This window comes from Scyliorhinus torazame, chromosome 1 (assembly GCF_047496885.1).
Source record: "Scyliorhinus torazame isolate Kashiwa2021f chromosome 1, sScyTor2.1, whole genome shotgun sequence".
Taxonomy (NCBI): domain Eukaryota; kingdom Metazoa; phylum Chordata; class Chondrichthyes; order Carcharhiniformes; family Scyliorhinidae; genus Scyliorhinus; species Scyliorhinus torazame.
This window is the reverse complement of record NC_092707.1, coordinates 20,858,021-21,146,378: the sequence shown is the minus strand read 5'-3', so window position 1 is coordinate 21,146,378 and position 288,358 is coordinate 20,858,021. Positions and strand designations below refer to the sequence as shown.

At 48.8% G+C, this 288,358-nt stretch overlaps 2 protein-coding genes across 4 annotated transcripts; one reads left to right on the top strand and one right to left on the bottom strand.

The window, feature by feature from the left end:
• Window positions 1–81,272: 81,272 nt before the first annotated feature.
• ydjc (YdjC chitooligosaccharide deacetylase homolog) lies at window positions 81,273–199,664 on the top strand. 3 transcript variants are annotated; one of them, XM_072475046.1, is made up of 6 exons: window positions 81,273–81,384; window positions 133,498–133,676; window positions 146,910–147,069; window positions 178,778–178,877; window positions 183,410–183,587; window positions 198,307–199,664. In XM_072475046.1, the coding sequence occupies exons 2-6, from the start codon at window positions 133,513–133,515 to the stop codon at window positions 198,653–198,655; spliced, it is 951 nt and encodes a 316-aa protein (XP_072331147.1). In that variant the 5' UTR covers window positions 81,273–81,384; window positions 133,498–133,512; the 3' UTR covers window positions 198,656–199,664. The 3 variants fall into 3 exon arrangements, with proteins under 3 accessions (XP_072331147.1, XP_072330984.1, XP_072331065.1); XM_072474883.1 differs by lacking the exon at window positions 81,273–81,384 and adding an exon at window positions 81,468–82,003; XM_072474964.1 differs by lacking the exon at window positions 81,273–81,384 and adding an exon at window positions 115,549–115,650.
• Window positions 199,665–203,653: 3,989 nt separating this feature from the next.
• Window positions 203,654–256,893, bottom strand: LOC140390174 (ubiquitin-conjugating enzyme E2 L3). The gene is made up of 4 exons (XM_072475157.1): window positions 256,785–256,893; window positions 245,684–245,779; window positions 219,344–219,530; window positions 203,654–205,877 (listed from the first exon to the last, which is right to left on the bottom strand). The coding sequence occupies exons 1-4, from the start codon at window positions 256,809–256,811 to the stop codon at window positions 205,723–205,725; spliced, it is 465 nt and encodes a 154-aa protein (XP_072331258.1). The 5' UTR covers window positions 256,812–256,893; the 3' UTR covers window positions 203,654–205,722.
• Between the last annotated feature and the right edge of the window lie 31,465 nt (window positions 256,894–288,358).

Genomic DNA, 288,358 nt, shown 5'->3' with positions numbered 1-288,358 from the left:
TGGACAGTGAGAGCATTTTTCCTCGGATGGTGATGTCTAGCACGAGGGGACATAGCTTTAAATTGAGGGGAGATAGATATAAGACAGAGGTCAGAGGTAGGTTCTTTACTCAGAGAACAACAGTAGTGGACTCGCCAACACTAAGGGCATTCAAATGGTCATTGGATAGACATATGGCGATAAGGGAATAGTTTAGATGGGCTTTAGATTGGTTTCACAGGTTGGCGCAACATCGAGGGCCGAAGGGCCTGTACTGCGCTGTAATGTTCTATGTTCTATGTTCTATGTTCTAGTGGAAGCTCCCAAGCACTACCTCCTGGCACTGGGGATCATTCACCAGGTTCCAGCTTTATAAAACCTGTTGTAAACCCCGCCAACGTCACGCCGTGCCGGCACGGAGGGAAATCGCTAGGTGAGGGAATGATACACAGAGGAGGCTCGCTATGTATACGGTAATATAGTATTATGGGCCAGGGTTTCGAGAACCCCAAAGTGTGTCATGGAGTTCACCTCACCCACAACTTTAAATAGATTTTAGTCCACTTTACAGGTGTGATGCAACAGAGAGCTAAAGTATGTTTAATTATGAATCCAGTTAAGATTTTATAAACACAGAGTAAACAGCTTATCAACTACAAACACTGATACTTTCTCAAATGCAATATTCTATAGGTAACCCTTAATAACTTCCCAAACAACATCCATAAGTTAAATGCTTTTTAAAATAAAGACAGCAGGTTTAAATGCTCTGCAGGAACAGGTATTACTTTGAAATCATCAATGATCTGGAGACATTCCTTAGCTTGTAGAGAGAGAGAGATCATTACACAGCTGCTTGCTTTGAATGCAGCTATCCACCTCTCAAAACGAAACCAAAAACACGGCAGCTGCCAGCTCAAAACGAAAGTGAAAGGCAGACTACCCGGCTCCACCCACACACTGACATCACTGCAGCTGTTTGATGAACACCCATTTCTTAAAGGTAGATCCACCTGTCAATAGGATAATGGGGTTTCCAACCTTTCATGATGGGAGTCCCATTACATCATTGGCGGGGTAGCGTGGACAATCGAGTAGGGAAATCCCGTTAGCGTGAAAGCCATCTTGGGATTCTCCGTTATTCCCGTCCGGTATAATTGGGGACAGAAAATCTCCCTCCAGAAATAGCCTCAGCGCTGAGGGCTAGGAGGAGGAAGAAAAAATGAATGATTTCTCCTTCTGGAAAGCCCTCAATGTGGGGCATCCAGATTTGCATATTCAAATGAGTAGTTAGTCTCACTTGAATATGTCTAAGCCAAAGTTACTCAAGGCGTGGGACCTAACGGCCTTGCCTCGGAGACCCTGTATGGGTGCTGTTTATCACTAGTTTCCACAAATGTGGACCAGGCGTATCCTGGCAATACCAGCCTGACACCCTGGCTGTGCCACATGGGTACCCTGGCAAGGGCACTTTCAGGGTGCCAGGTTGGCAGTGCCAAAGTGCCCGTGCGGCATCTTGCCCGTGCTGAGGATTGGCCAGGGATATCCTGCCCTTATGAAATGGGGTGGTTTGGGGGGGGGGGCTCGATGATCCCTTAATTGGTAAATTGGGGCATTGGGGGGTCCCGTCAGGGCCAGAGATCAGGACGCCATTTAAAAATGGTGCACCGATCTCTTCGTGAACTGGCGAGCTGAGCTCTTAGTGCGGGAAATTAGTGTGAGTGCGGCCTCAGCGAGAAAAATGAAGTAGAGTCTTGTTTAATAGCGGGGTCGTTCTTGGCGGTGCAAGCACTGGAAAACACCCCGCTAAATACACCCAAAACGGAATTCTGCTTCATTCCCATTAAATCACATCGCTCATATCCTTTGCCCCATTGGTTAGGTAAAATAAAGTCCCCATCGTCCCAGATAACCATGAGCTGCTTTCCCCTTTGAGGGGGAGAGCTGACTGGTGGTGATTTAACCTGAGGCCCACCACAGGAACCTAGGCTGTTGACCTTGCTCTGCATCACGAACCAGCGGTCGAACCAACTGAGCTAAACCAGTCCCCTGCATTATGTAGTTGGAGAGGGGAGGTGGAGGAGGTGGACCAGAATAGGTTGACGTAACGAGAGATTGACAAAGGTGTCATGGGCACAAGACAAAGGGGCTGGTTTAGCACAGTGGGCTAAACGACTGGTTTGTAATGCAGAACAAGGCCAGCAACGCGGGTTGAAGTCCCGTACCAGCCTCCCCGAACAGGCGCCGGAATGTGGCGACTAGAGGCTTTTCACAGTAACTTCATTGAAGCCTACCTGTGACAATAAGTGATTATTATAAGGGGATACAGGGCAGCTCGGTGGCACAGTGGTTAGCATTGCTGCCTCACGGCGCCGAGGTCCCAGGTTCAATCCCGGCTCTGGGTCACTGTCCGTGTGGAGTTTGCACATTCTCCCCGTGTTTGCGTGGGTTTCGCCCCCACAACCCAAAGATGTGCAGGGTCGGTGCTAAATTGCCCCTTAATTGGAAAAAAATGTTTTGGGTACTCTAAATGTATTTTTTAAAAAGACAAAAGGGGTATTAATGGTGGCATTAAGAAGTGAAGCAGTGCCGATAGTGGGATAAAGGTAAGTTAGCAGAGTGTGTTATTAGGAGAAGAAAGGGCAGTCAGTACTCAGTGAGTTTTTCCATTATCAGCACAGTCTCTGAAACACAGAGTAATGAAACAAATAAATGGGATCGGGTGGTGGATTGGGGAGGGGGGAGGGGTGGTTCCGGTACAGTGAGCAAAATGGTTTCTAAGGTCCTTCATAACACAGTTTCAATAAGGGACACGTGAGCGGCACGGTAGCACAGTGGTTAGCACTGTTGCTTCACAGCTCCAGGGTCCCAGGTTCGATTCCCGGCTTGGGTCACTGTCTGTGCGGGGAGTCTGCACGTTCTCCCCGTGGCTGCGTGGGTTTCCTCCCACAAGTCCCGAAAGACGAGCTGGCTGGTGAATTGGACATTCTGAATTCTCCCTCTGTGTTTCCGACTAGTGGCAACTACGGCCTTTTCATGCAAACTTCATTGCAGTGTTAATGTAATGACAATAATAAAGATGATATTATTATGTTTGAAGTGAACAGTGTACAAAGATAAATTGGTCTTCTCAACTCCGACTGCAGTTCCAAAAAAGCATATAGCCAACAGGCCGATCCCATGTGTGCCCTTGTGGTAACTGGTCAAATAATACTCTGCTGGGTCCCCTTCCACCTGCAGGATTGGGAAGTCCCGGTTTATGGCAACCCTGCCCCACTACGTTAGGGGCCCTTTTGTAAGGAGCAGACAGAAATGATGAGGGTTTAGCATAGCCAGGTCCAAGCCACTTGCCTGGTGCCACTCTCATTCTCACGGGAAGCTGGAGAACTCTCAGGATATTTCGAGTCCTGTTCGACGCAATAGTTCAGAAACAGGACAAAAGCCATTCTCAGCCCTCAGCGTGCCATAGTGGAAATGGTATTTTTTCCACCTGGATTTAATGTTTGTCTTCACTAAGACGAGCGGTGACTTTGTAAAATAAAATGAACTCTTTCTTTTCACTCGTTACATTCAGCGCTAGCATCATGAATTTCAGTTCAGAATAAATGTGGAGGAGCAAAAAGATTAAGTGTAGACGAAGACATAGAATTTACAGTGCAGAAGGAGGCCATTCGACCCATTGAGTCTGCACCAACACTTGGAAAGAGCACCCCAAACCTCCACCCAGTCCCTGTAACCCAGTAACCCCACCTAAACTTTTTGGTCACTGAGGGCAATTTAGCATGGCCAATCCACCTAACCTGCACGTCTTTGGACTGTGGGGGGAAACCGGAGCACCCGGAGGAAACCCACGCAGGCACGAGGAGAACGTGCAGACGCTGCACAGACAGTGACCCAAGCCGGGAATTGAACCTGGGACCGTGGGGCTGTGAAGCAGCTGTACGAACTATTTGCTACCCAAAATCATCATAGTCCCAGCGGACCATAGACTGCTTTACCTTTTGAGTGGGTAAAAAGCTGATTGTTGGCGATTTAACCTGAGGATCACCACACTTCAGGCAAATGGCAAGGTTGAGAAGGCGAGGCCTTCATGAATAACCTCAGCCGGTATGGGAATTGAACCCACGCTGCTGACGGGCAGCACGGTAGCATTGTGGATAGCACAATTGCTTCACAGCTCCAGGGTCCCAGGTTCGATTCCGGCTTGGGTCACTGTCTGTGCGGAGTCTGCACGTCCTCCCCGTGTGTGCGTGGGTTTCCTCCGGGTGCTCCGGTTTCCTCCCACAGTCCAAAGATGTGCTGGTTAGGTGGATTGGCCATGCTAAATTCCCCTCAGTGTCCAAAATTGTCCTTAGTGTTGGGTGGGGTCACTGGGTTGTGGGGATAGGGTGGAGGTGTGGACCTTGGGTAGGGTGCTCTTTCCAAGAGCCGGTGCAGACTCAATGGGCCGAATGGCCTCCTTCTGCACTGTAAATTCTATGAAATCTATGACCTCGCTCTGTATCTCGAACCAGCTGAGCTATTTTTATTCCGGATTTCCAGCATCTGCAATATTTTACTTTGACGTCAGTATCAAAGGGCATTCTCTAAGCTCCTTGGATGGAGTGATGCATAACAACGGCCACTTAACAATAGCTTGCCTTTATATAGCAACGTAATATATTTCGAAAATCCCAATGAGCTTTATAATAATAATCTTTATTAGTGTCACGAGTACAGAGGAGGGGCAGAATTTCGCAGGTGATGGGATTTCCTACCCTATCACCCAAAGGCTCGGAGTGGATGTTGGCTGACTAGTAGAGCATTGATTGGCTGGAGGCGGGACTTCTTTTTTTTTTTAGAAAATATTTTATTGAAGCATTTGTAATCTTCACAATTTAATATATTGACATTTCTAAAACAACCGCACGGGTCGACGCGCAAAATACCCCCGAAAATAACAACACACAATAAACCACGTACCCGACTTCTCCCGCCCTATCTCCAATTACCCTTATACTAAGTTCCCTGTCCTTATTTAACATTACCATGCCTCCCATTTTCCTCTCCCCTCCCCCCCCCCCCTTTTTCCCTTTCCCCCCCTTACTGCTGACGTTCAGTTTTTGTTGAAGAAATCGATGACCGGCTGTCAACTCCGGGGGAATCCCTGTATTGAGCCTCTTAGAGCGAACTTGATTGTCTCCAGACTGAGAAGCTCTACCATATCGCTGACCTACACTCCTGGTTTCCTCTACCTCAGCAAGATCCGTCTCCAGGCCACCAAGGAGGAGAAGGCCAGGATATCGGCCTCCCTCCCCCGCTTTGCCCCCGGATCTTCCGACACCCCAGATATTGCTAATTCTGGACTCGGAGTTACCCTACCTACAGGACTTCCGACATAACATCTGCAAACTCCTGCCAGAATTCCCTCACTTTCGGACATGCCCAAAACATATGAACATGGTTGGCCGGGCTACCCCCACACTGCCCACCATCTCCTCGAAGAACCTACTCATCCGAGCTACCGTCATGTGGGCCCTGTGGACTACCTTGAACTGGATCAAGCTGAGTCTGTTCTAGCACAGGACGAGGATGCATTTACCCTTTTCAAGGCTTTTTCCCACAGTTCAATTTCCAGCTCTCCTCCTAGCTCCTCTTCTCATTTCCTCTTCACCTCTCTGATAGGGGCCCTTCCCACTCTAACAATTCCCTGTATATGTCCGAAACCTTCCCACCTCCAACCCCTGTTTTTGACAGCACTCTATCCTGTAATCCCCTCAGGGAGAGGCGGGGCAAGCTTGGGACCTGTCTCCGTACAAAGTCCCGCACTTGAAGATACCGAAACCCGTTCCCGGCAAATCAAACTCCTCCTCTAATGTCTCCCAGGTCGGAAAGCCCTCCTGGATGAATAGATCCCCAAACCTCTCAATCTCTGCCCGCTGCCATACCTTAAAGCCCCCATCCAGCCCCCCGGGACAAACCGGTGATTGTCACAGATCGGTGACCACACTGACGTCTCACCCCCTCCAGTCCCAGATGCTTCCTCCGTTGCCCCCACACCCTCAGGGCTGCCACCACCGCAGGACTTGTGGAGTACCGAGCCGGCGAGAATGGCAGGGGCGCCGTCAGTAAAGCCTCCAGACTCGTAACTTTGCAGGATGCTGGGTGGTGAAGATCAAGGAGAAATGGGAAACAGAGTTGGGAAAGGAGATCAATTGGGGAGTATGGAGTGAGGCACTGCGAAGAGTAAACGGGACCTCTTGTGCAAGGATGAGCCTGATACAGTGTTAAGGTGGTGCACAGGGTGCATATGACTCGGGCGAGAATGAGTGGGTTCCTTCAGGGGGCAGCAGATGAGTGTGAGAGGTTTGGGCGGGGGCCAGCGAATCACACGCACATGTTTTGGGGTTGTGAAAAATTGGGAAGATTCTGGGCGGGACTGTTCGCGGTCTTAGCCAGGATAGTGGAGGAGGGAGTGGACCCGGACCGTTTGGTGGAGATATTTGGGGTTTCAGAGAAGCCGGAGCTCATGGAGAGGAGGAAGGCCGATGTCGTGGCCTTCGCCTCTCTGATTGCACGGCGGCGAATTTTGCTGGAGTGGCGGTCGGCATCGCCACTGGGGGTAGCAGCGTGGTTGGGTGACCTGTACGAGGGGAGTGGGGTGGATGGTGGGGAGGGGGAGTGAAAAATGAGAAAAAGCTGTACAAACTGTAGTTGATTGTTGGGAAGAATGTTTCCCGGGGTGTTTATTTGCTGTAACCTACTTTGATACAAGTTTGAATTAAATGCGTTTTTTTTTAAATGAAAAAAATAAACCTCGATATCACCACATTCATACTTGTGAAAAAAGCCTTTGGGACAAAAATCGGGAGACACTGAAAAGAGAAAAGCAGTCTCGGAAGGACCGTCATCTTCACCGTCTGAACCCTCCCCGCCATCTCCAAAAACCCCTTCTCATTTGATCCACTGCTTTGCCCAAATTTAACTTGTGAAGCTGCCCCCAATCCTTGGCCACTTGAATCCCCAGATACCTAAAACTGTTCCCAACCACTTTAAAAGGTAGCTCCTTCAGCCTCCTTTCCTGCCCCCGTGCCTGAATCACGAACATCTCGCTCTTTCCCATATTTAATGTATAGCCTGAAAATTGCCCAAGTTCTCCTAATACCTCCATGATTTCGGTCATCCCCCCCCACCGGGTCCGTGATATAAAGCAGCAAATCGACCACATAGAGAGAGACCCTGTGTCCAACCCATCCTCACTATACCCCTCCAGGTATTCGCTGCTCTCAGAGCCATTGCTAAGGGTTCTATGGCCATGGCAAACAGTAATGGGGAGAGCGGGCATCCCTGCCTTGTCCCCTGACAAAGACTAAAGCATTCTGACTGAACTCAGTTAGTTCTTACATTTGCCACTGGGGCCTGGTACAGTAGCCGGACCAACTCCACAAATCCCTGCCCAAACCCTAACCTGCCTAAAATATCCCATAGATGCTTCCACTCCACTCAGCCGAAAGCCTTCTCCGCGTCCATGGCAACTACCACCTCAGCCTCGCGCCCCTCCGCTGGCATCATAATTACATTAAGAAGACGTCTAATGTTGGGTGTCAGGTGCCTGCCCTTTACAAATCCCGTCTGATCCTCCCCAATTATCTCCGGGACACAATCCTCTATTCGAGTGGCCAGGACCTTTGCCAATAATTTGGCATCTACATTCAAGAGGGAGATTGGCCTGTAGGATCCACAACTCTCCGGGTCCTTGTCACGCTTCAGGATGAGAGAAATTGATGCCTGAGATAATCGGGGGGAGTACTCCCAGCTCCTTGGACTCGTTGAAAGCCTTAACCAGGAGCGGCCCCAGTAACACAAACAACTTCTTATATAATTCCACTGGGAATCCATCAGGTCCCGGGGCTTTACCCGATTGCATCGCCCCCAGTCCCTCTCTCACCTCCCAAGCCCACTTGGGCCCCCCAGGGCCTCCATCAGCTCCTCATTTACCTTCGGGAACTCTAGCCTCCCCAGGAATTGATTCATGCCCTCCTCCCCAGCCGGGGGTTCCGACTCGTATAGCTGGCTATAGAATTCCCGGAACACTTCATTCACCGCCCCCGGTTCCATCACTACCTTCCCCCTACAATCCTTTATTTTCCCTATTTCTCTCGCCGCCTCGTGCTTCCTCAGCTGATGTGCCAGCATCCTGCTAGCTTTCTCCCCATGGTCATATATTGCCCCTTTTACCCTCCTCAGCTGACCCTCCGCCTTTCCTGTGGAAAGGAGCCCGAACTCCATTTGAAGTCTCTGACGCTTCAGGAGCTCCTCATTTGGAGACTCCGAGTATCTCCTGTCCACCTGTAAGATTTTTCCTACCAACCTGTCCAGCTCCGCCCGCTCAGTTTTATCCCTGTGGGCTCGAAGTGAAATGCATTCCCCTCTAATGACCGCTTTCAGTGCAACCCAGACCACCCCAGCTGCAGTCTCTCCCATGTCATTGAATTTTATGTACCCCCGAGTGGCCCCGCTCACTCGCTCACAGATCTCCTCATCCGCTAACAGTCCTGTATCTCGTCTCCATTGCGGGCGTTGGGACATTCCCGTGTCTGCCCATAGGTCTATCCAGTGTGGTGCATGATCTGAGACCACAATTGCTGAGTACTCAGTGTCCTCAACCCCTGCTAACAGTGTTTTATCTAGCACAAAGAAATCTATCCTGGAGTTCGCCTTATGTACATTGGAGTAGAATGAATATTCCCTGCCCCTTGGTCTCTCAAATCTCCACGGATCCACCCCTCCCATGCGCACCATGAACCCCCGCAGTTCCTTTGCCATTGCTGATAGCTTCCCCGACTTAGCACTCGACCGGTCCAGCCTCGGGTCCAGGACCATATTGAAGTCACCCCCCATGATCAGCCTTTGCGAGTCAAGGTCTGGATCTTCCCCAGCACCTTCCTGATAAAGGCGACATCATCCCAGTTTGGTGCATATATATTCACCAGCACCACTGCCATTCCCTCGAGCTTCCCACTAACCATAATAAATCTGCCTCGCGGGTCTACCTCTATCCACCCCACCTCGAATGTCACCCTTTTGTTAATCAGGATAGCCACCCCCCTTGTTTTAAAGTCCAGTCCTGAATGAAACACTTGCCCGAGCCATCCCTTCTTTAATCTAATCTGGTCTCCCAGCTTCAAGTGTGTCTCCTGTAACATAGCCACGTCCGCTTTTAACTGTCTCACTTGATACGCCCCTCTGCGGCGACCGCCATCTGATCTCCATCTCCAGTCTCCTAACTGTCCCTTACCGGTCAGCAGTACCCCTCCTCCCGCCCCCCCCCCCCTCCCACATTGTTTTTCCTCAGCTCTCCCCCCATTTTGCTACCGTGAACCAGCTATCCAGCTAGCTCAGCATCTCCCACCCCCTGGCGTCAAATAACCTGCCGACTGCCAGATTCTATCACACCTAGCAATAACACAAGCACTTAACACAGTAACAACAATCCCAAAAAGTACCCAAACTATCCCCCAACGCGCAGGCAACAAGACAAACCCCTCCCCCTTTAACCAATTCTTATCAGCCCCATCACCTTCAAACAGAATCAAACACAATAGAAGAAGCTTCAAGCAGCTTAAGCAAAATTATGCCTGCAAGAATCAACCATCTTTCTAACAGAAAGGGAAACACCCCATTGCAACTTAAAAGTCTTGTACTTAAAACAATAAATCAAAATCAAATTACACAAGAAGACGAGGAAGAGAAAAAAAACAACCTTTCTACCTGAATATCGTGACTTAACTCACAGAATTAAAAAGACTCAAATTTTAAACAAGACAGCACAGAACACAGAACCATTTTTCTGACCGCCCCGCCACCCAGTCCCTTCCCCCAAATTCAGACCACCACAATTTGAGTTTAAAAGTCGTTAAACCAGATTGCCATATTCTATCCGTCCCCCTTTGCCCGATTCTTATCAGTCCCATCATCTTCAAACAGAATCAAACACAAAATAAAAAGCTTCAAGTAGCTTAAGCAAAATTACGCCTGCAGGAATCAACCATCTTTCTTGCAGAAACTAAAACACCCCATCGCATCTTAAAAGTTCTTCCCTCCGTGATCCAGTACATAAAGCAATAAATCAAAATCAGATGACACAAGACGAGAGAAAGGAAAAGAGAGAAAAACATTTTTTTTTTTTTAAATAAAACACCAAAACCCTTTTCTTCCCGAACATCGCAACTTAACTCATAGAATTAAAAGACTGAAATTTTAAACAAGCCAAAGCAAAACACAGAACCATTTTTCTCGCCTCCCCGCCACCTGTCCCTTCCCCCAAACTCAGCCCACCACAGTTAGAATTTAAAAGTCCTTAAGCCAGATTATTGTCTTTCATAAAAGTAGCCACCTCTTCCGAAGAATTAAAGTACAGCTCCCGGTTCTCGTAGGTCACCAAAGACGTGCCGGGTATAACAGTCCGAATGTAATGTCTTTCTCAAACACAGCTGCCTTAACTTTGTTGAAACTTGCTCTCCTCTTTGCGCGTTCTGGTCCCCAGTCTTGGTACACCCGGATCTCTGATTCTTCCCACATGTACCGTTTCGTCTGCCTGGCCCACGTCATGATACGCTCCTTGTCAAGGAATCGATATAGCCTCACCACCATGGCCCTCGGGGCCTCACGACCCTGGGGCTTACGTATGAGCACCCAATGCACCCGGTCCGCCTCCAGCAGCTTGTCAAACACATCGGCCCCGACCACCTCCTGCAACATCTTCCCCACATATGCTCCCACATCTGAAAATGAAAATGAAATGAAAATCACTTATTGTCACAAGTAGGCTTCAATGAAGTTACTGTGAAAAGCCCCTAGTCGCCACATTCCGGCGCCTGTTCGGGGAGGCTGGTACAGGAATTGAACCGTGCTGCTGGCCTGCTTGGTCTGCTTTAAAAAGCCAGCGATTTAGCCCAGTGTGCTAAACCAGCCTTTCCCTCCTTTCCCTCTGGCAGCCCGATAATTCGGATATTTTGCCTGCGAGACCGGTTCTCCAAATCTTCTACTTTATCGAGCAGTCCTTTCCGGCTGTCCTGTAGTATGCTAATTTCCAAAGCCATTGCAGTGGACTCCTCCTCTCGTTCAGTCGCCAGCTCCTGCAACTTTAGAATCTCCTGTCCCTGGTCATCATTTTCTCCTCCACCCGGTCAACCACCTCCTTAATCGAGGCTATCGTCTGGGTTACGTCTTCTGTACGCTCCTTGCGATGCCGGGCGAACTTCTCATCCAGGTACTCGACCCATTGCTCCATCGACCAGTAAGGTGGCGTGGACACACTTTGTCCCGTTACCATTGAGCTCGATGACCTTGCTTTCACTCATCCTTTGGTTTCTCCTTTTTCGACTCTTATTTGGACACGGTTCCATAAATTGAGGGTCACCTCCTTTTCCTCTCCCTTCGATCAACAATTCTCTGAAAAATACGGCTTAAACACAATTTTAAAAAACCACTCAGGGCGAGAGCTGCTGAATGTGCGACCATTTACTCCATGGCCGCCGCCGGAAGTCTCAAGGCGGGACTTCTGAACCGGACTTTGGATGGTCAAAGCCTGATCAAAGAGATTAAGGAGAGTCTTAAAGACGGGGAGAGAGGTAAAGAGGCAGAGAGATTTAGGGAGGGAATTCTAGAGTTTGGGCAGCTGAAGGTATAGCCGCCAATGGTGGAGCAAATCAGGGAAGCAAAGAAGCCAGAATTGGAGGAGTGCAGAGATTTCTGATGGGTGTGGAGCTGGAGAAGCCTTTGGGAATAGAGCACAGATCATGAAAAGATTTAAACATGAAGATGAAAATCTATAGTTGGAAGAGTTGTCTTGTCCAGTTACATTAAAGCTCTGGGTTAGGGTTCTCCGTTTGGGACACTATGTTCTCCCGCCAGAGATGAATCGCCACTGGTTTGTGTTCGAGCTGGGAAGGAGAATCTAGAGGTGATTCCCTATCCTTTGCCAAGCAAATTTGTGCATGGCGGGGATTGCGAGAGATTCCCTCAGTAGTGAGGCCCAGCAGCTGCCCCCCTCCCCTCCACCCTCGCAATGCAATTACGCTCTCCGCCTCACCACAGGAGTTTCTGGGTCACACCCCCGACCTCACAGTGCGAGGGTATCCTGACCCCTCCCATCGACCTCTCACCAGGGAGCCCCCTTAAGAGAGACCCCCACCAGAGGCACCCCCATTACAAAGACCTCTGCCTGGAAGCTCCCATTGCAAAAACCCTTGCCTGAAAGCCCTTAAGAGAGACCACTGCCTGAGTGAATTTCAAGTAGTCAGCTCTGAAACTAAAGGCAATGTATATAAACATATAGCAATGATTGACAGCTCTTGGACCACATCAAAGACAGTTAAGTGCTCTCACTTCCTCTTTTTCTCTGCAGAAAGCACTCAAGCGTAAAGGGAGATGAGATTAAACAATCCAGACAGCTGGGTGTGTGTGGAAGCTGTCCATCACAGCCTAGTGAAATCAATTTCACATAGCTATGAAGGAAAACCTTGCAGATCGAAGATCTGAGGGGGTTTAAGCCCAGGTGACTGGTTTTCTCTTTCTAGGAATTTGCAGGTGTGGCTTCCTCTAACTGAGCCAGCAGATATATTGCACAGGTGAGTTTTAAAGCAGTGATTATTTTCACTGTCTCTGTCTGGACTGCTCCCTAGCTTCCAGGCAGGGGTCTCTGTAATGGGGGGAATTCCAGGCAGGGGTCTCTGTAATGGGGGGAATTCCAGGCAGGGGTCTCTGTAATGGGGGGAATTCCAGGCAGGGGTCTCTGTAATGGGGGGAATTCCAGGCAGAGGTCTCTTTAATGGGGGAAGGTTTCTAGTGGATGTCACTGTGATGGGCACCCTTTTTTTGCCTACCACTGGATTCCCCGCCACATCGGCAACTCTGCGACTGGCGACAGGTGGCAGAGAATCCTGCCCCTGGCTGTTTAGAAAATGTGCCTAAAGACCGAGATGAAAATAGCAGCCAAACATGTGATATCCTTCTCTCATATCAGCCATCTTCCCTGAGAGTGACACTGATCTTGTGCCAAATAAAGGGTACCATCCTGCCCTGCATCAAATCCACAAAGAACTAGATTCAGGCTGCCCAAAACTATATCACAGAGAATCCTTGCACTTGTCAGAGATAAAAGAAAAGCCTGCGTCTTTTGTCCAGCCGGATGAAAAGGACAATGATCTGATGCACGATTTAAAGAATCAATGAAGTTAGGGTAAAGCACACCTGGGGTAATATGACAGATTTATTAGGTCATCGTATTTTCCAAGACGTCAAAACATCAGACGACAGGTTTCGCTGCGTGTGCATCATTGACCCTTTTTAAGAAAATCAGTCTGGGGGGTAAAAAAAAAAGACTTAGGGACACGTCATGCCTTTTCAGAGCTGCGCGGGAAACAGGACAAGTGACACCAAGTAGACCAGTGACTTGGCACAGGCACGCTCCCTCTCCACCCCAGAGGGGAGAATTACAATGAGAGCTTTTACAACACCCAGAGCTCCTAACTTAGGTGACCTGCCAGTTTCTGCAAGGATCAGTCCTCAAGCACATCAGTAAGTGGCAATCTCGTGTCAGCTCGCTTCCAGCGGACTGATTTCTCTTTTGATAACGTGGTTCTTTGTTGTCGTTTGTTGCAAGGGGAATGCTAAATCGAAATAGGGATTACAGAACAGGAAAGGCGGCCTCCGCTACATTGGGGACACTAAACGCAGCCTGGATGACCGCTTTGTGCAACACCTTCGCTCAGCCCACAAGCATGACCTCCAACCTTCCTGTCACTTGCCATTTTAACTCAGCACCTTGCTCTAAGCCAACATGTCCGTCCTTGGCCTGCTGCAATGTCCCAGTGAAGCCCACCGCAAACTGGAGGAGCAGCACCTCATCCTCTGATTAAGCGCGTTACAGCCCTCAGGACTCAACACTGAACATAGAACATACAGTGCAGAAGGAGGCCATTCGGCCCATCGAGTCTGCGCCGACCCACTTAAGCCCTCACTTCCAACCTATCCCCGTAATCCAATAACCCCTCCTAACCTTTTTGGGTCACTAAGGGCAATTTATCATAGCCAATCCACCTAACCTGCACGTCTTTGGACTGTGGGAGGGAACCGGAGCACCCGGAGGAAACCCACGCAGACACGGGGAGAACGTGCAGACTCCGCAGAGGCAGTGACCCAAGCCGGAATCGAACCTGGGACCCTGGAGCTGTGAAGCCACCGTGAGTTCAACAACTTTAGACTGTGACCTTTGTCCTCCCGCATTACCTTTTTTTCATATCCCAAATATTTTTTTGTTCCTGTGCAAAAACCCTCCCTTGCCCTCCCCCTCCCTCACTGGACCACCTGTCACCTGTCCTTACATTTTGCTGTATCTTTGTTGAGTTCTGTCCCAGCTTCCGCTAATCACTGTTCCAGCTGCTCCACCCCCTCTTATATATAATCACATTTTTCCCTCTTTTTCGTTCTGAAGAAGGGCCATGCGGACTCAAAGCATTATATTCGGTTTCTTCTCCCTACGGATGCTGCCAGACCTGAGGAGGTTTTCCAGTTTTCTCTGTTTTCAGATTGAAAGAGGCATGCTTTGCTGCAGTTTTTTACGGAGTTGGTGAGACCACTTCCGGAGTACTGCGTTCAGTTCGGTCTGCGTATTGAAGAAAGAAAATAATTGCTTCAGAAGCAGTTCAAAGAAGCTTCACACAACTAACCCCTGGGAAGGTGGACTATCTTCCCAGGAAAGGTTGGGCAGTCTGGGCCGGTATCTATTGGAGCTTGGAAGATTGAGAGGTGATCTCACTGAAACATCTAAAATCCTGAGGGACTTGGCAGGGCGGATACTGAAAGGATTGTAGCGCACAAAGACTCCGAGAGACGAATAGAGTGAAGTCGATGAGGCTTTATTAAGCGTGACTGCTCCCCCGCAGTTCGGTAGCAGACTGGCCTGCGGGGGAGGACTCCTGGTTCTTATACTCCGCCTTCAGGGCGGAGCTAGAGGTCAACGGCCAACCAGGACCCGGGATCTGTCAGCCAATGACATTACGGCTTCACAGTCCCACATGACCCCTAATGCATACTACCACAAGGATATTTCGCCATGTGGGAGAGACTGGCCGGAAATCTCCGGCCGTCAGCATTTGCTTTTCCCGCTGGCAGTGCACCCCCTGCCTGCAGGTTTCCCGGAGGTGTGGGGTGGCTTCGATGGGAAATCCCATTGACAAGCGGCAGGAGTACAGAACTACGCTGCCAGCGAATGTTCCGCCCGAGAATCACACTGCTGGAAAACCGGAGAATCCAGCCGACTAGAACCAGTTTAAATACTGGATTCTCCGATTTCCAGACGAGGTGCTTACGCCGGCGTGGGAACAGTGGTGTTTTACGCCAGAAAACGTTGGCAACAGCTGCACCGATTCCGGGGCCGTTGGAGGGCTAGCAGCCGGGCCGGGTAAAGCAGCCGGCTCCCTTCCAAAAACGGCTGAAGAATTGCTGGGTCGGTGGCTGCACGTGCGCACACCGGCGGCCTGTGGCGGCCGCGCCATGCAACATGGCGCAGGCCGCGCGCGGACCCAGCCTGCCAAACACTGTCCCCCAGTAACCCCCCCCTTACCACCCCCGGACCACCCCCCACCAGTACCCGCAGCCATCGCCGAAGGCACCCCCCCCCGGCCAGCGGCACGGCTCCCTCTCCGACTGTGGCGACGCCGGACTCAGTCCGCAGCCGGCACGCGGTGACGACGGGAAAAAAATAGCATAAGCGTTCCGCGCCGCCGGGAAGTCGGCCCACCGGGGGCGGAGCATCGGGGGGGGGCCTCAGGTGACGTCCTGAGGCCGTCCCAATGGTGTGTGGCGTAGTACGCCATTTTTGAAGGGGCGAAATGGATTCTCTGGCCGATCGTCGAATGCGACTTCGCCGCCAGCAATCGGAGAATGGTGCCCAAGGAGTCCTCCATTTCTGACAGAGATGATAAAAAATGTTTTACCTCAGGAGGTTGTGAGTCTTTGTGGAGGCAGGGTCAATGAATATTTGAAAAGCATTGGTTGATAGATTTTTGACTCCTAAAGGAGTCACAGGTTATCCAGGGTGGGTGGAATGTGGAATTAGAACAGCCACGTTCATGTTGAATGGAGTTGCAGGTTCCAGGGATGAAACAGTCGGCTCCTGCTCTTAATCCGTAGACCCCTGTGTAAATTCTTATGTTCTTGTCACTCAATTTTTAAAAACCCAGCAAATCGAAGTTCAAACAAGTAGGGTGAACTTGGTTAAACCAGAAAAATAAAGAAATAATTTGCAGCCAGAACCTCTGAGCTCCGGGGCAGTGTAACTGGGGGGTACACCAAAAATAAACTGGGGCAGGGCTTTTCAAACTTTTGGCCCGGGACCCATTTTTACCAACCTACCATCCTCCGCGACCCACACCGGCCGACCTTCGCAACCCACGCCGGCCGACCTTCGCGACCCATACCAGCCAACCTCCGCGACCCACACCGGCCGACCTTCGCAACCCACGCCGGCCGACCTTCGCGACCCATACCAGCCAACCTTCGCGACCACACCGGCCGACCTTCGCAACCCATACCAGCCGACCTTCGCGACCACACCGGCCGACCTTCGCAACCCACGCCGGTCGACCTTCGCGACCCATACCAGCCGACCTTCGCGACCACACCGGCCGACCTTCGCAACCCACGCCGGTCGTCCTTCGCGACCCATGCCGGCCGACCTTCGCGACCCATACCAGCCGACCTTCGCGACCCATACCAGCCGACCTTCACGACCACACCGGCCGACCTTCGCAACCCACGCCGGTCGTCCTTCGCAACCCACGCCGGACGACCTTCGCGACCCACGCCGTCCGACCTTTGCGACCCACGACGGCCGACCTTCGTGACCCACACTGGCCGACCTTCGCAACCCACGCCGGCCGACCTTCGCGACCCATACCAGCCGACCTTCGCGACCCATACCAGCCAACCTTCGCGACCACACCGGCCGACCTTCGCAAATGTTTTACCTCAGGAGTTTGTGAGTCTTTGTGGAGGCAGGGTCAATGAATATTTGAAAAGCATTGGTTGATAGATTTTTGACTCCTAAGGGAGTCACAGGTTATCCAGGGTGGGTGGAATGTGGAATTAGAACAGCCACGTTCATGTTGAATGGAGTTGCAGGTTCCAGGGATGAAACAGTCGGCTCCTGCTCTTAATCCATAGACCCCTGTGTAAGTTCTTATGTTCTTGTCACTCAATTTTTAAAAACCCAGCAAATCGAAGTTCAAACAAGTAGGGTGAACTTGGTTAAACCAGAAAAATAAAGAAATAATTTGCAGCCAGAACCTCTGAGCTCCGGGGCAGTGTAACTGGGGGGTACACCAAAAATAAACTGGGGCAGGGCTTTTCAAACTTTTGGCCCGGGACCCATTTTTACCAACCTACCATCCTCCGCGACCCACACCGGCCGACCTTCGCAACCCACGCCGGCCGACCTTCGCGACCCATACCAGCCAACCTTCGCGACCACACCGGCCGACCTTCGCAACCCATACCAGCCGACCTTCGCGACCACACCGGCCGACCTTCGCAACCCACGCCGGTCGACCTTCGCGACCCATACCAGCCGACCTTCGCGACCACACCGGCCGACCTTCGCAACCCACGCCGGTCGTCCTTCGCGACCCATGCCGGCCGACCTTCGCGACCCATACCAGCCGACCTTCGCGACCCATACCAGCCGACCTTCACGACCACACCGGCCGACCTTCGCAACCCACGCCGGTCGTCCTTCGCAACCCACGCCGGACGACCTTCGCGACCCACGCCGTCCGACCTTTGCGACCCACGCCGGCCGACCTTCGTGACCCACACTGGCCGACCTTCGCAACCCACGCCGGCCGACCTTCGCGACCCATACCAGCCGACCTTCGCGACCCATACCAGCCAACCTTCGCGACCACACCGGCCAACCTTCGCAACCCACGCCGGTCGTCCTTCGCAACCCACGCCGGACGACCTTCGCAACCCACGCCGGTCGTCCTTCGCAACCCACGCCGGTCGTCCTTCGCGACCCACGCCGTCCGACCTTCGCGACCCACGCCGGCCGACCTTCGTGACCCACACTGGCCGACCTTCGCAACCCACGCCGGCCGACCTTCGCGACCCATACCAGCCGACCTTCGCGACCCATACCAGCCGACCTTCGCGACCACACCGGCCGACCTTCGCAACCCACGCCGGTCGTCCTTCGCAACCCACGCCGGACGACCTTCGCAACCCACGCCGGTCGTCCTTCGCGACCCACGCCGTCCAACCTTCGCGACCCACGCCGGCCGACCTTCGTGACCCACACTGGCCGACCTTCGCAACCCACGCCGGCCGACCTTCGCGACCCATACCAGCCGACCTTCGCGACCCATACCAGCCGACCTTCGCGACCACACCGGCCGACCTTCTCGACCACACCGGCCGACCTTCGCAACCCACGCCGGTCGTCCTTCGCGACCCATGCCGGCCGACCTTCGCGACCCATACCAGCCGACCTTCGCGACCCATACCAGCCGACCTTCACGACCACACCGGCCGACCTTCGCAACCCACGCCGGTCGTCCTTCGCAACCCACGCCGGACGACCTTCGCGACCCACGCCGTCCGACCTTTGCGACCCACGCCGGCCGACCTTCGTGACCCACACTGGCCGACCTTCGCAACCCACGCCGGCCGACCTTCGCGACCCATACCAGCCGACCTTCGCGACCCATACCAGCCAACCTTCGCGACCACACCGGCCAACCTTCGCAACCCACGCCGGTCGTCCTTCGCAACCCACGCCGGACGACCTTCGCAACCCACGCCGGTCGTCCTTCGCAACCCACGCCGGTCGTCCTTCGCGACCCACGCCGTCCGACCTTCGCGACCCACGCCGGCCGACCTTCGTGACCCACACTGGCCGACCTTCGCAACCCACGCCGGCCGACCTTCGCGACCCATACCAGCCGACCTTCGCGACCCATACCAGCCGACCTTCGCGACCACACCGGCCGACCTTCGCAACCCACGCCGGTCGTCCTTCGCAACCCACGCCGGACGACCTTCGCAACCCACGCCGGTCGTCCTTCGCGACCCACGCCGTCCAACCTTCGCGACCCACGCCGGCCGACCTTCGTGACCCACACTGGCCGACCTTCGCAACCCACGCCGGCCGACCTTCGCGACCCATACCAGCCGACCTTCGCGACCCATACCAGCCGACCTTCGCGACCACACCGGCCGACCTTCTCGACCACACCGGCCGACATTCGCAACCCACGCCAGTCGTCCTTCGCGACCCACGCCGGCCGACCCTCGCGACCCACGCCGTCCGACCTTCGCAACCCACGCCGGTCGTCCTTCGCGACCCACGCCGGTCGTCCTTCGTGACCCACGCCGGCCGACCTTCGCAACCCACGCCGGTCGTCCTCCGCGACCCACGCCGGTCGTCCTTCGCGACCCACGCCGGCCGACCTTCGCGACCCACGCCGGCCGACCTTCGCGACCCACGCCGGCCAACCTTCACTCCCACCATTTTAGCTGACCTTTAATGCGACAGATGAGCCTGCTTGGTCCTCACGGCTCTTGGATCCTTCTTCCCATGATCGGGAACGGCGCGACCAATGGCCCCACAACCCTCCCGACACATGCCCATGACCTACCCGCGGGTCGTGACTCTGACTTAGAAAATGACTGGGCTGGGGTAAGGACTGCAAGGCAATTGCCCAGGGAGTACAAAGGTCTGATGGGCAATTGCCCCCCGTGAGGAACCATCCGGAAATGCAATTTAAATCACAAACTTCGAATTGTTGCAACCCTGTATAGGCAATGGAAAAAGTTTGTAGAATTAAAACCATTTCTAGCTTCTGGTTTATTATGGTTCAGGCATACTCCAACACCCCCACCCCCAGCACCCACCCCCTCCCCCAAAGGGACAATCCAACTGTCGTTGCCACTCTGTGGACATTCAGGCTCACAGCCTTCGCATTCCTTCAAGTGCTTTACAGCCAATGAAGTACGTTTGAGTGTAGTTACTGTTGTCATGTAGGAAACATGGCAGCCAATTTGCGAACAGCAACCTTCCAGCAATAATAATGAGATGTCCTATTATTTTTACTGTCATGATATGTGTACGTATAGGTAACTAAAGGGGTAATTATAGCATCTAGCTGTAACACCACCACTAGAGGGCACCACTGGATCCCACTATAAGTATCAGCTCCCAGAGGATCTTGGTCTCTTTCAACCCAGGAGTGCTCTGGGTAGGTTTAGGAGGGGCTGGTTTAGCACACTGGGCTAAATCGCTGGCTTTGAAAGCAGACCGAGGCAGGGCAGCAGCACGGTTCAATTCCCATACCAGCCTCCCCGAACAGGCGCTGGAATCTGGCGACTAGCGGCTTTTAACAGTAACTTCATTGTGACAATAAGCCATTTTCATTTTAAAAGTATAGTTAGTATTTATTGTTGTGAATCAGTTAATAAAATCATATTTCTTCATTTTCAACTTCATGAACAACTTCATTTGAAGCCTATTGTGACAATAAGCGATTTTCTTTTTTTTTTTTCATATTTAATTACTTGATTTCTAGAGATAGTTCTGTACAGTGTCGAACTCAGATATAGTCAATCGCTACTTTAATAAATTGGTTTGCTTTAAGTTAAAGACTCGTAGTTTCTTCAGGATCACACCATTGGCATCAACAGCAACTGGTAACGATACATATTCCTAGACCTGTCATAATATACATCAGTACATTATGGTGCAATCACACACACACACTGATGGACATGCAGTAGGACCAACCAGCATACATAACACCGCAGCCAATCACCAGTGAGAGCACAAGCACGATAAAGACAGGGGACAGGAGAGTTCCTGCTCATTCTAGCAGCAGCCAGCTCAGAGCACAGAGCTCACAGCCTGCATCACAGATATTCACCGTGTGCTGAGTGCCTCACCATAGCTAGTGATAGGACAAGGTCCACAGTTCAGCTGGTATTGCTTGGCTTCCAGTTGCGGCTATGCCTAGGTAGGTCGCACGTTCGGCAGCTCCCGCCGTGAACGGACTTTTGAGCTCTCTGGAGGGGCCCCAACGGCAATTGTTCGATGGCTTCCAGTGTGGGAAGGTGACAGCAAGGTCCCCCCGACATTGTATGGATTGGACCAGGAGTGGAGCGGTGAAAAAAGGGATCTTGGAGCAGCGAAAAATGAGAGGGAGAAAAAGCAAGATGGCGGCGGGTGGAGACCAAGCAGCGCGGGCGCTGTGGTCGCAGGAGCAGCAGGGGTTTCTTAGTCGCTGCTTTGAGGAGCTGAAAACCGAAATGCTAGCACCAATGAAGGCGGCGATTGAGAAACTAGTGGAGACCCACAGGGCCCAGGGGGCGGCGATCCGGGAGGTGCGGCAAAAAGCCTTGGAGAACGAGGATGAGATCTTGGGCCTGGCGGTGAAGGTGGAGGCGCACGAGGCGCTGCACAAGAGGTGGGCGGAAAAATTTGAGGACCTGGAGAATAGGTCGAGGAGGAAGAATCTTCGGATTCTGGGTCTCCCTGAAGGAGTGGAGGGGCCCGATGCCGGGGCATATGTGAGCACGATGCTCAATTCGCTGACGGGTGCGGGAGCCTTCCCGAGCCCCCTGGAGCTAGATGGGGCTCACTGGGTCCTGGAGAGGAGGCCCAAGGCCAACGAGCCACCAAGGGCTGTAGTGGTGAGGTTCCACCGCTTTATGGACAGAGAGTGTGTCCTGAGATGGGCCAAGAAAGAGCGGAGCAGCAGGTGGGAGAACACGGAGATCTGAATTTACCAGGACTGGAGTGCGGAGGTGGCCAAGAAGAGAGCTGGCTTTAACCGGGCCAAGGCGGTGCTACATCGGAAGGGGGTGAAGTTCGGTATGCTGCAGCCAGCGCGATTGTGGGTCACATTCCAAGATCGGCACCACTATTTCAAAACGCCCGAGGAGGCTTGGAACTTCATACAGACTGAAAAGTTGGACTCAAATTGAGGGTCTGTGGTTGTGGGGGGGATGTCTGCTGTATATATGGTTTTAACTACGTGTGGGAATGTTCGTTTGGTTGGGTGCTGGATGGTGATGGATGAAGGGATTTGATGGGGAGGCTGTGGGAGAGTGTGGGCGCCGCTGGTGGAGGGAGGGGAGGCCCGGGGATGGGGAGCTGCGCCAGAGGGGGCGGGGCCGGCTCAGGAAAGCGCGGGCTTTTTCCCACGCTAGGGAAGGACGGCGGTGGGGGTCGGAGGAGCGCACACTGACTGAGGGGGAGAGGGAATTCCCACACTGGGGGGGTCGATGAGAAGGCGGGAGAGGCCGGGGTCAGCAGGAGTCAGCTGACTTACGGGAGTGTTATGGGGGGGGGCAAAAGAGCTAGATACGGATCTAGCGGGGTGGGGGGGGGGGATGAGAAGCTCCCCAATCCGGCTGATAACTTGGAATGTGAGGGGCCTGAACGGGCCGATCAAGAGGGCCCGGGCGTTCGCGCACTTAAAAGGACTGAAGGCAGACATGGTCATGCTTCAGGAGACACATTTGAAGGTGGCGGACCAGGTCAGGTTGAGAAAGGGATGGGTCGAACAGGTATTCCATTCGGGGCTGGATGCGAAGAACAGAGGGGTTGCAATACTGGTGGGGAAGCGGGTGTCGTTTGAGGCCAAGAATATTGTAGTGGATAATGGAGGTCGATACGTGATGGTGAGCGGTAGGTTGCAGGGGTTGTGGGTGGTACTGGTAAACGTATACGCCCCGAACTGGGATGGTGCCGGATTTATGAAGCGCATGCTGGGTCGGATTCCGGACCTGGAGGCAGGAAACTTGATAATGGGGGGGGATTTCAACACGGTGCTGGATCCAGCATTAGATCGCTCCAGACCCAAGACGGGGAAGAGGCTGGCTGCGGCCAAGGTGCTTAGGGGGTTTATGGACCAGATGGGGGGAGTGGATCCATGGAGGTTTGCTAGGCCCCTGGCCAGGGAATTCTCATTCTTTTCCCATGTACATAGAGCCTACTCCCGGATAGATTTTTTGTTTTGAGTAGGGCGCTAATCCCGAAAGTGGAAGGAACGGAGTATTCGGCCATAGCCATTTCGGGCCACGCCCCACACTGGGTGGAGCTGGAGTTAGGAGAGGAGAGGGACCAACGCCCGCTGTGGCGTCTGGATGTGGGATTACTGGCGGATGAGGAGGTGTGTGGGAGGGTGCGGAGCTGCATTGAGAGATACTTGGAGGCCAATGACAACGGAGAGGTGCAGGTAGTCTAGGAGGCGTTGAAGGCGGTGGTCAGGGGAGAGTTAATCTCCATTAGGGCCCACAGGGAGAAGAGAGAGGGCAGGGAGAGGGAGAGGTTGGTGGGGGAGATCTTAAGAGTGGACAGGAGATATGCAGAGGCCCCCGAGGAGGGGCTACTTAGGGAGCGGTGAAGCCTCTAGACGGAGTTTGATCTGTTGACCACAGGGAAAGCAGAGGCACATTGGAGGAAAGCACACGGGGCGACGTACGAGTATGGCGAGAAGGTGAGCCGGATGCTGGCACACCAGCTTCGTAAGAGGGAGGCAGCGAGGGAAATAGGTGGAGTTAAGGATAGCAGGGGAAATACGGTGCGGTGAGAGTAAATGAGGTATTTAAGGACTTCTATGAGGAGCTGTACAGATCTGAGCCCCCAGCGGGGGAAGAGGGGATGCTAGACGATTTTTGGATCAACTGAGGTTCCCGAGGGTGGAGGAGCAGGAGGTGGCTGGTTTAGGGGCGCCAATTGGGTTGGAGGAGCTGGTTAAAGGATTGGTGAACATGCAGGCGGGGAAGGCCCCGGGGCCAGATGGGTTCCCGGTCGAGTTTTATAGGATATATATGGACCTGCTAGGCCTGTTGTTAGTAAGGACTTTCAATGAGGCAAGGGAGGAGGGGACCCTGCCCCCGACAATGTCCGGGACGCTGATCTCGCTGATTCTGAAGCAGGAGAAGGACCCACTGCAATGTGGGTCGTATAGACCGATCTCGCTCCTCAACGTAGATGCTAAGTTGCTGGCAAAAGTGCTGGCCACGAGAATTGAGGACTGTGTCCCTGGGGTGATTCATGAGGACCAGACGGGATTTGTAAAGGGCAGGCAGCTAAACACCAATGTGCGGAGGCTCCTCAACGTGATAATGATGCCATCGGTGGAGGGAGAGGCGGAGGTAGTGGCAGCTATGGACGCGGAGAAGGCCTTCGACCGGGTGGAGTGGGAGTATCTTTGGGAAGTGTTGCGGAGGTTTGGGTTCGGGGAGGGGTTTATCAGTTGGGTCAGGCTTCTATATAGAGCCCCGGTGGCGAGTGTGGCTACGAATCGGCGGAGGTCGGAGTACCTTCGGCTGTACCGAGGGACGAGGCAGGGGTGCCCCCTGTCCCCCTTGTTGTTTGCGTTGGCAATCGAGCCTTTGGCCATGGCACTAAGGGAGTCCAGGAAATGGAGGGGTTTGGTCCGAGAGAGAGAGGAACACCGGGTGTCGCTGTATGCGGACAACCTGTTGATGTACGTGGCAGATCCAGTGGAGGGGATGGTGGAGGCCATGCGGATCCTAAGGGAGTTTGGGGACTTCTCGGGCTATAAGCTTGACGTAGGGAAAAATGAGCTCTTTGTGGTGCATCCAGAGGACCAGGGAAGGGGGATAGATGACCTACCATTGAAGAGGGCAGAAAGGAACTTTCGGTACTTGGGGATCCAGGTGGCTGGGAGCTGGGGGGCCCTGCACAAGCTCAATTTGACGCGGTTGGTGGAGCAGATGGAGGATTTCAAAAGATGGGATGTGCTGCCACTCTCACTAGTGGGCAGGGTACAGTCGGTTAAAATGATGGTCCTCCCGAGGTTTCTTTTTGTGTTCCAGTGCCTTCCCATTATGATTCCCAAGGCCTTTTTCAAACGGGTAGGTAGGAGCATCATGGGTTTCGTGTGGGCAAATAAGACCCCAAGGGTGAAGAGGGTGTTTCTGCAGCGTAGCAGGGACAGGGGACGGCTGGCGCTGACGAATCTGTGCGGCTATTATTGGGCAGCCAACGTGGCGATGATCCGTAAGTGGGTAATGGAGGGAGAGGGGGCAGCGTGGAAGAGGTTGGAGATGGAGTCCTGTAGGGGCACAAGCCTGAGGGCGCTGGTGACGGCACCGCTGCCGCTCTCGCCGACAAGGTACACCACGTGTCCGGTGGTGGCGGCGACGCTGAAGTTCTGGGGGCAGTGGAGGCGACACAGGGGCGAGGTGGGAGCGTCGGTTTGGTCCCCGATTCGGGAGAACCATCGGTTCGTCCCGGGAAGGATGGATGGGGGGTTTCGGAGCTGGCATCGGGCAGAGATCAGAAGAATGAGGGACCTGCTTATAGACGCGATGTTTGCAAGCCTAGGGGGGCTGGAGGAGAAGTTTGGGTTACCCCCAGGAAATGCGTTCAGGTATATGCAAGTGAGGGCGTTTGTGAGGCGGCAGGGGAGGGAATTCCCATTGCTCCCGGCACAGAGGATTCAGGACAGGGTGATTTCAGGTGTATGGGTCGGAGAATGCAAGGTTTCGGCGATCTATCAAGAGATGAAAGAAGAGGAGGAGGTTTTGGTAGAGGAGCTAAAGGGCAAGTGGGAAGAGGAGCTTGGGGAGGAGATAGATGAGGGTCTGTGGGCTGATGCCCTGAGTAGGGTTAATTCTTCCTCCTCTTGCACCAGGATCAGCCTAATACAATTCAAGGTTGTTCACAGAGCGCATATGACAGGGGCGAGGATGAGTAGGTTCTTTGGGGTGGAGGACAGGTGTGGGAGGTGCTCGGGGAGTCCGGCAAATCACGTCCACATGTTCTGGTCGTGCCCGGCACTGGATGGGTTCTGGAGGGGTTTTGCGAGGACCATGTCCAAGGTGGTGAAAGTCCAGGTCAAGCCGAGTTGGGGGTTGGCATTATTTGGGGTAACGGATGAGCCGGGAGTGCATGAGGCGAAAGAGGCCAGTATTCTGGCCTTTGCGTCCCTGGTAGCCTGGCGGAGGATCTTATTATCATGGAAGGACGCAAAGCCCCCCCAGTGTGGAAGCCTGGATAAATGACATGGCAGGGTTCATCAAGCTGGAGAGGATAAAGTTTGCCTTGCGAGGGTATGTGCAGGGGTTCCTCGGGCGGTGGCAACCGTTCCTAGACTATCTCACGGAGCGTTAGGAGGAGGTCAGCAGCAGCAGCAACCCGGGGGGTCTCTTTCGGGGGGGTATTTGGGCGGGGTGGGGGTTCCCCAAGGGTACTGTTGAATGTTATATGGGGGGGTTAATATATGTGGGAGAAACCCAATGTATAAGTAGTTTATTATTTTTGAATGTGGGGTTTGTGTTCTTTCTTCCTTTTGTTATGGGGGGGTGGTTTGTTTGTTGTGAAAATTTTGTTGGAAAAATTTGAATAAACATTTTTTTATTTTTTTTAAAAGCCGGTATTGCTTATACCCACGTTTACAGTGTGTTAGCAGAGTTGAACAGTTAATAAAATAGCGTTGCACCACTTCCAGCATTGTTGGCTTGTTTGTGAACCAGAACACCCAACACGACATGGTACAAGGAGTGGCCGCAATCTAGCACTTGTGAGACCTCCCTGCAACGTCTCAGCATTCCGGCATCCTACAGCATGGAGAACATCAACCCGCCGCCTCCGCTCCGCATTGCTGGCAATCGCGGGGTAAATTGGAAGATATTTAAACAGCGCTTCCAGCTCTTCCTCGAGGCCACGGACAGGGAGAATGCATCGGACACCAGGAAGATAGCCCTTCTTCTCTCCACGGCTGGGCAACATGCCATCCACATCTTTAACTCCCTGACAATCGCGGACGACGAGGACAAGACCAAGGACAAGATGATGCTCCTCAAATTCGACGCACACTTCAGTGTTGAAGTCAACGAAAGCTTTGAAAGGTACCTGTTCCAGCAGCGCTTGCAGGGTAAGGACGAGCCTTTCCAATCCTATTTAACACACCTCCGCATCCTCACGCAATCCTGCGGCTACCGGCCCACCTCCGACTCCATGGTACGCGACCAGATTGTTTTTGGGGTCATGTCAGACACCCTGCGTCAGCAGCTCCTTAAAGTTAAGCAACTAACCCTAGCGACTGCCATCGAGACCTGTGTCCTGCATGAGAATGCCACCAGCCGGTACTCCTACATACAGGCAGCTGAAACGGCGCGGCAAGGTCCCCACGAGGCGGAATGGGTCCAAACGATTGAACACCTCCCGGGCCACAGTCTGGAGGAGGGCGGCCATTTCGCGCGCTTTCCGAGGACTCCCGCGCTTGTACGCGCCAAACGAGGGGACGGTGACGTGGAGGAACGCGATGCGCAGGCCCGCACCACGCAAGATCATACCACGCATGCATGGTGGCGCAACAAACGCACTGATGTCACGACGTGCGACAACTGTGGCTCCACCCACTTAAAGCGGCAATGCCCTGCAAAATCGCGACAGTGCCTACGCTGTGGCAAGCTTGGCCACTATGCTGCCTGCTGTCGAGTAGCCCAGCCTGCCAACTCGCAACGATTTAACCAGCCTCGCAGGAATGTTCGGGCAATCCAACCCACCTTCACCGAGTCTGACCCTGACTTCATGCAGACCAGTAACAACGAGGACGGGGAGCCTTTTCGAGTCGCTGTCATAACCAAGAACAGGCTGTCCCCGAATCGAAAGCACCAGCCGCTGTTGGTGCACAGCATTGATCCGGACGACGAGTGGTGTGCCACCCTGACGGTCAACCGATCCCAGGTCAGATTCCGTCTGGACACTGGTGCTTCCGCCAATCTCCTCGCATGGTCAGCATTTCAAACCCTGGGGGGTCAAACCAACAATTCTTCCATCCAATTGCCAACCGGTCGACTATAATGGTAACGTCATCCCCGCCACCGGGTCATGCCAACTCGAGGTGATGCACAACTCGCGAAAAGTCACCCTACCCTTTGAGATCGTGGGCTCCTCAAAGGACTCCCTGCTAGGCGCACAGGCGTGCAAGCTCCTCAACCTCGTGCAGCGCGTACATTTCCTCTCTCCAGAGGACACGTCTGACTTCCAAGATGCGGATCTCAGGGCGCAACTAAGTGCCATCATCACTCAACACCGAGGTGACTTCGAAGGCATGGGCATACTTCCCTACACATACAAAATCCTGCTCAAACAGGATGCCACGCCTGTGGTTCATGCACCTCGCAGAGTCCCAGCACCCCTCAAGAACCGCCTCAAGCAGCAGCTGCAGGACGTCCAGGACCAAGGAGTGCTTTCCAGAGTGACGGAACCAACCGACTGGGTCAGTTCCCTGGTGTGCATCAAGAAGCCTTCCGGCGAGCTCCGGATCTGCATTGACCCGAAGGATTTAAATCGTAACATCATGCGGGAGCATTACCCTATCCCCAAGCATGAGGAGACCACGTGCGAGATGGCTCGAGCCAACATATTCACCAAGCTGGATGCATCAAAGGGCTTCTGGCAGATTCGATTGGACAAGTCCAGCAGAAAGCTGTGTACTTTCAACACCCCATTTGGCAGGTACTGCTACAATAGAATGTCATTTGGAATCATATCAGCATCTGAAGTGTTCCACCGCATCATGGAGCAGATGATGGAGGGCATCGAGGGTGTGCGCGTCTATGTGGACGACATCATCATCTGGTCCACCATCCCACAGGAGCATATCAGTCGCCTCCAACGCGTTTTTAAGCGAATACAGGACCAAGGCCTGCGCCTCAACAGAGCCAAATGTTCTTTCGGCCAGATCGAACTCAGGTTTTTAGGCGACCACATCTCCCGGTTGGGTGTGCGGCCGGATGCGGACAAGGTGGCAGCCATCACGGCCATGCAGAAGCCGGCGGATAAGAAGGCGGTGCTCCGGTTCTTAGGAATGGTCAACATCCCAGGAAAGTTCATCCCTAACGTCGCTTCCCACACCACGGCTCTCCATAACCTAGTTAGGAAGACAACGGACTTCCAGTGGCTTCCCGCCCACCAGCGTGAATGGGAGGAGCTCAAGGTCAAGCTGACCACCGCCCCGGTATTGGCGTTTTTCGATCCTGCAAGGGAGATGAAAATATCAACGGACGCTAGCCAATCTGTCATAGGGGCGGTGCTCCTGCAACGAGATGACGCCTCATCATGGGCCCCTGTTGCCTATGCGTCACGGGCCATGACCCCCACAGAGCAGTGCTATGCGCAAATCGAGAAGGAGTGCCTAAGCCTGTTGACCGGTGTCGGCAAGTTCCATGACTAAGTGTATGGCCTTCCCCAGTTCACTGTGGAGACCGACTATCGCCCGCTGGGCGGCATCAAAAAGACCTCAATGACATGACCCCCTCGCCTACAACGCATTCTGCTCAAGCTCCGGAGATACGATTTCCAGCTCGTATACACACCGGGTAAGGACCTGATCATAGCCGACGCTCTGTCCAGGGCAGTCACCACTCCGTCCGACCCAGAGGGGTTCGTTTGCCAAGTCGATGCCCATGTGGCCTTCACGGCCGCCAATCTGCCGGCCACGGATTAACGCCTAACCCACATTCGCCGTGAGACTGCGGCTGACCCCCTGCTACAACGTGTGATGCGCCACATGACTGACGGATGGCTCAAGGGACAATGCCCGCAGTTCTATAATATTCGAGACAATCTGGCAGTCGTTGAAGCTGGACCGCATCGTGATCCCACACAGCATGCATCACCTGGTTTTAGAGCAGCTGCACGAGGGCCATCTCAGTGTAGAGAAATGCCGACGGAGGGCCCGAGAGGCTGTCTACTGGCCTGGCATAAATGAGGACATTGCCAACACTGTGCTCAATTGCCCCACCTGTCAGCGGTTTCAGCCGGCCCAACCACGGGAGACACTTCAGCCCCATGAGTTGGTCACGTCCCCTTGGTCTAAGGTGGGCGTGGACCTGTTCCATGCGCTCGGCAGGGACAGGGGGCGGGATTCTCCACTCCCGCGCCGAAGTGCCCACGCTGTCGTGAACGCCGTCAAGGTTCACGACGGCGCGAAACGGCCCCTATCCCGACCAATTCAGGGCCCGATAATGGGCTAGGAGCGGGGCCGCGTCATTTACACGTGCAAGGCCTTGTCACCACGTAAAGGCGGCGCCGCATACATGACGCGGCCGGCGTCGCATAACTGGCGTCACCCGCGCATGCGTGGTTGCCGTCCTCTCCGAGTCCGCCCCGCAAGAAGATGGCGGACGGATCTTGCGGGGCTGCGGAAGAAAGGAGGACCTCCTTCAGAGAGGACGGCCTGACGATCGGTGGGCACCGATCGCGGGCCAGACCCCATTCGAGGCCCCCCCGGTGCGGGATTCCCCCCCCCCCACCCCCCTGCAGGCCGCCCCCCCAGCGTTCCCGCGCTGTACCCGCCGGCAGCGACCAGGTGTGGACGGCGCCGGGGGGAACCCGCCGTTTTGGCCTGGCCACTCGGCCCATCAGGGCCTGAGAATAGAAAGGGTACCGGAGAATCGCCATTTAGGGTGTCTCGGGCAATTCTCCGGCCTGCGCCGCGGGGAACTCGGCGGGGCCGTTCCCGCCACTTGGGAGAATCGCGGGAGGGCGTCGGACCGGCGTCGCGGGAAAATTCGGCGACCCAGGCGATTCTCCCAACCGGCGCAGGAGCGGAGAATCCCGCCCAATGTTCACATAGTTGATTATTTTTCCAGCAATCCCGAGGTCGTACGCCTGCACGACATCACGTCATCGGCTGTTATCCGGGCCTGCAAAGAGACCTTTGCTCGTCACGGCATCCCACTCACTGTGATGTCAGACAATGGCCCCTGCTTCGCGAGCCAGGAATGGTCCAACTTTGCCAGCAGGTACAACTTTGTACACGTGACGTCCAGTCCCCTGCACCCCCAGTCAAATGGCAAAGCAGAAAAGGGCATCCACATCGTAAAGAGGCTCCTCTGCAAGGCTGCTGATGCACGATCCGACTTCTGCCTCGCCTTGCTGGCCTATCGCTCGGCTCCACTGTCCACAGGCCTGTCACCAGCCCAGCTGCTGATGGGTCGCACCCTCGGGACCACTGTACCGTCCATTCACGTCCCAGACCTCGACCATGCTCCGGTCCTTCAGCGGATGCAACAGTCTCGCGCGCAGCACAAGGCGGCGCATGATGCTCGAGCGACTGATCTCCCTGCTCTGGCACCAGGTGACAACGTCCAAATCCATCTTCCGGAGGGTGGTTGGTCTGCGACTGCTGTGGTTCTTCGGCAGGTGGCGCCCGCTCATTCCTGGTTCGTCTGCCTGATGGCTCCATTCGCCGCCGCAATCGGCGTGCCCTTCGTCTGGTTCCATGCTCGCTACGCGATCCTCCACTGGTGCTACGCCCTCCTGTTGTCCCCGACTTAGACTTTGTAGAGCTCCCAGATGCTCTGCATCCTCCTCACTTGGCCGTGGCCCGACCCGATCCTCAGCCGGTGGCTCCTGACCCACCCTTGAGGCGGTCAACCCGAATTCGTCGGCCACCTCAGAGACTTGATTTATGAGCCTTACAATGTTGGACTCAATGCTTTGTTCTTTCATCCTGTTTCAGCATTTCACTAGTTTGTTTATAGCATTCGTTATTAGTTTTGTTGTTGGTGTAACACCTTGTTATTCTTTTCTCTGCACCAGGCACCTTCCCGTGTATATAGACTAGCCTCATGTACATAGTTATGTAAATACTGCACACACATGGTCAGATACACTCATTACACATTATTTATTCTCACATAGGCGCATGTTCTTTGTAAAAAAGGGGGATGTCATAATATACATCAGTACATTATGGTGCAATCACATACACACACTGATGGACATGCAGTAGGACCAACCAGCATACATAACACCGCAGCCAATCACCACAGCCAATCACCAGTGAGAGCACACACACTATAAAGACAGGGGACAGGAGAGTTCCTGCTCATTCTAGCAGCAGCCAGCTCAGAGCACAGAGCTCACAGCCTGCATCACAGACATTCACCATATGCTGAGTGCCTCACCAAAGCTAGTGATAGGAAAGGGTCCACAGTTAAGCTGGTATTGCTCATACCCACGTTTACAGTATGTTAGCATAGTTGAACAGTTAATAAAATAGCGTCACACCACTTCCAGCATTGTTGGCTTGTTTGTGAACCAGAACACCCAACACGACAAGACCCAGTAATGTAACATTTACCATTCTTGATTGAGGAAGAAATATTGCCCAGGGCATTTAGAGGACTCCCATGATTGTCTTCGAAGAGCGCCTTTCACATGATATAGCAGACGCCCCATCTGCTATATCGTCTCAGTGACACAGGCAACTCAGCTTTACACCTGGTCACCAATCACCACTCAGCGCCTGTCAACTGAGAGCTATAAAAGTCTGAAAGGCTCCGAGCCAAATGCCCATATTCTTACAGCACTGGATCCAAAAGACAGCACTTCCAACAGTGCAGCACCCCCTCAGTCCTGCACCAGGTGTCAACCTGGTTTTTGTGCTCAGCATCCAAATTGCAACTATTGGCTCAGATGGAAAGAGCGCTATCACTGACCCACGGCTGACACCTACCAAGAAGCATATCAATCTTCTGTGTTCACATAACTTTGAGATCTTTCATTCTTGTTGTCATAATATATACCAGTATATCATGGTGCAGACACACACGCACACACACACTGATGGACATGCAGTGGGACCAATCAGCATACACAATACCGCAGCCAATCACCAGTGAGAGCACACGCACTATCAAGACAGGGGACAGGAGAGTTCCCGCTCATTCTAGTAGCAGCCAGCTCGGAGCACAGAGCTCACAGCCTGCAACACAGACATTCACCATATGCTGAGTGCATCACCTGGTTAGGACTAGGCAAGGGTCAACAGTTAAAGCTGGCATTGCATTTACCCACAGTTCAAGTATGTTAATATAGTTAACCTTATAATAAAATAGAGTTGCACAACTTCCAGTGTTGGTGACCTGTTTGTGATCCAGAACACCCAACACATCACTTGTGATCCCCAATAATTTGGAGATTATCCAATCTCATCGGACAGGGTATTGAGTACAAGAGTTGGCAGGTCATGTTACAGTTGTAAAAGACTTTTGTTCGGCCACATTTGGAATACTGCGTACATTTCTGGTCGCCACATTACCAAAAGGATGTGGATGCTTTGGAGAGGGTGCAGAGGAGGTTCACCAGGATGTTGCCTGGTATGGAGGGCGCTAGATATGAAGAGTGGTTGAGTAGATTGGGATTATTTTCATTAGAAAGACAGAGGTTGAGGGGGGACCTCATTGGGGTTTACAAAATCATGAGAGGTATAGACAGGGTGGATAGCAAGAAGCTTTTTCCCAGAGTGGGGGACTCAATTACTCGGGGTCAAGGTGAGAGACTCAATTTCAAGGTGAGAGAGGAAAAGTTTAAGGGAGATATGTGTGGAAAGTTCTTTACGCAGAGGGTGGTGGGTGCCTGGAACGCATTGCCGGCGGAGGTGGTAGAGGCGGGCACGATAGCGTCATTCAAGATGTATCTAGACAGATACATGAATGGGCTGGGAGCAGAGGGATACAGATCCCTGGAAAATAGGCGACAGTTTTACATAGAGGATCTGGATCCGTGCAGGCTTGGTGGGCCGAAGGGCCAGTTCCTGTGCTGTAATTTTTCTTTGTTCTTTGTTCTTTAGTGTAGATTTACCCACAGGCTAGGGAGGACACAGGTACGCTGGGTTTCCCTGATCTGTGTTATCAGTCAACGTCAGCTGGGGCAGCAGTGGTAACATCTCATTTGGCTTTAACATCCCATGTGAGAAAGGGGAACATCAGCCAGGGTTCCTGCTCCTGGTTGTTTCCTCACAACACAGCTGTGCTGAGCACAATCGGGCAAGTGTATCGGACTTGGCCTTTCTCCTCCAGTCAATCCTCCTGGCAGTCATTGTACAATTCCTATGTGAGGCACCAGAGGGCGTCAGGCACTCACTGAGCCTTCATCAATGGGAATCAATTGTTTCAAAGAGAGGTGGTAAAGGGAGGAAAATGACAAATGGCTATGAAATCTTTTTGTCGTATTTATTGAATAAAGAAATGCCTGCAGGTCCCACAGGGTTATGGCACCATAATTGTTCAACTGGCAGCTTGATAAATGCTTACATTTTATAACAAAACAGCAGATGTGCACCAGAAACTAAACGATAAATAAAGACTGCATCCCGAAACAGATTGATGTCAGCCGATGAGCCGATGGTGGACAGATTGTGGAGGAATTCGGGAACAGCGTGTTAATATGTTAACACATTGCAGGAGCAGAGTGGGAGCGGGAGGCAAAATCTTTGCCTCCGTTAGCCCAGCAGAAATCAAGGGGTGATGGGGAGCGGAGGGAGCTCTGTCCATTCCCATTGGCTTCTTGCCTCAAACTGATGGGGTCCTTCTCTAAATATGGGCGCGATATACCGTCCTCATTCCGCCCGACTCGGGACGCGACAAGTCTGTTAAATCTCGCAGGGTCGCACAAGGCGTCACAACCTGGATCCCACCAAGGTGCCCCCACAGTCCTTTTTTTTAAAAACATGTTTATTAAGAATTTTGTCACGTTAAACAAAACCACCCTGAACAATCAAACAGAAACACACAACTGAAGAAAGAAACAAAAACGCAAAAACGCACATTAACTTTAACACAAAAACGAAACTAAACACCCCCGAACAGCTGACGGTGACAAACTCCTTAAAAAAGTATATTAATAGCTGCCAGCTTGGGTAGGACCCTTCTACTGACCCTCTAATGGTGAACTTAACCTTCTCCAGGTGCAGAAAAGACGCAAGGTCACCCAGCCAAGCCGAGGCACTAGGCGAAGGAGGAGACCTCCACCCAAGCAGAATTCATCACTTGGCGATCAACGAGGCGAAGACGAGGACATCCGCCATCACCCCAGTCTGAAGTACTCACGAATTTGACACCGCAAATATGCCAGTGGATATGGATCCAAATCTACACAGAGTATCTCTGACATGGTTAATGCACTATCAATTACGACGAGACGAGGGTAGAGAGTAATCAAGGCTTTATTACACAGAGATGTGTGGCCTTCTACAACTGCTGCCGAAATGGCTGCTGTTCGGAGAGCACACACATTTATACTCCGCCTACTGGGCGGAGCCAGCAGGCAGGGATCTACCCCCGTACCTGTAGTACAGGGGCCTTACCGTAATACCCATATATACAATATAATACAACAGTGGTGACTACCACAATGGTGTTAAAGAAAGGCCCAGAGGCTTAGCAACTTGGGACATGATCAGAACATCTGATGTGGTTAGCCGTCCCCCTGAGAGCAACGCTCACATTTATCCTCCACCCCAGAGAAGAATCCGCTCATCCTCGCCTTGGTCAGATGCGACCTGTGCACAACCCTGAATTGAATTAGCCGAGCACATGAAGATGTGGAGTTGACCGTGTGAAAGGCCTCACTCCATATACCTCACCATTAAGAGTGGGACCCAATTCACCCTCCCATTCCACCTCACCTCACTCAATGGAGCAGGTTCCGTAGAAAGGATATGGCCCTATATGTCCCAAAAAGTCGAGGGCAAGACCAGAACATGTGGGCGTGGTTGGCCAGGCCTCCTTGGCACCGTTCACATCTGTCCTCCACCTCTGGGAAGAACCTGCTCTTAAGGGTTCTGGTCTGTGCATAGGTCGCATCTGACCAAGGCGAGGATGATTTGGAGTTGGGGACCAAGGGCAATGTGTCCAAGTTTGCAGACGACACTAAGATAAGTGGTAAAGCAAAAAGTGCAGAGGAGACTGGAAGTCTGCAGAGGGATTTGGACAGGCTAAGTGAATGGGCTAGGGTCTGGCAGATGGAATACAATGTTGACAAATGTGAGGTTATCCATTTTGGTAAGAATAACGGCAAAAGGGATTATTATTTAAATGATAAAAAATTAAAACATGCTGCTGTGCAGAGAGATCTGGGTGTGCTAGTGCATGAGTTGCAGAAAGTTGGTTTTCAGGTGCAACAGGTGATTAAGAAGGCAAATGGAATTTTGTCCTTCATTGCTAGAGGGATGGAGTTTAAGACTAGGGAGGATATGCTGCAATTGTATAAGGTGTTAGTGAGGCCACACCTGGAGTATTGTGTTCAGTTTTGGTCTCCTTACTTGAGAAAAGACGTACTGGCACTGGAGGGTGTGCAGAGGAGATTCACTAGGTTAATCCCAGAGCTGAAGGGGTTGGATTACGAGGAGAGGTTGAGTAGACTGGGGCTGTACTCGTTGGAATTTAGAAGGATGAGGGGGGATCTTGTAGAAACATATAAGATTATGAAGGGAATAGATAGGATAGATGCGGGCAGGTTGTTTCCACTGGCGGTGAAAGCAGAACTAGGGGGCATAGCCTCAAAATAAGGGGAAGTAGATTTAGGACTGAGTTTAGGAGGAACTTCTTCACCCAAAGGGTTGTGAATCTATGGAATTCCTTGCCCAGTGAAGCAGTTGAGGCTCCTTCATTAAATGTTTTTAAGATAAAGATAGATAGTTTTTTGAAGAATAAAGGGATTAAGGTTTATGGTGTTCGGGCCGGAAAGTGGAGCTGAGTCCACAAAAGATCAGCCATGGTCTCATTGAATGGCGGAGCAGGCTCGAGGGGCCAGATGGCCTACTCCTGCTCCTAGTTCTTATGTTCTTATGTTCTAAGTGGGCTCTAAGTACCACTTTTAGCTGCATTAGGTTGAGCCTCGCGCATGTGGAGGTAGAGTTGACCCTGTGCGGTGCTTCGCTCCAGAATCCCCACCCTATTTTGAACCCCAAGTCCTCCTCCCATTTCTTCCTTGTTGCGTCCTGTTCGGTCCTTGGTAATTAATTTGACATCCGCCTTCAAGAGTGAGATAGGCCAGTACAAGCCACACTCCGTTGGATCTTTGTCCTCCTTAGGAATCCAGAAGATAGAGGCCTGTGCAGGGGTGGAGGACAAAGAACTGCAGGATAAGGAGTCATTAAACATGTCCAGAATTAAAGGTACCAGTTGCTCTGTGAATTTCTTATAGAATTCAACCGGAAAACCATCCAGACCAGGGCCTTTGCCAGCTGCATCAAACTGATGTGCTTTATAACTTCATCAGGGCTTACCGGGGATTTGAATCAGCACTCCCGCCACCCCCACCGTAAGGATGAACAGGCTGTCCAAAAAGTCAGACATGACTGACCCACCGACCAGAGAGTCCGATCTATTCCAAAGCCGCATTGACCTGAGAAGGGGCGAAACAAGGTCACCGCTCGAGTTGTGTATCTGTGTGATCCCCCGGCAGGCGGCCTGCCATTTAAACTGTGCTCACAAAATTCCTTACCCGCTGGTAGTGATGTTTCACACCACCATGGCGGACATTGGGCGGGGCCAAATTCTAGCACCACATCAACAAAGTGTGGGGCGTGGTCTGAAATAACAATCGCTGAATACTCAGCCGCCACTACTGAGCGAAGGAAAGGGTTATCCACCACCAAAAAAAATCAATCCGCTAATATACCTGACGGACACGCAAGAAAAACAGAAAATGTGTATCCCATTCGGCCCATCGAGTCTGCACCGGCCCCTGGAAGTAGCACCCCACTGAAGACCACACCCGTAACCCAGTAACCCCACTGTGGTAGTCACCACTGTTGTATTGTATTGTATATATGGGTATTACGGTAAGGCCCCTGTACTACAGGTACGGGGGTAGATCCCTGCCTGCTGGTTCCGCCCAGTAGACGGGGTATAAATGTGTGTGCTCTCCGAACGGCCGCCATTTCGTCAGCTACTGTAGGAGGCCACACATCTCTGTGTAATAAAGCCTCGATTACGTTCTACTCTCGTCCCGTCGTAATTGATAGTGCATCACCCACCTAACCTTTTTGGATTCTCAGGGCAATTAGGCATGGTGAATCCACCTAACCTGCACATCTTTGGACTGTGGGAGGAAACCGGAGGAAACCCACGCAGACACGGAGAAAACGTGCAGACTCCGCACAGACAGTGACCCAAGCCGGGGAATCGAACCTGGTACCCTGGAGCTGTGCAGCAACTGTGCTAACCACTGCGCCACCATGCTGCCCCAGGACACAGTTTAGATTCCCCCCCCCAAAAAAAAATAAACTGGTGCAAGTCTAAATCGGGAAGGGAAGCCGGCAGAGTATTAATAAAATTTGTATCGGCCCAATTCGGGGCATAAATATTAACCATTACCACCAGGGACCACAGGCAAAATGTCTGCCGTTGGGGTCGGCCAAAATCTTAGAGGCAGAGAATCGAACCCTTTTATTAATTAACATCGCCACACCCCTGGCCCTACCATTGAAACCTGAATGAAAGACCTGTCCTACCCACGCTTTCTCAGCCTGGTCTGTGACCTCACCCGCAAACAGTTCTCTTATAAAAACACCACATCGAAGTTTAAGCTCTTAAGATAAGCAAACGCTCTCAGCCTTTTGACTGGGCCATTTAAAACCCCTAACATTCCAGGTGTCAAAGCAAACTGGGGTTCTCCCACTCCCCCTCAACCTGGAGTCAGCCATTGCTACGAAAAGAGATGACACAAAGGACGCTTAAATTATACAGGGAGCAGGACCACCCAAGATGGCCGCCAAACCAAATCGTGGTACCAAGATGGCATTTTTCCTGTGCTGGGGATTGGGCATGGGCGTGCCCTGCCCGTGTGAGGTGGGTGCTGGGGAGCCCTGAGGACCCCCTTATAGATGCCCTGGGACGTTGGGGGGGGGGGGGCGGTTTACATTGGGGGGGCGTGGCGAGAGATCGGGGCGCCATTTTAAAATACACCCGGATCTCTTCCTGAACTGAGGAACTCCCGTCAGTGCAGGAAATTACGCTAAGGCCTCGGCGGGGGGGGGGGGGGGGGGGGGGGGGGCGTTCACCGCTGGGGACCGAAATAGCAACAAAGCGCCATTACATCGCGGGGTCGCTCCCAGCAGTTATCCCACCCAGAACCGACTCTGGTTTTTACTTGATTAAAACACACCCAGAAAGTTACTACTATATAGCAGCAGTCAACCTCCGCTGCTAGGATGTGTAGGAAAGCCATTGCCACTCCAGAGGTTCCCATCTTGATGGCCCACTTTAACATCACACCATTCAAGGTAAGATTGGCTGACCTAAGCCCAAAGATCACCTGTTCAATATGTGATTGCACGCGAGAGCTGGCAACGAATTTCCTCCAACATTATAACAGTGCTGACTATTATGCGAACATGCAAGCCCTCGAAATAGGAGCAGAGGTAGCCCATTCGGCCCGTCAAATGTGCTCCGCCATCCAATAAGGTCATGGCCTTAAACATCTTCAGTGACCCCGCCTCCGCCGGCTTCCGAGGCAGACAGTTCCAAAGTCACACCGCCATCTGAGAGAAAATAATTCTCCTCCTCACTGGCCTAAAAAGGTGGCCACTAATTTTAAAACACTGCCCCCTAGTGCTAGCCCGTGTCTGTCGCCAGTGTACAAGGTCAGCCCATGGGAGGGAGTGCGCTACCAGCTGGAAAAGAGAATCCCAACGGCTTGAGAATTCCGGCCAACATTAGAAGTGAGGAGAAGTATTCAGCACATTTTGGAGTGGATTCAGTTTTTGCAGCAGCCTGGTCAATACAATTTTCCAGATTTTTCCAGATAGGCACACAACTGTGAATGAAAGTGACACCATTCTGTTTCTGTCCTGTGTGTGGTGATATACATATGCATAGCAATGTATAGAATTGGATGTACAACCTCCGACCAGCAGGTGGGGACAGTGATCCATCATGTGACTCCACAGATCGGCAGTTGGTAGTAAGTTGTACTGGAGGACAGTCGCATTAGAAGTAGTTATCTTTCCGCATGTTCATTTTGTTAATTAACTATCTTACTAGTCAAAGAACTATATGTTCTGTGTGCATCTTTACCACGGCCATAACGCAGAACATAACACTGCGTCCCACTCCAACGGGTTTATTCAGGCTGCGGGTATTAGCACAGGAGGAAATGAGAAAGAATGCTCGGTCTGGGACTCGGATACAAATAGAAATGCTTCTGAATCTTTTAAATTATGTCTAGTATCCCAGAGAAGCGCAGCATTCAGGGCTAAGGGACAAACAGTGCACGATAGAATAATTGACAAGATGGAATGATAGATCCCGGAGGCTTACACTCTGCAGAGAATTCCCCATGTCATATTACTCAACGACACCTTATCATTGACAATAGATTACTTGAACCATTGCAAATCCCTAATTTAAACACTCCTTGAAATCTATTGCTAATTTTGTCATGTTCACTCCCAGTACTGGGAAGGGACATCAGTTTCAGTTATACTTTAAATAAATACATATGTTTCTTAATTTTTCCAATTAAGGAGCAATTTAGTGCGGCCAATCCACCTACCCTGCACATCTTTGGCTTGTGGGAGTGAGACCCACGCAGACACGGGGAGAATGTGCAAACTCCACGTGGACAGTGATCTGGGGCCGGGGTCGAACCTGGGTCCTCGGTGCCATGAGGCAGCAGTGCTAACCACTGTGCCACCCTGCCGCCCCAGTTTCAATTATACTTGAATGGAAGTTAAAACCCAACACAGATTCATTGGACCAAATGTCCCATTTCTCTGGTGTAACTTCTTATACATTTTATGGATTTCAGACCCTCAGGGCGCATTACATCAAGTCAGACACCAGTACAAAAAGATAATAGCCTTTCCTTTTTATTAATTTAACATCTTGAATGCTGTGATTAATATTTGTGTTCCCCATTGTTATCATCTGTCCCCCTCCAATCTCATTCTCTCCCCGTGTGTGCGTGGGTCTCCTCCGGGTGCTCCGGTTTCCTCCCACAGTCAGAACATGTGCAGGATGGGTGGATAGGCCATGCTAAATTGTTCCTTATTGTACACAGATGTGCAGGTTAAGTGGTGCTACGGGGAAGGGGCGGGGGGGGGGGGGGGGGGGTGGATTGGCCTAAGTGGGGTGCTCCCAATTGGCCGAATGGCCTCCTTCTGCACCATAGGAATTTTATGGTTTTATGGACTCAAAAAGAATAGACAATCACAGGTTCATGAAATCATAAGCAAAAGGACCATTTCGCCCATTTGAGTCTGCCCTGCCATTACGAAGAACAAAGAACAAAGAAAAGTACAGCACAGGAACGGGCCCTTTGTCCCTCCAAGCTTGCTCCGACCATGCTGCCCGTCTAAACTAAAATCTTCTCCACTTCCTGGGTCCGTATCCCTCTATTCCCATCCTATTCATGAATTTATCAAGATGCCCCTTAAATGTCACTATCGTCCCTGCTTCCACCACCTCCTCCGGTAGCGAGTTCCAGGCACCCACTATCCTCTGTGTAAAAAACATGCCTTGTACATCTCCCCTAAACCTTGCCCCTCGCACCTTAAACCTATGACCCTAGCAATTGACCCCCCTACCCTGGGGAAAAGCCTCTGACTATCCACTCTGTCTATGCCACTCATAATTTTGTATACCTCTATCAGGTCTCCCCTCAACCTCCTTCGTTCCAGTGAGAACAAACCGAGTTTATTCAACTGCTCCTCATAGCTTATGCCCTCCATACCAGGCAACATCCTGGTAAATCTCTTCTGCACCCTCTCTAAAGCCTCCACATCCTTCTGGTAGTGTGCCGACCAGAATTGAACACTATACCCCAAGTGTGGCCAAACTAAGGTTCTATACAGCTGCAACATGACTTGCCAATTCTTATACTCAATGCCCCGGCCAATGAAGGCAAGCATGCCGTATGCCTTCTTGACTACTTTCTCCACCTGTGTTGCCCCTTTCAGTGACCTGTGGACCTGTACACCTAGATCTTTCTGACTGTCGATACTCTTGAGGGTTCTACCATTCACTGTATATTCCCTACCTGTATTAGACCTTCCAAAATGCATTACCTCACATTTAACATAGATTAACATAGACATAGAATTTACAGTGCAGAAGGAGGCCATTCGGCCCATCGAGACGGCACCGGCTCTTGGAAAGAGCACCCTACCCAAGGTCAACACCTCCACCCGATCCCCATAACCCAGTAACCCCACCCAACACTAAGGGCAATTTATCATGGCCAATCCACCTAACCTGCACATCTTTGGACTGTGGGAGGAAACCGGAGCACCCGGAGGAAACCCACGCACACACGGGGAGGATGTGCAGACTCCGCACAGACAGTGACCCAAGACGGAATCGAACCTGGGACCCTGGAGCTGTGAAGCAATTGTGCTATCCACAATGCTACCGTGCTGCCCATAAATGGCTTCAAATGAAGTTACTGTGAAAAACCCATGGTCGCCACATTCTGGCGCCTGTTCGGGGGGGGGGTTGTTACAGGAATCGAACCGTGCTGCTGGCTTGCCTTGGTCTGCTTTCAAAGCCAGCGATTTAGCCCTGTGCTAAACAGCCGCCCCTCTAAAATGAAGTTACTGTGAAAAGCCCCTAGTCGCCACATTCCGACGCCTGTTCGGGAGGGGGGGCTGTTACGGGAATCAAACCGTGCTGCTGGCTTGCCTTGGTCTGCTTTCAAAGCCAGCAATTTAGCCCTGTGCTAAACAGCCCCCACTCTGTGTTTGTCTGTCTTGAGTGTGTGTAGAGTTTGGGCGGCAAGTAAATGTGGGGATTAGGAATTAGCTTATCGCTAACCTGTTGTGTTTGCTGCATATTTCATTGTAGTTCTTGTTATAAATAAACAGTAATTGTGTTTACATTTACAAACCTGGTGACTGTAATTATTGGGCAGCAAAGGGTCAAAGACTTTGGGTATTTTTAGAAGCATTATTGGTTAATTGAATTGTCCGGATTAAACTCCATCTGCCATCTCTCCGCCCAAGTCTCCAAACAGTCTAAATCCTGCTGTATCCTCTGACAGTCCTTATCGCTATCCGCAATTCCACTAACCTTTGGGTCGTCCGCACACTTACTAATCAGACCAGTTACATTTTCCTCCAAATCATTTATATATACATTCAATAAGATCATGGCTAATCAGGGGCATCATTCTCCGACCCCCCGCCGGGTCGGAGAATGGCCGTTGGCCGCTGTGAATCCCGCCCCCGCCCCCGCCGAAGTCTCTAGTACCGGAGATTGGGCGGGGGCGGGAATCAGGCCGCGCCGGTTGGCGGGACCCCCCGCTCAATTCTCCGGCCCGGATGGGCCGAAGTCCCGCCCAGAAATTGCCTGTCCCGCCGGCGTAAATCAAAGCTGGTATTTACCGGCGGGACCAGGCGGCGTGGGCGGGCTCCGGGGTCCTGGGGGGGTGCGCGGGGCGACCTGACACCGGGGGGTGCCCCCACGGTGGCCTGGCCCGCGATCGGGGCCCACCGATCCGCGGGCGGGCCTGTGCCGTGGGGGCACTCTTTCCCTTCCGCCTCCGCCACGGCCTCCACCATGGCGGAGGCGGAAGAGACTCTCCCCACTGCACATGCGCGGGAAACTGTCGGCGGCCGCTGACGCTCCCGCGCATGCGCCACATTTCCGCGCCAGCTGACGGGGCACCAAACGCCATTTCCGCCAGCTGGCGGGGCGGAAATCCCTCCGGCGTCAGCCTAGCCCCTCAATGTTGGGGCTTGGCCCCCAAAGATGCGGAGCCAGTTTTTGGCTCCAGTCGGCGGACATCGCGCCGTTGGGGGAGAATTTCGCCCCTGATCTTTTTTTCTTATTCATTCATGGGATGTGGGCACCTCTGGCTGGTCCAGCATTTATTGCCCATCCCAAAGGGCATTTAAGAGTCAATCAACATTGCTGTGGATCTGGAGTCACATGTCGGCCAAACAGGTTAAGGACGACAGATTTCCTTCCCTAAAGGACATTACAGAAACTGAACTCCACGTTCCTGTTGGCACCCCATAACCCTTGATTCCCTTGTCAATTAAAAATCTAAGTCAACCTTGAATATATTCAACTCTACAGCTTCCTGGATAAGAGAATTCCAAAGACTAACAACCCTCTGAGAGAAGAATTCTCTCCTCATCTCAGTCTTAAAAGGGGTCCCTTATTTTTAAGCTGTGCCCTCTAGTTCTAGATCCCCTCATGAGAGGAAATATAACCTTCGCACCGACCCAATGCTGCGATGCCCTGGGCCAGTTCGCGGCCAATTCCAGCCTCACGTGCCTCAGAGTCACAACACAATTCAGTTAACCAATAATGCTTCTAAAAATACCCAAAGTCTTTGACCCTTGGCTGCCCAATAATTACAGTCACCAGGTTTGTAAATGTAAACACAATTACTGTTTATTTATAACAAGAACTACAATGAAATATGCAGCAAACACAACAGGTTAGCGATAAGCTAATTCCTAATCCCCACATTTACTTGCCGCCCAAACTCTACACACACTCAAGACAGACAAACACAGAGTGGGGGCTGTTTAGCACAGGGCTAAATCGCTGGCTTTGAAAGCAGACCAAGGCAAGCCAGCAGCACGGTTTGATTCCCGTAACAGCCCCCCCCCCCCCCCGAACAGGTGCCGGAATGTGGCGACTGGGGCGTTTCACAGTAACGTCGTTTTGAAGCCTCCTTGTGACAATAAGTGATATATATATATTAAAAAGGGCAAAAATCATAAGCAAAAGGAAAAAGAATCTTTCTTTCAGATGATGATTTTTAGCACTCCTGTCTGCACAACAAGCATGCAGGGTAAAGTCTCTGTTTACAGCCTGCACTGATCGTCTCTGTAGATCCATTCACTCAATTTCGCTGTAGTCTAAAGAATGCAGTACTCGCAGCTTTTCTGGAGAGACATGGCAGTACAGCACTCACAGGCTTTCTGGAGAGAGATAGCAGTAGTTTCCTAAGGAAACTAAGGAAATTCGGCATGTCCACATTAACTATTACCAACTTTTACAGGTGCACCATAGAAAGCATCCTATCGGGCTGCATCACAGCCTGGTATGGCAACTGCTCGGCCCAGGACCGCAAGAAACTTCAGAAAGTTGTGAACACCGCCCAGTCCATCCACGAACCCGCCTCCGATCCAGTGAGTCCATCTAAACCCTCCCGCTGCCTGGGGAAAGCGGGCAGCATAATCAAAGACCCCTCCCACCCGGCTTACTCACTCTTCCAACTTCTTCCATTGGGCAGGAGATACAGAAGTCTGAGAACACGCACAAACTGACTCAAAAACAGCTTCTTCCCCGTTGTTACCGAATCCCTAAATGACCCGCTTATAGCCTGACCTCATTAACTCTACACCCCTGTATGCTTCACCTGATGTCGGTATTTATGTAGTTACATTGTGTACCTTGTGTTGCCCTATTATGTATTTTCTTTTTTTTTCTTTTATTTTCATGCACTTAATGATCTGTTGAGCTTCTTGCAGAAAAATACTTTTCACTGTACTTCGGTACATGTGACAATAAACAAAATCCAAGAAACAAAATCCAATCCAGCACAGCACTCACAGGCTTACTGGAGAGAGATAGCAGGTCCTGGTCTTTGTCTGCACAGCCTGAAATGGTTTCTTTGCAAATTCAGAAATATAGTACTCACAGCATGCTAATAACCTCTTATTGGCGTAAATCTCTATGTGGCATCTTGTCAAATGTCTTTTGAAAATCCAAATAAACTACATCTACCGGGCCCCCTTTATCTATTCTACCTGTTCCATCCTCACAATAAATTTGTTAGCCACAGTTTCCCCTTCATAAAACCATGCCTGAGCAGAGTTGCGCAGCGGAAGCGTGCTGGGCCCATAAAACCATGCCTGACTGCATCATGGTTTCCTACATTCCCTGTTCCGACTTCCTTCATAATGGATTCCAGTATTTTCCCAAGGGCGGATGTTGGGCTAACTGCTCTACAGTTTCCCGCTTCCTCTCTTCCCCTTTTTCTGAATGGAGGTGTTACATTTGCAGTTTTCCGGCCCACTGGAATCTTTCCAGAATCCAGAGAAGTTTCGAAGATTACGGCTAATGCATCTGCTATCTTTGCACCACTTCCTTGAAGACCCTAGATGTGGGCCATTCGGCCGAGAGGATTTGTCGGCTTTTAGTCACATTAGTTTTCCTGGTATATATTTTCTGGTGATAGTAATTGTTTAAGTTCCTTTTGCCTTTTGCCTCTTGATTTTCTACTATTCTAGGGATGCTTTCTGTGTCTCCCACTGTAAAGGCAGTGTCATGTGAGTGCCCCTTCAAGAAAGGTTTTATTTTAATCACATGGCTTGCGGCACGGCTTCAGTGATGTCATTCTGTGGGTGGAGCTGGGCTATGGCTGTCAGGTGAGAGGGGGTTTAGTGTTTTGGTTTCAGTTTCGGTTGTTGCTTTGGACTGCAGAAGAAAGAAGCAGTGTTTCCCTGTTTTTATTTTAAAGATGTCCCAGGGAACTGACAGCACATTGGGTGTGGTAAACTGCCTTGGTAACTTTAATGCTAGAGTTGCTTTCCGGAGGGAGTTTTGAATCTGCTGGTTGGAACTGGATCAGAATCTCAGGGCAAGGACCAGTCCCATTCAAGTGAGATTACAGTGTGCTGGGCCACGCCCTTGAAAGGGGTTTTGGTTTGTTGGATTTTGTATTGAATTGGAACAGTTACTAAAGGGGATCCATTAAGAGTTATGTACATAGATTACTGGAGCTGTTCTGTGTTTTTTCATGTTTGTAATTGATAACAAATTCTTGATAACTGTTTCATGTATGTTAACTGCATTCTTATAATAAACTTTGTTTTGATAAAAGTGCCCAGGAAGTCTGATGAATCACATCTGAAGTGAAGGCCCTTCTGCTCATCCTAGCCAAATTCAACATGAAAGATCAGGTGAGCTTCATAATACACTTTGGAGTTTCTAAGCCTTGGCACCTAACGACAGATACATAATTCAGATGTTGAAAACATCTAGCTCAATCCATCCAATGTCCATTGCATCACACGGCGCTCACTGCATAGTGATGCGGGTCAGATATCCAAGCTACCTTCTCCCCTGCTAAGACTGCAGTCACTAAGGTCAGTTGAATCATCATCACCCAAGGCTTGAACTAAGATCTTCATCACCTGTATGTCTGAGATCCGCATTGACTCTGCCGACAAGGGCAAGAGGGAAGCTTGCTAGCAGTTTTTGTTTCATTACAGCCAAGCATTGCCGTGGTAGCCACTGAACAGTGTGCCACATTTTGAGCAAGTTAAAGAGTTTGAGTTGAAGGTGAAACGAGCGGTCATTTCTCGTGAAAGAAAGGCTAGAAAATGGCTTGAATGCTCGTGTTTTGGAAGTTTGAAAGAAAATGTCTTTCACATATATGCAGCATATTTCACAAAACAGCTTTTGCTTTGTTTGATGACGTTGTTTGAGTTGACAAAACTCCCGAAGGAACAGAATCTTATCATCGCACACAGATGGTTTAAGTGAAAGTGGGGGGGAGGAATTTTGGAAATCACACATGAATTAACTATTGTTCTCCCTAGAGAGACGGAGGCTGAGGGGTGACCTGATAGAAGTTTATAAAATTATTAGGGGTATGGATAGAGTGAAGAGTTGGAGGCTTTTTGCCAGGGCGGAAATGACAATTACAAGTTCAAGGTGAGGGGGGAGCAGTTTCAGTGGAGATGTGCGGGGGGTAGTTTTTTACACAGAGGGTGGGGGTGGCCTGGAATGCACTGCCAAGTGAGGTGGTTGAGGCAGATACGTTAGCGACCTTTAAGACTTATCTGGATCGGCACATGAACAGATGGGGTATAGAAGGATACAGGCGGTTGGTCTAAATAGGACACGTGATCGGCGCAGGCTTGTGTTCCTGTGCTGTATTGTTCTTTGTTCTTCGTTCTAACAATGAACTTCCTTCATCATTGTACAGAGTGCTGATTATTACCTGCCCATGTCTGCCGCAAGTGTACAAGATTGGCAGATTAGAAGTGAGAAGAATGTGCATTGCAAATATCTGTGGCACAATGAGGTATTCTCCTGTACAATAATGCAATCTCTTCATGCAGAAAGACACCGATAAATAATCAATATGTTAAGGCCCGCTGTAAAACCTATGTGTAAGTTGGCTGGTCCTCCGTAACCCAAGATACTCTAATCTATTTGTTATTTTAACAACTTCTATCAACTCTTCTCCCAAGTGTATGCTGCTCTAAAGTACATACCCAGATCTCTAAGCCCAATCTGGTAATCAAAGACCTTTAAGCAAGGTGTCAGTCTAGCTGAACCTGTTTTAGGGCCACTATATATCCCACTAAATAATGGGACTATAGTATTCTTGTTGTAACCAAATCAAGATCTTGCAAAAGAAAAGAATAGTGCTTTAAGTTTTACATTGGATTATACTGGCAATGCGTCCTAATACCCAATATACTTTTGCTATAATCTTACAATACTGATCATATGATGTTCTATAATGCTTAGATTCCTTCTAATTTGATCAGGTTGTGGGTCTGGAGTCACATGATGGCCAGACCAGGTAAAGATATCACATTTCCTTCCCAAAGTCCATTAGTGAACCAGATGGGTTTTTACGACAATGGTTTCCTGGCCATTATTAGACCTTTTAATTCCAGATTTTTATTGAATTCAAATTTCACCGTCTGCCGTGGCGGGATTCAAACCTGGATCCCCAGAACATTACCCTGGGTTTCTGGTATACTAGTCCAGTGATAATACCCCTATGTCACCGCCTCCCCACTTGACAAATTTCATCCGACTCTGAGATCAAGTCCACCCATAGGTGGGTCCTGAGAGGGTAGGAGCTGAGAGGGGTGGGCCCGGACAACCAGAGGCTTGGGATATCCTCGAAGATCTAGGAAGAAAGCAAATGGCCATGGGTCAAACTTTTACCCATTGAAAGGTTTTCCACCTTCAGCCCGCAGACTGGACTGAATTATTTAGAAGTTGGCGAGATGAGTGAATCAGGAGAAGTCTTCTTTCTATTGTATGGCTTCAGGAGCAGAAGCTATCATCACAGTTTTAATGTTTCCTCCCCGGCCCAATGCCCTTCTGGAGAGCAAGTGCAACCTCCCTAGGAACTTTCCCTCAAATCTGACTGGGAACAAGATGTTATTATGTGCTCCATAGTTTGGTCAGAGTTTCCGCAGTCACAGCCAGGAACGGACTTAAGGTGCCACTTGTACATCAGGTAACTAAATCGGCCATGTTCAGTCTGTAATCTATTGAGGGTTCTCTGCATCCTCTGGGGGAGATGGAATGAAGTCTTGTTGTTGAGATGTTGAGTTGGAGACTTTATTTGGGAGGGTGTTTCTGACCAAGCTTTAATAATAATAATAATAATAATCGCTTATTGTCACAAGTAGGCTTCAATGAAGTTACTGTGAAAAGCCCCTCGTCGCCACATTCCGGCGCCTGTTCGGGGAGGCTGGTACGGGAATTGAACCCGCGCTGCTGGCCTTGTTCTGCATTGCAAGCCAGATTTTTAGCCCACTGTGCTAAACCAGCCCCTTTAGGTGTCATCGGTACGATGGAGATGTTCGATTTGTGTGCAGAGGGGGTTTCGCAGAGCAAGCTGGGGGTCTCCGAGGTCCCTGTGGAGGAGAGGTCCGAGTTGCTGCCCGTCGCTGTGTCCTGTCGAATGGGGGGAGGGGAGGCATTTGGGAGGACTGGTAACCAGCGGTGAGAGGTCAGAATGCCCCCAGACTGAGGGGGAGAAAAATAATCAGCCAGAGTTCCCACTCCAAATTGCTATTCCATGACTCCTGTGGGAAGCGATCAATGGTAGATGCCAGGCAGGCAACGGGTTCTACTCACCTCATTTTCCACAACGCCATTTTAGAGATAACTTCACTCAGTGAAGGTAAACGCCTGAAGAACAGTTGAACAGTTCATGGGCAGGATGGGAGAATCTCCCCCCCCCCCCCCCCCCCCCCCCCCCCCCCCACCCCCAGTCACACATGAGGGTGCAATTTTCCATTCTGGAGACTAAGGGATGGAGTCCCTGCTGCCCGCTGCCGGTAGCGGGGATCCCGATCCGGCGGAGAATCGAACGTCTGGCAAAACAAACCGGATCGGCGTCCGGTATTGATCCCATTCCGCTGCTCCGGTCTTCGAGCAGCAGCACCAGTGGGCTACACGCCCCATTCCAGCAGGAGAATGCAAATGGGTCCTTTGAACCCATTTGCATCCAATTAACAGGCTGGAAGCCTGAGTGACAACAAAGAACAAAGAACAATGCAGCACAGGAACAGGCCCTTCGACCCTCCAAGCCTGTGCCGACCATGGTACCTGCCTAAACTAAAACCGTCTGCACTTACGGAGTCCGTATCCTTCCATTCCCACTCTATTCATATATTTGTCTAGATGCCCGTTAAATGCCGCTATCGTACCTGCTCCCACCACCTCCCCAGGCAGCGCGTTCCTTATATTTACCACCCTCTGTGTAAAAACCTTGCTTCGCACATCTGTTCCCGAAATTACCTCCTCCTGAAACTTCGGTCACCTGGCCGGGCTCATTTCCCAGCTCCAGGTCTAATATGGCCCCTTCCCGAGTTGGGCTATTTACATATTGTTTCAAGAAGCCCTCCTGGATGCTCCTTACAAATTCTGCTCCATCCATGCCTCCAGCAGTAAGTGTGTCCCAGTCAATATAGGGAAAGTTAAAATCACCCACCACAACAACCCTATTGTTTGTGCATCTTTCCAAGGTCTGTCTGCATATCTGCTCCTCTAGCTCCCGCTGGCTGTTAAGACATCTATAGTACGTCGCCAACATTGTGATAGTACCCTTCCTATTCCTGAGCTCTACCCAGATTGCCTTGCTGCCTGAACCCTCCAAGGTGTCCTCCCCCAGCACAGCTGTAATAATCTCCTTAACCAATAATGCAACTTCCCCCACCCATTTTGCATCCCCCTCTATCCTGCCTGAAGCATCTAAATCCTGGAATGTTTAGTTGCCAATCCTGTCCCTCTTTCAACCAAGTTTCTGTAATAGCAACAACATCATAATTCCACGTACTAATCCAAGCTCTAAGTTCATCTGTCTTACCTGAAATACTCCTCGCATTGAAACTAATGCACTTTGGCCCACCGGCCCCGCTGCGTTGACCAACCACTCCCTGCCTGCTCTTCCTCTTAGTCTTACTGGCCTTAGTCTGTAGCTCTCCCTCAGTTATTTCTCCCGCTGACCTACTGCTCTGGTTCCCACCCCCCTGCCATACTAGTTGGCACGTTGAAGATGACAATGAAGGTGTTGTAGTGACCCCAAACCTACTCTAGAACCAGGTCCCACAGAGGTGCTCAACTCATTGACACGTGTCCACAGTAGGCAGAGGCAGTGGCAGCTGAGATCTCTAACACTCAAGAGGATCTCTGGAGACCAGTCCCCTGCAGAGTCGGAATCCAACGACAAGTCTCTAGAATTGGCTGTGAAACAATAGTTGGAGATGCAGAGAAAGACAGAGGAACATCAGGCAGAGGCCGTCACCAGACTGGAACGAAGCATGGAGGAGTCCATTTACATTCTATCTGAAGTCATGGCTCCAGCTTGGGTCTTCATGGGAAGGGTGCTGGCTGCCATGGAGGCCCGGGCCCAGCTGGATTTTCACTTGGACCTGCACACCATCGCTATAGTGGGTTCCAGCAATGGCTAGGTAAGGGGGGAAGGGCTTCCTCAATCTCCCTGCAGGTGCCCCGTCCTCTACAAGGTGTCACAGAGGAGGCCTTGGAAAAGAAGGCAGCTTGTCGGACAGAGACCCAGGGGGCATCCACCCTGGACACTCCAAGGGTGTTCTGCCATTCCAAATCCAGTCTGCCGGTGACCCCATCAACTGCAGCCGGTCGCACCCTCTGTTGTGAGTATTGGAGAGCGCCATCTGATCGGTTATAGGAACAGGCGTGGCCCATCCGCCCCGTCAACCTTGCTCTGCCATTCAATTAGATCATGGCTGGTCATTTATCTTAATGTTTCCCGGACTATCTCCATATCCCTTCATATCACCAGTCTCCAGAAATCTATCGATTTCTGTCGTGAACATGCTCAATGATTGAGGTTCCGCACCTCTCTGGGGTAGAGAACTCCAAGGATTCACCCCTCTCTGGGGTAGAAATTCCTTCACATCTCAGTTTTAAATGGTCTGCCGCGTATCCTGAGATGATGTCCCCCTGGTTTGAACCTCACCACTCAGGGGAAACATCTTATCCACCCTGTCACGCCCTGTAAGAATTGTGTTTGTTTCAGTGAGGTCACTCCTTATTCTTTGAAACTCAAGGCAATTCAGGCCCAAATTCCCCACTCATGTTTCTACAGGGATCTGTGCTGGGGCCTCTGTTGTTTGTACTATACTTAAAAGATTGGGAAAATGTAGCTATGTAGCTTTGTTCTATGTTCTATGATAGTTTGATCTTGGTTTCAGACAAAGCTCGGCACAACATCGAGGGCCGAACGCCCTGTTCTGTGCTGTACTGTTCTATGTTCTAGCTGGTCTGATTAGTAAGTTTGCAGATGACACCAAGGTTGGTGGAGTGGCAGATAGTGTTGTGGATTGTCAGAAGATACAGCAGGACATAGATAGGTTGGAGACTTGGGCAGAGAAATGGCAAATGGAGTTTAATCCGGACAAATGTGAGATAATGCATTTTGGTAGGTCCAACATATAGAGGGAAAATAACCGCAAATGGCAAAACTCTTAGGAATACAGAAAGTCAGAGAGATGTGGGGGTGCAGGTCCACAGATCTTTGAAGGTGGCAACACAAGTGGACAAGGTGGTCAAGAAAGCATATGGAATGCTTGCTTTCATTGGATGGGGCATCGAGTATAAAAACTGGCACGTCATGCTACAGTTGTATAGAACCTTGGTAAGGCTGCACTTGGAATATTGCGCACAATTCTGGTCGCCACACTACGAGAAGGATGTGGAGGCTTTGGAGAGGGTGCAGAGGAGGTTTACCAGGATGTTGCCTGGTCTGGAGGGTGTTAGCTATGCGGAGAGGCTGAATAGACTCGGACTGTTTTCATTAGAAAGACGGAGGTTGAGGGGTGACCTGATAGAGGTCTAGAAGATTATGAGGGGCATGGATAGAGTGGATGGGCAGGCACTCTTTCCCAGGGTGGGGGGTCAGTCACTGGGGCATAGGTTTGAGGTCTGTGGGGCAAAGTTTAGAGGAGATGTGAGAGGCAGGTTTTTTACGCAGAGGGTGGTGAGTGTCTGGAACGCGTTGCCAGGGGAGGTTGTGGAAGCAGATACATTAACGGCGTTCAAAAGGCATCTTGACAAATACATGGATAGGATGGGTATAGAGGGATACGGCACAAGGAAGTGCTGAGGGTTTTGGCCAAGGTTGGTATCATGACCGGTACAGGCTTGGAGGGCCGAAGGGCCTGTTCCTGTGCTGCATTGTTCTTTGTTCTCTCCTCATAAAACAATCACACCATCCCAGGGCTTAATCTGATGAACTTCCTTTACACTCCCTCTGTGGCAAGTCCTTCCTGTTATGATCCCAGCTGATGTTATTACTGGGCATGTCAGCTTCCAGAATGGTTTGTTAGATCAAAGCTTTTTTTTTAAACTGTGGGGGGTATTCACTAAACAGATTCACGGGAGTCTGATGTTGACTTTTTAACAAAAAGATAAAACATTTATTAAACAGTGAACATTAACTATGTTACACCAGACATCAAAAAGGTTGGAAAGATTTCAAACTCACACTATCCCTTTTATTCCAGTAATACCCTTACAGACCCAACACTCCAGTGTAGGGACGCCACTCTTTCCACACCAAGGGTGCACCCGATTCCGTTGCAAAGAGGTTTATTTTCCAGTAGACTTCTGAACGTTCACGAGAGGTTCTTCCCATACTTAGTATCTCCTTGTGATCCAGAAAACTCGCTCTAAATTTACTGTCACTTTGACTGTAGAGCAATATATATGAGGTCCCCAAACTCATTGTCTTCAGCAGACTGGCACCATTTTCAGCCGGAGAGAGCCTGAGGCCTGTCCGACTTCACCCGATGGTACGTCCAGTCCAACCAAAATTAATACTGCGGTTGCTGGAAATCTGAAGTAAAAGCAGAAAATGCCGGATGAACTCAGCTGGTCTGGCAGCATCCGTGGAGAGGGAACAGAACTGAGCTAAATGATCCTACCACAGAACTGAAACTAAAGCTCCTTATTACCATGTGGGTCTTTTCTATTATCCCCTGTTGCTCGGCAACAGTGCTGTTTTTTCCTACTTTTTGCATTTATTTTAACTTCCGTTAACCCCATCTCGTCACTTCAAGAGTCAGAAAATCTCATTAAAAATGCATGTACACAAACAAGGCCTCGGTACTGCGTGGCTCCATCGAAGAAAAAAGCTTTAAAATCAAACCAAACCCAGGTGGCTGAGCTTATGCCCTCAGGCATGACCGCACATTCACACTGTGGGTCTTCACTCGGGTCTTCACCCAAGTCCTCAGAGACACGGTCAACTTAGTGTCGGTTGTCCTCCATTGGCCATGACGATGCCTATGGATACCCAGTCTTTGCACTTATATCCTGACTCTGTGTGTGAGTGCGCGTGTGCATAGGGGGGATTCCTTTGTGTATGGGGGGGGGAGTTCTTTAATGTCTATGTGGTGGGAGGGGGGGACGCCCTGATGCTTGTATGTGGGTGGGGGGGGAGTCACCCCGATGACTGTGGTGGGGTCCCGGTGTCCGTTAGGTCATTTCAGATGGAGATCCCCAAGTGCTCTTTAAAGATGGCACCCTGATCTCTGCGGGGCCAGTATTGCCGGCTCTATCAGACCCCTGCCCCCGCCAGAGTGCTGGGGAAACCACACCACAAGATTCTCTGCACACAGAGTGCCGGAAATCCCAAAGAGAAAACTTGGTTGTGTAGCTGGGGAGCTACATGGCGGTTTCTCGGTGAGACCAATGATGCGACCATCAATTCCCTTGAGACGGGAATAGAAGTAAACTGTGGCTTTAATCAACTTAGAATAGTGCCTGCCTGCGACTGATCCAAAACCCGCACCACAAGGGGCTGGTTTAGCACACTGGGCTAAATCGCTGGCTTTTAAAGCAGACCAAGTCAGGCCAGCAGCACGGTTCAATTCCCGTACCAGGCGCCGGAATGTGGCGACTAGGGGCGTTTCACAGTAACTTCATTTGAAGCCTACTTGTGACAATAAGCGATTTTCATTTCATTACTGAGAACCACCTACAGGTCGACTGCTCTTTATACCTCCCTTCAAGGGGAGGAGCCATGGGCGGAGCCCATACAGGCCCCAACATGTTCCCCTATGGATAATGCCATACAAAGGCCCATAGGGGGAGCCCACAAGGGCAACAGCATAGCACAGATACAAATACAAGGGCAACAGCACAGATACAAATACAATGGTGGATTATTGGCATAATACATTCACCACAACCAACACTCTGAAAAATATTGGAAGATTCCACCCAAGATTTTATAGGCAAGAAGCGCATGCAGACATGAGATTTTTCGTGTCTGTCTGACGTAATTAAGCAAAAACGATATAAGCTGGTAAGCATCACATCAGCCCTAATTATTGATTTATTTTGTGCTGTTAATGGTACTAATGGGAAAGTACATTATTTGAGGTGAAATAGCAGCAGGAACAAATTTGGGGTTTGCATTGTGTGTTGCTCTTAACACGTGATTATGGATGTTCGATAGTCTGCTGATGCTAAACCTCAACAGTTGGAACTGAAGCAAAGACCATCAGTTGTGACAAGTTATCTCGTTTGTATAAGTTAGACTTAAATAGTGCCATTTGTCCAAAGCAATGTTACGAGTGCTTTAGACCAGTATTATCTTCTCCAGCCGGGCTAAACCAGCTGGCTTGTGAAAGCAGAACAAGGCCAGCAGCGTGGGTTCAATTCCCGTACCAGGCAGCAGAATGTGGCAACTAGGGGTTTTTCACAGTAACTTCATTTGAAACCTACTTGTGACAATATTTCATTTTCATTCCTTAGTGCTCTTGCGAGCTGCGTGAGTGTTTGGTACTGTGGCCGAACGGCCACCTAAGATGACATTCTGCATAGAATGCTGGGAGAATTGGCCAGGTTTAAGGACAAGCAGGCTGCAGTTTAAATAAACATTGAGGAGCAAGTTGCAGCCTGGATCACAATACACAGGAATAAGGCCATCGTAGGGACAATGGGAACATGCTGTTAATGACGAATGTCTACCAGACACAACGGCACCTATATTCCTTATTTGGAAGGGCCGACGGGTCCCTAACACCTACAGACATGGCCGGTGAGTGCACACCCAGAAATTAATGTGGCAGCCCCTGGTTGGACTTGATCAATCAGGGTGATCAAACCCTGATCAATTGATTGGTAATGGCCAGGGACCGCCCAAAAGGGCACAAAACCAATAAGGTTAATAGGTGCTCCTCCACCTTAGAAGCACTCTCTCTGCAGCAGCGTGCAATAGCAATGAAACAAAGGTGATCTTCACCGGCCACCGGGAGGAGGACCATCATGCCACCGACAGGAGGAAGAGCAGAGACAAAGTTTAAGACCAGACCGAGGACCGAACATCGAGGACTACAGAAGTTGAATAGAGATAAAGGCCTTTATCTGTCTGGGGACTTGCTAGCCACTCTAACGTTAACTTAAGGTCTAGTATGAACTTTGGTATTCTGTAACATAAATTGTGCTGGATGAAATGAAAATCACTTATTGTCATGAGTAGGCTTCAATGAAGTTACTGTGAAAAGCCCCTAGTCACCACATTCCAGCACCTGTTCAGGGTGGCTGGTACAGGAATTGAACCATGCTGCTGGCCTGCCTTGGTCTGCTTTAAAAGCCAGCGATTTAGCCCTGTGAGCTAAATGGTCACCCAGTGATGGAGTGATTGATTAACTGGAACATTGTGTGAGTGTGAATAAACACTATTTGATTAAACAAAGTCAGCTCAAAGTCATTTATCCACCCCACACAGGTTAAACACACACTGTGATAGCAACAAATGGCAGCCCACTGTCGTTATATTCTCTTTATTAATTCTATCTCATTTACTCATAGTTTCTCTGTTTGGGAAGGTTCATCGCTCAGGTTTTCTTTTAGGAATATTTAAGAAGTAATTATTCAGCATATTTACTACTGGAGCAGCATGGTAGCACAATGGTTAGTACTGTTGCTTCACAGCTCCAGGGTCCCAGGTTCGATTCCCGGCTTGGGTCACGGTCTGTGTGGAGTCTGCATGTTCTCCCTGTGTCGGCATGGGTTTCCTCCGGGTGCTTCGGTTTCCTCCCATAAGTCCCAAAAGATGTGAATTTTCCCTGTGTGTACCTGAACAGGCGCAGGAATGTGGCGACTAGGGGCTTTTCACAGAAACTTCATTGCAGTGTTAATGTGAGCCTACTTGTGACAATAAAAATTATTAACATAATTAAGATACTATTTTGTATTCACCTACAGTGATAAGTACATTTCCATTTTTACTGATGTGTACCTGCTCTCTCACTGTAATGGTGCCGGGCGACTTTTTTTTGCTATTGTATTTAAACACTTCTGCTATGTGTTATCACTGTATCTCCTGCTAATTCGTAATGGTCGTTGGCAGTGCTTCTGTGCATGTACAGATATCCAACAAAATTATTGCTGCTCCCAGCCTGGCACCAGCTTGTGCATGCGCCCGCCTCCCCCCCCTCCATGGAACACCCAACGCCCAACTGGGCACTGCCCCATGGAATACGGGACACTGCTCCACAGATCATCCCCCCGGGGCAGTGCCAGAGTGCAGTGCCAGGGAGCAGTGCCAAGGACCAGTGCCAAGGCATGACCCTCCACCTCTTGAATGATGCATTCACCCAAACTCCTCTGGCAGGTCTTGCTTGCCAGGTGCATGCCTTGGGAGACCTGTCATGCTTCACATTGGGGTGATTATGTAACAGGGAGGGGATTATCAGTTGTAGAGGCCGGATAATCAGATGTTAATGCATTCTAATGGGGATCAATTACCATTACACCATTTCTTTTAAATTTAAAGTGCCCAATTCTTTTTTTTTCCAATTAAGGGGCAATTTAGCGTGGCCAATGCCACCTACCCTGCACATCTTTGGGATCCATTAAGCTCATTTAAATACCCAGAAGCCACTTTCATCCACTGCTCAGGAGTCAACTGCCGTGTCAGCGAGACCTCGAATGAGCGCTGTTTAGCACTGGTCTCCATAAACATGGGCTAGATGTTAGATGTAACCACACCTGGGGGGGGTCTCACAGGCCGTCATAGACCCCCGGGTGGTTGGGGACAGGGCAGGGTGGTACCCTGGCACTTCCCTGAGCGCCCAGGTGCCTTGGCAGTGATGCCCAGGCATCCTGGCTGTGCCACTCTGCTGCCCTCTCTGCTGCCCTAGTTATATGAGTCGCCTGAACACTGGGCCCAGCACCGTTCAGGAGAAGACCTTCTCAACAACACAACTCCCACTTTCCCCAGTGCCCGTACCCCACGAATCAAAATCCATTTCTCTCAGGCCAATTTTGAGCCACGTATTTTTTTTTTAAATTACTTTATCAGAGTTAGAAAGCCAGTGTGGAGAGGGGCAAACCCTTGATCCAGCTCCTTGCCTGCTCCAAAAATTCAATTCAAATTGAATCCAATTCATGGTCCCCACAAGAGAGACGTACCAGATCCAGGCCTCACGCTCATCTTAGCTAAAAGGCCGAGTAGCGGTCTGATTTACCCTACCCCAATTTTCTTATGGATCAGGTAATAATCCAGAGATTGTCACCTTTGAGGTTCTGCTTTTCAATTTTGGTCCCTAGCTTCTCATACTCGCTAAGCAGCACCTCTTTGCTAATCCTGACTATGTTATTTCCACCGACATGGACTTTGACATGACATCTGGATCCTCCCTCTCCCACTGCAAGTTCCTCTCCAGCCCAGAGCAGATGTCCTGAACCCTGGCACTGGGCAGTGTTGTGCGATTTCTCTTTACTATGCTCTTTACTCCGGCTCTGGTACAATTAGGGCAATCAGGGGATTTGCCTTCTTTCTGTATTGTCTATGTCCGAATGCTTAGAGTCGCCAGGTATCAAATGATACCACCACAAGTTTCAACTGGCTATCGATCAAAGAGCCAAACACCAGTTAGTTAGTTCAAGGTCAAGGGTGCTATATTTACAGACAATCGATCCTGCAACATAAACACTACTAGTTAACTACACCTATTACTAAGACAACTTGTACTTAACTTCGGGCACCCGGCTTAGGTCAGGAAACAGTGGCCGCTGTTCTGGATCTCTTGGGTTCGAAGTGGTAACTGCTGCTGGGCTGGGCTCGTCCTTCTGGTAGTGGGCGTTGAACTTGAACTTGCCTCTGGTGTTGCTGCAGTTGGCAATGGCTGTGACCGGGGTACCAAGGCCAGAAGAGAGTGAGCATAGGGCGAACTCTTCCTTTATACTTGGGGCCTTAAGCGCTCTTTTAGGCGGTCCTTCGATTTGGGCCTTACTAACTGGGTGATCCCTGATCACTCCGTTCAAATCCTTAGCCAATCAGTGGGCGGGGTTCTGGATGACTCAAGCGGTCATTGACCCTGTTGTTTGTGTTTCCCTTGGACAGGGAGTGGCGCCGAAATGTCTGGGACTGTCCTGGTAGCCGGAGTACCAGTCCTTTGTGTTAACATGCTAATGGGACGGCATTTCGATACCGTCTGGACTTTGCTGACGAATATGCATTTCAGGCTCAGAACCTGCCTGACTCTTGGCTTGTCCATTTTACCCATCAGTCTTTGTGAGTTGCTCTGTGCTTAGTTGGAAGTGGCCATGTCAGATGGATACAGCAGGCAACACAGCCTTCTGGACTCATGCTCTTGGCTGCAGAGAACTATCCCCCTGACTATACTGTCCCCTACTATCACTACATTCCTATTAAGTCTCCCCACTTGAATGGCTTCCTTTACCACGGTGCCACAGCAGGTTTGCTCATCCACCCTGCAGCTCCTGCTTTCATCCATCCAGGCTGCAAGGACCTCAGAACGGTTGGATACTTGCACGGGGGGGAGGCTCTTCCACTTCTATCTTCTCAATCCCCATACCTGCCTCAGTCGCAATCACATCCTCCTGTCCAGTTCAGCAGCAACTGTATCCTTGACTAGCACAAGGCTCTGAGAGACCTTCCTCCCGGATATAACACAGGTCTGGTCGGCGTGGACCACCAACTCCAGAGCAGTCTTGACCCTGGACAGGCTATTGCTTCATAAGCGCCAGGGTCCCAGGTTCGATTCCCACTTGGGTCACTGACTGTGCGGAGTCTGCACATTCTCCCCGTGTCTGCGTGGACTTCCTCTGGTTTCCTCCCACAAGTCCCGAAAGATGCGCATTTAGGTGAATTGGACATTCTGAATTCTCCGTCTGTGTCCCCGAACAGGCGCCAGAATGTGGTGACTCGGGGATTTTCACAGTAACTTCACTGCAGCTCAACAGATCATTAAGTACATGGGAAGAAAAGGGAAGAAAATAAAATACATAATAGGGCAACACAAGGTATACAATGTAACTACATAAGCACTGTGTGGTAGTATGTATTGGGGGTCATGTGGGACTGGAAGCCCTAATGTCATTGGCTGACAGATCCCGGGTCCTGGTTGGCCGTTGACCTCATGCTCCGCCCTGAAGGCGAAGTATAAGAAGCCGGTGCCTTCCCCCGCAGGCCAGTTTACTATCGGGCTGCTGGGGAACAGACACGCTTAATAAAGCCTCATCGACTTCACTCTTTTCGTCTCATGGAGTCTTTGTGCGCTACAATTTATTAAGCGTGCCTAAAAAGGACTATGGAGCTCAGGATCATTCCAGAATGCCTGAGGATCAGCCCCCACGCAGCGAATGCGGCTGCAGCCTTCAAACACTGGCAGACTTGCTTCGAGGCCTACCTCAGACCGACCACTGGCCGGGTCTCAGACGAACAAAAACTGCAGGTCCTGCACTCGAGGGTGAGCACGGAGATTTTCACCCTCATTGAAGACACTGACGATTTCCAGACGGCGTTCGCAGCACTGAAAAGTCTCTATGTCCGCCCAGTTAACCAAATCTACGCTCGCTACCAGCTCGCGACGAGACGGCAAGCTCCCGAAGAATCGATGGACGAGTTCTACGCCGCGCTACCCGCGCCTACGGCCACGACCGCGCGGCAGGCCATTGGGCCCCGTACGTACCCGTCGCGGCAAACCCCCCCCCCCCCCCCCCGGACACCCCACAGGCTTGCGCGGCCCAAAGGCCGAGTCGCACCGGGGGCGCCCGCTGTTATTTCTGCGGCCAGGCGAACCACCCCCGACAACGCTGTCCGGCCCGCGCAGCCATCTGCAAAAGCTGCGGGAAGAAGGGCCATTATGCGGTGGCGTGCCGATCCCGCGAGGTCGCCGCCGTCCCGGGGCCACAGGGAGCCCTACAGGCAGTCAATGCGTCCCAACCCCCCAGCACGCCATGTGCGACCGGCAGGCGCAGCCGCTCTGGGTCCCGACCACCGCGGCCCCGGGAGAACTGGGAGCCCTGCACGCCGCCTACGCTCCCCAACCCCCCTCCCCGCAGTCCATGTACGACCCGCCGCCGGCGCTCCCGATTTGGGTGCCGGCCAACACTCTCCACGGAGAGGAATGGGTCTTTCGCGTCCCGAACGCCACCCTCACCCCCCTCCCGCGCCCCACGCCTGACACGCCGGCTCCGCCGACTTGGGCCCCGACCACCGCTGTCCCCGGTGAGGGAGCTCCGCGCGGTCCTAGCGCTCGCCGCCCCACGCCTGTCCTGCCGGCGCCGCCGACCTGGGCCCTCACCCCCGTCCCGCGCCCCACGCCTGACCCGCCGACCTGGGCCCTCACCCCCGTCCCGCGCCCCACGCCTGACCCGCCGACCTGGGCCCTCACCCCCGTCCCGCGCCCCACGCCTGACCCGCCGACCTGGGCCCTCACCCCCGTCCCGCGCCCCACGCCTGACCCGCCGACCTGGGCCCTCACCCCCGTCCCGCGCCCCACGCCTGACCCGCCGACCTGGGCCCTCACCCCCGTCCCGCGCCCCACGCCTGTCCTGCCGGCGCCGCCGACCTGGGCCCTCACCCCCGTCCCGCGCCCCACGCCTGACCCGCCGACCTGGGCCCTCACCCCCGTCCCGCGCCCCACGCCTGTCCCGCCGGCGCCGACGACCTGGGCCCTCACCCCACGCCCCACGCCTGTCCCGCCGGCGCCGCCGACCTGGGCCCTCACCCCCGTCCCGCGCCCCACGCCTGTCCCGCCGGCGCCGCCGACCTGGGCCCTCACCCCACGCCCCACGCCTGTCCCGCCGGCGCCGCCGACCTGGGCCCTCACCCCCGTCCCGCGCCCCACGCCTGTCCCGCCGGCGCCGCCGACCTGGGCCCTCACCCCACGCCCCACGCCTGTCCCGCCGGCGCAACTTACCTGGGCCCCGACCGCCGCTGTCCCCGGTGAGGGAGCTCCTCGCGCTCCTTGCGCTCCTTGCGCTCGCGGCCCCACGACTGACCCGCCGGCGCCGCCGACCTGGGCCCTCACCCCCGTCCCGCGCCCCACGCCTGACCCGCCGGCGCAACTTACCTGGGCCCGACCACCGCTGTCCCCGGCGAGGGAGCTCCGCGCGGTCCTAGCGCCCGCGGCCCTGGCGCTCGCAGAGAGGGAGCTCCGCGCGGTCCTAGCGCCCGCGGCCCTGGCGCTCGCAGAGAGGGAGCTCCGCGCGGTCCTAGCGCCCGCGGCCCTGGCGCTCGCAATGAAGGAACTCCGCGCGGTCCTAGCGCTCCCCAGACCCCCAGCACACCATGTGCGACCCGCAGACGCCGCCATTTTGGGTCCCGACCACCACGAGGGGAGGAGGGGCGCCGCCATCTTGGACCGCCCCCGACCTGTACGACGCATGGGGGCGGCCATTTTGTCCACCCCCGACACCATCTTGTGACCCCTCAGCCACGTACGATGTATGGGGGCAGCCATTTTGTCCATCCCCGACGCCATCTTGGACGGCAACAACGGACCACACCCCACTACTACAACCACGGCTCGCTTCGGTTACGCTCGATCAGGCTCGGCCCCGGACTCTCCAGACGACGACGACAACGGTCCTAATTAACGGCCACGAGACGCCATGCCTAGTCGACTCCGGGAGCACGGAAAGTTTTATACACCCCGACACAGTAAGACGCTGTTCCTTAACTACCTACCCCAGCGCACAAAAGATTTGCCCAGCTGCAGGATCCCACTCCGTACAGATCCAGGGATTCTGCATAGTCACCCTAACGGTACAGGGGAGGGAATTCAAAAACTACAAACTTAACGTCCTTCCCCAACTCTGTGCCCCCACCTTGCTGGGCTTAGACTTCCAATGTAACCTACAGAGCCTTACGTTTAAATTCGGCGGCCCCATACCCCCACTCACTATCTGCGGCCTCGCTACCCTCAAGGTGCAACCCCCGTCCTTGTTTGCGAACCTCACCCCGGATTGCAAACCCGTCGCCACTAGGAGCAGACGGTACAGCGCCCAGGACCGGACCTTCATTCGGTCCGAAGTCCAGCGGCTACTAAAGGAGGGCATAATCCAGGCCAGCAATAGTCCCTGGAGAGCGCAGGTGGTAGTAGTGAAGACAGGGGAGAAACAAAGGATGGTCATTGACTATAGCCAGACCATCAACAGGTACACACAACTAGACGCGTACCCTCTCCCCCGCATATCCGACATGGTCAATCGGATTGCCCAGTATAAAGTCTTCTCCACCGTGGACCTCAAGTCCGCCTACCATCAGCTCCCCATCCGCCCAAGTGACCGCAAGTACACAGCCTTCGAGGCAGACGGGCGATTATACCATTTCCTACGGGTCCCTTTTGGCGTCACAAACGGGGTCTCGGTCTTCCAACGGGAGATGGACCGAATGGTTGATCAACATGGGTTACGGGCCACGTTCCCGTACCTCGACAATGTAACCATCTGCGGCCACGATCAGCAGGACCACGACGCCAACCTCCAAAAATTCCTCCAGACCGCCAAAGCCTTGAACCTCACGTACAACGAGGACAAGTGCGTTTTTAGCACCGATCGGCTAGCCATTCTGGGCTACATAGTGCGCAATGGGATAATAGGCCCCGACCCCGAACGTATGCGCGCACTCATGGAATTTCCCCTCCTGCACTGCCCAAAAGCCCTGAAACGCTGCCTGGGGTTCTTTTCGTACTACGCCCAGTGGGTCCCCCAGTACGCAGACAAGGCCCGCCCTCTAATACAGACCACGACCTTCCCTCTGTCGACAGAGGCTTGCAGGCCTTCAGCTGAATCAAAGCGGACATCGCAAAGGCCACGATGCGCGCCATCGACGAGTCCCTCCCCTTCCAGGTCGAGAGCGACGCCTCCGACGTAGCTCTAGCGGCTACCCTTAACCAAGCGGGCAGACCCGTGGCCTTTTTCTCCCGAACCCTCCACGCCTCAGAAATCCGCCACTCCTCAGTGGAAAAGGAAGCCCAAGCCATAGTGGAAGCTGTGCGACATTGGAGGCATTACCTGGCCGGCAGGAGATTCACTCTCCTCACTGACCAACGGTCGGTAGCCTTCATGTTCGATAATGCACAGCGGGGCAAGATTAAAAATGACAAGATCTTAAGGTGGGAGGATCGAGCTCTCCACCTTTAACTATGAGATCTTGTACCGGCCCGGAAAGCTGAATGAGCCGTCCGATGCCCTATCCCGCGGCACATGTGCCAACGCACAAATTAACCGCCTCCAAACCCTCCACGAGGACCTCTGCCACCCGGGGGTCACTCGGTTTTACCACTCAAGTCCCGCAATCTCCCATACTCTTTAGAAGAGGTCCGTACAGTCACAAGGGACTGCCACATCTGCGCGGAATGCAAGCCGCATTTTTTCAGGCCAGATGGAGCGCACCTGATTAAGGCTTCCCGCCCCTTTGAACGCCTCAGTCTCGATTTCAAAGGGCCCCTCCCCTCCACCGACCGCAACGCATATTTCCTTAATGTAGTGGACGAATACTCCCGCTTCCCTTTTGCCATTCCCTGCTCCGACATGACCGTGGCCACAGTCATTAAAGCCCTGAACAGCATCTTCATGCTGTTCGGTTACCCCGCATACGTCCACAGCGACAGGGGGTCCTCTTTCATGAGTGACGAGCTGCGCCAGTTCCTGCTCAGCAAGGGCATAGCCTCAAGCAGGACGACCAGCTACAACCCCCGGGGGAACGGGCAAGTAGAAAGGGAGAACGGCACGGTCTGGAAGGCCGTCCTACTGGCCCTACGGTCCAGGGATCTCCCAGTTTCACGGTGGCAGGAGGTCCTCCCGGACACTCTCCATTCCATCCGGTCGTTATTATGTACAAGCACTAATCAAACGCCGCACGAGCATCTCCTTGTCTTCCCTAGGAGGTCCTCCTCTGGAATGTCGCTGCCAACCTGGCTGGCGGCCCCAGGACCCATCCTGCTCCGAAAGCATGTGCGGGCACATAAGGCGGACCCGTTGGTCGAAAGGGTTCACCTCCTCCACGCAAACCCCCAGTACGCCTACGTGGAGTACCCCGACGGCCGACAGGACACGGTCTCCCTGCGGGATCTGGCGCCCGCCGGCACCACGCACACCCCCCCGACACCATCAACCCAACCGCCCCCCTTCCTGCCGCCGCCGCACCCCGCGACCGCCCCCTTCCCAGGAGGATCAGTCCCCCTCCCCTTTGCACCGACAGCTGAAACCGTGCGGCTCCCGGAGGCGACAACGCTGGTACAAGCACCACCACCACCGCCGGGGCCGAGGCGATCGACACGGACGACCAGACCGCCCGACCGACTCGTGGCGTCGATGTAAAACAAAGATGGACTGTTCAATGAACATTTTGTTTTTCCTATACCCTCTGTAAATAGTTGTAACAGGACGATACTGTCCAATACTGTACTACCATGTATCTGTTCTATCCTCCCAGGACCAGCCCTGTAAACCCTTACCACCATACGAAGCATCACCCCGCCGGGTTCATTTTTGACAAGGGGTGAATGTGGTAGTATGCATTGGGGGTCATGTGGGACTGGAAGCCCTAATGTCATTGGCTGACAGATCCCGGGTCCTGGTTGGCCGTTGACCTCATACTCCGCCCTGAAGGCGAAGTATAAGAAGCCGGTGCCTTCCCCCGCAGGCCAGTTTACTATCAGGCTGCTGGGGAACAGACACGCTTAATAAAGCCTCATCGACTTCACTCTTTTCGTCTCATGGAGTCTTTGTGCGCTACACACTGGCATCGGATGAAGCATACAGGGTGTAGTGTTAATGAGGTCAGTCCATAAGAGGGTCATTTAGGAGTCTGGTGACAGTGGGGAAGAAGCTGTTTTTGAGTCTGTTCGTGCATGTTCTCAGACTTCTGTATCTCCTGCCCGATGGAAGAAGTTGGAAGAGTGAGTAAGCCGGGTGGGAGGGGTCTTTGATTATACTGCCCGCTTTCCCCAGGCAGCGGGAGATGTAGATGGAGTCAATGGATGGGAGGCAGGTTGGTGTGATGGACTGGGCAGTGTTCACGACTCTCTGAAGTTTCTTGCGGTCCTGGGCCGAGCAGTTGCCATATCAGGCTGTGATGCAGCCCGATAGGATGCTTTCTATGGTGCATCTGTAAAAGTTAATAAGAGTTCATGTGGACATGCCGAATTTCCTTCGTTTTCTCAGGAAGTATAGGAGCTGTTGAGCTTTCTTGGTGGTAGCGTCGACGTGGGTGGACCAGGACAGATTTTTGGAGATGTGCACCCCTAGGAAGTTGAAACTGCGAACCATCTCCACCTCGGCCCCGTTGATACTGACAGGGGTGTGTACAGTACTTTGCTTCCTGAAGTCAATGACCAGCTCTTTAGTTTTGCTGGCATTGAGGGAGAGATTGTTGTCGCTACACCACCCCACTAGGTTCTCTATCTCCCGCCTGTATTCTGACTCGTAGTTATTCGAGATCCGGCCCACTTTGGTCGTATCGTCAGCAAACTTGTAGATGGAGTTGGAACCAAGTTTTGCCAAGCAGTCGTGTGTGTACAGGAAGTAGAGTAGGGGGCTAAGTACGCAGCCTTGCGAGGACTATTGTGGAGGAGGTGTTGTTGTTCATTCTTACTGATTGTGGTCTGTTGGTCAGAAAATCGAGGATCTAGTTGCAGAGTGGAGAGCCAAGTCCTAGGTTTTGGAGCTTTGACATGAGTTTGGCTGGGATTATGGTGTTGAAGGCGGAGCTGTAGTCAATAAATAGGAGTCTGATGTCGGAGTCCTTGTTTTCGAGATGCTCTAGGGATGAGTGTAGGGCCAGGGAAATGGTGTCTGATGTGGACCGGTTGCAGCGGTATGCGAATTGCAGTGGATCAAGGCATTCTGGGAGTATGGAGGTGATGCGCTTCATGATCAACCTCTCGAAGCACTTCATTACGACTGAAATCAGGGCCACTGGACGGTAGTCATTGAGGCACGTTGCCTGGTTCTTCTTTGGTACCGGTATGATGGTGGTCTTCTTGAAGCAGGTGGGGACCTCGGAGTGGAGTAGGGACAGGTTAAAGATGTCCGTGAATACCTCTGCCAGCTGGTCCGCGCAGGCTCTGAGTGCACGACCAGGGATCCCGTCTGGGCCCGTCGCCTTCCGAGGGTTCACTTTCAGGAAGGCCAATCTGACTTTGGAAGCTGTGATGGTGGGTATGGGTGTGCCCGGGGATGCTGAGGCACTCAACAGCGGATTGTTGGTTACCTGCTCGAACCGAGCATAGAATGCATTGAGTTCATTGGGAAGGGGTGCGCTGCTGCCAGAGATAATGCTCGGCTTCGCTTTGTAGCCCGTTATGTTGTTTAGTCCTTGCCACAACCGCCGAGAGTCTGTCTGTGACTCTAGCTTGGTTTGATATTCTCTCTTGGCATCTCGGATGGCTTTGCGGAGGTCGTACCTGGATTTCTTGTATAGGTCAGGGTTGTCTGACTTGAACACCTCAGACCTGTCCTTCAGTAGGGAGTCAATCTCGCGATTGAGCCATGGTTTCCGGTTGGGGAACGCACGTACTGCTTTCTTTGGCACGCAGTCGTCCACACATTTGCTGATAAAGTCTGTGACGGTGGTGGCATACTCATTTAAGTTGGTCGCTGAGTTCTTAACTATGGACCAGTCCACTGTCTCTAAGCAGTCACGTAAGAGCTCTTCTGTCTCCTCGGACCAGCACTGCACAACCTTCTTAGCTGGATTCTCCCACTTGAGTTGCTGCTTGTATGCCGGGAGAAGGAGCACCGTCTTATTCCATACACTTCCGGCAGGTCTGGTCTGATTCAACCCCACAGAGCCGAATACAACTCAGTCCCTAAACCACTGCCTCTGGGAGTTTTGCTCTTCTCCGAGGATTCAAGGCCATTGGTCAGGTCATCCAGAGTTAACAATTTGTCCAAATTCTCCCATGTACTGTCATCAAAGACCTCCGTGATGGGACAGGACAGGAGGGAATGGGATGCTGGGCTGTCCATGGCCTTCACGTGATACAATCCGGCCTAAAAGGACTTGTTGATCCTCCAAATGTCAGAGTGTGATGATGCTACGATCTTCTTCCTTCAGGTTGTTGAACACAGATCCCTCTGTGATCCTTTTCGAAGAAGAAATGCAAGCACGTCTCACCCTGCTCCCCGAGCCGTCTCGGGGTTGGAGGCCTCTGCGGCAAATAGCGAGGCTTCCTGGCTCCTTACCACTCAGAGATCTTCCTTGACATTGACCCCCATTGACTTCAGCCCTGAGCAGATTCTGCAGGCTTTGCTGGAATCGGGACATTCCCCTCTATTTATTTCTGTCCTTCATGGTTAAAGAACCTCTTGGTGTTCACCTTGATCACTTCAGGGACTCAAAGAGAAGTTTCAAGGTTCTCCAAACTTTGTAATCTCTTTTGAAACCCTCAATGTTTTCTGGGGTCAGCAAGCTCATGTTCTGCTTCCATGATCCCCGCCAACCCTCTGGTCCTCCTGTAGGTGACAGCTGGCCAGTAGGAGGCAGTGTACAGAGCTGAGCGTGACAAATGCGGCGACATTCTTAAAGCTCACATCAAAATATCCAGGGCGACGAAGCCTCATCAAAGGAATACAAACAATCAAAGAACAAAGATCAATGCAGCCCGGGAACAGACCAATCATGGAAGAGTGTCCAAATTCCAAAGGAGAAAAGGCTGGATCCTTTGCTGAATCTGCACCCCCCCCCCGCCACCCCCCCCCCCCCACCACCACCCCCCCCCCCCCACCCCCAACCCCCCCCCCCCCCACCCCCTGCCGCTAAAAGAAAGTAAACTAAACCCACAAAAAACAAACACAAACGTACACATCCCCAGGGACAACTATGACCATGGTCTCTGCTGCCTGGATGACCAATCTGGACATCACCAGCAGCAGTGGGAGGCGCTGGAGGACCACCTGCCACTCGCTGTTTGAGTTGGGATGTTGTAAAGTCTCAGGCAAGCGACCACTCAGAAGTGATGACAGTAGAAAAGTTCAAATTTGTTCTCCTTACTATTTACACCTCCTACTCCGAGGGTCTCCCTCGCCCGACTCACACCCGGGCTGGGGTGAAATGAATGAAAATCGCTTATTGTCACAAGTAGGCTTCAAATGAAGTTACTGTCAAAAGCCCCTAGTCGCCACATTCTGGCGCCTGTTCGGGGAGGCTGGTACGGGAATTGAACCGGGCTGTTGGAGTGCTTTGGTCTGCTTTACAAGCCATCTATTTAGCCCACTGTGCTAAACCAGCCCCTGTATTTATATCCCAGCAGTCTTACTAAAAATGGGGGCGGGGGGATCTGCATAAATCGTACACAGGCGATGTCACAGGTTCCTCTGAGGTTGCAGGTTCCTGGGCCTTCTGTAGAGTTTTCACATCAATTAACCGGCATATATGTCATATATTCCAATCGTATTATTACCATCATCTTCAAAATAGCATTTGCGTCCTTGAATACATTTTGCAATATGTTAGCTGAAACTTTTTCGTGCTTGGAAATCGACGTTCAATTTATTTTTTCATTAACTATACTCTCTTCACCAATTTTCCTGTTGTGCATTTGGTTATGAGACACAATTGGAGTGAATAATTTGCATTCACAGCATCTCATATGACTATCACAATATTCAGCCTGCAACATGTAAAAAGAAATTTTTAAGATGCTTACTTTTAAAATATTTTTCCAATTAAGGGGCAATTTAGCCCCTTAATTGGAAAAATATTTTAAAAGTAAGCATCTTAAAAATTTTATTATTTAAAATTAGCGTGGCTAATCCACCTACCCTGCACATCTTTGGGTTGTGGGGGTGAGACCCACACAGACACGGGGAGAATGTGCAAACTGCACACGGACATTGAAGTGGGGCTGGGATTGAACCTGGCCCTCGGTGCCATGAGGCAGCAGTCTAACCACTGCACCACCGTGCTGCCCACATGTAAATCTTCCCAATCAACGCTGCACCATTTGCACTGCTACAAGTGAGGCACGACACAAACCATGATGTAGTTCTTTGTGCAGAAAGTGCTGCAGTTTAACCGATACACGTACAGGTATTTAAACAACCACTTTCCCCGCATAATGTAAATAATAATCTTTACTGTTGTCACAAGTAGACTTACTTGAGCACTGCAATGAAGTTACTGTGAAAATCCCCTAGTCACCACATTCCGGCGCCTGTTCGGGTATACGGAGGGAGAATTCAGAATGTCCAATTTACCTAACAGCACATCATTCGGGACTTGTGGGAGGGGAAACCGGAGCACCCGGGGGAAACCCACGCAGACACGGGGAGAACGTGCAGACTCCGCCCAGACAGTGACCCAAGCCGCGAATCAAACCTGGGACCCTGGTGCTGTGAAGCAACAGTGCTAACCACTGTGCTACCGCCTAGGTCAAACCCTAGGGACAGGTAGTATTGAGGAAGCAGGCAGGCTTCAGAAGGACTTGGACAGGCTGGGAGAGTGGGCAAAGAAGTGGCAGATGGAATACAATGTGGAAAAGTGTGAGGTTATGCACACTGGAAGGAGGAATGGAGGCATGGACTATTTTCTAAATGGAGAAATGCTTAGGAAATCAGAAGCACAAAGGGACTTGGGAGTCCTTGTTCAAGATTCTCTTAAGGTTAACGTGCAGGCTCTGTCAGCAGTTAGGAAGGCAAATGCAATGTTAGCATTCATGTTGAGAGGGCTAGAATACAAGACCAGGAATGTACTTCTGAGGCTGTATAAGGCTCTGGTCAGACCCCATTTGGAGTATTGTGGGCAGTTTTGGGCCCCGTATCTAAGGAAGGATGTGTTGGCCTTGGAAAGGATCCAGAGGAAGTTCACAAGAATGATCCATGGAATGGAGAGCTTGTCGTATGAGGAACGGTTGAGGACTCTGGGTCTGTACTCTTTAGAATTTAGAAGGATGAGGAGTTATCTTATTGAAACTTCCAGGATACTGCGAGGCCTGGATAGAGTGGGTGTGGAGAGGATGTTACCACTAGTAGGAAAGACTAGAACCAGAGGACACAATCTCAGACTAAAGGGACGATCCTTTAAAACAGAGATGAGGAGGAATTTCTACAGCCAGAGGGTGGTGAATCTGTGGAACACTTTGCCGCAGAAGGCTGTGGAGGCCAAATCACTGAGTGTCTTTAAGACAGAGATAGATAGGTTCTTGATTAATAAGGGGATCGGAGTTATGGGGAGAAGGCAGGAGATTCTTTACACAGAGTGGTGGGTGTGTGGAATGCACTGCCAGCGGAGGTGCTGGAGTCAGTGTCATTAAGGACATTTAAGCGACTCTTAGACAGGTACATGGACAGCAGTAAATTGAAGGGGTGTAGGTTAGATTGATCTTAGATTAGGGTAAATGGTCGGCACAACATCGTGGGCTGAAGGGCCTGTACTGTGCTGTACTGTTCTATGTTCTAATGGGGATGAGAAAAATATCAGCCATGATTGAATGGCGGAGCAGACTCGATGGGCCGAGTGGCCTAATTCTGCTCTTATGTCTTATGCCTTATGGTCTAAAATCTAGAAAAACTAAATCTTTTGATCTATCTACCTTACGTGTTCTTTTTTCCATCAATCTCACATCACTGCTACACTCAGCACCCGAGAATAAATTAGAATTTATCAATATTATCTGCGGGATGTTGTAATCTACGAAATACAGTGTTATAGCTCGCACGGGACCTAAGGGGTCGGATCAATTAGCCTCCCAGTCAGCTGAGCAACGGACTTTGTGTGTAAAAGCTCAGCCCGAATGGGAGTTTGAGTTTAGAAGGATGAGAGAGGATCTGATGGAGGTGTATAAAACACTAAAAGGGATTGATAAAGTAAATGTAGACTAAATGTTCCCCCTTGCAGGGCAATCTAGAACAAGAGTTCACAGGGGTTACTGGGATAGGGTGCAGGTGTGGGCTTAGGTAGGGTGCCCTTTCCAAGGGCCGGTGCATACTCGATGGGCCGAATGGCCTCCTTCTGCACTGTAAATTCCATGATTCTACTCTCGGATCCTATATAGGAGAGAAGGGGTAGATTTAAAACTGAGATGAGGAGGAACTACTTCTCGCAGAGGGTGGTGAATTAGTGGAACTCGCTGCCCCATAGTGCGGTGGAGTCTGGCTCATTAAATGGTTTCAAGAAGGAGATATATTTCTGATTCTAAGAAACGGGTTAAAGGGATATGAGGAATGGGCAGGGAGGTGGCTGAGACCAGGAAGAGATCAGCCATGTTCTGATTGAATAATGGAGTGGGTTTGAAGGGCTGAATTGAGTACTTCTGCTCCTAATTCTTCTGTTCCGACACTCCTAGGGGCTGGTTTAGCACACTGGGCTAAATAGCTGGCTTTGAAAGCAGACCAAGGCAGGCCAGCAGCACGGTTCAATTCCCGTACCAGCCTCCCCGAACAGGCGCTGGAATGTGGCGACTAGGGGCTTTTCACAGTAACTTCATTTGAAGCCTACTTGTGACAATAAGCGATTTTCATTTCATTTCCTATGAACAGAGTAGTCCCGGCTGGGATCTGAAGTGTATTGTGTAAAATTGTTACTTTACAATACGTCAGTTCCTTCATGCCCCTCGTGTGGGCTCCTCTGTGGCCACTAAATGCAGTAAAAAAAGAGTTTTCATTTTAAACTTTTTCAGACCAGATCTAAATTGTTGAAAGAGAACAAACAAACCATCAGTGATGTTTCATCGGTTGCATTCGGAATGGCTCATGGGCTGCATTTTTCAGTTTTATCCAACATGATCAGGAAAACTGAAGATAGATGAAGAGTGGAAAGTTCTGGTAAGTACCTGCTTCATCATTCAAGTCCAGAGGGAGGGTTTGCTGAAAATAAATTGAATATCTAAGTTGGATTTTTCAATGACACCAGTGAGTGTTGAAGTAGTTTTTCCCCCAGAAGGCCATTCTTTCTGCACATTTCTTGGCCTGCAGCATAAAAGTCGCAACCTCGCGTGATGGATGGTAAAGAGCATGACAAGCTGCCGTGTGAGCAACCAATACCATCCACCTGGGCGGCACGGTGGCACAGTGGGCAGCACTGCTGCCTCACAGCTCCAGGGACCCTGGTTCGATTCCCCGCTTGGGTCACTGTCTGTGCGGGGTCTGCACGTTCTCCCCGTGACTGCGTGGGTTTCCTCCGGGCGCTCCGGTTTCCTCCCACAAGTCCAAAGATGTGCAGGTTGGGTGGATCATCCGTGCTAAATTTTCCCTTAGTGTCCAGGGGACAGGGTGAGGGGATTGGGCCTACGGTGCTCTTTCGGAGGGTCGGAGCAGCCTTGGTGGGCCGAATGGCCTCCTTCTGCATGGTGGGGACTCTATGAATGGGGTTCTATGCAATGGGTAATGTTTATCTACGGAAGCTAATCCAAAAGCAAGCACCTCTTTATTATTGCTCGGCAGGTCTTTTATAAGCTTTCAGGCAAATAGAGATATCCATCTTGGAAGGCTCTGAAGATTTGATCATAATCTGAACACGTTACTGCAGGTCCTCTCTGTATAATAGTATGGAATGATGTTGGTCCTGCGCAGGACCTTAGTCTGGGGTTGTCGAGCTGTGGGTACATATGAACCTCCCTTAGAGCTGGGGATTTCCTGTAATTTCCTTATTTTTGTAAGGGTGGGCGTGAAGAATCTGTGCTTGATATCCGAGGAGAAGACGCTGTGGTGGGTCGTTGGTGCCTTTGGTGCTTCTAGAATTGGGGGAGGGGGTGGAAGGAAATGGATGTTGGTGTGCGCCTGACCATGGCACAGAAAATGTACCCTGATTTCTGGTAGTAAATGCGGGCAGGCGTGGTGTGTGCCCCATTTTACCATGTTTTTCCCTCATTCTGTTTCTCCCTCGGCCCCTGGTGAGGCAGCCAGTTGTGTCTGATGATTGTATCAGCCAGTTGAGATGTTGTTCTCCTGTCTCTCTCTCTGTACTCGTGTATATTGAGTCGTTTGTTTATTCCTTGCTTATGACGACGTATTATTTTGTCATTTTGTTGCATTAATCTCTAAAAGATAAAACCTTAACAAGTACACTTTTTTCAAAAAGGTGAGCAAAATAAAAGCAAAATTCTGCAGATGCCGGAAGTCTGAAATAAAAACAAAAAATGCTGAATCAGCTCAGCAGTTCAACGCGGGGCTAAACAGCTGGTGTGGGAGGGAGGGTTTCAGATATCTGGGCCATTGGGATCTCTTCCGGGGCAGGTGGGACCTGTAGAAGAAGGACAGTTTGCATCTAAACTGGAGGGGCATAAATATTCTGGCGGGAGGTTTGCTAGATTCACTCGGGAGGATTTAAACTAGTTTGGCAGGGGGGTGGGAACCAAATCAAAGGTGAATTAACTGAAGGGGAACTAGACAGTAGGGCCAGCAAGACTCAGAGGAAGAGCAGGCAGGGTGTGGTTGCTGATCAAAGAGGGTCTGGTGGACTGAAGTGCGTTTGTTTCAATGCGAGAAATGTAACAGGTAAGGCATAGGAACTTAGAGCTTGGACCTATGATGTTGTCGCCAATACAGAGACTTGGTTAAGGGAAGGACAGGATTGACAGCATAACGTTCCAGGATACAGATGTTTCAGGTGGGATAGAGGGGGATGTAAAAGGGGTGGGGGAGTTGCACCATTGGTTAAGGAGTATACCACAGCTGTACTGCGGGAGGACACCTCAGAGGACTCATACTGCAGGGTAATATCGGTAGAGCTCAGGAATAGGAAGGGTGTATCACAAAATATTGGGGGTTTACTATAGGCCTCCCAACAGCCAGCGGGAGATGGAGGAGCAGATATGCAGGCAGATTTTGGCAAAGTGTAAAAGTAACAGGGTGTTGTGGTGATGATTTTAACTTCCCCTATATCGACAGGGACCCACTTTGTGCTAGGGGCGTGGATGGGGCAGATTTTGTAAGGAGCATCCAGGGAGGGCTTCTTGAAACAGTATGTAGATAATACAATTAGGGAAGGGGCCGTACTGGACCTGATATTGGGGAATGAGCGCAGCCAGGTGGTCGACGTTTCAGTAGGGGAGCAGTTTGGGAATAGTGACCACAATTCAGTAAGCTTTAAGGAACGGATGGATAAAGATAACAGTAGTCCTCAGGTGAAGATGCTAAATTGGGGGAAGGCTAATTACAACAATATTAGGCAGGAACTGAAAACTGTAGATTGGGGGCAGATGTTGAGGGCAAATCACCATCTGGCATGTGGAAGGATTTCAAGTGTAAGTTGATAGGAATTCAGGACCGGCACGTTCCTGTAAGGATAAAGGATAAGTATGGCAAGTTTCGGGAGCCTTGGATAACGAGAGATAGTGGGAGCATAGTCAAGAAGAAAAAGGAGGCATTTGTCAGGGCTAGGAGGCTGAGAACATACGAAGCAAGTGTGGAATACAAGGAAAGTAGAAAGAAACCTAAGCAAGGAGTCAGGAGGGCTAAAAGGGGTCACGAAAAGTCATTGGCCAGCAGGATTAAGAAAATCCCACGTTTTTTTACACATATATAAAGAGCATGAGGGTAGCCAGAGAGAGGGTTGGCCCACTCAAGGACAGGGGAGGAAATCTATGTGGGGAGCCAGAGAAAATGGGCGAGGTATTAAATGAGTACTTTGCAATAGTATTCACCAGAGAGGACTTGGTGGATGTTGAGTCTGGCGAAGGATGTGTAGATAGTCTGTGTCACATTGAGATCGAAAATGAGGAGGTATTGGGGGTCTTAAAAATCATTAAGGTAGACAAGGACCTCAAAGGTAGTAATCTCAGGATTGCTACCAGTGCCACGTGATAGTCAGAGTAGGAATGACAGGATAGCTAGGATGAATACGTGGCTTGAGAGATGGTGCAAGAGGGAGGGTTTCAAATTCCTGGGACATTGGGACCGATTCTGGGGGAGGTGGGACCTGTACAAATCGGACGGTCTGCATCTGGGTGGGACCGGAACCAATGTTCTCGGGGGGGTGTTTGCTAGTGCAGTTGGGGAGGGTTTAAACTAATGTGCCAGGGGGATGGGAACCAATGTAGGAAGTCAGTGGGGACAGAAACAAAAGGCAGGAAGGGAGAGTGTGTAAAGCATAACCAGAGAAAGCAGGGCAGAGAGCAAGGAAGGTCTACATTAAACTGCATTTATTTCAATGCAAGGGGCCTGACGGGCAAAGCGGATGAACTCAGGGCATGGACGGGCACATGGGACTGGGATATTATAGCTATGACTGAAACATGGCTAAGGGAGGGGCAGGACTGGCAGCTCAATGTTCCGGGGTACAGATGCTATAGAAAGGATAGAACAGGAGGCAAGAGAGGAGGGGGAGTGGCGTTTTTGATTAGGGAGAACATCACGGCAGTACTTAGAGGGGATATATCCGAGGGTTCGCCCACTGAGTCTATATGGGTGGAACTGAAAAATAAGAAGGGAGAGATCACCTTGGTAGGACTGTACTACAGGCCCCCAAATAGTCAGCGGGAAATTGAGGAGCAAATATGTAAGGAGATTACAGATAGCTGCAAGAATAATAGGGTGGTAGTAGTAGGGGACTTTAACTTTCCCAACATTGACTGGGACAGCGATAGCATTAGGGGCTTGGATGGAGGGAAATTTGTTGAGTGTATTCAGGAGGAATTTCTCATTCAGTATGTGGATGGACCGACTAGAGAGGGGGCAAAACTTGACCTCGTCTTGGGAAATAAGGAAGGGCAAGTGATAGAAGTGCTAGTGAGGGATCACTTTGGGACAAGTGACCATAATTCCATTAGTTTTAAGATAGCTATGGAGAATGATAGGTCTGGCCCAAGAGTTAAAATTCTTAATTGGGGCAAGGCCAATTTTGATGGTATCAGACAGGAACTTGCAGAGGTAGATTGGGGGAGACTATTGGCAGACAAAGGGACGGCAGGTAAATGGGAGGCTTTTAAAAATGTGTTAACCAGGGTGCAGGGTAAGCACATTCCCTTTAGAGTGAAGGGCAAGGCTGGTAGAAGTAGGGAACCCTGGATGACTCGAGATATTGAGACTCTGGTCAAAAAGAAGAAGGAGGCATATGACGTACATAAGCAACTGGGATCAAGTAGATCCCTTGAAGAGTATAGAGATTGGCGAAATAGAGTTAAGAGGGAAATCAGGAGGGCAAAAAGGGGACATGAAATTGCTTTGGCAAATAATGCAAGGGAGAATCCAAAGAGATTCTACAGATACATAAAGGGGAAAAGAGTAACTAGGGACAGAGTAGGGCCTCTTAAGGATCAACAAGGGCATCTATGTGCAGAGCCACAAGAGTTGGGTGAGATCCTGAATGAATATTTCTCATCGGTATTCACGGTGGAGAAAGGCATGGATGTTAGGAAACTAAGGGAAATAAATAGTGATGTCTTGAGAAGTGTGCATATTACAGAGGAGGAGGTGCTGGAAGTCTTAAAGCGCATCAAGGTAGATAAATCCCCGGGACCTGATGAAATGTATCCCAGGATGTTGTGGGAGGCTAGGGAGGAAATTGCGGGTCCCCTAACCGAGATATTTGAATCATCGGCAGCCACAGGTGAGGTGCCTGAAGATTGGAGAGTGGCGAATGTTGTGCCCTTGTTTAAGAAGGGCAGCAGGGAAAAGCCTGGGAACTACAGACCGGTGAGCCTAACGTCTGTAGTAGGTAAGTTGCTAGAAGGTATTCTGAGAGACAGGATCTACAAGCATTTAGAGAGGCAAGGACTGATTCGGGGCAGTCAGCATGGCTTTGTGCATGGAAAATCATGTCTCACAAATTTGATTGAGTTTTTTGAGGGAGTGACCAAGAAGGTAGATGAGGGCAGTGCAGTAGACGTTGTCTACATGGACTTTAGCAAAGCCTTTGACAAGGTACCACATGGTAGGTTGTTGCAGAAGGTTAAAGCTCACGGGATCCAGGGTGAGGTTGCCAATTGGATTCAAAATTGGCTGGACGACAGAAGACAGAGGGTGGTTGTAGAGGGTTGTTTTTCAAACTGGAGGCCTGTGACCAGTGGTGTGCCTCAGGGATCGGTGCTGGGTCCACTGTTATTTGTGATTTATATTAATGATTTGGATGAGAATTTAGGAGGCATGGTCAGTAAGTTTGCAGATGACACCAAGATTGGTGGCACAGTGGATAGTGAAGAAGGTTATCTAGGATTGCAACGGGATCTTGATCAATTAGGCCAGTGGGCCGACGAATGGCAGATGGAGTTTAATTTAGATAAATGTGAGGTGATGCATTTTGGCAGATCGAATCAGGCCAGGACCTACTCAGTTAATGGTATGGCGTTGGGGAGAGTTATAGAACAAAGAGATCTAGGAGTACAGGTTCATAGCTCCTTGAAGGTGGAGTCGCAGGTGGACAGGGTGGTGAAGAAGGCATTCGGCATGCTTGGTTTCATTGGTCAGAACATTGAATATAGGAGTTGGGACGTCTTGTTGAAGTTGTATAAGACATTGGTACGGCCACACTTGGAATACTGTGTGCAGTTCTGGTCACCCTATTATAGGAAGGATATTATTAAACTGGAAAGAGTGCAGAAAAGATTTACTAGGATGTTGCCGGGACTTGATGGTTTGAGTTATAAGGAGAGGCTGGATAGACTGGGACTTTTTTCCCTGGAGCGTAGGAGGCTTAGGGGTGATCTTATAGAGGTCTATAAAATAATGAGGGGCATAGATAAGGTAGATAGTCAACATCTTTTCCCAAAGGTAGGGGAGTCTAAAACTAGAGGGCATAGGTTTAAGGTGAGAGGGGAGAGATTCAGAAGGGCCCAGAGGGGCAATTTCTTCACTCAGAGGGTAGTGAGTGTCTGGAATGGGCTGCCAGAGGTAGTAGTAGAGGCGGGTACAATTGTGTCTTTCAAAAAGCATTTAGATGGTTACATGGGTAAGATGGGTATAGGGGGTTATGGGCCAAGTGCGGGCAACTGGGACTAGCTTAATGGTAAAAACTGGGCGGCATGGACTGGTTGGGCCGAAAGGGCCTGTTTCCATGCTGTAAACTTCTATGATTCTATGATTCTAAGTCTCCAGGGCCTGATGGGATATACTCCAGAATACTGAATGAAATGAAAATGAAATGAATGAATGAATGAAAATGAAAATGAAAATCGCTTATTGTCACAAGTAGGCTTCAAATGAAGTTACTGTGAAAAGCCCCTAGTCGCCACATTCTGGCGCCTGTTCGGGGAGGCTGGTACGGGAATTGAACCGTGCTGCTGGCCTGCCTTGGTCTGCTTTCAAAGCCAGCGATTTAGCCCTGTGCTGAGAGAGGCAAGGGAAGAAATTGCTGGGGCCTTGAGAAAAATCTTTGTATCCTCACTGGCTACAGGGGACTGGAGAATAGCCAATGTTGTTCCTTTGTTTAAGAAGGGTAGTAAGGATACCAGGAAATTACTGGCCGGTGAGCATTACGTCAGTGGTAGGGAAATTATTGGAGAGGATTCTTCGAGACAGGATATACTTCCACTTGGAAATAAGTGGACATATTAGTGAGAGGCAACATGGTTTTGCGAAGGGGAGGCCGTGTCTCACTAACTTGATCGAGGTTTTCGAGGAAGGGACGAAGATGATTGATGAGGGTAGGGCAGTGGATGTTGTCTACATGGACTTCAGTAAGGTCTTTGACAAGGTCCCTCATGGCAGACTGGTACAGAAGGTGAAGCCATACGGGATCAGAGATGAGCTGGCATGATGGATACAGAACTGGCTCGTTCATCGAAGACAGAGGGTAACAGTGGAAGGGTGCATTTCTGAATGGAGGGCTGTGACTAGTGGTGTCCCTCAGGGATCAGTGCTGAGACCCTTTCTGTTTGTAATGTATATAAATGATTTGGAGGAAAATGTAACTGGTTTGATTAGTATGTTTGCAGATGACACAAAGATTGTGGAATTGTGGACAGCAATGAGGACTGTCAGAGGATACAGCAGGATATAGATTGGGTGGAGACTTGGGCGGAGAGATGGCAGATGGAGTTTAATCCAGACAAATGTGAGGTAATACATTTTGAAAGGTCTAATACAGATGAGAAATATACAGTAAATGGCAGAACCCTTAAGAATATTGATAGGCAGAGGGATCTGGGTGTATAGGTACTCAGGTCACTGAAAGTGGCAACACAGGTCGAGAAGATAGTAAAGAAGGCAAACCTCATGCTTGCCTTCATCGACCGGGGCATTGAGTTTAAAAATTGGCAAGTCATGTTGCAGCCTCATAGAACCTTAATTAGGCTGCACTTGGAATATAGTGTTCAATTCTGGTCACTACACTACCAGAAAGATGTGGAGGCTTTGGAGAGGATACAGAAAAGATTTATCAGGATGTTGCCTGGTATGGAGGGCATTAGCTATGAGGAGAGGTTGGAGAAACTTGGTTTGCTCTCACTGGAACGTCGGAGGTTGAGGGGCGATCCGATAGAAGTCTACAAGATTCTGAGGGGCATAGACAGAGTGGATAGTCAGAAGCTTTTTTCCCAGGGCGGAAGAGCCAATTAGGTTTAAGGTGCGAGCGGCTAGGTTTAGAGGAGATGTACGAGGCACATTCTTTACACAAAGGGTGGTGGGAGCCTGGAACTCGGTACCGGGGGAGGTGGTGGGAGCAGGAACAATAGTGACGTTTAAGGGGCATCTTGACAAATAAATGGATGGGAATCGAGGGATACGGACCCCGGAAAGGTTGGGGGTTTTAGTTCAGACGGGCAGCATGGTCGGTGCAGGCTTGGAGGGCCGAAGGGCCTGTTCCCGTGCTGTACTTTTCTTTGTTCTGGCAACACCGTGTGCTGGGAGAAACAGAGTTAACCTTCCGAGTCTGTATGTGCTGAAGAAGAGTGATTTGGGGCTCGAAACCTTAACTCTGTTCCTCACTCCACGCGTGCTGCCAGACCTGCTGAGTTTCCGCAGTGTTTCTGTGTTTTGAATGTGTTTCGAGGTGCCTGCGCATGACGCACACCAAAAGGGAAGAAGTTCAGGCCGAAGACGGGACTGGGAGGAGTGCAACAGCAAATCCCTGTTCATTATTTTGCTCTGTTTGTGAATCTGCCTCCACTTCATCTGATGCAGGAGCAGCGCCCCGAGAGGTTATGATTTCAAAATAAACCTGTTGGACTTTAGCCTGGTGTGGTGAGACTTCTTACTGCATCTCCACATCATTATTTTGACAGGGGGGGGGGGGGGGGGACCAGTTTTATTCCCGCGGGGTTGAAACCAGCGAGAGAGCGGAATTTTACGCTCCTGACGTCCCTTTTTGTTTGTTTCGTTTTGCACCAGTTTGGCTAATTTTAGCGACGAGTGAACCCTCCCAAAGCCGGTTTGCCCATTCCCCTCTTTAGAGGGTGGCGGCAGGACCTGGCCGCTTGCTGTGCACCGAGATAGCTGCTCAGAGGGGCTGGCAATCTTCACTATGGCCCAGCGGGCTGGCACCGCGGCCGGCGGCTGTCGCGGACGGGAATTGGATCTGAATGAAGTTGCCCCCAACACGGATGTGGGTTTTTTTTCTTCAGCAAACTGCATTGGCCTCTGAGCCTGATGTCTGTGGAAAGGACGTAACATCCTCCCGGGTTGGCGGCGTTTAACTGGAGAGCTATTTTTAAAGGAGCAAAGGCTCCTACTTCCTAGGCTTTTGTTTTGGCCGATGGAAATACCGATAAGGTTTCTTATTCCCCCCCACCCCCCATAATCATCCGAGCCCAGTGCGCTCCACAGCGGCCGAGCATCAAGAGCTGCGTTTGAAACTGACCAGGTAACACACAGCGTTACAATTTTACAACAATGTTACAATGACTTCCTCCAGTCAATCCACAGTGCTCGCAGCCCGGGACACAGATAGGAGCTTGACAGTGGGACACCTAGCACTGTTTAAAACTTTCTCAGGAAGAAAACCCCACACCAGCTCCTCGGGCTTTGATGTTGACCTGGTTGTTTCAAAAGGCAGCCAGTTTTGGATCGACTTGTGCAATGGGGGTGGGGGGGAAGCAACGTGGCTATTTTACGTTGTGCAATTTTGTGTGTGTGGGTCTTTATATTAGAAGCTCAAATTCCTCTTTCAAGGACCAATACACATTTTTTTTCTCTCACAACACCCAACATTACTAACCGAATTGAGGGAAACCATGATTTTGAACAAGGATGTGATACCATGGGTGACTTGTTAATTATTACAGAAATTAACACTCTCTTTTACAAGAGGAAGGATTTGCTTCCTCCAGGTCTGTGCAGGTGCTTTGCAATGCTTTACCTTGATACCCATTGCAACCTGTAATGGTCGCATATGCTAGTTTGCATTTAACTCTAATGCAAGCAGCAGAAATCCATGTACTTGAATCAAACATATTCTTTCTGAAGTAGTACATAGGGTGGCACAGTGGTTAGCACTGTTGCCTCGCAGCGCCAGGGACCCGGGTTCAATTCCGGTCTTGGGTCACTGCCTGTGCGGAGTCTGCACTTTCTCCCCATTGGGCAGCACGGTAGCATTGTGGATAGCACAATTGCTTCACAGCTCCAGGGTCTCAGGTTCGATTCCCGCTTGGGTCACTGTCTGTGCGGAGTCTGCACATTCTCCCCGTGTGTGCATGGGTTTCCTCCGGGTGCTCCGGTTTCCTCCCACAGACCAAAGATGTGCAGGTTAGGTGGATTGGTCATGCTAAATTGCCCTTAGTGTCCAAAAATTGCCCTTAGTGTTGGGTGGGCCTACTGTGTTATGGGGATAGGATGGAGGTGTGGACTTTGGGTAGAGTGCTCTTTCCAAGAGCCGGTGCAGACTCGATGGGCCGAATGGCCTCCTTCTGCACTGTAATTTCTATGATTCTATCTGCCTGGGTTTCCTCCGGGTGCTCCGGTTTCCTCCCACAGTCCAAAGAAGTGCTGGTTAGGTGGATTGGCCACGATAAATCGCCCCTTCGTGTTGAAAGATGGTGGATATGTGCGATTACAGGGGTAGAGCGGGTGAGTGGGCCTAGGTAGGGTGCTCTTTCAGAGGGTCGGTGCAAACTCGATGGTCCAGCACTGTGGGGGCTCTTTGGTACATTGATGATAAAAGCAGTTAATGAGTTTTAATTTTTTGGTGGAAGTGGAAAAATAAATTCTGGGCCCCAAATTGGTGGGATGGGAGTTGTCAACATAGAGTTGACATACGTATGTGCCCAAACCCCCCTCCCTTTCCCAATGCTTGGGAACATAGATATCATGGTTTTCTAATGTTGGCCAGAAATGAAATTGATCACAAAAGGTCTGCAATAGGATGTGTATCTTGCAATTGGTTCTTATTACTTCCAGGGTGCTGTTTGCATTTCATTCAATGTTTTGATTTGCGTTACATTTGTTACATTGTTATATTATTTGTTGCGGTTTTCATAATGATATAAAGACACCACTCATTCATAAGGGTTGTGTAAACCCATTGTGGGTTCATTTATTAGGATAGGCATGTGGGAACCAATATGAATGGGTGTAAAGCTTGAAGACATCAGCTGTGCGCTCTTCTTGGAAACTATTACTGGATCACATGACTTGCTTCCACCCCCACCCCCCACATGTCATGCTGTGATCCCTTAAATACATATTACAACAAAACTCTTTTTCAAGATGCACCCACCCTTTCAAGGAAGTGTAACTATTTACAGTTCATGTTTAGTTAACATTATACAAGTGCGTAGGTCCAGTGAATCATTGTCTCAAAAGCAGAATGATATCCTGCTGGTATGCCCAGATTTTGTAATGGTAACCTTGTTTGCTCACTGAGGATACTTGCAAGCTGTTTCTGGTTGCATTTGGGAGCTAACCCTCGATGCAATAGAAATGTACGGTGGCTTAGGAGCTGGAATGGATGTGACTTGACCTCCGTTATGCCTCACCATTTGACCTTTTGGTGGAATTACTTCATAGGACTTTGGTTCTGAAAAACCCCTTGTCGCCTCTGTCGGCTGCCACGTACCTTCTGTGGGATCCTGGATGCAAACCTGTTTTCCCAGCTGTAAACTTGGCAATTCTATACCCACGTTTTCATCATGCATATTGGTCATCTTCTCTTGAAGTTTTAAAAGTTGTTCTCTAGTTTCTGAGAGAGTAGGATAGGTGAGAGTAGGTTTATTGGTACACGACGGTCTGCCAAACATGAGCTCTATCGTCGACAGAATAGTTGCACTTAAAGGTGTCGCTCTGTATAATAATAATCTTTATTGTCACAAATAGGCTTACATTGCAATGAAGTTACTGTGAAAAGCCCCGAGTCGCCACATTCCAGCGCCTGTTCGGGTACACAGAGGGAGAATTCAGAATATCCGAATGACCAAACAACACGTCTTTCAGGACTAGTGGAAGGAACCCGAGCACCCAGAGGAAACCCACGCAGACACAGGGAGAACGTGCAGACTCCGCACAGACAGTGACCCAACCAAGAATCGAACCTGGGACCCTGGCGCTGTGAAGCCACAGTGCTAACCACTGTACTACCATGCTCCCCTAAGATGCTGTCTCTCAGATGTAACATTGCAATGTTTCGATCTTGCGTGGCCAGTCTTATATTTGAGAATTAGGGATTTCACCGTGTGTATCATTCATTCAGCTGAGGCTGTTAGATCTATGGGTGGCACAGTGGTTAGCACTGCTGCCTCACAACACCAGGGACCCGGGTTCAATTTCGGACTTGGGTGACTGTGTGGAGTATGTACGCCCTTCCTGGGTCTGCATGGGTTTCCTCCGGGTGCCCCGTTTTTTTCCCACAGTCCAAAGATGTGCAGTTTAGGTGGATTGGCCATCCTAAATTGCCCCTTAGTGTTCAAAGATGTGCAAGGTTAGGTTACGGGGATAGGGCAAGGTGGACGGGGGAGTGGACATGGGTAGAATGCTCATTTGAAGAGTCGGTGCAGAATCGATGGGCCAAATGGCCTCCTTCATTGTAGTGATTCGATGAGGAGAAGCAGTAGTATGATCAATATTCCATTTTTCTCGCATATCCTGAAATGGCTCACTAATAATTTGTGGACCCTTATCAGTAATGAACTCTCTGGGCACACCAAAAAAACTGTAAATAGCATCTGGAGTGCTCTCAGAAGTTGTGCTCGATGTCGTGTACAATTGTTGAACATTGGAGTACTTGGTGAAATAGTCGCCAATGATGATGAAGTCAGTGCTATGGATATGAAAGAGATAAGATGCAATTTTTAGACGAAGGTTGGATAGAAACTTCAAGTGGTATCAGTAGTTCTTTCTGCTCATTTGGCGTATGCTGTTGACATGCTTCGCACTAATTGACAACAACTTCACTGTCATTGTTCAGAACTAGCCAACAGGTGCCTGTCTCTCTTGCAAGTCTTCTCGTCCAATCTACATCCATGTGTGAGTGATGAAGTTGTTGAAGAATATCATGTCACGAAGATTCTGGTATAATGACCCGCCTGCCTTTAAAACTGAGTCCTAAGGAAATGCCTAGTTCATCCCGGTCGGACCAAAACTTTCTGCGTGTTCATGGACATGCTGCATTAAATCAGGCCATCCTTCAGTGATGGTTTTCCACAGTAGTGTGGAATCCTTCACACTTCTTATCGCTGCTGGCCTTGTATTGTGCAAAATGTACCAGATCAATGGATGGACCTGCATTCTCCAGCAAGTGTAATGTTGCAGCGCCCTTGAAACTGCCAATTTTTTCGAAACATTCCGGATATTTTGAGGTTAGGTGGTGGACTGAGGTGATAGGGGTCTTTTCTGAAGCTGACCTGCCATGTGATGTTTCATAAATTCCGTGGATTGTGACTAGTGTGAGATCATGGCATGTCGGTAGGTCTGTCATCACTGGGCCTTTAGTCTGCAAGATGTAGAATATCTGTGACACCAGGAGAATTGACTGTACTTGCACTCCAGGACTATGGAATCTGTGAACTGTTGTACACTTGAGAGTTTCACAACAGGAAGTTTCGCCACGGCCTTCCATGAAATGAAAATGAAATGAAAATTGCTTATTGTCACAAGTAGGCTTCAAATGAAGTTACTGTGAAAAGCCCCTAGTCGCCACATTCCGGCGCCTGTTCGGGGAGGCTGGTACGGGAATTGAACCGTGCTGCTGGCCTGCCTTGGTCTGCTTTCAAAGCCAGCGATTTAGCCCTGTGCTAAACAGCCCCTTGTTTGTGTATGCATGTCCTTTAGAATTCGCAGGGGTGGTACGTTGCCACTTGCTCCTCTGTCCAACTTGCCCAAGAGGACGAGTAGTTACCAACTTCCTTTGAGCAGATCATTCGAATCTTGGCAAACCATTTGGATGGTGAGATGGTATTTGTGGATAGCACAATTGCGTCACAGCTCCAGGGTCCCAGGTTCGATTCCGGCTTGGGTCACTGTCTGTGTGGAGTCTGCACATCCTCCCCGTGTGTGCGTGGGTTTCCTCCGGGTGCTCCGGTTTCCTCCCACAGTCCAAAGATGTGCAGGTTAGGTGGGTTGGCCATGATAAAGTGCCCTTAGTGTCCAAAATTGCCCTTAGTGTCCAAAATTGCCCTGAGTGTTGGGTTATGGATCGGGTGGAGGTGTTGACCTTGGGTTGGGTGCAGTCTCGATGGGCCGAATGGCCTCCTTCTACACTGTAAATTCTATGTTAATCTTGTGTTTTCCACGGGATTTATGGTGTGAAACCTCTGGTTACAACTCATCGCGTCGTGGACATAATCGTCATTTTCTCGTTTGTCAGTCACGTCATGTATATGTATGTTTCTGATGGGATAAAGGACAGCCATTCTTGCTTGAATGGTTCAATTCCCGTACCAGCCTCCCCGAACAGGCGCCGGAATGTGGCGACTAGGGGCTTTTCACAGTAACTTCATTTGAAGCCGACTTGTGACAATAAGCGATTTTCATTTTCATTTCATTTCATTACAAGCCAACTGCCTTAGCCCACTGTGCTTCCCTATTCAATGGAAGCAGAAGTTTAACCTGCCGCTGAACTGGTCTTGGAGTGTAATCCATATCCTTTGGGGATCCTTTAGCTGATCTGCCGTTGTTCCTGGTGTGTTGAGTCTGTGTGGACCTTCATTCCCAATTGCTAGGCCCGTTTTTACGGCCTGTTTCTCTGGTTCACGCACACTCAGTGTCACTGTTTAAAATTCAGCATTTGGATATTAGGACAGCTGCATTGCAATTTAAATTGGGGTATTTTGTGGACATTCTGACAATATCCCTTTAACCCTCATCCTTATTTATTCAATTTCTTCTACAACATCAACTCCAAAGCTATCCATTACAATCACAACTTTCTCTGGCCCGATTTATGATGGTTGTGTTTTTAGGTACTTTTTAAAGTTATTTGACTCTCACTCGCTTGCTATCAGCCCAGCCCATGCCCACACTGGTCGTCTCGATGTGCTGTCACACTCCCCTGAACTGACTACCTGAACTGACTAGCTGTGTGCAGCAGTATCCCCATGAAAGATCTGTCGATGTTACCCACTCTTTATTTGAACACTGTGTCTTAAAGACTACTTTTGCGTAGTCCGCTCACAACATTCTCAACACTCTCCAGTACTTCAACGTCATTGCAGTCTGGCCAAACATGCCATGTCAAGACTGTTCATCACCCTGTCCTTGTGCTTAATCTTGCTGCCAGGCTGAGGTATTTAGAAAGAAGCACTGTTGCATACCATTGTAGCCATCTGGGGTGGCCACTTACAATAAGAAACATGGACGGTCGCAAAGCATAATGGGAAAAAAATGGATAATGTAAGGTTCAGGCAGGCTCCGAGTCTGAATGTATATTTGTGAGCGAAGAATCCAGGCAGCATCGAAACCCCCAACCAATTGGCATTTTGATGGCCCATCTCCGTAAGACAAAGGACTGATACTTGAGTAACCGATACAATCCCAGACATTTCGGCGCCACTCCCTGTACTCAGGAAGTGTAAACAACAGGATCAATGACCGCTTAGGACACGCCCAGCCATCAAGGCACCCGCCCCTTTATTGGATCAAATCGAACACAGTGATCAAGAAATACCCAATTAGTGGGGTCCAAACTGAAGGATCGCCCAAAGAGCGCGAAAACCCCTAAGGATAAAGAGAGAGACCACCAAGTGTTCGGCTTCTCTTGGACCTGGCGCTCCGGCAACGTCTATTTCCAATTTCAGCACCACCAGAAGCAAGTTCAAGTTTAACGCCCGCTACCAGACGGATGAGCCCAGCTGAGCAGCAGTTACTTCTACAGACTCGATAGATCCCGAATCGAAAAAAAGGCCACTGTTCCTCTGACTTAAGCCGGGTGCCTGAAGTTAAGTACAGGTTGTCATAGTTGATAGGTGTAGTTTAGCTAGTAGCGTTTATGTTGCATGATTAATTGTGTGTAAATAAAGTACCCTTGATCTTGAACTAACTAACTGGTGTTTGGCTCTTTGATCGATATCCGGTTGAACCTTGTGGTGGTATCATTTGATACCTGACGACTCTGAGCAATATAATATTGATATCCAAAAGAAAGAAGGGCAACCTTATTGATTGCCATATTTATAGCAGGTAAAAAAGGCAACACCATGTTGTGCTATACATGGGTATAAAGTTTGAAGGCACCAGCAGTAGAGCTGTGGACCATATGCTCTTCTGTAAAGTGAAACTTAGGGTGGTATTTTCCAACTCTTACTGCCAATGGGATCTGCCAGTCCAGCTGAAAGCAGGGCAAGCGAGCCCCGCAGAACGCCATTGACGTCGACGGAATCTGAGGATCCCGCTGGCAGCCAATGGCGAGCCACCTCTGCTGCCGGAACCCACACCCTAAAACTGGATTGCAAGGCACACTTTCATCCTAGTGCTGTCATGCTGCAATCCCTTAAAAGGGCACATTACAACATTGTTCGTAAACTGTTAGGATGTAAAGGTCACATGACAATACATCTGAAATGCCATATTTATTACTGCCCCACAGTCAGGTGCTGAGCAGCAATGGATAAGTCCATCCGCCACATGGTGAACTGAAAGAAATGCAATCATAGAATTTACAGTGCAGAAGGAGGCCATTCAACCCATCGAGTCTGCACCGGCCCTCAGAAAGAGCACCCTACTGAAACCCACACCGCCACCCTATCCCCGTAACCCCACCTAACCCAACCTTTTTGGACACTAAGGGCAATTTAGCATGGCCAATCCACCTAACCCGCACATCTTTGGACTGTGGGAGGAAACCGGAGCACCCGGAGGAAACCCAAGCAGACACGGGAGAACGTGCAGACTCCGCACAGACAGTGACCCAAGCCGGAATCGAACCTGGGACCCTGGAGCTGTGAAGCAACAGTGCTAACCACTGTGCTGCCGTGCTGCCCAATAATAATCTTTTACTGTCGCAAGTATGGAGTTACTGTGAAAAGCCCCTAGTTGCCACATTCCGGCGCCTGTTCGGGGAGGCTGGTACGGGAATAGAACCCGCGCTGCTGGCCTTGTTCTGCATTACAAACCAGCTGTCTAGCTCACTGAGCTAAATCGATGAGTCTCTGCTATGTGGTTCTAAAAATGTGATTACTTTGTGAAATTTTGAGAACCAGGAGACATAAGATGGTGGTAAGGGGTGTCTGGGAGCAAGACCTGAATGTTTCAAATGGATTTAGTGCTAAATTGGGTTGAGGAAAAAAAATCAACCAAAATTAGTACCAGGGAGAGAGGGCGAGAGAGAGAGAGAGAGAGAGAGAAAAATGTAGTGAATTGTGGGTGAAAGGAAATGGTGGCTGTTGCAGCGATGAACACACAGCTAATGACAGCGGAGGTGCATTTGAGATAGTTAAACAAACATACAGCATGACATTCAGTCGCTTTTAAAAGCAGATAGAGAAGGGGAAGGAGTCAGCTACATCCTTGTTGTGGGACCTGGAGAGAAAGAGTTAAATTTGTTTAGTAGCTGGGAGATAGAAGAGTGAGGATGACACTAAATCCTAGATAAAATGATGATAAATTCAGAACACATCTCCAGCCAAGTCAAATCATTGGTTCCACTGTTACGAATTTCAAAAGCTGAGGCAGGACAATGAGCTTGCTGACAATTTAACATAGAATATACAGTGCAGAAGGAGGCAATTCAGCCCATCGAGTCTGCACCGGCCCACTTAAGCCCTCACTTCCACCCTATCCCCGTAACCTAATAACCCCTCCTAATCTTTTTGGTCACTCAGGGCAATTTAGCATGGCCAATCCACCCAACCTGCACATCTTTGGACTGTGGGAGGAAACCGGAGCACCCGGAGGAAACCCGCGCAGACACGGGGAGAACGTGCACACTCCGCACAGACACCCAAGCCAGGAATCGAACCTGGGACCTTGGGGCGCTGTGAAGCCACCGTGCTAGCCACTTGTGCTAGCCACTTGTGCTACCGTGCTGGCCTGCACAAGCCCAGGATGAATGTCTCAACAAGGATTGAAAAATTCAGCCATAAAATGTACGTCCAGGGAAACGGGCCGATGGGCTGCCCACTTGGGGTTCTGCGCACCCCGAAGGACAAAAAGATGTGATTGGAAAGAACAAGCTCCCACTCCCACCACCGCCAGAGCACGTGAAGCCACGAGTAGACAGATGAAGACGCTGGCTACCCGAATGCAAGCGATAGATTTAAGACAAGAGAAAGGCAACACGGTTGAGGCAATGAAGTAGCAACGCAGACAGGAGGAAATGCTTTGCAAATGGGTCTAACTGTAGAGCTTCTGAGAAGAGGCGGCACGGTAGCACAGTGGTTAGCACTGTTGCTTCACAGCGCCAAGGTCTCGGGTTCGATTCCCGGCTTGGGTCACTGTCTGTGCGGCGTCTGCACGTTGTCCCCGTGTCTGCGTGGGTTTCCTCCGGGTGCTCCGGTTTCCTCCCACTAGACCCGAAAGACTTGCTGTTAGATAATTTGGACATTCTGAATTCTCCCTCTGTGTACCCGAACAGGGGCCGGAATGTGGCAACTAGGGGATTTTCACAGTAATTCCATTGCAGTTTTAATGTAAGCCTACTTGTGACAATAATAAAGATTACTATTATAAAGTCCAATCACTGGGAAAAGACGCGCAGAAGAAAGAAGCTGGTGAATGAGTTATCGGAGACAGCAACTGGGCGAAACCAACAGCTCCATACCCTGAAAGTTGACTGAGAGTTCGAGAACGCAATTGGCGCTGGAACCATCCAACTAGATGAAATGGCCGAATGGGACAATTAGCAAAGAAAGGAAATTCACACACCGGTCAGATCAGGAAGTGGGTGAGAAATAAACCCAGAAGCATTAATCTGAAGCCGAAGCTTGATACCAGGGCTTCGAGTAACATCATCTCACCAAGTCTATACCGGAACATTCTTTCCTGAAAATCTGAAAGAAAGGAAGGAAAGATGGTCTGAAATGAGCAACGTCACGCTGATGGCGCATATTCGACCGCCGGGAGCAGGCGTCTACTCTAACCACTGAACCCGAGAGGGTGCTGCATCCTGGGGTTCTGCAGTTATGAAGGAGCTTCAGATTATCTGCAGTAAACCAGGAGGTGCCACAAGGTAACAACCCCCTCCCCCCAATTCAGTAGCCCAGAAGATCTGATACAAATGTATCCAGAGTGTTTTGATGAAATGGGTGGATACTTTTGAAGATTTTGAGTATCCCATCACTATTGATCCAGCGAGAAACCGGTGATTTATCTTGTCTATAAATAATACACATAGAGCTAAAAGGGAGCTCCAGAGTTAGAAGAAAGGCAAGTCTGCCAGAGGCTACAGATTGGGTAATATTCCATTATTATGAGAGATAGCACGGTCAAATGAGTTGGGTGTTTAATTCCTCGCGACGATGTTGAAGGAGCCAAGAGCTCTGGACAAAAAGGGAGAGAGGAGCTCATTTGCAAGGGCTGGTTTAGCACAGGGCTAAATCGCTGGCTTTGAAAGCAGACCAAGGCAGGCCAGCTGCACGGTTCAATTCCCGTACCAGCCTCCCCGAACAGGCGGCGGAATGTGGCGACTAGGGGCTTTTCACAGTAGCTTCATTTGAAGCCTACCTGTGACAATAAGCGATTTCCATTTCATTTCATTTGGAAAGTTCAGGAAACTTGTGTTCATATAAAAAAAAGACGACCTCCAGAAATGGCAGCACTCGCAAGTTGAAAAGGTAGAGCTAGAGAATAAAGCCACTGGCCTGGGAAGACTGAAAACTTCAGCAGAACATGCCATGGCAAGCTGCAGAGAAGCGTATGGAGCAGCAAGCTGCATGTTTAGCCGTCAAGAACCCACCCAAGTGGGAGATCCTAAAACGTTTTGGTTAAAACTGCAACAGAATGGCCTTCAAACAGCAAAGCCTAAGGAAAGAATGCCGAGTTCAGATAGAAAATTAACCAACTACAGCTTAACTCTGTGGCACGGTGTCGGAGAATAATTTACTGGAGCCCGTTGGGGTGAGAATTGCTGGTGAAGGGGGGGATACGGACGGCAAGAAGCCGAGCGGAGTGGGCACATCGGGAAGCTGAAAAACCGGTGAAACACACCTCTTGGTCGGAAGAGAAAGTTATATGCTACAGCAGCGATTTTCAAAGTGGGTATCGGGACCTGCGGGTGGGTCACAGAATGGTGTAGAAAGGGTCGCCAAAAACCCATCCCGAAAGATCGCCTGACCGTTTTTTTCCGTTTTCTCTCTGGGTAAATTCTCACTGCGGTACAATATATGACCACATGAGGCTGATGTAGAAGCCAGTGACATGGACTTCCTTGCCTCTCTCGGCCACAGTGTGGTTGGAGCAGTTTGCAGCCAGTGACCTGTAAGATTTTCTTTGGGTGGCATGTCCTGCTATTGTATTCAGCGTGGGGATCTGTATTATTGCTTGTGTTCAGTCTGTCACTGACTGTGATTATATCATAGAATTTCAGTGCTGAAGGAGGCCATTCGGCCCATCGAGTCTACACTTGCCCTTGGAAAGAGCATCCTACCCAAGGCCACACCTCCACCCTATCCCTGTAACCCAGTAACCTCACTTAACCTTTTTGGACACTTAAGGGCAATTTAGCATGGCCAATCCACCTAACCCGCACATCTTTGGACTGTGGGAGGAAACCGGAGCACCTGGAGGAAACCCGCGCAGACACGGGGAGAAGGTGCAAACTCTGCACCAATCCAGGAATCGAAACTGGGATCCTGGAGCTGTGAAGCAACTGCACTAACCACTATGCTACCATGCTGCCCTTGCGTCCCGTGCGTCCTTTACCATGCTCTCCGTTAACCTGGACGTACAGCCTCCTCCACCCCTACAAACCCCTATGTCCACTCCACCAAACCCCTATGTCCACTCCACCTCCGAATTGTCTCTCCACTCACCGGGGCTCTTGTCCTTTAAGAACTGTTCTTTTTTTATCATCTCGCCCACCGCTATCCACCCCTTCTTCCAAGGTGCTCGCTCCCAGGCATTTGTCTCTGCCGTGTGGCCACATGGACTCCATCAGCTGAATCGGTTCCTGCACCGCAAGGACTTTTGCTTCTACCTTTATCGGGATTTCAATTGTTCGCCAAGGATGGCATTAGCTGGCAACTACACTCCTGTCTACAGGAGCCGGTAAAATGTTGCAGGTATATGGAATGGAATGTCTCGGCATGTTTTGCATATTGGTCAGCTAAGTTGTGCCCAACATTGTTTTTTTAAGCATGTTTTCAGTCTGTTAGATATTTACCTGGGAAATGGTACTGACAGGCGTCCAGTGACATTCTGTCTGACCTTGTTTTTAGTTCAGCAGTTCGGGCTCCTGGGGCGACATTCTCCGACCCCCCGCCGGGTCGGAGAATCGCCAGGGGCTGGCGTGAATCCCGCCCCCGCCGGTTGCCGAAGTCTCCGGCACCGGATATTCGGCGGGGACGGGAATCGCGCCGCGCCGGTTGGCGGGCCCCCCCCGCTCGATTCTCTGGCCCGGATGGGCCGACGTCCCCCCGATAAATTGCGGGACAAGGCGGCGTGGGCGGGCTCCGGGGTCCTGGGGGGGGCGCGGGGCGATCTGACCCCGGGGGGGTGCCCCCACGGTGGCCTGGCCCGCGATCGGGGCCCACCGATCCGCGGGCGGGCCTGTGCCGTGGGGGCACTCTTTCCCTTCCGCCTCCGCCACGGTCTCCACCATGGCGGAGGTGGAAGAGACTCCCTCCACTGCGCATGCGCGGGAAACTGTCAGCGGCCGCTGACGCTCCCGCGCATGCGCCGCCCGGAGATGTCATTTCCGCGCCAGCTGGCGGGGCACCAAGGGCCTTTTCCGCCAGCTGGCGGGGCGGAAATTCCTCCAGCGTCGGCCTAGCCCCTCAGTGTTGGGGCTCAGCCCCCAAAGATGCGGAGCATTCCGCACCTTTGGGGCGGCGCGATGCCCGTCTGATTGGCGCCGTTTTGGGCACCTGTCGGCGGACATCGCGCCGTTTCCGGAGAATTTAGCCGTTTCTGAAGTGGCAGTTTTAAGTTTAATTTCCTATCCGAGGTCATGTTAGGTTATGAACGCGTGAACACCGCATTGTTAAAACTGTGCAATATTGAGTCTGTTAATCTTTCCAGTGCTTGCACGCAATTCTCCAAATGCTAACGATGGGTGTGAAGATATAAAATCATCAAATAATCCTGAGTTACACCCAAGATAACAGGGTGGAGCTGTCGTTTTAGGTGAAACAGCAGCTCAATTTACGGTTTTCACATTTAATGATACAGAAGTGCCAACAAGTGAGTGTGATGTTTTTAAAAGTAAGTATGGAGAATCTATTGTGAATGTGGCGTGGGTCGCGAGAATCGGCCATTCTGTAAACGCGGGTCGCCTGGTAGAAAAACACTTGTGCGACAGAATCATAATGCAGAGTTTGAGAAGGAGCACTGCTCGGCCAAAGACTGTCTGCAGCCCACTGCTTTAACTTGAGAGGAGGCACGTTACCAACATGAAAAGAGGAAACTAGAAAACTAAAGGTCTCCAGTCTAATTACATAAGCATCTAACTAACGATCGGAACAGTTATATTGATATAGAAGCTTTTTTTAAAAAAAGGAGGTGGAAGTTATTATTCGTAAATAGTTAGGAACTGATTGTTATCATAGAATCATAGAATTTACAGTGCAGAAGGAGGCCATTCAGCCCATCCAGTCTTCACCGGCTCTTGGAAAGAGCACCCTACTTACGCCCACACCTCCACCCTATTCCGTAACCCAGCGATCCCACCTAACCTTAGGGGAATTTAGCATGGCCAATCCATGCTAACCCGCACATCTTTGGACTGTGGGAGGAAACCGGAGCACCCGGAGGAAACCCACGCAGACACGGGGAGAACGTGCAGACTCCGCACAGACAGTGACCGGGAATCGAACCTGGGAGACTGGAGCGGTGAAGCAACCATGTGCCGCCCCGAATATGTGAATATAGCTCTGGGGCACCGCATTAATTGCTACACTGCGGTCAGGTGGCAAGCAGCAATGTATCAGTCCACCAGCCACCTGGAGAGTTGTAAGAAATTTCACTCGATGAACCTCTGGTATTCTGAGTCACACAGTGTGACTATTTCGAACTTCTGAAAACCAGAAGCCATGACATCGATTCAAATTTGTACACACTGGTTTGTTTAATAGCCATGGGTTTTTAAAAACTCATTCACGGGGTGTGGCATCGTTGGCTGGGCTGGCATTTATTGCCCATCCCTGGGAGCTTTTAAGAGTCAACCACATTGCTGTGGGTCGGGAGTCACACGTAGGTCAGACCAGGTAAGGGCGACAGATTTCCTTCCCTAAAAGGACATTCGTGAAGCAAATGGGTTTTTACGACAATCGACAATGCTTTCATGTTCATCTTTAGACTTTTAATTCCAGATGTTTTTTTTAATTGAATTCAAATTTTACCATCTGCAGTGGCGGGATCTGAACACCGGCCCCCAGAGTATCACTCTGGGCCCCTGCGTTACTAGTCCAGCGACAATATGAAATGAAATGAAAAAATGAATGAAATGAAATGAAAATCGCTTTCTTGTCACAAGTAGGCTTCAAATGAAGTTACTGTGAAAAGCCCCTAGTCGCCACATTCCGGCGCCTGTTCGGGGAGGCTGGTACGGGAATTGAACCGTGCTGCTGGCCTGCCTTGGTCTGCTTTAAAAGCAGGGTTTTTAGCCCTGTGATATCACTCCGCCACCCTAAAGGGTGCACACAAATTTACATTGCCACTCTCGGCATTGTGCATGTAAATCAGACAATATTTGCAATCAGCAGCAGTTACTAGGGTCGCTCTGTGACTGGTGAAATTTGATTGGTGAATCCTGAAGCTGGGGAAAAAAATAACATGGACAATTGAGGATGAGGGTTAAAGGGTGGGGAGGGGCTATAGAGCCCAGGAACAGGAGAAGCACAGAGGCTCATGGCTTCTTTCCCTGACCCGGTTAGTCCTCTGGGCCCCCTCGTGCGGCCAACTCTGGACCCAAATTACTGAAGGTGTCATCGTATGACCTGTCGTGAGGGAATCTATAATTTGGATTTTTTTTTTGTCTGTGTCTTTTGATCGCAGCCATTGTGCGTTAGCACCTGTGGGAGTGACCTAGGTTGGAAATTGGTACATTCTGTGCATTTAACATGTTACAATAAAAGCTTATTGTCACAAGTGGGCTTCAATGAAGTTACTGTGAAAAGCCCCGAGTCGCCACATTCCGGCGCCTGTTCGGGGAGGCCGGTACGGGAATTGAACCGTGCAGCTGGCCTTGTTCTGCATTACTCGCCAGCTGTTTAGCCCACTGTGCTAAACCAGCCCCCAAGGGTTGATGCATTAAAAACCCTGCCTAAGAACAGAGGCTGACCCTGTTGGGAAATTTAACAAGTCCGTTAGGGTCAAGGAGCAGAATGAACAGCAGTTGATGGTGAGCAGCCATTGCCCAGGTGAGCCTGGAGTGGAGGAGGCAGGAGGAGGTTGCTGGTTCTGTGCTGCTGGGGCGATTGGGCTCCGAGGTGTCTGGGCAGCAATATCAGCTCGAGGACGCTGACAGTCGGGGCAAAGGAAAGCCCACGCAAAGTGGGGGGGTTCTGCGCCGAGCAGCCAGGAGGCTGGGCTCACGCTGTGATGAGATCCTGGGGTGGGGGTGCGGTCTTCGGGGAAGAGATTGAGCAATCTGGGGAGGTGCGCTACCGCTCAGCCGCATTGCCTGACAACTGCTTGAGGGCCAAACGAGAAGCAGGAAGGTCTCCAGGCAAATAGGAGCTGCTGCTGAGAGAACTCGATCAATTCCTCGTGCACAACGTGGTGACGCATTGCCACCTGGGCGGGCTGCTGATATTGGTCGTGTCGTGTGTTCAACCGCAGGTTTGCCTCATGCTAATTCTGGATATTGGAGCAGGAGATAAATGGTGTTGACTGCTTTGCTGACTTTTAAATAGTAAAAATAATTCTGCCTGGTTAAAATTGTCGAATCTTGTGGTTTTATTCTCTTCGTAAATAAACGGGGTTTCGAATTTCATCCACCTTAACGTCAGAGGGCGCGATCTAACGGAAAAGTTTCTAAGTGCGGTAGGGGGCAGGAACAGCCGGGTGTTTCCCAACGGCTGACCCAGCGAGGCCGTCACCGGTATCTAACGTTAGTCAGGGGCCTTAACGATGTCCCACGGCCTTCACGGTGGAAAAGACTGTCCCATCAGCTGATTCGCCGCTACCGAGAGGGAGCAGCTTGTAACCCGATCCCGCAGAGCAAACCCCAGACAACACGCAGCCCCGCCACGCACAGTCCAGCTCCACAATTCGGAGATGCCGACCTGGCCAGACTGATGGATGAGGTCAAGTCCAGGTGGGATACCCTGTTTTCCCCCCCGGGGGGGTCTGAGGGTCAGCTGCAGGGCAGCCAGTGGCACCTGGGAGGCAGTGGCAACGACCGTCAGCTCGGGTAGTGTTACCCAGGAGGACCGTCACCCAGGAGGTCCACCACCCAGGAGGACCACCACCCAGTGGCGTAAGAAGCTAAACTACCTCCACCAGGCCGCACAGGTGAGTGACATCGGCCCCCTGGCACCGGGTTACCGCCTGCCCCCCCCCACCCAAAAATGGCCATGTGGTTGCCACCACCCCAACACCATGCCGTGCCGGTACACCCTGGCACCCGCCTGTCCCCTGCCATGCCCCCCCCCTTCCCCGCTGCCTCCCCGCGATGTTTGCGGCTCACAATGCCCTCTCTCTGTCACCGCGGGACACGATGTGCCACAACAGATGGGAAAGGGCCCAGACGGGCGGCAGGGTGCCAGGCACAGAGTCCTCGCCCCCTCTGAGGACCGGGTCCTGGAGGTCGCGAGGGTGGCCGAGGACCGATCTGTCACTGACGTCGGGATTGACCTGCAGAGGTGAGTATCCACCAGCCCCCACCCAGCTGACCTGTCACAGATGTGTTGTTCACGCCAGACATAATGATCCTTCCCTCTCTCACTGACCGCATGTCCATTCTCCCGCAGGACCCATCCGGGGTGACCTCGATGAGGTGCTGCAGAGCATGTTGTAATCCCAGGTGGGCATTGCCGGGGTACTGCGGAGCGTGTCCCAGTCTCCGATGGGTATTACTGGGGTACCGCAGCGGAGCATGTCCCAGACTACAGGTGGACTTTGTCAAGGCACTGCTGGGCATGGCCTGTTCACAGTGGGGCATTGCTGAGGACATTGACATCACGGTGCAGACCATGGGCAGGCCGCCAGGGCTGACAGTGCCAGATGACACCGGGACCTCTGGAGCTCAATCCAGCTGCTCCTCCATCCCAAGGTGACCCCCAGGACCCAATGGGCACCGACTGGGAGAAGGGAGCTCTGGAGGCGGACCTGGAGCGGACAGGGAGACGACGATGGTCACCAGCTCTCCCTGGCTGACTTGCCTGTTTTCCAAGATGGCTACTCCCGTCCTTCGATCGCTACAGCAGCCATTGCGCTTGCTTCACATTTTTAAATAGGTGGCCCGCGTGACCACTCACTGGGGTGCCAGTTAGATCATACGAGGCCTTTAGAAAGGGGGTCTTCTGGTTAATGCGATGGAGATTGGCCTTAATTGATGATTTCCTGGTTTCTCACCAAGCTGGGATCCGGATCCCTCCAACGGGAGCGGGCCAGTTAGATCGGAAACTGACCGGCACCTGGTGTGGCTCCCGATTTCGGCCTCTCCCGCGATCTAACCGGCTTGCTCAGATTCATGCCTGGTATGGCCATTAGATTGTAACCAGAGTTACTAACTCCTAACTAGGTCGTAGAAAAAATAGGAGCCTGGCCTGGGGTCATAATAGTGTCTTCAACCTCCCACCCCAATACCTCCCCCCAGCTCTTTGAGCCTGGTCAAACTGTCTGATAGGCAAAAGGGGTGGGATTCTCCGACCCCCCCCCCCCCCCCCCTGCCAGGTCGGAGAATCGCCGGGGGGACGGCATGAATCTGCTGGCAGCGGCCTCCCCGACCGGGGGGGGGGGGGGGGGGGGGGGTGGAATCTGGCTCCGGGGGGGTTGCCCCCACGGTGGCCTGGCCCGCGATCGGGGACCACCGGTCCGCGGGCGGGACTGTGCCGTGGGGGCACTCTTTCCCTCTGCACCGGCCGCTGTAACAGTCCGCCAGGGCCGGTGCGGAGAAGAACCCCCCCTGCACATGCGCTGGAATCACGCCAGCACCCGCTGGCGCTCCTGCGCATGCGCCAACCCGCGCCGGCCGCGGAGTCCTTCCGCGCCGATTGGCGTGGCGCCAAACACTCCGGCGCCGGCCTAGCCCCTGAAGGTGCGGAATGCACCTTCAGGGCGGCCACACGCCGGAGTGGTTCACGCCATTCCTCGGCGCGGCTGCGGCCCGCCCCGCCGGTTCGCGGAGAATCCCGCCCAAGGTGTTTGAAGAGAATGAAAAGTATATGCAATGTGATATTTTTTTTCCTGGGTTTGCTCCCAGAGTTTTCCTGGAGGTTGATTGGTTGTCAATTCCTGGAGACTCTAGGCCAATCCATGAAAGGCTGGCGATCATGACGCACAAAAAAAACGCCCTGACTGCGGCTGGACTGTGGCTTGTATGAAACCCCTCCCTGCCACTTGTCTGAAAGCTACGGCCACTCCTCTGCCTCACTGGGACTTTTCCTGAAGGCCCAGCAGGTTAAAAATCAACTTTTAAATGATCAGTTCTTCGGATGAGGCTAGGCCAGAATTTGTTGTCCATTCCTCCGTGCCTTTTGAGACATCGGTGGTGAGACACTGTCTTAAACTGGAGGGCAGTTAAAAATCGAGAGCTGAGTTCTGGAGTCCACGTGTAGGCCGGAGCATGTATGAATGGCAGGTGTCTTTCCCTAAGGTAATTAAGGGCATTAGTGAATCAGGTGGGTTTTCACAACAATCAATCATAGTTTTGTGGTCCATTACTGAGACTAGCTTTCAATTCCAGATTTATCAATGAACTCCAATATCACTACCAGCTTCCGTGGTGGGATTTGAACCTGTGTCCCGCCCTCCATGCCCGGTGGGCACCGCGGGGACTGGGGTGTTTTATTGACCCCATTACTCACATTTAGGTTTAATGTTTTTAAGTTTATTTTGCAATTTGTTCTTCCCCTTTTTAAGGGGCTGCTCTCGAGATCTGTGCCTTTGTTTAATTTTAGATTAATTTGTTCGACCTAAAAATAGCATTGAACCCATGTCCCAGAGAATTAGCCTGGCCCTCTGGTTAACCACAAAAAGTGATTTCTTGCTGCTAACATAGTCAGTTAAAAGAAGGACTTGCATTTATATAGCAACTTCCATGGCCAGAGGATGTCCCAAAGCACTTTAGCAGCCACTGAAGCAACTTTTGTCGTGAACCCACTGTTGTTATAATGCTGTACTTAGATTAATGTGGCCTCCTTTCTGACACTATTGGTCAGCGAGTGTGTACTCGGACCTGTTGTAAGAGACTTCCCAATAGATGATAGAAGGGTTGAGAGGCTTTAGTTGTGGAATTCCATAATCCTAAAGCTGTTGCTGTTGTTTATTCTTGCATTGCTGTGTTTTCTTGGTATTTGCAAATAGACTCGTGGCATATAAATAGACTGTTAAATATTTGGTTTGCATGGACTTTGCGAAGGGCAAGTGGAATCTTTATCAACCAATATACAACACAGTTGGACTAAACAGCTTTGCAAATCTGAAGGTGACTCATTTATGTTCCCTTAATTACCGTCGGGATATTGCATCATCATTCCAGGACTCGGGGAAAGTCAAAGGAAATGCGTACTCGTTGGTGAAACCAAATTTGAACAGGAATTAGAACAAAGAACAAAGAACAAAGAAATGTACAGCACAGGAACAGGCCCTTCGGCCCTCCAAGCCCGTGCCGACCATACTGCCCGACTAAACTACAATCTTCTACACTTCCTGGGTCCGTATCCTTCTATTCCCATCCTATTCATATATTTGTCAAGATGCCCCTTAAATGTCCCTATCGTCCCTGCCTCCACTACCTCCTCCGGTAGTGAGTTCCAGGCACCCACTACCCTCTGCGTAAAAAACTTGCCTCGTACATCTACTCTAAACTTTGCCCCTCTCACCTTAAACCTATGCCCCCTAGTAATTGACCCCTCTACCCTGGGGAAAAGCCTCTGACTATCCACTCTGTCTATGCCCCTCATAATTTTGTATACCTCTATCAGGTCGCCTCTCAACCTCCTTCGTTCCAGTGAGAACAAACCGAGTTTATTCAATCGCTCCTCATAGCTTATGCCCTCCATACCAGGCAACATTCTGGTAAATCTCTTCTGCACCCTCTCTAAAGCCTCCACATCCTTCTGGTAGTGTGGCGACCAGAATTGAACACTATACTCCAAGTGTGGCCTAACTAAGGTTCTATACAGCTGCAACATGACTTGCCAATTCTTATACTCAATTACGTGGAACCTTTTTCACAATATGGGACTATTTCATAGCAAGAGCTGCATAATCATTGATGTGTTTCCCTGCTGCATTCACACGGAACATTCCAGTCTGCCATCCCTGTATACTTCTCATTGTGCAATGTGACACGTTTTACACTCAGAACAAAGAACAATATAGCACAGGAACAGGCCCTTCGGCCCTCCAAGCCTGCACCGATCAGTGTCCTATCTAGACTAACCGCCTATATCCTTCTATAGCCGATCTGTTCATGTGCCTATCCAGATAAGTCTTAAACGTCGCTAATGTATCTGCCTCAACCACCTCACCTGGCAGTGCATTCCAGGCCACCACCACCCTCTGTGTAAAAACCTTCCCCTGCACGTCTCCACTGAACCTTTCCCCCCTCACCTTGAACTTGTGCCCCCTTATAATTGTCATTTCCGCCCTGGGAAAAAGCCTCCAACTGTTCACCCTATCTATACCGCTAATAATTTTATAAACTTCTATCAGGTCGCCCCCTCACCCTCCGTCTCTCGGGAGAACAATCCCAGTTTATTCAATCTCTCCTCATAGCTAATACCCTCCATACCAGGCAACATGCTGGTAAACCTTTTCTGTACTCTCTCCAAAGCCTCTACTCGTTCCAACAGCTCTCCCAAAATGTGGAGATTGAGGTACAGGTTTGTGTGAAGCTGTGTCGAGGTATTTTGTTGTTGTTGTTGTTTTGTGTGGGGGGGGGGGGGGGGGGGGGATTTTGTTTTCTGCCCTTCCCTGTCAACATTGAGCGCTTCCATTAGAGTTCAGATGAGATAATTTATAGAATAATACTTTTTTTCCCCTCCAGTCTCCAAGTTCTCGAGGGTAATTAGAGATGAACAGTAAATGCCAGCCTTGCCAGCGATGCCAACAAAGGCCAACTCGTCCTCAGTCCTACGATCCTGTGAAAGAATTAGGGGGGGAATTAGGAATAAAAGCACAGGTTTTTTTTTTAACCTTTTCCTGGCTCAGATCCAGACGGTCTTTAGAAATAGTATTCGGGACTCTTTAATCCCTCTTGCAAAAGCTAGCATAGTGGTTAGCACAGCCGCTTCACAGGGCCAGGGAACAGGGTTGAATTCCGGCCTTGTCCGTGTGGAGTTTCTCTCTGTGTCTGTGTAGGTTTCCTCCCACTCTCCAAAGATGCGCAGGTTAGGTGGATTGGCCATGATAAATTGCCCTTAGTGTCCAAAGGTGTTCAGGCTGGATGGGGTTACGGGGATGAAAAAATGAAATGAAATGAAATGAAAATCGCTTATTGTCACAAGTAGGCTTCAAATGAAGTTACTGTGAAAAGCCCCTAGTCACCACCTTCCGGCGCCTGTTCGGGGAGGCTGGTACAGGAATTGAACCCGCGCTGCTGGCCTGCCTTGGTCTGCTTTAAAAGTCAGCGATTTAGCCCAGTGTGCTAAACCAGCCCCGGGGCGCGTGTAGGGCCTGGATGGGGTGCTCTTTCGGAGAGTGAGTGCAGACTTGATGGGCCGAATGGCCTCCTTCTGCCCGATAGGGATTCTAAGATCCATGGCATAGACATGTAAGGCTGCCGTGATCTTCAAGGCCACAGGCAGTGGATCTTGCCCTCCACCACGTGGCGCCAGGTTGGCAAGAATGTCGCACGGGAGCCGCAGTGTGTCCCTGGTGAGGCGGAGTCTCCTGTGGCACATATTGCCCGAGAGCCCCACGAAGGACACCTGGGTCATGGAACATAGACCATAAAATATACAGTGCATAAGGAGGCCATTCGGCCCATCGGGTCTGCACCGACCCACTTAAGCCCTCACTTCCACCCTATCCCCGTAACCCAATAACCCCTCCTAACCCTTTTGGTCACTAAGGGCAATTTTTCACGGCCAATTCACCTAACCTGCACATCTTTCGGGACTTGTGGGAGGAAACCGGAGCACCCGGAGGAAACCCACGTAGACACGGGGAGAACGTGCAGACTCCGCACAGACAGTGACGCAGCGGGGAATCGAACCTAGGACCCTGGCGCCGTGAAGCCACAGTGCTATCCACTTGTGCTACCGTGCTGCCCAGACGGTCCTGTAAAAACCCTCTGTCTACCTCTTTGCCTGCGAACCCCCTGGTCGGTTTGTGCTGCGTCCGGCCCTTGTGACTGCCCTGCGGTTCCCTGGCCTCCTGCCGCTGGTTTCTCCCTGGGTGTGGCTGTTGGTTCCTGCTGGAGTCTGTGCTCCTCCATTGTAATGAGCAGAATTGCCAACTCCACTGACTCCATTCCGATATCTCTCAGAAAGCTGCGAGGGATGAGAGTCCGGGAAACAGCCAATCCCACATCTTGCGTCTAGCGCCCCCCCCCAACCAGATGTCTGGCACCCTTGCCACTTAATCGCTAGGCCTCCCCTGCTCTATGGAATTGCCTCTTCAGAGGCTTGTGGCCTCCCATCTTCTTGTCCCCTCCCTTAATACAAGTATCACTGGGGGTTCTGACAAGCTGGTTCAATCGTCACCCATCCCTCATGGTCACAATCAACTGGACGCTTGTGTAGACCTTAAGGACTAATGGATGCTCCATGGCAGGTGCTGGGGTCGACAATTATGCTTCCCGCTCGATCCCCTGCACCTGGGAGGCTTTCAAGTGGCAGTTGAAAGGAATTCAGAACCGGCATGTTCCTGTGAGGAAGAAGGATAAATACGGCACTTTTCGGGAACCTTGGATAACGAGAGATATTGTAGGCCTCGTCAAAAAGAAAAAGGAGGCATTTGTCAGGGCTAAAAGGCTGGGAACAGACGAAGCCTGCGTGGAATATAAGGAAAGTAGGAAGGAACTTAAGCAAGGAGTCAGGAGGGCTAGAAGGGGTCACGAAAAGTCATTGGCAAATAGGGTTAAGGAAAATCCCAAGGCTTTTTACACGTACATAAAAAGCAAGAGGGTAGCCAGGGAAAGGGTTGGCCCACTGAAGGATAGGCAAGGGAATCTATGTGTGGAGCCAGAGGAAATGGGCGAGGTACTAAATGAATACTTTGCATCAGTATTCACCAAAGAGAAGGTATTGGTAGATGTTGAGTCTGGAGAAGGGGGTGTAGATAGTCTGGGTCACATTGTGATCCAAAAAGACGAGGTGTTGGGTGTCTTAAAAAATATTAAGGTAGATAAGTCTCCAGGGCCTGATGGGATCTACCCCAGAATACTGAAGGAGGCTGGAGAGGAAATTGCTGGGGCCTTGACAGAAATCTTTGGATCCTCGCTGTCTTCAGGGGATGTCCCAGAGGACTGGAGAATAGCCAATGTTGTTCCTCTGTTTAAGAAGGGTAGCAAGGATAATCCCGGGAACTACAGGCCGGTGAGCCTTACTTCAGTGGTAGGGAAATTACTGGAGAGAATTCTTCGAGACAGGATCTACTCCCATTTGGAAGCAAATGGACGTATTAGTGAGAGGCAGCACAGTTTTGTGAAGGGGAGGTCGTGTCTCACTAACTTGATAGAGTTTTTCGAGGAGGTCACTAAGATGATTGATGCAGGTAGGGCAATGGATGTTGTCTATATGGACTTCAGTAAGGCCTTTGACAAGGTCCCTCATGGTAGACTAGTACAAAAGGTGAAGTCACACGGGATCAGGGATGAGCTGGCAAGGTGGATACAAAACTGGCTAGGCCATAGAAGGCAGAGAGTAGCAATGGAAGGATGCTGTTCTCATTGGAGGGCTGTGACCAGTGGTGTTCCACAGGGATCAGTGCTGGGACCTTTGCTCTTTGTAGTATATATAAATGATTTGGAGGAAAATGTAACTGGTCTGATTAGTAAGTTTGCAGACGACACAAAGGTTGGTGGAATTGCGGATAGCGATGAGGACTGTCGGAGGATACAGCAGGATTTAGATTGTTTGGAGACTTGGGCGGAGAGATGGCAGATGGAGTTTAATCCGGACAAATGTGAGGTAATGCATTTTGGAAGGTCTAATGCAGATAGGGAATATATGGTGAATGGTAGAACCCTCAAGAGTATTGAAAGTCAAAGAGATCTAGGAGTACAGGTCCACAGGTCATTGAAAGGGGCAACACAGGTGGAGAAGGTAGTCAAGAAGGCATACGGCATGCTTGCCTTCATTGGCCGGGGCATTGAGTATAAGAATTGGCAAGTCATGTTGCAGCTGTATAGAACCTTAGTTAGGCCACACTTGGAGTATAGTGTTCAATTCTGGTCGCCACACTACCAGAAGGATGTGGAGGCTTTAGAGAGGGTGCAGAAGAGATTTACCAGAATGTTGCCTGGTATGGAGGGCATTAGCTATGAGGAGCGGTTGAATAAACTCGGTTTGTTCTCACTGGAACGAAGGAGGTTGAGGGGAGACCTGATAGAGGTCTACAAAATTATGAGGGGCATAGACAGAGTGGATAGTCAGAGGCTTTTCCCCAGGGTAGAGGGGTCAATTACTAGGGGGCATAGGTTTAAGGTGAGAGGGGCAATGTTTAGAGTAGATGTACGAGGCAAGTTTTTTACGAAGAGGGTAGTGGGTGCCTGGAACTCACTACCGGAGGAGGTGGTGGAAGCAGGGACGGTAGTGACATTTAAGGGGCATCTTGACAAATACATGAATAGGATGGGAATAGAAGGATACGGACCCAGGGAGTGTAGAAGATTGTAGTTTAGTCGGGCAGCATGGTTGGCACGGGCTTGGAGGGCCGAAGGGCCTGTTCCTGTGCTGTACATTTCTTTGTTCTTTGTTGTTGTTCTGACCTTTTATCCTTGAAACCTGAGTTTTCACCAGCTGACATTGTTCATGGTTATTCATGATGGCCAATTAGTTTGACGAGCATGAGTGGCAGGAATATGAGAGGGCACCGTTACTCTCTGAAGCAGGGATAAGCAAGGCTACGAGGCACCGTTCTTACTCAGGCTGCATCATCCGGAGACCTCACTGCTGTCAGGCCTTTACACTTCAGACTCCTGGACAACCGCTCGATGAATTTTAAATAGTTGCCCCCCCCATCCCCGGCTGGGTCCCATCCCACCAGCCCCTTAGGCCGGCCTCCCTCAGTCGCATCACATCTCCTACTCCCCCCTGCCCCCCCCCCCACCCCCCCACCCACCCACCCACCCTCATGAGCCCCGCACCCACAGACATCCCATACCCCCATGCCGCTAACAGCTGAGTAACTCAGCACTCATTTTCATTTCCTGACAATGCGGCCTGCAGGCTTCAGGACAACTAACTCCAAACGTGAACCCCACCCCGGGTAAGCCCCCAAATACCTTTGAACCAACTCCCACCCCCCCCCACTGGAGCTGGCCAGCGGGATCTGTCCCCTTGTACGCCCTGGTACAAGGTGGAGAGGGGCTGGGGGTGGGGTCTCAGCACCTTCCTCCCTCTCAGAGGTCATGGCACCAGGTTCCCGATTTTAAAAACCGGTAGTGATTCGCGCCCGCGTGTCTTCAGGATATTAAAATGGACTCAAATTAATTCCAATCCGGTTCTTGGCCATCCCGGGTGTGAACCTGATCACTTGATCGGGGAGGGCCTGTGAACATTGCAATCGGAAATCTCACTGGCACAAATCTCGTCTTTGGTCTCTCGTGATATTTTGCGGCCGTTATGGGGTTAGTGGCTGTGGCTAATGGGCCTGCAGAATTGGGCCTATAGAGGCATAGATTTCCAACCCTTCGGCTCCTGCGAGGTTCTCCGCTTCCAAACACGATCTGGGCGGGATGGGAGAGTCCGACCCTCCGTCTCGGAAGATAGCCTCAGGCGCAAAGCCTTTAGTCCAATTGGTCACCATTCTGTGCTTCAATGCACAAAACGCCTGGGCCATCGGTATTCACGGAGGCTTAAATATATAAGTCATACATCTATGCACGTAAACCTCGATAATACATTTCCATAAACACCACTTGTTTCCAAACTTCTGACTTTGTTTTTAATGCAACCACGGTGATTAAATAATCACCTTTTAAATGTCCCCGATTCTTATCGTACATTAAACATTTCAAAGCAGCAAATTCATATACGAGTGAATGTTATTCGCAGAATGAAAAATTCCCAGGCTTTGCCATAATGACCAGAATATTATCTTGGCCCACCAATGAAATTTTAACTTTCACAACCCAACAGGTTAGTTAACCTTGGTACTTCTCCCGATATAGTTCAAACCAACACTTCTTAACTAATCACGGAACATAGTCGCACATGGTTTAAACAACAAAAGATAAATCATGTCATTTTTTTTTTCTCCTTATCTTTTTTCAGGCACTTTACAAATTGACTGTAATAACACTAAGGACTGAGTTAACTCCCACAGTTACACAAAGCCCTTCAACCTTCTTACACCAGAAGGGTTAGAGGGCAATGCTTTCCACAGCTTGCATTTCAACTTTGAAAAGCTTAATTTCCTTAAAATTGAGATAAGCACATAAGTATGATTGCCCACCTAAGAAGCTCTGTGTAACTGGTCATGGGTTCTGCAAGGCCTTGCGTAACGGAGGAAACCAGTCCTAGACATGTATCTCTGATCACACACTCGGCCGGTGTTTCTGGGGAGGTGGGATTGGTCCTTGGGATCTAGACCCCTGGTATTCCTTTCTCGGGCTCCTTTTCCCATCTGCGAAGAAAGGTGTCCCTTCAGTCAGGAGGTTCATCCAATGGGTATCTCCTGAGCAAGGGTCTCCCAGGCATTGACATCTATGTTGCGTTTCCTGAAGAAAGCCATCAGTGTGTCTTTATAGCACTTCCTTTGCCCTCCTTTTGTCCGTGAGCCTTCCTTCAGCTGGAAAAAGAGGATTTGCTTTGGGGAAATCTGGCATCCCATGGCTGGCCCAGCGGAGTTGGATTTGGATCATCATGGCCTCGATGTGGGTGCTCTTGGCTCGTCCAAGGGCGCTGATGTTAGTTTGTCTGTCCTCCCAGCTGATGTGGCGAATCCATCTCAGACAGCGTTGATTGTACCCCTCCAGGGCCTTGACATGGTGTCCGTAGCTGGTCCAAGGTTCCGAGCCATCTAGAAGAGTTTGGAGGACGTTCTTGTACACGAGGATCTTGGCGTCAGCACAGATGTCACAGGCTTAAAAGATCCTCATTCTTGGGTGTCCATAGTTGGCGCTCGTGGATTGGATAAGATGTTGGATCTCTGTATCGATGACAGCCTCAGATGAGAGGTGGCTCCCTAGGTAGGGAACTGTTTCAAGTTTGGGAGGGTTTCTTCATTGATCTTGATGAAAGGAGAGACAGGATCTTGCTTGGAGGGGTGGGGGTGGGGGGGGGGGGCAGCACAGTCAGTTGTCCATCCATCCTGTAGTCAATGTCCACTCCACTGGGAAGCTTGTTCTTGACAAGGTGAAGGATGGTGAAGATGGAGGGTGGGGGTGACGACACTCCATTCTTGACCCCGCTGTTTTCTGATTCATTCCTCTCGGTGACAATTGTCGATGACATCTTGTCGTGGAGGAGTCGGGTGATGTTGATGAATTTCTCTGAACAGCCAGCCTTTGACAGGGTCTTCCACAGCACTTCCCGATTGACTTGACTCAAAAGCCTTGGTCAGATCAATGAAGACCGCGTAGAGGGGTCGATGTTGCTCCTGGCATTTCTCTTGAAGTTGCCAGGCAGTGAAATTCATGTCCATTGTTCCACGGTTTGGTCACACCGGCTTTCCAGAGGGATTTCTTCAGAGACTGGGAGAAGGTAACCCATGAGGTTTCAGGGCAATGATCTTCCCGGTGATGGAGAGTAGGGAGCTTCCTCGATAGTATCCCATGGTTCACCTTGTCTCTTCAGCATCCCTGAGGTTGGCAGGGAGTTCTTCTCTGCCCCGGATTTTCAAGAACAGCTGATGGAGATGATGGGTGACCCCCTTCTCCTCTTGGAAAATCTCCGCTGGAATCCCATCCACTCCTGCAGCTTTTCCATATTTCATGTGTTTATGGTGGCTTCGACTTCATCCATGCTGGGAGTCCAAACCATCTTTGATGGGGAGTTGGGGGATTTCCCCAAACGCATCCTCATCATTGATTGTATCACACTTGAGGAGTTCTTTGATGTTCTCTCCATCAAAGGCTAATATTTTCTCTGACTTTCAAAAGGGTCCAATCCTTATTCCACATCAGTTTGTGCCTAGGGTATTGGGTCCAATCCTTAGTGGCACTGAAGCAACCCCGGGTATCATGCTTGTCGGTGAGGTGTTGCAGCTCCTATAACTTTCTCAGCCCATCATTGGTTCCTGATTTCCCGAGTATTATACATACCCACTTCGAACACGTTGTACCTTGCCGACAACAAAACCTACTGTTGCTCTTATTAGCCTTAGTTTTGTTAGCTCTAATTCTGTCACCTTTGCTCACGAGTCGCCAGGTATCTTTCAGATACCGCCACGTGGTTCAAGCTCAAGTAATGATTAATAATGCAGCACACCGCTTAGTAAAAGTTAAATCAACGATCATTTATTATATACAGCAATAAATACTTATACAATAATCCTACTTCTAGACTATTACCTACCACTAAAGGCCAATACTTAACTTTGGTGATGGCCCACCAGGTCAGGGAAACGAATGGCTTATCGAATTGGGTCTGGCCTGCGGGATTCAAAAAGGCTGGTACGGGTCGATAGTCTGGAACACCTATCTGGTAGCGATCGCTGGAGTAAGACTTACTTGTTCTTTCGTCGAAGGGTTGCGAGTAGGAGAAGAAGGGTCGATCTGAACTTGGCCCCTATCTTTATAGTTCCCAGGGGCTTCCCGCCTCTCGGGGCGGACCTTGACCCTGGTCCCAAGTGATTGGACTTGGTCCCAATCACTGGGTTCGATATGCTCCAATAATGGGGCGATTCCTTGATCGGGGGGTGGTCGTCCACCTTTCTTTGTCTCGGCCACTGCTGGCGCCGAGAGGTCTGGATCGGCTTTCAATTGCTAATTTGTAGCAATTGTTCCCGGGGATGGCCGATTAAAATGCAGATGGCTGGGTTGATGTGCTGCTAATGGTTGCAGGTATCGGTCTGGGCCGACTTCCCCAGAGCCGAATACACTGCTCTGTCTGCAGCTGTCCGTTTGAGTCCTGTTGGTTGATTTTCCCATCAGCCTTTTCAGTTCGCCATTTTACATCGGGGTTTGGCCAAATTAATCGAGAATCAGCCATTTTAGGTGGCTACACTACTAATACCTACACCAAGAACAAACCACAAATGTAAAAGGACGACAAAGATTTTTAAATTATTTTACTAACGTGGGCAGAACAGTAAGACTCATCTTCGTACATGAATTGCAAGGAAAGAGAGTCATTAATGTTCAGAATTGGAAGTTTCTCTCTTGCCTTTGGTATATTATTAACCAGATGCTTTCTCAGCTTCATTATCTATCTCAGCCTTTTCTTCCTTTTTGCATCTCATTAAGACCACCCTGGATAAATTCATTTATCTTTTACATAGCTTTCTGTCCTCTGTTCTGAGCCAGCCAGCCACTCGAGCAGAGGTTGACATCGCCCTGCTTCAATTATTCTTTCTCCTTATTTTATATGATCAATCTTCTGATCCTCGGTCTTATGAACACACCATCTCTTTGAGCATTCTGGAAGGCTCCATAGACCGTAAGGAAAGAATCTTCTCCACCTTGGACTTTGAGACATCATCTGTTGCTAGATAATCACAGCTTCTGCTTGCAGGGGCATGTGCTTGCATTGGTGAAGCTTCCCACTAACAGCTCCTTAATCCCCCTGATCAGGTAACTTTGTCTGATTTCCCCCTCTGGTTGTTGTGATGTCATCAGATACCTTTTTCAAAAATTTAGAGTACCCAATTATTTTTTTCCCAATGAAGGGGCAATTTTGCGTGGCCAATCCACCTAGCCTGCACATCTTTGGGTTGTGAGGGTGAGACCCACGCAAACACGGGGAGAATGTGCAAACCAAATGGACAGTGACCCGGGGTCGGGATCGAACCCGGGTCCTCAGCGTGGCTGCGGTGCTAACCACTGCGCCACCGTGCCACCCCATCATGAGATACCATACGACAGGTTGTTGCGTTCAGTAAAACATCTTCAATTACTGGCATGTCTTGCACTGACTCTCTGCACCTCCTTCCTGACGTGAATGCTGGCCAGAATTACGACACCGAGATCCTTTGTTGCGAGGCCAAAACAGTCTCCGTCTTAGTCGGCACGGTAGCACAGTGGTTAGCACTGTTGCTTCACGGCACCAGGGTCCCAGGTTCGATTCCCGGCTTGGGACACTGTCTGTGCGGAGTCTGCACGTTCTTCCCGTGTCTGCGTGGGTTTCCTCCGGATGCTCCGGTTTCCTCCCACAAGTCCCGAAAGACGTGCTGTTAGATGAATTGGACATTCTGAATTCTCCCCCTGTGTACCCGAACAGGCGCCGGAGTGTGGAGACGAGGGGATTTTCACAGTAACTTCATTGCAGTGTTAATGTAAGCCTACTTGTGACAATAATAAAGATCATTATTATAGTCTTGCCCTGCCGTGGTCGCCAAATTGTACATTTTAGACCAGTTTCGGGGATGAGACAAAAAAAGAAAGTGAATTTAGTTCAATTCAGCAGAATTTATTAAACCTAAAACTTAACAAACCAGGCAGTAGTTTGCAGCTCACTGCAAGCGTTTTTCATTCTGGTCAGCAGCGCACCCGAGGGCTTGTCATGTGGTCTTAGAACATAGAACATAGAACATATAGAACATAGAACGATACAGCGCAGTACAGGCCCTTCGGCCCACCATGTTGCACCGAAACAAAAGCCATCTAACCTACACTATGCCATTATCATCCATATGTTTATCCAATAAACTTTTAAATGCCCTCAATGTTGGCGAGTTCACTACTGTAGCAGGTAGGGCATTCCACGGCCTCACTACTCTTTGCGTAAAGAACCTACCTCTGACCTCTGTCCTATATCTATTACCCCTCAGTTTAAAGTTATGTCCCCTCGTGCCAGCCATATCCATCCGCGGGAGAAGGCTCTCACTGTCCACCCTATCCAACCCCCTGATCCTTTTGTATGCCTCTATTAAGTCTCCTCTTAACCTTCTTCTCTCCAACGAAAACAACCTCAAGTCCATCAGCCTTTCCTCATAAGATTTTCCCTCCATACCAGGCAACATCCTGGTAAATCTCCTCTGCACCCGCTCCAAAGCCTCCACGTCCTTCCTATAATGCGGTGACCAGAACTGTACGCAATACTCCAAATGCGGCCGTACCAGAGTTCTGTAGTCTTGTTTGTAGTTCTGCGTTGCTGCGAGACTGTCCTTTTGTGATGGTCTTGTTCTCTGCTGTGACGAGGGTTTATGGCTCACTTTTATACAGTGTCCAGCACCTGGGCCTCGGTGTGATTTAATTTGTATTTAATGTGATCAAATTAGTCCTGGCCTTTCCCAGGGATGATGTAATATTTTACTTGCCACATGACTTCCTGGTTCCCCAGCGTCGCATTTAGGGGTTACCCTAATGATGTGCTGGGGAATCCCTCCAGGACGATCCCACGTAAGAGGTTACTTGGCAATTACCCTCAAATGCTAACTTCCTCCCAAAACTGCACTGGGCTAAGAACCATCCAACATCATAAATTGCTAACTTTAGATGGTTCTGCCAGTTTTACCCTGATGATTACTCCGACTCCACTAGTTAAAAAGACCCATCCTTGCACAGGACACCTTCCCATCCCCCGCCACACACCTGGACTGACCCTCCCCCTCCCAGTCCAACCCGACGGTCCACTTCTCCCGTGAGGTTCTTTTATGCCTCTCCTTGACAGAAGCTAAAGCCGTACAAATGGGTCAAGACTTTCCTCTCTCCGCCCCCAGTTGCTCGACCCCAATGCAGCTGGGGGCGTGCTTCGCTGCTGCGGTGTCACCCAGCCTGAGGAAGGTTTGGCGAGATGGGGGGGGGCTTTGGAATAACAATGTGGGTAAATCTGTCGCGAGTGGAAATCCGCCTGAGATTGCCACTCTAAGAAAGTTATGGGCAATCGATGAAATTAATTTAGTCGGAGCTATCCGAGGGTTGTGACTCGAGCAAGGATCCACTTAGCTTCTTATTTACTCCTGATCTTAATTGCATTCGGAAGGTTTGTAATCATGTTTTAGCATTTGTAACCTCACACCGGGTCCTAGATTTGTTATACAGACATGAGCAGTTTAATGTGCGTGCAACTAATCATCTTAAGGACACTCTTCTGTCTCATGGTTGGGACTGAACTATTTTGTGTGAAACCAATTAGACTAAATCAAACAAACTGAGCCGACAACGTAAAAGGGGCCGCCCCTTAAAGGGACGCTGCCTTAAAAACAAATCACAAATTAAACTTCCACCATCAAACTAATATGTGATTATAAGGCATCCCCCCCTCCCATCCCTGTGGTGCCCAATGGACACGGAAGGGACACCCGGCCGCGGATGTAGCTGCGGTAAAGGGTCGGACCACCCCCTCGGTTACCCACCTTGAGGACACTTTGTGGTCTCAGTATTTGCAAAAATGGAATGTCAACATGATTACTCACGACGAGAATTCATAGAATCATAGAATCATAGAATTTACAGTGCCGAAGGAGGCCATTCGGCCCATCGAGTCTGCACCGGCTCTTGGAAAGAGCACCCCACCCAAGGTCCACACATCCACCCTATCCCCATAACCCAGTAACCCCACCCAACACTAAGGGCAATTTTGGACACTAAGGGCAATTTATCACGGCCAATCCACCTAACCTGCACATCTTTGGACTGTGAGAGGAAACCGGAGCACCCGGAGGAAACCCACGCACACACGGGGAGGATGTGCAGACTCCGCACAGACAGTGACCCAAGCCGGAATCGAACCTGGGACCCTGGAGCTGTGAAGCATTTGTGCTATCCACAATGCTACCGTGCTGCCCTTGAACACAATGTCTTTGAATATTAAAACATTTAGCACAATTGAATGCCAAACATAATTCCCTTGCAATGCTGTTGTGTATCGCCTTTCGCAAACACATCTTTTTCATAAACTCAATGTCCCAAATACCTCGTCGTCAATGAAAGACTGGCAGTGTCGTCACTGTTTTAATTTAGAAAACGTGGCGCCACATTTGCACACAGTGTGATAATGACCAGATATTTTATTTTTGTGATGTTGATTTTGGGAGTTGAATATTGGCCAGGACAAGAGTGATCATTCTCCTGCTCTTCAAAGCAACGGCATGGGGGTTTTCACACCCAGCTGAGTGGGCTGCAGGGTCCTCGATTCGTCATCCCATTCAAAAAGAGAGCACCTGTCACCGTGCACCATTCACTCGGTGCGGGCACTGAAGTGTCAGCCCAAGTTTATGTGCGCGAGAGTCTGGAATGGGACTTGAACGATCAACCCCTCTGACGCAGCGAGAGTGCTACTCACTGAGTCATACTTGCTGATAGACAGCCAAGAAAGAATCAGAGGATAGTTGCAACACAGCAAACAACATATTGAGAAATCAAGCTTGTGGTGTGTATTATAAATGTGAGGAGGGGATATTTAAAGTTGCTTCTAACCTTTCAAGGCAGCAAGTGAAGGACCGTAGTGGAGGGAGTTCATGGAGAGTGCTGTCTGGCTGATTTTGGTATTTGGACTCCAAGAATGTTGGTGTAATTATCTCGGCAAGAAGGCGAATGAATTGTGAAATGTAGGGATGTGTGTTTTTATTAATGATATTGAGTTTCTGTTGGGAAAGGAATCACAGTAGTACTCACTCCAGGAGGTTTACTAGAATGATACCAGGAACGTGTGGGGTGTCCTAAGAGGAATGGGTGTGGAGAGATTGGGTTTGTAGCTGCTGGAGTTTGAGTAAGAGGCAACTTGATTTAAACCTTGAAAATCCCGGGGGGGGGGGGTAGCAGACTCGAAGGGCCGAGGGGCCCTTCTCCTCCTCATTCGCATTGTCCCCCTGGAACGTAATGAGGCTTCGGAGAGGATAGGACCAGTGTTCTGAACAAAAAGTACCATGTTATTGAATGTGTTGCTCTGGACTGCTGGAGGCCATAGTACTGCTTAAATTACATCATGGTGCTGCTTTTCAAGCGTGCGTAACCTGTTGCTATGTGGCTCAGCAGCCAGATCCAGGCTGCGATTCTTATCACCGCTAGCAATACACTACCATCCTCCAGATGGTTCATTTAAAGACCGCGAGTTCTGAAGTCAATGATTAATTTGCAATCGTGTAGTGGATCTTGGTTTATAAGTAATGGGCGAAACCTTGCCAACTTTTTTCAGTGTCGGTTCCAGTGAGAAAACGGGAGATAATCCCGCCATTGGCACGGGCGGGAAAACTCACCGTGTACCCAGCCTCTTCAACAACATTTATTTTCTGCCACGTGAATCATGCCACGCTCGTGATGACTTGCCTCAGATACGCTCATCCCGCTACAACCCGTTCACTGTAATCAGCGGGGCGCTCCTTTTAAACGCCCCCCCAATACTCGTTCCAGGTCCAATCGGGATGTCTTCTAGGAAGACAGCACCACGTTTTGTAGAGGGAGCCCGTGACCGATCCCTCGATGGGGCTGAGGAGAGTCTCCACCCGCGATCGGGAGACGTCCATCCAGCAGAGTGACCAACCCTGCCCAGGAGGCTGCGGCCACGCGTGGTTGTGAGTGCCAGCTCACTCCACAAGAGGACAGGGCCGCAGTGTCGTAAGAAGATGAATGAACCTCTTCGTGCAACCAGGGTAAGTCTGCCTCTTCCTGTCTCCCTCAGTACCCCTGACCACAGCCCTCACACCTCCATTTCACTCCCATCCATCTCACGGGGTTAGGGCGCCTGTCACCCCACCCTCCACCAGCGTAGATCCTCCCACCTGGGTGGGATTAAGGAGTAGGCAGGCTTCTGGGTCACTCACTGGTGAGCACCTCACACCCCATCCACACCAGGTAGAGGCAGGGACGTCACAGGGATAGGGTACTCCAGAAAAGATGCTGGAGCCCAGGATGGGGCAGCATGGTAGCACAGTGGTTAGCACAGTTGCTTCACAGCTCCAGGGTCCCAGGTTCGATTCCTGGCTGGGTCACTGTCTGTGCGGAGTCTGCACGTTCTCCCCGTGTCTGCGTGGGTTTCCTCCGGGTGCTCCGGTTTCCTCCCACAGTCCAAAGATGCGCGGGTTAGGTGGATTGGCCATGATAAATTGCCCTTAGTGTCCAAAAAGGTTAAGTGGGGGTTACTGGGTTACGGAGATAGGGTAGATAAGTGGGCTTGAGTAGGGTGCTCTTTGTAAGGGCCAGTGCAGACTCGATGGGTTGAATGGCCTCCTTCTGCACTGTCGATTCTATGACTCTGCTGCCCCATGGCCGATGACGTACCCCTGGGTCCGGTCACATCTGGATCTGCAAAGGCAGAGTCGCGAGCATCAGGAAGAGATGTCAGCCTCCCTCCCTGGACTTCAAGGCCGACTGAAGGAGTCCCATAGCCTTCAGTCCAAGGAGATGGTGCCATTAAACCGACGCAATGAGGCCAACACTGCGAGGCTGCCGTTCGCGATGGAGACTTTGGTGGAGAACGTGCACTTCATAGCAGAGGATGGCCGCTCCCGACCTCCATGGCTGAGGGCATGAGCTCCGCGGTGCAGGCCTTCAGCCTCGCGATGCAGGCCTTTAGCCTCGCGGTGCAGGCCTTCAGCCCCGGGGTGCAAGCCTTCAGCCCCACGGTGCAGGCCTTCAGCCTCGCGGTGCAGGCCTTCAGCCTCGCGGTGCAGGCCTTCAGCTCCGCGGTGCAGGCCTTCAGCCCCGGGGTGCAGGCCTTCAGCTCCGCGGTGCAGGCCTTCCGGCTCGCGGTGCAGGTTTTCAGCTCCGCGGTGCAGGCCTTCAGCACTGATGTCTCATTCCAGCTGCCTCTCTAGCGCATAGAGGAGCCCTGAGGCCCCTAGAGGGAAATGGTTTGGCAGGAGCGAAGCTTGGGGCCTTTCCAGCCAGGAGACCCTGGGGGTGTCCAGGCCACCTGACACCTTCCTCCCTGTGAGTGGCACACCTCCAGCCGCACACAATGAGAAGGGCAACACTGCCACACTCATACTGCTTGAAAGCAGGCCAGGACCTCTTCCAGGGGACGCCCATCAAGGTCATTGTCAACAGGACGTGGAAGTCAGCTTGGTACCTCAACCTCAGCTGTGGATCCAGGGGCTACACCTAGACGTAGCGGGAGGGTGAGGAAGAGTAAGAAACGAGAGGCGCCGAGTCGGCATGGGTGAACCTAGTCCCTATTGGTGGACAGACCATATTGTAAGAAGTGTCTAGCATCAAAAATCACTTTGATCGCCCCATAAAGAGACTCTCCCAAAGCAAAGGGACACCGTCAGGAATCCATTAATTTTAATGAGACACTCTCGAGGTTGGATCAGGCGGCACAGTTTGTCCCGAACCCGAATGCCCGCATTGTTCCGAACAGATATCCATGATCCACCCTGTCGAACGCCTTCTCCTGGTCCAGAGACAGGAGGGCACTTGACAGATCAGCCCTCTGGGAATGATGATGGATCAGGTCGAATATTATCAAAAATGGTCTGGCCCAGGACCATGTAGGACTGATCGGGGTGTATCATGTGGTCTAACGAGCGCCAAAACGGGAAGACATTACCGTGGCGAAGATTTTGTAGTCCGTGCTGAGGAGGGAGACCTGGTGCCAGTTTTTTAACAAGGAAAGATCCCCCTTCTTGAGCAGCAGGGTTACGGAGGCCCAGTCGCGATACCTTCCCCCGGGACCCCCGCGTAGACACTCCCAAGGACGTCCTGAAGAACTCCACGGTCAGCCCGTCCAGCCCTGGGATCTTGCCCCTGGAGAGGCTGTTGAGGGCGCCGGTCAGCTGCCCCAGGCTAATGAGGACGTAAAACTCTCTGGCGTCCTCTGTGCCGACCTGCGGTAGGCCCTCCCACAAGCACTCTGCGAGCATCCTCGCTGGATGGATCCTGAGAGAAAAGAGTAGTGTAGAATCTCCGGGCATGGGCCCTGATGCCCTCCGGATCTGAGACGAGGGATCCACCGTCGAGCAGCACCGTAAGGAGCAGCTGATGGACCCGGTGCCTATTTTCCAAAGAGTAGAAGAAGGGCGAGCCGCGGTCCAGCTCCTTAAGGAACCAGATCTGTTGCCTCACGTTCGCGCCGCGGGACCTGAGTTGCAGACTCCTCATCTTGCTCTTCTCTTTGTGCATCTCACGGAAGGTCCGGGTCACCTTTGGGCTGACCGAGACGCAACTCCAGGTCGAGCACCTTCTTGACTCCAGCTCCTCGACCCTGGATTTCCGCCTCTTTGTTGACCCCCCCCTCGCAGACCCCTGACAGAAGACACAGAACGTGAGTCTTGCCCACATCTCGGCAGACCCTCAAGGAGGGGAAGCCTCCGCCTTTTCCTTCTCCAGCCAGCGCAGACCCGACGAAATGAGTCCAGGAACCGTTGATCCTCCAGCAAAAGGTTGCTAAAGTGCCAGTACCCGGACCCTGCCCGAGGGCAAGATGGAGCGAGGTCCGCCCACACCAGACGGTGTGCCGAGCGCGGCACCTCCTGCATGGACGCTGATGGACACCCATGCCTTCGAAAGATAAAGGTGGTCGGTTCTGGCCGCTCCGATTCCAGGTCTCACGGAAGTGAACGCATTGGAAATGCTGTCCGGCATCCACCAACTGGAGGGACAGGTAAGTTCCGGACCCTGCGCTGTGCTTTCGCACTGCCGTTAATGTTGAGGTTGGCTCTGGTCACCTTCATGTCACAAGTACTGTGCTCCAATCACCATCAGCACTTCAGTGCTTGGAGGGAGGAGTGGCGGGTGTCCCTTTCCACTCCTTCAGGAGCCCAGTGACGAAGCCATTCAGCTGGCGCTGCACATTCCGGTCCTCTTGCGCCCTCGGCACAGGCAGACCGGACCAACAGAGCCAGCCCCAGCCAACGGTCGAGAACCAGCTGGACTCTTGAGTTCCTCGGGGGAGACGAGGAGCGAATGCATGGGGTCCACAAGGGAGTCCACAGCCTCACTGCAGATCGGCTCAAGCTCGTCCACCGAGCAGCCTTCCTCCTCCTCCGTGCAGTCACCGTCCAAGGCCGAATCCCCAAAGGTGGGCGGCACGGACCCGCCAGCCAGCCCCGACTCCGCGCCAATCCCACCCCCAGGATCGATGACCGAGGAGTCATCCTTGGGCTCCAATCAGGCCTCCAGGACAGCGGGAGGCACAGACCCAGGAAGGAGGTGCCCAGCGCTGAAGCCTGGGTTGGCGAGGGAGAGGGGCGGGGGGGGGTTTCCTCCGGGTGTTCCTGTTTCCCCCACAGCCCAAAGGTGTGCAGGCGAGGTGGAGTTATGGGGTTACAGAGGAAGTGGACCTGTGTGGGGGATGCTCTTTTTCAGCGGGTCAGTACAGACACATTGGCCTCTGCTGCACTGTAGGAATTCTGCGATCCTACTTAAAACCAAATATTCTCTAACGAGCAATTTAAAACGTATACTTCTGAAATATTACAGACTAGAGGTGAATTAGGACGGTAATTGTATAATTTTCCAGTCCTGATATGGCTGAACTATTCCAGAAGGAAAGGCACTCTGATCAGCTACTTTTTAATTTATGGAAACAACCCTGATAACTATTTAGAATCATAGCGCTGGGGGAGCTAATTCTGCCCTCGGAGCCCATGCCAGCTCGTTACAGGAGCAGTTTAGCTCACTTACACTGCCACTCTTTCCCCCAATGCTAAGACTGTCATGAGAATGTCGCTTTAAGAAATGTTTAGCTGCTCATATTACTGCAGTGATGGGTGGAGTGTGGGTGGAGCTGGGCTGTCAGTCAGCTTTTTACTTTCGTTTTAGGCTGTTTGCTGCAGGGTGGGTTTTAGTTTCGTTTTCAGAGCTGGATAGCTGCAGTCACAGCCAGAAGGTGTATGAATCTCTCTCTGTAATCTAAAGACTGTAAATCGATCCTGGTGATTTAAAACTAATAACAACTAATGGGCAGCACGGTAGCACAGTGGTTAGCACTGTGGCTTCACAGCGCCAGGGTCCCAGGTTCGATTCCCCGCTGGGTCACTGTCTGTGCGGAGTCTGCACGCTCTCCCCGTGTCTGCGTGGGTTTCCTCCGGGTGCTCCGGTTTCCTCCCACAGTCCAAAGACGTGCAGGTTAGGTGGACTGGCTGTGATAAATTGCCCTTAGTGACCAAAAAAGTTTGGCGGGGTTATTGGGTTATGGGGATAGGGTGGAAGTGAGGGTTTAAGTGGGTCGGTGCAGACTCGATGGGCCGAATGGCCTCCTTCTGCACTGTAAATTCTGTATGTTCTGTAACAGTAGTGACTTTAACCTGATGTGCTTCTGGTAAAAGGTGTTTTAAGTCGTATGGAAGTTAAAAGGAAAGCTTAAAGGATTACTTAGTGTTGTATTCTTTGGGGGGTGTATTTGAATTAATGGTTGCTAAGGTGTTCACTGTATGTTTTAAAAAGGTTAACTTGAGTTCATAGAATAAACAGTGTTTTGCTTTAAAAAATACATGGTGTTCCATTTGTTTTTATGTTGCCATCACTATCTGTTCATATGTGTCAATTTAATGTCAATGAATAACTTCAAAAGTTTATACCATTGGATTATGACAAGACTGAGGATGATCCATTCACTTTAAATTACAGGTTTAAAAAAAAAACATATGTAGAATTTTGTTTCAGAGTGGCACTTTCTTTAAAATATTGGGCAGGTAAAATAACAAATGCCATTGCAGTTAGTCTAGCGCTGATGACGGTGGAGTGCAGCTTTAAAACCTTGAATCATAGAATCCCTGCCGTGCGGAAGGAGGTCACTTGCCCATCAAGTCTGCACCAACCCTCTGAAGGCCCAATTCTTTCCACCCTATCCCCGTAATCCCACCGAGGGGCAATTTAAAGCGGCCAATCCACCTAACCTGCACGTCTTTGGACTGTGGGAGGAAACCGGAGCACCCGGAGGAAACCCACGCAGACACGGGGAGAACGTGCAGACTCCACACAGACAGTCACCCGAGGCCGGAATCGAACCCGGTTCCCTGGAGCTGTGAGTCAGCTGTGCTAACCACTCTGCGAGTGGGTTTTGTTACGGGCTATAAATTTCACACTTGCCTTTCACATCCCAGAGTGCATCGCAGCCTGTAAATTACCTCCTGATGCATGTAGCCGAACACTATTTCCAGTTCGCACACAGTGGTGGCAAAGAAACTCATTCGCGGAGAGCCACTTCTAGACTTGTATCGATTTAGGAAAGGTTGAGGGTGCTAGGCCTTTTCTCATTAGAGCGGAGAAGGATGAGGGGCGACTTGATAGAGGTTTATAAGATGATCAGGGGAATAGATAGAGTAGACAGTCAGAGACTTTTTCCCCAGGTGGAACACACCATTACAAGGGGACATAAATTTAAGGTGAAAGGTGGAAGATATAGGAGGGATATCAGAGGTAGGTTCTTTACCCAGAGAGTAGTGGGGGCATGGAATGCACTGCCTGTGGAAGTAGTTGAGTCGGAAACATTAGTGACCTTCAAGCAGCTGTTGGATAGGTACATGGATTACGGGAAAATTATATAGTGTAGATTTATTTGTTCTTAAGGGCAGCACGGTAGCATTGTGGATAGCACAATTGCTTCACAGATCCATGGTCCCAGGTTCGATTTCGGCTTGGGTCATTGTCTGTGCGGAGTCTGCACGTCCTCCCCGTGTCTGCGTGGGTTTCCTCCGGGTGCTCCGGTTTCCTCCCACAGTCCAAAGATGTGCGGGTTAGGTGAATTGGCCAATGATAAATTGCCCTTAATGTCCAAATTGCCCTTGGTGTTGGGTGGAGGTGTTGAGTTTGGGTAGGGTGCTCTTTCCAAGAGCTGGTGCAGACTCAGGGGGCCGAATGGCCTCCTTCTGCACTGTAGATTCAATGATAATCTATGATTAATCTAGGACAAAGGTTCGGCACAACATCGTGGGCCGAAGGGCCTGTTCTGTGCTGTATTTTCTATGTTCTATGTTCCCCAGGCACTACAAGCCACTGCCTGTTTGACCCACATAGCTGCCTGTCCCTGGACAATCAACAGAGCCTGCTTGGTGCAGTTGGAAGCAATGCTCCACATGCAAATTTCTCCCTCGCTGCGCACCGCAAAAAATAACATCAATGGCAAGTTAATCGATTTTTGTTTTGTGTTGGTCAAGAGAATCCTATCAGACACTGGAAGAACTCCCTGCTCAAATAGTGCCATGTAAAATAATACATGAGCTAACAGGGCCTTTCTTGGTTTAATACTTCATTGAAGGAGGGCTCTTCTGACAATGCTGCACCCTCTCAGTCCTGCACTGTTGTGTCACCCTGAAATATATGCCCCTCTCCTGCTATGAAGCTCCAACCCCTGAGCTTCTGGCTGCCTTGGGTAATGACTGCAGAAGACCTCCTGGTGGACCCTTGAGCCGATCCTCTCGGGGCAAACTTTATCTGCTCCAGTTTAATGAACCCCGCCATATCATTTACCCAGGCCTCCAGTCCGGGGGGTTTCGCCTCCTTCCACATGAGTAGGATCCTGCGCCAGGCTACTAGGGACGCAAAGGCCACAACGTCGGCCTCTTTCGCCTCCTGCACTCCCGGCTCTTCCGCAACTCCAAATAGAGCTAACCCCCAGCCTGGTTTGACCCGGGCCTTTACCACCTGCGAAATCACTCCCGTCACTCCCTTCCAATACCCTTCCAGTGCCGGGCACGCCCAAAACATATGTGCGTGGTTTGCCGGGCTCCCGCCACACCTCCCACATTTGTCCTCCACTCCAAAGAACCTGCTCAATCTTGCTCCCGTTATGTGTGCTCTATGTAGCACCTTAAATTGAATCAGGCTAAGCCTGGCGCATGAGGAAGAGGAATTTACCCTGCTTAGGGCATCAGCCCACATACCCTCCTCTATCTCCTCCCCTAGTTCTTCTTCCCACTTTCCTTTTAGTTCGCCCACCGACTCCTCCCCCTCTTCCCTCATCTCTCGGTAAATCTCTGACACCTTGCCCTCTCCGACCCACACCCCTGAAAGCACCCTGTCCTGTATCCCCTGTGTCTGGAGCAACGGAAATTCCCTCACCTGTTGTCTAGTAAATGCCCTCACCTGCATATATCTCAAGAAATTTCCCCGGGGCAACTTATACTTTTCCTCCAATGCTCCCAAGCTCGCAAAAGTCCCATCTATAAATAAATCTCCCACCCTCCTAATTCCCAACTGGTACCAGCTCTGAAATCCTCCATCCATTCTTCCTGGGGCGAACCTATGGTTGTTCCTGATTGGGGACCCCACCAGGGCTCCCCGCACCCCTCTCTGTCGCCTCCACTGTCCCCAGATATTCAGTGTTGCCGCCACCACCGGGTTCGTGGTAAACTTTTTAGGTGAGATCGGTAGCGGCGCCGTCACCAGCGCCTCTAAACTCGTCCCTTTACAGGACTTTCTCTCCAGTCTTTTCCACGCCGCTCCCTCACCCTCCATCATCCATTTACGTATCATTGCCACATTGGCGGCCCAATAGTAATCGCCCAAGTTCGGTAGTGCCAATCCTCCTCTGTCCCTACTACGCTGAAGGAACCCTCTCCTTACTCTCGGAACTTTCCCTGCCCACACGAAGCTCGTGATGCTCCTGTCTATTTTATTAAAATAGGTCTTGGTGATTAGTATAGGGAGACATTGAAATACAAATAAGAACCTCGGGAGGACCATCATCTTAATTGCTTGCACCCTGCCCGCCAGCGATAGAGGCTGCATGTCCCACCTCTTGAAGTCCTCCTCCATTTGTTCTACCAACCGTGTCAGATTAAGTCTGTGCAAGGTTCCCCAGCTCCTAGCGATCTGAATCCCCAGGTATCGGAAGTTTCTTTCCACTTTCCTTAGAGGCAAGCCTTCTATCTCTCTACTCTGGTCCCCTGGATGTACCACAAATAATTCACTCTTCCCCATGTTTAGCCTATACCCCGAGAAATCCCCAAACCCCCTCAAAATTCGCATAACCTCTATCATCCCCCCCCGCTGGGTCCGACACGTATAACAATAGGTCATCCTCGTATAACAAGACTCAGTGTTCTTCTCCCCTCTAATCACCCCTCTCCATTTCCTGGAGTCTCTCAACGCCATGGCCAGAGGTTCAATTGCCAACGCGAACAACAATGGAGACAGCGGGCATCCCTGTCTTGTTCCCCTATATAGTCGGAAATACCCCGATCTATGTCGACCTGTAACTACGCTTGCCGTTGGAGCCCCATAAAGAAGTCTAACCCAGCTACTAAACCCGTTCCCAAACCCAAACCTCCTTAACACTTTCCATTAATACTCCCACTCCACCCTATCAAATGCCTTCTCTGCGTCCATTGCCGCCACTATCTCTGCCTCCCCCTCCACTGGGGGCATCATTATCACCCCTAATAGTCGTCGCACGTTAACATTCAGTTGTCTCCCTTTTACAAACCCTGTCTGGTCTTCGTGCACCACCCCCGGGACACAGTCCTCTATCCTCGATGCCAGTACCTTTGCCAACAATTTGGCGTCCACGTTCAATAATGAAATGGGTCTATAGGACGCGCACTGCAACGGATCTTTATCCCTCTTCAAAATTAACGATATCGTCGCCTCCGACATCGTCGGGGGTAGAGTCCCCCCTTTCCTGGCCTCATTGAACGTCCTCACCATCAACGGGGCCAACAAGTCCACATATTTTCTGTAATACTCCACCGGGAACCCGTCTGGTCCTGGGGCCTTCCCTGCTTGCATGCTTCCCAGTCCCTTAATAACCTCGTCCACCCCAATCGGTGCCCCCAGGCCTACCACCCCCCGCTCCTCCACTTTCGGGAACCTCAATTGGTCCAGGAACTGCCGCATCCCCTCCTCTCCCTCTGGGGGTTGAGACCTATACAGTTCCTCATAGAAGGTCTTGAACACCTCATTTATCTTTCCTGCCCTTCGCACCATGTCTCCCCTTTCGTCTCTAATTCCTCCTATCTCCCTCACTGCTGCCCTCTTTCGCAATTGATGAGCCAACAGGCGACTAGCCTTTTCCCCATATTCATACCTCCTCCCCTGTGCCTTCCTCCACAGTACCTCCGCCTTTCTGGTGGTCAGAAGGTCAAATTCCGTCTGGAGTCGTCTCCTCTCCCTGTACAATTCCTCCTCCGGGGTCTCTGCAAATTCCCTATCCACCCTTAAAATCTCCCTCAGTAATCTTTCCCTTTCCTTGGCCTCTGTTTTCCTTTTGTGGGCCCCAATGGAGATCAGCTCTCCTCTGACCACCGCTTTTAGTGCTTCCCATACCACTCCCACAGGGACCTCACCGTCGTCATTGACCTCCAGGTATCTCTCAATACACCCCCACACTCTTGCACACACTCCCTCATCTGCCATCAGTCCCACATCTAATCGCCAGAGTGTTCTCTGCTCCCTTTCCTCTCCTAATTCCAGGTCCACCCAATGTGGGGCATGATCCGAAACCGCTATGGCTGAGTACTCAGCTTCTTCCACCCTAGAGATCAACGACCTTCCCAAAACAAAAAAATCTATCCGGCAGTCCACTTTATGGACATGGGAGAAGAAGGAAAACTCCCTAGCCCTAGGTCTAAGAAATCGCCATGGATCCACTCCCCCCATTTGGTCCATAAACCCCTTAAGTACCTTGGCCACTGCCGGCCTTCTTCCGGTCCTTGAGCTGGATCTATCTAGCCCCGGGTCCAGCACCGTATTAAAGTCCCCTCCTAAAATCAAGTTTCCTACCTCCAGGTCCGGTATACGCCCCAGCATCCGTCTCATAAATCCCGCATCGTCCCAGTTTGGGGCATACACATTAACCAACACGACCTCCATTCCCTCCAGCCTGCCACTCACCATTACATATCTACCTCCGCTATCTGCTACGATGTTCTTTGCTTCAAATGCTACCCGTTTCCCCACCAAAATGGCCACCCCTCTATTCTTTGCGTCCAGTCCTGAGTGGAACACCTGTCCCACCCATCCTTTCCTTAGCCTAACTTGGTCCGCCACCTTTAGGTGCGTCTCTTGGAGCATAACCACGTCTGCCCTTAGTCCTTTCAAATGCGCGAGCACTCGGGCCCTTTTTATCGGTCCGTTCAGGCCTCTCACGTTCCACGTGATCAGCCTCACTAGGGGGCTACCTGCCCCCCTCCCGCGTCGACTAGCCATTACCTTCTCTAGGCCAGTCCCATATCCCGCCTCCGCGCTCCCGCTCGCTCCCCCAGCGTCGCACACCATCCCCGCCCACCCACTCTTTAGCCATTTCCTTTTGGATTTCCGCAGCAGCAACCCAGTTGTCCCCCCCCCCCCCACTCCCCCTCCCTCCCCCCCCTCCCCGCTAGATCTCTTTCTAGCATGATTGCTCCCCCCATATTACTTCCGTAAGTCAGCTGACTTCAACTGACCCCGGCTACTCCTGCTCACTCCTCGACCCCCACGTGTGGGGAACTCCCATCCGCCTTGCGCCTGTCTTCCCGCCTTATTGTGTCGGGTTTGGTTAAGTTCTAACTGTGATTAGAGAGTGCTACGGCGTGATGAATGAATAAAAGGCGTAAGCATGTGGGTGTTCCTTAGCAACTGGGGCCTTGTAAGGTAGAGAAGCTTTTATAGAATCCCTACAGTGCAGAAGAAGGCCAGTTGGCCCATCGGGTCTGCACCGACCCTCTGAAAGAACACCCAAACTAGGCACAATCCCCCACCTTAGCCCCCTAACCCCACCTAGCAACAATTGGGCATAGCCAATCCATGTAACCTGCACACCTTTGGAGGTTTTAGCTTTTGCTGAATTTGTGGGCAGTTGGAGATGGGGCAATGGGGAGTGAACAGCCCTCAACTCTTAACAGGAGAAACTGGACAAGACAAGGGAGTTGTAAAGATGCAAGCTTCCTAAGGGACAAGTACAGGCTGAGATTCTCCGCCGCTGACAGCGGAGTTCCCGATGTGAAGGAGAATCTCGCGTTGGGCAAGCCGCTGATGCTATTATTGCGATGCTCAGGTCCCCTGCAAGCGACTGGATTGAGGTGCCCTGCCCATGCTAGCAGGAGGCTGAAAATGGGATAATTTGAACCCATATGCATCCTATTAACGGGATGAACCCCGGATTTTCCACATCTCCCATGCTCCTGGCCTTATCGGCTGAAATTCACACAGATGTGGATTGGCGCAAGTATTTTCCAGCATGACCCTGACACAGTGGACCTTGTGGGTGGCCAGGGGGCAGGTATTTAACAAATCCCCCAAAGTCCATTGGAGGGCCTCCTCCACTCTGCCCCTTCACCCGCCCCTCATTGGAGACCTCGCCCCCACACAATCAGGCACCCCCATCTGGAAGCTCAAGAGCAGTCCCGGCAGAAACCGTGCAAAATCACTGGGTTTTCACTGCCGCCTCAGACAGATGTGTAGCTGTTAGTTCCTAGAAAGCCCAAAACGTATCACAAGGCTTTAAACTCCCTCCGAGAAATAGCTTTTAATAGGCTATAATTGACAGGGTAATAGCATCCAGACAGGCAAATGTCTGGATTGTTTATTTTCATTTCCCTTCACACTTGAATGCATCTTGAGTACCCTGCTTTGAACATAATTCCTAGTTAAGTGCTTTCACTTCCTCTTTTTCTGAGCAAAAAACCATTTAACTGCTTTTCATGTGGTCAGGGACTGTCAGTCACAACTAGATGTTTATAATCACTGTGGTTAGGTTCAAAGCAGGTTATCTGAGATGCATTCAAGCATGATGGGAAATGAGAATAAACAATCCAAGTGGCGGCACGGTCGCAGTCACCGCGCCGATGACCCAGGTTCGAATCCCGGCTCTGGGTCACTATCCGTGAGGAGTTTGCAATCCCGATATTGGGATTCCAGTGCAAACTAGGAGCAATTTGCTTCCACAGAGAGAACATAGGGCGCGATTCTCCACTCCCACGCCGGTTGGGAGAATCGCCTGGGCCGCCAAAATTTCCGGGGATGCCGGTCCGACGCCCTCCCGCGATTCTCCCAAGCGGCGGGAACGGCCCGGTCGAGTTTCGTGGGCCGCAGGCCGGAGAATCGCCGGAGATACCGAAAATGGCGATTCTCCGTTGCTCCTGGCCTTTTCGGCTGAAATTCACACAGATGTGGATTGGCGCAAGTATTTGCCAGCATGCCCCTGACACAGTGGATCCGGCCAACCCGCGCATGCATGGGTGACGCCCGTTATGCGGAGCCGGCCGCGTCATCTATGCGGCGCCGCTTTTATGCGGGCGACAAGATGACGCGTCTAGATGACGCGGCCCCGATCCTGGCCCATTGTCAGGGCCTGAATCGGTCGGGACCGGGGCCGTTCCGCGCCGTCGTGAACCTCGACGGCGTTCATGACGGCGCAGCCACTTCGGCGTGGGAGTGGAGAATCCCGCCCATAGTCTCCCAAACAGAGAATCCGGCTCACAACCCAGATAACCAGGGAATTGGGATGGAAATTGGGATTAGAAATTGGAGTTAAGAAAACAGAGTCCAAGGTATTCATAGCATAGCATAGCATTTACAGTGCAGAAGGAGGCCATTCGGCCCATCGAGTCTGCACTGGCTCTTGGAAAGAGCACCCTACCCAAGGTCCACACCTCCACTCTATTCCCATAACCCAGCAACCCCACCCAACACGAAGGGCAATTTTGGACACTATGGGCAATTTATCATGGCCAATCCACCTAACCTGCACATCTTTGGACTGTGGGAGGAAACCGGAGCACCCGGAGGAAACCCACGCACACACGGGGAGGATGTGTAGACTCCGCACAGACAGTGACCCAAGCCGGAATCGAACCTGGGACCCTGGAGCTGTGAAGCAATTGTGCTATCCACAATGCTACCGTGCTGTATTGTTTGGAAAAATTCAAGAGAGAGTAAACAAAGTGTTCTGAGTCAAGAGACAATTGCAGTGTCTGTGTGGGTCCCACCCCCACAACCCAAAGATGTGCAGGGTAGGTGGATTGGCCATGCTAAATTGCCCCTTAATTTAAAAAAAAAAGAATTGGGTGCTCTAAATTTATGTTAAAAAAATAAACAATGCAGACACCTGGCTGTCTGCAACATATTACCCTGTCAATAGCCATTTACTAAAAGCTATTTCTCGTGTATCAAAAGGATCTGAGGGGGTTTGAAACCTTGCGATGTGGTTTTGGCTTTCAAAGAAGTAACAGCTACTGCTTTCTACTCCTCTGTCTGAGGCTGCAGTTGTAAAGGAAGTGAAAAGCCAGTAGTTTTCCACTGTTTCTGCACGGACTGTTCTTTAGCTCCCAGGCAGGTGTGAGTGATTGGGGTGGGGTGGGGAGGGGGAGGGGGGGGCTCTCTGATATGGGGGCCTGATGGGAAGTCATGGGGGGGGGGCGGGATAATCCAGCAATTTCCATGGTGGGGAGGGGGGATGCCCTTGCATGTCAGCAGAGTGGGGAGGGGCAGGATTTGCAACGTGGAGGAAAGGGAGGCCAACAGTAGGACCTTGGTATCGGGCAGCCCTCTCAAAGTGGCAGCCCGATTATTGGGATTCCAGTGCAAACTAGGATCAATTCGCTTCCACAGGGAGAACATAGTCTCCTAAACGGAGAATCCGGCCCACAATCCAGATAACCAGGGAATTGGAATAGAAATTAAAGACACCTGGAGTTAAGAAGAGTTCAAGGTATTGTTCGGGAAAATTCAAGGAAGAGTAAACAAAGTGTTCTGAGTTAAGAGACAATTGCAGTAACTAGATTTAGAGTAGGACAGCAGACTTCAGAGATAGATGATATGTTTGTTTTAATCCTGTCGGGGAATCGAGAGTTAAAGCAATTGTGAGCAATCAAGACAAAGAAATCCTCAATAGGTTGGTGTAAAATCCTGCACTGGGTTTGCTGTTAAAAGTGGGGTGGAAGCTTTGTTTAAAAATGTCATTTGGTAAACCTGGACTGGATCTCGGAATGCAAACCACTAAGGCAAAGCATACTTATGAGGGAAGATTTTAAAGTTGTTTTTTTGGGAGTGGGTTTGGGAAACTCTCACTTGACAACCATCTGGGGAAGGGGGGGGGGGCGATGTTCTGAGGAGCCATCCGAGGAGCCATTCACTTAGGGCCTTTGTCTAATTGTTAAGTTAAGGGGGGGGGGGAATAAATGCACATTGTATTATTATCCCAATTTTTTAATGTTCAATAGATGTTTTTTTCTCTTGTTAAAACTAAATTAGTGGTCTTGTGACTTTTGTTCATGCGCGTTTTATCAAAAAAGTTTTGTCTTTTGAGCCAGGATCCATGCTGGTACCTTCCCGTCCAGTTGTAACATCAACTGGGAATCATAACATGTAAAGAAAGACTTGCATATTTGGAATTGTACACTTGAAATGGGAGTTCTGGACCTCTGACCAGACTTGTAGTAATATGCTATTAAGCCAGTAATCATCATTTTTCCTTGCAGAAGTAGTACTTTAAACTTTTGCATCATGTTAAGTCTGAAGGATTTTACAGAGTTTTTTTTAAGTGCTAAAAGTCGGCCTCAGCTGATTGTGCCTCATTTAGGTCAGAACGCAGTAGTGCTTTGAACAGAAATGTGGAACAGCAATTTTCTTTTTAAATTATAGAGTTATGGGGTCAAGCCTCAGCCCAGGTTTTAAGCAATAAATCCAGGCTGACTCACCCTACAAATGTGTCATCGGCAGTCATTTGTGACGGGGGCTGGTTAAGCACACTGGGCTAAATCGCTGGCTTTGAAAGCAGACCAAGGCAGGCCAGCAGCACGGTTCAATTCCCGTGCCAGCCTCCCCGAACAGGCGTCGGAATGTGGCGACTAGGGGCTTTCCACAGTAACTTCATTGAAGCCTACTTGTGACAATAAGTGATTTTCATTTCATTTCATTTCAAAGCTCTAAACCAAAGCCTGCTCTCCCTGTTCTAGTGGCTCAGAGCGGTGTCGCAATTTAGCATGTCCAATCCACCTAACCTGCACATCTTTGGACTGTGGGAGGAAACCGGAACACCCGGAGGAAACCCACGCAGACACGGGGAGAACGTGCAGACTCCGCGCAGACAGTGACCCAAGCCGGGATTCGAACCTGGGACCCTGGAGCTGTGAAGATCTGAGGGACAGGTTGGCAAGGAGGGTGGTCATGGCTGTGTTGGACTTTACCCAATGCTGCATGGAGACCGTGGGGTCCTGGAGGAGTTAGGGTCTGTACTGGGTGGAGCTGGATAGATTGGTAAAGAGAGCATGGGAGAAATTAAACTTCCGAGGCGGCATAGACATGAACGATTGCTGATGATGTGGACCGTCAATATTGCTGAAATGGCAATGAGCAATTTTGGCAATAGACCAGGGTTGGAGGTTGAATCTCAGCTCGATATCAAGCAGGTCACTGAACCATCTGGTTTAATCTGGCAGCCAGGAGAATATACTAAGAATACATTTAACATTCATCCACTGTCATCACCAACTGGAATTTCTTGTCAAAGCTATTTCTTTGACCCAGTTTTTAAAAATGTAATTTTATTGGAAGCAAAGAATCATTCCATTTTTTAAAATAAGGAATTTGCGAGAGATGGCTGCCTGCAACCTCCAATCTGCCATTTTCAATATTCCCATTGATTTTATTGATCTTATTCCTCCGATTTCCCACCAGATATCGCCCGCTCTAGTACAAATGGTCTTCTCTGGTTCCTACATGGTCCCTGGATCACCCCACTGAGCCTATAAACGAAGTTTACAGCCACATCCAACCTGCGTTTGGGGTGGCACAGCGGTTAGCACGGCTGCTACACCGCTCCAGGGACCCGGGTTCAATTCCGGCCCCAGGTGATTCTGTGTGGAGTTCGCACTTCCTTCCCGTGTGCGCGCGGGTTTCCTCCCACCGTCCAAAGATGTGCACGTTACGTGGATCGGCCTGTGATCAATTGCGCCCTGGTGTCCAAAAGGTTAGGTGGGTTTACTGGGTTACGGGGATAGGGTGTAGGGTGCTCTTTCCAAGGGCCGGTGCAGACTCAGACGGGCCAAATGGCCTCCTGCATTGTAAATTCTATGAGTTGTGCAGCACTTTAGAACACTGAGCTGTTAGCTGCTTCTCAGAAGTGCAGATAGACACAAATTGGCACCAACAGAACATAACAAGGTTCTGCACTGCCATATTAACTAAAACTCCGACTAATTTTAATCACGCACAATGAAAGAATCCTCAAGTGGAGCCAGTTAATGGACTCAAACCAGAAACATGCTCCCCATTGAGAAAGCAGCTGAAAATAAAGCTGCTTCACATAAGGAATAGTTTTGAGGAAAATCACAATCTTTGGCAGCTGATTTGTTTGTGCATTATTTTACATGCTAAAGAAAGGCTAGGGTAGCATTCTTGTGTCCTCGCATTTCTTATTTTACAACAGGTCAAAATCTATTGCAGCTCCCATTGCTATTGATCGGTACTGCAACAAATAAAGTGACATGGTTGTCCCTTCTTAGCATTTAACGCTGACCTGGAGGACAGTCTGGTGCCCGCAACACTGCCTTGTGTTAACCCTTACACTTTGCTTTCTGCTCCTTTTCTCCCTCTAGCCCTGACGCTTGAGAATGCCGCAGCCGACAGTGAGGTTAATCGTGACTGGCGATGATTTTGGATACTGTTTAAGGAGGAATCGAGGTATTATGGAATGCTTCAATGCGAGAGCAATTTCTAATGTTTCCTTGTTGGTAAACGGTACTGCGGCTAAAGAGGCTGCCACATTGGCAACAAGGTGGGTCTGCTCTTTTGACACTCTCTCTTTCGGCCTTTTTTTTTTTTTCGAATTAAAATTATTTTTGGTGTGTAACTAAATATGCCTGGCAATTCAGTCAAGCAGAAGGAAACTACTCTTTAAAAGGGAGGGAGGGTGGAAGTTGGTGAAAGCCACAAGAAGCGAAGAAAAGGCTTGGCTTTGTGTCACGACTTTCGCAATTTCAATGTGTCTCAAAGTTCTTTACAGCCAACAGAATGTTTCTGAAGTATTGATTATCGTTCTATAGGTAAACCCAGCAGCCATTTTGCAGGTAGAATGGTCCCACAATAAGAAAAAGGACTCGTTACTTTGTTTTGGTGATGTTTATGAGTTACAATTTTGGCCAAGAGAGCAGGAGAACCCCCCCCCGGTTGTCTTCGACTAGACTCTTGAGATCTTTCACAAAAGAACAAACAGAGCCTCCATTTAATGCTTCATCCGAAAGACGAGGCCGGGATCTTCTGGACGCGCCGCCAGCGGCCATCGCCACGGGCGGGGCGGGAACATTTGGAGAGCCGCTGACTTCCAACAGTTCTCCGAATTTCCCTGCCCTGCCCACTATGTTGCCCGCCGGTGTCGGGGCTGGAGAATCCCGCCCGGCATCTCCAGCAACGCCGCGCTCCCTTGCCACTCCACTGAAGTGGCAGCCTAGATTATGTACTTAAAACTCTGGGGTGGGACTTGAACTCACAATTTTCTGGCTCAGCGGCAAGAGTGCTCCCCTCGCTGAGTCAAGGAGAGTGGATCCAGTATTAGAGTTAAGCTATGCACCTTCTGTTGATGCAGGGCAGCACGGTAGCACAGTGGTTAGCACAGTTGCTTCACAGCGCCAGGGTCCTAGGTTCAATTCCCAGCTTGGGTCACTGACTGTGCGGAGTCTGCATGTTCTCCCCGTGTCTGCGTGGGTTTCCTCCGGATGCTCCAAAGATGTGCAGGTTAGGTGGAATGGCCATGATAAATTGCCCTTCGTGTCCAAAAGGGTTAGGTGGGGTTACTGGATTACGGGGATAGGCTTAAGTAGGGTGCTGATTCCAAGAGCCGGTGCAGACTCGATGGACCGAATGGCCCCCTTCTGCACTGTAAATTCTATAAATTCTATGCACTGCAAATTCAACTGTGTAATTGTATCATCTCCACTGTAAACTGGATGCAAAATTAAATTTGGCCAAATTGGACGAGTCAAGTTCAAAATGCTCCAGGGTTGGTTCTTTGGAAGGTATTTGTAACTTTTAAATTTCCTGTTTGAATCTTTCTGATGTTGGCAATGAGCTGTTATTCCATCGCCACTGACACTAATCAGCATAAAAATGCGTGTGCATTTGCAAGCATTGATACAAGGCTCCGATCCTTTGGTTAAAACTGGCAGTATAATTTGGGAATGCTAGTTTTCAGTCTCAAGTAAGTACCTCTCGGAAAGCCGCAGTCAAAGAACTTCTTAATCCTCGTCCAAAAAAGATGAGGTTGAATTAAACTTGAGTCTGTATTCATCAACTCAGATTGCTGGCCGGTTTTCTACTGAACAGATACATGAGTCTCGCCCTACTTCAGAAATATCTTTAAACCACACTATCTGGTAAGCTTATTTCTTTTTTGTATTGTCAACCCAAAATAAACAGCAATTTTTAAAAAATTGCAGTCACGCAAGGTCAGAATGAAACCCAAGTCCCTGGCACTATGAGGCAGCAGTGCCATGGTGATAATTGACAGTTATTATAGTAAGACCATAAGACATAGGAGCGGAAGTAAGGCCATTCGGCCCATCAAGTCCACTCCGCCATTCAATCATGGCTGATTTCAACTCCATTTACCCGCTCTCTCTCCAAAGCCCTTAATTCCTCGAGAAATCAAGAATTTATCAACTTCTGTCTTAAAGACACTCAACGTCCCGGCCTCCACCGCCCTCTGTGGCAATGAATTCCACAGACCCACCACTCTCTGGCTGAAGAAATTTCTCCTCATCTCTGTTCTAAAGTGACTCCCTTTTATTCTAAGGCTGTGCCCCCGGGTCCTAGTCTCCCCTGCTAATGGAAACAACTTCCCTACATCCACCCTATCTAAGCCATTCATTATCTTGTAAGTTTCTATTAGATCTCCCCTCAACCTCCTAAACTCCAATGAATATAATCCCAGGATCCTCAGACGTTCATCGTATGTTAGGCCTACCATTCCTGGGATCATCCGTGTGAATCTCCGCTGGACCCGCTCCAGTGCCAGTATGTACTTCCTGAGGTGTGGCGCCCAAAATTGCTCACAGTATTCTAAATGGGGCCTAACTAATGCTTTATAAAGCTTCAGAAGTACATCCCTGCTTTTATATTCCAAGCCTCTTGAGATGAATGACAACATTGCATTTGCTTTATTAATTACGGACTCAACCTGCAAGTTTACCTTTAGAGAATCCTGGACTAGGACTCCCAAGTCCCTTTGCACTTCAGCATTATGAATTTTGTCACCGTTTAGAAAATAGTCCATGCCTCTATTCTTTTTTCCAAAGTGCAAGACCTCGCACTTGCCCACGTTGAATTTCATCAGCCATTTCTTGGACCACTCTCCTAAACTGTCTAAATCTTTCTGCAGCCTCCCCACCTCCTCCATACTACCTGCCCCTCCACCTATCTTTGTATCATCGGCAAACTTAGCCAGAATGCCCCCAGTCCCGTCATCTAGATCGTTAATATATAAAGAGAACAGCTGTGGCCCCAACACTGAACCCTGCGGGACACCACTCGTCACCGGTTGCCATTCCGAAAAAGAACCTTTTATCCCAACTCTCTGCCTTCTGCCTGACAGCCAATCGTCAATCCATGTTAGTACCTTGCCTCGAATACCATGGGCCCTTATTTTACTCAGCAGTCTCCCGTGAGGCACCTTATCAAAGGCCTTTTGGAAGTCAAGATAGATAACATCCATTGGCTCTCCTTGGTCTAACCTATTTGTTATCTCTTCAAAGAACTCTAACAGGTTTGTCAGGCACGATCTCCCCTTACTAAATCCATGCTGACTTGTCCTAATCTGACCCTGCACTTCCAAGAATTTAGAAATCTCATCCTTAACAATGGATTCTAGAATCTTGCCAACAACCGAGGTTAGGCTAATTGGCCTATAATTTTCCATCTTTTTCCTTGTTCCCTTCTTGAACAGGGGGGTTACAACAGCGATTTTCCAATCCTCTGGGACTTTCCCAGACTCCAGTGACTTTTGAAAGATCATAACTAACGCCTCCACTATTTCTTCAGCTATCTCCTTTAGAACTCTAGGATGTAGTCCATCTGGGCCCGGAGATTTATCAATTTTTAGACCTCTTAGTTTCTCTAGCACTTTCTCCTTTGTGATGGCTACCATATTCAACTCTGCCCCCTGACTCTCCGGAATTGGTGGGATATTACTCATGTCTTCTACTGTGAAGACTGACGCAAAGTACTTATTTAGTTCCTCAGCTATTTCCTTATCTCCCATCACAAAATTACCAGCGTCATTTTGGAGCGGCCCAATGTCAACTTTTGCCTCCCGTTTGTTTTTAATGTATTTAAAGAAACTTTTACTATCATTCCTAATGTTACTGGCTAGCCTACCTTCATATTTGATCCTCTCTTTCCTTATTTCTCTCTTTGTTATCCTCTGTTTGTTTTTGTAGCCTTCCCAATCTTCTGACTTCCCACTACTCTTTGCCACATTATAGGCTTTCTCTTTTGCTTTGATGCATTCCCTCACTTCCTTTGTCAGCCATGGCTGCCTAATCCCCCCTCTGATAACCTTTCTTTTCTTTGGGATGAACCTCTGCACTGTGTCCTCAATTACTCCCAGAAACTCCTGCCATTGCTGTTCTACTGTCTTTCCCATTAGGCTCTGCTCCCAGTCGATTTTCGTCAGTTCCTCCCTCATGCCCCTGTAGTTACCTTTATTTAACTGTAACACCTTTACATCTGATTCTACCTTCTTTCTTTCAAATTGGAGATTGAATTCTACCATATTATGATCACTGCCTCCTAAGTGCTCCCTTACTTTAAGATCTTTAATCAAGTCTGGCTCATTACATAACACTAAGTCCAGAATGGCCTGTTCCCTCGTGGGCTCCATCACAAGCTGTTCCAAAAAGCCCTCCTGTAAACATTCAATGAATTCCCTTTCCTTGGGTCCACTGGCAGCATTATTTACCCAGTCCACCTGCATATTGAAGTCCCCCATGATCACTGTGACCTTGCCTTTCTGACATGCACTTTCTATTTCGTGGTGCATTTTGTGCCCCCGGTCCTGACCACTGTTAGGAGGCCTGTACATAACTCCCATTATGGTTTTTTTGCCTTTGTGGTTCCTCAACTCTACCCACACAGACTCCACATCATCTGACCCTATGTCATTTAGTGCTATTGATTTAATTTCACTCCTAATTAACAAGGCAACCCCGCCCCCTCTGCCCACCTCCCTGTCTTTTCGATAGGCTGTGAATCCCTGGATGTTTAAATGCCAGTCCTGAACCCCCTGCAACCATGTCTCTGTGATGCCTACCACATCATACCTGCCAGTCACAATCTGGGCCACAAGCTCATCTACCTTGTTCCGTACACTGCGCGCATTTAAATATAGCACCTTTAATTCTCTATTGACCGTCCCTTTTTGTTTTCTTAGTGTGGTGGACCTTGGTTTACTGAGCCTTTCCATACACTGTCATATTTTGTGGGATGGGGACTATCGTAACCTCTCCTGAGTTCTGTCTTTTCGTGCTTTTTTGTATTCCTAAGCAGCTACGCTTCCCACTGATTACTTCACCTCTTGGTTCCCTGACTTTCCCTTCCCCCCCAATCTTTAGTTTGAAGTCCTATTGACCACCCTATTTATTCTTTTCGCCAGAACACTGATCCCAGCTCGGTTCAGGTGGAGACCATCCCAACGGTATAGGTCCCCCCGTCCCAAAACTGATGCCAGTGTCCCATGAAAAGGAACCCCTCTTCAAGTTTATTCAGCTAGTCACTTTATTTGCTTAGTAGAATAACATTCAAGGTCAAATTGCTATTTCTCAAAAGTAAAGACAACTTACAACAGGTGCTCTTGAGAACCAGCGCCAGGGAAAACCTACTCGTCCTTCTCCTCACTAATCTACTTCTTGTAAATGCATCTATCCAGGGCAGTATTAGTAAGAGTGACTAATGCCCAGTCCTTGTGGAAGCAAAGCTTTGTCTTCACACTGAGCAGTCGCGAAAGACGTGCTTATTAGGCGAATTGGAAATTCTGAATTCTCCCTCGATGTACCCGAACAGGCGCCGGAATGCGGCGACTAGAGGATTTTCACAGTAACTTCATTGCAGAGTTAATTGTGACACTGATAATTATTATTATTCCTCCACTGTGTTGTCTGGCACTGCCGTTGTGCGAAATGGGGAAGGTTTCAAACAGATCTAGCAACTCAAAAACTGATCATCCTTGATGTGATGTCCATGGGCCAAGAGCAGCAGCAGCAGAATTGCACTCAAGCATAATCTGTAACCTCACAGCCTGGAACTCTACCATCACTGTCAAGCCAGGGGTGCCAGCCCTGATTATATGGAGAGTGTAGGAGTCCATACCTGGAGGAGTAGCACCTGGCATACTTAAAAATAAGGTACCAATCTGGTAATACCACACACAGAGTGACATGCATGATACAAACAACAGAGGCAGCATACGATAGCAGAGCTAAACCTGCCAACGATCAACAGATCAGATCAAAGCTCTGCGATCATATATAGTGGTGGAGAATTAAACAAGAAATGGAAATGGGTGCTCCTTGAATGTCGCTATTCTCGATGATGGTGGAACCCAGCATCTTGAGTGCAAAACACGGCTGAAGTGTGCACATGAAGTATCAGGTGGATGGCCCATCTCCACGTCCTGCTGAGGCCTCCATCATCACAAGTGCTGGTGTGCAGCCAATTAATTCACTCCACGTCATATCAAGAAATGGCCAAAGACACTGGATATGGTTCAGGTTATAGGCCCTGACAATATTATATTTAAATACAAAACCTGTGCATTGTCAAGATTAATCAGCCATGATCACATTAAATGGCGGGATAGGCTCGAGGGGCTGAATGGCCAACTCCTGTTCCTATGTTTGTAATGGGAATGATGACATTTTAAATGATGCATACATGACTCGCTAGAAAGTGCAACCAGAATATCCTGAAGCTGGGACTTCCAGGACTGACCTGTAGCTATTGTTTTGATGGAGCAATTGTGTGGATTGCATACCAACATGACAAGAAGACACAAAGACAAATCTCTGATAAAATTTGGCATGATTTTTGAAATTGGAAAAGTGCCTCACGTTGATTAGTACAATAAACTAAAATGAACATTAATGAACGTTGTGTTGTGTGCACAGTTTTGGTCCCCTTGCCGTAAGGCATCAGAGGCAGCCAAGAGAAGCTTCACTAGGTTGATCCCCAGTATGGCAGGATTTTCGTATGAGAAGTTGACTAGGTTGGGCTTGTACCCATTGAAACATTGAGGATTCTCAGGGGGCTTGACAGGGTAGATGCTGAGAAGATGTTTCCACTTGTGGTTGAGTCTAGGATCAGAGGGCATAATCTCAGAGTAAGGGGTCGCCCATTTAAGATAGAGATGAGGAGGAATTTCTTCTCTCGGAGAGTAGTGAACCTGTGGAATTCTTTACTGCAGAGAGCTGTAGAGGCTAGTTATTAAATACGTTCAAGGCTGGATACAGATTTTTAATTGGTAAGGGAATTAAGGATAATGGATAAGTGAAATTGGGGAGTATCAGATCAGATCAGCCATGATCTCATTGAATGGTGGAGCAGACTCAATGGACTAATGGCCTACCTCTGGTCCTATGTCTTATGAAGGCGTTTTTATTACTTGAGAGGGAATGGCCGTAATATTACGCCCGGACGGCCGGAGGACCGGGGGGGGGGGGGGCGGGGGGGGGGGGGGGGCAGTCCTAAAATCGGCTGGCATGGTGAGGTGGAGGTGTCGTGCTTGTTGCCCACCTGCATTCGCTGGAATTTTACCGATGGTGGGATAGGTGTCAGACCCCCCCCCACCTCCCCTTTCTCCCAGTGAGCCAGAGAAGACACAGCCAGAGTGAGACAGCAAAGAGTGAGTTTGGGAATTTGAATCTAGGTGGAAATTGAATCAAATCAAATCAGTAAGTCAGCTCCTTTTAAATTTCAGGAGTTTAAATTAATTTAAATTAATCTAGAATTGTGCAGTGTAGGTTAACAAAGGCTGCCCCACCCACTCACATAACTGGTTGGCAGTTAAGTGTCAGTCACTTTAATCTACTTTGATCTAAAAGCAGGTGGGGGAGGGGAGTCAACTCAGGCCTATTTTAAAAAAGCAACTTGTAACTCACTCCCAGTGAGTTCTCCCAGTGAGCCAGAGAAGACACAGCCAGAGTGAGACAGCAAAGAGTGAGTTTGGGAATTTGAATCTAGGTGGGAATTCGAAGCTGGGTGGGGAGCAAGTACTTTTTATCCCTGGTAAGTGACTGGTAAGTAGTTTCTCTGTTTTCTTTTCATTGGTATATTTATTTATTTTTTCTTCGTTGTTTTTTTTCTTTTGGAAATTGTAGTTGTTGAAGTTAACTGAGGGTTTAAGACATGGCAGGAGATCTCAGACCCGTGACATGCTCCTCGTGTGCAATGTGGGAGCTCAGGGACACATCCACTGTCCCTGGCTCCTTCACGTGCAAGAAGTGTGTCCAGTTGCAGCTCCTGTTGGACGGGTTGATGGCTCTGGAGCTGTGGATGGACTCACTTTGGAGCGTCCGCGATGCTGAGGACGTCGTGGATAGCACGTTTAGCGAGTTGGTCACACCACAGGTGAAAGGTACTGAGGGAGATAGAAAATGGGTGACCAAAAGACAGCAAGAGTAGGAAGGCAGTGCAGGTGTCCCCTGCGGTCATCTCCCTGCAAAACAGATATACTGCTTTGGATACTGTTGAGGGAGATGGCTCACCAGGGGAAGGCAGCAGCAGCCAGGTTCAAGGCACCGTGGCTGGCTCCGCTGTGCAGCTGGGCAGGAAGAAGAATGGCAGGGCTATAGTGATAGGGGACTCGAATCGTAAGGGGAATAGACAGGCAGTTCTGCGGACGCAATCGAGACTCCAGGATGGTCTGTTGTCTCCCTGGTGCAAGGGTCAAGGATGTCTCAGAGTGGCTGCAGGACATTCTGGGGGGGGGGACAGCCAGCTGTTGTGGTGCACATAGGCACCAACGATATAGGTACAGAATGGGACGAGGTCCTACAAGCTGAATTCAGGGAGTTAGGAGTTAAACTAAAAAGTAGGATCTCAAAGGTAGTAATCTCAGGATTGCTACCAGTGCCACGAGCTAGTCAGAGTAGGAATGTCAGGATAGATAGGATGAATGAATGGCTCGAGAGATGGTGCAAGAGGGAGGGATTCAAATTCTTGGGGCATTGGAACCAGTTCTGGGGGAGGTGGGACCAGTACAAACCGGACGGTCTGCACCTGGGCAGGACTGGAACCTATGTCCTGGGGGGGGGCGGGGGTTTGTTAGAGCTGTTGGGGAGAGTTTAAACTAATGTGACAGGGGGATGGGAACCGATGCAGGAAGTTGGAAGGTAGTAAAACAGGGACGTGAACAAAAGGCAGTAAGGGGGAAAGTGTACGGCAGGGAAGCCATAGTCAACAATCAAAAAGGGCGACAGTACAAGGTACAGTGTCTGAGGGGACATCAGTGAATAGGACCAGGAATACTAAAAGGAATAAAACGGGAAGTAAAAGCAATAATGGTAAGCAACGCGGCAGGTTGTTACATGAAGATATGGGTTCAACGACAAGGAAAATTAGAAGTTAAGAGGAAATATAACTTAGGAGAGGTTACTGATCGAGGTGTTAAGATTCAGAACAGAGGTAAAAAGGCCAACATAACTTTACCTGAATGCTCGTAGTATTCGGAATATAAGTTAAATGAGTTGATGGTGCAAATCATCGTGAATGACTATGATTTAGTGGCCATTACTGAAACATGGTTAAAGGATGGTCACAACTGGGAGTTAAATATCCGAGGGTATCAAACTATTCAGAAGGACAGAGTGGATGGTCAGGGAGGTGGTGTAGTTCTGTTATTTAAGGATGACATCCGGGCAATAGTAAAGGATGACATTGGTGCTATGGAGGATAAGGTTGAATCCATTTGGGTGGAAATCAGGAATAGAAAAGGCGAAAAAGTCACTGATAGGAGTAGTCTATAGGCCACCAAATAGTAACATTATGGTGGGGCAGGCAATAAACAAAGAAATAACTGATGCATGTAGAAATGGTACAGCAGTTATCATGGGGGATTTTAATCTACATGTCGATTGGTTTAACCAGGTCGGTCAAGGCAGCCTTGAGTAGTTTATAGAATGTATCTGCGATAGTTTCCTAGAACAGTATGTAATGGAACCTACGAGGGAACAAGCGGTCCTAGATCTGGTCCTGTGTAATGAGACCGGATTGATTCAGGATGTCATAGTTAGGGATCCTCTCGGAAGGAACGATCACAATATGGTGGAATTTAAATTACTGATGGAGGGTGAGAAGGTAAAATCAAACACTAGTGTTTTGTGCTTAAACAAAGGAGATTACAATGGGATGAGAGAAGAACTAGTTAAGGTAGACTGGGAGCAAAGACTTTATGGTGAAACAGTTGAGGAACAGTGGAGCATGTTCCAAGCAATTTTTCACAGTGCTCAGCAAAGGTTTATACCAACAAAAAGGAAGGACGGTAGAAAGAGGGAAAATCGACCGTAGATATCTAAGGAAATAAGGGAGAGTATCAAATTGAAGGAAAAAGCATACAAAGTAGCAAAGATTAGTGGGAGACTAGAGGACTGGGAAATCTTTAGGGGGCAACAGAAAGCTACTAAAAAGCTATAAAGAAGAGTAAGATAGATTATGAGAGTAAACGTGCTCAGAATATAAAAACAGATAGTAAAAGTTTCTACAAATACATAAAACAAAAAAGAGTGGCTAAGGTAAATATTGGTCCTTTAGAGGATGAGAAGGGAGATTTAATAATGGGAGATGAGGAAATGGCTGAGGAACTGAACAGGTTTTTTGGGGCGGTCTTCACAGTGGAAGACACAAATAACATGCCAGTGACTGATGGAAATGAGGCTATGACAGGTGAGGACCTTGAGAGGATTGTTATCACTAAGGAGGTAGTGATGGGCAAGCTAATGGGGCTAAAGGTAGACAAGTCTCCTGGCCCTGATGGACGGCATCCCAGAGTGCTAAAAGAGATGGCTAGTGTTTTTGAAAACTCGCCACTATTCTTAGAAGTCTCTCTATACCAAAAAGGGCCGACATTCTAAATGGTGATCAGGGATTCTCACTCCCCGACTCCGTTGCAAGCTTCAATGGGTGCTATTCAGGTCAAACTATGTTTTCAAGTTATCCCCCGGTATAACCCATACCTTCACCGAAGATTTCATCTACTTACCACTTAGTAGCATCGATCCTGGGTCCCGCATTGCTAAGTAAGTAAAGTAGACTTTGGAATAACCACTATTTCAGGTTAAATTAAGTTATTTTATTATTTTTTTTTAAAGATGCAGTCACTGTCTTTACAGAAAGGAAAAAGATCTTGCTTCTGGATCCTTCTGGTTGGTTGAAGGGACCTTCAGGCCCAACTTGACAATCAATCTTCTTTTTAAAATCTGGTCTTCTTTAGATATATTAGCTGTTTTAGCTTGGTTGCTGTGTCCTATCTTTCCCATGTACAGAGCTGTGAGAGCTGACTCTGCTGGCTGTCTCCGAGCTGAATTTGCCTACTCTTTAAATTCTAGTCTTCCTTAGATGTATTAGCTATTTTAGCTCGGCTGCTCTGCCCTGTCCATTTCCCATGGCCGAGCTGACTGTAATCTGACTCTGCTTCTCTCTCCACCCCCCCCCCCCCCCACCCCCCTTCTCTCTCTCTCTCTGAGTTCTGCTTCTGGTTCCCTTTCTTCGGGTTTATATATTTTTCTAACAGTTATCTAGTTTTTATGAATTTATTGTAAAGTAACTCCTGATTTTCTTTGATTTTAAAAAGTATCTTTGATCTAAACTTTCTAATCCAACTAAGTACTCATTTTGACATGACTTCATCTCATAGATCTGATTACATTGTTTCCTTTGTGATGTTCAAAATGCTTTGACTTCAAGAGGTGTTACTTTTAATTCCTGTCATTTCTGTAGTTTTATTTTCCAATTGTGTCCTCAGCTCATAATTTTGACTTTGATTTTGGCTTCGAATTATGTTTCTCGTAGACTGATAGTCTCCAGTTTTCTTTAATTTACCTGGTATTAGCAAATTTTCACACTTTGAATTCTCACCAAATTCAACTGAACCTCATCCATTCTTTTCCAGATGTTTACTAAGATAGTTACTTTCAATGAAGGTGTGAGCCATTGTTTTTGGCTTCATTCAAAATCCTGTTTGTCTTGTTTGCTAAGCCTGTTTGACCAAGGATATCTGAATTTTACAATCCTGCTCCTGGCAGCTGCTGTTAACCCTTTTGTGGGGTCTTTCCCTGTATCCTCTCATGTTTCTCTCAGACCAGATATTGCCAGACTTCCATGTTTCAAATGACACATCTTTCCATATTTTCAATAACACTAGGGAGATTGCAAATGCACTCGTGATAATTTACCAAAATTCACTAGACTCTGGGGTGGTCCCGGCGGATTGGAAATTAGCAAACGTGACACCACTGTTTAAAAAAGGAGGTAGGCAGAAAGCGGGTAATTATAGGCCAGTGAGCTTAACTTCGGTAGTAGGGAAGATGCTGGAATCTATCATCAAGGAAGAAATAGCGAGGCATCTGGATGGAAATTGTCCCATTGGGCAGTCGCAGCATGGGTTCATAAAGGGCAGGTCGTGCCTAACTAATTTCGTGGAATTTTTTGAGGACGTTACCAGTGCGGTAGATAACGGGGAGCCAATGGATGTGGTATATCTGGATTCCAGAAAGCCTTTAACAAGGTGCCACACAAAAGGTTGATGCATAAGATAAAGATGCATGGCATTAAGTAGCATGGATAGAGGATTGGTTAATTAATAGAAAGCAAAGAGAGGGGATTAATGGGTGTTTCTCTGGCAAACAGTATCTAGTGGTGTCCCTCAGGGATCAGTGTTGGGCCCACAACTGTTCACAATTTACATAGATGATTTGGAGTTGGGGACCAAGGGCAATGTGTCCAAGTTTGCAGACGACACTAAGATGAGTGGTAAAGCAAAAAGTGAAGCGGATACTGGAAGTCTGCAGAGGGATTTGGATAGGCTAAGTGAATGGGCTAGGGTCTGGCAGATGGAATACAATGTTGACAAATAAATGTGAGGTTATCCATTTTGGTAGGAATAACAGCAAAAGGGATTATTATTTAAAGGATAAAATATTAAAACATGCTGCTGTGCAGAGAGACCTGGGTGTGCTAGTGCATGAGTCGCAAAAAGTTGGTTTACAGGTGCAATAGGTGATTAAGAAGGCAAATGGAATTTTGTCCTTCATTGCTCGAGGGATGGAGTTTAAGACTAGGGAGGTTATGCTGCAATTTTATAAGGTGTTAGTGAGGCCACATCTGGAGTATTGTGTTCAGTTTTGGTCTCCTTACTTGAGAAAGGATGTACTGGCACTGGAGGGTGTGCAGAGGAGATTCATTAGGTTAATCCCAGAGCTGAAGGGGTTGGATTACGAGGAGAGGTTGAGTAGACTGGGACTGTACTCGTTGGAATTTAGAAGGATGTGGGGGGATCTTATAGAAACATATACAATTATGAAGGGAATAGATAGGATAGATGCGGGCAGGTTGTTTCCACTGGCGGGTGAAAGCAGAACTAGGGGGCATGGCCTCAAAATAAGGGGAAGTAGATTTAGGACTGAGTTTAGGAGGAACTTCTTCACCCAAACGGTTGTGAATCTATGAAATTCCTTGCCCAGTGAAGCAAGTAGAGGCTCCTTCATTAAATGTTTTTAAGATAAAGATAGATAGTTTTTTGAAGAATAAAGGGATTAAGGGTTATGGTGTTCGGGCCGGAAAGTGGAGCTGAGTCCACAAAGATCAGCCATGATCTCATTGAATGGCGGAGCAGGCTCGAGGGGCCAGATGGCCTACTCCTGCTCCTAGTTCTTATATTCTCACCTGCCCCTGGGCTAGTTGAGACTCTTAATTGGCCAATTAATGGCACCTAATCAAATAAAGTTCTCTCTGTCTCTTTCTCAAACAGAAACAAAGTTCCTCTTGGTCTTCATGCAAACCTTTCTGAGGGTTTGCCAGTCTGTGAGCAACTCCGAATGAGTTCTTCCCTTGTCAACAAGGATGGCTTTTTCCACGGAAAGATGGCAATTAGGGAAGCACTGAAGAGTGGCCATATCAACCTGTCTGAGGTACACCTTGATAATGGAAACTGTTGGCGCATGGGACCAATTTCAAATATGTGCGTGTTTTCGATCTCTGCACCACGGGGAGGTGGTGGTGTAGTGGTATTATTACTGGACTAGTGCCCCGAGGGTAAGGAGAGGGTTCCTGGAACGCAGTAGGGACCGAAGAGGGTTGGCGCTGCCAAACCTGGGGAGCTACTACTGGGCAGCAAATGTGTCGATGATCCGCAAGTGGGTTATGGAGGGAGAGGGGGCGGCATGGAAGAGGATGGAGATGGCGTCCTGCAAAGGAACGAGCCTGGGGGCGTTGGTGACAGCATCGCTGCCGCTCTCGTCGACAAAGTATACCACGAGCCCGGTGGTGGCGGCAACGCTAAGGATCTGGGGCCAGTGGAGACGGCACAGGGGTGCAATGGGAGCATCGGTGTGGTCCCCGTTCAGGTGTAACCATCGGTTTGTCCCGGGGAAGATGGACGGGGGGTTCCAGAGCTGGCATCGGGCGGGGATCAGAAGAATGGGGGACCTGTTCATTGACGGAACGTTTGCGAGCCTAGGGGCACTGGAGGAGATGTTTGAGTTACCCCTGGGAAATGCCTTTAGATATATGCAGGTGAGGGCTTTTGTGAGGCGACAGGTCAGGTAATTCCCGTTGCTCCCGGCACAAGAAATTCAAGACAGGGTGATCTCGGGTGCATGGGTCGGGGAGGACAAGGTTTCAGCAATACACCAAGAGATGAAAGAAGAGGGGGAAGTGCTGGTAGAAGAGTTGAAAGGTAAATGGGAGGAGGAGCTGGGGGAGGAGATCGAGGAAGGTCTGTGGGCTGATGCCCTGGGTAGGGTTAATTCCTCCTCGTGTGCCAGGCTCAGCCTGATACAATTTAAGGTGGTTCACAGAGCTCACTTGACGGGGGCGAGGTTGAGCAGGTTCTTTGGGGTATAGGACAGATGTGGAAGGTGCTCAGGGAGCCCGGCGAACCATGTCCATATGTTTTGGTCATGCCCGGCACTGGAGGGGTTCTGGAGAGGAGTGGCGGGAGCAATATCTCAGGTGGTGAAAGTCCGGGTCAAGCCAAGCTTGATATATAGCAATATTTGGAGTAGTGGATGAGCCGGGAGTGCAGGAGGCGAAAGAGGCCGGTATTCTGGCCTTTGCGTCCCTAGTAGCCCGGCGAAGGATCTTGCTAATGTGGAAGGAGGCGAAGCCCCCCAGCGTGGAGGTCTGGATAAACGATATGGCTGGGTTCATAAAGTTGGAGAGGATCAAGTTCGCCTTGAGAGGGTCTGCGCAGGGGTTCTACAGGTGGTGGCAACCGTTCCTAGACTATCTCGCGGAGCGTTAGAGGAAGGTCGGTCAGCAGCAGCAGCAACCTGGTTGGGGGGGTGGGGGGGGGGGGGTGGGGGAGCTGCCTGGGGGGGTGGATGAGCAAGAGATAACATGAAGAGTCGGGGAAACTGGCACGTACGGGAGAGAGCCAGTGTACAAAGCTATGTAAATATACTATTTTGCCATGTATATATCTTGCTCCGCGCGATTTCTCGTTTCTTTTTTTTTGTTACGGGGGGGGGGGGTTATTGTTTGTAAGGGAGAAAAATTGTGTTAAAAACTTTAATAAATATATTTTTAACAATTAAAAAAAATTACTGGACTAGTGATCCAGAAATCCAGTGTATTGCTCTGGGGACCTGGGTTTGAATCCCACGCTTCCCATGGGAGATGTTGAAATTTGATTCTGATAAAAGTCTGGAATTAAATTAAAAGTCTAATAGAATCATAGAATTTACAGTGCAGAAGGAGGCCATTCGGCCCATCAGGTCTGCACCAGCCCTTGGAAAGAGCACCCCACTTAAGCCCCAATCCTCCACCCTATTCCCATAACCCAGTAACCCCACCTAATCTTTTTGTTTGGGCACTAAAGGCAATTCTAGCATGGCCAATCCACCTAACCTGCACGCTTTTGGACTGTGGGAGGAAACCGGAGCACGGACGAAACCCACGCAGACACGGGGAGAACGTGCAGACTCCGCACACAGTCACCTCAAGCCAGAATTGAATCCGGGTCCCTGGCGCTGTGAAGCGACAGTGTTAACCACTGTGCTACCGTGCCGCCGATTGTCATAAAAACCCGTCTAGTCCGTTTAAAAAGGGAAATCCTGCCATCCTTACCCCACCCCACATGTGACTCCAGATCCACAGCAATGTGGTTGACTCTTAATTGCCCTCTGAAATGGCCCAGCAACCACTCAGTTCAAAGGGAATAAATTCCTGTACCAGCCTCCCCGAACAGGCGCCGGAATGTGGCGACTAGGGGCTTTTCGCAGTAACTTCATTGAAGCCTACTCGCGACAATAAGCGATTTTCATTCATTTTCATGCTGGCCTTGCCAGTGACACCCACATCTGCCCCCCCAAAAATATGTGACTCCTGGCAGCAATGAACTTCCATAATCATAACTGGGTAACTTAATATGTGAACTCCGTGCAAAATCCCCCAGTAGTTAACCATATAATTATTTCTCTAAACTTTCAGGTGTGTAAACAACCAGAAACATGGGATACAACGTGGGGGGGGGGGGGGTCAGCAAATGTGCAATGACTTGAAAATTGGTGGTGTGGTAAATAGCAAAGAGGAAAGCTTTCGATCACAGGACAGTATAGATGGGTTGGTTGGATGGGCAGAACAGTGGGAAATGGAATTTAACCCTGAAAAGTGTGAGATGATGCATTGTGGTAGGGCTAATGAGGCAAGGGAATACACAATGAATGATAGGACGCTAGAAAGTACAGCGGGCCGGAGAGACCTTGGCATTCATGTCCATACATCTCTGAAGGCAACTGGACAGATTGATGAGGTGGGATACTTTCCTTTATTAGCCGAGGCATGGAATATAAGAGCAGGGAGGTTGTGATGGAGCTGTATAAAACACTGGTTAGCCCACAGCTATGTTACCGTGTGCAGTTCTGGTCACCACACTATAGGAAGTATGTGACACGTCTCAGCCAAGAGTTAGGCTGGGGCTGTTTGCCTTACAGCAGAGAAGGCTGAGTGGTTTGCCTTACAGCAGAGAAGGCTGAGAAACCTGATTCATAGTATCATAGAATTTACAGTGCAGAAGGAGGCCATTCGGCCCATCGAGTCTGCACCAGTCCGCAACCCCTTTTAAGCCCACACCTCCACCCTATCCCCGTAACCCAGTAACCCCACCTAATCTTTTTGAACACTAAGGGCAATTTATCATGGCCAATCCACCTAACTTGCACATCTTTGGACTGTGGGAGGAGACCGGAGCACCCAGAGGAAACCCACGCACACACAGGGAGAACGTGCAAACCCTGCACAGACATTCACCCAAGCCGGGAATCGAACCTGGGACCCTGGAGCTGTGAAGCAACCGTGCTAACCACTGTGCTGCCGTGCCGCCCATGAATGGGAGCATTTTTCTCCAGCAAGTTGCTTTGAGCGAAAGGTATGACGGGCAGTGCTGGGATTCGAACTCAGCATCTGCTGTTTATAAGACAGGCGCTTTAACCATCTGAGCCACAGTGCCGATCATTGTGACGAACAAACGAATGAGGGATATAGATAGCATAGAAAGGAAGAAGCTTTTCCCTTAGTAGAGGAGTCAATAACCAGGAGGCATAGATTTACGGTAAGGAGCAGGAGATTTAGAGGGGATTTGAAGAAAAAGTTTTCACCCAGAGGGTGGTGGGAATCTGGAACTCGCTGCCTGAAAGGACGGTTGAGGCGGAACCCTCACAGTATTTAAGAAGCTTTTAGATGAGCGTTTGAAACGCCACAGCATCCAAGGCTCCAGACCAAGTGCTGGGATTTGGGATTAGAACAGTTAGGTGTTTGATGGCCGACAGAGATACAATGGGACAAATGGCCTCTCTGTGCAGTAGCAATCTGGGCTGGATTTTCCATTCTGCACACTGTGATCCCGCCAGCGGAGAATCAGTATGCATCTCTGCGAGCGCGCGTAGCGCTGCCCAGTTGCATTTGCTCTCCTTTACCATGCTAATGTCTGCATGAGGAACTCGCCGGATTCCGTTGGAATCCTGGTATCAGGCCGCCATTTTGAGCGGGCGGCCTGATACCAAGTTCTGGCAGTGGGCCCCCTCTCCTCCACAACGTAAATCCTGCACACGCACGGCCAACCCCCAGCCCCCAGCAGGCCGCCGTCCACCACCCACCTGAAAGCTGAAGTGCAGTCCAGGGAGCTGTGTGCAAAAATCACTACATTTTCACTTACCTTTCCCTAACATCTGCTGCCTCAGCCAAAGGTTTTTAAAACAGCAGCTGATACAAGTGTCAAATTCTTCCTGGAAAGCCGAGTACACGTCAAAGTGTTTAAAGTCACTTGACAGCCTATGAAATTCTAATCTTCCGTTCAAATTCACACAGCAATGCACTGTACTAGCCAGTGATTGACAGTTTAATTACTCCAGAGACAGGTGCTTTGGTGGATTGTTGATCTATCTTTCCCTTCACGCTTGAATGCATTTCAACTACCCTGCTTTGATGCTAACCGCAATGCTTATAAATACCCTTGCTCGCGAGATGATAACGGCAGTGAAAACAGTCCGGGAGAAGCAAGTGACAACACCAACACCAGAACAATTCGCGTATTACCCTCTGTAATTGTTCTGTAGTTGTTTCTCCGGCACCCAAATGTATATGTACCTCCCCAGTTCTCCCCCCCCCCACCCCTCACAAACATATGCCTACTTAAAAATTAAAAGTGTTAAAAATAATATTGCCAATCGTACAGAGTTGCTGTTGTTGAGCGAGCGCATAATACCCTCGCATTTCTAATTTTATTCTTATTTTTTTGTTTGTTTTTGTTTTTTGTGCGTGTTCCCTTCTTATATATATATATATGTATAATATATATATATTATTCTGTGTACATAACGGTAAATATACTTTGTTCAAAACCCCACAAAAAAACATTTATAATAATTTTTAAAAATACGCTTGCTATAATTGACAGCTCCTCACCACATCAAAAGCAGCTAACTGCTTTCTGCTGTGAAAAGGAGGAAGGCCACCCTCGAGGGTGTGTGCTGTGGAGGGGTGAGCCATGGTGTAGGGGGAGGGGAGTGAGGGAGGCTTTCCGATGGGAGGGGAGTGGGGGAGGCTTTCCGATAGACTTTGGGTGGTACCCCAGTTATGCACTGACCCCCTTGTGCTTCCAGCCTGTTAACCGGGTGCAGATGCGATCCCTGACATGCATCTTCCCACCGGCGCAGGTCTGCCCACTGCTGCCTCCGGCGGGAGATGGGAGCATCGGAACCCGTTTGGTGCCCGGCGCCAACCCATTTCTCGCCCGACACTCCATTCTACTCCCGATCGGGAAACCCGATACCAGCGTCAGGCAATAGAGAATCCACCCCGATGCCCCTATGGCAATGACAATAAGACATTGGGCTGGCCCATAAGAAGCATTCTCCATGTAAAAGTGTAAATATTGTAAATATCAAATGAGAAAGGGCTGGTTAAAAACTGTGATCTAGATCAAGGGGCGGGATTCTCCGACCCGCTGGGGGGGGGCGGCGTAAATCCCGCCCGGCCGCCCCGCGATATTCTCCAGTCCCCCCCAAATCCCGTCGATGTGAATCACGCCACACGCCTCGGAGAATGTCGAGGACCGGCGTGACGCAATGGGCCCTGGGGCCACACCAATTCTCCGGGCCGGATATGGGGGGGGATATGGGTGAAGGGGGGATATGAGGGACGGGGGATATGGGGGAAGGAGGGATATGGGGGAAGGGGGGATATGAGGGATGGGGGAATATGGGGGAAGGGGGAATATGGGGGAGGGGGGATATGGGAGAAGGGGGATATGGGGTAAATGGGAGGAGGGGGTAAATGGGGGGAGGGGGAGATGGGGAGGGGGAAAGTGGGGCAGGCAGTGGGGGATCTCACTTGGCGCTGCGCGGCCATTCTCCGGGGGGGGGGGGGGGGCGTCTTTTGTGCAGTGACGCCGCACGTGTCCGTGACGGGTGATGCTGTCGCGAATGGCGTCCCGCCGCTACTAGCCCATTCCCAGCCGGAGAATTCGCAACGTTTCGGGGGGCCCGACGCCCGAGTAATTTGCGCCTTTTTTGGCGGCAGGTTCGAGCCATCGTGCCGATTCACGGAGAATCCCGCCCAAGGTTACAAAATGCAATTTAAAAACATGCAATAATCAGTAACGAATGTAATGTCGATTCCCATATCAATAACAACTTTCCCATCCTCCCACCAAACCCCCAAACATTAGCCCGCATGTTAACATAAACGACAAAAAGGAATCAGGAATCACCCATAGTCACCATTAACACACACAGCCCCTCCCCCCAACCCACCCAGCCCCCAACCCCCCTAATGTTCGATGTGATCCAATTCTCGAAAGTGCATAATGAATGAAGCCCATGAATTGAAGAACCCCTCCATCCTTCCCCTCAGTTCAAACTTAACCTTCTCAAGCGTCAAGAATTCCAGCAGGTCCTCCTGCCACACCAGGGCACAGGGTGGAGTTGTTGATCTCCACCTTAACAGGATCTGCCTTCGGGCGATCAACGAGGCGAAGGCTACAACAACTGCCTCCGCGCCCGTTTCCAACCCCGGCTGGTCCGACACCCCAAATATGGCCTCCCGAGGGCCCGGGTCCAGTTTCACATGCACCACTTGAGAGATTACCCTAAACACCTCCTCCCAGTAATCCTCCAGCTTTGGACAGGACCAAAACATATGAACGTGGTTTGCGGGGGCCCACTCCGCAACGTCCACAATGGCCCACCCCTCAAAGAGCCGACTCATCCTCGCCCTTGTGAGGTGTGCTCTGTGCACCACCTTCAGCTGTATCAGCCCCAACATTTATGACTTTATTTTAATCAGTAGGCTCATGTTATTTCGGCATCTATTGTATTTTCTGCCTTTGGGTAAAATTATTTTTTCATTGTCCCATTTCTTGTTTGTTTTTTTGTGCCGTATATGTGTTCTTGTGTTTTGGTGTTCAGATTCTTAATAATCCAGTCCCAAATACAGGTGCAACCATTTTATTCACAGCAGTAGAAGCCTTACCTTATGACCTCCATCTCACAGACTGACCTTCTCTAGTCTGGTTGTGACCAGCTGGCTGCAATAGAAATGTTGAGAAAACATCTCAAAATTCTCACAAGCTCCCTCCCTTTAACTTTTTTTTCTCTCCCAAAGCTTGACACGCACAAAGCAGCCAAGCGCTAACCTGTACTCCAGTCCCCATCCCATAAAATACGCGCACCTACTTTCCCTCACTTGATCCATCGTTTAAGATTTGGGGCTCCTCAGCAGTGGATTATCAATATCTAATCCGATTTCTATTGGCCACAGCACAGTTGCACCATAAGGCGGTGTTTGGATTTCCCAATAACGTTTCTAATCATTTTCTCCATCACACCAGTTTTTTTTTTAATTTTCCGAAACACCATCTGTATTTACTTCTGCAGTTTCCCATAACGCTGTCCTTGGCCCAATCTTTTGTCCCACGTCTAAGTGATATGCAATTTTTATGCGGTCTCGGTCATGGTCTGTGCGGAGTCTGCACGTTCTCCCCGTGTCTGCGTGGGTTTCCTCCGGGTGCTCCCGTTTCCTCCTACAGTCCAAAAGATGTGCAGGTTAGGTGGATTGGCCATGCTAAAGTGACCCTTAGTGTCCAAAAGGTTAAGTGGGGTTACTGGGTTACGGGGATAGGGTGGGGACTTGGTCCTAGGCAGGGTACTCTTTCAGAGAGTCGATGCAGACTCAATGGGCCTAATGGCCTCATTCTACACTGTTGGGATTCTATGACCGAAATCACCATGTGCATCTCCTGTTTGCATCGGTCTTCCCTGATGCTTCGCCGGTCAAATTTTCCTAGCTTTTCATTGTCTGTCTTGTAAACATCTGAGACGTCAGTGTGGGAATATTAATCCTTTCATTTATCTCGGCTACCATTGAGTAAATAGTCTGGATCATATGATGGAATGTATCCTGTGAAATTTCTGTGCATGTTTATAACCGCTCACAACCTTGCTTGTCCCTGCCCATGTAATCCCCTCCTGCTATACAACACTGTCCAATGAGCACCCTTTCCCTCCAACATGTTTGTTTCACTGGTTCAGGCATTTATTCTGCTATGAAGCACTTTGGGATGATTTATTTGCTACATAAATGCAAGCTACTGTTGCATAAAGTATTTCTTCATTCCGACCTGATTGTATGCTTGTTGTTTTGAATAGCTTGAGGATGCTTCTGACTTTCAAAAGAAATTGAGCAATTTTAAAATTGTATAATCGTTATTATTGTCACAAGTAGGCTTACATTAACACTGCAATGAAGTTACTGTGAAAAGCTCCTCGTCGCCACATTCTGGCACCTGTTCGGGTACACAGGGAGAATTCAGAATGTCTAATTCACCTAACAAGCACACCTTCTATTCTCGTGTTCTATTAATTTTGCCACTAATTTGTTGCGGAGGGCGTAAAGCACTAAATCTGCATATCGCCTTTGAAGAAACACAATTGTGCTATTTGTTTTTCCCCCAAGTTCATTGGCTGCAGTTAACTACAACTCTATGATACTCACTTCAATTTCTCCCTCTCTACGGAGAGTTTCAAAGGAACAAGCCAGTACCTGCTCGGGTACACAGAGGGAGAATTCACCTCACAAACATGTCTTTCGGGACTTATGGGAGGGAACCGGAGCACCCGAAGGAAAAGCACGCAGACACTGGGAGAACGTGCAGACTCTGCACAGACAGTGACCCAGCCGGGAATCGAACCCGTGTTCCTGGCGCTGTGAAGCAACAGTGCTAACCACTGTGCTACCATGCCGCCCAGATGATTGGATTAGTTCGCTCCATTTGAAGTTGATCTTTTTGACTTATGGTTAATGGACCAACTAACAGTTCTGTACAATCCTGCTCCATGATTTAATCCTCTATTCACAACATTGGTTGAAGAACCTGACCGCTTGGGTGTGCTGAACTGCCTACCCTATGATGACAAGGTTGGGGGCAATGCTTCCCCCAGTCTTATGGTTAACAAACTCACTCTCACTCACACTGTGTCTGTACAGGGAAGAACTTGCCCGATCTCTGTCGATAAAGCCAGCCTAAAGCTGTGGCATGGAAATCAGTTACAGCTTTCGATGCCAACCTCTGCTTGGCCTACCAAAACACACTGGCTCTGCTTTTGCATGAAGTATGCGCACATGGCAAAGTGCCAGAGTGTGATCGCCGCCCATGGAAACCAGGCCAGGTGCAAGGTTTAGAGGACGAACCACATAAAGGTGTGGGAGTTGCTGAGATTAAATTGCAGCCACGGGTTTGCATGAATGGGGAGTTTCCTGCCCTCACCCTCTCCATGGTTGGGTGGCAGAATCCCTCTGCTTCCTCACCCTGATTGCTGTTGGCATGCTGGGGCATCACCATAGAACCTCATTTTGTTCTTGTTCAATGTTCAGGATTCCAATCAGGAGCGGGAATTCTTGCCAATGCTTCCCTCCCTCCCAAGTCCAGGAGCCCCAAGGTCAATCCTAGCGTCCAGCTGCTGTTCTGCTCCGCTGAGGCTGGGAATTATTATTTATTTAAACACTTTTAAAATTGTTTTTTAATTTAAAGTGCCCGATTTCTTTTCCAATTAAGGGGCAATTTAGCGTGACACTGTGTCGCCCCTCATCCCCTCTGGGGGGACTCCCGGAACCTGGCACATCATAATTGAAGGTTCCTTTATTTCCAGCCTCCTTAGATAGTTCAGGCAGTGCCTTATTGCGCCCCCCCCCCCCCACTCCACCAACACCCCGACTTCCTCCCTCCCACCACCCTCCTTTCCCTCTCTCCCCACGACCCCCCTTTCCCTTCTGTTGTACAGAGGCGAGGGTATCTGGTCTCTCCAGCGCAAAGTTTAGTGCTTGTACCATTTGTTTTTAGCAGAAATGTGTTGTGAACTGTTTTAATAATCAGAGTATACCCCCCTACCCCCCTCCCCGTTCATTGGTACCGAGGGGAGGGAACCCTGTTTCTCCAACACAAAATTAGTGTTTGTACCGTTTGGCGTTGTATTTATTTTTTACGGTTTTAATAAAAAGATATGGCCAACCCACCCTGCACAACTTTGTGTTGTGGGGGTGAGACCCACGCAGACACGGGGAGAATGTGCAAACTCCACACGGACAGTGACCCGGAGCCGGGATCGAACCCGGATCCTCGCCGCCTGAGGCAGCAGTGCTAACCACTGCGACGCCCTCGAGGCTGGGAATTAAATCTGACCTGTGTAGCTTTGCACCCTTTCTGTCCACGTTATGCAAATTGACCAGCTTGGTCTAATAATCTTTTTCAGTGTCGCAAGTAGGCCTACGTTAACCCTGCAATGAAATTACTGTGAAAATCCTCTCGTCGCCACATTTCGGTGCCTGTTCGGGTACACAGAGGGAGAATTCAGAATGTCCTAACAAGCACATCTTTTGGGACTTGTGGGAGGAAACCCACGCAGACACGGGGAGAACGTGCGGACTCCGCAGAGACAGTGACCCAAGATGGGAATCGAACCTGGGACCCTGGCGCTGTGGAGCAACTGTGCTACCATGCTGCCCATGATCTAAAGGGCAGTTGAAGACCAATGCTTTGCACCACCCACATCATCCGCAGGCACCATTCTTCATATAGCTTCTTGTTTGTGTTTGGACTCTTCAGCCACTGAATATCTGGCCATCTAATGGGTTCAGGGCAATTCTGTAGCAATGTGATGGATGGGCCATTAATAGCTGGAGCATTACAAAGGCTGATTGGACTAGCGTTCCAATGATTCTTGGATCCATCGAATCACATTGCTGCTCAATGATGTAACTGTTGCATTCTTTTTATTAGATTGAGGAGACCATCCAGAAAGTTTTATATTCCTCTGGCTGGTGGAAGACTTGTAAGAAGGAAACCATTACTCTTGGTCTCTCCAATATCATTGGGGGAAAATGGTAACGATGGTGAAGTGGATGTATTGCTGGAGTAGTAACCCGGGGCTTTTCAGTTCACATCGCACTACAGTAAGACTGAATTCAATACGTCTGACTTCTTAATGCCGCCTTAAGTAGTCAAGAAGGTCTTTCAGTTGTAGCAACTCAGAAAAGTCAATGGGCGGAATCCCCCATCCTGCACATGGCGGGTTTGGAGGTGGGCGAGTGCAACTCAGGCGCTGAGGACCCGGGTTCGATCCCGGCTCCGGGTCACTGTCCGTGTGGAGTTTGCACATTCTCCCCGTGTCTGCGTGGGTCTCACCCCCACAACCTAAAGTTGTGCAGGGTGGGTTGGCCATATCTTTTTATTAAAACAGTAAAAAATATAATCAAGGCCAAACGGTACAAACACTAATTGTGTGTTGGAGAAACAGGGTACCCTCCCCTCAGTACCAATGTACGGGGGGGGGGGGGATACTCTGATTATCAAAACAGTTCACAACACATTTCTGCAAAAAACAAATAGTACAAGCACTAAACTTTGCGCTGGGGAGACCAGATACCCTTGCCTCTGTACAACAGAAGGGAAAGAAAGGGGGTGGTGGGGAGAGAGGGGAAAGGAGGGTGGTGGGAAGGGAGGGAGTCGGGGTGTTGGTGGGGGGTGGGGGGGGCCAATAAGCCACTGCCTGAACTATCTAAGGAGGCAGAAAAATAAAAGAACCTTCTAGGTTTGGTCTAGCCTGGAGCCAAAAAGTCCGAAACCCACTGGCGTCAAATCATCCCGTCAGCCCTTCCAAACGTGTCCTGCTGGCACAACTAGTGTCTATCTGGACAGCCATGTGCTGTGGGATTCACGCAGCCATCGCAATAAAGGTCTGAAGTTTGACCGGGGGGGGGGGGGTGGGGGGATGAGAGGAGGCCGGGTCGTGTAGGAGGAGGTGACCTTGTGAAGACCATTTAAGAGCAGAAATAGACCATTCGGCCCATCGAGTCTTCTCCGCCATTTGACCATGGCTGATGTGTTTCTCATCCCCATTCTCCTGCCTTCTCCCCATAACCACTGATCTCCTTATTAATGTGAAAGGAGACCTGTGTAATGGGGGGCAGGGGGGGGGGGGGGGGGGGCGGAGAAGGACGAGGGCCCACGCGATGACGAGCAGGGGGACAAGAAGGTGGATAAAGATGAATAATGAAAGGCAGAGGAGCAGAAAGCTGAACCTTGACAAAGCTGCATGAAATGCAGACAAACGAGGGTCTAAGGGATGGCACAGGTATTATTGGAAGGGAGAGCACGCAGACTGCAGATTATGGGGTGGGAGTCCGTTAGTGTGGCGCATTCGGACGGTTCGTGTGAGCACTAAATAGATAGGGCCGGCAGAGGTTTGTGAAGGCTACTCTTGTCCACCGTCCTCTTCGGAAATGGGAACTAACTCGAGGCTCCCGTCTAAGTTCAGGGGCTAGCAGACAGGAGTCGGAGAGTGCATACATTCCTGCTGCGAAGTGGAAAGGAGTCACAGGCGATAAGCAGTCCAGTGGCTATGGGGACCTCACAGTCTGGAGTCTCGGACAGGCGACGGTGCAGAAGAGCAGCAGCCATGCAGCAGGAGCAATCATTGGAAACATGCTGTGCCATAGCTGCAGGGAGCGGCAAAGGCTGTGTGTTCCGAAGGGACAATAGGCAGCTTGGTGTGCAGGGCTGTCCTACAGTCAGTGTCTCTGGGGGTTGCAGGATCTGCACTGGGCTGCAGAGGGTATGGTGATGGCCACAGGGGGAATCTGCAGCCTCTTTTTTCTTTCTTCATTTCCAGGGCATGGGCATCGCAGGCTAGACCAGCATTCATTGCTCATCCCTGATTGCCCGTGACAAAGTGCTGGTGAGCTGCCTTCTTGGGCGGCACAGTGGTTAGCCCTGCTGCCTCACAGCGCCAGGGTCCTGAGTTCAATTCCGGCCTTGGGTGACTGGCTGTGTGGAGTTTGCACATTCTCCCCGTGACTGCGTGGGTTTCCTCCGGGTGCTCCGGTTTCCTCCCACAGTCCAAAGATGTGCGGGTTAGGTGGATTGGCCTTGATAAATTGCCCCTTAGTTTCCAGGGATGTATAGGTTAGCTGGGGTTACAGGGATAGGGGGGGGGGGGGGGGAGTGGGCCTAGATAGGGTGCTCTTTCGCAGGGTCATCGTAGGGATTCTATGAACCGCTGCAGTCCCTGAGGCGTAGGTACACGCACAGTGCTGTGAGGGAGGGAATGCCAGGATTTTGACCCAGTGACAATGAAGGAGCGGTAATATATTTCCATGCCAAGATGGTGAGTGAGGGGAATCTCCAGGTGGTGGCATTTCAAGGTATTTGCTCCCCTTGCCCTTCTAGATGGTAGAGGTCATGGGCTTGGAAGGTGCTGCCTAATGAACTTTGGTAAGTTCCTGCAGTGCATCTTGAAGATGGTACACACGGATGCCACTGTTCGTCGGTGGTGGAGGGAGTGATGTTTTTGGAAGGTGTTAGGAAAACAAAGGTAGTTTTAAGGGATTTATATTTGTATTGGTAACATTATAAATTATAGATGTAATTGTGTTTAATTTAATGTTTCTGTGCCTGGAAGGGTAAAACCTATAGTTCGATTCATGCTGGGCATCTTGTTTGTATGTGTGGGGGGGTTTGGTTTCAATTCTAACTGTGATTCTATTGTGCTTAGGGAGGGCTACGGCATGAAGAGTAAATAAACAAGCAATGCTTGCTGAGCAATGGGGCCTTGTAAGGTAGAAAAGCTTTAAAATGTTAATTTAGCGATTCTGATTGCAGTTGGTGATAGCTAATGAGAGAGAAGGCAGCTCTGCTAGAAGCAGTTAGCTTTAGAAGGCTAAAGAGGGGACATCTCTCTCAGCTTTGCTAAAAGAAGAGCCATACCATGGCTAAGGAATCTAAAGTCCAGCTAGTTAAGGTAACTAGAGATAGTTAATGAAACTAGAGAAACGAAGAGAAGCGTCCAGGAAGTCTAGAGATAATGGAACAGAGGCAATTGGAAAGCAGAACAGTTTACTGTTCAGTAAAGAGTTGAAAAGACTTTGGATCAAAAGAGGCCAGAAAGATATCTTCAGTACTGCTAAGGTTTGTGAGAAATTACTGCAGTCTGGGAGACATTATTTGAAATAATTGTATAAATTGGTGACTGGACCTTAAAGTTTGCGTACAAGCCTTTTAGACAAAAAAAACCTGAAGGGAGAGGTGTAAAACCTAAAACCTTGTGGAAGCAGCGGCGGGAAAGCATAATTTAAGAGAATTTGAAAGTGTGACTTTTTAAAAGTGGAATTTGAAATCATCGAGGAGGATTTTAAAGAGAAATCCACACACATTTACTTGGGTTCCGAGAGGAGTGTGTCTCACCACAGTCATCTTGTATGGTTAAAAGGGACTTTGAAATCATTGTACCTTAAGATGTACTTTGTAATCTGTGTTAATCTTAAAATTTGTGCAATTGTTAAAATGGGGGGAGTATCTTAACCCAATTTTGCATGTTTTAACAAATGCTTTTTTTTCTTGTTGTAAAATCTAATTAGTGGTCCCGTGACAATGTTCCTCCGCGTTCTATTTTTTTTAAAAAGGTAAAAGTTTTGGTCTTTTGAGCCAGGGTTCCATGCTGGAATCTTCCCGTCTAGTTATATCACTAACGTGATGGTAACAAATGGGTAGCAATCAAGCGGGGGGCTGCTTTGTCCTGGATGGTGTCGAGCTTCTTGAATGTTGTTGGAGCTGTGCTCATCCAGGCAAGTGGAGAACATTCCATCACGCTCCTCAATTGTGCCTTGTAGATGGCGGGCATGCTTTGGGGAGTCAAGTGGTGAGTTAACGTGCCACAGGATTCCTAGTCTTTGACCTGCCGTGGTAGCCACTGTATTAATATGGCTAGTCCAGTTCAGTTTCTGGTCAATGGTAACCCCCAAGATGTTGAAAATGAGAGATTGAGCGATGGTAATGCCACTGAATGTCAATGGGGCGATGGTTAGATCCACTCTTGGTCATTGCCTGGCACTTCTGTGGCACGAACATTACTTGCCATTTATCAGCCCCAGCCTTGATATTGTCCAGCTCTTGCTGCATTTGGATATAGAATCATAGAATTTACAGTGCTGAAGCAGGCCATTCGGCCCATCGAGTCTGCACCTGCCCTTGGAAAGAGAACCCAACTCAAGCCCACACCGCCACCCTATCCGCGTAACCCCACTTAACCTTTTTGGACACCAAGGGCAATTTATCATGGCCAATCCACCTAACCCACACATCTTTGGACTGTGGGAGGAAACCAGAGCAACCGGAGGAAACCCACGCAGACACTGGGAGAACGTGCAGACTCCCCACAGACAGTGACCCAAGCCAGGAATCGAACCTGAGACCCTGGAGCTGGGAAGCAACAGTGCTAATCACTGTGCTTCATTATCTGAGGGGTTTAGCACAGTGCGCTAAACAGCTGGCTTGTAATGCAGAACAAGGCCAGCAGCGCGGGTTCAATTCCCGTACCGGCCTCCCCGAACAGGCGCCGGAATGTGGCGACTAGGGGCTTTTCACAGTAACTTCATTGAAGCCTACTTGTGACAGTAAGCGATTATATTATTATTATTATGAGTCATGAATGATGCTGAACATTGTGCAATCATCAGCGAACATCCCCACTTTTGACCTTCTGATGGAAGGTCATTGATGAAGAAGCTGAAGATGGTTGGGCCTTGGACACTACCCTGAGCAACTCCTGGGCAGTTTCCCACATTGCCGGGTAGATGCCAGTGTTGTAGCTGTACTGGAACAGTTTGGCTAGGGGTGTGGCAAGTTCTGGAGCACAAGTCTTCAATCATGTTGCTGAGATATTGTCAGGGTCCACATTCTTTACAGTATCCAATGCCTTCAGCCGTTTCTTGATATCACGTGGAGTGAATTGAATTGGCTGAAGATTGGTATCTGTGATGCAAGAGGCTGAGATCGGTCACCCAATCGGCACTTCTGGCTGAAGATTGTTGCAAATGCTTCAGCCTTGTCTTTTGCGCTGATGTGCTGGGCTCCTCCATCACTCAGGAGGTTGAGTATGTTTTTCCCTCTTGTTGATTCCCTCACCGCCTGCCGCAGACCCAGTTTAGCAGCTATGTCCTTTAGGATCCGGCCAGTGGTACTACCGAGCCACTCTTGATGATGGACATTGAAGTTCCCACCCTGAGTACGTTCTACGCCCTTTCCACCCTCAGTGCTTCCTAAAGGTGGTGTTCAACATGGAGGACTGCTGATTTATCAGCTGAGGGGGTTGGTACATGTCAATCAGCCGGAGGTTTCCTTTCCTTTGTTTGACCTGGTGCCGTGAGACTTAATGGGGTCCAGAGTCGATTGTTAAGATTCCAGAACAACTACCTTCCGCCTGTATACCACTATGCCGCCACCTCTGCCGGTGAGACAGGACTTACCCAGGATTGGTGATGGATTCCGTGAGTATGACTATGTTAGGTGGTTGCTTGACCAATCTATAAGCCAGCCCTCCCAATTTTGGCACAAGCGCCCAGATGTTAGTAAGGAGGACTTTGTAGGGTCGACAGGACTGGGTTCGTCATTGTTGTTTCCAGTGCCGAGGTTGACGTGGGTGGTCAGTCCGATTTAGACCATAAGGCATAGGAGCAGAATTAGGCCACTCGGCCCATCGAGTCTGCTCCGCCATTCAATCATGGCTGATATTTTTCTCATCCCCATTCTCCTGCCTTCTCCCCATAACCCCTGATCCCCTTATTGATCAAGAACTTATCTAGCTCTGTTTTAAAGACACTCAGTGATTTGGCCTCCACAGCCTTCTGCGGCAAAGAGTTCCACAGAGTCACCACCCTCTGGCTGAAGAAATTCCTCCTCATCTGTTTTAAAGGATCGTCCCTTTAGTCTGTGATTGTGTCCTCTGGTTCTAGTTTTTCCTACAAGTGGAAACATCCTCTCCACATCCACTCTATCCAGGCCTCGCAGTATCCTGTAAGTTTCAATAAGATCCCCCCTCATCCTTCTAAACTCCAACGAGTACAGAGCCAGAATCCGCAACCATTCATTCCTTTTGTTTTCTTCGTACCAGTGGCTTGCTCGACATTTAAGAGTCAATGGCATTGCTGTGGGTCTGGAGTCGCATGTCGGCCAGACCAGGTAAGGATGAAGGGATTTCTTCACTCAAAGGTGAAGAAATATTTGGAATTCTCTATCCCCAACAGCTGTGGAGGCCCCGTCATTGAGCATGTTCCGGAGAGATCAATTTCTAGAAATTAAAAACCTCGTGGAATATGGGGATAGCGCGGGAATATTTCCTTTGGTAGATATTTGTTGATCACTCTTGGAAGGTCTATTCACGTTTTGCAATGATGTGGAGAACCTTGCTAACTGTCAAAAGGAGGCGTAGCCAGCAGCACATTCCAATTGGCACTCCTCAGTCAGGTCAGGTTTGTTTGTATTAAGCCAGGGGTACTCAAATTAGAGGAGGAGGAACATGATGAGGTTATTGGTGAAGTGGGGGAGGGGAGGTATTGAAGAGGACAAGTTGGCTCATAGATTTGAGAAGGATCATGTGGGAGCACGTGGTGTTGGAGGAATTGGAGCCGGTGAACTCTGTTTTGCTGTTGCCTCAGCGGGAAATACAGGAAAAAGAGCAACAACACGAGGGGAGAGTGGAGCAATAATGTGCAGAATACTACAGCAAATGTCTGATTTTATATTGTAGGGACCCAGAGAGTCCGAACTTTACAGTTGCTATTATTGTCAAGGTTAGTTTGTTCGAAGACCATTTTGAGGGTTCAAATGGGCTCTTTCTGTACAACAATGACTTTATGACCACACCGTAGCTGTTGAATGTAACTTAATTCTGGAGACTAAGAATTAGGGAATAAACATGACTGTGAAATCCAACATCTGTATTCCGTGTGTTTACAATATGTAGAATGCTGTACGTTTGCTGAAAGCACTCTGTCCCACAGGATGTACCATTAATGTGCCTCATGAATATTATGTCCACATACCAGAAAGATGGTGGTTTCAGGAATAACCGGATGCATTGGAATTGCCATTTCAAGCAAGCTTGTTGCTACAGGGCATATAACTACTTTAAAACTATGATTCTGGAAAGTTTAATTTATATACAGCTTCACCACACCACCAGCTCTGTCCCCTCAACATTAAATTATCAGACAGCTTATCCCAAATACGTGTGAGCAGAAATGTCCTCCAATTAAATATTGGGAAGATAGAGTCATTTTCTTTCGACCCTGCCACAATCACCGCTCCTTCACTACCGACTCCATCCATGGCAACTGTGAGGCTGAAACAGACTCTTTTCATAACCCCTGTGCCATATTTGACTCTGAGATCAGCTTTCAACCATATGTCTGCCTTGTTACTGAGGCTACCTATTTCCACCTGGGTAAAATTGCCCCAATCCATCACAGTCTGCTCTTCACTACTGAAGCCCTCATCTTCGTCTTAATGACCTCTAGACTTGACTATTCTAATGCACTCCTGGCCCACTGCCCACATGCAGCCCACTGTAAACTTGCAAGTCAACCAAAACTCTGCTGTCCATGACCTAACACAGCAGCACAGTGGTTAGCACTGTTGCTTCGCAGTGCCAGGGTCCCTGGTTCAATTACCGGCTTGCGTCACTGTGTGGAGTTTGCACGTTCTCCCCGTGTCTGCGTAAGTTTCCTCCGGGTGCTCCGGTTTCCTCCCACAAGTCCCAAAAGACGTCCTCTTGGGTGAATTGGACATTCTGAATTCTCCCTCTGTGTGCCCGAACAGGCGCCGGAATGCGGCGACTAGGGGCTTTTCACAGTAACTTCATTGCAGTGTTAATGTAAGCCTACTTGTGACAATAAAGATTATTATTATAACTCGCACCAAGTCCCATTCAGACATCATGTGCTCGCTGGCTTATCTTCCCTTTTTTAAGCAGTGTCCCAAATTAAACTCCCTACCCCTGTTCCCAAATTCCTCTTTTTCCCTCCCCGCCAAAACCCTTGGTCTCACCCTTCACTATCTCCGTATTCTCCTCTGGCTCTGGGATCCTGTAGCGCACAAAGACTCACGAGAGACGAATAGAGATGAAGTCGATGAGGCTTTATTAAGCGTGACTTGTTCCCCGCAGTTCAGTAGCAGACTGGCCTGCGGGGGAGAACTCCTGGTTCTTATACTCCGCCTTCAGGGCGGAGCTAGAGGTCAACAGCCAACCAGGACCCGGGATCTGTCAGCCAATGACATCACGGCTTCACAGTCCCACATGACCCCTAATGCATACTACCACATTCACCCCTTGTTAAAAATGAACCCGGCGGGGTGGTGCTTCGTATGGTGGTAAGGGTTTACAAGGCTGGTCCTGGGAGGAAAACTTTTGCATGTCATCACAGCATGTACAGAGATTTTTTTTTTTTTGTTTTGAACTATTTACAGTAAAAGGGGGAAAAAGGAAAACGTTCTCGTTACAGTCCACAATATAGTAGTGTTACATCGATGCCACGAGTCGGTCGGGCGGTCTGGTCGTCCTCGTCGATCGCCTCGGCCCCGGTGGTGGTGCTTGTTCCCGTGTTGTCGTCTCCGGGAGCCTTACGGTTTCTGCTTCCGCTTCACTTCTGGTCGGACCTGGGAGGAGGACCGATCCCCCCGGGAAGGGGGCGCTCGCGGGGTGCGCCGGTGGCAGGGAGGGGGTGATTGGTGTCGGGGGGGTGTGCGTGTTGCCGGCGGGCGCCAGATCTCGCAGGGAGACCGTGTCCTGTCGGCCGTCGGGGTACTCCACGTAAGCGTACTGCGGGTTCGCGTGGAGGAGGCGAACCCTCTCGACCAACGGGTCCGACTTGTGCGCCTGCACATATTTTCGGAGCAGGATGGGTCCTGGGGCCGCCAGCCAGGTTGGCAGCGACGTTCCAGAGGAGGACTTCCTGGGGAAGACAAGGAGGCGCTCATGAGGCGTTTGGTTAGTGCTAGTACACAGTAGCGACCGGATGGAGTGGAGAGCGTCCGGGAGGACCTCCTGCCACCGTGAAACTGGGAGGTCCCTGGACCGTAGGGCCAGTAGGACGGTCTTCCAGACCGTGCCGTTCTCCCTCTCTACTTGCCCGTTCCCCCGGGGGTTGTAGCTGGTCGTCCTGCTCGAGGCTATACCGTTGCTGAGCAGGAACTGGCGCAGCTCGACACTCATAAAGGAGGACCCCCTGTCGCTGTGGACGTATGCGGGGCAACCGAACAGTGTGAATATGGTGTTAAGGGCTTTAATGACTGTGGCCGCTGTCATGTCAGGGCAGGGGATGGCGAAGGGGAAACGGGAGTACTCGTCCACCACGTTCAGGAAGTATATGTTGCGGTCGGTGGAGGGGAGGGGCCCTTTGAAATCCAGACTAAGGCGTTCAAAGGGACGGGATCAGGTGTGCACCATCCGGCCTGAAAAAGTGCGATTTGCACTCTGCGCAGATGTGGCAGTTCCTTGTGACTGTACGGACCTCCTCCACAGAGTAGGGGAGGTTGCGGGACTTTATAAAGTGGTAGAACCGAGTGACCCCCAGGTGGCAGAGGTCCTCGTGGAGGGTTTGGAGGCGGTTAATTTGTGCGTTGGCACATGTGCCGCGGGATAGGGCGTCGGACGGTTCGTTCAGCTTTCCGGGACGGTACATGATCTCATAGTTGAAGGTGGAGAGCTCGATCCTCCACCTTAAGATCTTGTCGTTCTTAATTTTGCCCCGCTGTGCATTATCGAACATGAAGGCTACCGACCGTTGGTCCGTGAGGAGAGTGAATCTCCTGCCGGCCAGGTAATGCCTCCAATGTCGCACAGCTTCCACTATGGCTTGGGCTTCCTTTTCCACTGAGGAGTGGCGGATTTCTGAAGCGTGGAGGGTTCGGGAGAAAAAGGCCACGGGCCTGCCCGCATGGTTAAGGGTGGCCGCTAGAGCTACATCGGAGGCATCGCTCTCGACCTGGAAGGGGAGGGACTCGTCGATGGCGCGCATCGTGGCCTTTGCGATATCCGCTTTGATGCGGCTGAAGGCCTGGCAAGCCTCTGTCGACAGAGGGAAGGTCATGGTCTGTATTAGGGGGCGGGCCTTGTCTGCGTACTGGGGGACCCACTGGGCGTAATATGAAAAAAACCCAGGCAGAGTTTTAGGGCTTTTGAGCAGTGCGGGAGGGGAAATTCCATGAGGGGGCGCATGCGTTCGGGGTCGGGGCCTATTATCCCATTGCGCACTACATATCCCAAGATGGCTAGCCGGTTTGTGCTAAACACGCACTTGTCCTTGTTGTATGTGAGGTTCAAGGCTTTAGCGGTCTGGAGGAATTTTTGGAGGTTGGCGTCGTGGTCCTGCTGATCGTGGCCGCAGATGGTTACGTTGTCGAGGTACGGGAACGTGGCCTGCAACCCGTGTTGATCAACCATTCGGTCCATCTCTCGTTGGAAGACCGAGACCCCGTTTGTGACGCCAAATGGGACCCTCAGGAAGTGGTATAATCGACCTTCTGCCTCGAAGGCTGTGTACTTGCGGTCACTTGGGCGGATGGGGAGCTGATGGTAGGCGGACTTGAGGTCCACGGTGGAGAAGACCTCATATTGGGCAATCCGATTGACCATGTCGGATATGCGGGGGAGAGGGTACGCATCTAGTTATGTGTACCTGTTGATGGTCTGGCTATAGTCTACGACCATCCTTTGCTTCTCCCCTGTCTTTACTATTACCACCTGTGCTCTCCAGGGACTGTTGCTGGCCTGGATTATGCCTTCCTTCAGTAGCCGCTGGACTTCGGACCGAATGAATGTCCGGTCCTGGGCGCTGTACCGTCTGCTCCTAGTGGCGACGGGTTTGCAATCCGGGGTGAGGTTTGCAAACAAGGATGGGGGCTCAACCTTGAGGGTTGCGAGGCCGCAGATAGTGAGTGGGGGTATTGGGCCGCCGAATTGAAACGTTAGGCTCTGCAGGTTGCACTGAAAATCTAATCCCAGTAATGTGGGCGCGCAGAGTTGGGGAAGGACGTAGAGCCTGTAGTTTTTAAACTCCCTCCCTTGCACCGTTAGGGTCACTATGCAGAAGCCTTTAATCTGTACGGAGTGGGATCCTGCAGCTAGGGAAATCTTTTGCGCACTGGGACGGATGGTCAAAAAACAGCGTCTTACCGTGTCGGGGTGGATGAAGCTTTCCGTGCTCCCGGAGTCGACCAGGCATGGTGTCTCGTGCCCGTTTATCAGCACCGTTGTTGTCGTCGTCTGGAGCGTCCGGGGCCGTGCTTGGTCCAGCGTCATTGAGGCCAGACGTGATCGTAGTGCTTGAGCGTCTTCCTCGAACCCCGTGGAGCCGTCGACACTGGGGTCCGTTGTTGCCGTCCAAGATGGCATCGGGGGTGAACAAGATGGCTGCCCCCATGCATCGCACATGGCTGGGGGGTCACAAGATGGCGGCGGGGGTGAACAAAATGGCCGCCCCATGCATCGCACATGGCTGGGGGGTCACAAGATGGTGGCGGGGGTGGACAAAATGGCCGTCCCCATGCGTCGCACAGGTCTGGGGGATCCCAAGATGGCGGCGCCCCTCCTCCCCTCGTGGTGGCCGGGACCCAAAATGGCGCCGCCTGCGGGTCGCTGGGGGGGTTGGGGAGCGTCAGAAACGCGCAGATCGCCTTGTTCTCTGGGGACAGCGGTAGTCGGGACCCAAACTGGTTGCGCCTGCGGGTCGTACATGGGGCGCTGGACAGCGGTGGCCGGGACCCAAACTGGTTGCGCCTGCGGGTCGTACATGGGGCGCTGGGGGGGTTGGGGAGCGTTAGAAGCGCGCAGGAATCCTTGTTCGCCGGGGACAGCGGCGACCTCCCGGGACCGGCACACAGCCGCAAAATGGCCCTTTTTCCCGCAGCTCTTACAAATCGCTGCGCGGGCCGGGCAGCGCTGCCGGGGGTGTTTCGCCTGGCCGCAGAAATAGCAGCGGGCTCCCCCGGGACGACTTGGCGTCTGAACCGCGCAAGCCTGTGGGGTGGAGGGGAGGGGGGGGGGGTTTGTCGCGACGGGGGTCCACGGAGCCCAAGGGGCTGCCGCGCGGTCGGGGCCGTAGGCGCGGGCGTTTCGCGCGGCCACATCTAGTGAGGCTGCAAGGGCCCGTGCCTCTGAGAGTCCTAGCGACTCTTTTTCTAAAAGTCTTTGGCGAATTTGGGAAGAGTTCATACCAGCCACAAAAGCATCACGCATCAACATGTCCGTGTGTTCCATCGCGTTTACCGGCGGGCAGCTGCAGGCCCGTCCCAAAATTAGTAGCGCGGCGTAGAAATCATCTATCGATTCTCCGGGACTTTGCCGTCTTGTTGCGAGTTGGTAGCGTGCGTAGATCTGGTTCACTGGGCGAACATAGATGCTTTTTAGTGCTGCGAACGCCGTCTGGTAATCCTCTGCATCTTCGATGAGAGGGAAAATTTCCGGGCTTATCCTCGAGTGCAGGACCTGTAGTTTCTGGTCTTCTGTGACCCGGCCGGGGGCCGTTCTGAGGTAGGCCTCGAAACAAGTCTGCCAGTGTTTGAAAACTGCTGCTGAGTTCACTGCGTTGGGGCTGATCCTCAGGCATTCCGGGATGATCCTGAGCTCCATAGTTCTTTTAAGCACGCTTAATAAATTGTAGCGCACAAAGACTCACGAGAGACGAATAGAGATGAAGTCGATGAGGCTTTATTAAGCGTGACTTAGTTCCCCGCAGTTCAGTAGCTGACTGGCCTGCGGGGGAGAACTCCTGGTTCTTATACTCCGCCTTCAGGGCGGAGCTAGAGGTCAACAGCCAACCAGGACCCGGGATCTGTCAGCCAATGACATCACGGCTTCACAGTCCCACATGACCCCTAATGCATACTACCACAGATCCTCTGAGGCGTCCTCATCTAATCCCAGCCTTTCGAGCATCCCTGACCTAAACTGCTTCCCCGTTGGTAACCATTCCTTCAGCTGCGGTGGCCCTAAGCGCTGGAAGTCCTAACGGGGTGATTCTCCAAAATGGAGACCAAGTGTTCGCGCTGTCGTGAACGCCGTCGCGTTTCACGACGGTGCGAAACGGGCCCAGGTACGACCGATTTTGGCCCCCACAGGGGGCCAGCACGGTGCTGGAGCGGTTCATGCCAAATGGGCGCCGCGCCAACCCGCGCATGTGCAGTTCATAGATTATCATAGAATTTACAGTGCAAAAGGAGGCCATTCGGCCCATCGAGTCTGCACCGGCTAGTACAAAGAGCACCCTACCCAAGGTCAACACCTCCACCCTATCCCCATAACCCAGTAACCCCACCCAGCACTAAGGGCAATTTTGGACACTAAGGGCAATTTATCATGGCCAATCCACCTAACCTGCACATCTTTGGACTGTGGGAGGAAACCGGAGCACCCGGAGGAAACCTACGCACACACGGGGAGGATGTGCAGACTCCGCACAGACAGTGACCCAAGCCGGAATCGAACCTGGGACCCTGGAGCTGTGAAGCAATTGTGCTATCCACAATGCTACCGTGCTGCCCCAACTGTTGGGCTGCGCCAACCTGCGCATGCGCGGGGGACTTCTTTAGCGCGCCGGCCCCGACTCAACACGGCGTCGGTGTTCAGGGGCCGGCCGCGCAACAAAGTAGGCCGGGGGAAGGGGGCGGCCCGCCGATCGGTGGGCCCTGATCGTGGGCCAGACCCCATCGGGGGCCCCCCACCCCCCCGGTGAAGGATCGCTTTTCCCCGCTCCACAGGCCGCCCCCTGACCCTTCGCGCAGAGTTCCTGCCGGCAGCGACCAGGGGTGAACGCCGCCGGCGGGACTCTGTCGTATCCACGTGGCCGCACAGCCCATCCGGGCCGGAGAATCGGTGGCCCCGCTGATTCCAGCGGCCCGCGGCGCGTCAACCACGGCCGGCGCAAATGGCGCCGATTCTCCGCATCCCGGAGAATCGTGCGCCGGCGTCGTGGCGCGGTTGCGGGGATTCTCCGGCCCGCCGCGGGGCTCGGAGAATCGCCCATAAATGTCTCCACCTCTTTGTCTCTCTTTCCTCCTTTGTCATCTGACCTAATTCCTCCTAATTCCTCCTTAACGTGGCTCTGTTCAAGTGTCTTGAGAACGAAAGGCGTGACACCGGAACGGGCTATTGTGTCAGGTTTTTAAAATGTGCGGCATCTTTTTGTTGCCAGATAGATGGGAATATTGTTTTCATTTGAAAAGCCAGTATCAGCTGCTGGAGGTTGTTTATTGCCCGATATTCTATTCCCTGTTGTCCCTGAATCCGTTCAGTCCCCAACTCCATTCTAATTGGTCCGGCTGTCAATGTTACATTTTATCCAGCGAGATAAAGGCTTCCAAACATACGCTTTTCTCACTGCATAGAGGTGACGTACAGTGAATTTGATTTAATTCCTTTAATTGACTAGCTAAAATGCCTGGGGGGTTTGGGGGCGGGGGGGGGGGGGGTGCTGCAGGGATGGGTGCATATTTGCAATATGTGCTCCTCATTTTCACAGAAGTATTAATTGTAAAAATGTGCCTTTTCTTTTTAATCTCGGAAAGATGCAGCAAGCGTTGGACCTGAAGCTCCAGAAGGAGATCGGGGAAAAAGAACCTCCTGCATGAAACCATTAAAACCTTCGTGTCTCTCTTTGTGCTCCAGTGGCCGACAGAGACTATAGTACGTACACTGTACAACCAGCCCGTCACTGTGTGCAGCTCTCTGCCACCTAGTGGACTAGATTCAGACATTAAAACCGAAAGAGCAGTGATGGGCAACCCAGGCGAGTTTTGGACGCAGAGGGAGCGCACGGCTTTCACAGTCAATGTTGTGAGCAATCAGCACGCACCTCATTTCACTCACCCTCGCTTTACGTTCAAATCGTTTCAGTCACACCGGTAGGGGAAAAAATGAATCAGCAGAATGTGGCAACCCTGCGCAGCGGTCAACAAAATATCTCGTGGGCCACACTCAGAATTTAGATGGACTGCACGTGGCCCACGGGCAGTAGGCTGTCCACCACTGAGCAGCACAGTGGTTAGCACGGTTGCTTCACAGCTCCAGGGTCCCAGGTTTGATTCCCAGCTTGGGTCCCTGTCTGCATGTTCTCCCCATGTCTGCGTGGGTTTCCTCCGGGATGCTCCGGTTTCTTCCCACAAGTCCTGAAAGACGTGCTTGTTAGGTGAATTGGACATTCTGAATTCTCGCTCAGTGTACCCGAACAGGCACTGGAATGTGGCGACTAGGGGCTTTTCACAGTAACTTCGTTGTAGTGTTAATGTAAGCCGACATGTGACATTAATAAAGATTATTATTATCATAGAATTTACAGTGCAGAAGGAGGCCAGTCAGCCCATTGAGTCTGCACTGGCCCTTGGAAAGAGCACCCTACCCAAGCCCACACCTACACCCTATCCCTGTAACCCAGTAACCCCATCTAACCTGGGTAGCACGGTAGCATAGTGGTTAGCACAATTGCTTCACCGCTCCAGGGTCCCAGGTTCGATTCCCGGCTTGGGTCACTGTCTGTGCGGAGTCCGCACATCCTCCCCGTGTGTGCGTGGGTTTCCTCCGGGTGCTCCGGTTTCCTCCCACAGTCCAAAGATGTGCAGGTCAGGTGGATTGGCCATGATAAATTATCCTTAGTGTCCAAAATTGCCCTTTGTGTTGGGTGGGGTTACTGGGTTATGGGGATAGGGTGGCGGTGTGGGCTTGGATAGGGTGCTCTTTCAAAGAGCTGGTGCAAACTCGATGGGCCGAATGGCCTCCTTCTGCACTGTAAATTCTATGATCTATGAACCTTTTTGGACATAGCACGCCCAATCCACCCAACCTGCACATGTTTGGGCTGTGGGAGGAAACTGGAGCACCCGGAGAAAACCCACGCAGACACGGAATGTGCAGACTCCGCACAGACAGTGACCCAGCAGGGAATCGAACCCGGGACCCTGGCGCTGTGAAGCAACAGTTCTAACCACTGTGCTACCGTACCGACCCGCACCGGAAATCACTCACATTTTATCACATTTGTGAGAAAGAGCTTATCTCCTCTGTCCAGGTATCATTAAAGTTGTTAAAATATGAAGTACTGCAGTCAATAAATAGTTGTCATGTTTGGAAACCAAATACGTGCTTCATCTGCCTTTCAATAATTTATGTTCTCCATTTTCCCACGTGGTCGGGTGTGATCCTTCACACATACACTTTTTTAAAAATGCACTCCACAATGTTTTATTTACACATAATAACTCCACCACTACCTACTTGAGGGCAATTTGGGATGGGCAAGAAGTTGTGACCGTGTCAGCAACGTCCGCCTCCTATCAATCAATATTTTTTAAAGCGTGTTAGGAACCCGGATGAAGTTTAACTTCTGTCTGATTATTCTACAGAGCTGATTTCCTTTAGGGAAGGAAATCTGCCATCCCTGTCTGGTCTATAGACCGACAGCAATGTGGGTTCACTGTTAGCTGCCCCTCTGAAATAGCCTAGCAAGCTACTCAGTTTGAGGGCAATTAGGGACGGGCAACACCCACACGCCGAAGAATGAATTTTTAAAAAGCTAAAAAGTATACATGAATAATTTGAAACTCCGGATATCAATTCATTTCAAAGCATACATTTTCTCAGTATTCAAGAGCAGTTGCATGAAGAGGTTTCGCCACAGCACAGTGGTTAGCACTGTTGATTCACAGCGCCAGAGTCCCAGGTTCGATTCCCGGCTTGGGACACTGTGCGGAGTCTGCACGTTCTCCCCATGTCTGCGTGGGTTTCCTCCCACAAGCCCCGAACGACGTGCTGTTCGGTGAATTGGATATTGTGAATTTTCTCTCTGTGTACCCAAACAGGTGCCGGAATGTGGCGACTAGGGGCTTTTCACAGTAATTTCATTGCAGTGTTAATGTAAGCCTACTGGTGACACTAATAAAGATTATTATGTCGTGGCTTGTTCCTTTGACTTGAATCTCTCAGTAGCGAGGGAGAAATTGAAGTGAGTATCATAGAGTTGTAGTTAACTGCAGCCAATGAACTTGGGGTAAAATAAATAGCATCATTTTGTTTTTTTCGAAGGCGATATGCAGATTTAGTGCCTTATGTCCTAAATTAGTGGCAAAATTAACCGAACACGAGAATAATGTAATTGAGAATGGATGAGATTTCACCTAATTGGAGCTGTTTCAAATTCCTGGGATTAATTAATGGGAAGTTGATTCAAAATCCCAGGCTCCAGATCAAGAGGAATTCACCTTGCAATACCTACCGACATACAATTCTTTTAAAACTGCTTTGGAAAGAGTTTGGAATACATAACCGTGTGGGCAGCACAGTAGCATGGTGGTTAGCACAATTGCTTCACAGCTCCAGGGTCCCAGGTTCGATTCCCGGCTTGGTTCACTGTCTGTGCGGAGAATGCACGTTCTCCCCGTGTGTGCGTGGGTTTCCTCCGGGTGCTCCGGTTTCCTCCCACAGTCCAAAGAAGTACAGGTTTGGTGGATTGGCCGTGATAAATTGTCCTTAGTGTCCAAAATTTCCCTTAGCGTTGGGTGGGGTTACTGGGGATAGGGTGGGGGTGTGGGCTTGGGTGCTCTTTCAAAGAGCCTGTGCAGACTCGATGGGCCGAATGGCCTCCTTCTGCACTGTAAATTCTATTTTTTTTTAAAATAATAACTAAGATGTGTTTTCACTGGAAGGAGGGTCAGCAACCAGAGGAGACAAATTTGAAGTTGACAAATAAAAAATCCAAAGTGATATGTGGTTCTTTTATTTAAACCGAGTAAGTAGCTTTCAGGCATTGGCAGCAAGTACAATGGTAACGTCCAAAAGGGAATTGAACATACCCTTGAAAAGGAAATACTTATGGGAGGTTGGAGAAAAAGCAGGGGAGTGGAACTAATTGAGTAGCTCTTTCAAAAAAAGCTGGCCCAGGTACAATGAGCTGAGCAGGCTCCGTATGATTTTATCATGATGAAGTGGCAAGTCTGGATTGTGAATCGTGCAAGCTAGACGGGAAACGTGCTTTTACAGTAATTTTAAACAATGCCCTACTTTATAAGGATAGGAGCAGGGTAGTAAAACAAAAGATTATATTATTCCATCGGTAAGGTGAAACCGAGTTCCTCTAAACCCACATCATGCTCCTATATAGTTTGTTAATAAGCTGCAGACTCTATGCCTCTAGTTTTCTGTTGCTGGAGAGTTTTTGTCTGTACATTTCAAATAATTGCCCTGGTTTCTTCATACTTCTGATGTGCTACGTGGTTTCATAAGAACCCTCATATAACATGTAGGGTTCTGCAAAAAGAGTAAGACTATGGGTACTTTCTACCTACTGTGATGCACCCGAAAGGCAGCGCGGCTGATAAATGCTGGGAGACTCCTCTTCCGAGGTCTACACACCTTGCCACGCCTCGCGAGATCTAACGCGATCACTATTTTGCAAATCTGCATATTAGAGGGAGACAGCTAGTCTCGCTCTAATATGCACTCCTCCGATCTACCCGCGACTTTGGGATCTAACCCCTTTGCCTCGGAGATCTCGGGCGAGCGTAATTCAGTGCTGGTCTTCACAAGCGGGGGCCAGACGCAACGGCACTTGTGGGAGGTCTCGCAGGCCCCCCAGGTGATTGCCCTCTGGATCGGGTAGCACCCTGACACTGCTGGTGCCAACTTGGCACTGGCACCCTGGCAGTGCCACCTGGGTGCCATCCTGAGTACCCAAGGTACCCAAGCTGGCATTTTCCCTGCGATGGGCCCCAGGGATGTCCTGCGCAGGTGGGATGGAGTGCAGAACCCCCCGAGGACCCCCTTATCGGTGAATTGGGGCTTTGGCGGGATTCGGGGGTCACCTCAGGGTGGCGAGAGGTCGGCACACCATTTAAAAATGGCGGCCTGCACTGAGGGGTTCCAGCGAGCGGAGCTCCTCAGTGCAGCGAACAGTACTAAGTGCGGCCTCAGTGGGGCGTTCTACACTGATGCCCCAAATAGAACCAGAATCCCGGTGGATAGCGTGGTCTTTCTGGGCGCTGCAAGTGCCGGGAAGCACCCGGGCTAAACGTGCTCGTTACGGGACTCTCTTCCCATTTGGTTAGATCGTGCCCACTGTCCTTATGATCACAAAGTCTAGATGCTATTAAATAAGCAGAGAATAAGGTTAATTATTGCTGGATGAGGGACAGTGCCTTGTACAGTGTCTTTACAAAGGCAGCCTGACCTGCTGAGCCTGTCCAGCGTTTTCTGTCTTTACTTCAGATTTCCAGCATCTGCAGAATTTTGCTTTTGTAAACTTCAGGTACGAAATGCCTGCCTTTCATTTTTTTTCTTTTAAACTGCTGACAAAATCTATGGAATAGACAAATGGGATTCTGTTAAGACGTGAATGTGGCAAACCATCGAAATGAACAGCTAAACTCTCCCCAATGAATGACAGAAATATAGGAGCTACATCCTACTTGGTGCTAACGTTAATTCACTTGAAAGTTCCTGCAGGATAAAAATAGACGAGTGTTTGTATCGTGGTCTGTGATGTAGTGTCCGCATTCACTGATGTCAAGGAAAGTTGCCCCCAAAGGCTCGGCAAGCTCCGTAACGTGGATTTCGCATTTCCTGGCGTTAACTTAATTCTGGAGATGCCATTCGGGCTTCTCTGTCACCGAGCAGGCTGAGCGGCCAATCGCAATAAAGAATTGTGCCAGGCAGCAAGACACAAAGTAATGGGCATGTTTAATCGTTCACTTTTTAGAATTGCACAGGAATAAAAATTGAGGCGGGACAGGCACACAGGATGAAGATAGAAGCTAAAATATCATAAACTCACTTTTTAAAAAAGAACCATGGAATTTGTATCATGGAATAGACAAATTCGACATCTTCCAAATAAAAAATTAATCTTTCAGGGTCTGAGGGGTTCTGTACCAGAGATGATGATTTAATAGTCCACTAATAAACCCATTCAAGAAGGCTCAACTTTTTCAGGGGTTTTAAACAGCGAGAGTAAAGCATTTTGAAAGTGCAACTTCACATCAATTCAGTGATTTCTAATTGTTTCCCATCTGTCAGGACTTCAACATGACATCCTGAGGAGGGGAACTGGTGTTCCCGTGCGCTCTTCCATATAAATGGTCGAGGCCTCAGATTTGAGGGTTGCTATTGGGGGAGCCTTGCTGAATTGCTGCAGTGCACCTTGTGGATGTTACATACTGCTGCCACTGGTGGAAAAAGTGAATATTTAAGCTGGGGGGGTCAGGGTGGGTTACTGCTCAAGCATGCCAAGTTTTACATACAATCAGATCCTAGAACCAGAGATTAGATGCTTTTCTTGTAGGTCGTGTGGAGAGAATCGGAAGAACGTCAACCTGGAAGAATGCCTTGCTGTTCGTTGTAGTGGAGAAGGATCTTTAACATCCACCTAAACCACTAGGCCGGGCTTTACCCTTGAAAATGTTATCGAAGAGGGTGGCATAGTGGTTAGCACTGCTGCCTCATGGCACCGAGGGCCTGGGTTCAATCCTGGCCCTGGGTCACTGCCGGGTGGAATTTGCACATTCTCCCCGTGTCTGCGTGCGTCTCACCCCCCACAACCCAAGGGTGTGCAGGGTAGGTGGATTGGCCACGTTACATTGCCCCTTAATTGGAAAAAAACTTTTGAAAAAAGTGTTATCCGAGTAGTCTACTTGCACATCCCAAGTTTCTGCATCATGTGCCCTGTGTTTTCCATTAGAATTCAATCTAATGAATGTTGTACCAGAGTAATCAGGTTTATTCTTACCTGCTTTCTTACAATTCTACTTGCCAGGTAGATCAGGAGTTGAGAGGACAAGTAGATCTGTTTTGTGAATTGACAGGACATTTACCTCATCATATGGATGGACATCAGCATGTTCATGTCTTACCAGGTAAGAACGAATGGAAAGGTTTTTTTTAAACACGGTTAACAAAAAAATGGAATGAAGAACTTGTCGTATGAGGAACGGTTGAGGACTCTGGGTCTGGACTCATTGGAGTTTAGAAGGATGAGGGGGGGGGATCTTATTGAAACTTACAGGATACTGCGTGGCCTGGATAGTGTGGACGTGGAGAGGATGTTTCCACTTGAAGGAAAAACTAGAACCAGAGGACACCATCTCAGACGAAAGGGACGATCCTTTAAAACAGAGATGAGGAGGAATTTCTCCAGCCAGAGGGTGGTGAATCTGTGGAATTCTTTGCCGCAGTAGACTATGGAGGCCAAATCACTGAATGTCTTTAAGACAGAGTTAGATAGGTTCTTGATTAATAAGGGGATTAGGGGTTATGGGGCGAAGGCAGGAGAATGGGGATGAGAAAATATCAGCCATGATTGAATGGCGGAGCAGACTCGATGGGCCGAGTGGCCTAATTCTGCTCCTATGTCTTATGGTCTTAAAAGTAGGGATCTAATTAATCACCTTCAACTAAGGCATTATGGCTCGTGTCCAGGAAGCATTTGCCTTAAAAATACTTTACATCAGGAATTTCTGATCAACAGAGAAGTTGACTGCTATGAGCCCATAGATTAGTTTCAGTTCCCTTTTCCAAGTGCTGGCTAATACCGGTTTAGCGACGACCCTTAAACATCTCAATCCAAGCTCTGAAATATTTGGTAAATGCCAAAGGTGTCTGAGCAAAATGAATTACTGGCACTGATCCCATGATGTCCCCAACGAGCAAAATGAGGACAATGCTGAGCTAGAAAGGACGTGGCACCATAGAGCCAATGTAACAAAACTGCGGCATCAGTGGGAACTCACCTCAGCAAATGCTCACTCCCAAAGGTCGGCACGGTGGCCCAGTGGTTAGCACTGCTGCCTCACGGCGCCGAGGACCGGGTTCGATCCCGGCCCCAGGTCACTGTCCGTGTGGAGTTTGCACATTCTCCCCGTGTTTGCGTGGGCTTCACCCCCACAACCCAAAGATCTGCAGGATAGGTGGATTGGCCACGCTAAATTGTCCCTTACTTGGGGAAAAAAAAAACTGGGTACTCTTAAAATTTATGAAAAAAAAAAAGCAAGTGCTCACTCCCACAATGATTTTCATCCATTAAAATGGACAGAAAATCACAGCGACAGAGCCCGCAATTGTACATCCATGCATTTATAAAATCTGTTCCTCCTGTCAGGTCGATGTGCAAGGCAGGTCCTGATTAGCCACTTGCCATGACTCCCTGAATGTAATGGACAGCAATCAATTTCCTTCAATAACACCACACTGATCAACCTGAAGCATATATTTCAGGAAGCTATATAGTTCTAGGTAATGACATGTAGCAAACTGGTGTTGATATCAGTAATGGTAAAGCAGCTCACAGATATGACAGCAGAAGAGAGAGCAATGGAGATAATATTTGTAAAAACAAACACTGCCCTAAATTCAGCTGTGTAATCCCACGCAGAATGTGCTGTACACACCCAATAATATCAGTGACAGAACCATGATCCACCAGCCTGTTGGGACAGTACCGGTATTGTGCCTGCCAGTTACAGGGCATTTCAGCAGACGGCATGGTGGTTAGCGCTGCTCCTTCACAGCGCCAGCAATCCGGGTTCAATTCCGGCCTCGGATGACTGTGCGGTGTTTGCACTTTCTCTCCGCGTCTGCGTGGGTTTCCTCCGGGTGCTCTGGTTTCCTCCCACAGTCTAAAGATGTGGTTAGGTGGGTTGGCCATGCTAAATTGCCCTTAGTGTCCAAAGATGAGCAGGTTAGGCTTTGGTTTCCTCCCACAGGTCCCGAAAGACATGCTGTTAGGTAATTTGAACATTCTGAATTCTCCCTGTGTACCCGAACATGCCCCGGAGTGTGGCGCCTAGGGGCTTTTCACTGTAACTTTGTTGCAGTGTTAATGTAAGCCCACTTGTGACAACAATAAAGATCATTATTACGGGAATAGGGCAGGTGAGTGGGCCTAGGTGTGGGTGCTCTTTCACGGGGCCGTTGCAGACTCCATGGGCCGAATGGCCTCCTTCTGCACTGTAGGGAATCTATGGAAGTGAGTGACTAACCAGGAAACTTAGGCGAGTAGGATTGTGGGGGTTACGAGCAGTAGATCGAACCCTGATGTTTCCAGCTCCACATGATGACTTTTTTAAAAAAACATCATTTTTTTCTTGATTACCTTCAGCAGTTCCTTTAAGAACGCTTGGTAAGGCCACATGTAGACTACGGGCAGACCTGGTAACCCTGAACAAAGCAGAGCCGATTCAGTTTTTGGTCCTAAATAGACAGTCCAGCACAGAAGGTTGGCCCCCCTAAACTGAACCACTTTTACCTCGTTTTCTTTAGAAAAAGGGGATGCAACTAGGCCCGATTTCATAGTAGTGTAGGAAGGGAGTTACGTACATTCTGTTAAGCGATGGTTGTCCAACCCAGGTTGAAGGTACTAATTCCCCTATGTGCAGTGCGAGAGGGTGCTGAGTGTGGAAATGCCTCAAATTCCCATTGTGTGTTGAAGGCTGTAGGAAAACCGGATATGGGAAAATGTTTCTCAACCCCTCAAATAATGGTTCAAATCCAAACTTAAGATTGAGCGACAGCTACTGGGTTCAGAATACCTTTTCCAGAAATGGCGTAATGGGAACTGTACCATGCACTGCCCCGGCACGCTTGGATGTGCAAGGAGCTCCACTTCTCAGCCAGCTGAAGTTTTGTTCAATATATATGTTACAATGGTGGGACGATGCAGCAGCTCTCCTGAATTAAACAGACTCAAAGGCCGGACGGCAAGGTGCCACAGTGGTTAGCACTGCTGCCTCATGCACCGAGCACCCGGGTTCAATTCCGGCCCCGGGTCACTGTCCGCGTGGAGTTTGCACATTCTTCTCGTGTCTGCGTGGGTCTCACCCCCACAACCCAAAGATGTGCAGGGTTGGCACTGTTGCTTCACAGCGCCAAGTTCCCAGGTTCGATTCCTGCTTGGGTCACTGGCTGTGTGGAGTCTGCACGTTCTCCCCGTGCCTGCGTGGGTTTCCTCCGGGTGTTCTGGTTTCCACCCACAAGTCCTGAAAGACGTGCTTGGTAGATGAACTGGACATTCTGAATTCTCCCTCCCTAAATTGCTCAATTGGGGGAAAAAAATTGGGTATCTCAATTTATACTGGGTGTGATTCGGCAGAATTAAAACCAATTCCGCTGTCAGGTGCATTTGGTGGGCTGCCTCCTTTGGGAACCCCCCTCTCCCTGCCCAACCCTGGCAGTGCCAACCTGACAATACCATCTGGGCATCCAGGTTGGCAATGCCCAGAAGCCAGAAGGAGTGCCAGGGTACCACCCGGCCCTGTCCAAAACCAACCGGGGGGTCTCCAATGGCCTGCGATTTTCCCCTTCCCCGAGGTGCCCCGTTGCACCTGGTCCATGTTGGTGTGGACCAGTCCAAAACAGTACCCTGGCGAGGCCTGCAGGTGTGGCCGTTGAGCTCGAGGGCCATAGGGCCTGTACTGCGCTGTTATGTTCTATTAGGCTCATTTATAAGGCAGGAGAATGGGGATGAGAAAAATATCAGCCATGATTGAAGGGCGGAGCAGATTCGATGGGCCGAATGGCCTAATTTTGCTCCTATGTCTTATGGTCATATGATTAGTCAAAGCATTGCCCTGAGGAATGAGTCAGCGAATGGTTGTCACGTATTTTGTTTAGCTGAACAGGTGCAATGTGTGTACGTGTTCTTTCTGTCTACAAAGAACAAGTCCCTGTACATTAATATACGTGGCTTCCTGTAGATACAAATGTACCACACTGCGAGCCTGACTGACAATCTTAAATTGGTTTGGCAGCATAATTCTTGGCACACTGAGGATTATTTAGCAAATGTTGTCCCAATTGCAGAATCACATCTATTCTTGGATACTGTGTTTTGAGTTTTGCAAGCATGAGCTGGTTGGGTGCAGTCTGTCCCTTGCCCATTGCGAACAGTGGCTGGGACGTGCTGTTTGATGCGATCCACCAGTTTTTGCGACTTACGGTGGCCTACATACACGTCACACTGGCACAGGAGTCCATTTATCACATTGCTCAATTGTGGGACAGGCAGAACGTCTTTTTGGTTTGACACCAACATCCCATTTGTGGCGAATACCATTCGTGTTGCTCCAGTATAGTAGCAGCATGGCACAACCAGCTTCACACCAAGATGTGCAAGACCCACCTTTTAAAGCAGGTCTCGGTTGAGTGTGCTCAGGAATCCTATCGCCAATGCAAAGTTTCATAAAGCCAAAATTGGGATAACTGTGATGTTAAATATGTCTTTTTTAATGAAGGTACTTAGCAGGATTGAACTTTGAAACTTAAAATGCCAAATTAGTTCAATTGGAGATACCAAATGACAAAATCTAATTAGGAATGTTGTGGAGACCCTTGATAAGATGCTGGATGAAAATTAACAGAACTATTTGTGTGCTTTTTATTTTCTGGTATGCAGGTATTCGAGATATATTTGCACAAGTGCTTTCAGATTTTGGGATCAAGTACACTCGAGTTCCTATAGAACCAGGCCTGCATGACTGTGATTGGATAGGACAGCAGTTAATGGAATTTTACCTACAGGTGGAAAAAGATGCATTCAATTCAATAGATGTGTTTCGAAGACATGGAATCAGGTAAATGGCAACGCAGCTTATTCAGATAACAAACCTGCTCTGGAAGCAGGTGTAAGACATTACAACTTTCGTCATTCACAAATTAAAATTATTTTAGGCCCATTTCACTGCCACTTTCACCACTTTCCTTCCCCTAGAGCAAATAAGTCTGTGCTTTGAGGGGCAGAAATGGGCTAGACGTACCATGAAACATTTCCAATGATTCCTCACACCCTGTTGAACCAAAGTCACCCAGATGACCGTAGATTGCTTTCCCCTTCTGAGCACCACACCTGAAGCAAGGGGCAAGGCTGAGAAGGCGGGGCCTTCATGAATAACCTCAGCCGGTACGGGAATTCAACCCGTGCTGCTGGCCTCACTCAGCATCACCAACCAGCCGTCCAGTCCACTGAGCTAAACCAGCCTCCTTGTACTAATGAGTCAATGGAAGCCTGCATTAATTACAAGAAGGATAATGTACACACCCTGGCTGTCCCGCACAAATCCTTTATCTTGGAAAGATAAACCAGTTGCCGAAGTTCCAAAGAATTGGGCATCTCATTGCTTTGCCATGTCTAGCACAAGCCTCCGTTGGGCAGCACAGTAGCACAAGTGGCTAGCACTGTGGCTTCACAGCGCCAGGGTCCTAGATTTGATTTCCCGCTGGGTCACTGTCTGTGCGGAGTCTGCACATTCTCCCCGTGTCAGTGTGGGTTTCCTCCGGGTGCTCCGGTTTCCTCCCACAGTCCAAAGACGTGCAGGTTAGGTGGATTCATAGAATCATAGAAGTTTACAGCATGGAAACAGGCCCTTCGGCCCAACCAGTCCATGCCGCCCAGTTTTTACCATTAAGCTAGTCCCAGTTGCCCGCACTTGGCCCATAGCCCTCTATACCCATCTTACCCATGTAACTATCTAAATGCTTTTTGAAAGACACAATTGTACCCGCCTCTACTACTACCTCTGGCAGCCCATTCCAGACACTCACTACCCTCTGAGTGAAGAAATTGCCCCTCTGGGCCCTTCTGAATCTCTCCTCTCTCACCTTAAACCTATGCCCTCTAGTTTTAGACTCCCCTACCTTTGGGAAAAGATGTTGACTATCTACCTTATCTATGCCCCTCATTATTTTATAGACCTCTATAAGATCACCCCTAAGCCTCCTACGCTCCAGGGAAAAAAGTCCCAGTCTATCCAGCCTCTCCTTATAACTCAAACCATCAAGTCCCGGCAACATCCTAGTAAATCTTTTCTGCACTCTTTCTAGTTTAATAATATCCTTTCTATAATAGGGTGACCAGAACTGCACACAGTATTCCAAGTGTGGCCGTACCAATGTCTTGTACAACTTCAACAAGACGTCCCAACTCCTATATTCAATGTTCTGACCAATGAAACCAAGCATGCCGAATGCCTTCTTCACCACCCTGTCCACCTGCGACTCCACCTTCAAGGAGCTATGAACCTGTACTCCTAGATCTCTTTGTTCTATAACTCTCCCCAACGCCATACCATTAACTGAGTAGGTCCTGGCCTGATTCGATCTGCCAAAATGCATCACCTCACATTTATCTAAATTAAACTCCATCTGCCATTCGTCGGCCCACTGGCCTAATTGATCAAGATCCCGTTGCAATCCTAGATAACCTTCTTCACTATCCACTGTGCCACCAATCTTGGTGTCATCTGCAAACTTACTAACCATGCCTCCTAAATTCTCATCCAAATCATTAATATAAATCACAAATAACAGTGGACCCAGCACCGATCCCTGAGGCACACCACTGGTCACAGGCCTCCAGTTTGAAAAACAACCCTCTACAACCACCCTCTGCCTTCTGTCGTCCAGCCAATTTTGAATCCAATTGGCAACCTCACCCTGGATCCCGTGAGCTTTAACCTTCTGCAACAACCTACCATGCGGTGCCTTGTCAAAGGCTTTGCTAAAGTCCATGTAGACAACATCTACTGCACTGCCCTCATCTACCTTCTTGGTCACTCCCTCAAAAAACTCAATCATGATAAATTGCCCGTAGTGTCCAAAAAGGTTATTGGGTTACGGGGATAGGGTGGAAGTGAGGGCTTAAGTGGGTCGGTGCAGACTTGATGGGCCGAATGGTCTTCTTCTGCACTGTATGTTCTATGTTATGTCCTCTGCCTCAAGAGGGCCGTTAATACTTGAATTGCAACATTTACTTTTGGCTCAAGACGAGTGCTGGAAAAACTCAGCAAGTCTGGCAGCATTTGTCGGGTGAGAAAACCAAGTTAACATTTTGAGTCCTTTGGCTCTTCATCAGAACTAAAGAGAGGAAGAATGTGTTGGCTATTAACGTGTGGCTGGGAGAGATTGCAACAGGATGTAACAACCTTCAGAACAAATGGCAGATGGCCGGGTGTGGGAGGGAGGGTTATCGCATTGGGAAACTAAGTGTATGGGATCTTTTTTTTTTTTAAAAAGCACTTAAGATGAAGTCTAAAGTTGTTGAAGTCAATGTCGAGTCTCGAGGACTGTAGCGTGCCCAAGCTGAAGATGAGATGCAGTTCCTCCAAATGCTGGTCCTGCAGCAGACCAAGGTCAAACACCTGGGCATGAGAGCAATAAATTATTTTGCTTATTATGACCTATTGGCTTGCCGATTTACTCAGATAACCTCTTGCAATCATTCCCAGAAAGAGAAAGATGTATTTTTTTTTATAGACTGGGAATTGAAAACTTCCTGGGCAGATTTCGATGCTCACACTTTGGGGAGTCCCGCATCGATGCTTTGGTTTGATTTCTAAGACTATCTGATTTGCTGTTGCCTGTCAGTTCAGAGAGACGATTGAACCACGGAGCAAGGTTCATACAGCCACAGGCCTGAAACATTAACAATTAACATTTTTCTTCTCTCCACAGGTGCTGCCTGACCTGCTGAGTATTTCTAACATTTTCTGTTTTTATTTGCCGTGAAGAAAGTCTCTTTTTACTTTCTATGCCATTGAGTTCTGTGTGTATGTGATAAGAGAACACTGCAGTCTTTAATTAATCTAAGATTGGATCTCTCCATCCAATGCTAAATGTGTGAAGTATAAGGACACTCAACAATATCAGATTATTACATTTTTTAAAACTTGTATTAGTAACCCCAGGTTAAAGAGGTGTGAATTGTCTCAAGCCAGGACAGTTGGTAGGATTTCGCAAGCCCAGGCCAGATGGTGGGGGATGAATGTAATGCGACATGAATCCAAGGTCCCGGTTGAGGCCGTACTCATGTGTGCGGAACTTGGCTATAAGTTTCTGCTCTGCGATTCTGCGTTGCCGCGCGTCCTGAAGGCAGCCTTGGAGAACGCTTACCCGAAGATCAGAGGCTGAATGCCCTCGACTGCTGAAGTGTTCCCCGACTGGAAGGGAACATTCCTGCCTGGCGATTGTTGCACGATGTCCGTTCATTCGTTGTCGCAGCGTCTGCATGGTCTCGTCAATGTATCAATCTTCGGGACATCCTTTCCTGCAGCGTATGAGGTAGACAACGTTGGCCGAGTCGCACGAGTATGTACCGCGTACCCGGTGGGTGGTGTTCTCACGTGTAATGATGATACCCATGTCGATGATCTGGCACGTCTTGCAGAGATTGCCATGACAGGGTTGTGTGGTGTCGTGGTCACTGTTCTGAAGACTGGGTAGTTTGCTGCAAACAATGGTTTGTTTGAGGTTGCGCAGTTGTTTGAAGGCAAGTAGTGGGGATGACCTTGGCGAGATGTTTGTCTTCATCGATAATGTGTTGAAGGCTGCGAAGAAGATGTCGTAATTTCTCCGGGGAAGTACTGGAACGACGAAGGGTATTCTGTCGGTTGTGTCCCATGTTTGCCTTCTGAGGAGGTCGGTGCGGTTTTTTGCTGTGGCGCGTTGGAACTGTCGATCGATGAGTCGAGCGCCATATCCCGTTCGTACGAGGGCATCTTTCAGCATCTGTAGATGTCTGTTACGCTCCTCCACGTGTATACAGAGGGCTTGTCCATAGGGGATGGCTTCTTTAATGTGTTGAGGGTGGAAGCTGGAGAAGTGGAGCATCGTGAGGTTATCCGTGGGCTTACCGTAAAGCAAAGTGCTGAGGTGACTGTCTTTCTTAAATATATTCATTGGCTTGGCCTCCACAGCCTCTGTGGTACAGAATTCCACCAGTTTACGACTCTGAGTGAAGAAATTTCTCATCTCAGTCTTAAATGGCCTACCCCGTATTCTGAGACTGGGACCCCTTGTTCAAGAGGAAACAACATCCCTTCATCCAGTCTGTCCAGTCCTGTCATAAGTTTCAATAAGACCACCTCGCACTCTTCTAAATCCCAGTGAATACAGGCCCACTTGACCCAATCTCTCCTCATACGACAATCCTGCTATCCCAGGAATCAGTCCAGTGAACCTTCACTGCACTCCCTCTCTGCCAAGTATATCCTTTCTTGGATAAGGAGACCAAAACTGCATACAGTGCGTAGCACCTTTTGTAATGTTAGGAAAAACACAGCAACCAAATTGTGTACAGCAAGGCCTTTGAACATAAGAACATATGAACTAGGAGCAGGAGTAGGCCATCTGGCCCCTCGAGCCTGCTCCACCATTCAATGAGATCATGGCTGATCTTTTGTGGACTCAGCTCCACTTTCCGGCCCAAACACCATAACCCTTAATCCCTTTATTCTTCAAAAAACTATCTATCTTTATCTTAAAAACATTTAATGAAGGAGCCTCAACTGCTTCACCGGGCAGGGAATTCCATAGATTCACAACCCTTTGGGTGAAGAAGTTCCTCCTAAACTCAGTCCTAAATCTACTTCCCCTTATTTTGAGGCTATGCCCCCTAGTTCTGCTTTCACCCGCCAGTGGAAACAACCTGCCCGCATCTATCCTATCTATTCCCTTCATAATCTTATATGTTTCTATAAGATCCCCCCTCATCCTTCTAAATTCCAACGAGTACAGTCCCAGTCTACTCAACCTCTCCTCGTAATCCAACCCCTTCAGCTCTGGGATTAACCTAGTGAATCTCCTCTGCACACCCTCCAGTGCCAGTACGTCCTTTCTCAAGTAAGGAGACCAAAACTGAACACAATACTCCAAGTGTGGCCTCACTAACACCTTATACAATTGCAGCAGAACCTCCCTAGTCTTAAACTCCATCCCTCTAGCAATGAAGGACAAAATTCCATTTGCCTTCTTAATCACCTGTTGCACCTGAAAACCAACTTTTTGCGACTCATGCACTAGCACACCCAGGTCTCTCTGCACAGCAGCATGTTTTAATATTTTATCATTTAAATAGTAATCCCTTTTGCTGTTATTCCTACCAAAATGGATAACCTCACATTTGTCAACATTGTATTCCATCTGCCAGACCCTAGCCCATTCACTTAGCCTATCCAAATCCCTCTGCAGACTTCCAGTATCCTCTGCACTTTTTGCTTTACCACTTATCTTAGTGTCGTCTGCAAACTTGGACACATTGCCCTTGGTCCCCAACTCCAAATCATCTATGTAAATTGTGAACAGTTGTGGGCCCAACACTGATCCCTGAGGGACACCACTAGCTACTGATTGCCAACCAGAGAAACACCCATTAATCCCCACTCTTTGCTTTCTATTAATTAACCAATCCTCTATCCATGCTACTACTTTCCCCTTAATGCCATGCATCTTTATCTTATGCAACAACCTTTTGTGTGGAACCTTGTCAAAGGCTTGTCAAACAGCAATGTGATGCACTAAGTCCTCTCTTAAAGTTCTAATTTAAGGGGGTGGCAGGGTAGCACAGTTGCTTCACAGCGCCAGGTTCGATTCCCGCTTGGGTCACTGTCTGTGTGGAATCTGCACGTTCTCCCATTGTCTGTGGGGGTTTCCTCCGGGTGCTCTGGTTTCCTCCCACAAGTCCCGAAAGACGTGCCGTTAGGTGAATTGGACATTCTGAATTCTCCCTCTATACCCGAACAGGCGCCTGAATGTGGCGACTAGGGGATTTTCTCAGTAACTTCATTGTAGTGTTAATGTAAGCCTACTTGAGACAATAAAGATTATTATAATTACATTTCTGAAAATTGCGAACTTAAGTGAAACAACTTTAGGTGAACAATGTGTTCGCATCGGAATCCATTTTAAAACCGGAGTTGGGTTCCGTCGGACATAATTCGCCTGGAAAAATATGTACATATTGAAATACTGCACCTTATGTGCAGCCTATGCATTTTTTTTAAAAATGTACTTTGTGCCAAAGATGTATAAAACAGTAACAAATGAAATACACACTCCACAAAATCAGTCCACAGTTTGGGCAATTTTCCCCCTTTGATCCCCTCCTCCCCCACGACAAACAATTCGTCCATAAGCGTCATGAACAACCCCACCGCATCTCGACGGCCTACGCTGACCCCCTCAACTCAAACTCAATCTTCACCAACTGGGGAAAGTTATACAAGTCTCCCAGCCAGGCCACAAACCCCAGCAGCGCATCCGACCTCCAATTTAACAGGATCCTTCACTGGGCAATCAGTGAGGCGTAGGCCACAACATCGGCCCCTTCCCCGCCAGCAGATCCGGCTCTTCCGATACCTCAAAAATCACCAGCATCGGGTCCAGCCTGACCTGACCTACACCCCCACAATCTTAGATAGCTTCCCAAACACCGCCTCCCACTATCTCTCCAGCTTCTCGCCCGAGTCATATGTACCCTGTGCACCACTTAGAACTGAATCAAGCTCATCCTCAAGCAGGAGGTGGGTGAATTCACCCTCCGCACCGCCTCACACCACAGTCACCAATCTATTTCCCCCCCCCCCCCACCCAACGTCCTTCTCCCATTTGCCCTTGATCCTGACCCCTGCTAACGTCAAATTCCACCTGTGCATCGTAGCCCATTCCCTCATCACCTGAATCTCCCAAATACCTAACCTTTCCCTAGCTACCTTGAACAGCAACTCCTTCAAGTTGGCCCCTCCCACCCCGCCGCATTCACCAGAAACTTCCCGACATTCAGCTTATACCCAGAGAGGGCCCCAAACCTCTCCAATAGTCCCATGATCCTGCCCATATTCTCCAGCGGGTCCGATACAAACAGCCACAGGTCATCCACGTAGATTAAGTACATCCACTCCACCCGATCGAAGGCCTTCTCCGCATCCATAACCAACGATAATCTCCGGCACGCGACCCCCTGACGGGGTCATAACCACATTTACCAGCCTCCTGATATTGCTAGAGAGCTGTCGGTCCTTGGCAGAACCCGTTTGATCCTCAGCGACCACCCCTGGCACACATCCCTCCATCCTCCCCATCAACAACTTAGCCAGAACTTTCACGTCCACAATCAACAACGAAGTGGATCTGTACAACGCACACTCCAGCAGATCCTTTCCCTTGCTTCGGGATTAGCCTAATCGACGCCTGTGTCAACTTTTCTGCCAACGGCGACCCTTTTCCCCCCTCCGCCATTCCCACAATTATTGCTGCACCACAGTTCCCATCCAATTCGTTAGCCAGGTCTTTAACTGTTTTTTGTCGGGCTTGGTAGCCAGTAAGACATGCCAGTCTTGGGGAGAACCTCTCCTTCTACACCTTCCGCACCACCTTTTGCCGGAACCTCCCCTCTAATGGGCATAAAATGCCCAAACCAACACCTTCGAGCCAGAGCTTCCGTGTGCAACCACTCACTCCATGGCCGTCGACGGAAGTCTGCAAACTGTGCGTTTCGAGCTGATATAACTCGCAAAATAAAATATATCCTTAAGTATGTAAGAAATACAGGACAGATTGAAGGGAAAACATCGCAGGACAATGGGGAAAGAACCAGGGATTGGGACAGTCTGTGGTTGGATAGCTATTTCAAAGAGCAAGCACAGGAAATGGTGGACCGAATGTCTTATCTCCATGCTCCAGTTTAATTATTCTATGATTAGAAGCTGAGGAGAGATCCCCCAGTCTGGCCCTCTGACCCTTTCTCGGAACTCCACAGAAAGTCTCTGCCATATTTTCCTCTGCAAGGTTCAGAAACCTTATGCCCCCAAGCGCTTTCTTCTGGGGCTCTTCCATTCTTACAGTGAAACGCAGTTTTAAAAACATTCTCAGTAACCTTTCAATTCAGGACCATTGTGTTACACTTTCACATCACCAGTTATCTCTGCACACGGTCTTTGCTTGCATCAGTGATTTCCTTCCCCAGTATTTGTTGACAACATTGAGTCCTTTGTCAGAGATGACTACCCAAGCCCTTTCTCTTTTATTCTTTCACAGGACACCGGTGTCGCTGGCTAGAAAATCCCCTAATTGCCCCAAGAAGGTGGTGGTGAGCTGCCCCCTTGAACCCACAGTGCAGTTTGGGAGGCAATTCCAGGATTTGGATTCAGTTACAGTGAAGGAATGATAATATAGGTCCCAGTCAGGATGAGTGACTTGGATGGGAACTTCCAGGTGGCGGTGTTCCCATGTATCTGATGCCCTTGTCTTCCAGATGGTAGTGATCGTAAGTTTGGAAGGTTCTGCCTAAGGAGCCTTGTGAAGTTCCTGCGGTGCACCTTATAGATGGTACACACGGCTGCTACTGTGCATGTTTGTGGAAGGAGGAGCAATGAAGCGGGGCTGCTTTGTCCTGGATGGTGTTGAGCTTCTTGAGTGTTGTTGGAGCTGCACTCATCCAGGCACGTGGAGAGTATTCCATCACACTCCTGCCTTGTGCCTTGCAGGCGATGGACGACTATGGAGAGGCAGGAGGCGAGTTACTCACTCTGACCTGCTCTTGTAGTCACAGTATGTGCATGGCTGTTCCAGTTCAGATTCTGATCAGTGCTAACCCCCAGGATGTCGATAGTGGGGGTTGTGATAGAAATGCTATTGAATGTCACGGGGAGATAACTTTGTTATTTGAGATGGTCATGATTGGCACTTCTCCGATGTGAATGTTGCTTGCCACTTGTCAGCCCAAGCATGAATGTTGTCCATGTTTTGCATATCGGCAGATTACTTCAGTATCTGAGGAGTCATGAATAATGATGAAAATTATGCAATCATCAGTGAACACCCCTATTTCTGACCTTATGGTAGAGGGAACGTCATTGAAGCTGACTCCTGCAGTGATATCCTGGGACTGAGATGAATGGCCTCCAACAACCACCATCCTTTGTGCTAACCAGTGGACCACTTTCCCGATTCCCATTGATTCCAGTGTTGCTAGGGCTCCTTGATGCCGCACTTTGTCAACTGAGGCCTTGATGTCAAGAAGTGTCATCCTCACCTCCCTTCACCTCTGCGGTTCAGCTCCTTTGTCCATGTTTGGACTAAGACTGTAACAAGGTTAGGAGCTGTGGTGGAACTCAAACTGAGCGTTAGCAAGCAGGTGATTTCTGAGTAAGTGCTGTTTGATAGCAGTGTCAGTGACTCCTCCCATCACTTTACTGATGATCGAGAGTAGACTGATGGTGCAGTCATTTTCAAGGTTGGGTTTGTGTACAGGACATGCCTGGGCAGGATGGGGATATTGGTGGAGTCGCCACCTCCAGTGAGTTTTTTAATTGTCCACCACCATTTACGGCTGGATGTGCCAGGATTGCAGAGCTTAGGTCTGATGGTTGTGGAATCGCTTAGCTCTTATTTCCTGCTTATGCTGTTTAGCACACAAGTAATCGATTGTAGCTACTCCAGGTTGACACCTTATTTTTAGGCGTGTCTGATGCTGTTCCTGGCTTGCCTTCTTGCACTCTTCGTTGATAGCCATGATGTGGAGATGCCGGCGTTGGACTGGGGTGGGCTCAGTAAGAAGTCTTACAATACCAGGTTGAAGTCCAACAGGTTTATTTGGAATCACTAGCTTTCAGAGCGTCACCCCTTCATCGGGTGAGTCTCACCTGATGAAGAAGCAATGCTCTGAAAGTTAAGTGATGCCAAATAAACCTGTTGGACTTTAACCTGGTGTTGTAAAACTTCTTACTCTTCATTGAACCAGGGTTGATCCCCCCCCAGCTCGATGGTAATGGTAGAGTTGGGAATATGCCAGGCCATGAGGTCACAGATTACAGTTCTGCTGATAGCCCTCACCTCATGGAGCCATCTTGAGTCACAAGATTGGTTATCCCAGATAGCACAATGGTAGTGCCACACAACATGAGGGAGGAAATTTGGGACTTTTATCTCCACAAGGATTGTGAGGTGGTCATTCCTACCAATAGCGTCATTGTTAGATGCACCTGCGACAGCTAGATTGGTGAAGTTGAGGTCAGGTTGGTCTTTTTCCACTTGTTAGTTGCCTCACCTCTTGCTGCATCTGTCTTTTGGGGCCTGATCTGTAGTGATGCTATTAAGCCACTCGTGGCGATGGGGGTTGAAGTCTCCCACCCTCTACATTCTGCACCCTATTACTCTCAGTGGTGTTAAACATGGAGTACTGATTCATCAACCATGGGGGGTGGTAGGGGTCAGTACATAGAAATCAGCAGGACATGTCCTTGTCCATGTTTGATCTGATACCATGAGACTTCATGGGGTCCCGAGTCAATGTTGAGAACTACCAGGGCACCCCTCTCCTGACCGTCTATCCTTGTATTGCCACCTCTGATAGATCTGTTTGGTGGGACGGGAAATACCCAAAGATGGTGATGGTCCTGTTTTTTAATGCAAATTATTTTGTTCCCCCACTGGGCCATCAGTCACTTGTTCCTTTGTTCTGCTATTAACACAATCTACTATCTTATCTCCACGCTACAATCAGCATCGTCAGTCTTTAACACTGCCATTAAGTTCTTTTATTTTGTACTCTTGTATATCTTTTTCCAATCGCTCCTAGTTCACACCTCTCCCAGATCTTTTCTTTTCTTCATCCACTCAGTATAAAATCAATCATGTTTCTCCCTCTCTTCGACTCGAGAAAATCATATGGACTCAAAACGTTAACTGTTTTTCTATCCACAGATGCTGATTTGTTCCAGTACTTTCTGTTTTTATTATGGTGATTGTGGTGTTTGGGGACATTGCATGTTTCCATGAGTGGTGATTCCATGAGTGGCGACTATGTTAGACTATTAATTGACTAGTCGGTGCGACAGCTCTTGCAATTGTGACACAAACAGCAAGAGCAGTAAAGATGCAGGGTCGACGGGGCTGTGTGACTTCTGGTGCCCAGGTCAGTGCCAGGTAGTCCGTCTTGTTCTGTTCAACCCATAACCTTCGAATGGGTTTCCAGTGCTTGACCAAATCTCCAGAGATTCATGTTGCAGATTTCCATTAACTTACTGTATGCTGATCTGGGAATCTCCCACACCAACTCCACTCCCAATATTTCAGACAAACTTTCCATTGCTCTGTTAACGGTAATGACACATGCAACTCCATTGATGATGCACACAATCAACATGAAAATGGCAACACACATTGGGAACAGACCTTTAAAATGAAACCATATTGTGGAGTCACAAAGTGAGGCCTTTTTGTAATGACCAGTTTGGTGAGGCTGACTGAGGATAAATATTGACCAGGACAGCAGGGATAATTCCCCTGCTCTTTAAAATAGTATAATTAAATATTTTTGTGTCCACATAAGGACAGATGGCACCTCGATTTTGACAGCCAGCATTTCAGTACTGCTATACACCGTTGACCTAAACTTTTGTGCTGAAGTCTCTGGTGTGGAACACACTGGTTAACTGCAAGTAGCTCAGATCTAATGTGCAATAGTTTCCAAACCAATGTTCAGCTGAGCGCACAGCCTGGATGATACTGCACAAGTCTTATTCTGTCAAATGTTTCTGCAGGCGCAAAATAAATTTAAAGATCCCAAGCCTTAGAAAAACTGGTCACGCACAATGAAATTTTGAGGGAAAACATTAATCCAAGTCCTTGTATTTTCACTGTTTATATAACTCCTATCCTCCATTTATTTGCCAAGTTTTAGACCTGATCCTTTGTGCATAATCCCAGGTTCAAACCTAACCCATCTTGGGATCCTGCCACACCTTTACAAAATGCTGTCATTTGGATCAATTATCCAAAGATTGTTGCTTTCAAAGCAGACTTCAAGATCAAGTTACTTAACATTTGTTTTGGCACTGTGTTTTCTTTCATGGGATGTGGTTTATTGCTCATTTCTAAATGTCCTGGGAAGGTGGCAGCGAGCTGCCTCTTGATCCATTGCTGACCACTTGGTGTGGGCACTCCGTGTTGTTAGAAAGGGAGTTCCAGGACTTTGATCCCACAACAATGAAGGAATGGAGATATAGTTCCAAGTCAGCAAGGTGCGTCACTTGGAGGCGGCCCTTAATCTTCTGTAATCAACAGATCGGGCAGTGTCAGAAAGGTTATCGACCAGAAACTTTAACTCTGTTCCTCTCGCCCTGGGCTTTGCCAGATCATAGTACAGCGCAGGAAGCCATTCGGCCCATCGAGTCTGCACCGACTCACTTAAGCCCTCACTTCCATCCTATCCTTGTAACCCAATAACCCCTCCTAACCTTTTTTAGTCACGAAGGGCAATTTATCATGGCCAATCCACCTAACCTGCACGTCTTTGGACTGTGGGAGGAAACCCACACACACAAGGAGAGAACATGCAGACTCTGCACAGACGGTGACCCAGTGGGGAATCGAACCTGGGACCCTGGCGCTCTGATGCCACAGTGCTAGCCACTTGTGCTGCCCTGATGTGTTTGCTAAAATAAATTTAGAGTACCCAATTCATTTTTACCAATTAAGGGGCAATTTAGCATGGCCAATCCATCTACCCTGCACATCTTGGGGTTGTGGGTGCGACACCCACAGGGAGAATGTGCAAACTCCACATGGCCAGTGAGCCAGAGTCGGTATCGAACCAGGGACCTCGGCACCGTGAGGCAGCAGTGCTAACCACTGCCACCGTGCTGCCTGTGCCAGATCTGTTGAGTGCACTCAGGATTTTGTTTCCATTTCAGATTTCCAGCAGCTGCTGTATTTGATTTCTGCATTAATTTTTGTTAGCAGTCATTCTTTAGCAGTAGCTTCTAACCCACAGTTTACTCCAAATGTTTCTGCCTTACTACTTCCACCTCTTCAGAGCACATGGGCGTTACTTTTGACACTTACTGCCTTTGTGTAACTCAAGTCTGATTCATTATGTACATATTCAGAATAGTATGGGAATGAGCAAAACACCGCAGTTCAAATTCTGGCTGGATGATAAACTACACACTGGGAAACTGAAGTTACATAATCTCTGCAAACTGCCCATTAAAGCAATGTCATTCATAGCCCATTCATATTTTTGAGAAAAACACTCCCTTTCTAACCCATGATTTTGGCAGTGTTCGCATCAGTCACAATGCTCCAGTTCCATGCTACATGTTTGGGACAAGCTCGATAGACCAACTGGTCTGGTGCGGTCTGTATTTTCAATTGCTTTGCAAGTTTCCTTTTTAAGATTAATTCAGCAGTCGACTAGAATGGGCACAGATTTAAGCCACCTAATTTGAGTGTAAAGGCTTTAATAAGTTGTTAGCTACAAATCCTCCTCCGAAACAGGGCCGGGTTGTTGACTTGTACAAGCTGCCTGGCACATTTAACGCCTACAGGAATCACCGTTATAGTGAAGGACAAGCTTGGAAATGACTGATGCAGCAGCTTATCCGTTGCAATCAGAGAGTCGAAACCCCAAATACTAACATGACGGGTGACGTAAATAAATGAAACCATAAAAAGCAAACAAAGCACTGATGTGACTGCATTTTTGGAACAATGGAATGAAGGGGAGCCTATTAAGATATAGAATCTTGCACCAAACACACTTGGGAGCTGCACAGTTTTGGTCTCATGGACTCAATAGAGAAGGCGCAAATAGACAATTAACTAGACTTGTACAGTGCTCAGAGGTTTACATCCTTCAGGAAAATTTGAACAGCCTTAAGACTCTTCTCTAGAAAGGGGAATCCCAAAGAATGACTTGATAAAATTATTTCTTAAGGCGGTTTAAATAGGGCACACGTGGAAAATATGTTCCCACTTGTAATGGCTCCTAGTTTGGACTTTGTCCACCAGATAATCACTGACAGGAAATTCAGAAGTAACACATGCAGGAGAAAGGAACAGAAGGACGTGGTGAGAATATAGGAAGGTGGCTATTGGAATGCAGGCCTTTCTATCTCCAGGACTAGAATACAAGGGTCTGGAAGTATTCTATACAACTATACAAAGTCCTGGTCAGACCGCACCTGACGCACTGAGAGCAGTTCTAGCACCACACCTCAGGAAGAATATATTGGTCTTGCAGGGAGTGCAGAGTGGGATTTATTAGAATACTATCTGGACTTCAAGGATGAAGCTTCATGGCAAGGTTAAACACACTAGGATTGTGTTCCCTGGGATGATTTGGTTTAAGGTTAAGATATTTAGATAACAAGAGTTGAAAACTATTTCTGCTGTTTCAAAAGTCTAGGACTAGGGCACATTGTCTAAATGATCTGCATGTCTGCTGTAAATCTAATTGCACATCAGTTTCTGGGGTGACCAACTGAGGGACCATTTTGCAAAACACTTGCTTGGCTGCAAGTCTCCCCCCATCTCTCCTTCACTGCTATTAATAGGCGCTATTCCATTTGCAAACATGACAAGTTTTACATTTCATTGCACTCCCGTAACAGCCTCCCCGAACAGGCGCCGGAATGTGGCGACTAGGGGCTTTTCACAGTAACTTCATTTGAAGCCTACTTGTGACAATAAGCGATTTTCATTTCATTTCTGATGACTGCTTTGAATTTTATTACTCAGGTGGACAGATATCTACATTGGTCTAACGACAATGGGAGAAAACATGTCCATTTCAAACATCCAGAGAGTAATCGAGAATGCCATCGCCACAAGGAAAGTAAAGCAACATTTGGACATCTCCTGTGGGAAAAAGTTCCGATCGCTGCAAGATGATGCAATATTGACAATGGAACTAATGGTGCACCCTGGTTATTGCAGCTTTCCTGAAGAGGGAGGATGTGGTGAAGGACCCGATGAGTTTTCAATGTCTGCAGACAGATTTCATGAACTGCAAACCCTCAAGGAGTCAAAGCTACTAAAATATTATGAGGATAAAAATATACAACTGTGTTCTTTTAAAGACTTATAATGGAAATAATGGTTAGCAAAGCGATGCTTCAGAGGGAGGGGGAAGAATATAGCGTTGAAATTTTCAGAGTATATGGTGCGACAGTGTCTGCCAGAAATCCTTTCAAATTAATTAACATGGCATTACACAAAAATGCACGGTCATTAGAGAAATGGAATTGGAAATAATCCAATATTTCACTGATCATACAGAAAAATGCGTAATCTTTAATGGAATTGAAATGTAACCACTGACAAAACCCCTTTGATTACCTCTAGTCCCAATCAGAGCAGATGTCCGTGCCAGTTCTGAAACACTTTATACGGTGATCAATGGAATTATTTATTCTGTGTTACTCTTCCTTGGAAATAGAAATTAGGTGAGGTGTTATGAATATTTCAAAGCATTCCATCCACCGAATCAAAAGGGAACCAAAGTTGATGAGACCTCAGAAGCTTGTATTTAGAAAGCACTAAATATCTACACTTTTTAAAACAGGTACTGTACATAGAAAATTATGAAACAATTGTGCAATAACTTGAAATTCAATATGAAGGCATGGTAAAAAAAAATCATTGCTCAATGATTAAAATAGGTGTTTGGTCTATAGGCATTAGGTTAGAAATTTAAAAAAAAACTGGTGTCTGAAATTATTCAATTGAATTTGTTTACAGTATGCACCTGCATTAACTAGAGCAAGTCTCTTGATGCAAACTACTGTATTACCATCTTAGAAGTAATTCTTGCGTGGGAGACTCCCAGTGGAAACAACCTCCTGAAACACTACACTTAATGCTGACCATGAGGTTATTTCACAACTATGAAGTGGACTGCAGAGTATCTTGGGTCTACAAGGCTGCTTATTTACTTTAAAAAAATAAACTGTTGCACTCCAGTATATTGCTATTTAAAAAAAACTGCTTTGTATACGAATTTTGACTGAAATGAGACTGGGCGTTGTTGTACGTTATAAAAATTTCAAATGAATCTTCATAGAATTGGCAAATAAAATTATTTGGTTCATATTAAATGCTGCAAAGAATCTATGGTATTAACACCTGGAAACGAGGACGTACAGACGGAAGATGAATAGGTTGTACTATGAGCAGCATTCCCCAGGTTCTTCTGGTTTAATGTCTTCCGAAATGCATTTGCAACCCATTTCTGCCTCCAGGTGAATTGCCTCCAGGAAGTTTTGCCTCCCCAGCCCTCTAAATTCATCACTCACCTGTTGAAGGAGCTGCCCTCCGAAAGCTAGTGATTCAAAATAAACCTTTTGGGTTTTAACCTGGCGTGCTTACTGTGCCCATCCCAGTCCAACTCCAGCATCTCCACATCATCTCTAAATTCATCACTGACAAATATATATCCAGCTCTCTGTTGAAACCTCTCATGGAATCCATCTCCACCACCCTCCCAGACAGCGGATTTCAAACCCCAATAGCATCCGTGGAGAGAGAAACGAGAGTTAATGTTTTGAGTCCAACTTGACTCAAGTTCTGAAGAGTCACATTGGACTTGAAACGTTAACTCTAGTTTCTCTCTGCCACACCTGCTGCTCATTTCCAACATGCTGTTTAACTTTCAGATTTCCAGCATTATACTATTTCGCTTTTACATAGCTGTCGTCTCCTTTAAAAAAAAAAACCTCCGTGCACATCAGGTTGCACAAATAATAACATTTTCACAACCATAACTTCAATATAAACAAAGCTTCATTCAATGAAAGTACCAAACAAGGTGCATTGTCCTGGTAAGTGCGGAGGTAAAAAAAAAAGCAGAATCATTCTTTCCAGGTTAAAATCTTACCAATGCTGCAAATTTGCATGTTAAATTACATTTCAGATAGTTATCTTTAATGAAGAATGCACCCCTGAAGCATACAATGTCTTTGCTCTTATACTGTGCTCTGGTTTTAGTTTAGATCTCCAGATTTTCCTTTGATATGCAAACTTGCTCGATTCTCAAGTTTATTGAAAAGAGTTTATCAAGTGGTGCTGTACGATGGTGCAAAGAATTTCAAAATGCTGCTCATAAAAGTGAAGGCTACATGAAAGGTTGCACAATATCTAAAGTAGCATTACAGAATTAGCAACCAATACTGGTAAATATTCTAGCCACAGAATCATTACCGTGACGGCTAGCTCCGAAACAGTGAAGTCACACTGAAAAGATCCTCCCCAGAATATCAAGACAGGCAAAGTTTGTATAATGGGGTTTCCTCCTCTTTTTTACTAGGCCTGCAAGTCCACAATCACCAACCGCTCCCTGGTGCTTCACTGCGTGCAAACACGGAAATGTTTCACCAGATTAGGTGGATTGGCCATGATAAATTGCCCTTAAAGTGTCCAAAATTGCCCTTGGTGTTGGGTGGGGTTACTGGGTTATGGGGATAGGGTGGAGGTCTTGACCTTGAGTAGGGTGCTCTTTCCAAGAGCCAGTGCAGACTCGATGGGCTGAATGGCCTCCTTCTGCACTGTAAATTCTATGATAATCATCTATTCTAGGAGATCATTTTTATGGTGAAAGCCATCACAGCCAAACTCTGGATTCTCACCCAACATTTACATAAATTGCAGCTTTTTAAGCTAGAAACTGGGAACAGAAGCCAGGGACGTAACTCTCCTCTTTAGCCAAGGGTCACGAAGACCAGTTTTAACATCACAGTTGTCTGCCCGAGGTCATGTCAGCACACAGAATCCCTGTAGTGCAGAAAGAGGCCATTCTTTTTGTTAAGTTTAGAGTACCCAATTTTTTTTCCACTTAAGGGGTAATTTAGCGTGGCCAATTCACCTACACTGCACATCTTTTAGGGTTATGGGGGTGAGACCCATGCCGACATGAAGAGAATGTGCAAACTCCACATAGACAGTGGCCCGGGGCTGGAATCAAACCCTCAGCGCTCCTCCCCAGCGGTCCTCAGCGCTGTGCAACAGCAGGGCTAACCACTGCACCACCGTCGGAGGCCATTCAGTCCAGAGTCTGCACTGATTCTCCAAAAGAGCACTCTACCTAGGTCTTTTCCCTGTAACCCCACCTAATCTTTTTTTTTTTTTAAATAAACACTTGGGGGCAATTTGGCGTGGCCAATCCACCTAGCCCCTGCACATCTTTGGACTGAGGGAGGAAACCCACGCAGCCATGAGGTGAACGTGCAAACTCCACAGTCACCGGAGGTCAGAATCGTACCCGTGTCTCTAGCGCTGAGGCAGTAGTGCTAACAGCAGAACCCAAGCAGTTGACGTGGGTCGGTATGGCTCAGTGCTTCACTAAGAATGCAGTCAAATCCAGTAAACATAGATAGCATCATTTATAGACGGGAACAGTAAAGTCAATGATGAGGGGCTGTCAAGTGAGAATGAAAATCTAGTCTATTTGAAAAGCAAAACGAGGCAACTTTTAAAATTATTTTTAAACTTATTAAAATGCATTATGCTGGAAATTAATTAATATTGAAAGAAGGAAAGCGGACACAGGAACAGGCCCTTCGACCCTCCAAGCCTGTGCCGACCATGGTGCCCTAACCTTTTTAAAAAAACTTTCTGACCTTACACGGTCCTCGATTTCCTCCCTATTCATGTATCCACCAATACTAGTAGTCAAGGAATGTATTTACATCCAAGCTATCGACTGGAGACTGGCACCTGCAGATCAATCTCCAGCCAGGGAATTACCCTATGGTTTGGTTCCTGCCTGGCTCCATCTCTGCTGTCCATGGAGACACCAAAAGAAATTGCTCCTATGCTCTTTTGCCACTTGCTTACTTTAGATGGCTTGACGACGGGGCGCATTATCTGGATCACTTGTTTTATCTTGAACCAGGTCAGCTGGATTTACACAGAGAGAATTATCCCCCCACAGGTGAGAAAGCTTTTTTTTTTAAAAAAGAGCAAGGTGTGGGGAAAAAAAGCACATTTAGATTAAAATCAGACAGGTTCCACAAGTTTCCAGAAGATCCAATGGTAGCACCCTTAATCACTTTGCAAAGCGATTTTGATTTTGCACAATATTAACATGTATGAGACTTGTTCCTCCACTCCATTCTAAAATGAGGCTGTGGATGCTGAACACTGGATTCACTACAAGTTGTGAGTTAGTGCAAAGTGAAAATGTTACCATTTAAAGCCACACCAGTTGTTTGCAATTGGCATAAATCTCATTTTTCTATATAGTTACTATAATAGTCCCAAAAGAATCCAAAATGTATGCATTTTGTCAATTTAATAGATGGACAGTAGCATTTTCATTTTATCTAGAGCAAAACAAAAAATGTGAACATCAGACTTAAAATCCTATCCCTTTTCCATAGAATCACCACAGTACAGAAGATGATCATTATTAGCCCATCAAGTCTGTACCAGCCCTCCAAACGAGCACTCCACAGAGGCCCACTCCCCCACTCAATCCCCATAACCCCAGTTAACCTACACATCTTTGGACACCAAGGGCAAGTTTATTTTTTAAGCATAGACAATCCACCTAACCTGCACATCTTTGGACTGTGGGGGGAAACCGGAGCACCCCGTGGAAACCCACAGACATGGGGAGAACGTGCAAGCTCCACACGGACAGTCACCCAAGGCCAGAATCCAACCCAGGCGCCTTACGCTGTGAGGCAGCAGTGCTAACCACTGAGCCACCATACTGCCCAATCACTATTCTAATATGCTCCCACACCAAAAGTAATTGCTTCTATGCTCTTTTGCCAGTTGTCTACTTTAGATGGCTTGACGACAGGGCACATTATCTGGATCATAAAAGGTTTTGCAGGTGACAGGCTGACCTGGTTCAGAAGCACAGTATACAGGTTTTTGCACATTCTGGTACTTCATAACAGTCTTAAGCACATAGCATCACTTGTTTTATCTTGAACCAGGTCAGCTTTAACATGATCCAAATAGGATTACCTGAATGGCTTTGCTTCTTTGTAAGAATGTGGACCTATAAACAAAAAAGGATGAAAAAAACTGCATGGTTGGGCAAGGGAAAGTGAGAAATGAGAGAAAGAGTGCTCAGATGTCCAGTAATACACTGCATGAAGTTTTATTTGAATCCCAAAGTGCCTGGAAGTTTGTCAAATCCAGCATCATTCACAATTTTCTTTACAAACCCAATTGAGACAATTAAGCTTTATCCAGACTAATTTTAATGTTGACTGCTTAAAAAATGATTTTGGGTACTTAAATTTAAAGGGTAGTTGTTCCCGTTTTACAGACAGTACTGTAGATTAACAGTGGTAAAATGTACACGAGTCAAAATAGGATACAATTTCAGAGCTAATAAATAATCCACTTAAATGGTTAAAATATAGCCCAAAATATGTATTTTGACTAACCTCAATCAACTGACATTTCAGCAGTGTAAATACTCTTCCAAATACCTTTATCTTAATGCTCAAATTCCATTCTATTTTCTATTCCTTCCTATATTAAAACATGGAAATATGGATAAGAAAAAAAACATCCAGGATAATTAGCATGTGAACGCTTTCTTTGGGCAACACTGCTCTAATTAGACATTGTACCAGCAGTAGCTTCGCCAATAGTCAGGTTGTCGAAGACTGGATAGACATTTCCAACTCATCCCGTTCCTTAATTTAATGGTGATTGACTACGCTCAAGTGTGACAATGCCCTGAAATTAAACATCCCGGATCTTTACTCGTATAACGAAGCTCTGATGTCAGTTACATTTTCTTTTGGCTGTCTATTGAATGAGCTAAACGTGAACACTTTCCAGAAGCTGAATTAGCCAATGTAAATTTGCATAAAAGCAGCATGTTGGTTTGGCTCAAAACCTTCGAAAAATAGCCAAGCTGGATGCAAGTTTAAGAAAATCCAACCATTTCTACAAATGCTACTGTGAGGTAACCATCATATCTAAACTACTGAAGCAGAATGCGCAGGATCTATTCCACAGAAGCGCAGGGAGTTCCTGAATCTCATTAAATTAAATTAGTAAAATAAATCATAAGGGAAAGGAAGAAAGAAGGTCAGAGTCACTGCACAAAGCTTTGAACAGTAGCCAGAAGGAGAATACAGGTGGATCGATCTGCTCATGCAATCACTTCATTAATCTTAAATTCCTATTGCTAATTTTGAATTCCTGTACGATTAGAACAGACAATCTAACCCATAAACAGCTCCAAACAAACTTGATACTGGTTTAAAATGCGACCATCAATTCCCATTTTTGAATTTCCTTGAACTACCTTGGAACTTGTTTGTATGGGACTGGGGGCCTGTGAAAAAGCTGTGAAAATAACGAGCGCTTAGGGTCACAGCCGGACAAATAATGCAATCGGTATGTCTCTTCTACAAATCAGTTCATTCAGAGGTAACTAAGGAAAGGGAATACAAGAAAAAAACTTTTATAAAAAAATCAATCCGCTGGTAACATTTAATCACATGCAAAACCATGGGCTTCCTATTTTGTCAACATCACCGTATCGCAACACAAGCTAAATTACATGGGAACAAGCTGCTGTTATTTCCTCCCCCAGCAACATTAGCATCTTTCCCCTTCCAATGCTGTAAACACATTGTAGGCCAGGTCTGCTTGCAACCGGGTTTCCCACAAAACTGTGCAACATCAAGAGAAGAGCAAAACAAATTACTTCAACATTCACCGATCTCCTTCAGGATTTTGTCATTTTCCACTACGGCACAAGTTTGGAAAGGTAACTTTGTAAAAATGAGAAAATAAAGAGACAAGGTTTTTTTTGGGGGGGTGGGGGGGGAGAAAGAGAGCTGGAAAAAAAAAAATGCAACCTACTTGTTGAGCTCGAGGGTAGAATACCATCTGTTAAAAGAACTCATGGAATTGTGAGAGAAAAGTTGTTTGCTAAAGCAGTGATTGTGTTTTTAAACTAGAAAGCAGAACTAGACTGTCTTATTTAAAGTTTTAATCCCATCTGAACAGTCATTATCTAAACCATTTCTGATTATATGAAAACTGTAGAAAGTTAGTGACAGCCACAAGTAAACACCAAAGGTGACACTTGTACGTGTTCATCAGAGTCCTGCTGGATGGTGTGTTTCAAATGTACTGCCCAGAATCTGGAATCAGAAAGGCAGCGTGACAGAAGTCTTAGTCCACTGGTCGCTTTTCCGCATATTTCTTTGTAAACTCTTCAGCATTCTTAAAGAATTTTTTACGGTCCTTAGAGTATTCTTCAGCTAGGTCAGCTCTTAGAGGATGCTCGGGCTGTGGGTCATTCACAAGTGCAATGAGTGACTGGATAACTGAAAACAAAGCAAAACAAAATCGAGTTTAGCATTGAGACCAATTATAAAACATTGTGAATTTGAAAACAATGATGGCGCTTCAAATGGCAGGCGAGCGAATGGGGGAAAAAAGCTGTTGAGACACAACTCCAATCAAGATCCAGGCCTTGTATTCATGACCAGTGGCTCATCACCACCTTCTCAAAGGCAGTTAGGGATTGGCAATAAATATTGCCTTGCCAGTGACGCTCATATCCCATGAACGAAGAGAAGAGAAAAAAAACACCTTTGCCTGGGAAGTCCAAAAACAAGTTGTGACATCTACCAAAGAAAATTAGCTTCCCAGTTTGTTCTGTCAATATACACAACTCCAGAATTAAAGGGTGCTTACTCTAAGGCTGCAACATGTGCAGCTTTTTCACAGAGGTACAATAAATACAGACATGCTTACCTGTCTTCCAAACTTTAGGGACCAACAGAATTATGCAAAGAATAGCCTCATCCCAATTATGTTCTATAAACTACAATGCAAGCAGCCCTGGTCGAACGTCAAAAATAAAAGCCACACAATTTGGAGGTAGAATTAAAATTTGAGCTCAATTGGCCCATGTTAAGTCCAGAAACAGAATTCTCTGGGCTGTATCCCAGTGCTGGCCACGATTACAGCTGTTGGAAGGCTCTAACAATTCAACAACATCTGCAATTTATGAGGCTTATTTCCTAAATATAAAACCGCCGGTTTATAGATGTACAAAACAATTTTTGGGGACAGGAAAATACCTAGTTTGACCTCAAACATGCCCGATTCGAACAACAGGGATTTCTCAATCTTTTCAAACTGCCCATCATTTCACCGCTCACCATCTCTTCAACCTTCTCCTGCCTCACAGCCCTCTGGAGATCTCTGCATTCCTCCAACTCAGGCCTCTTGAGCATCCCAGATTTGTATTCACTATTCCAACACAGATGGTGGAATTTGAATTCAATAAAAATCTGGAATTAAAAATCTAATGACCAAATTTTTGTAAAAATCCATATGGTTCACCAATGTCCCTTTAGGGAAGGAAATCTGCCGTTCTTCTCTGGTCTACATTTGACTCCAGACCCACAGCAAAGTGGTTGACTCTTAACTGTCCTCTGAAATGGCCAAGTAAGAGGGATTGTTCTCCCTAGAGAGATGGAGGCTGAGGGGTGACCTGATAGAAGTTTATAAACTTTATTAGGTGAGTAGATAGGGTGAACAGTTGGAGGCTTTTTCCCAAGGCGGAAATGACAATTACAAGTGGGCACAAGTTCAAGATGAGGGGAGAAAGGTTCAATGGAGTGTGCAAGGTGAGGTTTTTTTTTTAATATAACAGAGGGTGATGGTGGCCTGGAATGCACTGCCAAGTGAGGTGATTGAGGTAGATGTGTTAGTGACCTTTAAGACTTATCTGGTTAGGTACATGAACAGACGGGGTATAGAAGGATACAGGTGATTGGTCTAGATAGGACACGTGATCGGCGTAGGCTTGGAGAGCCATAGGGCCTGTTCCTGTGCTGTATTTTTCTTTGTTCTTGTTTGAGACACTTAGTTCAAGGGGAAATTAGGGATGGGCAGTGAATGCCAGTCTTGCCAGCGACATCCACATCCCAAGAAAGAATAAACCATGCCTTCAACTATCTAGGCCTTAGGCTCTAATTCCTTCCCTAAGCCTCTTCTCTTTCTCACAGCGCCAGACACGGATTCGATTTCAACCTCAGGTGACTGTGTGGAGTTTGCACATTTTCTTCATGTCTGTGTGGGTTTCCGCCAGGTGCTCTGGTTTCCTCCCACAGACCAAAGATGTGCAGGTTATGTGGATTGGCCATGATAAATTGCCCATTAGTGTCCAACAGTTAGGTGAGGCTGCCGGGATAGAGAGGGGATTGGGCCTGTGTAGGGTGGTCTTTCAAATGGTTGGTGCAAACTCGATGGGCCAAATGGCCTCCTTCTCCGCTGTTGAGATTCTACAATTCTAATTCTGGCCTTGGGTGACTGTGTGGAGTTTGCATATTTCCGTATGTGTGAGTTTCCTCTGGGTGCACAGGTTTCCCCCCACAGTCCAAAGATGTGCAGGTTAGGTGGGATTAAAAGGGATAGGGTGGGGGCCTGGGTAGAGTGCCTTTCACAGGGTCGGTGCAGACTCGATGGGCCGAATAGCCTCCTTCTGCACGGTGGGGATTCAATGATTTCTCCCCCTTTATGAAGTTCCACATGTCTTAATATGTCCTTGTGCTTTGATGCCAAATTCTGTTTGCTAATGCTCCCGTGAAGTGTCTTAGAATACCATCCCATGTTGAACGTGCTAAATAAATGCAAACTGCTAATGTTGCACATGGTGCCTTTAACAGGAACAGATGTTCCCAAGGCAGATCACTGAACAGTAATCAGACAGAAATTGACAGTCAAGATTAGGAGAGGTAATGAGTTCTTTTTTAAAAAAAGGACAATGGAAGAGTTTAGAGACCGTCTTCCACAGCATAGCTGTCAGGGCACAAACAATATAGGGGGGAAATGGAGTACGGTTACATAAGAGGCCAAAGTTGTAGAATTCTCAAGAGTTGTAGAGATGTAGATTATAAACACAATGGACAAATGCAAACCAGGGAATAGGCATTTTCAATGAGGCATGAAGGGATAGTGTGATTATGTAGATAAATGCACAAGAGGGGAGAGGGTCACCTGATGTCGAATAGGGTGTGGGCAGAGTTGAGGATGAGGAGGTGGTGGGTCACAAGCCAGGAAAGCGGTGGAATAATTGAGTTTGGGAGCTAGGAAAGACATGGAAGAGAATCTCAGCACATGGGCTGAGGGTGGAATAAAGTTGGCTGATGTTACAGAGGTGGAAGTAGAAAGTGCTTGTGGGTTTACAGTGGGAAGCGCAGCTCCAAGTCAAGTAGAATATTGAAGCTTCCAACAGTCTAATTCAACCCCAGAAAATGGCTTGTGGGATGGAATCAGTCACAAAGTGATTGTGGCGTGTGATGATTTTGATCTTTTTAATATCTAATTAGAAACATATTGGACAGGCAGTCTGACACCAACACTAGGGGAGGGGTCCAACAAGCTCTTTCTACATGAACTTCTGACCCCCAATCAGAAAGGTGTCAGGAGCAGCTGCACGTGCACTCTTGAGCCACACTGTGGCAGCCAGCGCTGGTGCAGCCATTCCTGATGCCTTACCAGTTTACGACGAGATGAAATATTTGCCTCACTCCTGTCATCTCATTTGAGACAGTTTAATAAGGAACTGAGCATGAACCGACACTTCATGACGAACATTCATTCAGCTCTGCAGCTAAAAACACATTGAGGCTTGAATCCAGAGGGGTCAACTCCACCACACAACACCACAATTCAGAATAATAGAGACCAGGAAAATAAACAAAATAAATGGACGTAAGATTTTTGAGTGCTAGTTTTGCTTCTAGTGTGTTGACGGCATTGTGCAGGGAGTTCCGACGCAGTCCAGGTAGTTCAATTGGTAGATAATGGGACTCTTCGGTCAACATTTTGAATCCTAAATGAGGTCGTGACTTTTTTCTTAAACATTTTATTCAAAATGTTTTATTCATTATTACCAAGACTGCAGAGATCTAAAAATGGGTCGTTTGAATTTTGTTAAGTCTGTTTCAAGCCAACTTTTTTTGTTAGTCTGTTTCAAGCCAACTTGTTCATTTTAATTCAGTCAGCTGACAATTAACACTGAACACTTGCAAGAAGTGCTACCCTAGTATTGCAGCACAACTCAACACAACCTCCCTTATACTACCTCAGTCCCTTCTCTCTCCAGAAACACACTGGTTGCACCTGGAACCCATTTACCCTTTGCTTCAATGGCCTTTTCTGTGAACTTGTTCACTATGTAATTGATCCACACGGCTTCTTCCTTATTCTTAAAGGCTGATTTTGAATTTGTGCTGCCTGGTATTTGAACTTGACCACAATGAACAATATGTCCAGATAAAGTTGTGTTAGTCCCCTTCATCAGACTGAAAACTTCCAACTAGCAATGTTTCTTTGCCAAAGACAACAATATCAACTGACACAAACTTTCTTTGCAACATTAGAGATAGCTAGAGTCAGCTTGGTTGCTTGCTTCTGTTCCTCTCAAAGGCAGTAATTACACCCAGGTAACCAGACCACTTGTCACGTTGAAGTAGGAACCCAACACCAACATCTTAAATCACTAATCCCTCTGCCAATCCAAAACAAAAACGTCTAACTTAAACTGTCTCCCAGTGCTCAGCTACAATTTCGCAGTCATATAGAAGTTGATATTGGGTAATGATTGGGACAGGCAAACAACTTGAAAGTGGAACATTTATGGATCAGTGATCATAACATTAGGTTGACAAGATAGAGAGAGAGAGTTGGAAACAAAACTTTTGCCAATATAAGTCCTGAAAAGGGTTCTATGCCGTTTGCTCACCAAGAAACAAATTTCTCTCTGACAAGTATTTATTTCACCCCAAGTTCTGTTGAGAAATTTTCAAATGGATCCAGTTTGACTGGTTTATCGTGAACACTTTGCAAACTTTCTCCCTACTGCTGCAATTGAATGGATTCATTTACCAACCCTTACAGTTGCTTCTAACTGTTTAACTTTTTAGTTTGTTTCAATGAGTCTGCCACGGGGAGTATTAACAATCTTCTGAAGGGACAGGAAACATTTGAACTACCTGCTGAAAATAAAAACGCGTAACGTCCATCCAGAGCAAGCACTCAGAGGTGAATTTCATTATTAGTGAGTCTGTGCATTTTAAGAGGTGACCACATACTCTTTGGAAAATGTGCCGAAATGGGATACAGGATTAATGAGCACACATTGCCAAAACATTAAAAATAGCAATGAAACATAACACGGTGGTGAAAATACAAATGAAGTTAATTTCTTTAAAGAATAGAATGGGAATCGGATACAATCAGAAAAGTACTCTGAACTTGCAAGGAGCCTTAAAATGTTCTGGTCTCCATATTACAAAAAAATAAAGACACACTCGAGAAGGTGCAATAAGATTTTCAGATATATCAGAACCAATAAGTTATAACTACCTAGCAAAGAGAAGGCAGAAGGGTAATCTGGTTGAGGTCTTTGATTATGAAGGGGTTTGGGGCAGTACGGTGGTGCAGTGGTTAGCACTGCAGCCTCACGGCGTTGAGGTCCCAGGTGCGATCCCGGCTCTGGGTCACGGTCTGTGTGGAGTTTGCACATTCGCCCCGTGTTTGCGTGGGTTTCACCCCCACAACCCAAAGATGGGGTAGGTGGATTGGCCACGCTAAATTGCCCCTTAATTGGAAAATATGAAGGGGGTTGACAGGTAAACATAGGGGTGTTTCCATTTCAGGGGAGTCTTAAACCAGGAACTAAAAACACAAGGTAGTTAGTAATAAATCCAATAAAAGATTCAGGATGTATTCATTCAACCTGAGCAGTGAGAACATGGAGTTTGCTAGCAGGTGGCACAGATGAGGCAAATAGCACAAATCCATTTAAGAAGAAGCTAGAGAAAGACAAGAGGGAGAATAGAAGAGGACATTCTGATAGGGTTTCAATGAGAGTGTGGTGGGAGGCTCATGTGGAGCACAAATGCCAGCACACAGTTGGGCTGAATAGTTTCTCTTGTGCTGTCAACTCCATGCAAGATTTTAAATTTATGAACTTGTCTACGGAAATGGCCACATTTGGACTTCCGGTGGCGGCCATGGAGTGAGTGGTGCACACAGAGAAGCTCCGGCTCGAAGGCGTTGATTTAAGCACTTTTTACCTGAAAGTGGGGGATTTCTGACAGGGAAGTGCAGCTGAAGGTGTGGAGAAGATCCCCCTAGGAGTCGCATGTCTGTTGGTTATCAGACCCGGCAGAAGATTATAGACTGGCCAAGGAATTGGAGGAGACCTGTGGCGCAGCTGGAAAGGATTGTCGCAAGTTGGAAAACCCCCAGATGGAGCAGCTGATGGCATTCATCAGAGAGGAGTTCTGCCAGCAGCAAAAGGAGATGTAGGAAGGCCTGTTGAAGGCCAAGAAGCAAGCGGTAGCATCCTTGAAAGGATCGACGTAGAGAGCCGAGAAGTGCCTGGAGGCACATGGCTCGCAGATCTGGGAGGGGGAGACCGTGATGTCCGACCAGTGATCGGGTGGTAGCATTGGAGGCGGAGGTGAGGCTCCTGGGGGACCGTTGCAAGTTATTAAGGGAAAAGATCGAGGAGCAGAATAGATCCAGAAGGAAGAACCTGCATATCGTTGGCCTGCCTGAGGTGTGGAAGGCGCGAGTGCTACGAGGTACGTCTCAAGGATGCTGGCAAAGGGGGTGCTGGACAGGACGCACAGATTCCAAACGACCAACCACCGGCGGTGATTTGAGGCTCCATAGGTTTGTGGAGAAGATCCTGCGTTGGGCCAGGGAGAAGCGGAACTGCAAATGGGAGGGGAACAGGGTCTAAATCTATCAGGACATTGGAGCGGAGCAACAAGGCCAAAGCAGTTCTATGTCGAAGGCAGATCAGATTTGGGGTGCTGCACCCGGCCAAACTGTGGGTGACTTTTGAAGGCTGGGAGTACTATTTTGAAACCCCAGGAGGCCAATGACTTTAAAAGAGACTTTTATTAAAGATCATAAACTGGGGGAGAACTGAACGTTGATGGGAGACAGAGGAGCTGAAACAACAGAGTTGCAAGATGTGGGTAGTGTGGGGGCGGAGAGTGGGGGTGGGGTTCTTCTCATTTAGGGTGGCTTTGTTCCTGTGACTGTTTGTTAAGGGGCAATAAGTTTGTAAGCGTGCAACTGCCCCCTCACAACCCAAACCTGGGATGGCTATTCTTTTTTGGAGGTGACCTGTGGTTTTAGATGTGTCTGTGTGGGGGGAGGGTGGGGTCCAAAGGGAGCCGTTTGTACACACCAAGGAGAAGATTTGGGCGAGGGTAGATAGGAGGGGCCTTCGGCAAGAGGCTGCCACTCTGGCCGGTAATGCTGGTGAACAGAAGTGAGGGAGGGCGACATGGCAGTGCTGGAGCAGGAGGATCGGCCCAGTTTAGAGTCATAGAATTTAATAATAATAATAATCACTTGTCACAAGTAGGCTTCAATGAAGTTACTGTGAAAAGCTCCTGGTTGTCACATTCCGGCGCCTGTTCGGGGAACAAAGAAACGTACAGCACAGGAACAGGCCCTTTGGCACTCCAAGCCTGTGCTGACCATGTTGGCCGTCTAAACTAAAATCTTCTACACTTCCTGGGTCCGTATCCCTCTATTCCCATCCTATTCATGTATTTGTCAAGATGCACCTTAAATGTCACTATCGTCCCTGCTTCCACCACCTCCTCTGGCAGCGAGTTCCAGGCACTCACTACCCTCTGTGTAAAAAATACACTCTGTGTAAAAAAAACTTGCCTCGTATAGCTCCTCTAAACCTTGCCCCGCACACCTTAAAACTATGCCCCCTAACAGGCCGGTCCACGCTGCTGGCCTTGTTCAGCATTACAAGCCAGCTGTTTAGCCGACTGTGCTATTTACAGTGCAGAAGGAGGCCATTCCGCCCATCGAGTCTGCACCGGCCCTTGGAAAGAGTGCCCTACGAAGACCATGCCTCCACCCTATCCCCGTAACCCAGTAACCCCACCTAACCATTTTGGCACTAAAGGCAATTTAGCACAGCCAATCCACCTAACCTGCACATCTTTGGACTGTGGGAGGAAACCGGAGGGCCCGGAAGAAACCCATGCGCACACAGGGAGAACATGCAGACTCTGTACAGACAGTGACCCAGCGGGGAATCGAACCTGGGACCCTGGAGATGTGAAACGATCGTGCTACACACTAGGGTGAAATGAAAGGGGGCAGAATTGGACGGGGAGGATGGCAGTCAGCAGAGGGGGGTGGAGGCGCAAGCCTCAGGTAGATTTCGTAACATGGAATGTACAGGGGCTGAAATGCCGGTGAAGAGGTCCCGGTTCTTCGCGCACTTGAGGAGCTTGAAGGCAAGGGCAGTCTTTCTGCGAGAGACGCACCTCCGGGTGAAGGATCAGGTTACGTAAAGAAAATAATTTTGGGGGTGCACTCTTTCCCTCCCCCCCCCCCCCCCCACCCGCAGGTGTACAAGGTATACTCCAGAATTGACTTTTTTTTTTTAATTTATTGAGGTATTTCTTTGGTATTATAGCAACACAATAAACAATGTACATGAAACTATAAACATAGTGCGAAAGCCATTTCCCTCCCTTACAGGTCCCACCTTTATTAACCCCCTACTCTCAAGCTAAACTAACTTCTGCTGACAATTAATTTTCCGCGAAGAAGTCGACAAACGGTTGCCACCTCTGGGCGAACCCTAACAGTGACCCTCTCAAGGCGAACTTGATTTTCTCCAAACAGAGAAAGCTAGCCATGTCCGATAGCCAGGCCTCCAACTTCAGGGGCTTGGAGTTCCTCCAAGCTAATAGTATCCATCTCTGGGACACCAGGGAAGCAAAGGCCAGAACGTCTGTCTCTTTCTCCTCCTGGATTCCCGGGTCATCCGACACCCAGAAAATCGCCACCTCTGGACTCAGCGCCACCCTTTTATTTTTTATAAACACCATGAACGTGACATCTGCAAACCCCTGCCAAAATCCCCGGACATGCCCAGAACATGTGGACATGGTTCGCTGGTCCTCCCACACATTTTGCACACCTGTCTTCCATCCTAAAGAATCTGCTCACCCAGGCCAATGTCACGTGAGCCCAGTGAGCGACCTTAAATTGTATCAGGCTGAGCCTGGCACATGTGCGGATGCGCTGACTCTACTCAACACGTCTGCCCAGAGACCATCCTCTATCTCTCCTCCAAGCTCCTCCTCCCACTTTCGCTTCAGCTCCTCGGTCTGCGTCTCCTCTGATCCCATAAGTTCCTTGTAAATGTCCGAGACGCTCCCTTCTCCTACCCACCCTCTGGAAACTACCCTGTGCTGAATCCCCCTTAGCGGTAGGAGCGGGAAGGTTGACACCTGTTTACGTAGGAAGTCCCGTACCTGCAGATACCTGAATTTGTTTCCCTTCGCCAACCCAAACTTCTCCTCCAGCACCCTCGCACTCGGAAAGCTCCCCTCTAGAAACATATCCCCTATCCTCTCAATCCCTGCTCTCCGCCATATTCGAAACACCACCATCCATACTTCCCGGGGCAAACCGGTGATTATTACAGATTGGGGACCAGACCGATGCTCCCTCTGCTCCCACATGTCTCCTCCATTGCCCCCAGACTCTCAGGGCCACCACCACCACGGGGCTGGTGGAGTACCGTGCCGGCGGTAACGGCAGAGGCGCAGTTACCAACGCCCCCAGACTGGTGCCCTTGCATGAAGCCGCCTCCATACGCTCCCATGCCGATCCCTCCCCCACCACCCACTTCCTGATCATGGCTATATTCGCCACCCAGTAATAGTTACTAAAATTTGGCAGCGCCAGTCCGCCCTCTCCCCGACTCCGCTCAAGCATTACCTTCCTTACTCGTGGGGTCTTGCCCGCCCAAACAAAGCCAGAGATCACTTTGTTGACTTGTTTAAAAAAGGACCGCGGAATAAAGATGGGGCGGCATTGAAACACGTTGGCCACCAACTGCCTACCCTTAACAAACCCCGTCTGGTCCTCCCCAATAACATCAGAAACACAATCCTCATTTCTGGAGGACAAAATATTGGCCAGCAGTTTGGCGTTCACATTCAACAGGGATATCGGCGTGTAGGACCCACACAGTTCCGGGTTCTTGTCCCACTTCAGAATCAGCGAAATCGTGGCCTGCGACATCGCCGGGAGCAGCACCCCTCTTTCCCTTGCGTCATTGAACATCCTCATCAACACCGGCCCCAATATTCCAGAGAACTTTTTATAAAATCCACTGGGTACCCGTCCGGCCCCGGGGCTTTACCCACCTGCATGGCCTTCAGACCCTCCACTATCTCTTCCAACCCAATCGGGGCCCCCAGCCCTTCTACCAGCTTCCCGTCCACCTTTGGGAAATTCAGCCCCCCCCCCCCCCCCCCAATAAGTGCCTCATCCCCTCCGGCACCGTAGGGGGTTCCGATCTATACAGCCTACTGTAGAAATCCCTAAACGCATTATTCACCACTGCTGAATCTCCAACCAGGTTCCCATCGCCGCCATTTACTTTCCCTATCTCCCTGGCTGCCTCCCTCTTTCTAAGTTGCTGTGCAAGCATTCTGCTGGCCTTCTCTCCATACTCATAGATCGCCCTCCTCGGCTTTCTCAGCTGCTCCACCGCCCTCCCTGTGGTTAACAAGCCGAACTCCGCCTGTTGCCTCCGCCGTTCCAAAGAACAAACAAAGAACAAAGAAATGTACAGCACAGGAACAGGCCCTTCGGCCCTCCAAGCCCGTGCCGACCATACTGCCCGACTAAACTACAATCTTCTACACTTCCTGGGTCCGTATCCTTCTATTCCCATCCTATTCATATATTTGTCAAGATGCCCCTTAAATGTCCCTATCGTCCCTGCTTCCACTACCTCCTCCGGTAGCGAGTTCCAGGTACCCACTACCCTCTGCGTAAAAAACTTGCCTCGTACATCTACTCTAAACCTTGCCCCTCTCACCTTAAACCTATGCCCCCTAGTAATTGACCCCTCTACCCTGGGGAAAAGCCTCTGACTATCCACTCTGTCTATGCCCCTCATAATTTTGTATACCTCTATCAGGTCGCCCCTCAACCTCCTTCGTTCCAGTGAGAACAAACCGAGTTTATTCAACCGCTCCTCATAGCTTATGCCCTCCATACCAGGCAACATTCTGGTAAATCTCTTCTGCACCCTCTCTAAAGCCTCCACATCCTTCTGGTAGTGTGGCGACCAGAATTGAACACTATACTCCAAGTGTGGCCTAACTAAGGTTCTATACAGCTGCAACATGACTTGCCAATTCTTATACTCAATGCCCCGGCCAATGAAGGCAAGCATGCCGTATGCCTTCTTGACTACCTTCTCCACCTGTGTTGCCCCTTTCAATGACCTGTGTGTGGACCTCTACTCCTAGATCTCTTTGACTTTCAATACTCTTGAGGGTTCTACCATTCACTGTATATTCCCTACCTGCATTAGACCTTCCAAAATGCATTACCTCACATTTGTCCAGATTAAACTCCATCTGCCATCTCTCCGCCCAAGTCTCCAAACAATCTAAATCCTGCTGTATCCTCCGACAGTCCTCATCGCTATCCGCAATTCCACCAACCTTTGTGTCGTCTGCAAACTTACTAATCAGACCAGTTACATTTTCCTCCAATTCATTTATATATACTACAAAGAGCAAAGGTCCCAGCACTGATCCCTGTGGAACACCACTGGTCACAGCCCTCCAATGAGAAAAGCATCCTTCCATTGCTACTCTCTGCCTTCTATGGCCTAGCCAGTTCTGTATCCACCTTGCCAGCTCACCCCTGATCCCGTGTGACTTCACCTTTTGTACTAGTCTACCATGAGGGACCTTGTCAAAGGCCTTACTGAAGTCCATATAGACAACATCCACTGCCCTACCTGCATCAATCATCTTAGTGACCTCCTCGAAAAACTCTATCAAGTTTTTGAGTAAGGCGAGTTTGATTCAGTTTAAAGTGGTGCAGAGGGTACATATGACTCGGGCACGGATTCTTCCAGGGGGTGGCAGACGAGTGAGAAGTGTGGGCGAGGACCAGCAAATCATAGGCATATTTTCTGGGGCTCTGAGATATTGGGAGGGGGTGTGTGGGCCATTATCAAAGATCGTGGGGGTAGAGGCCAGACAGGACTCTGTGGCGGAGATTTTTGGGGTGTCGGAAATGCCGGAGCTGATGGGAGCGGAGGAGGGTCGACGTTGTGGCCTTCGCCTCTCTCGTCGCTCAGTGAAGGATTCTGCTGAAATGGCAGTCGACAACTTCGCCGGAGGTGGCGGCCTGGGTGGGGGACCTGTATGGCTTTCTCTGGCTGAAGATTAAGTTTGAATTGAGGGAATCAACTAAGGGCTTCGGGACACGGTCGGGATTGTTCATGACCAGGTTTGAGGAATTGTTCATCGGGGGGGGGGGGGGGGGGGGGGGGTTTGAAAAAAGGGAATGGCCGCATTTGACAAAGCACAAAATAGGAGTGAACCTGAATACATGGTGCAATGCAAGAGAATCTTTGCAATTTATCACCAAGTAGTAAGCAAAGTAAGAAGCCTTACAATAGTTTACAGTGACATTGGAACAAGATAAAGATAAACATTAACGACTAAAGGATATAGCCTCCCTGTCGGAGCCTGGCCCATCTAGGTACATAGCAGAAAATGGTGGACTATGATGGAGTAATCAACTTTAACAGATGGAAACAGAGGATGAGCTCACTGTTCCCCAATGAGCAAGGGTCTAGGCAAGAAACACCAAGAATTAGCACCCATTAATTAATCTTAATGTTAGTGTTGCAAAGGTCTCTACCAAGGGAGTGAATTACTAAATATTTGATGCAAGGTACTTTATCTACAATTGCTAAATTAGATTGGTCTTCAGTATTTAAACATTTCCATTATAACAAAAGTAACAGAATCAGGGAAGTTCTTGTAAGCTTGGCATTTTCTTCTTGCTATCACTCAAATTTTGAACGTAGGCAAGGTACCAAATTAGAGCAATATAGGTTTAAATATCCAGTATATGTTGTAAATGGCTTCTTGTTTCTAACACTCCTACAGCTGTTTCAAACAATGTCCCCATTCCTCTTCTTCAACACACTTATGTTGGAAGGGAATTTTTATGATTTACTTCAGCTAGTTTTAAAAGAATAAAGTAGAGCTTATTACCACTTTTCAATGCTGCTGTTTCATCAGAACAATGTCAACAAATAAACATTAATATATAACATTTTTTTCTAAATCTGCCTTTGGGAAAGCAAATTCAGTTCTCTGAAGGACCAAGTCCAGGAAAACATGTAAACCGGTGACATTTCACAAATGCCAGCGGTTTAATATAACTGGAGAGAAATGTTTCTTTGCAAGATGGACAGGTGAAATGAAAAGTCATTTCAACACCTCGAAGTGAACAAACTAGAGCAGAACTAGCACCAGCAATGCTTCGGAATCTGTACATAAGTGGATAAGGCACTTGAGATGGGCAAAATGATGTTGCCGAAATATTGCAGAGCAAGGTCAGTTTTCAGATTTGTGGACATAAAACTGATGAACCGGTGGAGGGTCCATGAATCGCAGTTTGAATCTCATCAACTAGCCCAAACACCATAAGGCATATAATCCATTAACTGTAAATAGAGCAGTGTGGGTGTGAAAGAAGGCATCATTTACACTGTTGTATACAACTTTGTCAAAAGTAACTAAGAAACTAAGTTGCTAGCATACTCCACAGCACTGGCAAACATACGGCATTTATAACTGGAATTATACAAAGTTAAGAAGGAAGTTGTGCGGTTCTGAAACAGATTTAAATTTCCCCTACTCATCTCCCCCCCCCTCACCTTGGTCAGTTTTGGTTGCTGGTTTCCAGTTTTCAGCACTAATGACCGGGAGACAAACTTGTCCTTTTTCATCAATGTTGGGATGATAGATCTTTGTCTTGAAAGTAATTTTAGGTGGTTTGAAAGGATATTCTGATGGAAAGCTTATTTCAATCCTGAAAGCCCCTTTGTCATATGGAGGGTTATCCTAAAACAGGAGAAAAAGATTTTAATATGCTTAGCAAAATAATTGAAAAATGGCACTTAAACATAATATCCACGATACATATCTCGCCTTTACAAGCAGCAGATCTGAATTGAAGACCCAATCTAGGTTTATTGTACAAAGCAAGATTTTTTTTCTACAAATGTCTACGGTCTTTCTTGTTGCCAGCATAATAATGATTTATTCCAGGTATAACAATTTTTAATAATCTTATTTGCATGGTTAAAATATGAGAACTCTAGAACTATGAGTTGCCGAGTAACTTATTTTGTTCTATCACTACCGTAGGACTCAAAAACCCATTTAGCTTTTTTTTCCCCCTCATGGGACTGGATGATTGTGTAGATAAATTAATTCTCACCCTCTGTTACAAAATTCATACCGTGCAGAGGATGAGGAAATTCTTCAGATGAAGAAATTAGAATGGAGATAAGCATGCATACTTCACCACTTCCACCATCTTTCATACAGCAGTGTGTAGTTTCAAGCTAACAGATTATTCCAATCTGAACATGCTCCAGGTAATTATGTACTGTGTACCCCATGGGAAAACTAAGGGAACCCCACCTCTAAGAAATTAAACATTACTTAATGCAGAAAGTAATCCCCGAGATACAACTGCAGAGCAAAGAGTTAACCCCCTTTAACCAGCGAAATATCAATCTCTCCAAATGATGGAAACATTTATCAAACTGGACAAGAACATAAGCAACAGGAGGTGTAGGCTCAAGCCTACTCCACCCTTCAATAAGATCATAGCTGATATCTTCCACCTGAACTTTCTCAGGCCACCCAGATACTCGCACAATTCACTTGGAAAGGGCGTCCAAAAATCTAATCGATCTTGAATATACTGATCAACTAAATATCCACAATCCTCTGGAGTAGAGAATTACATAGAATGAAGACATTTCTCATCTGTACTAAATGGCCAACTCCTTATTCTGAGACCATGGCCTCTACTGCCAGATACTCCAGCCAACGGAAACATTCTCTCAACATCTACCTTCAAGTCATCTGAGAATATCTCAGCCTGAAACAAATTAAGGAAAAAGAGATTGACTAGTTAACAAACTTTACGCAAACTGGTCTTGATTCCAAGATCAAATTTAATGAAGAGGTTTAATGCAAGTTGAGGTTCCCACAGAATGATCGAACACCTGATTCACTACCTTAAGGGAGAGAAATATACTAAAGAGTCAGTTACCCACCGCAGATATACATCTACTTCATTTTGAAGTCTTCACTGAAACAAAGTCAGGTCAAAAAGGCTTCACAACTGCACAAACAGCGGATCACAGATTTCAAGGGAACACCCAGTTGAGTACGCCACATCTCTTCAGAACATAAACTAGGGCATCAAAGTCTTGTTTACATGCATCAGGATGATCAGAGGCCACAAGCATATGTAAACAATTAAAGCCCAGATAATGCACCCCAACCGAATGTCTCTCCCATCTGGGTAGATTAACCAGCTGTTAACTGTATATGTTCAGCAATAATTGTCCTGCAAACAGAAGAACATACAATACATGCGGAGACACATGGACAGCAATTAATCCCCATCAACAAGCAATAAAGAATTTAAACTACAATATGGCAAAGAAATTCTCAAAGAAATACCAAAACATAAAAGAGAAGCTTTTTTTTTCTTCATGCAACTAGGCAGTGGTCCGCACTAGCGGGCGTCAGGGCTTCGGAGGAAATAAGGAGCAAGCTCAGCACCCTGGGGCATATCACTCAGGGTGGGGGAATGTACTAACACTCGTAAGGGTATGGCACATCATGCACGCTCAAATGCTTGAAAAATTAAATAGTTTAAATGGCCCAGGACCATTGTAGGTACACGATAGCAACACAAGTTGTTTGGTTGAAATTGGTATTGAGTGCAGAGAAACAACCGGAGGAAAGGCCTACAAGACAAAAGCAACAGGTTGGAGACCTTATCTGGTCAGCCAATAATAATGATCTTTATTGTCACAAGTAGGCTTATACCAACACTGCAATGAAGTTACTGTGAAAATCCCGTAGTCGCCAGATTCCGGCACCTGTTTGGTACACAGAGGGAGAATTCAGTATGTCCAATTCACCTAACAAGCACGTCTTTCAGGACTTGTGGGAAGAAACCAGAGCACCCAGAGGAAAACCACGCAGACATGGGAAGAACGTGCAGACTCCGCACAGACAGTGACCCAAGCCGGGAATCAAACCTGGGACCCTGGCGCTGTGAAGCAGCAGTGTTAACCAGTGCTACCGTGCCTCAAGGACTGCTCATCACTTTTATACGAAGCAAGTCCTTGAAGAATGCACTTTTGTGTCTCCACCCCTCACCTGCACCCTCACCCCACCTGCAATACTTCAATTTGTTACACCAGTCCAGTGCTGTTATTTTTTTTGTTAATTCATTCATGCAAGCACATTAACCAGGCCAGCATTTATTGTCTGTCCCTAATGTCCTTGAAATGGTGGTGGTGAGTCACTGCCTTGAATTGCCGCAGTCCATATGGTCTAGATACAATTAAAGTGCTGTTAGAGTGTGCCAGGATTTTAACTACACCGTGAAGAAACAGTGTAGTTTCTACTCAAGATTGATATTGCTTGCAAGTGGCGGTGTTTCCATGCATCTGCTACTGTTGCCCTTCATCAGATTGGAAGGTGCTGTCGAAAGGGGTTTGTAGAGTTGCTGCAATGCACCTTGCAGATAGTACACACTGATCTGTTCTTGTAACCCAACTGGTCTAGTTCCATTTCTGGTCAATGGCAACCGCCAGAATGTTGATAGTGAGGGATTCAGCGATAGCAATGCCATTGAATGTCATGGGAAGATGGTTAGATTCTCTCTTTGGAGATGGCCATTGCTTGGTACAAATATTACTTGCCGTTTATCGAAGTCTGAATGGTTCCCAGATCTTGATACATGAAGACATAGACTGCTTCATTATCCAAGGAACTGCAAGTGCTATTAAACATCAGCAAACATCCCCACTTCTGGCTTTAGGTTGGAGGGTTGGTAATCGATGAAGCAGCTGTAGTTGGGCCTGGGACACAGCACTACTCTTTAAAGATGGGGATACATGTAGAAAAGGATATTCCCTGTAGTAATCCAGGGAACTACAGGCCGGTGAGCCTTACGTCAGTGGTAGGGAAATTACTGGAGAGAATTCTTCGAGACAGGATCTACTCCCATTTGGAAGCAAATGGATGTATTAGCGAGAGGCAGCACGGTTTTGTGAAGGGGAGGTCGTGTCACACTAAGTTGATAAGAGTTTTTCGAAGAGGTCACTAAGATGATTGATGCAGGTAGGGCAGTGGATGTTATCTATATGGACTTCAGTAAGGCCTTTGACAAGGTCCCTCATGGCAGACTGGTACAAAAGGTGAAGTCTCACGGGATCTGGAAAGATGGAAACAGAACTGGCTAGGTCATAGAAGGCAGAGAGTAGCAATGGAAGGATGCTTTTCTGATTGGAGGGCTATGACTCATGGTGTTCCGCAGTGATCAGTGCTGGGACCTTTGCTGTTCGTAGTATATATAAATGATTTGGAGGACAATGTAACTGGTCTGATTAGTAAGTTTGCAGACGACACAAAGGTTGGTGGAATTGCGGATAGCAATGAGGACTGTCAGAGAATACAGCAGGATTTAGATCATTTGGAGACTTGGACGGAGAGGTGGCAGATGGAACTTAATACGGACAAATGTGAGGTAATGCATTTTGAAAGGTCTAATGCAGGTAGGGAATATACAGTGAATGGTAGAACCCTCAAGAGTATTGAAAGTCAAAGAGATCTAGGAGTAGAGGTCCACACACAGGTCATTGAAAGGGGCAACACAGGTGGAGAAGGTAGTCAAGAAGGCATACGGCATGCTTGCCTTCATTGGCCGGGGCATTGAGTATAAGAATTGGCAAGTCATGTTGCAGCTGTATAGAACCTTAGTTCGGCCACATTTGGGAGTATCATGTTCGATTCTGGTCGCCACATGACCAGAAGGATGTGGAGGCTTTAGAGAGGGTGCAGAAGAGATTTACCAGAATGTTGCCTGGTATGGAGGGCATTAGCTACGAGGAGCAGTTGAATAAACTCGGTTTGTTCTCACTGGAACGAAGGAGGGGCGACCTGATAAGAGGTCTACAAAATTATGAGGGGCACAGACAGAGTGGATAGTCAGAGGCTTTTTCCCAGGGTAGAGGGGTCAATTACTAGGGGGCATAAGTTTAAGGTGTGAGCGGCAAGGTTTAGAGGAGATGTACGAGGCAAGTTTTTTTTTTTATACACAGAGGGTAGTGGGTGCCTGGAACTTGCTGGAGGTGGTGGAAGCAGGGACGATAGTGACATTTAAGGGGCATCTTGACAAATACATGTTTCCTCCCACAGTCCAAAGACGTGCAGGTTAGGTGGATTGGCCATGATAAATTGCCCTTAGTGACCAAAAAGGTTAGATGGGGTTATTGGGTTACGGGGAAAGGGTGGAAGTGAGGGCTTAAGTGGGTTGGTGCAGACTCAATGGGCCAAATGGCCTCCTTCTACACTCTATGTTCTAAAAAAAAAATGAATAGGATGGGAATAGAGTGATATGGACCCAGGAAGTGCAGAAGATTTTAGTTTAGACGGGCAGCATGGTCGGCACAGGCTTGGAGGGCCAAAGGGCTTGTTCCTGTGCTGTACTTTTCTTTGTTCTTTGTTCAAAGGCAAATGGAATACAGGATTTTATACACAAGATATTTAACAGGAAAGCAAAGTAATGTTGAATTTGCACAAGATGTAGAATATTGCATGCAATTCCAAATAACCCATTGTGGTGAAGATGTCTTGGCCATGAAATGGGTTTAGTAAAGACTCAGTAGAATTAAGAGAATTAAAAAATTAGTTGTGAAGAAAGATGAGAAAATTTGATTTCCCCCAACACTGGAATGGTTGAGGGCACATCAGAGAGATTTTCAAGATTAAGGATTTTGAAAGGATGAATAGCAAAATATTATTTTCAGCGGGTGTGAAATGGGCAAAGGGCAATAGATTCAGATCATCACCAGAACATTAAAGGATGTTTTTGCAGTACATTATTAAAACACAATGCATTGCCACATGTGGCGACTGGGACAGAGGCCAGAACAGGATGTAAACCAGGAGCTGAATCAGTATTTATAAGGGGAAATACTGAAGAATATGGGGAAAATAGACAGGAGTATACGGCTCATCATTGGTATAGAGCAAATACTCTCCCCTCCCGTGCAGTCATCTTCATAATTCTCATTTTCTGTTAAATGCAGGAAAGCACAGCCTGCACACACATTGAGACCTTTAGAAAATGTCCCTTAGAGATAGCAGTGTAATATTTGTCTCTTGTATAAATTGCTAATTACTTACCTTTGAAACAAAGTAATAAGTCTTACAGCACCAGGTAAGTTCAGGCCTCAGTGACTGGGAACTACAAGTTCCAGGAGGCCTGTTGTTTCTGCGTTTGCATCAGCCCTGGAATGGCCACATGTGCAATTTTTTCTTTTTGCCATTAGCGGCTCTGCGCATGTGTTGGCCAGAGAATGGCCACTCATATGCAGTTGGGGATATTCTCATCTTCCGACCAGTAACTAACCCCGTGCACATGCGCCGTTTGTCCTTTTCTGTGTTTTTAAGTTTAAAGGCAACCCTGCGCCTGCGCAGAAAAGAAAACGAAAACAAAAATGAGAACAGGGCAAAAAATTCAGATGACCCAGAAGCAAAACGCCATTACAAAAGAGAGGCCTAGAAGCAGGATGGGAGCTGCAGCCGACAGATCTCCCAGTACAGAAAGAAACCGGGAAGTGGGACAAAAGGCCGCAAAATGACAGCCAAGTCAAGAAACAAGGGCTGGAACGGAAAACAGGTCCCATCAATGAAGTTAAAGTAAGGAGCAGAGGAGAAGGCTCCATGTTAAAGAGAAAAAGCTGCAGGAAGCAGACAAAGAAAATAGGCCTTGTGTGAAAGAGTTCCAGTGAGACCAGTTCACTCAGCGTGACAAACGTTGATGAGAAATCTGTGGAGGTTGTTTTGTGTAGCATCTGTCACTTGAGAGTGTGGGGTGCCTGTTGGTTTACAGAGACTGTGTACTTGAAAATGAAATGAAATGAAAATCGCTTATTGTCACAAGTAGGCTTCAAATGAAGTTACTGCAAAAAGCCCCTAGTTGCTACATTCCGGCGCCTATTCGGGGAGGCTGGTATGGGAACATTAGAGTAGAAGAGATTTTGCAAATTTTGTTATCTTTACAAATCTGTATCCATCTCCAAAGTTATAGCTTGGGTGTAGGAGTATTGTAATATAGTTCATTTTTTCTTGTTCAACAAAAATGTTTTATTCTTTTGTTAAAGGTTGGCCCTGGTGACTGTTCAGTAGCCGCCCTCCATAGTTCTAATCAAAAAAATAAAAGTTACGATCTATCAAGCCGGGTTCCACCCTGGAATCCGACATGCTTGTAGTAATATCAGCTGGGTTCAAAACGTTGGCGACTGGTTATCCACAGGAACATTATCAACATCAGGAAGGACTTTGGGAAATATAGCTATGGTTTGCTCCTGGTACAAGTAATGGAAATGGAAGAGTCAGCAATTCTGAACTTAAACCCAAATATCTTTCTTCAAACGTTGGCAGATAGTCCCAATGATAGGCTAGAAGGCAGGCAAATGGTGCAATGCAGCTAATCTGATTGGCTCCAGGGTGATCCAAAACCAGTTCTCCACAGTCCTGTCTGATCGAAGTGCCAGCACAAACAAATATAGTTGATGGAATGTTTTTCAAATTTGCTCAAGGGATGTGGGCGTCGTTGGCTGGGTCATCATTTATTATCTATCCCCAATTGCCCTCCAAGTGGCTTGCTAGGCCATTTTAGAGGGCATTTAAGAGTTAATCACATTGTGGATCTGGGGTGACATGTCGGCCAGACCAGGTAAGCTAAAGGACACAGCTGCTAGACTGGGACTGCAGCAGGTGGTGAGAGAAACAAGAGGGAAAAACATACTTGGCCTCACCCCCACCAATCTGCCTGCCGCAGATGCATCTGTCCATGACAGTATCGGTAGAAGTGACCAATGGACAGTCTTTGTGGAAACAAAGTCCGATTTTCACATTGAGGATAGCCTCCATTGTGTTGTGTAGCATTACCACCGTGCTAAATGGGTTAGACTTCAAATAGAATCTACCAACGCAATACTAGACATCCATGAGGTGCTGTGGGCCATCAGCAGCAGCGGAATTGTATTCAACCACAATCTGCAATCTCATGGCCTGGCACATCCCCCACTCTACCATTACCACCAAGCCACGGGAGCAATCCTGGTTCAATTAAGAGTGCAGGAGAGCATGCCAGGAGCAACATCAAGCGTACTGAAAAATTAGGTGTCAATCTGGTGAAGCTACAACACAGGACTACTTGTGTGCCAAACAGCATAAGCAGAAATTAATAGACAGAGCTAAGCGTTTCCCACAACCAATGCATCAGATCTAAGCTCTGTAGTCCTGCCACATCCAGCCGCGAATGGTGGTGGACAATGAAACAATTCACTGGAGGAGGAAGGTTCACAAATATCCCCCATCCTCAATGATTGAGGAGCCCAGCACATCTGTGCAAAAGACAAGGCTGAGGCATTCACAACAATCTTTAGCCAGAAGTGTCGAGTGAATGATCCATCTCGGTCTCCTCCAGGTCCCCAGCATCGCAGAAATCAGTCTTCAGCCAATACGATTCACTCCATGTGATTTCAAGAAATGGCTGAAGGCACTGGATACTGCAATGGCTATGGGTCCTGATAATATTCCAGCAATAGTACTGGAGACTTGTGCTCCAGAACTTATGCACCCCTAGCCAAGCTGTTCCAGTACAGCGACATCACTGGCATCTACCCGGCAATGTGTGGAAAATTGTCCAGGTGTGGCCTGTACACAAGAAACAAGACATATCAAACCCAGCCAATTACCACCCTATTAGTCATCTCTCCATCATCAGCAAAGTGATGGAAGGAGTCATCAACACTGCTATCTGCAGCACTTACTTGGCAATAATCTGCTCACGCGCTCAGTTTGGGTTCCGCCAGGATCACTCAGCTCCTGACCTCAGTACAGCCTTGGTTCAAACATAGACAAAAGAGCTGAATGCCTACGTGGGGGTGCAGGATGCCCGGGAGTTGGGGGTGGCTCCGCAGGTACAACATTTATAGTTTGGTGGGGAGAGTGAAAGCTGAACTGGCAAGGTGGATGGTCTCCCTCAGTCACTGGCGGGTCGGGCACAGACGGTTAAAATGAATGTGTTGCCGCGATTTGTTTATTTTTCAATGCCCGCCGATTATCCTGCCAAAGGCTTTTTTCAGAGAGATTGAGGGAAGGATGACTTTGTTCATATGGGGAGGGAAGGTGGCCAGAGTTAGAAAGGTGCTGCTACAAAAGGGCAGGCAGGCAGGGGGTTTGGGTCTTCCGAACCTGATGAATTACTACTGGGCGGAGAATGTGGAGAAGGTGCGGAGCTGGGTCAGTGATTCCCAGTGGGTCAGAATGGAGGAGAGTTTGTGCAGGGGGTTGGGATTGAAAGCACTAGCAACAGCGCCACTCCCAATAGCCCCGGGGAAATACTCAGGGAGTCCGGTAATAATAGCTTCATTGACAATTTGGAGGCAGGGTCATGGGAAATGACAATTCGGGAGAACTAGATTTGAGCCAGGGATGTGGGATGGAAATTTTCGGAGAAGTGGATTAAGACACTAAAAGATTTGTTTCTTAGGGGTCGGTTTGCAGGACTGAAGGAGCTGGAAGCGAAGTATGAGCTGGAGCTGGGGAAATGTTTAGATACATGTAGGTTCGAGATTTTGCCAGAAAGGAGATAGAGCTTCCTGGTGGAGCCGGCCTCCACATTGCCGGAGGAGGAGCTGACGACAGGGGGACTGGAGAAGGGGGTAGTGTCAGCAGTTTACGGAGCTATTTTGGAAGAGAAAGCACCACTGGAAGGGATCAAAGCAAAGTGGGAGGAAGAGTTGGGAAAGGATATGGAGAAGGGGTTCTGGTGTGAGGTGCTCCGGAGAGTGAATGCCTCCAACTCGTGCGCGATGTTGGGGCTGATACAGCTGAAGGTGGTATACAGAGCACACCTCACGAGGGCGAGCCAATTCTTTGAAGGAGTAGAAGATGCGTGTGAACGTTGTGGGGGGGGGGCACTAATCACGTTCATATGTTTTGGTCCTGTCCAAAGCTAGAGGATTACTGGAAGGAGGCTTTTAGGGTAATTTCTAAAGTGGTGCACTTGAAACTGGACCCGGGGAGGCCATATTCGGGGTGTCGGACCAGCCAGGGTTGGAAACGGGTGCGGAGGCAGATGTTGTAGCCTTCGCCTCGTTGATCGCCCGAAGAAGGATCCTGATTGGTTGGAGAGCAACCTCTCCACCCTGTGCCCTGGCGTGGCGGGGGTGACCTGTTGGAATTCTTGACTCTTGAGAAGGTTAAGTTTGAACTGAGGGGAAGGATGGAGGGGTTCTACAATTCATGGGCACTATTCATTATGCACTTTCAAGAACTAGATAACCTCGAACATTAGTTAGGGCGGGTGGGAGGCTGTGTGTGTTAATGCCAACTATGGGTGATCCCTAATTCCTTTTTGTCATTTGTTTATGTGAACATGCGAGCTAATGTTTGGGGTTTGGTGGGAGGATGGGATCATTGTTATTGATATGGGGATTGACATATTTGTTACAGATTATTGTTGGTGGGTGTAAATTTGGGAGAAAATGTGAAAAAGGAGAATAAAAAATATTTTTTTAAGAAAAAAGAGCTGAATGCCAGAGGCAAGTTGAGAGTGACTGCCGTTGACATCAGGCAGCATTTGACTGAGTGTGGCATCAAGGAACCCTAGCTAAACTAGAGTCAATGTGAATCAGGAAAAAACCCTCCGCTGGTTAGTCATACCTGGCACAAAGGAAGCTGGTTGTGGTGGTTGGAGGTCAATCCTCTCAGCAGCAGGACATCACTGCAGGAGCTCCTCAGGGTCGTGTCCTTGGCACAACCATCTTCAGCTGCTTCATCAATGACCTCCCTTCTGTCATAAGGTCAGAAGTGGGGATGTTCAGCACCATTCGCGACTCCTCAGATAATGAAGCAGTCCCTGTCCAAATGCAGCAAGACCTGGACAATATCCAGGCTTGGGCTGTCAAGTGGCAAGTTACATTCACGCCACACAAGTGCCAGGCAATGACCATCTCCGACAAGAGAGGATCTAACTATCACCCTTTGACATTCAATGGGATTACCATCGCTGAGTCCCCCACAATCAACATCCTGGGGTTACCATTGATCAGAAACTAAACTGGGCTAGCCACATTAACCCACCCCCGCAAAGTCTGTCCACCATCTACAAGGTACAAATCAGGAGTGTAATGGAATACTCTCCACTTACCTGGATGAGTGCAGCTCCAACAACACAACAAGCTCGACACCAACCAGGACAAAGCAGCCCACTTCATTGCTCCTCCTTCCACAAATATTCAAACCCTTCACAACTGACGAACAGTGGCAGCCGTGTGCACCATCTACAAGATGCACTGCAGGAACTCAGCAAGGTTCCTTAGGCAGCACCTTCCAAGCCCACGACCACTACTACCTACAGGGGCTGGTTTAGCACACTGTTCAGCACAATGGTACAGAGCAAAACACATTTAGCATTGTGGGAGACACCTGGCAGACTCCCACTTTGATGTTCCTGCTGATCAAGAATCTTACAAATAGTTTGTGCATGATCAGAGTCAGTGTAATTACTGGTAAAGATCAATCCCATCATTATCAAGAAACAACACAAAAATCCATGAACCGAAATGCAGAACACTCCGGATATTGGAAATAAAAACAGAACATGCTGGAAAAACTCAGGTGAGGCAGCATCTGTGGAGAGGGAGACGGTATACTTCAGGGAGATGGTATGTTTCAGTTTGATGACCTATCAAGTCAGCATTTTCTGTTTATATTTCAAAAATACATTAAGTGGCAAAAAATGATAAATTTCTGCACATTACATTTCCAACAAAAATGCAAACAGTAAAGGAATGCACGTCAAATCATACAATTCATTGTACATGGGGAGGTGGTGGTATAGTGGCATTGCCATTGGACTAATAATCCAGAGGCCCAGGGAAAGAACTGGAGACCTGGGTTTGAATCCCGCCATAGCAGGTAGTAAAATTTCAATTCAACAAAAATCTGGAATTAAAAGTCTAATTGTGACTGAGCATTGCCGATTGTCGTAAAAACCCATCTGGTTCACTATTGTCCTCACCCGGTCTGGCCTCCCAACAGACTCCATACCCACAGCGACTTGGCAGACTCTTAAACGCCCTCTGAAATGGCCTAGCCAGCCACTCAGTTCAAGGGCAATTAGGGATGGGCAATAAATTATGCGATAGCCAGCACTCCCACATCCCGTGAATGAATAAAACCACATTATTCATACAGAATAAAAGATATTATACACACAAACTCCTACTCCAATGTGCACAAAACCTGCGTGGACACGCGAACTGCTAAACTAAGGCATCATTTGGTTTCTTAGATGGATGTAAAAGATCCAATCCCATTTTGAAGTATTTATCCCTCAATTAACACCACTAAAACTGATTATCTGCCCATTATCTCGTTGCAGTTTGTGGAAGCTTGCAGTGCACAAATTGGCCGCTGTGTTCGACTCAGAGTACTTAATTGACGTCATAAATGCTTTGTGAAGCCCTGAGGTCATGCAAAGAGCTATGCAAATGCAAGTCTTTTTCAAAAATTGCATTGCTTCTATTAAACTGGGATTTTAAGTTGCTTCTTTAAATGTCTGCTTTTCATTGATGAAGTTCTGTTGGAAGTAACTTTTAATTGAACATCAAGAGAACAGACAGGCCTGTTAAGGACCATTATTTGCATCTATGCTGCATAATTAAGGAAGTTCCTACACAAGTGGGATTGATTTCCACAGATTTGGAGCACATCTTCAGCAGTGACTGGTCACACTTACAAGCCATCCAAATTCCCCATAGCCACAGAAGGTAAATTATGTTAGATGTCACAGTGAACAAGTACGAAAATCTCTGCAGAATGAAACCAGTCGAGCCTTCAGTCTGTCACAGCCACATCTGCTTTACTGTTATCAATCGCATGTGAATATCTACTCCAACTGGCAATAGAAGCAACTGGAAGGAACTGGAAGTCAGCCAAAAAGTATTTTTAGCGCATGATTTCAAGCAAGGCAAACGTGATGGTGCCATCACCTAGGCCCAGCTTTATATACAGTGCATCCTCCTTTAATTTGTCACAATGAATGCTAAGTTGACAGAACAGAGACTGTCCTTTCTCGCACATTTCAGAAATGAATTAACAAAATTACAGCATGGATGCATTTGGACAGTCTTTTTACTTATATATTTAATCACTGACGGAGATTTTAGTTTTAAAAGAAAAACCGGCAGCATTCATAGTCATTACTCTGAAACTCTGAAATGGACAGCGTCTTCTGGTTTAACCACGCACATGTGGTTCAACGCAGAAATCTAGAAGTTGCCATCAAGAGTCCACAGTTAAGGTATCTGGCATTGCGGTTGCAGTCCTGACCCCCTTTCATTGCTTTCTATTGTTGCCCTGGTCAGATCCTGACACCCCATAATCCTCCCCCCACCAACCCCATGCTTACAATGGCTGCAACTCTGCTCAGATCCACCCCCCACAACATGAAATCGCTTGTGGTCTTGGGTGGACTCCTCCCTCGTATCTGCTGCCGATCTCGCATTCCGATCTGCCCCCTTGAAGCATGCCTGAAGCCCAAGCTGGATTTTTGCCCCCCCCCCCCCAAGCTATCTGTCTGATCCCCAATATGGTCGGAGCTCCACAAAGGCAAATGTAGCAGGAGTCCTTGCTGGCTTACTTCCCCTCCAACGGTTTAACAAAGGTAAAAAAAAAGGACAGAAAAGCACAAGTTTGAAGCAAAGTAGAGACAGAGGTAGAAGTGGGTGACAGGCAGGGAGAGAAAAGGGGCAGGTGGAGAGAGTAGCAACAAATTCACACAAACATGAGAGTTAATATGAACAGAATCGGACATCCACCAGCAATATATTAAAGATGCATGCATACCTGTTAAGGGGCAACACAAATTTTCCTTTCAAGTTTGCTTGAAAGCAACACTGAGCAACGTAACTTGTAACCCGTAATAGGTTAAAAGGATTACCCATGCAGCCTCTACCTGTTCAGAACTCTAATTACTTCCTCCTGCCATGTTACGTTGCTCTCTACCGCTGGTCATGCATGAACTGTAAGAATCTGGTGCTACTTTGGATGCAGAACATCGTAACATGTTTGGCTGTACTCTACAGCACCTGACAGTAGACCAGAATCTGCTCAACTCCAGTTTGTATAGCTTTCCAACACATTTTTATTTTCTCTCCCTCACCATTTAGTTTTCACGGTGGAATTTTCCCATCAGCAACATGTCGAATGACAGAACTTGACTCGGTTGGTCAGCATAAATCATTGGTCCTGATGGTACATATGTGTCACCTGGTATTACAGGCTTATTCACACACTTCAACTCACTGAACCACCGCCAGGATAGGTGCAATGGAAATGTCAAAGAACTGGCAGGACAGCTGGTTTGTCTCATACTTCTCATTTCAAAGGCCACCCATCACCCTTTTATCGCTCACTCAACTTTGTATTGAGGTAGCGAGCAACTCTGTCACTAACCAATAAAACAAAACAGAACTTGGCCAATCAATATCATTTGACTTTTTCCCTCAAAATGTCTTCAGTCACACTCAATGTTTGGAGTAGCATGGTACTGGTCAGTTGGGTGTTGGAATAGATAGCAGCGAATGTGCAGTCCCACTGGAGCAGTGAAAGAAAGATGCTGAGAAACTATCAGATGGTAAACTGTGACAGATGTAGATGTGGGGGGAGGGGAAGGAAAGGGAAGAGAAGGTAAGGAATGGGGGGAGAAAATATGTATATATATATATATATATATATATATACACCACCTCGACCCCTTTGTTTTCATCTCATTTCATTTTAACTGTCTTTTACCATTTCTTTCTTATCTTATCCCCCTTTGCTTACCTTTTCTCCCCTTTGCTTCCCCTTCCCCTCACATCTACATCTGTCACAGTTTACCATCTGATGTTAGTTTCTCTGCTGTTTGGCCTTTCACACCTTTTGTTCTCTCTGGGGCACTCTTTCCCCTTGGTTTCTGTGGCTATTAGCACTCTGTCCCCTTGGTTTCTGCGGCTAGGACTCATCTTTTATTCTCTCACGCCACAGTATAAATATTTCCAACTTTTTAAGTCTTTTAGCTTTGACAAAAGGGTCATCTGGACTCGAAACATTAGCTCTTTTCTCTCCCTACAGATGCTGCCAGACCTGCTGAGTTTCTCCAGCATTTACTCTTTGGTTTCACTACTTGAGCAATTCACTTACCTCGATTTCAGATTAGACAGCTGCAAGAGAATTATGTCCGAATCTGTAGTGGCGTGACCCAGCACCGCGGTGTGCAGGTCAAACAGCGAGTGGTAAGGGTGTTGAATGCATTGCCCGAGTGCGTGAAGAAAGCAAATTCAATTGGGGCTTTCAGAAGGGAATTAGATAATTGGATTTGATTGGACTTGTTTATTGTCACGTGTACCAAGGTACAGTGAAAAATATTTTTCTGCAAGCAGCTCGCAGCTCAACGGATCATTAAGTACATGAAAAGAGAAGGAAATAAAAGAAAATACATAATAGGGCAACACGGTGCGCAGTGGGTTAGCCCTGCTGCCTCACGGCGCCGAAGTCCCAGGTTCGATTCCGGCTCTGGGTCACTGTCCGTGTGGAGTTTGCACATTCTCCCCGTGTTTCCGTGGGTTTCGCCCCCACAACCCAAAGATGTGCAGGGTAGGTGGATTGGTCACACTAAATTGCCCCTTAATTGGAAAAAAATAATTGGGTACTCTAAATTTATTTGAAAAAACAAAAAAATAAAATAGGGCAACACAGGGTACACAATGTAACTAGATAACACCGGCATCAGGTGAAGCATACAGGGGTGTAGTGTTAATGAGGTCAGTCCATAAGAGTGTCGTTTAGGAGTCTGGTAAGTGGGGAAGAAGTTATTTTTGAGTCTGTTCGTGCGTGGTCTCAGACTTTTGTATCTCAAGAAGTTGGAGGAGTGAGTAAGCCGGGTGGGAGGGGACTTTGATTATGCTGCCTACTGTCCCCAGGCAGCGCGAGGTGTAGATGGAGTCAATGGATGGGAGGTAGGTTTGTGCGATGGACTGGGCTGTGTTCACGACTCTCTGAAGTTTCTTGCGGTATTGGACCGAGCAGTGGCACCCAAGCAGACAAGCACCCATGGAACAAAAACATTATAGGGTAACGGGAAGGGCAGGAGCGTGGGAATAGCTGAGCTGCTCTTGCAGACAGCCAGCACAAACACAAATCTGTGCTGTAACCATTCCATGATTCTATGCAGGCTTCCAGTTAGCTATGTCAGATGCCCAATCCTTCCTTGTATGGCAAAATTGAACCCGATGGACATTTAGCAGCAAACAATATTGCACGAGTAACAGATGCTGCACTAAGTTTCAAAATAGTACCGGGTCTGTGCTGTTCAATAATTAAAGCCCATATTTACCATGTCATTATTAAAAAGGGCCAGAAAAGTAAACTAACAGCCAGAATGAGGGTTTGTTCCTCTGACCTTTGAAGCAAGGTCACTCATTCAAAGTCAGGCAAGCAAAATGTCAACAACCTTCACACTTTGATAATGGAATAATAATTTTAACAGTTGAATTAACCTGTATTTCAACCACATTGAGTTGACACAGGACCACAGCTGGAAGCCACACATCTGTGGCTTCGTATATTAACAATTCAACTCTCACTGCCTCCCCAAAGGGAATCATGACTATTTGCAAACTAAGCAACACACCTCGTTTCTCAAGAGATGCAATGTCCACCATTTTGTATTTGGTAAAAGAGAACCTTTGTTTTTAACAGTCACTTAAATTGCATAAAAATAACAGTTCCTTTTTTGTCACAGTGGCCAGATTATAAGTGCCAATTCTGCATGTTGTTAGATCTGTTGATAACTTCAAAAAGCTAAGAGTTGCATCGCACAGGACTATTTAAAAATGATGAGGGGAACTAGTTCATGCAACTCTGAAAGAAAACAGTGGTAAAGCATTGGAAAACTTTCAAAAAGGCAACAATACTGTTACGACAGGTGAGGAGGGGTGAAATTACTTCCCTATTCGCTCCTCAATTGACTGCAACAGGATTTTTAAAAAAAAGAATTTAGAGGGAATACACTTAGCCAATTCGGTTACGTATCTCACTATTTACTTGTTGAGGTTGTGGAGAAGTATTCAGACAGGATAAGTTTATGGAAACTATTTTGAAAAAAAAAACGCACTATTCATATGTGGGTGTTGAGCAACTGAACCGTATAGTGATAGATAAAGAGGTGCCAAAAAGACTGGCAGCACTCCAGGTAGAGAAGGCGCTAGGCCCGGATGTGATGCATCCTAGATCGCTGAGAGGGGCAAGGAAGCATATAGCGGAGCCGTTGACAGAAATTTTCCAGGCCTCTCGGAACACAGCATTAGCGCTGGGGGACTGGAGGAAATACAAACATGATGCCTTTGTTCAAGAAATGGGCAAAGGATAACCCAAGAAACTAGACTTATCAGCTTGGAAAGCATGTCACAAAAGATATTTACACGAGTGACCAAAATCCTGTTTTAGGGAGATCTGAAAAGGAGAGAGGCAGAGGGGTTTCAGAAGGGAATTCCAGAACTTAAGGCTGCCTGGGCCGTATGTCAAAGTCTGCAGACAGCAAGCAAGAGACGGTGGTTAACTTTTCTATGGAAACCATGACTTATGGAAAACAGACAGATCAATAGTTTGCATAGCAGCATGGAAACATGAACTGATACATTTCAGAAAGACACGAATAAACTGGAGACCAGATACATTAACCTAACCTATAAAAGGAGAAGTTGAAAAAAATAGGATTCAAGAATTTATAGATTGTGGGATAGAGTACAAAAAATGGTATTGATATCTAAATCTACACAACTTATTGCTTAGGTCACAGAACAATGCATTCAATTTTGGGTGATCTATTTTAGGAAGGATGTGAATGTTATGGAGAGGATGCAGAAAACATTGACCAAGATTATCAATAATAATCTTTATTGTCACAAGTAGGCTTACAGTAACATTGCAGTGAAAATCCCCTAGTCACCACACTCGGCGCCTGTTCGGGTACACGGAGGGAGAAGTCAGAATGTTCAATTAACCTAACAAGCACGTCTTTCGGGACTTGTAGGCGGAAACGGGAGCACCTGGAGGAAACCCATGCAGACAATGAGAACTTGCAGACTTTGCACAGACAGTGACCCAAGCTGGGAATCGAACCCGGGTCCCTGGCGCTGTGACGCAACAGTGCTAACCACTGTGCTACCGGATTACACCAGGAATGAGAGATTTTAATTTTAAGCCAAAATTTAAGAAACTGGAATTCATTCAATAGAATAGAAGGTTAAGAGATGCGAGAGCTGTGATCGATATTATTGGAGATAAAAAGAATGATTTGACAGAAGTGCTGAAAAATATTAAGAGGCGGAACAGATAGAAACACAGTTTCCATTGGTTTCAAGTGTGTAAATAAGGACACACATTATTAAAGCCAAGAGTATTAATGGAAAAGAGTAGGAGCAACACTCTGAGGATGGTGGGGCTGTGGAGCGTAGTACCAGAGCTAGTGTCTGATGTAAAGCCAAGTAAGCAACTGAAGAACAGACAAGGTTAAGGAATTGGAGGATAATGGGATACAAGAACAGAATGGACACATGGGATTAAAAGTAGTGCCACGTGGACAATAACAGCAGTCAGACAGACTTGCATTTATAAAACACATAACAGTCTATGTTTCCATGTCCCATATTGTAATTTCTATGTGATGTTATGGTGGTCAAGTAAATTGGGAAAATCCATTTCAAGCAAGTCAGTTGAAAGCATGAAGTTAGGATCGTCACCAAAAGATCAAAGCAAAGGGCTGGGATACATTTTTCCTTTTAAGTGAACTTGAAAGTTCAAACAAAGTAAAAATTTATGGAAAACTATCACCCCAAATCTGACTAATTAAATATCAAAATCTAAAAAGAATAATTACTGCAGGTTTAGAGTTCACTGATTAAAGTTCACTGATTAAACCAATAAGAATAAATCAACTTAAATTTAGTCACATAAAAGCAAACATGATTGAAAGCATTCCCTTTGGGACTTGTCTCTTTTAAACCTAGGAATTTTCCAATTATAGCTACAAGGACTCAAACTGGTGCATAAACTCCAAGATTAGTGCAGCAGAACACTTATCATAGATTTAACATTTGTTCCAAGCAAGTTCCATGAACTGAAATGCAAAGGATACTTCCCACAATCATAACTGCATAACTGAAAGATTACAGACTTGTGTTTTGAAGCACGCGGTTCCTTACTGGTTTAATCGCGTGGCTAGGAAACTGGCATTTTTCATAAGGTAATCATCCCGGTTACAATGGGGCAAAACAGACTTGAAGTGATATAGCACATTTCACGTCATCAAGGTGGCACAAAACATTTAAGCCATTGTACTTTCGGAGTACAGTCACTTGCAACAAGCATGGGAGCCAATTTGCGCACAGCAAGTTCCGTGATAATGATGATGGTGAAGAGATAAATGTTGGCAAGACTCGGGATAAATTCTTATGCTCCTCTTTGAAACAGCACCACAAGTCTTGTGTGTCCCTTTGAGAGAAATGGAGCCTCAGATTAACATCTCATTTCAAATACAGCACGTCCAACAGTGTAGCTCTCCGAGTACAGCAATGAAGTGTCCACCGAGATATGTGTGCTCAAGCCTCTAGAGTGGGACTTGAAACACAACCTTAGTTTCAGTGTGTGTGTCGGGGTGTGGATGCTATGCAAGGAGGTATGACAGGGTTATGGTGAAAAGTCACAGGGACGCTTTCCTTCCAAAATATACAAGTCCCACCCAGCCTCCCCTTTAGTGGTACAATTTTAATCAGTTTCGCTTCATCCACTTAATAGTGAAAGAGATTTGCAACTGGTGCAGTAACTGGCTAGTCCTACAGCCAACACTACTCATCAGCTGTTTTAAATTTGACAAGGGATGGGTGATTTGCAAACAGTATTGAAGACTGATCTGTTACTGAAACAGCTGGTCTTGTAGTTGGGCCATTCTAAGCCTCCAAAAAAAAATTTTTTTAAATCACACACTTGGGACATGATAGCACTGTAATATTAAAGAAATCACTATTAACCTGCAAACTCTCCAAGTATTTGCTGAGTCAGTAAGTTTCTAGCCTTGAAATTTCAAAATCTGTGATGGGTTTTTCCCATTCAGACAAATGCAGCTAATATTTCCAATCACAGTAAAATATTTTATGCTCCACACATTTTAGTTTGTGAACAGATAACCAAAATGCATGTAACAGCAACATGCAAGCTTGAAACACACTTCTACATCTCAACGTGACTTTCTGCCTGCATCATTCATCTTGAAAGTCCACATTTATTGGGTGGCACATCATTGATCTAGCAGATAACCAAGGTAAGACGCAAGGCTGTCAATCATATGAAAAGCATACATCTCTTCATTGCAAGTTTCAACTTGAAAGCGCCAAAAGCGCCACATAGTTAAATTACACTTGTTACAAAAACCTCAGGCAGAATTATCAGACAGCCATTTCTAAGTGAGATTCTTTTCATGAAAAGTTGATGGATCTGATTTTGAATGTGGTTTATAGGAGTGTAAATAGCTCAGTAGAGTTTGGATGGGGGGGGGGGGGGGAATCATCTGGGATTAGTCACAACAAAATGCCTAAATGCACAAACAGCTATTTAGCTTTTATAGTGTTCTTAAAACTTTATTTATACTTATTAAAGAAAAAAAGAACCGAGAAGGATTAACCATAAGAATAGTATCTATGAAAGATAAAATATATACATTGCTGCAAAGATTATTGGTAGGCCAGAAGATTGGGAAAACCTTTAGAAACCAGCAAAGATGACTAAAAGAGAAATTGGAATGAGAAACAAAACTAGCAAATATAAAGATGACAATAAAACCTTCAACATACATACATATAAAGAGGAAAAGAGTAGACACAGTGAATGCTGGCTCATTGAAGGATGACACTGGGAAATTAATATGAGATCAAAGGAAACAACAGAAACTTTGAACAATGTTTAGTATTTGTCTTGACAGTTGAAGTTGCAATAATGGAAAAGCAGAAGGCAAAATGGATAGAGAGGAACTTAAAACTATGGTGATCATTAGCTTCTCTAATGAGACTAAAGGATACCAAGTCCTCCTGCCGTTGATGGGCTGCATGGTAGTGTCTTAAGGGAAGTGGCTGCAGAAATAATGGATGCATTGGTTGTAATGTTCCAAAATTCCCTAGATTTTGGAAAGGTCCTTGCAGATCAGAAAACCACAAGTGTAATGCCACTGTTCAAGGAGGGAAATAAAAAGCAGACCGTTAATCTAGCATATGTCATTGAGAAAATGCTAGAATACATTACTGAATCGGAGCAGGACATTTGGAAAATTATTATGCCATCCGGCAGAGTCAACAGGATTTTGTGCAAGGGAAGTTTATTGAAGTTCTTTGAGGATGTTCTTTAAGATGAGGATGAGGAGGAATTTCTTTAGACTGTAGAATTCTCTTCCCCAATGAGCAGTGGAGGCTGAGTCATTGAATATATTCAAGACAGAGTTAGATAGTTTTTGATTGACAAGGGAGTCAAGTGTTAAGGGAGGCACTAGCAACTCGAGGCCACAATCAGATCAGCCGTGATCCTTTTGAATGGTGTAGCAGGCTCAAGGCTCCGAGTAGCCTAGGAAAAGGGGAAGAACAGTGCGGTGTAAAAGTTTCCAATCTGATTGTTTTTTGCATGTGCCTTCACTGAAGTCACAAATAACGTCCCAGAAATACTTTGAAATCAAGAAGTGAAAGGGAGAGGGGAACTTACAATCAGAATTACCAGGGAGCGGAGTACTGCGAAAACTATCAGAACTAAAGGCTGACAAATCCTGAGGATCTGCTGGCCTGCATGCTAGGGTCTTAAAGAAGTGGCTGTTCAGAAAGAAGATGCATTGGTTGTAATTTTCCAAAACTGCTTTGATTCTGGCAAAGTCCCTTCAGATTGGAAAATAGCAAATGTAATTATTTAACAAAGGATAGACAGAAAGCAGGAAACTACAGGCCAATTAGCCAAACCATCTGCCATAGGGAAAGTGCTACAATTCATTTTAAGAGGGCAAAATCTTAATGCAATCAAGCAGAGTAAAGACGGTTTTATGAAAGAGAAATAGTGTTTGACTTTATAGAGTTTTTTGGGAAAATAATTAATGTGGATAAAGGGAAACCTGTAGATGTGGTTTACTTCGATTTCCAATTTCATCCGACAAGGTGCCACATCAAAGGTTACCACACAAAATAAGAGTTCATGATGTAGGGGGTAAGATTAGCATGGAAAGAAGCTTGGTTAGCTACCAGGAGAGAGTAGGGATAAATCTGTCAGTTTCAAGTTAGCAAGCTGTAACTTGTGGAGTGCCAAAGGAATCAGTGCTGGAGCCTCGACTATTTATAATCTATGTCAATGACTTGGATGAATGACACAAAGATAGATCGGAAGATAAGTTGTGACACAAGGGCTCTGCAAAGGGATAGAAATAGGTTAAGCAAGTAGGGAAAAAATTAGCTTGGAGTATAATGTGGGAAAATGCAAAACTTGTCCACTTTGGCAGGAAAAATAGAAAAACAGCATATTATTTACATGGAGAGATCACAGAACTCGGCGCAACAGAAAGATCTGGGCGATCTGGTACATGAATCACAAAAGGTTTGTATGCAGGTATAACAAATGATTAGGAAGCAAATGGAATGTTTTTGTTTATTGTAAGGGGAATAGAATATAAAAATAGAGAAGCTCTACAGGACATTGCTAAGGCCACACCTGATGTACTGTATACAATTGGTCACCTTATTTTCTTTTTAATAAATTTAGAGTACTCAGCTATTTTTTTTTCCAAATTAAGGGGCAATTTAGTGTGGCCAATCCACCTAACCTGCACATCTTTGGATTTTGGGGGTGAAACCCACGCAGCCACGGAGAGAATGTGCAAACTCCACACGGACAGTGACCCAGGGCCGGGATTCAAACCAGCTCAATGCTGTAGTCCCAGTGCTAACCATTGCGCCACGTGCCGCCCCCTGGTCACCTTACTCAACGAAGGATTCTTACAACACCAGGTTAAACTCCAACAGGTTTAGTTGGAATCACTAGCTTTCGGAGCACAGCTCCTGCATCAGGCGAGTCACTCACCTGATGGAGCTGCACTCCAAAAGCAAGTGATTCCAAATAAACCTGTTGGACTTTAACCTGGTGTTGTAAGACTTCTTACAGTGCCCACCCAGTCCAACGTCAGAATCTCCACATTAATGAAGGATACAATTGCATTCGCAGTTCAGAGAAGGTTGGCTTTACTGATTTCTGGGATGATGGGGTTATCTTATGAAGAAAGATCGGACAGGTCGAGCCTGTACCAATGAAGTTTAGAAGAACGAGGGGTGATTTGATTCAAACATTTAAGATCCCGAGGTGGCTTGACAGGGTGGATGCTGAGAGGATATTTCCTCTTCTGGAAGGCAGCAGAGCAAGGGGAGAGTTTAAAAGTGAGGGGTCTCCCTTTAAGATGGAGATTGGAGAATTTATTTCTGAGGGGCATTAGTCTGACGATTTCCCTTTCCCAGAGAGTAATGGAGACAGGGTCATTGAGTATTTTTAAGGTTGAGTTAGATAAATTCTTGATTCAAGGGAATCCAAGGTTATACCAACTAGACAAAAAGTAAAATCAAGTCCGCAATCAGATCAGCCATGATTTAACCAAATGGAAGAACAGGCTCAAGGAGTGAAAGAGCATTCTCCTGCTTCTAACTTCATATTCTCTTATGTTTCTGATTCGTGGAGGCAGGGGGCATTAGCATGTTTAACTCAACAGTCCTGTACAACAAAGTCAGCTGCAATAAAGGCAGCATTACTGCAGATTCCTGAAGCAGTTCAGACTAGCTGGAACTGCAGGAAGCAGGTAACGAATTGAAGCCACGCACAGTGCTGCTCAGTGCACTGGTCATGTTACCATGTTATTTTACTCCGAGTCAGCTTATTCTGCTGGTTTTGTAGAACTGAGCATTTTCTGTCACTATTCATCACTTTGCATACATATGGTCTATGCTGCAAATGGAAGGGCTACCACTAAGGCTTTAGTGATATGCAGTAGAGTACAGCAAGGCAGGCGGGTAAAATATAATACTTTCCAATGAAGAGGACCTCAACAGCAAAACCCAAGAGCTCTATGTCGATAACAGTTTACCAATGTCTAATTAATTAGCAAAAGTGCCCAAGAACTAATAATACTTACCTCAGAATTCCACAAATCATGATGCACTGGAGAACACCAATCAAGCACTATTGTTAATGATACTTCAAAGATTTAGTGAGACCTGTGGCAGGGACAAAACTCACCATGGCAGTTACCATTCCAAGTAGCAAAAATATTAAACAGACTGGGGCAGCACAATGGTGCAGTGGTTAGCACTGCTGCCTCACAGCACCAAGGACCCGGTTTGGATCCCAGCCCTGGGTCACTCTCCATGGCGCTTGCACATTCTCCGTGTCTGCGTGGGTCTTACCCCCACAACCCAAAGATGTGCCGGGTAGGTGGATTGGCCACGCTAAATTGCCCCTTAAATTGCAATAAATGCTGGCCTAACCAGCGATGCATACATCCCGTAAATGAATTTTAAAATGTTTTACATGTCCATGCTGCTTTCTGTAAGCACAACGCACCTGTCTAACTTCCCACACTATTCCCGTGGCCCTGCAAATCTTCTCTCCAGGTAACTACCCAATTTTCTTTTACTGGCTTCAATTGGCTCAAGGTGGAAAATTCCAGTTATGTGGATGAGTGGAGTAACCCAACTTAGCAGCATTTTACTACATTGTTTCGCAAATATTAAATGCACTAAAGCAAACTGCAAAAACTCCCAGCAATAGAATAGCCCTGGCAAGTTTTAATGAAATTGAAAACTAAAAGAGAAGATAATTCAGAGAATCGTGCTTCCTATCAGAGTCAACCAACGTTGTTTTATTTGGTCTCATTTAGCTTTCAGTCCTTGAACAAAAAAATGAAGTACTTGCACATTCACTCAAAAATAATTTGGGAAAGTCTGCATGCAACTTTTAATTTGACAAATACCACCCTTAAAGGCTTTGAATCACTGTTTGCATTGTGAATATTTCAGATATTTATACAACCAAAAATTACAACACATTGAAGTATTAACATAATTGTTATGAAATAGTAATCGCAGGAGAAATGGATTTTTGGGGAAAAACATTGGACAATTATAGTCAAGTTTCAATAATTTTATTCGGTCATAGGCTGAGCCAGCATTTATTGCCCATCTCCATTTGCCCTAGGACTGAGTGGCTTTCTCGTCAGAGGACAATTAAAAGTCAACTACATTGGTCTCACGGCGCTGAACATATTCAAGACTGAGACAGAGATTTTCTGGACACCAATCAAGCATTATCGTGTCAGGGTAGAAAAGTTGAAATAAAAGATCAGGCATGATCTTAATGAATCGTTGAAATGGTCTGAGGTGCCAAATGCTCCTCCTGCTCCAATTTTTTAATGTGACATTCCCCAAAGTTGAGGTGAGTGGAGGGGAAGAGAAAGAGGGAAAGGGAAAATATTACCTGCTTGCACTCTTGCATTTAGGTCGAAGGTTCTGCTTTTGAACAAAGCAAAACCTGACTTTGTACACTAACGTGACCACACTCCCTTTGACTGGGACGTCAGAGGCCCAACCTACCAGCTTGGTCGCTTAGATTAGTAAACCTATGGCATTATTCAAAGTTAGTCCTGGCCATCACCAAGATTCTAACTAAAAGCAGCCAGGACTCCTTGGGTGCAGGATGATAAGTGCTGGATGATAAGAACAGGCCTAGAGTTGAACAGACTGCCAGTATTCACTGGCTGAACCCACAGGAAACGGGATCACGAGTTTAACCGTACACGAGTTTAACCGTTAATACCATAAAAATCACATCATACAAATTATCACAATTAGGAGAGAAGTGAAGAAAAAAAAAAAAAAAAAAAAAAAAAAAAAAAAAAAAAAAATCGGGAAACTTGAAAGGGGATAAGTATATAAACCTAAGTAATTCCTGGCACATTGCAATGGTTAGATGGCATACCAAGATAGAATACCCAACATATTTTTCCCAATGATAAATACTGTTCACACTTTATGAAACCAAACGACATATGATTGGTAAATACTTAGAACTACTGAAAGTTCCTACTCTATACAACAATTCCACGAATGGCAAATCATTTACATAGATTTTTCAAATGCAGCTACTTTTCAGCCCATCATAACTGAACAAATTATAACCATGGTTTCCTCTGAATCACAAGCCCATGGCTATTTGAGGCCTCGGCCTCAACTGTACATCTGCCAATTTAAATACCTTTCAAACTATATCATGTAGATTATTGAAGTTGGAGCATTCCATCACTGAAACATTACAGAACTAACATTGGAACGCATAATCCGTTTGCATCAAACAGTGGGACTAAGCTGGTCCACTGCAGTCACTTTGTGGTTCTGAAATAGAACTAGCTGCTCTACTTGGGTAGGTTTCAGACTAGTAACTGTGGAATGCAACCCAGGGCCAGTTCACACCTCTTGGCATTACACTGCCTTGATATACTGGCAGTCATATAATGATCCCATTATTCTGCTCAAATGCAGTAAACAAATTAGCAAAAAGATTTTCTTTTAAATTCCAGCAAACCCACTTTTTAGAAGAAAATGGCAACATTGACCAGTTACTAGTGGGTGTTCAATTTCTGGATGCTAACAAATCGCTCTTTGCATTACAACACGGATTTCAAATTAACTGTAGATAAGATTCGAAAGCAAAGAACAAACCAAATAATTTTCAATTATAAAATGGTATTATTGCGGAATGAACAGCCTACTTACAGGAACAATAAGTCCTTGCCAATAGAATACATTTGTGTCATCCACGAAGATATTACGGAAATTCTTCATTCCAGATGAGCGGATTTCGGCAAGTTCCTGCGTAAAACAAAACAGGTAGAATACTGAGAACAGTGCTGTAGCAAAATCTGAATATTGTTAATCCCTTGTCCTCTGAGAATCACAACGTAGTGGGGGAGGCAATGGTGTAGTGGCATTGTCACTGATCTAATAATCCAGAGACTCTGGGGACATGGGTTCGAAGCTCATCATGGCAGATGCTGAAATTTGAATGCAATTTAAAAATCTGGAATTACCTGGAAGTCTCATGATGACCATGAAGCCATTGTCGTAAAAAAAACATCTGGTTCACTAATGACCTTTAGGGATGGAAATCTGCTGTCCTTACCTGGTCCGGCTTACATGTGACTCCAGATCCACAGCAATGTGGTTGACTTTTAACTGCCCTCAGGGATGGGCAACAATTGCTGGCCCAGCCAGCGAGGCCCACATCCCATGAACGAATAAAAAAATGTTCAGAAATTCAGGAGCCATCTTACCGAGTAGAGTTGTAACAAAAATAACTTTTTGTTTAATTGAATACCACAAGTATCCAAAATCGACAATAATCATTAATTGCTATTGTTGCCAAAAGGAATGTTTTCATATTCCCATTAGAACTACAAATATAATACTTGAATTCCACAAGCACATGAATTAAGAGTGATTAACAAACAGGCTTTTTTGCAATTTCTACATCTAATTTCTCTACAATTGTACATGAACATAAAGTAAATTTAAAAAATGAAAAAAGACAAACACTGTAAAAATTCTTTTTAATAAATGTAAAGTACCCAATTTTTTTTCCAACCCACGGGGAGAATGTGCAAACTCCACAGACAGTGACCCGGGTCTGGGATCGAACCCAGATCCTCAGCAGAGTAGGCAGCTGTGCTAACCACTGTGCCACCCCAAAGAAGCCATTAGATGCCAACTTTGACATTGGGTCACCTGGACTCAAAACGTTAGCTCTTTTCTCTCCCTTCAGATGCTGCCAGACCTGCTGAGATTTTCTAGCATCCACAGTAATTTGCTTTTATGATTAAGTGGCATTCTGCTCCAAGGCTGCATCATGAACAGTTTTCCGTTCTAAGGCACAAAAAATATGTCCACTTCCAGGAAACAGTGCAGAGAAAGACAAAGCTGATCGATAGAATCAGAGCTTTCAGTTACAAGGTTAAAAAAATTCTGACTCTTGAAAGACTACCTTACAGGAGTTATAAAATAGGATATAAAAGGTAAATCCATGATACTATTTCAAGTTAAACAATGGCAGCAAAACAAGGGACTATTTAAACACAAGGTGAAGACTGATACCAGAAAAAAATTCTTTATGCAGATCAATAACCAGAATGATCGCTAGATACCGTATGGTAATAGAGGTAAAAACTGAAATTGTTCAAATGGCAGCTCGGTGGATTACATGCAATGGGTTTCTTCAGAAGCATGAGTTTGTAACTTAAATTTGTGACAAGAAAATCTTTTTTTTTTCCCATATAAAATATTGTTAAGAATCTTGTTCTTTTAACCTTATTTTTACTAAAGTGGTGGATTATAATGATGGACAGCCTGCATTACTATAAAAGGATGGAACAGAACTGCATTACTTTTTCACATATTCATTCTTTATGGGAGCTTGAAAACACTTGTTTGCAGCCAATGCAACTGCACATGCATCACTGCCGAGTCTAGCCTTGACCCCTGCCCACCGTCCAGAAGAATATTAGTGTTATTCATTTTTCCTCTCTATTCCCAACAGACCAACAGTCAAACCATTGTTTACTTTTGTCTTGAGCGTGGTGCTTTTATCCATTAAAGTCCTTCATGAACTTTTGCCATTATCCATCTTTTCTGAATTTCTTAGTGATTTTGTTATCAATGTTCCTCAACAATAGTAACATGGCTGAAGTTGCTGTGAAGGAACAACATTAAAATCTGCTATTTGGATATGCATAGCACATAAACTATTTCTCCCACCGCAACTTAATTGTTCTCTGGGAGAAGGTGGACTTAATGTCAAGTGAACAGTTTACTTGGGTGTGCCAAATGCAAGAACTTTGAACCTCATCAAATATGTAAATAAAGTAGATCAGTCCTTCACTATCTTATTCCCACTATCAACCCAATGCTAGATAAAGTTTTGAGAAATCATAAAATAGGTTTTCCATCCAATGGCAGGACTGTGCTATGCACAGGTACGACGGACTATGAAGGAAAGTTGATCAAGGAGGTTGCGGGGGGACCTTTCGAAAAAGGATGCAAGTATCCTCAAGCGGGTACAGAGGACATTTGCCAAAATGGTTTCAGGACTCACCTGATCAAGGAGCTGTGCTCCGAAAGCTAATGATTCGAAACAAACCCGTTGGACTTTAACCTGATGTTGTAAGACTTCTTATTGTATCTGTGCGGAGTTTGCACTTCGTCCCAATGCCTGCATGGGTTTCCTCCCACAGTCCAAAGATGTGCAGGTTAGGTGGATTGGTCATGCTAAATTGCCCCTTAGTGTCCAAGAGGTTAGGTTGGGCTACTGGATTAGGGTGGAGGCGTGGGCTTAAGTAGGATGCTCTTTCCAAGAGCCGGTGCAGACTCAATGGGCCAAATGGCCTCCTTCTGCACTGTAAATTCTATGAAAATAAACTTGCAGGGCTATGGGATACAGGAGAATGGGGCCAAAATGATTGTTCTGCAGGAGGCTGGTATGGAATTGATGGATCTTTTGTGGTGTAATGTCTCTATGACTCGATACTCGTTACAATTTCCTAGCAAACTTCATCCAAATGCTCACGGGCAAAAACACAAACCAATATGAATTTCTGTAATGTTGCTGGGTCAAAATCCTAGAACTCCCTCCCTAGCAGCACTCAGTGGGTGTGCCTACACCACATGGTCTGCAGCAGTTCATAGAGGAGGCTCGCCATCAGGGATGGGCAATGAATACTGGCCTAGCCAGCAATGCCCACATCCATTAAAGTAATAATAATAAATCACATCTGGAATTTGACAAAATTGTTCAAACAGTCAGGCCAGACATATAAAATGACAGATTGTCTATGGGACCACATTTTTAATCAAACAACTAAGTGATATCACAAGTGTACAATGGGTAGCACTGCTGCCTCATGGCACCGAGGTCCCAGGTTCGATCCCAGCTCTGGGTCACGACCCGTGTGGAGTTTGCACATTCTCCCCGTGTTTGCATGGGCTTCGCCCCCACAATCAAAAGATGTGCAGCCTAGGTGGATTGGCCACGCTAAATTTCCCCTTAATTGGAAAAAATGAATTAGGTACTCAATTCTTTTTTTAAAAAGAAAGAAAATAAAAGTGCACAATGGTCAGCATGAGTTTCAATTCAGGTTCTATAGCTGTGTATTTTGCTTACAACACTTTGGGCAAGTAAACTTCATATGCAAATGAGATCTAAATAGGCATACAAACTGCAGAGAGTCTGCAAATGTCACAATAAGTGTAAATGTCATCTTTTTCAATGTTAACTGTCAAATATGGAACTTACTTTAACCAGATGACACACCATGCTATGTAAATTAGAACTGTGCACTAAAATCTGAATTTTTAATTTTGTTAACACTGCGAATGCACAAAAAACATTTCAGCACAGGATCAAATCTCCATCTGGCCATTGACATTCCAAGACATAGACTTTTTATCACTTCCACAAAGAGTCATTAAACGCAAGGATTTATGTAATTTCTTACGTACAAATGATAGAATTAAAGGACCCGAGACGATTAATAGAAGGCCTAAACTAGAAGAGTGGAGCCTTTATGAAGGTTTAAAATAGAGAGGGAACTGCAGAACATGGAGCAACACCAGAGTGATTTAAAGTTTGATGCATTAAGGAATAGGGAATCAATGAGTGAGTAATGATGGACAAACAAAACTTTCTGCAGGACAGGGACACAGTATGGATTTGTAAAATGCATAGAAAAATAAATAGAAAATGGGAGGCCATTCAGCCCTTCGAGCCTGCTCCGCCATTCATTATGTTCATGGCTGATCAGCATGTACAATACCCCGATCCCGCCTTCCTACCACATCCCTTGTTCCCTTTAGCCGCCAGAGCTAAATGTAATTCCTTCTTGAAATTAAACAACGTTTTGGCCTTCATTACTTTCTGTAGTAGTGAATTGAACAGATTCACCACACTCGGTGAAGACGTTTCTCCTCACTTCAGTCCTAAAATGTTTTCCACTTATCCTCAAACTATGACCCCTAGTTCCGGGTTCCCCCACGCTCGGGAGCATTCTTTCTGAATCTACCATCATAGAACTTACAGTGTGCAAAGTTGGCCATTCAGTCCATCGAGTCCACACTGGCTCTAGAAAAGAGCACCTTACTTAAGCTCTCACCCTCATCCCACCCCCACAAACCTAGTAACCCCACCTAACCTTTTTAGACACTAAGGGCAATTTAGTGTGGCCAATCCACCTAACCTGCACATCTTTGGACTGTGGGAGGAAAACGGAGCACAGAGGAAACCCACGCAGACACGGGGAGAACGTGCAGACGCCGCACAGACAGTGGCCCAAGCCGAGACTCGAACCTGGGACCCTGGAGCTGTGAAGTAACAGTGCTAACCATTGTGCTACCATGCCGCCCGGCCTGTTAGAATCTTTTCAAGTTTCTATGAGATTCCCTCTCACTCTTAAACTCCAATGAATATAATCCTAGCCGGCATGTCTCTCCTCATATGACAGTCCCGCCATCCCAGGAATCAGCCTAGTAAACCTTCATTGCTTTTCCTCCAAAGAACATCCTTCCTCAGATAAAGACACCAAAACTGCACACAATACTCCAGGTGAGACCTCACCAATGCCTTATACAACTGCAGTAAAACATCTCTATTCCTATACCCAAATTCTCTCGCTATGAAGGCCAATAAACCATTTGCCTCCTTTACTGCCTGCTGTACCTGTGCACTTACTATTAGCAACTGATGCACGAGGACACCAAGGTCTGAGTATCCACCTCTCTCAATTTACACCCTTTCAAACCTCACATTTATCCACATTATTCTGCATCTGCCATATATGTGCCCAATCACTCAGCCTATCCAAATCCCGCTGAAGCATCTCTGCATCCTCCTTACAGCTCACACTCCCACCCAACTTTGTAACATCTGCAAATTTGGAGGTGATGCATTTAGTTCCCTCGTCCAAATCAATAATATATAATATGAACAGTTTTGGTCCTAGCACTGATCCCTGTGGTACCCCACTGGTCACTGCCTGCCAATCAGATTTTTAAAAAAATTTATTCCAACTTTTTGCTTCCTGCTTGCTAACCAGCTTTCTATTCATCTCAAGATGCTACCTGCAACCCCAAGTCCCGAAAGACGTGCTTGTTACATGAATTGGACATTCTGAATTCTCCCTCAGTGTACCCGAAGAGGCGCTATAGTGTGGCGACGAGGAGATTTTCACAGTAACTTCATTGCAGTGTTAATGTAAGTCTACTTGTGACAGTAATAAAGAAATGCTTTAATGAGGAGGTTGGGTGATCAGCAAGGAAGGCATTGGAACAGTCAGTTCTGGAAGTGACAAAGGATGAACAAGATTTTTGGCAGTAGAAATAATGACCTTGGTGACAGACAGGAAGGGGGATTTAAAGTTCAGTTCAAGATCAAAAATAAGCCATAAGATGGCCAGAGAAAATGACAGTATCAAAGGAGTGGTGCTTGTAGTGAAGACCAAAGATAACGGCTTTGATCTTCTCAGCACTCAGGATCTGATGCCAGACAAGCAGAGATTGGAAATATATCAGATGTGAAGCCTGCAAATCATAGATTATCATAGAATTTACAGTGCAGGAGGCCATTCGGCCCATCGAGTCTGCACCAGCTCTTGGAAAGAGCACCCTACCCAGGGTCAACACCTACACCCTATCCCCATAACCCAGTAACCCCACCCAACACTAAGGGCAATTTTGGACACTAAGGGCAATTTATCATGGTCAATCCACCTAACCTGCACATCAGTAACAAGAGACTGGGGGTCTACAGAGGTAATGTTGTTGGAGTGGGAAGAGCATTCATTGGGGGATATGCACCAACTTCATTCAGACAGACAGAAATGACATGTGAAGTCTGTGCCATGGAGATGAACAAGAGGAAAGGATGTAGCACCAAGAATTAGCACAAAACAACCTGTTGCAAACTTCCTGTCATTCTTTCTCAATAGCTATTCCACTTAGTACATTTCATTCTGATAACCATCTGACTGACATTTCAACTATCTTATCCTCGTTACTATTGGCCATTGTATTTTTAGTTGGTCCTTGGTAGCAGAGTGATTGACTAAGCAGTTCTCATGGATTGTCGGTTTTGTGACGATATCTACCCCAGTAATCCACGCATCTTTCACTTCACTCAGAACTTTATATAATTAAAATTGGAAAGGAATTACAGCACCGTTAGTAGATATCTGATCAAGGTGACAAAATTGGGTGACCTCTAATGACTTACTCAGTTTCTGCAGTAATTCACAACATTTGTCATCTATGCTCTTTGCACAAAGTGCAATCATCACTAGCAGAGCCACTGTAAAAATGTTATATAATATTCTGGCACGGTTTAATTAAGGTGATTTCTCTAAATACAGAGTATTAACTCTTTTTGTCAATTCCATATTTCTCATCGCCATTGATAATGTCAGTGAGGTTCCCCCCACACCAGCAGGTTCCTGCTTTGGTTCCCAGTCTAGGTTGATTTAGATGGATTCAGCTGCGTGCCAGAATGGGCACTACAATTGATCACAATGCACTTGGGATGATGGGCTGTTGCTTCAGATCCTCAAGAGGAGTAAGTACACATAGAATTTACAGTGCAGAAGGAGGCCATTCAGCCCATCGAGTCTGCACCGGCCCTTGGAAAGAGCACCCTATCTAAGCACACACACCCACCTGACACCCACCTAACATTTTTTTTGAACACTACGGGCAATTTAGCATGGCCAATCCACTTAACCTGCACATCTTTGGACTGAGGGAGGAAACCGGGGCACCCGGAGTAAACCCACGGAGACACGGGGAGAAAGTGCAGTCTCCACACAAGCCGGGAATCGAACATGGGACCTTGGAGCTGTGAAGCAACTGTGCTAACCACTGTGCTACCGTGCCCCCGTTTGATGTAGACATAAAACAAAAATAGGACTCATCTGTGATTCATTCCCCCCGCCATACCGTCAACCTTGACAATATTCTCTATTTGAGTTCATGTGTAGAATGGCCACAAAGACACGATTCCAGTCACATAAACAGTCACTGCACAGGAGGCCAATTGACCTGTCGTGTTTGTGCTGGCTCTCTGCAAAAACAAATATTCAGCGTTTTTGAAACCATACATCGTTCGATACTTTCACAACGAGAAGGCCACAGTGTAAAAGTAAACGCTTGAAATTACGGCAAATCTGGAATTTATTACAATGCCAAACAGATTGTAACTTTTTAAGTTCCAGTTGTGAAGTGTTTTTTTTAAGACCCCATTTCCAAATTTATCCAAAATTCTTAAATTGATTCAAAACATTTAGCTAAATAATAATCTTTAGTCACAGGTAGGCTTATATTAACACTGCAATGAAGTCACTGTGAAAAGCCCCTAGTCGCCACATTCCGGCACCTGTTCGGGTAGAGGGAGAATTCAGATATATACCTTTGATTAGAATACCCATCTTTAATATTAAATATTTTAGTATCAATAGATTTCATTCCCTACAATGTTCTGCATTTCATTCAAAGGGTGGTTAAAATAGCGCATGCATAGAAACTAATTTAATCCAAGTCCATAGAATGCTTTGGTAGAATTTACTAAAACTGCCAGCTGATATTAAACTGATAGCAGTATGTGCTCTCGTAATGACATCCATTTTGAGGATGTTATCAATGGTGATCTACATCACAAAAAAGAAAAGCAAGCTAATCTGCAATTACAGTTCTTAAACTTGTAGATTAAAAAAAGTTTGACTTATTAGAAATGTTGTCTTAAAGAAATATGAGTAGACCATTTAAAAGAAACAGCAAGATGGAGATTAAAACCTGCCCACAAACTTTAGAATATTTCTAATCTATAATCATTCACGTATCTCTGTATTCCACTTTTCTTAGAAATATTTAATTGTTATTATAGTCTCATAGTCCAAAAAGTCAGCCTAATCATGAGACACTGAATCAAACCATTATGACATTAGGAGGGGTAAACACCTGAGCAACATGCCGTGTCACCATTGACTTACTTGACGATGAAATGACTCAAGATTTAAAAGCTGAACAAAACGTACGAGTTCAGCTTATCAAAGGAAAGATAAAAAAAGTGTGTTTGAAATTAATGCTCAGGTGATAGATTACATTTTAACCCCCCACTATAGCATATTCCCCATTTTGTTAAACAGGATATGACAATAGGATTCAAGACAGATTAAAATGTTGCAGCACCATTTTACTTACGTGACAACTATTCTGAATGCATGTGCATGTGAACACGAATCTCTTCAGACATACATGCATGTAGGATATAAGAAGCATGTTTATTATAGATAGAACATAGGAACATCCTGGAACTCCCTAACAGCACAGTGGGTGTACCTGCACCTCGAGGTCTGCAGTGGTTCAAGGCAACTCGCCACCACCTTCTGAAGGGCAACTAGAAATGGGCAATAAATGCTGGCCTAACCAGCGACGCCCACATCCCGCAAATTAATTAATTTTTTAAAAATTTGCAAACAGAGCTATACATTGGTTAATTATACAGAGCATGAGAAAATCATCAAATAATACTGGAGTGATAAAGTATTATGATGAGTTGGGGGGGGGGGGGGCTTGGTGGTGCAGTGGTTAGCACTATTGCCTCACGACACCAAGGACCCAGGTTCAATCCCGACCCCAGGTCACTGTCCATGTGGAGTTTATACATTCTCCCCGTTTCTCACCCCACAACCCCAAAGATGCACAGGGTAGGTGGATTGACCACACCAAATCACCCCTTAATTGGAATTTTTTTTAATTTTAGACCATGGCAAATGAGATTCAGAATTCTATTTAATTTAATCTGGAAATAAAATGCTTGTGTCAGCAACAGTGGCCATGACACCTCAAGTCTCAAAAACACAAATGGTTGACTAGCATGATTTTGGGAAAGAAAGCTGCACTCTTGACGTGATGCTGCATGACCCGCCGAGTGTTTTAAGCAATAACCGATTTTCAACTCCATGCCATCCAAAATGGCCTGACACGCGAGTTGCATCAAAACTCATCCAAAACAGCAGTGCCCAAGACGACAGCCTCTTCAGGGAACTGGAGATCGGCAATAAAAACAGATGGGCCTCCCCTGTCTGTGACACGCATCTTCAGAATGAATAGACAAATTTCACATGACAGAAATGCAGTTTTCATTTTGGATTAGTTTTCAAGGATCCAACATTTCGCACTTCCTTCCCTCCCCTAATTTTAAAAGTTCTCACAGGCAAGAATGGAGAATATTACTTTTTCACACAGCGCACTGCACTGCAAGTTGTGGACGACCACTGTACAAAATGTGCAGCACTATCTACAGAGTACCAGGGACCCGGTTTCAATTCCGGCCTTGGGCGACTGTCTGTGTGGAGTTTGCACTTTCTCTCTGTGTCTGCGTGGGTTTCCTTGTGCGCTCCGGTTTCCTCCCACAGTCCAAAGAAGTGACGGTTCGGTGAATTAGCCATGCTCAATTGTCTAAAGTCCTGGAGTCCATAAATTAGGAGGGGTTACAGGTTTAGGGTGGAGGTGTGGGCTTGAGTAGGATGCCCTTTGCAAGGGCCGGTGCAGACTCGATGGGCCGAATGGCCTCCTTCTGCACTGTAAATTCTATGATTCCACAACGCAGAGGGGATCGGTTCGTGAATCTCCTTAACCAGACAGAAAATGTGTTACAAAATGCGCAGCGCAACCAGGTAGTGCCAAGTTAGAGTAGTGGGTTCAATGTGAAATCAGGCACAGAAAGCAAGAATTAAGAGCAAAAGATTGGATGGAGGGAAGAAACGTGAAGGAGTTCCATTTTGAACTGTGTGTGGGTGTGTGTGCACCGTGCCCTTGATGAAAACTGCAATGAACGTTTGCAGATCAATGAGTTGGCCTCATGGTCTTCCCCAGCCCCCTTCTACTGCAAAAATTCGACTCAAAATCCAAATTAGTACAACCCCCCCGGGGGAGGAAGAGAGACGAGAGAGAGGGGAGAGGTAGGTGTTCGAAAGAAGAAAGATACATCTTGTCCCCTGGATGCAGCGAGACAGGAAACTGCTGAGTCAAAGTAGAGCACGTTTCAAGTCTCTTCTTGCCCCCCCCCCCCCCTTCCTCTTCCACAGCAAGTACCCAGCTGCGCTTGCATGGGGGGGGGAGGTGGAATTCCCCCCGTCCCCCAATTTGAGCCTGTGTGTAACGGGGAGGGGGGCAGTGGAAGAAGAGGAGCTAAATCGAGCCCTGGGGGCGGGCGAGGGGGCTGGAAGTGAGGCGGCGGAACAGGCCCGGGGCCCAGCCCGCCTCTCCCGCGGCCCGGAGAAAAAAAAACGGGGGGGGGGGGGGGGGGGGGTGGAGAAGGAAGAGGGGTAAAGAGAGAAAATAAAACTCTTCAGCTACCCCCCCCCCCCCCCAAAACCAACCACCGGGTGTCCGGTTGAATATAAACAGGCGGCGGCTTCAGTTGGCGGGGGAGGGGCGGGAGCCGGCCCCCTCCTCCCCGGGCCCTCGGCGCCATTCGGTAGTTTTAGCCGCTCTTTTTATGTCTCTGTAACGCGGCTGTTTGTATTTAATGCCCCCCCCCCGGGCCCGGACTCCCCCCTCCCGCGGCGCCGGGGCCCACCCGCGGCGGCTCCAACCCTGCCGCCCCGCCCAGCCCACACCGTTATTTTCCCCACGCCGCTCTCCGGGGGGGGGGGGGGGGGGATGTGTGTGTTTCCCGCTTTCCCGCGCTCCCGCCTCTCCTCTCCCCTCCCTCCATCCCCCTCCATCCGCCCGCTCCCGCCTCTCTCTCCCCGCCCGGGCGGCGGGCCTCTCCTGCCTCTACCTTAATCAGCCGCTTGCTGCCCGCCATCTTGATTCTCCGCACTTCCCACCCCCCCGGCACCGGCAGCCACCGCGCTTCCTGTCGGCCGGCACCGCCAATCAGGGCAGGAGGGAGGGTCTGAGGGGCGGAGTGAGGGAGGAGGAGGAGGGAGGGGCAGAGTGAGGAGAGAGTGAGGGGCAGAGTGAGGAGAGAGTGAGGGGCAGAGTGAGGAGAGAGTGAGGGGCAGAATGACGGGCAGAATGAGGAGAGAGTGAGGGGCAGAGTGAGGAGAGAGTGAGGGGCAGAGTGAGGAGAGAGTGAGGAGAGAGTGAGGGGCAGAGAGAGGAGAGAGTGAGGAGAGAGTGAGGAGAGAGTGACGGGCAGAATGAGGAGAGAGTGAGGGGCAGAGTGAGGAGAGAGTGAGGGGCAGAGTGAGGAGAGAGTGAGGGGCAGAGAGAGGAGAGAGTGAGGGGCAGAGTGAGGAGAGAGTGAGGACAGAGTGTGAGGACAGAGTGAGGGGCAGAGTGAGGAGAGAGTGAGGAGAGAGTGACGGGCAGAGTGATGAGAGAGTGAGGGGCTGAGTGAGGAGAGAGTGACGGGCAGAATGAGGAGAGTGTGAGGGGCAGAGTGAGGAGAGTGTGAGGACAGAGTGTGAGGACAGAGTGAGGGGCAGAGTGAGGAGAGAGTGAGGAGAGAGTGAGGGGCAGAGTGAGGGGCAGAGAGGAGAGAGTGAGGGGCAGAGTGAGGAGAGAGTGAGGGGCAGAGTGACGAGAGAGTGAGGGGCAGAGTGAGGCTGAGTGAGGAGAGAGTGAGGGGCAGAGTGAGGAGAGAGTGAGGGGCAGAGTGAGGAGAGAGTGAGGGGCAGAGTGAGGAGAGAGTGAGGGGCAGAGTGAGGAGAGAGGAGCAGAGTGAGGAGAGAGTGAGTGACGAGAGCGTGAGGGGCAGAGTGAGGAGGGAGTGAAAGGCAGAGTGATGAGAGAGTGAGGGGCTGAGTGAGGAGAGAGTGACGGGCAGTGTGAGGGGCAGAGTGAGGAGAGAGTGAGGGGCAGAGAGGAGAGAGTGAGGGGCAGAGCGAGGAGAGAGTGAGGGGCAGAGTGAGGAGAGAGTGAGGGGCAGAGAGGATAGAGTGAGGGGAAGAGTGAGGGAAGAGTGAGGGGCAGAGTGAGGAGAGAGTGAGGGGCAGAGTGAGGAGAGAGTGAGGGGCAGAGTGAGGAGAGAGTGAGGGGCTGAGTGAGGAGAGAGTGAGGAGAGAGTGACGGGCAGAGTGAGGAGAGAGTGAGGAGAATGTGAGGGGCAGAGTGAGGAGAGTGTGAGGACAGAGTGAGGGCAGAGTGAGGGGCAGAGTGAGGAGAGAGTAAGGGGCAGAGTGAGGAGAGAGAGGGGCAGAGTGAGGAGAGAGAGGGGCAGAGTGAGGAGTGAGTGACGGGCAGAGTGATGGCAGAGTGAGGGGCAGAGTGAGGAGAGAGTGAGGGGAAGAGTGAGGAGAGAGTGAGGGGCAGAGTGACGAGAGAGTGAGGGGCTGATTGAGGAGAGAGTGAGGGGCAGAGAGGAGAGAGTGAGAGGCAGAGTGAGGGGCAGAGTGAGGAGGATGAGTGAGGGGCAGAGTGACGAGAGAGTGAGGGGCAGAGTGAGAGGCTGAGTGAGGAGAGAGTGAGGGGCAGAGAGGAGAGAGTGAGGGGCAGAGTGAGGAGGAGAGAGTGAGGGGCAGAGTGAGGAGAGAGTGAGGGGCAGAGTGAGGAGAGAGTGAGGGGCAGAGTGAGGAGAGAGTGAGGGGCAGAGAGGAGAGAGTGAGGGGCAGAGTGAGGAGAGAGTGAGGGGCAGAGTGAGGAGAGAGTGAGGGGCAGAGTGAGGAGAGAGTGAGGGTCAAAGTGAGGAGAGAGTGAGGGGCAGAGTGAGGTGAGAGTGAGGAGAGAGGGGCAGAGTGAGGAGAGAGTGAGGGGCAGAGTGACGAGAGCGTGAGGGGCAGAGTGAGGGGCGGAGTGAGGAGAGAGTGAAAGGCAGAGTGATGAGAGAGTGAGGGGCTGAGTGAGGAGAGAGTGAGGAGAGAGTGACGGGCAGAGTGACGGGCAGAATGAGGAGAGAGTGAGGAGAGTGTGAGGGGCAGAGTGAGGAGAGTGTGAGGACAGAGTGAGGGGCAGAGTGAGGAGAGAGTGAGGAGAGAGTGAGGGGCAGAGTGAGGAGAGAGTGAGGGGCAGAGAGGAGAGAGTGAGGAGGAGGAGTGAGGGGCAGAGTGAGGAGAGAGTGAGGGGCAGAGTGACGAGAGAGTGAGGGGCAGAGTGAGGCTGAGTGAGGAGAGAGTGAGGGGCAGAGTGAGGAGAGAGTGAGGGGCAGAGTGAGGAGAGAGTGAGGAGAGAGTGAGGGGCAGAGTGAGGAGAGAGGAGCAGAGTGAGGAGAGAGTGAGTGATGAGAGAGTGAGGGGCTGAGTGAGGAGAGAGTGACGGGCAGAGTGAGGAGAGAGTGAGGAGAGTGTGAGGGGCAGAGTGAGGAGAGAGTGAGGGGCAGAGAGGAGAGAGTGAGGGGCAGAGAGGAGAGAGTGAGGGGCAGAGAGAGGAGAGAGTGAGGGGCAGAGTGAGGAGAGAGTGAGGGGCAGAGAGGATAGAGTGAGGGGAAGAGTGAGGGAAGAGTGAGGGGCAGAGTGAGGAGAGAGTGAGGGGCAGAGTGAGGAGAGAGTGAGGAGAGAGTGAGGGGCAGAGTGAGGGGCTGAGTGAGGAGAGAGTGACGGGCAGAGTGAGGAGAGAGTGAGGAGAATGTGAGGGGCAGAGTGAGGAGAGTGTGAGGACAGAGTGAGGAGAGAGAGGGGCAGAGTGAGGAGTGAGTGAGGGGCAGAGTGATGGCAGAGTGAGGAGAGAGTGAGGGGCAGAGTGAGAAGAGAGAGGGGCAGAGTGAGGAGAGAGTAAGGGGCAGAGTGAGGAGAGAGAGGGGCAGAGTGAGGAGAGAGAGGGGCAGAGTGAGGAGTGAGTGACGGGCAGAGTGACGGGCAGAGTGAGGGGCAGAGTGAGGAGAGAGTGAGGGGCAGAGTGAGGAGAGAGTGAGGGGCAGAGAGGAGAGAGCGAGGAGGAGGAGTGAGGGGCAGAGTGACGAGAGTGTGAGGGGCAGAGTGAGAGGCTGAGTGAGGAGAGAGTGAGGGGCTGAGTGAGGAGAGAGTGAGGGGCAGAGTGAGGAGAGAGTGAGGGGCAGAGTGAGGAGAGAGTGAGGGGCAGAGTGTGGAGAGAGTGAGGGGCAGAGTGAGGAGAGAGTGAGGAGAGAGGGGCAGAGTGAGGAGAGAGTGAGGGGCAGAGTGACGAGAGCGTGAGGGGCAGATTGAGGAGAGAGTGAAAGGCAGAGTGATGAGAGAGTGAGGGGCTGAGTGAGGAGAGAGTGAGGAGAGAGTGAGGAGAGTGTGTGGGGCAGAGTGAGGACAGAGTGAGGGGCAGAGTGAGGAGAGAGTGAGGGGCAGAGTGAGGAGAGAGTGAGGGGCAGAGAGGAGAGAGTGAGGGGAAGAGTGAGGGAAGAGTGAGGAGAGAGTGATGGCAGAGTGAGGAGAGAGTGAGGGGCAGAGTGAGAAGAGAGAGGGGCAGAGTGAGGAGAGAGAGGGGCAGAGTGAGGAGAGAGAGGGGCAGAGTGAGGAGTGAGTGACGGGCAGAGTGACGGGCAGAGTGATGGCAGAGTGAGAAGAGAGTGAGGGGCAGAGTGAGGGGAGAGTGAGGAGAGAGTGAGGGGAGAGTGAGGGGCAGAGAGAGGGGCAGAGTGAGGAGTGAGTGAGGGGCAGAGTGATGGCAGAGTGAGGAGAGCGTGAGGGGCAGAGTGAGAAGAGAGTGAGGAGGGAGTGAGGGGCAGAGTGAGAAGAGAGTGAGGGGCAGAGTGAGGGGAGAGTGAGAAGAGAGTGAGGGGCAGAGTGAGGAGAGAGTGAGGGGCAGAGTGAGGAGAGAGTGAGGAGAGAGTGAGGAGAGAGTGGGGAGAGAGTGAGGGGCGGAGAGAGTGAGGGGCAGAGTGAGGTGCAGAGTGAGGAGAGAGTGAGGGGCAGAGTGAGGAGAGAGTGAGGGAGAGAGTGAGGAGAGAGTGAGGGGCAGAGAGGAGAGAGTGAGGGGCAGTGTGAGGAGAGAGTGAGGGGCAGAGTGAGGAGAGAGTGAGGGGCAGAGTGAGGAGAGAGTGAGGGGCAGAGTGAGGAGAGAGTGAGGGGCAGAGTGAGGAGAGAGTGAAAGGCAGAGTGATGAGAGAGTGAGGGGCTGAGTGAGGAGAGAGTGAGGAGAGAGTGAGGAGAGAGTGAGGGGCTGAGTGAGGAGAGAGTGAGGGGCAGAGTGAGGAGAGAGTGAGGGGCAGAGTGAGGAGAGAGTAAGGGGCAGAGTGTGGGGCAGAGTGAGGAGAGCCTGAGGAGCAGAGTGAGGAGAGAGTGAGGGTCAGAGTGAGGAGAGAGTGAGGGTCAGAGTGAGGAGAGAGTGAGGGTCAGAGTGAGGAGAGAGTGAGGGGAGAGAGTGAGGGGAGAGAGTGAGGGGAGAGAGTGAGGGGCAGAGTGAGGAGAGAGGGGCAGAGTGAGGGGCAGAGTGAGGATAGAGTGAGGGGCAGAGTGAGGGGTAACGCAGTGCAGTGAGGGGTAACGCAGAGCAGAGTGAGCGGTATTGCAGAGCGGAGTGAGCGGTAACGCAGAGCAGAGTGAGATAACGCAGAGCAGAGTGAGGGGTAACGCAGAGCAGAGTGAGGGGTAACGCAGAGCAGAGTGAGGGGTAACATGGGGCAGAGTGAGGGGAAACGCAGTGCAGAGTGAGGGGTATCGCAGTGCAGAGTGAGGGGTAACGCAGAGCAGAGTGAGGGGTAACGCAGTGCAGAGTGAGGGGTAACGCAGTGCAGAGTGAGGGGAAACGAAGAGCAGAGTGAGGGGTAACGCACTGCAGAGTGAGCGGTAACGCAGAGCAGAGTGAGGGGAAACAAAGAGCAGAGTGAGGGGTAACGCAGAGCAGAGTGAGGGGTAACGCAGTGCAGAGTGAGGGGAAACGAAGAGCAGAGTGAGGGGTAACGCAGAGCAGAGTGAGGAGTACCATGGGGCAGAGTGAGGGGTAATGCAGAGCAGAGTGAGCGGTAACGCAGAGCAGAGTGAGGGGTAACACAGAGCAGAGTGAGGGGTAACGCAGAGCATAGTGAGGGGTAACGCAGAGCAGAGTGAGGGGTAACGCAGAGCAGAGTGAGGGGTACCATGGGGCAGAGTGAGGGGTAACGCAGTGCAGAGTGAGGGGTAACGCAGAGCAGAGTGAGGGGTAACGCAGAGCAGAGTGAGGGGTAACGCAGAGCAGAGTGAGGGGTACCATGGGGCAGAGCGAGGGGAAACGAAAAGCAGAGTGAGGGGAAACCAAGAGCAGAGGTAGGGGTAACGCAGAGCAGAGGGAGGGGTAACGCAGAGCAGAGTGAGGGGTAACGCAGAGCAGAGTGAGGGGTAACATGGGGCAGAGTTTATCATAGAATTTACAGTGCAGAAGGTGGCCATTCAGCCCATCGAGTCTACACCGGCTCTTGGAAAGAGCACCCTACCCAAGGTCAAAACCCACGCAGACACGGGGAGGATGTGCAGACTCCGCACAGACAGTGACCCAAGCCGGAATCGAACCTGGGACCCTGGAGCTGTGAAGCAATTGTGCTACCCACTCTGCTACCGTGCTGCCCCATGGACAACCCATAGGGGCAAAGAGATGGACAACCAATGGGGGCAGAGTGGCAGGCGACATATAAGGTCAACCTATAGGGGCAGATTGAGGAGCAATATAGAAGGGCAGAGTGAGGGGTAGTCTATAGGGGCAGAGTGATGGGCAACATAGTGGGGCACAGTAATGGGCAACATATTGAGGCAGAGTGATGGGCAATATGTCAGGGCAGAGTGAGGGGTAACCTGTAGGGCAAAGTGAGAGGTAATTATAGTGGCAGAGTGAGGGGTAACATGGGGAAGAGTGAGGAGTAACATGGGGAAGAATCAGGGCAAAGTGAAGAGCAACATAAAGGGGCAGAGTAGGGGTAACCTATAGGGGCAGAGTGATGGGCACATATAGGGGCTGATTGAGGGGTAATGTAAGGCAGAATGAGGGTTAACTTCACTCCTTGTGCATTGTAGGGATTCTATGGAAATGCCAGGCAATGACCATCTCCAAAAAAAGAGAATCCAACTACGACCTCTTGACATTCATTTCATAGAATTTACAGTGCAGAAGGAGGCCATTCAGCCCATCGAGTCCGCACCGGCTCTTGGAAAGAGCACCCTTCCCAAGATCCACACCTCCACCCTATCCCCATAACCCAGTAACCCCACCCAACACTCGGAAATTTTGGACACTAAGGGCAATTTATCATGGCCAATCCACCTTTGGATCTGCACATCTTTGGACTGTGGGAGGAAACCGGAGCACCCAGAGGAAACCCACGCACACACGGGGAGGATGTGCGGACTCCGCACAGACAGTGACCCAAGCCGGAATCGAACCTGGGACCCTGGAGCTGTGAAGCAATTGTGCTATCCACAATGCTACCCTGCTGCCCTAATGGCATTCAATGACATTACCATCACTGAATCCTCCACTATCAACATCTTGGGGTTACCGTGGACCAGAAACTTAACTGGACGCAGCCATACACTATTATGGTTTTAAGAGCAGGCCAGAGGCTAGGAATCATGCAGTGTGTCACTTACCTGACTTCCCAAAGCCTGTTCACCACCTGCATGGCACAAGTCAGGAGTGCGATATGTCATGTTAAAGTACCTTTAAGAAATGAGTGTTTATAAATGGGTGTGCATATAAATATCTGTAGTGAGAGTACCTTTAAGAAATGGGTGTTTATTGCTACAGTGATGTCAGAGTGGGTGGAGCTGGGCTGTCAGCTTTTTTACTTTCGTTTTTGAGCAGGCTACAGTGTGTGTTTTAGTTTCGTTTTCAGTGTTGGAGCTGAAGCCAGACAGAGCCGGTGTACTGCTGTTCTCTCTGCCATCAAAAGACTATCTCTGACTTCCGGGTGCGGCGATGACCAGCTAAGTCACACGTTTCGGCAGCTCCCGGTGGAACGCACTTTTGGGCTCTTAATAGGAGCCCCATCGGCAATTTTAACGGCAAATAACACTGTGTGGTAATCCAGAAGGGAATCCCCCCCCGGACACGGATTGGAAAAAGAGAGAAAAGTAGCCGGATTGCGGTGGATCCTCAAGAGCAGCGGCCAGGAAGGCAGGCACAAAGCAAGATGGCGTCGGAAGAAGGCAGTTTAATATGGGGCCCTGACCAACAAGAGTTCCTGCGGCGTTGCGTAGATGAACTCAAAAAGGAGATGAAGAAGGAGCTGTTGGCCCCGATATTACAAGCGATTGAGAGGCTAAAGGAGGAGCAAAAGACCCAGGAACAGGAGCTTCGGGTCGTGAAGGCAAAGGCTGCTGAGAATGAGGACGACATACAGGGCCTGGTGGTGAAAATGGAGATCCACGAGGCACAACACAAAAGATGTGTGGAAAGGCTGGAGGTGCTGGAGAACAATGCGAGGAGGAAGAACTTAAGGATTTTTGGTCTTCCCGAAGGTGCAGAGGGGGCGGACGTCGGGGCATATGTGAGCACGATGCTGCATTCGTTAATGGGATCGGAGGCCCCGACGGGTCCGCTGGAGGTGGAGGGAGCCTATCGAGTTATGGCGCGAAGACCGAGGGCTGGAGAAATTCCTCGAGCAATAGTTGTGCGATTTCTCCGATACAAGGACAGAGAGATGGTCCTCAGATGGTCCAAGAAAACTCGGAACAGTAGGTGGGAGAATGCGGTGATCCACGTGTATCAAGATTGGAGTGCGGAGGTGGCGAGAAGGAGGGCAAGCTTTAATCGGGCCAAGGCGGTGTTGCATAAAAGGAAGGTCAAATTCGGAATGTTGCAGCCGGCGAGACTGTGGGTCACACATCTAGGGAAACACCACTATTTCGAAACGGCAGACGAAGCGTGGACATTTATTGTCGAGGAGAAGCTGGAGTGAGCGGGCCAGAAGAAAAAGAACGTTTGGGACAAAAGTGGGGGGGTGAATTTGTGGGATGAAGGGGGGAAAAGGGGGAAGAGAAGACTTCCCAGATTGTTAAACCTGCGACCCTGTAACTTCTCTCTCTTCCCCATGTCGTGGGGGAGGGGGTGAGAGAGGGTGAGGAGCTGTGGGCGCTGGCCATTGGCGGCGGGGCCAAAAGGGGAAGCGCGGGCTTTGTTCCCGCGCTATGGTAATCATGGCGGGAACAGGGAAGCAGGAAGGAGGGGGCGTCGCACAGTGTGAGCTGAGGTCACGGGGGAAAGCCGAGGTCGGCCAGAGTTTGCTGACTTCTGGGAGTAACATGGGGGGTGCAATTACGCTAGCATGGGATCTAGCGGGGGGGGGGGGGTTAACTGGGTTGCTGCTGCTGGGGAGAAGGGGGAGCTGGTATGGGAGGGGGGGGTCGGGGCGGGGGGGCGCCGCCTGGGGGGGGATACAGCTACGTGGGAACCGGGTGAGGAGCTGGATTGAAAAAGGAAATGGCTAGTCGTCAAGGGGGGGGGGGGGGGGGGTAAAGAGCCCCCCAACCCGGTTGATCACGTGGAATGTGAGAGGGCTGAACGGGCCGATTAAGAGGGCACGGGTACTCACACACCTAAAGAAACTTAAGGCAGATGTGGTTATGCTTCAGGAGACGCATCTGAAGCTGACAGACCAGGTTAGACTTCGCAAAGGATGGGTGGGGCAGGTGTTTCATTCGGGGCTGGATGCAAAAAACAGGGGGGTGGCCATACTAGTGGGGAAGCGGGTAATGTTTGAGGCAAAGACTATAGTGGCAGATAGTGGGGGCAGATACGTGATGGTGAGTGGCAAACTGCAAGGGGAGGCGGTGGTATTGGTGAACGTGTATGCCCCGAACTGGGATGATGCCAATTTTATGAGGCGTATGTTAGGACGCATCCTGGACCTAGAGGCGGGAAAGTTGGTAATGGGTGGAGACACGGTGCTGGACCCAGGGCTGGACAGATCGAGGTCCAGAACCGGAAGGAGGCCGGCTGCAGCTAGGGTGCTTAAGGATTTTATGGTGCAGATGGGAGGAGTAGATCCCTGGAGATTTAGTAGACCTAGGAGTAAGGAGTTTTTGTTTTTCTCCTATGTACATAAAGTATTTTCACGAATAGATTTTTTTGTTTTGGGAAGGGCACTGATCCCAAAGGTGACGGGGACGGAGTACACGGCTATAGCCATCTCGGATCATGCTCCACACTGGGTGGACCTGGAGATAGGGGAAGAAAAACAACAGCTTCCACCCTGGAGAATGGACATGGGATTATTGGCAGATGAGGGTGTGTGTTTAAGGGTGAGGGGGTGTATTGAAAGGTACTTGGAAATTAATGATAATGGGGAGGTACAGGTGGGAGTGGTCTGGGAGGCACTGAAGGCAATGGTTAGAGGGGAGCTGATATCTATTAGGGCACATAAAGGAAAGCAGGAGGGTAGGGAAAGGGAGCGGTTGTTGAAAGAACTGCTGAGGGTGGACAGGCAATATGCGGAGGCACCAGAGGAGGGACTATACAGGGAAAGGCAAAGGCTACATATAGAGTTTGACTTGTTGACTACGGGTAAGGCAGAGGCACAATGGAGGAAGGCACAGGGCGTACAGTACGAATATGGGGAGAAGGCGAGTAGGTTGTTGGCCCACCAACTGAGGAAAAGGGGAGCAGCGAGGGAGATGGGGGGGATGAGAGATGAGGAGGGGGAGATGGAGCGGGGAGCGGAGAGAGTGAATGGAGTGTTCAAGGCATTTTATGAAAGATATGAAGCGCAGCCCCCGGACGGGAAGGAGAGAATGATGTGCTTTCTGGATCAGCTGGAATTTCCTAAGGTGGAGGAACAGGAGATAGTGGGGCTGGGAGCACAGATTGAGACGGAGGAAGTAGTGAAAGGGATTGGAAGCATGCAGGCGGGGAAGGCCCCGGGACCAGACGGATTCCCAGTTGAATTCTATAAGAAATATTTGGACTTGCTGGCCCCGCTACTGATGAGAACCTCTAATGAGGCAAGGGAAAGGGGGCAGCTGCCCCCGACTATGTCAGAGGCAACGATATCGCTCCTCCTAAAGAAGGAAAAAGACCCGCTGCAATGCGGGTCATACAGGCCCATTTCCCTCCTGAATGTGGAAGCTAAGATCCTGGCCAAGGTAATGGCAGTGAGGATAGAGGATTGTGTCCCGGGCGTGGTCCATGAGGACCAAACTGGGTTTGTGAAGGGGAGACAGCTAAATACAAATATACGGAGGCTGCTAGGGGTAATGATGATGCCCCCACCAGAGGGGGAAGCGGAGATAGTGGTGGCGATGGATGCCGAGAAAGCATTTGATAGAGTGGAGTGGGATTATTTGTGGGAGGTGTTGAGGAGATTTGGCTTTGGGGACGGGTATATCAGGTGGGTACAGTTGCTGTATAGGGCCCCGATGGCGAGCGTGGTCACGAATGGACGGGGGTCTGACTATTTTCGGCTCCATAGAGGGACGAGGCAGGGATGTCCTCTGTCCCCGTTATTGTTTGCACTGGCGATTGAACCCCTGGCCATGGCACTGAGGGGTTCCAGGAAGTGGAGGGGAGTACTTAGGGGGGGAGAAGAACACCGGGTATCTCTATATGCGGACGATTTGTTGCTATACGTGGCGGACCCGGCGGAGGGGATGCCAGAGATAATGCGGATACTTGGGGAGTTTGGGGATTTTTCAGGGTATAAACTGAACATGGGGAAAAGTGAGTTATTTGTGGTGCACCCGGGGGAGCAGAGCAGAGAGATAGAGGATTTACCGTTGAGGAAGGTAACAAGGGACTTCCGGTACCTGGGGATCCAGATAGCCAAGAATTGGGGTACATTACATAGGCTTAATTTAACACGGTTGGTGGAACAGATGGAGGAGGATTTCAAGAGATGGGACATGGTGTCCTTGTCATTGGCAGGTAGGGTGCAGGCGGTTAAAATGGTGGTCCTCCCGAGATTCCTTTTTGTGTTCCAGTGCCTCCCGGTGGTGATCACGAAGGCTTTTTTCAAAAGAATTGAGAAGAGCATTATGAGTTTTGTGTGGGCTGGGAAGACCCCGAGAGTGAGGCGGGGATTCTTGCAGCGTAGTAGGGACAGGGGGGGGGCTGGCACTACCGAGCCTAAGTGAGTACTACTGGGCCGCCAATGTTTCAATGGTGTGTAAGTGGATGGAAGAAGGGGAGGGAGCGGCGTGGAAGAGAATGGAGAGGGCGTCCTGCAAGGGGACTAGCCTGCAAGCAATGGTGACGGCGCCGTTGCCGTTCTCACCAAAGAAATACACCACAAGCCCAGTGGTGGTGGCTACATTGAAAATTTGGGGGCAGTGGAGACGGCATAGGGGAGGGACGGGAGCTTCGGTGCGGTCCCCGATAAGAAACAATCATAGGTTCGTTCCGGGGTGAATGGATGGGGGATTTGGAGCATGGCAAAGAGCTGGGGTAGTACAATTAAGAGATCTATTTGTAGATGGGACGTTTGCGAGTTTGGGAGCGCTGACGGAGAAATATGGGTTGCCCCAAGGGAATGCATTTCGGTATATGCAATTGAGGGCCTTTGCGAGGCAACAGGTGAGGGAATTCCCGCAGCTCCCGACGCAGGAAGTGCAGGATAGAGTGATCTCAGAGACATGGGTGGGGGACGGTAAGGTAGCGGACATATACAGGGAGATGAGGGACGAGGGGGAGATCATGGTAGATGAGCTGAAAGGGAAATGGGAAGAAGAACTGGGGGAGGAGATTGAGGAGGGGCTGTGGGCGGATGCCCTACGTAGGGTAAACTCATCATCCTCGTGTGCCAGGCTAAGCCTGATACAATTTAAGGTGCTACACAGGGCGCATATGACTGGAGCACGGCTTAGTACATTTTTTGGGGTAGAGGATAGGTGTGCGAGATGCTCGAGAGGCCCAGCGAATCACACCCACATGTTCTGGTCATGCCCGGTACTACAGGGGTTCTGGGCGGGGGTGGCAAAGGTGCTTTCGAAGGTGGTGGGGGTCCGGGTCGAACCAAGCTGGGGGTTGGCTATATTTGGGGTTGCAGAAGAGCCGGGAGTGCAGGAGGCAAGAGAGGCTGACGTGTTGGCCTTTGCGTCCCTTGTAGCCTGGCGCAGGATATTGTGAATGTGGAAGGAAGCTAAACCCCCGGGGGTGGAGACCTGGATAAACGATATGGCAGGGTTCATAAAGTTAGAACGGATTAAGTTCGTGTTAAGGGGTTCGGCTCAGGGGTTCACCAGGCGATGGCAACCGTTCGTCGACTACCTCACAGAAAGATAGAGGGAATGGAAAAGAAGTAGTTAACAGCAGCAACCCGGGGGGAGTGGGGGGGGGGGGAGGGTGGTGGGGAGGAATCGGACGGACTCTCAGGGATGTTATTGTATATGTATAGGTATTTGGTATATGGAATTGTATATTGGATTGTTGGACTGTAATTTTGGAGAGTATTTATTTTGGACAAGGCAGTTGCCATTTAGTTTTGTTTTTCTTTTGTTTTTGTTTATATATATATTATTTATTTATTTGTTTAAAACTGGCCACGGCTATTTATATTGCTTTATTGTTGTGTAAAAGAAACACTACGTATTGTTATGTTTGGCCAAAAAACTCGAATAAAATATATTTTTTAAAAAAAGACTATCTCTTGATCATTTGGTGAATTCAGAATTCTAAATGTTCTCAGTCGTGAATGTAAACCTAATGTGCTTCTGTTAGGTGTTTTTAAGTCGTATGGATGTTAAAAGGAAAGCTTAAAGGCTTACTTAGTGTTGTATTCTTTGGGGGTTGTATTTGAATTAATGGTTGCTAAGATGTTCACTGTATGTTTTTAAAAGGTTAACTTGAGTTCATAGAATAAACATTGTTTTGCTTTAAAAAATACTTTTCCATTTCTGCTGTACCACACCTGTAGAGTGGGCCGTGTGCTCTCCATACCACAATCTATTAAAAATTGTGGGTCAGGTGAACTCCATGATACACTTTGGGGTTCTCTAAACCCTGGCCCATAACAGATCGAATACCCGCCACTTTGACTGGGTGAGTGCAACTTCAACACTCAAGAAGCTCGACACCATCCAGGACAAAGCAGCCCGCTTGATTAGCACCCCTTCCACAAACATCACTCCCTCACAGTGACAGCAGTGTATTTCATCTACAAGATGGAACTCACCAAGGCTCCTTAGACAGCCCCTTCCAAACCTACGACCGCTACCATCTACAGGCCAATGACAGCTGACACATGAGAACACTACTGATGCACGATCAAAGACCACTAAAGCGAGGTTGTAGTCCAACTGAAGGCTTTAATAAGCTAGATGATTCCCCCAGCAGCTCAGGTACAGAATGAAGGCTGCTGGGGCGGCACGGGCTCTTATACCCCGCCCACCAGGGTGGAGCTACCATACAGCTTGACCAATAGGAAGCATACAATATCTACCAATGGTGTTCCAGCATTACCAGGTACCGTAATACCTCTACACAGACTACCACATTCACCCCCTGTTAAAAAAAGAGTCCGGCAGGGGTGGTGGCCTGATACTACAACGTGGTAACGTGGTAGAATTATAGTTATGGAGGTACCGTAATACCTCCGTACAGCGTTTTGTAACTATTTACAATTCTATTAACTATTTACAACTTATGATTCATAATTAGCTATACACTTTAAAATGAAGCAATCCATCGATCGGGGGCCCTGGTCGTCCTCTGTGATCGGTGGTGACTCCGGTGGAGGCTCGGGAATCTGTGACTTCGGGAGCGTGGCTTCGATCTCTGTGGCAGCTTCGACACCCCTAGACGGCGCTGGTTGGGAAAATGGTTGACCTGGGAAGGGAGCGTCTGCGGGGTGCATCGGTGGGTGGGGGGGGGGCCTAGACGGGCCCGGTGGGAGGACCGATCCTCCTGTAAGGTGCACTGGTGGAAGGGAGGGTGGGACTGGTGGCTGGGGTGGGCGTGGGGCTCCGGCGGGCACCACGTCTCGTAGGGAGACCGTATCTTGTTGGCCGTTGGGGTACACCACGTAGGAGTACTGGGGGTTAGCGTGGAGAAGATGGACCCTCTCGACCGACTTGTGCGCCCACACGTGTTTTCGGAGCAGAATGGGTCCGGGAGTTGCCAGCCAGGTCGGGAGCGAGGTCCCAGAGGAGGACTTCCTGGGGAAGACAAGGAGACGTTCGTGAGGTGTCTGGTTGGTTGTGGTACAAAGCAGTGACCGGATGGAGTGGAGGGCATCTGGGAGGACTTCCTGCCAGCGGGAGACTGGCAGATTCCTGGACCGTAGGGCCAGTAAGACGGTCTTCCAGACCGTTCCGTTCTCCCTTTCTTCCTGTCCGTTACCCCGGGGGTTGTAACTGGTCGTCCTGCTCGAGGCGATTCCCTTGCTGAGCAGGAATTGACGCAGTTCGTCGCTCATAAAGGAGGACCCCCCTATCACTATGAACGTAAGCGGGGAACCCGAACAGTGCAAAGATGCTATGGAGAGCCTTGATGACGGTGGTTGCGGTCATGTCGGGGCAGGGAATGGCGATTGGGAACCGGGCGTACTCGTCAATCACTTTCAGGAAGTACGTGTTGCGGTCGGTGGAGGGAGGGAGCCTTTGAAGTCCATGCTGAGGCGTTCAAAGGGACGGGAAGCCTTTATCGGGTGCGCTTTCTCTGGCCGGTAGAAGTGCGGTTTGCACTCCTCGCAGATTTGGCAGTCCCTGGTGGCTGTCCTGACCTCGATCGAGTAGGGCAGGTTGCGTGTCTTGATGAAGTGGAAAAAGTGGGTGGCAGAGATCCTCGTGGAGGGCTCGGAGGCGGTCCACTTCTGCGTTGGCACATGTGCCGCGGGACAGGTCATCAGGAGGCTCGTTTAGCTTCCCGGGACGATACAAGATCTCGTAGTTGTAGGTGGAGAGTTCGATCCTCCACCACAAGATCTTATCATTTTTTATCTTGCCCCGTTGTGCATTATCGAACATGAAAGCAACCGACCTTTGGTCAGTGAGGAGAGTGAATCTCCTGCCGGCCAGGTAATGCCTCCAATGTCGCACAGCTTCTACTATGGCCTGGGCCTCCTTTTCGACTGAGGAGTGGCGGATTTCGGAAGCATGGAGGGTACTTGAGAAGAAGGCCACGGGTCTGCCCTGCTGGGTTGAGGGTGGCCGCCAGAGCTACATCAGACGCATCGCTCTCGACCTGGAAGGGGAGGGACTCGTCGATGGCGTGCATCGTGGCCTTTGCAATGTCCGTTTTGATGCGGCTGAAGGCCTGGCGGGCCTCTATCGACAGGGGAAAAGCTGTAGATTGGATCAGGGGACAGGCCTTGTCCGCATAGATGGGGACCCACTGGGTTTAGTAACTGAAAAACTCGAGGCAGCGCTTCAGGGCCTTGGAGCAGTGAGAGAGGGGGAACTCCATAAGGGGGCGCATGCGCTCAGGGTCAGGGCCTATAACTCCATTTCGCACTACATAGCCGAGGATGGCTAGGCAGTCGTTGCTAAACATGCATTTTTCCTTGTTGTATGTCAGGTTAAGGATCTTTGCGGTCTGGAGGAATTTTCGGAGGTTTGTGTCGTGGCCGCAGATGGTGACATTATCGAGATACGGTAATGTTGCCCGTAAACCGTACCGGTCAACCATTCGGTCCATCTCGCGCTGGAAAACCGAGACACCGTTAGTGACACCGAAGGGAACACTTAAGAAGTGATAGAGCCGCCCATCTGCCTTGAAGGCAGTGTATTTGCGGTCACTAGTGTGGATGGGGAGCTGGTGGTAGGCGGACTTAAGATCCACCGTGGTGAAGACCTTGTAATGCCCGACCCTGTTTACCAGGTCGGATATGCGGGGGAGAGGGTATGCGTCCAGCTGCGTAAACCTGTTGATGGTCTGACTGTAGTTGATAACCATCCTATGCTTCTCCCCGGTCTTTACCACCACTACTTGAGCTCTCCAGGGACTGATGCTAGCTTCAATGACTCCTTCCCTCAGTAGCCTTTGGACTTCAGACCTAATAAAGGTCCGATCCTGGGCACTGTACCATCTGCTCCTGGTGGCAACGGGTTTGCAACCCGGGGTGAGGTTCGCAAACAGGGAAGGCGGGTCGACCTTGAGGGTCGCGAGGCCGCAAACAGTGAGGGGGGTATAGGGCCGCCGAATTTGAAAGTTCGACTTTGGAGATTACACTGGAAGTCTAAACCTAGGAGTGTGGCCGCGCAGAGGTGGGGAAAGACGTAGAGCCGGTAATTTTTAAACTCACTTCCCTGGACTGTGAGGTTTGCTACACAAAACCCTTTATCTCTACTGAGTGGGAACCGGAGGCCAGGGAGATTTTTTGATTAATGGGGTGGACGAGGAGAGAACAGCGCCTTCCCGTGTTGGGGTGTATGAAGCCCTCCGTGCTCCCAGAGTTGATTAAGCAGGACGTCTCGTGCCCGTTGATTAGTACTGTCATTGTAGCAGTTGAGAGTGTTCAAGGCTGGGACTGATCCAGAGTCACCGAGGCTAATCTCAGCAGTTGAGTGTTCTCTTCAGGCGGTGTGTGGTCAGCCGAGCTGGGGTCCTGGGAGTCCATCCAAGATGACGGCTCCCATTGGTCGCACATGGCTGGGGGTGAACAAAATGGCGGCGCCAATCCATCGAACGTGGCATCCGCGGGGGCCGCACATGGCCCTGGAGTAGGAAGATGGCGGCACCCGCTGGCCGCACGGGGACCGTGGAGAGGTTTGTGGTGGCGGTCCGCATTCGGCGCCGGAGACTGCGGAGACCGCACGGGACTGGCATACCACCATGAAATGGCCCTTTTTACCGCATCCCTTGCAGGTGGATGCGCGGGCCGGGCAGCGCTGGCGGGGGTGCTTGGCCTGCCCACAAAAGTAGCAGTGGGGCCCCCCGGGGTTGCCAGGCCGCCTTGCAGCACAAGCTTAGAACATAGAACAATACAGCGCAGTACAGGCCCTTCGGCCCACGATGTTGCACCGAAACAAAAGCCATCTAACCTACACTATGCCATTATCATCCATATGTTTATCCAATAAACTTTTAAATGCCCTCAATGTTGGCGAGTTCACTACTGTAGCAGGTAGGGCATTCCACGGCCTCACTACTCTTTGCGTAAAGAACCTACCTCTGACCTCTGTCCTATATCTATTACCCCTCAGTTTAAAGTTATGTCCCCTCGTGCCAGCCATATCCATCCGCGGGAGAAGGCTCTCACTGTCCACCCTATCCAACCCCCTGATCATTTTGTATGCCTCTATTAAGTCTCCTCTTAACTTTCTTCTCTCCAACGAAAACAACCTCAAGTCCGTCAGCCTTTCCTCATAAGATTTTCCCTCCATACCAGGCAACATCCTGGTAAATCTCCTCTGCACCCGCTCCAAAGCCTCCACGTCCTTCCTATAATGCGGTGACCAGAACTGTACGCAATACTCCAAATGCGGCCGGACCAGAGTTCTGTACAGCTGCAACATGACCTCCCGACTCCGGAACTCAATCCCTCTACCAATAAAGGCCAACACTCCATAGGCCTTCTTCACAACCCTATCAACCTGGGTGGCAACTTTCAGGGATCTATGTACATGGACACCTAGATCCCTCTGCTCAGCCACACTTTCAAGAACTTTACCATTAGCCAAATATTCCGCATTCCTGTTATTCCTTCCAAAGTGAATCACCTCACACTTCTCTACATTAAACTCCATTTGCCACCTCTCAGCCCAGCTCTGCAGCTTATCTATATCCCTCTGTAACCTGCTACATCCTTCCACACTATCGACAACACCACCGACTTTAGTATCATCTGCAAATTTACTCACCCACCCTTCTGTGCCTTCCTCTAGGTCATTGATAAAAATGACAAACAGCAACGGCCCCAGAACAGATCCTTGTGGTACTCCACTTGTGACTGTACTCCATTCTGAACATTTCCCATCAACCACCACCCTCTGTCTTCTTTCAGCTAGCCAATTTCTGATCCACATCTCTAAATCACCCTTAATCCCCAGCCTCCGTATTTTTTGCAATAGCCTACCGTGGGGAACCTTATCAAACGCTTTGCTGAAATCCATATACACCACATCAACTGCTCTACCCTCGTCTACCTGTTCAGTCACCTTCTCAAAGAGCTCAATAAGGTTTGTGAGGCATGACCTACCCTTCACAAAGCCATGCTGACTATCCCTGATCATATCATTCCTATCTAGATGATTATAAATCTTGTCCCTTATAATCCCCTCCAAGACTTTACCCACTACAGACGTGAGGCTCACCGGTCTATAGTTGCCGGGGTTGTCTCTGCTCCCCTTTTTGAACAAAGGGACCACATTTGCTGTCCTCCAGTCCTCTGGCACTATTCCTGTAGCCAATGATGACATAAAAATCAAAGCCAAAGGTCCAGCAATCTCTTCCCTGGCCTCCCATAGAATCCTAGGATAAATCCCATCAGGTCCCGGGGACTTATCTGTTTTCAGCCTGTCCAGAATTGCCAACACCTCTTCCCTACGTACCTCAATGCCATCTATTCTATTAGCCTGGGGCTCAGCATTCTCCTCCACAACATTATCTTTTTCCTGAGTGAATACTGACGAAAAATATTCATTTAGTATCTCGCCTATCTCTTCAGACTCCACACACAATTTCCCATCCCTGTCCTTGACTGGTCCTACTCTTTCCCTAGTCATTCGCTTATTCCTGACATACCTATAGAAAGCTTTTGGGTTTTCCTTGATCCTTCCTGCCAAATACTTCTCATGTCCCCTCCTTGCTCGTCTTAGCTCTCTCTTTAGATCCTTCCTCGCTACCTTGTAACTATCCATCGCCCCAACCGAAACTTCACACTTCATCTTCACATAGGCCTCCTTCTTCCTCTTAACAAGAGATTCCACTTCCCTGGTAAACCACGGTTCCCTCGCTCGACGCCTTCCTCCCTGTCTGACCGGTACATACTTATCAAGATCACGCAGTAGCTGATCCTTGAACAAGCCCCACTTATCCAGTGTGCCCAACACTTGCAGCCTACTTCTCCACCTTATCCCCCCCAAGTCACGTCTAATGGCATCATAATTGCCCTTCCCCCAGCTATAACTCTTGCCCTGCGGTGTATACTTATCCCTTTCCATCATTAACGTAAACGTCACCGAATTGTGGTCACTGTCCCCAAAGTGCTCTCCTACCTCCAAATCCAACACCTGGCCTGGTTCATTACCCAAAACCAAATCCAACGTGGCCTCGCCTCTTGTTGGCCTGTCAACATATTGTTTCAGGAAACCCTCCTGCACACACTGTACAAAAAACGACCCATCTATTGTACTCGAACTATATCTTTTCCAGTCAATATTTGGAAAGTTAAAGTCTCCCATAATAACTACCCTGTTACTTTCGCTCATATCCAGAATCATCTTCGCCATCCTTTCCTCTACATCCCTAGAACTATTAGGAGGCCTATAAAAAACTCCCAACAGGGTGACCTCTCCTTTCCTGTTTCTAACTTCAGCCAATACTACCTCGGAAGAAGAGTCCCCATCTAGCATCCTCTCCGCCACCGTAATACTGCTCTTGACTAGCAGCGCCACACCTCCCCCTCTTTTGCCTCCTTCTCTGAGCTTACTAAAACACCTAAACCCCGGAACCTGCAACATCCATTCCTGTCCCTGCTCTATCCATGTCTCCGAAATGGCCACAACATCGAAGTCCCAGGTACCAACCCACGCTGCCAGTTCCCCTACCTTGTTTCGTATACTCCTGGCATTGAAGTAGACACACTTCAAACCACCTACCTGAACGCTGGCCCCCTCCTGCGACGTCAAATCTGTGCTCCTGACCTCTATACTCTCATTCTCCCTTACCCTAAAACTACAATCCAGGTTCCCATGCCCCTGCTGCATTAGTTTAAACCCCCCCAAAGAGCACTAACAAATCTCCCCCCCAGGATATTTGTGCCCCTCAGGTTCAGATGTAGACCATCCTGTCTGTAGAGGTCCCACCTTCCCCAGAAAGAGCCCCAGTTATCCAAAAATCTGAAACCCTCCCGCCTGCACCATCCCTGTAGCCACGTGTTTAAATGCTCTCTCTCCCTATTCCTCATCTCACTATCACGTGGCACGGGCAACAACCCAGAGATAACAACTCTGTTTGTTCTAGTTCTGAGCTTCCATCCTAGCTCCCTGAAAGCCTGCCTGACATCCTTGTCCCCTTTCCTACCTATGTCGTTGGTGCCAATGTGGACCACGACTTGGGGCTGCTCCCCCTCCCCCCTAAGGACCCGGAAAACACGATCCGAGACATCACGTACCCTTGCACCTGGGAGGCAACATACCAAACGTGAGTCTCTCACGCTCCCACAAAATCTCCTATCTGTGCCCCTGACTATAGAGTCCCCAATTACTAATGCTCTGCTCCTCTCCCCCCTTCCCTTCTGAGCAACAGGGACAGACTCCGTGCCAGAGTCCCGTACCCCATAGATTACCCCTGGTAAGTCGTCCCCCCCACAAGTATCCAAAGCGGTATACTTGTTTCTCAGGGGAACGACCGCAGGGGATCCCTGCACTGACTGTTTTTTCCCAGTCCCTCTTACAGTTACCCACCTATCTCCAATCTTTGGTGTAACTAATTCCCTGAAGCTGCTATCTATGACCCCTTCTGCCTCCCGAATGATCCGAAGTTCTTCCAACTCCAGCTCCAGTTCCCTAACTCGGTCTTGGAGGAGCTGGAGATGGCAGCACTTCCTGCAGGTAAAATCAGCAGGGACACTAACTGCATCCCTCACCTCAAACATCCTGCAGGAGGAACATTGTACTCCCTTCCCTGCCATTCCTCTAACTTTCTACCAAGATCTGGCTAACAACTAAATTAAATTTTTATAAAAAATAATAATAATATAATAAAAATATGGTACTTACCTCAGACCAATGGGTTTTATTATTAGGTTAGAGGAGGAGGGCGGGTGGGAGACACTACACGTGTAGTGTCTCGGGTTTCCTCTCCACCAGAATTTATTGGTGAGGGTCTTCCCAGACGTCCGCGGGTCGACTTCCTGATCCCGCCTAAAATACTAATTTAAAGAAAAGAGAAAAAGTCTCAGCTCCTGCTGAAACTGACTCACCACTCACCAGCTGCTCTCACGCCGCCGAAATCGACTGGCCTGCCCCTGCAAAGAGAAGTGCTTTTAAAGGTTGACTTACCTCCCAGCACCCTCCTTCCGCAATGCTCCCGCTGAAACTGACTAACCAGCTGCTCTCACGCCGCCGAAATCGACTGGCCTGCCCCTGCAAAGAGAAGTGCTTTTAAAGGTTGACTTACCTCCCAGCACCCTCCTTCCGCAATGCTCCCGCTGAAACTGACTAACCAGCTGCTCTCACGCCGCCGAAATCGACTGGCCTGCCCCTGCAAAGAGAAGTGCTTTTAAAGGTTGACTTACCTCCCAGCACCCTCCTTCCGCAATGCTCCCGCTGAAACTGACTAACCAGCTGCTCTCACGCCGCTTGTGGGGGGATGGAGGATGTCTCGGGGTCGACTGCGGAGGGGTTCCACGCTGCCCGGGGGGCTACCGCGCGGTCGGGAACGTAAGCGCGGGCGTTTCTGGAGGCCACGTCCAGGGAGCCGGCAAGAGCCCGTGCCTCCTTGATACCTAGGGTGTCTTTTTCCAGCAATCGCTGGCGGATCAGGGAGGACAGCATACCTGCCACGAAAGCGTCCCGGATCAAGAGTTCTGTGTGGTCGCTCGCCGAAACCTGCGGGCAGCTGCAGTTTCTCCCCAACACCAGGAGTGCACAGTAGAATTATTCCAGCGATTTCCCCAGGGATTTGCCGCCTTGTTGCTAGCAGATGTTGGGCATAGACCTGGTTTACTGGGCGGATATAATGTCCATTTAGCAGCTCTATTGCTGCATCAAAGTATTCCGCGTCCTCGATGAGGGTATAAATTTCCGGGCTCACCCTCGAGTACAGGACTTACATTTTCTGTTCTCCTGTGGGTGTGCTTTCGGCCGTTCCGAGATATCCTTTAAAACACGCCAGCCAGTGCTTGAAGTTTGCTGCAGAGTTCGCCGCGTGGGGGCTGAGTTGCAGACATCCGGCTTGATTCGGAGCTCCATCCTTTTAAATCTAGCTTATTAAATTGATGCACGATCAATGACCACTAAAGCAAGGTTGTAGTCCAACTGAAGGCTTTAATAAGCTAGATATTTCTCGTACAGAATGAAGGCTGCTGGGGTGGCACGGGCTCTTATACCCCACCTAGCAGGGCAGAGCTACCATACAGCTTGACCAATAGGAAGCATACAATATATACCAATGATGTTCCAGCATTACCAGGTACCGTAATACCTCCACACACTACCACAACTACCGCCTGGAGTTTCCCCTCCAAGTCACTTGGAAATATATCGCCGTTCCTTCACTGTTCCTGGTCAAAATCCGTGAACTCCCTCCCTAACACCGCAATGGATGTACCTTCACCGCAATAACTGCAACGGTTCAAGAAGACAGCTCCCCGCTACCTTCTCAAGAACAATTAGGAATGGGCAATAAATGTTGGCCAGACCAGCAACACTCATCCTGTTGACAAAAAGGGGCAGAGTGAGGTGGTAACAAGAGGGGCAGAGTGAGACATAATGGGCAGAATGAGGGCTAACATTAAGGGGCAGAGTGAGGAGTAACAGAAGGGGACAGCGAGTGGCAACATGGGAGACTGAGGGGGTAGAGAGTGTGAGCAGAGTGGGGTATAAAAAGCGAGGCTTCAGCGAAGAGAGCGGGGCTGTATAGAGTGAAACTTCAGCAAGGAGAGCAGGCATCACTACACTTTATGGATACCAGGTCTAGAGGTCCTGTGACAAGGAGAAGGGAGGACAGTAGGAGTGTGTGTGCTTATATCTCCTAAGACCGTGCAGAAGAGCCTGGACCACCTTGCCACTGGATCAAGACCTTGCTCCATCAAGCAATGGTCTGTAATGGCCATCCCACATTATAAGAACTCAGGCACAGGCATCTTCCACCGCTTAAAATGAAGTTCGGGACCTGGGACATCAGGACCTTCATGGACAACCCAAACAGCGACAGAGATAGTATTAGATTCAAAGAAGAGGCATACAAATTAGCTTGAAAAAGCAATAGACATAAGGATTGGAAACAGTGTAAAATTCAGCAAACGCTGACCAAGGGATTGATTAAGAAGGGGAAAATACAATTTGAAAACAAACTAAGGGAGATCAAAAAATCTGACTGTAAAAGTTTCTTTAGGTATGTAGATCATAAAATCCCAACACTGCAGAAGGAGGCTATTCGGCCCATTGAGTCTGCACCAACCTGTCGAAAGACCACCCTACCTAGGCCCAGTCCCCCACCTTATTCCTGCAACTCCACCCGAAGGGGCAATTTAACACCTAGCCTGCAGATCTTTGGACTGTGGGACGAAACCGGATCACCCGGACGAAACCCATGCAGACCCGGGGAGAACGTGCAAACTCCACAAAGTCACCTAAGGCTAGAATTGAACCCGGGTTCTTTGGACTGTGGAATGGTTCCTACAGATTGGAGGGTAGCGAATGTAACCCCGCTATTCAGAAAGGGAGGTAGAGAGAAAACAGAACAATAGACCAGTGAGCCTAACGTCTGTCGTGTTGGGTGTTCCGATACACAAACGAACCAACACGGTTGTTGATGGTACAATTCTGTTTTATTATTCTGTACAATAATAACTATTAACCTCTGGCCGTGGTTTGTACTTCACCAGTTAACCTGTGGACCCAGCCCTAGCACTATCTTAGTGAGGCACTCAGCACATGGTGTATGTCTGAGTGGCACGCTGTGAGCTCTGTGCTCTAAACTATCTCCTGGTAGAATGAGCGGGAACTGTGGTGTTCCCTGTTTTATAGTGCGTGTGTTCTCACTGGTGATTGGCTGTGATGTTGTGTGTGTGTTGATTGGTCCGTTGATCTGTCCATCAGTGTGTGTGTGTGATTGCACCATGATATGTTAATATGGATATTATGACAACGTCGGTAGTAGGGAAGTTGCTGGAGTCCATTGTCCAAGATTTCATAGCACAGCATTTGGAAAGCAGTGGTGGTAATCAGGCAAAGTCAGCGTGGATTTACGAAAGGAAAATCTAGAATTCTTTGAAGATGCAACTAGTAAAGTTGACCAGGGAAAACCGGTGGATGTGGTTTATTTAGACTTTCAGAAGCCGTTCGTAAAGGTCTCACATAGCGGATTAATGTGTAAAGTTAAAGCGCATGGGATTACAGGTAGTGCCTTGAGATGGATAGAAAGCTGGTGAGCAGACAGGAAGGAAAAAGTTGCAATAAATGGTTTTTTTTCTGATTGGCAGGCAATGACTCATGGGGTACGACAGGGATCTGTGCTAGGACCCCAACTGTTCACATTATATATTAATGATTTGGACGAGGGTACTAAATGTACTATCTCCAAATTTGCAGATGATCCAAAGTTGGGTGAGAGGGTGAGCTGTGAGGAGGATGCAGAGATGCTTCAGCGGGATTTGGACAGGCTGAGTGAATGGGAAAATGTATGGCAGATGCAGTATAATGTGGATAAATGTGAGGATATCCACTTCGGCAGCAAAAATAGGAAGGCAGATTATTATTTGAATGGGTGTAAATTGAGAGAGGCGGATACTCAGCGAGAGTTTGGTGTCGTCAAGCATCAGTCGCTGAAAGTAAGCGCGCAGGTACAGCAGGCAGTAAAGAAGGCAAATGGTATGTTGTCCTTCATAGCGAGAGGAATTGCGTATAGGAACAGAGATGGAATTGTACAGGGCAATGGTGAGGCCACACCTGGAGTATTGTGGGCAGTTCTGGTGTCCTTATCTGAGGAAGGGTGTTCTTGCTGTGGAGGGAGTGCAGCGAAGGTTTACCAGGCTGATTCCAGGGACGGCGGGACTGTCATATAAGGAGAGACTAAGTTGATTAGGATTATATTCATTGGAGTTTAGAAGAGTGAGAGGGGATCTCATAGAAACTTTCAAAATTCTGTCAGGATTAGAGCAGATTCAGAAAGAATGTTCCCAATGGTGGGGGGGTCCAGAACTGGGAGTCATAATTTGAGGATAAGGTGGATAATTTTAGGACTGAGGTGGGGAGAAATTTCTTTACCCAGGAGGTGGTGAGTCTGTTGAATTCGTTACCACAGAAAGTAGTTGAGACCAAAACATTGTCATTTCAAAAAGGAATTAGATATAGCTCTTGTGGCTAAAGGGATCAAGGGATATGGGAGGAAAGCGAGATTAGGCTATTGAGTTGGATGATCAGTCATGATCATAATGAATGGCGGAGCGGGCTTGAAGGGCCAAATGGCCTCCTCCTGCTTTCCTTTTCTATGATTCTATGTAAAAAAGCCTGATTTCGAATTCGTAGGAGGAGAGCCACCTTTTTAGTGTCCACTCACCACATCCCCATCACTGGAAGCCTATAGATGGCATGCATGTCACCTTGCGCTCACCAGGCCATCTGGGAGTGCCCTATATCAACAGGATGGTGTTCCACTCCTTGAACGTCCAGCTCGTCTCCGAGCACCACATGAAGATCCGCTTCCCAGGGAGTGTGCACGACAGCTACATCCTGGGGCAGTCGGACATCCCAGGCCTCTTCGAGGACCACCCCAGGAAGGCCAGCGACGCCCTCATCCTCGCCCGCTTCACATAAGACGTGCCTCGTCCGTCATTCCCGCCCTCCCCACCCCCTCCCCCCTCCCCTCCATCCCTTGGCATTCCCCATTCCCTCCCACCCCATACCCCCCTCACAGGACCTGTGCAACTGCACTCCAGGGTGATGGGAGTGTGTAGGCACTGTCAGCCGGTCACTGTCAAGGGGGTGATGATAATCCACTGAGAGCTGAGGCTCCTCAATCTATGGTCTAGCTGCCCTTGCGTCATCTGGCTCTGGCGGCTCCCCAATGTCTTCAGCACAGTATCAAAGCCCTCGGTGATACTCCTCAGTGACTGGAACTCAGAACACACAGTGCAGAAGGAGGCCATTCGCCCATCGACTGCACCGACCCACTTAAGCCCTCACTTCCACCCTATCCCCGTAACCCAATAACCCCTCCTAACCTTTTTTGGACACGAAGGGCAATTTATCAAGGCCAATCCACCTAACCTGCACGTCTTTGGACTGTGGGAGGAAACCGGAGCACCCGGAGAAAACCCACGCACACACGGGGAGGATGTGCAGACTCCGCACAGACAGCGACCCAAGCCGGAATCGAACCTGGGACCCTGGCGCTGTGAAGCCACAGTGCTATCCACTTGTGCTACCGTGCTGCCCAAAGATACTCCGCAGCACCTCGGTAATGCCCACCTGAGACTGGGAGACCAATCCCAGCGACCAGGACATGCTCTGGAGGGCCTCGGCTATGCCCACCTGAGACTGGGACATGCCCTGCAGCAACTCATCAAGGTCCATCTGGTACTGGGTCGCGCCCCCTAGTGACTGGGACATGTTGCTGTGGCCCTCAGCCATGGCCGTCACCGACTGAGCCGTGCCTTGAACACCTCCATTCATGCTGCTGACGTCGTGCACCAGGGTCTCCACTGCGTTTGCCACTCTAGCAGTGTTGGCCTCGGTGTCATGCATTGCTGGCACCATCTCCTGCGGCCGTAGCCTCTGGGACTCTTCCAATCGGCTATGGAACTGCTGGAGTGTCGCTGAAATCCCCCTCTGAATCTCGCCCGCACCCGAGTGCCTGCACCATCTCCGAGTAAACCTGGTCCACAGGCTCAGCATCTGACTGGGGTCGTGCTGTCCCCTGGATCCAGTAGACCACCGACTGCTGTCTCACCTGGGCGTTCCTGCCTCCACCTGCTGTGCATTGGCAATTGTGAGGTGCTCACCAGAATGTGCCCCAGAAACCTGTCCACTGCTGTTGCCCCCCCAGGTATGTGTCTCTGCACTGGAGGAGGGTGGAGATGACAACCGTGCTGCGAATACGGTGATGTCCTCTGAGCTCCTCTCCGAAGTGTTCTCATGGAAGGCGGGGGGCGGGGGGTGGACACCACCCACGATGGGCCGGCACCATCGGACCAGGATCCTGCGAGAGAATGGATGTGGGAGGGATGGGTCAGTCTGTGTGGCGTTAGCAACTCACGTGTGAAGGTCATCTGGGTGGGGGCCGGTGGAGCCTCACCTCTGCGCCGTGCGCCAACTTCTACATCGGTGACACATCCGTCCTCAGCCACCCCTGTGACCTACAGGGCTCAATCCTTGTTGGGGGTGAGCACCCTGATGTCCGGCACCCAGCCGCCTGCCTGGGTCCTCTCCTGTCTGTTGTGAGCCAACCTCTCCAGCGGGGGCACCATGAGCCGCAAGTGTCATTCATTGCGGGGTGCGGGGGTATTTTGGTGGGGGGTGCGGGGGTAATGGGGCATATGCAGGGGAGATGGGGAGTATGCGGGTGGAGCAGCATGGACGGCACTGCTGGACATGGGTGGGCCAGGGCACAAAATGGTGCTGGGCGGTGCCATGGGCATTCCCCGGGGGGGGGGGGGGGGGGGGGGGGCGGGGGGGGGGGGGATTTTCTGGTCTGGTGGCATGGCTGTGAGCTGAGTGGGGTTGGCTGTGCAGGAACGGTTTAAGTACTGCTCTCCCTTGTTAGCAGGGGGCTGGTGAGCACGGTCCCGGTGAATCAGCTGGCGGGACCATCATTTAACAATTATCTTTATTGTCGCAAGTAGGCTTACATTAACACTGCAATGAAGTTCCTGTGAAAATACCCGAGTCGCCACACTCCGGCGCCTATTCGGGTACTCACAGGGAGAATTCAGAATGTCCAATTCACCTAACAAGCACATCTTTCGGGACTTGTGGGAGGAAACCGGAGGACACGAGGAGAACGTTCAGACTCCGCACAGACAGTGACCCAAGCCGGGAATCGAACCTGGGACCCTGGAGCTGTGAAGCAACAGTGTTAACCACTGAGCTATCGTGCCGCCTGATATTGCCGCATAGATGTCAGTGATGTAGCTGTAGTGGAACGGCTTGGCTAGGGACTAGCTAGTTCTTTTTTATTTATAAATTTAGAGTACCCAATTGTTTCTTTCCCAATTAAGGGGCAATTTAGCGTGGACAATCCACCTAACCTGCACATCTTTGGGTTGTGGGGGTGAAACCCACGCAGACACGGGGAGAATGTGCAAACTCCACACGGACAGTAACCCGGGGCCAGGATCGAAACCGGGTCCTCGGCGGCGTAAGGCAGCAGTGCTAACCACTGCTCCACTGTGCTGCCGAGGGGACACGACTAGTTCTGGAGCACAGGTCGCCGGGACTATTGCAGGAATATTTTCAGCCTTTGCAATGTCCAGTGCCTTCAGCCGTTTCTTGTATTACAACCAGCCCCAGGTGAGGTTCCACAAAAGTTGTTGATCCAGGTGAGAACCCTCGCTATGTCGCCGTCCAACTGGGATACCCCTAAATACATACAAACCCAGGTGAGGAGGGGTGACTTGCTCCACGTCTTTATTCAACCCACCCTCTGCTGGTAGCAGCAAGGTTTAATATGACAAGTTTCCCTTTCCCTTCGATAACTTTTCCAAACCAAGATATAAAAAGGAGCCAATTTAACCAGGCTTTCTTCAGTTAAGATATAGAGTAAGTTCATAGAATTTACAGTGCAGAAGGAGGCCATTTGGCCCATCGAGTCTGCACCGGCTCTTGGAAAGAGCACCCTACCCAAGGTCAACACCTCCACTCTATCCCCATAACCCAGTAACCCCACTCAACACTAAGGGCAATTTTGGACACTAAGGGCAATTTATCATGGCCAATCCACCTAACCTGCACATCTTTGGACTGTGGGAGAAAACCGGAGCACCCGGAGGAAACCCACGCACACACGGGGAGGATGTGCAGACTCCGCACAGACAGTGACCCAAGCCGGATTCGAACCTGGGACCCTGGAGCTGTGAAACAATTGCGCTATCCACAATGCTACCGTGCTGCCCAAGTTGATTAACTACTAAAAAGGTGAGGAGAAATGACAAAACACACACATCTACATTCATACAGATTAGGTTAATGATTGAATCCAACAGTAAGTAAATATAAATAAAGAGTTTTACGGAACAGTCTTTGAGTTGATGGTGAAGCGTTGTGACAATTACACATTGACTCAGTATAGTTGACTTCTGCAGGTGAATAATTGATTCTTCAATTCCAGTTGCCTGGGGTTTGGCAGAGTTCTCCAGTGCTTTTTCAGCTGCAATCCTTTTGCTACTTAGCTGGCTACCCCAGTCAGGGAGAGTTTAAAAAATATATATTTTTTATTCGCCTCCTTTTTCACATTTGCTCCCAAATTTACACCCACCAACAATAAACAATAATCAGTAACAAATCTCTCAATCCCCATATCAATAGCAACGATCCCATCCTCCCACCAAACCCCAAACATTAGCCCACATGTTAACATAAACAAATGACAAAAAGGAATCAGGAATCACCCATAGTCGCCATTAACACACACAGCCCCCCAACCCTCCCAATCCCCCCCCCCCCCCACCTCCCCCACTAATGTTCGATGTTTTCCAGTTCTTGAAAGTGCATAATGAATAACGCCCATGAATTGTAGAACCCCTCCATCCTTCGCCTCAGTTCAAACTTAACCTTTTCAAGAGTCAAGAATTCCAACAGGTCCCCCCCACCACGCCAGGGCACAGGGTGGAGAGGTTGCTCTCCAACCCATCAGGATCCGCCTTCGGGCGATCAACGAGGCGAAGGCTACAACATCTGTCTCCGCACTCGTTTCCAACCCCAGCTGGTCCGACACCCCGAATATGGCCTCCCGGGGGCCCAGGTCCAGTTTCACACGCACCACCTTGGAAACTACCCTAAACACCTCCTTCCAGTAATCCTCCAGCTTTGGACAGGACCAAAACATATGGACGTGATTAGCGGGCCCCCCCCCCGCAACGCTCACACACATCTTCTACTCCTTCAAAGAATCGGCTCATCCTCACCCTCGTGAGGTGTGCTCTGTATACCACCTTCAGCCGTACCAGCCCCAACCTCGCGCACGAGGTGGAGGCATTCACTCTCCGGAGCACCTCACACCAGAACCCCTCCTCCATATCCTCTCCCAACTCTTCCTCCCACTTTGCTTTGATCCCTTCCAGTGGTGTCTTCTCGTCTTCCAAAATAGCTCTGTAAACCGATGACATTACAGCCTTCTCCAGTCCCCCTGTCGTCAGCACCTCCTCCAGCAATGTGGAGGCCGGCTCCTCCGGGAAGATCTATCTCCTTTCTGGCAAAATCTCGAACCTGCATGTATCTAAACATTTCCCCCTGCTCCAGCCCATACTTCGCTTCCAGCTCCTTCGGTCCTGCAAACCGACCCCTAAGAAACAAACCGTTTAGTGTCTTAATCCCCTTCTCCTCCCATTTCTGAAAATTTCCATCCCACCTCCCTGGCTCAAATCTAGTTCCCCCGAATCGGCATTTCCCTTGACCCTGCCTCCAACCCGAAGTGTTGGTGAAACTCCATCCAAATTCTCAATGAAGCTATTATTACCGGACTCCCTGAGTATTTCCCCGGGGCTATTGGGAGTGGCGCTGTTGCTCGTGCTTGCAATCCCAACCCCCTGCACAAACTCTCCTCCATTCTGACCCACTGGGAAGCAACCCCTCTGACTCAATCTCTCTGAAAAAAGCCTTTGGCAGGAAAATCGGCGGGCATTGAAAAATAAACAGAAATCGCGGCAACACGTTCATTTTAACCGCCTGGACCCGACCCGCCAGTGACCGAGGGAGACCATCCCAACTTGCCAGATCAGCTTTCATTCTCCTCACCAAATGAGAAATGTTGTACCTGCAGAGCCCCCCCCCCCACTCCCGGGCAACCTGCACCCCCAGGTCCCTAAAGTGAGTCCCTGCCCTACAGAATGGCAGTCCCCCCACCCCTGCCCCCACCCCCGGCCGAGACACCACAAAATTCTCACTCTTGTCTAGATTTAGTTTGTAGCCCGAGAAAGACCCAAACACTCGAAGCAGCTCCAATATTCCCCCTATCAACACACTATGTTCCGACACGTATAACAGCAAGTTGTTGGCATATAAGTTCACCCTATACTCTATCCCCCCCCCGCACTATTCCTTTCCATACCCCAGAACTTTTTAATGCGATGGCCAACGGCTCAATCGCGAGTGCAAACAGCAGGGGGGGGGGGCATAGGACATCCCTGCCCAGTCCCACGGTGGATAGAAAAGTATCTCGAGCTGATGTTGTTTGTGCGGACACTCGCCCTCGGCTCCTTATATAGTACCTTTACCCAGTTGATAAATCTTGGTCCAATCCCAAACCGCTCCAGAACTGCCATCAAGTACCCCCATTCTACCCGGTCAAACGCCTTCTCAGCGTCCAGTGCCACAACCACCTGTTTCCTTCCCCTCCCCTAATGACGTTCAATACCCTTCTAACGTTTGAAAAGAGCTGCCTCCCTCTCACGAACCCCGTCTGATCTTCACCTCGCACCTTCGGAAGGCACTCCTCCAACCTACCTGCCGGTACCTTCGCCAATACTTTTGCGTCCACATTCAGAAGTGATATGGGCCGATACGACCCACACTCCGTCAGGTTCTTATCTTTTTTTAGCAACAGTGAAATCGATGCCTGCCCCAA

Excerpts from the sequence above, each read along its gene's own strand:
- ydjc (XM_072475046.1), top strand. The coding sequence starts at position 133,513 with ATGCCGCAGCCGACAGTGAGGTTAATCGTGACTGGCGATGATTTTGGA. Across the intron at positions 133,677-146,909 it reads GCTGCCACATTGGCAACAAG|AAACAAAGTTCCTCTTGGTC; the intron begins GTGGGTCTGCTC and ends TTTCTCAAACAG. Across the intron at positions 147,070-178,777 it reads GCCATATCAACCTGTCTGAG|GTAGATCAGGAGTTGAGAGG; the intron begins GTACACCTTGAT and ends TCTACTTGCCAG.
- LOC140390174 (XM_072475157.1), bottom strand. The coding sequence starts at position 256,811 with ATGGCGGGCAGCAAGCGGCTGATTAAG. Across the intron at positions 219,531-245,683 it reads GGCAAGGACTTATTGTTCCT|GATAACCCTCCATATGACAA; the intron begins GTAAGTAGGCTG and ends CTCCTGTTTTAG. Across the intron at positions 205,878-219,343 it reads AGCAACCAAAACTGACCAAG|TTATCCAGTCACTCATTGCA; the intron begins GTGAGGGGGGGG and ends CTTTGTTTTCAG.